We start from the raw sequence: 288,358 nt of genomic DNA, 5'->3' as shown, positions 1-288,358 counted from the left end.
GTCCCAGGTCACTGGGTGGGGGCTCGAGCCGGTTTGCATTGTGTTATTGGAATGGAACCCCTAGATATTGAACCCGGCCCTTGTTGCTGCCAACTCTGACGGGCAGAAGGGTTACACGTAGAATACAAAGAGTAACTAGTGATCAATGCTAGAATGATAGTTGTTTGCTCCTGCCATGATCCATAATGGAGACTCCTTCCAACTTTAATTTTGATTTAATTAATCAGTGCATACATCAAATAGGGAAGGTGCTTGTCTGTGAACAGCTCATAGACAACTGTCTGAGACCCAGACTTGTTTGCTACTTGGAATCACTCATAGAAAGACCCCAAAGAGTATGGAGCAGAGGACAAAATGATACCAGATCAAGTATCCATCACATCCTTAATGGAACCAGAGCTTAACTCTAGAGGCAGGTCAAATTCAAATCTGGTGTAAATCGGTGTAGCTCCCGTGGAAATCTCTAAAGCCGCAGTAGCATGAACAGTACTTAATGATGTAGGTTTTTCTTTGTTTCATTCTACATTACAAAATCCAAGCACCTCACAAACAACTAATGAATTTTACCTCACAGAAGATCGGAAACAACCAGATTAAGTGATTTACTTAGTGTCACGCAGAAAATCTGTGACAGACCCAGGAGCAGAGTCAAGATTTCCTGAATTTCAGTCCATTGCCTTCACTACACAGCCAATGTACCTCTCTCCACTTCCCCAGAACAATGTGTGTAGGTAGGTGCTAAAGCAGTTCAACTAAGACTGATCCGGCATTCAGTGAGTGTATAAAAGAAGCATAACTAGTAAAAAAACAGTTAACAGGAGTGTATAAGATAGAGCAGCCCACCCTATCATCCCTTCATGCACACACTACCTTATACCTTCCTATAAATGATAGCCTATATATGGTACTTATATGGCCCCTGCTACTATAATATTTGAGTGCCTCATAATCTTTAAAAAGAAAAGGAGTACTTGTGGCACCTTAGAGACTAACCAATTTATTTGAGCATGAGCTTTCGTGAGCTACAGCTCACTTCATCGGATGCATACGGTATGCATCCGATGAAGTGAGCTGTAGCTCACGAAAGCTCATGCTCAAATAAATTGGTTAGTCTCTAAGGTGCCACAAGTACTCCTTTTCTTTTTGCGAATACAGACTAACACGGCTGTTACTCTGAAACCTGTCATAATCTTTAGTATATTTTGTGACACAGCACCCCATATTCTTCATAATTATATTATTATGTTATGATTATGGCATAGTTATTTGTATTTATGCAAGATAAGTCACGTGAGATGCATTGGAAAGGTTATGATTTGCTGAATATGATTATCATATTTGTGTGCATGAATCATTTTTTAATCTGAAGTTATGAATATTGACTATGTCTTTGCATTTCAAATGTAGTTATACCTGGGAAATGCCCGCTAGACCAGATGCTTTCATTCTAGACAGTGGGTGGGCAATGGGCCATTAGGAAAACAATAGGCCTTAGGAGAAGTTTATCTCCCACCTGGGGAGCCTTCCTGTGAATGCTCCAAACAGCCAGTGAGTGATGGCTGCTATGACTCTACAAGGACATGTGATGAGGCCACATGTCTCTAGACTCCATCTTGGGATGTCAGTAATTTTTCACAGGCTGGTCTGGGGACCAAGCTTTGAAACAAAGGGTTCCTGCCATATGCAAAAGCTACATGAGTTGGGGAGTGACATCATCTGGGGTTCTTCGCTCCCCACACAAAGAGACTCCTGGAAACACCTGAGGAACAAAGACTGAACTGGGCGAAATGCTAGACCCAGGCTAAAGGGATTTTTAGCATACGAATGGAACACTTGGGGTTTCCAAGCTGTAAACAAGTGCAGCTTGCCCCTTAAGAATCTGCAGCCTGCTTATATCTTCTCTTAGGGTGAGACTCTGTTATACATATCCACTCCATTTAGTGAATTAAGCTTAGTTTCTGTTTTTTGTTTATTTGCTAGGTAATCTGCTTTGATCTCTTTGCTATCACTTAAAATCTATGTTTTATAGTTAATAAACTTATTTTTGCTATATCTAAACCAGTGTGTAGGAATCATTAATCAGGGGCAGAAGGCTGTTGCATATTCCTCACCACACTGAGGGAGGGGGTGAATTTTATGAGCTTACACTGTACAGTTTCCTGTGCAGCGCAAGACGGTATATTTTTGGGTTTATACGCCAGAGAACGGTGCATGCCGAGGAGTTGGTTGTTGCCCTAGCTGTTGCCTTCCTATGTAGGTGCTGATCAGATCGCCTGCATGTAACTGCAGCTGGGTGCGTCCCTACCTGAATGTATGCTGGTGAAAGTGCAGGCTGAAGCCTGGAGGGCTTTGCAGCTTGTCACAGCAGTACAGTGTAAGAGGGAGCCCAGGCTGGTGGGTCAGGGGGGCTCAGTGGTACCACACTTCCAGGTGGCACCCAGAGGGGAACCCATCACATATTTATCCTCACAACACCCCTGGGAGACAGGAAATAGTACTGTTAGCCTCACTTTGCAAATGGAGATCCAGTGCACAAAGTCACAGTGTGACTTGACCAAGGTCACACAGAGGTCTGTGGCAGAGCAAGAAATTGAACCCAGGTCTCATGACTCCCACACTAGTGCCCTAGCCACTGCACTGGGTCACTCTTTTCTTCCCTTTGGCTCCTCGGCACATAATTTACACTTGCTCTGGTCACCCAATGAATTTCATACCGATGCAAGTAATATTATGGTATCATTTACACCTGGTGTTCAATTTATGCAGCTGAACATCACTATTGCGTCAAACTAACCACTTTGAAAAATTTAATTTTCTTTCAGCTGACTTGTTTAGAAGCAGAGATCTTTTCATGATAATTGCTGTGGATTTTATCTTTCTTTTTCAATCAAGAATTTCTTAAGTGTCTCCTACATCTGTCAGCACATTACTCTTCAAATCAGCTCTGATCAGATTAGTAAAGACATTCCTGGTTTATTCCAGAATTCTTTCCCAAAACTGCATTCAACAGGAGGTTTTGGCATTTGACAAAATTATAGTCCTATATATGCATGCCTAAAATTCATGGATTGAAGACCATTACGTTTTAACATCAAGCTTCTGACTACATTAGCAGGCATTAATGTATTTGCACATTATGCAATTGTTCTGTTAACCTTGTTTGAATATGCCCTTATACTGTAGTAGCATTTCCAGACTGACAAGTAACTGTGCACTGAAGCAGGTGCCCTTTCCCTTTAGGATAGTTAGCCTACCCATACTCCCCTTCTATGAGATGATCACAGATATAGGGCTCCTTCTGCTCCTGTACTTTAACCTCCAACATGGCAGCACAATGAAATATTACCCTGTCACCTAGACAACTGATGATAAAGTGAATGTTTTTGTACCCACATACTTAGAGTCTCTTAGTGCATGGGACTGTGATGAACTGCAGTGACTCAGATGTATGACTCAGAGACTACTTTCCCCCTATGCTGCCCTGGAGAAAAAGGTTGGAATGGGGAGAATTTGTGATGTTCCTGCTTCACTGAATTCAGCATATGCCGCTGACTCAGAGGCACTCATGGACAAGGAGTGAGTCTGGCAGAAGTTCTCATAAAGCTGCATTACTGCATGGGCTCCAAATGCAGTGATAGGTAGAGCAGGTAGAATGTTATAGATAGTAGCACCATAACATTTTCCTACCATTGTTCACATTTCAGCAACTTTTCAGAGTAGCTGCTACTGGAACCAAATCTGAGGTATAGCCTTGAAGGAATTGGCTTGTTTTTCCCTTCCGTGCAGCAGATCAGATTAAGTTTGTTTTAAGTCTGCCAATTTACATTCACATGTCATTTGTCTATGTACCATGAAAAATGTGCCTGAAGTTACAATGAGGTCCATGTTTAAGGTCATTAGTCTTGAAGCATGGAAATGAATCAACGGTTTCCAAATTACTGACAGATATACACAGAAATAAAGCAAAATATTGTCTATGGGAGCTGCCTTTTCTTGCCTTTCCTACAAACTCCCATAACAGCCAATCCTTACAGCAATCCTTACAGCATTTCATCTACAAGAGGAATTATTAGGAATCACATGTCCTTAGCTGGAGGTTTGAGAGTTTGCTTGTACAATTGGCAAACCCAAATCAAATGGAATGGATGAGAAAAATGACTAGATAAGGAAAGATAAGAGACTGCTGCACCCTACTCTCCTAAGCTTACAAATATCCCAGTGACAGATCTGCAGTGTCATTCAGGAATCTTCTAAGTGAGTAAGTCACTCTGAATCTGATTGTTTACACAACTGCCAAAGTACAAGACAAACATACTTTTCTTTTAAATGCCCATTAGGACTCTAGATAATGAAAGACAGACAAAGGTTCTATCCTAGGATTGCAAAAAGTCCTTCAGCTTTCTAACCAGGTATCCCTGTGTAAACGGAAATGGCACAGATTAGTGAGCTGTACCTCACAAGGGTAGGGCAAGAATTCTTATCATGTCATAATGTTACTACCTATGGGAACACTTATGGGGAAGCCAAGAGATACCAGTTTTTCCTTGAGGTAAGTGCCAACACCTAAAGCAGAAGACAATAAAGACAGCAGAAGAAATAAATAAGGCAGAAATGGAGCATGTCAAGAAATTTGATTCTGAATCAGCTACATTCAGGTATGTAACTTCCCAAATGATAACAAGAGGGTGAGATCCAATAACGTTGTGTCATGTTTTACCAGCTCTAAACCCCAGACTCCAATAAAATTAAATAAAAATAAAAACTTCCAACTCTAGTCCAATAGATACCAGCATAATCTAGCTGAAGAAAGGGAACTGTAGAATAGAGGGCAACTTTCCCCCCCAAGTGTGGAACTGCACCCACAATTACTGCATTTATATTTGGGTAAAATTATAGGTCATCTCTAAAAATTTGGCTAAGAGAGCTCCTCTGAAAGCAGAGAAATTAAAAGAATCGGATTTTTAAAGAGTTTATAAAAAGAGGTTTGTACCTCTACAGTCAATCAGGGGCAAGATGAAGTGGCAAATATTTATAAAAAAAAATGCCTAAAGTTAGGCCCCTAACACCATATTTAGATACCTAAATAGGTGGCCAGATTTTCTTAAATGCTAAGCACCCAGCAGCTCCCATATGCCAGATACTTAGTGCTTAAGAAACTCAGCTCACTCATTTAGGCACCTAAATATGAACTAGAAGCCTAACTTTAAACACACACACTTTAACATCTTGGCTGTGGTTCCCACTCATTATCCAAGCTAGGAGTTAAACAAAGAAAATTTCACAGCTCAGAAAATATTCACACACAAGAGAAAGGAAAATATCCACTTAGGTATATAAAAGCCATAATTAAAGTGAGAATTTTGTTTGATGGTTGACAGATTGACAGAGCAAGACTGGTACCCAGAAGTCACCTACTACAAGACAGGCCCAACAAGGAAAATAACAGAACACCTCTGGCCATCACGTATAGCCCCCAGCTAAAACCTCTCCAGCACATCATCAACGATCTACAACCTATCCTGGAAAATGATCCCTCACTCTCACAGACCTTGGGAGACTGGCCAGTCCTCGCTTGCAGACAGCCGCCCCAACCTGAAGCAAATACTCACCAGCAACCACACACCACACCACAGAAACACTAACCCAGGAGCCAATCCCTGTAACAAATCCTGTTGCCTACTCTGTCCTCATATCTACCCTAGCGACACCATCAGAGGACCCAACCACATCAGCCACACCATCAGGGGCTCATTCACCTACACATCTACTAATGTGATATATGCCATCATGTGCCAGCGATGCCCCCCTGCCATGTACATGGGCCAAACCGGACAGTCTCTACATAAAATGGACACAAATCAGACATCGGGAATGGTAACATACAAAAGCCAGTAGGAGAACACTTCAATCTCCCTGGACATTCAATAAGCAAATTCAAAAGTTTTGTGGCTTTCAAGGAGGAACTTGCTGTATTTTGGCAGAGTTTTGGGGGCCTGACCAAGATGCTGCTGTTAGAGTGTTTATATGAAATGATTGAATAGGAGGTGGCTAATAATTATTAATCTCATTGCAGGAAGGGAGTGTTTGTGTAGCCACACAGATTGGTCAGTGAGTACATTGAGCTTTAAGATGTGGCCTGCTCCACTTAAATCAATGGGAACTGGGTGTATCTTCCCAGGAAGAATGGAAATAAGGAGCTATTAAGTTTCACAGTGGCAGGTGATACCTCATGCACGTACACAGCAAAACTAATCATACGATAATCTTATGAATACCTGCAATAGTAGGGGACTAGCCTGGCTGGCCAGGAGGCCTTCTCCAGTCTATGTAACATGCAACATGGCAGACAGAAATTAGGGAGCTTAGCTTGAATTGTCATGGTCAGTTTGGAACAACTCAAGTCACTGTGTCACATGGCCCTTCTCAAGCTATCCTGTAAGCAGCACTGCATAGACTGCTATTTTCATGCACTCCTGTTCACAAACACGTACAGTCTGTTTCTTTTCCACCATGTGTACCTTTAACCATTAGCTTCCAACCAGGACAGGCCATAGAATAGGCACACAGCACGAAAAGCCTTTCATACAGCTTCTCTCCTCCACCCAACTCACCCTCTGAGCTTTCCCCTTACTTCCTCTTCCTCCCAACTGGCATTACTTAGCTAATTACCTCATTAACCCAAGAAGTATCAGCGATTCCCACCAGTAACAGGCTGATTGATTCCAGTTAAGCCTGCAACCTTATCTGGGCTGCAGCAACTTCAGTGCCCAGGGTGTTACAAGTACTCTGTCACAAGCCGGTTTGACTTTTTCCTTTTCTATAATTTTTGCATTTTACAGAATTTCACAGCGAATTAGCCTTACTTACTCAGCCACTCCCCTCTTGGGAATGGGAGGGAGGAAAGGTATGGACCAGAACAGTGCCATGATATTGGTATTATATCTTGAATCCGACTCAGTCCCTTCATCTGTTCATCTCTGAAGTACTTTGCTCAGTTGGTCCTTAACCCTGGTAGGCTCCTGTGGGTGCTACTCCAATACAAATAACACACTAAATTTTGGTATGGGCTTAATTCTGGAGCTCTCTGTTCACAATCCAATTAAACTGTTCTCGCTGACATACTTAACCTCTTGCAACCAACACTTCTTTCTGACAACATCCCGCATAGTCAGGGAAACTATCCATTGCACCGGATTTTAATCCAGCACCAGAGATGCACTAGTGTGAAAGGGACTGAATGTGCATCTCTCTCTTCCTTGAGCAGTGTGTGCAGCAGGAATTTTTTGCTAAGGTTACCGAAATGAATGCTCGCTGTCTCGCTGATAAATGAGTATTTGAGTGAAAATGTTTGTTAGATATTTGACTTACAGTAATACAATATCATGTTCCATTAAATATAATGTTTGGGACCAGCCCAGTGTCTGATTGTACTCTGCAGTCTCACCTGAAAGACCCAGCTCCAATCCGCCGTGCTGGTTAATTGCTCACAGAAGTAGTGGAAGAATATAGTCCATATAATTCAGGGGCAAAGTGGGGGAGGGGAAGGAAGGCTCTTGAAGTCGTATCTGATGGCCAGATGTGGGACCAACCACATCACTTCACAACATATGCCTCAAGGAGGACAAGGTTTCAGCAGGGAAGCCCCATTTTCCAGGTTTCTGCCAGAGACATGTAGGATTCTTCTCATCCTATTTTTGAAGTGAAGATCATTGGCATTGCAGTATGTTCACCATCAGCATGGATGGTTTAAAATCACTTGGAAAGACCCTTAATACTGTGTTTTGAACCATTCTTGAAGTTATGAACTCCTGGCTCTTGCAAAATTTTTAACTATGGTTAAGAATTTTCTATTATTAGAGAATTTCACAATTTTAAGTTATTTTTATCTGCCATATTTTAGTGAACATTTATAGGCCTAGATATAAAAGTAATTTCTTTAGCTATACAAGACACACAGAAAGTTTCATCCAGTATGCATCATGCTCTTCTGGAAGGAGCAACATTAAGGCTTTGTCAACATGGGGAAATTGACCAGGATACCCAGCAGAATAAGCTATTCCACTACAGAGATGCCCAAATAGCTCCCCTTTCTGACCCTCTATTCTGGAAGAATTATTCCATTCACAAAGTGGAGCACTTATTCTGGAACAGAGTCACATTTATTCTGGAATAGAATGATCACAGGGGGAATCTATTTTGGAGTGGACATAGTAGAACAGCTTATTCTGCTATAGTTATGTTGGTCAATTTCCTCATTTAGATAAGTCCTAAAACTGTTAGGGGATAAGTCAGTCTTCCTATCCATTGTCTAAGACAACCCAGTTGGGTAACAGTTACAGCCAGTGTGACTGATTTATTATGCACTTGTTTTCTAGCAACTGGACTAAGTATTATACATACAGCACATCACTGAACTAGAGGGCTATGGGCTCAGACCTACATGCACGATCGGATGTTCAGATTTTAATTCACAGTCACAGTCACTCTAGATGTACTATGTTGAAAAACTAAACATACTGAGTTTTGCAGAAGTGCAGATTTGGGACTGGAATTCAAACCTCTACATATGCCAGTATTTGGATCCAGGGGCTTTGTTTTCTGCCCATCACAAAGATAGAAAGTGTGGAGCTGGATCCTGAGTTTTGGTCTGAGCTTTTCTGGATGATGAACAGTTACAGAATTTAGAAACAATCAGCCTAGGCTGGCTTTGAACCAGCAGCCATGATTTGGAAGGTTTGGTAGTCCTTTACCATTCCCCTAAAATCAGCCAGTCCCCTATGACAGTATTTATCTGAGCACATGAAAATGGAGGCAGTTCAAGAGTGAGCAGCACCAACTAACATGCTACAGGAGTATAATCCATTTCTCTGGCAAAGGTTTTTTGTTTTATTTTTGGCTGCTAGCTGACTGCATTATTTTTTGTACACATCAGAATATGCAGTGTAGAAGGGATCAACCAAATGACAGTCTATTGCTTTAATACCTGTGTGTGTGCTTAATCCCAGAATTTCTATTTATATGACTGAACACAGTTAAATCAGAAAAGAAGAGAATGCTCTTACCTAGATGAATATTAAGAACTTTTTAAAAAGCCACCATCTCCACAACTTGGGCTATTTTGGGCTGAAGTTTAAAAGCTATCCTCCACTTTAAACCCAAAGAGATGTATTTACTGTATATGCAAACACTTGCTCAAACCCTAAAAGGCTCACTGTATAAATAAGAACATAAAAATGGCAATACTGGATCAGACCAATGGTCCATCTACCCCAAAATCCTGTCTCTGACAGTGGCCAATGTCAGATGCTTCAGAGTGAATGAACAGAACAGGGCACTATCAAGTCATCTATCCCATTGTCCATCTGGCAGTCACAGGTTTAGGGATACCCAGAGCATGGGGTTGTGTCCATGACCATCTTGGTTGGTCCAAGAACTTATCTAATTATTTTTAATGCAATTATACTTTTGACCTTTACAATATCCCCTAGCAATGAATTCTACAGGTTGACTGTTCATTGTGTGAAGTACTTTATGTTTGTTTTAAAACTGCTGCATATTAGTTTCATTGAGTGACTACTGGTTCATGTGTTTTGTGAAGTGATAAATAACACATCCTTATTTACTTTCTCCAGACCATTCATGATTTCATAGACCTCCATCATATCCCCCCCCCACCCTTAGTCATATCTTTTCTAAACTGAACAGTCCCAGTCTTTATAATATCTCCTCATATGCAAGTTGTAACATACCCATAACCATTTTTGTTGTTCTTCTCTGTATCTTTTCAAATTCTAATATATATTGAGATAGGGTGACCAGAATTACACACAGTAGTCAAGGTGTGGTGTGTCATGAATTTATATAGTGGCATTATTATCTTTTATGTCTTATTATCTATCCCTCTCCTAATGGTTCCTAACTCCAAGGTCTCTTTCTTGAATGGTAACAGATAATTCAAACCTATTCATTTTGTATGGATAGTTGGGATTGTTTTTTCCAGTGTGCATTGCATTGCACTTATCAATGATGAATTGCATTTGCAATTTTGTTGCCCAGTCACCCAGTTTAGTAAAATCCCTGTGAAACTTTTTGCAGTATGCTTTGGACTTATCTTGAGTAATTTTGTATCTTCTGCAAATTTTGTCACTGCTTTACCAGCTCATTTATGAATATGTTGAACATAGGTCCCAGCACAGATCATTGGGAGACCCTGCTATTTACCTCTCTTCATTGAGAAAATTGACCATTTATGCCTACTCTTTGTTTCCCGTCAGCCACTTACTGATCCATGAGAGGACCTTCCCTTTTATCCTATGACTGCTTACTTTGCTTCAGAGTTTTTGGTGAGGGACCTTGTCAAAGGCTTTCTGAAAGTTCAAGTACACTACATCCACTAGATCACTCTTGTCCACATGCTTGTTGAGTCCCTCAAAGAATTTTAATATATTGGTGAGGCATGATTTCCCTTTACAAAAGCCATGTTGACTCTTCCCCAACATACCATGTTCATCTGTGTGTCTGATAAGTCTGTTCTTCACTATAGTTTTAAACAATTGCCTGGCACTGGCTCACTGGCCTATAATTACCAGGATTACCTCTAGAGCCTTTTTAAAAAATAGGTGTTACATTAGCTGCCCTCCAGTCATCTGGAACAGAGACTGATTTAAGTAATAGGTTACATATCACAGTTAGAAGCTCTGCAATTTCATATCTGAGTTCCTTTGGAACGCTTGGGTGAATACCATCTTGTCCTGACAATTTATTATTGTTAAATTTATCAATTTGTTCCAAAACCTTCTGTATTGACACCTCAATCTGTGACAGTTCCTTAGATTTGGCACCTAAAAAGAATGGCTTGGGTGTATCCTCTGGAGTGAAGTCTGATGCAAAGATTTCATTTAGCTTCTCCACAACACCCTTGTCTTTCTTGAGTGATCCTTTAGTACCTCAATTATCCAGTGGGCTCACTTATCTCTAATTTATATTAAAAAATTTACTGTTTGTTTTTGTGTCTTTTGCTAGCTCTCTCTTCAAAGTCCTTCTTGGCCTGCCTTATCGTATTTTTACACTTCAGTTGCCAGAGTTTATTCTCCGTTCTATTTTTCTCAGTAGGATTTGATTTCCAATTATTAAAGGATGCCCTTTTGCCTCTAACTGCCTCTTTTACTCTGCTGTTTAGCCAGAGTCTTCTTTTTTGGTCCTCTTATTTTTTATTATTATTATTTGGGGTATACATTTAATTTGAACCTCTATTATGGTGTATTTAAATAGTTACTATGAAGCTTGAAGGTATTTCACCCTTGTGACTGTGCCTTTTAATTTCCATCTAATTAACTTTCTCATTTTTGTGTGGTTCCCTTGTTCGAAGTTAAATACTACTGTGGTATTTATGTTCTCATGTGGTGGGTTTTTTGGCATTTTCCCTCTACAAGGATGTTAAATTTAACTATATTATGGTTATCCACCAAGCAGTTCAGCTATATTCACATCTAAGACCAGATCCTGTGCTCCACTTATGACTAAATCAAGAATTGCCTCTCCCCTTGTGGGTTCCAGGACAAGTGGCTCCAAGAAGCAGTCATTAAGGGTGTATAGAAATTATATCTCTGCCTCCCTTCATACCCAGTCAATATGAGGATATGAAATCCCCCCTTCTTATTGAGTTTTATGCCTTTGTAGCCTCTCTGATCTCCCTGAGCAATTCACAATCACTGTTAGCATCCTGTTCAGGTGGTCAAAAGCATATTTCTGCTGCTAATATATATTCCTGCTGTTACTGTTCAAGCAGAAAATTTAATTTTGCAGTAGGTTTAAAAATAAACAGATTCAGAAAAAAAAAATCACTGCCATCCATTTTGCCCAGTTATTACAATCAATGTTTTGTTGGGTAGCATCTTTTTGGTAACCCTTGGCTACATTAAAGAAAGAACAATAGAGTGAAGCACTTTCTAATACTCTCCTGATGAAAGGATAGTTGTCCAACAGCATCCATGGTGGTCTCAGTCTATTTCCCATAGGAAACCCTGTTGGGAGAGATACCAAAGAAAGAATGTACCTGGAATCTGAACTATTCACTCCTCTCCAGGCATGCTCTCCAGGCCAAGGTGAAGGCAAGTTAGGAATTGTGACCTGTGGAATCTGGAAAGCCATTGCTGCTGCTTGGGTTGTGATTGTTTTAGGAATAAATTAAGGCAGTCTCCATCGCCACCAATCCATCTCCTTTCACTAGCACTTCATTTAAAAAATACATCTAGATTAAGAGTCTTTGCTCATGAGACACATATACGAAAACCTTCATCATAGGACTAACCTCAGAGCTTCTGATGCCCTGCAAGAGACCAGAGGGAAGCACCTTCTGTGGTGTCTTTGATGGGTGACTTTGTACCTGAGTGTTTGCTCCATCCGAGTGCCCCAGATAGAATCAGTTCAGACATCACTTCTGAGCTTGCAGCCACTGGCATCCCCCATCCCATCAAGATCAAGCATAAGTGGAAAGGCTACCATGATATTTACTTCCAGTAATACAAGCACCTTTATCCTAATAGTTTTGACACTCTTTTACTGAGAATGTCACACCATTCATGTATCTCCTCAGTGCAAATTCATTTTGATATAGGCTATTTTCTGTACTTTTTGGCTCTTTACATTTGTTATTAAAATCATGAAAACAAGATTATTACCTCAGAGATCAGCAATGACCCACTTATTCCCCCACTTGCTTATAATTAACAGCAGAATCAGTTTCACAGCTATCAGTTGTGAGGTCACAGATGAACCTAGGAACTGAGGTAAGGGAAAAAATTAGCTCTGGAATGGGAGCTCTCAAGTTAAATGCAAATATCTAAAGTTCTAAAGCAGAAAAGACATTTCAGAAAATAATGTAGAGGATTACACTGCAATATGATTTCTAAACGGAATTCTCAAAACCATGCAAAAGCAGCTCTTAAAATTACTAATAAAACAACCTCCCAAACACTAACAAGCCTGTGTCAGGGTGACACTTTATAATTTCATTTGGCTGCAGCCATAATTTGGTTTTGCAGCTTGCTCTAACCAAGTTGTGTTACTGAACTCACCACAGGCAGCAGCTCGGGCCGAGTACTTACCTAGGATCTCGGGCAAGGGTGTACTTGGGTGGCTAGCCTGAGCCAATCCTGTGTTGCTGCAGTCACACTGCTTGGTTTAGCACACGAGCTCAGCCAGAGCTAGCCCATGTAAGTCTACCTGAACTTGGAATTACACCACCCAGCTGTAGTGTAGTCATAGCCTTAGGCTGCCTAAGTGTATTTAGCCACTATATATAGCACTGGTTTTTATAATCCTCTTTTGAACTGTTATGTGGCGGATGGCAGTATGGTTAAATGCAGTGGACTGACTCCCAACATGAGCAATGGCTTCTTATCCTCCTCCTCTAAGTAAAACTTACATAAAGATTGTCACACCCCCCGCCCACAACCCCAACTCTTCCACAAAGCTGTTATGTGGTCTGATCAAATATTTAATGGGAAAATACAGAGCTAGTGCTGGGTAGAGCCTTCCCATTGTTTATTCATAGATTGCAAAGCCAGGAGAAACCATAGTGATCATCCCTCAGCCCCAGCTATTTTGTGTGGAGCTAGGCATGCTCAGAACATGCCTACAGGATTGAGCCCTGCAGGGAAGCTCTCTCTCGGGCTTAGATGTGAGATAGACATCTGGACTCCTGCTCAGAGGCAGAAACATAATCATCTAGGTGTCACGGCCAGGTTGTGGGCAGCCAGACCTAGTGGTCAGAGCTGGAGTCCACAGTCACAAGACCAGAGCTTAATTTGTAATGAAAGTGGTGCCGGGGCTCAAGCAATTTTTTTACATTCATAACTGATGCAACAAGCCCTGAAGTTCCAGGGATATGAACGGCCAAGCCTAGAGGTGCCAGGGCTCAGTCCTGGCACAAATTAAACACTGCACAAGACAAAAATTGAGAGTCAGCTGGGTCAGGATGTCAGGAGGCAAACTTGAGATCAGAACCAAAAGTTGGGAACCAGAGTCAGGCTGGGTCAGGATACCGCTGGTCAGAGGCAAGAGACAAACTGGAGATCAGAACCGTAAGTCAGACACTAGGAAGTCAAGCCCAGAGAGCAGAAGCAGGATGGATCCCTGTTGTTCAGACAGCTTCCTGTTCCTGCTGCTGGTTTAAGTAGGGTCAGCAGGCCAACCAGCTGCTCTGGGACTCTGCCAATAGCGCCTCAGGGGCTAAGCCTCAGATGGGGCCTAGGCTTCATGGGTCCTGAGTAAGCAATTGTCAGCAGACTACCAAGTGGAAGGATGGAGCATGGCTGCTCCTGTGCATCTGGGTTCAAAACCCTACAGAACTCTTACAAGACCATGGGAGTTCAGGTGGGCAACAGCTGAATGGGGGATTAGTGGATTGCAGTAGTGCCTAAATCTATGGATCTGGGCCATTGTCTTTCCATTACCATCACAACCTTCCCTACAAGTAGATGCACATCTTTAAAAAGATGCTATTGTTACATTTGTAGCCTTAGATTACGAGTGGGTTTTATTGCAAAGACTGTGGGGAGAGAGAAAGGTTTTGTAATATGTCAGAGTTGGCCAGGGCAGCCTACCTGCAAACACTTCTCACATACAAAGCTTTTCTTGTGGGTATTTAAACAAAAACAAAACAAACAAAAAAAACCCGACCAAAAATAAATAAATAAACAACCACCAGAACTTCCTAGCCCTTGAAACAGAAAATAACAATGTCCAGCACGTTATAACAAAAGCCAAGGCCTGAAAATCAGGTTTTGTTGTCCGCTTTTTCGAAATTGACTAAGCTGGCCTGTTTCCAGCAACTTCAACCATTCCCCCTTCTCTATTTACTCACAAGTTTCAATAAGATTTCAGTGTATACGTCCTCAGCATGCAGTTGCCTTCAGTCAATAAGTCTGCATCAGTATTCTAGCAACCCTTCCTATCTGTGTGCGTTAATGCTCTGCTCACCTCTCCAGCAGCTAACTGTTTCTGCTACATGCAAAGTAGACCTCCATCCATCAGAGTCTTAAAATGAAGTCGCGTTATGGTATGGTTTGGGGTTAAGGTTGAAAACATGGTATACTGAGCCCACATTTGTTCAGGTTTCCGAATCCTCATAATTCATTTTATATCTTTCTGTAAAGACTAGAACTAAATTGCAATAGTATTTGATACATGTACACTTAGAAGCAATTAAATGTTACCATAATCTTCCTTCAAGGTAACACAGCAAAAACAGTAAGTTAAATTCTGTAAAAACAGCAAGTTAAATGTTGCTTTATTAATGATGTCCCTAAAACCACAGGAAGTCTTACACACATGCAACTCTGTTTGAAAGGATGAAAGAGTTTGCCTAGTGGTTACCTAAAACCAGAAGGAATTGAGTAATTCTGTTATTTGTTTACAGATAAGGGTTCAAGAAGCAGAACAGTTAAGCAACTGTTCCTTCTGCTGGAGGCACTACTGCTAGATAACGGACCTCAGGATTTCTATTGTGTTTTGAATCCAAGGGAAGGTCATATAATAGGATATGAGTTCATTTGTCTCAAAATGAACTTATCTGCTGCAATGAGAACTCTCTTAAAAAAAATTCTTGCGCCAAATTCTATCCCTCTGCATTTAAGTGGTGTCACACTGCTCTAAAAGAGTAGATAGAATTTGACTTCAGGGAAATGACTTCGGTGTAGGAGACTGGAATTTGATCTATGGTGATTTTTCATTTTAAATTACTAAGTCATCCTGTTTTAAAGTTAGTTAACTTGCTGTTGTGGAGCAATTACATAAAAACAAATAAATAAACCCAAGAGACCCACACTGCATGATCTGGATGTCTTAGCATGCTCCTAAAATGAGTCAGAGCATCAGTCAGACCATGACTGGGTTTGAACATGATTTCAAACTTAGTGTAGACAGAGCCCTACAGCTGGACTCTGTTTGGCTAAGAGAATTCCAGTGTAATTGAGACATTCAGTTTCATGAGGACCTGGAAGTTGTGTGAACTGGCTAGATATGACCTGAAACAAGCAGTGGCAGATTAGCCAGTGGGCCCATGGGGTCCATGTCCATGGGCGCCTGCCAACTGGAGGGGCCTGTGAAAAAATCCTCAGACGGGCAGCAGAAACCTGGACTGCAGCTCCTGGGTAGGTGGGGCGGGGCAGGGAAAGCCCCCGTGCCCTGACTCTGCTTTGCGGCAGCAGCACCGGGCGGGGGAAGCCCCCATCAGCAGCTCCCAACCCTGGTCCCGGCTGAAGCTGCAGGACAGGGGAAGCCCCCCTTCCCCAACTGCTCCTGACCCTGTCTCTGGCAGATGCCCCCGGGCAGGGGCAGCCCCCGCAGAAGTTGTGGAGCGGCAGGGGACACCCCCACACCCGACCCTGCTTTCTGGAATAAGCGCTGGGCAGGGTGGGAGAAGCCTCAGCGCCACAAGCCTGGTCCCCCCAGCAGAAGCGCAGGAGGTGGCGGAGGAAGCCCCTGCACCCGGACCCCCGCTGCGGCCTTGGGACTGAAGGAGCTGTCACTCTCCACTGCATCCCAGGGCCATGGCATAGGGACAGAGCTTCTCCAGTCTTGGGACCAGTGGGTGGGGGGCAGAAAGGAGCAAAAGGGGCTGCGGGGGAGGACAGAATGGGGCCCCGCCCCCAGGGAAGGGACAGAAAGGGGTGGGGCTGTGGGCAGGGCCGCAGGTGGAAGGGGTGAGGAGGGGTCCCCCACTTGCTTTAGCCCAGGGCCCCAGGAAACCTTAATCCGCCTCTGGAAACCAGATACCATAGGTTGATGTATTTATAACAACAGAAAAAACAAAATAAAACAAAAACAAACAAACCCACCCCCCCAAAAAAAACCAAAAAAACCCCCAAAAAACTGCAACACTGGCAAACATTGTACGTGTACAAGCTGCAGTCCATCACTGGAGTAAAATCAGCAGAGAAAAGTAGACCGATAGCTTTTTGGAGGGCTGGTACTTTTAATTTTAGCTAGTGACCATGTGGAAGATAGATGTGCTTTTATATTATTATGAGCAAAAATGGTGGATTATCTAGCACCTAGACACTGAGGTATTTACATTTCTCCTGTTACTGAAAAGAGTTAATTAAATGATGTATTTACTTCTGCTGGGAAAACAGAGAAGTTATTTATGAGTGATAGTCACCATCACTAATCAGATGCAGTCGATTCATTTCTAGCATAGGGCAGAGTGCCCGGGGTGTGAATAAATAAATACGTACATATATCCCCATTCTGGGTGGTGGTCTCTTGAGCTGAAAATGTCTCACATGTACAAGGGTGCCAGCAGGCGAAAGAAGGAAACGGACTAGGCAATGAGAAAGTCATGTCCTCGGTAGCTCTCACAAATCTTTTTCATCAGGCTGAGGAAAATTAAAGCGTCTCCTCCTGTTATCTTTGGAAAGGTTAACAGTTAATGAAGGCAAGGCAATCTGTACTGATAAGAGCAGAGGCTGAACAATACCGCTCTCACAGTCAAACCCCACACCTTTATCTCTTCTCGGAAAGGCTGTTGCTTGCAATGTATTGTTTTAAAGCAAAGGGAAAATAATGCATGGAGTTGGCACCTTTGGAAAGTTAATGCCACAGCAGAATTTAAGTTTATGAAGCTCCTGATAACTTCTTTAGTGTTTGCTCTCCATATCCCCTTTCCAGATGAGATATACCACAAGTGATTCAGGAGCAGTTAAAGTGACAAAATAATAAAAGCCATATCTAGCTGTTTTGAATCTGCATCCTGGAGTTGTAAGAGACACCCAAGAATGAGCTCTTCCAACTCAATTTCTGAAGTAGCAATATGCATTACATCACTTAGGTCTCTTTCATTCCCTGCCCCCCAACTCCAACTTTTATCCAGGGATGACAAGAGGAACAGTTTAATTCAGGAGGCATTTATTGATGGCCACAGCCAAACACCTAATCCTTCCCTTATATTTGTCTCTCTGGGACACATGATATGTTTTGCTGGATTTAGAAAAAAACAGAAGAGCTCGGAATAATGCTTTGACTGTTTGCTATTAATGAAGTGTGCCAAACATAAAGGGCCAGAAACTGTTCTAAGACTGGTGTAAGGTCAGTGCTGTCATCAGGTTCCTCCAGATTTACATTCATGTAACTGAGGGTAGGAGTTAGCTCACGGTTTTTACCACAAGACAAACAAGATAATTAGACATGGCAGTCATAGTATACAAGAAAAATGTAGCAAGAAGTGATTCAACTGTGAGAAGCCCAGTGCAATGACTGAGGGATTTGTACTGGTCAGGCATTAAGTCCATATCCTTCAATTGGATCAGTGTGGGTGAAATCTTGCACCTGCAGAGAACCTTATGGATTCCAATGAGGTAATACTGGCATGGAATGGATTGCAGGTGATTAATCACAGCAACAAACTACCAAGGAAAGTGGTAGATTCTCCATCTTTTGATGTCTTCAAATCCCAACTGGGTGTCTTTCCAGAACATATGCTTTAGCCAAACACAAAGTTATTGACCTCAGTGCCAGGGTAACTGGCTGAAATGTAATGGCCTGGGACATACAGGAGATCAGACTGTGATCTTTCTGGCCTTAAAAATCTTTGAAAAGATTTGATATTTTTCACTTTAAATGAAGCTAATATTTGAGGTATACTAAGATGAATAAAGGTATGAGATAACGATTAATTAGCAAGTCGATTATGATTGTTGATGCTAGATCATGCACATGCATATATAAATATTTTAAAATCAGGAACAGAGAAGTGTGTGTGCTGGGGCTGACATTATTTAGTTCATTTCAGAGTTAATAATTAACACTACATTTTTATTTTTAGTTATATGGGGACCATGCTAGAGGATTTCTAGGTACCTAACAAAAGTGTAAGCAAAGGAAGCCTTGTCAGTTTAGAATTTCTTTTGGTCACCTCCCTCTCCATTCCCTTTGGTTTGTCTGGGGAAAGAAAGGCTTGCTGGGCCTGTATAATAGAGAAGGGAATATTTATTGTGCTGTTTTACTTTGTGAAGCTTGGAAGTGTTCTTGAAGGGAAAGGGTGTGATCTTCATTCTTTCCCTCTCTCAGACCTTCAGAGTCTCTTCTACTTGTGGAATCCTTCATAGTACAAATGTGTCTGAGAACATGTGATATGAACTTGGCATGAGCCTCTCCTGATTTCCACTCTGCACCCAAATCCCTGGGATATTGTCACATTTCCTGTTCTACGCTATACCTCAGAGACCATCCCTTTGGTGTTTTTTCATGTACACCCTTTTCCTTGCTCAGAAGATCTGGTTTGCCTAAGAAGGGTCAGCAAGTGTCCTCACTTTTGAAAAAAATCTTACAAGAGTTGAGTTTGCAAATAGCCACTGTTTGAAAAAATGCTACCTTTGGGGAGCAGCAAACACAGATGGGATTAACTGAGAGGAACAAGTGGACCATTAGCAGCTACAAGAATGGACGTTTGCCTGCAAAAGGGAATGACCTACAATGAGTTATTTCTGAGGAAGTTCTATGGAAACTGCATGTGTTGGGCCCCAGAAATCATGAGGTTAGGTTCTTTTGATTTGCTCTTTGATATACTAGTGTGTTTTTTTTTAATGAAAGCTGAGAGTCTGATGTAATCATGTGACCCCAGGAACTGGGGCTTTGATTAAGCACTAAATATCAAGAGATTTGTGATAAAATCAGGAGAGCTGGCAACAGTGTATAAACATCCCAAAGTTTTGGGAAATTACAAATATTTGGTTAAAAGTCTTTAGGTTTTTATGACATTTTCTCATCCCAGTTTTAATACCTGTGTTTTCTGTTTGCATCTCAACAGCAGGCTGTTTGAGCCTGGCCATAACTGCTCAGCATGGTGACAAAGTGTTCATTGATTTAAATTTTTTTTAAAGTGGGTGAAGGAGGGTACACAGTCAAAGATAAATTTGAGATGATTGGCTGAGGCAATTGCTAAGACGTCGCCGTGTGGACACTGTGTTGAGTTTGGACCCCCTTTTCAGCATATTGATAGCAAAAAAACAAACATAAACAAGGAAGGGAAAAAAGCCAAACACTAAGATGGCCAGAGCAGTATCTTTAAAATAAATTTTGTGATCTGTCCATCCATCCCACATTCATCCTTGTGGTATCTGAGCAAGGTACCACAGTACTTGGGGCCTTCAAATGCTGGTAAAACATAGAAGCTATCATAGCTGGACTCCATTCATCACACAAATGGTTTATGATATCCAAACAGGCTAGTTAGTGGCTTGACAAATGCAGGATGTCAAATATTGGTTGCACAGATATTCATTGTTCTGTTGTCTTTAATAGTGCCTAATCTATGACAGCACAGATAATGTATTTATATTAACAACACGTGAAATAGAAAACTGAGCTGATTACCACTGGAAAGGCACCTCTTGGAAAACAAGAGATTTGTGCCATTATAAAGGTCCTTGTAATGTGTCTTGAGGAGTTCTGTGTGTTTTATAGGTTAGAACAGACTCAGCAGGGTGCTTTAATATGAAATGCTAAATAAAGAACCCGGGACTGAACAATTTGTATAAAAAATTTTCATTTTTGTGGAGGGAAAAGGTGAAGGTGAAGAAAGCAACTGCAGCATTGCACAGAGTAATGGTGTAAAGGGGAAAAAAATCATTCCCACATTGTAAGTGCCCTATATTGCTTGGAGGGGAGCAGGAATTGTGGCATGAACAGAACATTTCTGTGCGGCTTTCCTCTTCTGTTATGGCTGCTTTTCTGTACACGTTGTTGGAGCTTTTCACTGTCACCCTGGATCTGCCTCTTGCTGAGATGCATCACACACCCTGTGCATGCTGCATGTCCTCAGGCAAAACATCTTATGAAAACGCGATCACAGTGGAGTCACAGTTTGAATTAGATCTGCTCAGGCGCTCAGTAAGAGGGTTTTGTTGTTGGTTTGTTTGTCGCATCTCCACTGTCTGTTAATTTTTATTGCTTGCAAACTTCTCCTGTCTAAAAATCTGTGGGAAAAGCTGGACTATCACATTAAAGGATATTTACCAGATGAGGACAATGTGGATGATTAAAGTGGCTGCTTCCATCTTTGCTCAGTATTGTGACACATCCTCACATTGGGCAACATGAAAAGCAGAGAAACAACAGCAGTGAGCACTGATAACTTTGTGTCATTCTTTAATGCCTGGAGCTGACTAGGGTTTATGCTTCGCAAACCTCGTGGCTTGCTCCTTTTTTTTTTTTTTTTTTGGTTAGGTTTTGCTGAAGAAATGGAAGGGGGAAAAAACATCTTGCTTCCTACTTTAGATTCCTGTATGCAAAATGAAAGAGAGGCAGAGACTTTGGTTTGCCTCATATAGGGATTTAATTTTATTAGTATAGTTATTCTACAGTATATGCAATAATTTTTATATCTGTATATCATCTTTATTCTTCCCAGCCCAGAGAGGAAGAAGGGTTTTATGGTTAAGGCACTAGATTAGCACTCTTGAGATATAAACTGAGTTCCTAGTTCGGTCACTGAGCGACCTTGGAGAAATTGATTATTCTCTTTGCTTCAATTTCCTATCCATAAAATGGAGATGATAATACTTCTTTCCCTCATCCTTTGTCTATCCTATCTATTTAGACTGTAAGCTATATACAGAAGTTCTAGAACTCTGAGGCCCTGATTTTTGAGGGGGCTTCTACTATATACATGATAAATAAATAATAATAATAGCCTTTCATAAAAAGTGAGTGTTCTAGACCATTTCACTGCTCAGTAGTTTATATTGTACCTCCAAATATTGTACCATTCAAATCTGTGTACAGTAGTTCACATTATATTCTGAAGGTAGAGTTAGGTGGACCTAGATGCCATGGTCAAGTTTCTAGAAGGCTGATGGGGCCTAAGATAATTGTAAAGGTGTATAATGTGTTTGTTTCTGTGATGCTGCGTATAAGACAGATGACCATTCGTAGCATGGTTGCTACCACTTTTATACAATTGCAATAAATCTTTTGCAAAGTATGTCATGTAAGGCGTCAATGGAAAAGTTGTGATTTGCTAAGTATGATTAACCTGTTTATATGCATGTATCATCTTTGTATCTGAAGTTATTAATATTGGCTATGTACTTGCATCTTAAACCTGTGTTGTATTCCTGGGTGACACACCCCAGGATAGGATTTACATCAGGGCTAGACAGTTATGTGTTGATGGCCTACCCAGGACACTCCACTCTCGCAATGGGCCATTGAAGAAACTCATCCCACTCAGTAGGTCTTCCTGTGGATGCCTCAGACAGCGAGGAGCCAATGGCCACCCCCTGTGATTCAGCAAAACATGTAAGGACATGTGATATGCTCCTGTGACCCTGGACTCCATCTTGGGCCAGTAAGTTAACTTTCTACAGACAGGGGCCATGGGCTTTGTTTGGGACAGTAAAGTTGCACGCACCTGGCAAAGGATATAAAAAGACCTCTGAGACATCTTCATGTTGTCTCTTTCCTGCTTCCAGTCTCTGGACTGTGGCTTTAAAACTAAAAAGAGCATCGTGAACTATGGATTGAGGACCTGCCAATCTTCTGAAAGTTACTAGAGAGACTTTACAAGCCAGCAGTCTATTCCATCATTGCTACAAACCTGATGTAAGGACTTTTGCAACCATTTGTATATATATGTTCTATTAACCATTTATAACTCTCTTCTTTTATTAATAAATCTTTAGTTAGTTTACTAAGCATTGGCTGACAGTGTGATTTTGGGGTAAGATCTGAGATTCATATTGACCTGGGGGTATGTGTCTGATCCTTTGGGATTAGAATGAACCTCACATTTGGTGAAATGGGTTTTCAATAACCTCTCGTTACATTAGATTTGGTTGTCTGGATGGGAGCCAAGGGCTGGAATACCTAAAGAGGACTGTGTTTGGCTTCTGGTTAACCAGTGTGGTGCTGCAGAAGCTCTTTTGTTACTGGCTTGGTGAATCTAATTATAGAATAATTTTTATAGAACCAGTTTTGGGGGATGGTCTGCCCTATTTCTTGCAGTCTGTGCTGAATGTGACGTTCTCAGTGTGGTCCATCCCAGGCACCCAGTCACAGTTTCATGAGGGAAGTCGGAGTATTAGTGAATGTATAAAAATCAGCCATTTGGGATGTGAAATAATAAACAAGAATCTTTCTACCACCGCAACACATATTTATAAACAAATACACTAACTGGCCCAGACTCCTTCCAATATATTGGCTCCGTATTCTAGCAGGGTTCTGCAGTAGCTGCAATGGTGTGTGTTGGGGTGTCACAATAGAGTGGGAGCTGATTGGCCACAACATCATACATTTCAAAACTAAAATCAGTTGTGCTCCCTTCTGCACCACCCAGCCATCTCTCTAATTCCATGTCTATCACACCCTTCCCAAAGAGACAACTGCCACCCAATCCTTCTCTGCTCCCTTGCCAACCTTCGGTCTTCCTCTGATTCCTATCCTTTACAGCATTGTCACTGACCTATCATTCCCCTCAACTGATTGCAGGGCAGAAGCCTCCATGATATCCCCACCTCACTATATTTTACCTGGTGCAAGGCTAATTCTAGGGCATTCATTGCTGTGTGGTCCCTTCCTCGCCACCACTAGCTTTTTCCATAGCTCACACCCAAGCATAGCGGATCTTAAACATAAAAAAGAAGCTTACAAGAAGTGGAAGGTTGGACATATGACCAGGGAAGAGTATAAAAATATTGCTCAGGCATGTAGGAATGAAATCAGGAGGGCCAAATCGCACCTGGAGCTGCAGCTAGCAAGAGATGTCAAGAGTAACAAGAAGGGTTTCTTCAGGTATGTTGGCAACAAGAAGAAAGCCAAGGAAAGTGTGGGCCCCTTACTGAATGAAGGAGGCAACCTAGTGACAGAGGATGTGGAAAAAGCTAATGTGCTCAATGCTTTTTTTGCCTCTGTCTTCACTAACAAGTTCAGCTCCCAGACTGCTGCGCTGGGCATCACAACATGGGGAGTAGATGGCCAGCCCTCTGTGGAGAAAGAGGTGGTTAGGGACTATTTAGAAAAGCTGGACGTGCACAAGTCCATGGAGCCGGACGAGTTGCATCCGAGAGTGCTAAAGGAATTGGCGGCTGTGATTGCAGAGCCATTGGCCATTATCTTTGAAAACTCATGGCGAACAGGGGAAGTCCCAGATGACTGGAAAAAGGCTAATGTAGTGCCAATCTTTAAAAAAGGGAAGAAGGAGGATCCTGGGAACTACAGGCCAGTCAGCCTCACCTCAGTCCCTGGAAAAATCATGGAGCAGGTCCTCAAGGAATCAATCCTGAAGCACTTACATGAGAGGAAAGTGATCAGGAACAGTCAGCATGGATTCACCAAGGGAAGGTCATGCCTGACTAATCTAATCGCCTTCTATGATGAGATTACTGGTTCTGTGGATGAAGGGAAAGCAGTGGATGTATTGTTTCTTGACTTTAGCAAAGCTTTTGACACGGTCTCCCACAGTATTCTTGTCAGCAAGTTAAAGAAGTATGGGCTGGATGAATGCACTATAAGGTGGGTAGAAAGCTGGCTAGATTGTCGGGCTCAACGGGTAGTGATCAATGGCTCCATGTCTACTTGGCAGCCGGTATCAAGTGGAGTGCCCCAGGGGTCAGTCCTGGGGCCGGTTTTGTTCAATATCTTCATAAATGATCTGGAGGATGGTGTGGATTGCACTCTCAGCAAATTTGCGGATGATACTAAACTGGGAGGAGTGGTAGATACGCTGGAGAGCAGGGATAGGATACAGAGGGACCTAGACAAATTGGAGGATTGGGCCAAAAGAAATCTGATGAGGTTCAATAAGGATAAGTGCAGGGTCCTGCACTTAGGACGGAAGAACCCAATGCACAGCTACAGACTAGGGACCGAATGGCTAGGCAGCAGTTCTGCGGAAAAGGACCTAGGGGTGACAGTGGACAAGAAGCTGGATATGAGTCAGCAGTGTGCCCTTGTTGCCAAGATGGCCAATGGCATTTTGGGATGTATAAGTAGGGGCATAGCGAGCAGATCGAGGGATGTGATCGTTCCCCTCTATTCGACATTGGTGAGGCCTCATCTGGAGTACTGTGTCCAGTTTTGGGCCCCACACTACAAGAAGGATGTGGCTAAATTGGAGAGAGTCCAGCGAAGGGCAACAAAAATGATTTGGGGTCTGGAACAGGGATTGTTTAGTCTGCAGAAGAGGGGGGATTTGATAGCTGCTTTCAACTATCTGAGAGGTGGTTCCAGAGAGGATGGTTCTAGACTATTCTCAGTGGTAGAAGAGGACAGGACAAGGAGTAATGGTCTCAAGTTGCAGTAGGGGAGGTTTAGGTTGGATATTAGGAAAAACTTTTTCACTAGGAGGGTGGTGAAACACTGGAATGCGTTACCTAGGGAGGTGGTAGAATCTCCTTTCTTAGAAGTTTTTAAGGTCAGGCTTGACAAAGCCCTGGCTGGGATGATTTAATTGGGGATTGGTCCTGCTGTGAGCAGGGGTTTGGACTAGATGACCTCCTGAGGTCCCTTCCAACCCTGATATTCTATGATTCTATGATTCATAGGCTTCGATTAGGTCTTTAACCTTGACTATCTATTGCTTTTTTCTGCACTAATGCCAGTACACAGTTTGCCTCAGCAATCTGTTCTTTGCAGGGTTGATGTCAGGGCACAGATTTCCATGCTTCAGAAAATCCTAGCCTGCTACAGGTACCATTATGAGGCATACTTGAACTTGCTAAGAGTTAAGTTGTAATCTTCTCTTATGCTAATATCACTTTCCGTAACAAATCTAGAGAAATGGCTGAAACAGCTCAACCAGAATATACTGTTCCAAACAGATTTAAATGGTCAGGTCCACCCATAGAAGGCAAAATTAAAGGAAGAACTAAAACAATCAATGCTGATGTTAATGTGAGATAGCTAAGCAAATGTGAGAAATTACCAGAAAATGGCTATATGCATCCATTCAGAGAAGAGCAAATTCGTACTTAATTCTATTGAACAGACATCTGAACAGAAAACTGTAGATATCCAAGTGTGCAGAGGGAAGACTGACAAGGAGGTAATTAGCTCAGCCAATGAAAATAAAATGAAAAAGATGAGAGGATTCTCCGGTGCAGTGATCCTAAACATATGATTTATGGGTGTTCCGTGCACTATTTAACCCTTGTTTAAAAGGAAGTAGCACCTAGCACAGAGCGCACAATAGAAGCTGAAAATTCTTCTCTCTGGTTCTTGGGGTTAATCTGCAACAGCCCTGGCCCTAAATTTGGGGCTGTTCTAACTTAGGAGAGCTGGTTACAACTTTCAAGGGATTGCTAGAGTATATCCAGCACTCCTGCCTCACTTCTCTGCTCACGCCTCACCCTGCCCCCTACACTATGGATTATAGAGGCAGTTGGGAGTAATATAGGAACCCAATACATCAGGAAGGTGGAGTCCACAGTTGTGGAGATATGGGGGTTTGTTCTCAGGCAGCTCAAAGGGCATGGAATCAAGCCTTAGTATCTGACCTTGTGTCTCTACATGTGAATCCAGCTAGGGTAGGTGTGTGGAAATTTGCAAGTAGGAGGCCTTTGATCAAAACATAGCATGTTTTATACAGAACAAGGGATTCTACAGAGAAAAAGCAATTTATGAAAGTTTCAAAGGCACTTGGCAGATCACAGGCTGATGGCACTAATGTCACTGTCTCTCAGGAATTCTGGCTTTATCTAATTAACAAAAAGAACTGGAACCACACACGAGGACAGAATTGCAAAACAATTCAGAGAAGCTCTGCAATCTGTCCAATACTCAGCCAGCATAACTCATTCTGATTACATAGGTAGAGGTGAAGTGATGAAACATGGCAGATGGAACATAATCCTGAGTTCCTCTTCCAGCATTTACAATTGATGATCCAGATTTCTACCCCAAATCTTTGTTTGGGACGGAAGTTCAGTTTGTTCTATCTAAATAATGGGCATTTGGGAATATAAACTCATGAAAAATTCTGTTGTACACATCACTGTTGTATATTTTCAAAAGACCTATGCGCCTGTTCACTCAGCTCAGTATCTCTCAAAAGTAGTTTGAACACTCTTACACTTCATAATAGGGGGATTCATAATAGGGTCGGTGCTGATAAACAAACAAGTTGGTCTATTGGTAACTAAGGGCAGGTGCAAAAGAGTGGTGTGTTTTGTATGTAACCCTTCTGCCAGGCCGAGTTGATAGCAGCAAGGGCTGGGTTCAGTACATAGGGGTTCCCTCTCAACAACGCAATGCAAAACTGGCTCAAGCCCCCACCCAGTGACCTGGAAAAATCTTACACACACCCCTGGGCGTCTCAAAGAGGCAATACTTCCCCTCTCGCAAGCACAGAGTCTTGGTGTAGCAGAAAATCTTTAATATCATGAGGTAAACGACATCAGCATTAAATTGGGAAAACATCACAACTAGGGTTCATAAACTAAACCATGAGCAAAGACCCACCCCAGCAAATTCAGACGTGTCCTTTCCCTTTGGTTCTTGAGTCCAGCAACCCAAAAATCACCCAAAGTCCCAAAAGTCCAACAACCCCAAAGTCTCTGTCCCTGGTCAGTGCAGCCCCAGAGTTCAAAAGTTTATCTGCAGAGTTTTACCTCCCAGCCTGGGTGGAAATGCGGGGGTGTGGGGGGTGTGTGTTAAGGGGCACCTTACGTGGTCCGAGGCCAACTGCTCCCGCCTCTCCATGGGGTTCTGCTGCAGCCTTCGCCGTGAGCTGCTCCACTCTGCTAGCCGTCCCATGAGCCACTCCGCTCCACCAGCCTTCCCGTGAGCCGCTCCGTTCCACCAGCTGTCCTGTGAGCCGCTCCAACCGTCCCATGAACTGCTCCACTCCGCTCGCCATCCCATGAACTGCTGTGCTCCACCAGCCGCTCAGCAATATATCTTCAGCCCCTCCCCCCCCCACTTAACACAGCACTCAGTGATTTCAGCTCTTAGTCAGTTCAGCTCTTTAGTGATTTCAGCTTGTAGTAGGGGAGCCTCAGGGCTGGTACACCATTGGCCCAAAGTGAATTCAGCTCAACAGCCTGTAACTAGACTCCTAATAGAATCAAAATTAGCTCTGATATTCCACAGTGGAGAGAGGAGAAGGTGCAACTGGTGTTTCAGGCCCTCAAAACAGGCCCACACCACTAGGTACAAATGCCTATCCCCAGCCTCTTTCAGTTCACTGGGTTTTGGAACCCACATCTCCTGTCTAGAGAGTGCTACTTAGTTGATGGCGAGTCCCTCCATCATAAAACAGTTCCACTGTCCTTGATTCACATAATCAGGGTAACAACACTTTATTCTTCCTGCCCCAATAATAGAGAAACTGGGATCCCACAGCAGCCAAAGTGACCATTTGGGCTGCTGTGGGCTCATGCTAGACGGGGTGTGTGTGGCTATGCAAACAAGATCAGCCCCTGAAGTTCTTTTCCACAACTTGCCACAATTCACCACCAGATGTCAGGGTAGAGCTCATCCTGACTCTGCTTACATATATTTCATAAATAAACAGGGAGGTTTTTTTCCGGACTGGAGAAAATCAAAACCCAGCACGAAGCTTAAAATAATGCTTGTGTGTCAAACAATGAATTTGTTTCTCCATTGTTTGTGTTACCTTTTCTAGGACCAGTTTCATGAGTCAGTGTTCATCAGATGTTGTAAATTATTTATAATAACCGTGGATGGGACCAAGGTAATGAGTTATATCTTGTATGATGTGCCATCTACTGATCCAGTCCACCACCATTGGCTTGTTTCAGTATCAGGATCCAGCACTCTTCTATGTCTGAACACAGGCCAGAGTGCATTATATACCTTTGGGAACAAGGCATGTAGAAGATGCAGCACATTCAGCCTCTGGTGAGCCAGAGCTAGAGAGCAACACTCTGGCCTACTGGTTAGCACACTCATCTGTAGATTCATGTTCAAGTCCCTACTCCAATGACTACTTAAGTATTTTCTATGAAGTGGAACAGGAGGACTCACTGCAGAATACCTGGTAGCCCAGGGGCTTAGGGTACTCTCCTGGGAGGTGGGTAATCTGGGTACAAATCCCTATTCTTAATCAGGCAGAGTGGAGACTTGAACCTGGGTCTTCTACTTTCTGGGTGAGTTCTGTAATTACTGGGCTGTAGGCCATATCAGGGGACACCATTCCCTGTTCAGCTGTGTTTGGTGTGGGGCCTAATCCAGTAGGCAGCTTCTAAGAGCACCTACCTGATCAGGCCCCCAGGCAAGCGAGGCAGGGGGACTATCTAGTTTGAGAATCCTGCCAGGGGTTAGGTACCAAGCTTCTCAGTGGTGTCAGGATTCAGGTAGTGTTGTGCACATGCACGGGCAGAAATTTAGCAAAGCAGAGGGCTTCACTGGCGTAAATGCGGGTGCTTAGAGAATATATGTGCCTACAGGATTAGCGGGAGCTGAGTGGGGCGATCTGAGGATCTGAAGTTTAGATTTATGTGCTTAAAGTGGTAGTTAATCACCTAAATCCGTTTGTGGATCTAGCCAGTATTCTCGCAGAAAGAGAAAGTTGTACAAGTAGCAAGAGGTGGAATGGCAAAAGGGGGCTGCTGGGAACGGGGGTGGGGCAAATGATGATTTTCTTTTTGAAGAATACAACTCTTTTTTCTCTCACCCCCCTGTTCAACCTCTGTACTAGATAATAACTATATAGTAAAGCTGCTAAATCTCTACATGACATATATGCAGCATTGTAAATTGGCACAAGGCTTTTCTCTGCATATCGAATAGTCCAGTTCTTGATACCTAAATGCTGTGGTGCATCTATAGTACAGATGACTGAGAGTTTAAATATTCATATAAATAAGAGAATGATGAGACTAGTACTTGCTGGATAATTTATGAGCTGGCAAGCAGGCAATAGCTTATGATCATCCCTGAGAGGGTATGAAGTGCTTTCTGCCAAAGCGAACAGTCCTTAAGACATTTCTTAACCTGTCTCAGCTAGGCTTTTCCTCTCAGGCTTATTAGCAAAGACTGCCTGTCAACTCTGTATCCAGTTTAAAAAGCAAACAGAGGGTAGTGAATAATTTTCCTAGAAGAATCTGAAATACATTTGGACTGTGTAATGTCAGGCACAGAAAAGGCAAGGGAACTCCTTTCAGGAGTACTCCTGTTATTGGCCTATTCAAATAGAGCCACTGGCCAAGAGTTTCGAAAGGGACTAGTGGTGTGGAGTGCCTCAGTGTTTGCATGCCCTCTTTGAGGCACCTTTTGGGACCTGCTTTCAGAGGATGGGTGCTCAGCACTTTCTTTAAGCTCTGCTCTCTTTGAGGTGGCTGAAGTTGGACACCCAAATACAGAGCCAGTCATCTCACAGGCCAACTGGCCCCCAGTGATTGAAATAGGTCCAGCACCCCTGTGACAGAGCAGGTGCTCCCAACTAAGCCAACTGAGGGGATGTTGAGGGTACTGGGCTATAAAGGGTCAGAGGGAGTTCAGTGAGGGCAGAGCTGGAAAGGGAACTGTAGAATGGAGCTGTTCGGAGACAGGGTCTCCTTTAGTGGTTCCCTGAAGAAGAGAGCTGGAGCTGGGTACAACACGGCTGAAAGATTTGTTTTTCCTTCAGGAGAAGGCAGGCCAGGCATTGCCTAACATCTTTTCCCGCTGCCCAGAGAGCAGGAAGGGACAGTACCTCAGGGAGGAGGGGCTGTGAGCAGCTTAGGACTGTGTGGAAGATTTGTTGTTGTGTTTGCTTTTTGGAGCTTTGTGTTAATAATGACACCAGACTTCAGAAAGGGCTGTGATTGGATGAGCAAGACTGTGAAGTTTTGTTTAAAGACTCTAGAAGAAGGGGAAAATTCTGCAGAGCACAGCAAAGGGCTCTCTGGCCACAAGGGGGTGCTGGTGTGGCAGTTGGAAGTCACTTCAGAAAAACATGGCCATTGAGCAAGTGCTACTTGCCCACAGAGCTGAAGGTTTGACTGATTAGTTTAAAGATCAGTCCAACTGTGCTATTACTGTTAGTGGTCTGGGTTTGGTCTAAACAATACATTGGCTGGATCCCTTAATACAATCATTCACTGCTAACATTTGTGGTGAGTTTGCAAATGACCAGAAGGCATGGGTAAAAGTGGAAAAGTGTGAGAACTGACATTGCAACAGTTATTTCTAGAAGCATGTTTTATGTCATTACTTAAAAAAGCCCCCAACCCTTCATTCAGCCTAGTCACACTTGTTTCTTTCCTGTTTTCCTGAAATGACAGCTTTCTACATTACCACTCGCTGCATGGAATTACGAGCTCAGCCTATTGCTGGCACTCTGGCAACAAAGCTTCCTGCGATGCTCCCCTCATGAAATGTGAAGGGATTATGATGGTCTGTGATACACACCATTGGATGACAGGGGCACCGCTATTGTGGATGTGTGCCATGCATCCTCAGACCCGGTCTACACTGCGGGGGGGAATCGCTCGAAGATAGGCAACTTCAGCTACGAGAATAGCGTAGCTGAAGTCGACGTATCTTAGATCGACTTAGAATCACTTACTTCGCGTCCTCATGGCGCGGGATCGACGGCGGCTGCTCCCCCATCGACTCCGCTTCCACCTCTCGCTGTGGTGGAGTTCCGGAGTCGATCGCAGAGCGATTGGGGATCGATCGATCACTACCCGCTGATCCGGCGGGTAGTGTAGACATGGTTACAGCACTGCAGCATTTGTAAAGAGACTTTCGGCCTCATTCTGATCTCACACCAGTTTTTACACTGGTGCCACTGATCTGGACAGAATTCCTTCCTCTTTACCCACTTGACAGATCAGAATCTGTCCTGCTGTCCAGTCACTTAAGCTATGTAGATAAAGATGTTACAAAAGAGAGTGACCTTCCTAGTATATTTTCCTGATCTAGTCTGAATTTAAATGAAAAAGAGCTGTGGGATGATCAGAAAGTGAAGCTGAGGAGAAAGTGACTCGGAAGCTCAATTGTTTTGAGTTGGGTAAAATGCAAAAAGTAAACAGAGCAAATGGTGGAAAGTAAATCAGATTTTTAAAATGTGTCTAATAAGGCAGGTGAGGAATTGGTTATTCAGCACTAAATTTATGCTATTTTAAAAAATAATAGTTTATTTAATCAATTCACTGACTAAATGATTATCATGGAGCAGATTCTGATATCCTTACGTATGCGGAATAGTACCTTATGCCTCAAATGCTCCCATTGACTTCAGTAAGACTACCCAGGGAATAGGATCTTACTCAGTGTGAGGAAGGGTATTAGAATCTGTTATCCTCCGAACAAAGAAAGCATGGACAGTAGCAGTGCAAGCTTGACAATGTTGCCCTACTAATGTGCCTTAACTTTCATCACTGTGGATGAGGGAATATTTCAGTCTCTATGCCCATTGATTGAGCCTCTTTGCAAACAATAGTATGCCAATTGTGAGGGGAACACTTTTTCATCAGGGCCCTGATCCCAAGTTCATTGAAGTCCCTGGGAGTCTTTCCATTAACTTCCCTGGACTTTGGATCAGGCCCTAGGAACTGGTTTGAAACCGTTTCATCATTCTAAAAATATATTCTTTTTAAGGCTGACACTATCCCATTCACTTTTTCTGAACTCATTTTTTCTCTTCAGTGTTCCTGTGATTACTTTCCTTTTGACCCTTTCTCTTGTTAGCAGCATGCTTTGCCTGTCTAATTTCTCCTGAGATTATATCAGCAGGGATGATCAGCAGCTGAGCTCCTTTTATTAATGCTGACGCAGGCAGGCTGACAGACGAAAGAGCTCTTCAGAAGCTCACAGGGGTCAGCCTTTAAAAAGAGCAAGAGACTAGCTGGCAGGTAGCAAGAATTGGTTGCTTTTGATTAGTATCTTTTGTTGCTTTGAACCAGGAATGATGCAGGGGAAACTTCCATGTGTTATGCTTCCCTTGATTTGCCCAGAGGAGTCTTGCTGGCTACTGGCTGGTCAACAACCTGTTCACACACACTGCATTATGCAAACATCTGACAGCTTTTCATGTCAGCCTGAATTATTTCATTCTTCCTCCCTTCTGAGATGGTACATTTCCTCAGGAGTAACCTCTGTGCTTTAACCTGCTAGGCCTGCTCTAAGAGAAAACTCCATTTTATTCCAGCATTGCAATTAATTCTGTGAAAAGTGATGTAGCCACTGAGGGGAGGACAAGTGAACTGTGGTGGCATCTCCTGCAGCCTCTCTCCATGGGAGGATTATGCACTGGATGCTCGAATCTTGTCAATATGTACTCTACACTCAGAAGAGTGAATCTGTGAGCAGTAGGTGGCATTGTTAAACGCTGGTTGCTGTCGACTGGACATCTGTGATGAGGCTGGCTGGAGAGGAAGAAATACATGATGGCCAAATGATATGACCTTCAAGACTGGAGTAGGGGGAAAAGAGTGCCTGGGAGTAACGTAGCTGCCTACTGACTAGTGTGTACAGAATATACTATTAGTTGTCCAGGAGGGGGGTAAAATGTTTGTGAATTCAGGTCTTGCTCAGTCTTAACCCACTTCTGCTCCTTGCCTTGCTATACCAGTAGCTGGTGGCCTCAGGAAAAAATATAATTACTATCAGAGGAGAAGCATTTCAGACAGGGCTGTTTTCTTTTTCTGGTGGCACATTTGCCAATCAACTGGGCAGACAGAAAATTCCCAGAAGAGGACGGAGTCCACACAGGCTCTGAATATTTCTCACCCCAAACCACAAACAAACAGTAAAAGGAGGTGACAATCCCCCTCTTCTCCACTCTCAGAGCTTGATGCTTTTAAAGCACTGAATTATGCACCAACCACTTTGTACCATATGGACTCTCCTCAAGGAATGATTCTGATTTAAAATCCACAGACTTGACTCTTGTTCTCCTTTGGCAGAATCCATATTATAGCATTGCCAGCTCTTGTTATTTTTTGGAATGACATATTTTTTCCTTGAGTAAAGTTGAGAGTGGGGCTGGCACAGCAACCTAGCTAAACTCTAATCTTCAACATTTATACATTTGTAGGGATCTAGATCTATACTAGCATTGCCAGAAGTAAGCAGCCAGTTCTCAGTGGATTTTTCATGGAAATGAGATTCCAGATGTCCGACAGGACCACTATAATGACTTACTCTTCTTCTATTTCCTGCCTTTCTCTTCAAGTTAAATTGTCACACTGAGGAATACTTTCACCTAAAAACATAAAATCATTATTGAGGAGTTTCTTTCATTCCCAGCTCCTCAGCTGAATACAAAAGAAGCTCCACTATCATTTAAAAAAAAAAAAGTCAGTTTCTAGCTCTCATGGGTGTGGATAAAAGCTTGAAAATATGACCTGATTTACTCTACAGGCTAAGAAACTAGAAGGCAAAGAAAAATACCCAAAATGTATTATTAAAAAAACCCCCAATGCCCCAGTATAATGACTTACTCTTCCTCTATTTCCTGCATTGCTCTTAAAGAGAACTTGTCACACTGAGGAATACTTTCATGTAAAAACATCAAATCATTTTACTTTCATGTATTTTCATTATCTACCCTGGCCAACCTTTTTCCAACTTATAAAAAATCCTGATTTTTTAGGCCACTCATGGGTTTTGGGGGAGCTGACTTGTGTTGTCCTGTTTGGAAGAGTTCAGCAGTCCTAGGCCTTGTGCTGGTTCCTCTGGACTGGAGTGACTTTCATCCAAAGGGAATGGACATAATGTAAAGTCAAATGCAGAAAGGCTCCAGCCAATCAGTACTTCTCAGCCTCAGTGTGGAAGTCCATATGGACTCCCCAGTGAAGGGCCTGGTGATGCGTTGTCTGTGCTACTTCTGACTTCATCTAACTAGATGAGAGTCACCATTTAAAATGTTTCATTGTGGAATCTCTTTGTGCACAAAAGAAGGGGAATGAGTTTGGCAGACCATAGTTCGACTTAAGTAAAGTACGTTAGTGATGAGGGAAATGATTCCTCCATTGGGTGCTGTAAAATTAACTGCCAGAAAGGGTCCCTTTTAAAAAAGCCTTTTGTCCTGTTAAATTCTCACTTAAATCTGCAAAAGAATGTGTGGTGGGACAAGAGCAGGATGAGACTTATGTTAATGTTAATTGTACAGCTGGTAGACATTTCTGTGCCTCCTTAGGGGAGATAAAAACATTAGGCAATGACCCACTACTGTTCATTGCCCTGTTAAATTTGACTAGCTGGTATTCATTTTCCATTAGCCTGAGTAAAATAAATTCTACAAGGACAGAAGCTAAAACAAGTTCCACAACATACATTCAGTATCAGGTTGTTTGGTATAGCACTAGAAATCTGCAGCAAAAAATTTCCCCTCAGTTACAATCCCACTGAAGTCAATGAGCAGACACTGAATGTCCTTAGCGTGTAATTAACCAGTTTTTTCCTACCACTAGATGTCATTCTTGTCATATGAAATGATCCTCACTCAGAAGTTAATTTTTGGGAGCTCAGCTTATTTTGGAGTCCCCCTCTCCAGATGGATGTTTAAAATCCAGCTCCCTGAGCTTTTTTTCCCCAGTGACAGTCATTTCCTGATTAATGAAAGATGTTGCACAGTAGGCGAGCACACTTCTTACGTTTAAAGTAAGGTGAGGAAAGGTTGAATTTACTTTAAATTACAGGGACTTTCCCTGCTAGCAAAATAAAGCCAATGCTCTTTCAGTTAAGGGGATTCTCCTACTGAGCTCTAAAGTTTGTATACTATTGAACAGCATGAAAAGAAGGGTGATTTTATGGTTAAGTCACTGGATTTGGACTCAGGAGATCTGGTTTCATTTCCTGTTTCTGCCTGTGTGATCTTTACCAAGTCACTTCTCTTAGGTCTTGTCTTCACTACCGCAGTAAGTCAACCTAAGTTACGCAACGTGAATAACATCACTGAAGTCGACGTAGCTTAGGTCGACTTATCCCGGTGTCTTCACTGCGCTGTGTCGACGGGAGATGCTCTCTGGTTGACTTACCTTTCTCTTCTCGGGGAGCTGGAGTACCGGAGTCGACAGGAGAGTGCTCTGTCATTGACTTAGTGGATCTTCACCAGACCCGCTAAATCGACACCTGCTGCATCGATTGCAGCAGCATCGATCTCCCGGTAGTGAAAACAAGCCCTCAGTTGTAATAATAACACTTCCTTTCCTTATTTTGGCTGGGATCTTTGGGAACTATTATTAATAGTGACACTTCTTTACCTGTGAGGATAAATCCATTAATGGTTGTGATGTACTCAGATGCCATGTAACAAGAGACTAAATCCTCACCCCCAATGGAAGAAATCTCCAGAAGCTCCCACTGAAAATCAGTCCAGTTTTATTTAGGTGTCTAAAGTTAGCCTCATAAGTTGGAAAAATGTTGGCCAGGGTAGACAATGAAAACACATGAAAGTAAAATGATTTGATGTTTTTACGTGAAAGTATTCCTCAGTGTGACAAGTTCTCTTTAAGAGCAAAGCAGGAAATAGAGGAAGAGTAAGTCATTATAGTGGGGTCTGTCAGACATTTGCAATCTCATCTCCATGAAAAATCCACTGAGAACTGGCTGCTTATTTCTGGCAATGCTAGTATATGCCTATAAATGTTGAAGATTAGAGTTTAGCAAGGTTGGTGTGCCAGCCCCACTCTCAACTTTACTGAAGGAAAAAATAAGTAATTCCAAAAAATATCTGAGATTGCAGCTCTGGACCTCAGTCCTATACTCTGATATATGTGGATGAACCCTTATGCTCATGCAGAACCTCACTGGAGTCCATGGAGATCCTTAAGGGCTCAGGTGTCCACCTCTATGGATCAAATTGCACAATCAGGGCCAGAATATATATTTATTTTAACAAGCAATTGGGAGATACTGGGAGAAATTCTTCACTAAACTAGGGTTACCATATTTCAAGTTCCCAAATAGAGGACACTGCCAGGGGGGAGGGGGAATTGGAGGGAGGAGGGGAAGGGTGGTAGAGTTTCTACTGTACAGTTTCTTTCTACTTTGAATATCTAACATTTATAAATAACAAGTGTAATGGCATCAAAAATGAAAGTAAATCAAATTTAAATGTACCTTTTTACATGCACTCAGTCCTTTCCTACTGTGCTTCTTCCCATTGTGCCTATTTCTCTGTTGACTTATCTTTCTCAGCAGTGGTTGATTGCTCATCAAGTAGCCACGAAGGTCTTTGCAAGGTGTGTGCCTGAAGTTGTGCTGTACAAGCAGGATTCCTTTCAGCAACTCAACAGTCAATACCATGCCGCTCCTACTTCCGCGCGGCTACTGGCAGCGGCGCTTGTTTCAGATCTGGGCATCCAGACTGCAGCTGTTGCTCTCCGGCTGCCCAGCTCTGGAGGCAGAAGTAAAGATGGCAAACCAGTCAACATGCACACTGCTAGTAGGGCATGCTGGGAACTGGAGTTCTATCAGAATCAATGTTGGAAAAAGGACGAGCAAGGAAAAAATCTCAGATATTTGTTCATATTTCAAAAATCCAACCGGCCGGAGATCGGACGACCAAAAAAGAGGTCATGTCTGGGAAAACCCATATGTATTGTAACTCTAAACCAAACTGACTTAGCAGGGGATTCCTGATTTAAGGCCCTTCCCCTGACATAGCGCATCTGAAATACAGTAAGATCAGCTGTTTGAATTTTCTATTTTTAACAGAGAAAATACCTGCCCCACTGGCACATAACACCTGACGGTACAAACTTGCATCCTCTGGCCTGCCAATGTAACATTTCACTCCATGTATTGATTTTGGGTATTTCTGGTATATGCTACACCAGGTAAGGAGATGGGGATAGTTTTTCCTATGTAATCCTAACCAGCTTTTTACAATAACCATGAACATTTACTAGCTCTTACACAAATTCTACTGACCCACACCTTATCATGCAGATGAAACAAACGAATGATATTTTACTTGTCTGTCCCCAAAAAAGTACTTGCCCTAGAAGGGTAGGGTGAGTACATTTAGCAAGGCTGAAAACTCACTACATTGTTACCCTCTTAGTTCTTATGTTGTTATTGTGGAAGAAAAGGAAACAAATATGTTTTGTTAAAGCTGCTACATACAATGAATGGAGAAGACAGATCACAGCAGGGAGCCTATTGATAGAAAATAGCCTTGTTCAATCTTGCAAATACAGAGTTCTGACTGACTTCAATGGGACATTTGCAGGAGTAAGGACTGAAAGTTTAACACTATCCTACATGCTCTTACTTATATCAAGGATTATAGGTTGAGGCTTTCAAAGCCAATTATAGGGGATCTAGCCTTATTGTCCCTATTAATATCACTGGAATGGCTAAATCCCCAAGTTGATTTTGAAAATCTCAGTCCTAAAACTCATCATTAAGCAAATGCCATGATTTGATACAAACTTTGATACAAACACAAACTGTTTGTAAATCCTTCAAAAATCCCCATGATCATCTAGGATCCTATTTTGTTGCCCCTGCATTGAGAAGAAATTTCCCATGGTTATTGCAGCACAAGCCAAAAAACTCATGATGAGAATATTCTCTGCATACCACTCCTCTGAGAGAAGATGGAATCTTCTGCGCCCAAGGTGCTTGTTGACATTTGCAACACAAAGAGGAAACAAATCAAATCTAAATGGTTCACTGAAGTACTTAATGCTGTAATTAGAGTAGTTGCTCAAAGGAAACAGAATATTAAAATCCAACAGTTTCATAAACTGAAGGGAAAGGTCATTCTGTTGTTTGGAAACCCCTCATAGGGTGGCAGCAAACTGGTGGGGCGCCAACTAGAAAACAAATTGCAGCTGCCCTACGCTACAAGTGGCCTGCATCTCAGTTGGTGAGAAGAAGTAAAATGGTCCAGCGCAACATGAACTGTACAGTGTTTTCTTTTAGGGGGTGCATTCTCCCCCATGTGAAAATATCCCACAGAATGGCATGGAAAATCAGGGCATTTCCTTATGTCTCTTTTAATGGGCAGGGTTACAGGTTTTATCTCCAGTGGAAGAGGCTGGGAGTTCCAATCCCAAAGTCACAGAGCTTGTGGTGGGGAGGATCTTAACCCTTGCCTCCCTCCGGCCCAACATACAGGCCCCTCCCCCCCGCACCCTTCCATGTTGTGGCACCTGCACAGCACAGCTTGTACATAAGAACAGCCATATTGGGTCAGACCAAAGGTCCATCTAGCCCAGTGTCCTGTCTTCCGACAGTGGCCAATGCCAGGTACCTCAGAGGAATGAACAGAAGAGGTAATCATCAAGTGATCCATCCCCTGTTGCCCATTCCCAGCTTCTGGCAAACAGAGGCTAGGGACACCATCCCTGCCCATCCTGGCTAATAGCCATTGATGGACCGATCCTCCATGAACGTATCTAGTTCTTTTTTGAACCCTGTTATATAGTCTTGGCCTTCACAACATCCTCTGGCAAGGAGTTCCACAGATTGACTGTGCGTTGTGTGAAAAAAAATTTCCTTTTGTTTGTTTTAAATCTGCGGCCTATTAATGTCATTTGGTAACCCCTAGTTCTTGTGTTATGAGAAGGAGTAAATAACACTTCCTTGTTTACTTTGTCCACACCAGTCATGATTTTATAGACCTCTATCAGGTCGCCCCTTAGCTGTCTCTTTTCCAAGCTGAAAATTCCCAGTCTTATTAGTCTCTCCTTATATGGCAGCCGTTCCATACCCCTAATAATTGTTTTTCCCCTTTTCTGAGCCTTTTCCAATTCCAATATATCTTTTTTGAGATGGGGCAACCACATCTGCATGCAGTATTCAAGATGTGTGCGTACCATGGCTTTATACAGAGGCAATATGATATTTTCTGTCTTATTAGCTATCCCTTTCTTATTGATTCCCAACATTCTGTTAGCTTTTTTGAATGCACTTTTTTGAGTGTACTTAGATTTTCAAGCTGTGCATCAAGGGGAGCCCTTGGACTGCAGCTGCCCTGGAGCCTCCCTGGGATGGAAAGAGTGATATTAACAAGCGTGTAAGTACAGATTGACTACCAATATTTTGTGTTTGTGCAGTGCCTAGAACATGGGCTCCTGGTCCATGACTAGGATTCTTAAGCACTACGGTAATACAGATAAATAACAACAACTATACTGTAACTTATGCAGACTTCCCCTGAGGGGAAAGAGAATGCTGCTGTGATGCATGGCCAGAAAGGGCTAAACATCCTGCAAAATAAATGACTCAAACTCAACCCTTAAAGACATGTGGGGAGATAATGTTTGTATTTTTGTGTATTTACATATATCTGAGTAGGGTCAACAATTAATCAACAGTCCCTGTCTATGCTGTATTCTGTTAATTCAGAGGTCAAAAGAACATCCTAGCATTTAAATGAATTGTAAACACGGGATATCTCTGTATTCATCTCTCTTTGAAACATATAGCAAATCATCAGTGAATGGTGGAGGAATTGGTGATTGTCTTATGTTAATTTGTATAGCTAAGTACCGGCGATGGATCCACTTCAAAGACACCCTGATTATTGTTCCCCGAGGGACTCCAACTTGTCAAAGAAGAGTTGAAATTGTATAAAAGATCCTTGGGTCCTGATCGTTTTAATCTCAGATCTGCTTAAGCTTCATCAGGGGAAGTCTGAGTCGCAAGACTGAGGTACCAGTTAAGTTGGTACACTGTGGATATGATATTGGATATTGGACTACAACCTGTGAACTAAATTTTCAAGGAACTCTTTGCAACTACAAAGCTCACCATCTCTGCTATATATCTGAACCTCAAGAACTGAACTCACGTCTATATGTATATTGATCTTTTAACCATCCTCTCTCCCTTTCCTTTTTTAATAAATTTTAGTTTAATTAATAAAAAGTGGATGTAGCGTGTATTTGGGTATGATCTGGAACATTCATGAAACTGGGAGGTAATGTGTCTGATCCTTTGGGATTGGTAGAACTTTGTTTTTTTATATATATGATGAAATGAGATTTTCAAAAATCTTCATCATATTTGACTTGGGCACCTGAATGGAGGCCTGAGGCTGGTTACTTTAAGGGAACTGTGTTGTTGATTTCTGGGCAACCCGTGAGGTACTAAAGAAACTGTTTTATGCTGGCTTGGTAAATCTAAGTATTAAAAATATCCACGAGCTTTGGGGATTGTCTGCCCCATTCTTTGCAGTTCACCCTAATTGAGTGACCTCAGCTGGCCCCCACTGGGACCCTGGTCACACCTGTAAAGCCTAGATCTCCTCTCTTCTCCCACCCCATTACCTCCAAATACTGAACTCTGTGGCATCCTAGCAGAAGGACTTCTACAGGGCCAGGCAGGTGCACATGCCATGAAGATGGTACTTGCACACCGTGCACAGAGGGCCCTTTGCACCTGAATCCCCAAGCCATAATCTTGATCGTCCTAAACAGAAGGGAGGAACTGCCACTGAAAATTACACTGAAGTTGTTTAAAATTTTTCACATTGATTCATCTCTGGGTCTGTTTTACAATGACCGTGTCATGTCCAATAAGAGGATACAAATGTGCTGTGTATCGATACCAGCCAACATTTTCAGAGTCAGGTACCTACAGCCAGAGTTAAGCAGCTGAAACAGTTGATTTTACCCAGTGGCTTAATTTGAAGTGAATGGGAAGCATAAGCGCTCAGCATGTCAGAAAAACAGACCCCTTTTAGTTGGAGCCTAGGTTTAGGTAGCTGATTTGGAACATTTTGGTCTGTTTGTACAGAGTAACTTGATACAAAATCACTGGGGGTGAAAGGGGTGTTATGGGATGGTTGATACTTCCAATGCAAGTTACTGACTCCCTAATAGAAAAGGAGTACTAGTGGCACCTTAGAGACTAACAAATTTATTTGAGCATAAGCTTTCGTGAGCTACAGCTCACTTCATTGGATCAAATAAATTGGTTAGTCTCTAAGGTGCCACAAGTCCTCCTCTTCTTTTTGCGAATACAGACTAACACGGCTGCTACTCTGAAACCTGACTCCCTAATGTATCAGATCCTGATCATGATTCAATAAAATATGTCACGGCTACAGCATACCAAGAGGGGCAATGGGCAGAGGGTACTTTCAATGTTTTAATCTATCAGGCCCCTGAACAAGTACTTTCTGAAAGTTTACTGTACTACACTGTTCAGCTATCAGTATTTCAGCATGACTCTGTATTGCACTGAGCTCAATACTATGTCTCATTGTCTTCCTTGCTAAGGGGCAAGGAGGTCAGCTATGAGTTATATAAGGAGAAAAGCAACTCACTCAGTAAATACACTCTTCCAAGTCTCAGAGTTTCTGAGGCAATTAAATTCATGCACAATAATGTAAGTAATTCATGGAAGTTTATGCGAGTGAAAATGTATACTGTTGCTGTAACAAATGTGCCTGGAATCTACTGCACAACAGTTATATATATGATTGAACTATAAGCAATACTTTAGAGCAATACAGAATACTTACAGTGCATTCAAATTCAGTGGCTCAGCTGGGCTGGGCCAAAACAGGGCACAGCTTTCAGTAGTCTAGCTAAAAGCATTATGTTTTTGTTATTTTGCAGGCCAATGCCTTTCAGGTATGTATTCTTATTCAGTCTGTTTATTTATAGGACTACTCAAAACTGAGTACATATTTTGCTGTAGGTTAAATACAAGACTAAAAAGAACTATCCTGCCTACAGTACCTCGGAAATAAACCCAGCTCAGCTGAAGATTCAGCATTTCTCTCTTGGGCTTTCAGTTGCTCAGCTGTGTGCTCATTTGCTGGTGTATTCCCTGGGGGGGGGACTAATCAATAATAAGGTCTTACCTGGAGCTCTTTTCATCAGTAACTTAGCACGATGGTGGTATACATGTGGAAATGGTCATGTCTGTCAGAGACGTGGATGCAACACAAATAAGCTTCAAGCAGACAGGGCTTCTTGCATGTATGCAGCTGATTTAACTGGTAAACTGAAAAGCTTGAGTCAGCTTCGCTACTTAAAAACAAAGGCACATACAGAAATGACTCCCTCTAGTGAACAAATGCAGAAACTGCTGGTGTGTGTTTGGTCAGCTATGCTGCTGCCTGCCTGAGTCTTATGCTATGCATTGCAGTTTTGGTTCTTGGCTTTAAGTTGGCATCTGAAGCGTGTCTGACCCTTTAGCACTGAGGGAGGGAACGTCATTGCCATGTCTCCTGTGTCTGCCTGAGGGAGGCTTGTCTTTGTCTGAATCAAGAAGCTACATGATCTGACAGAAGTGACAGAGCTCTGGGTGCTGGAGGCAAATGTAGCCCTCAATTAATAGAGTTTATTAGAAACAGTACATGTGCCAGAAGAGACATTATTATGTCTGATATAGAATGTTGATGAATACTAAACCTACGATGAAGGTTAAAAACTCTCTCTTCCAAAACTCTCTGACCAAGAATATTTCTTTTGTGAAGCTGGCAAAGAACCTTTAGTTTATTCTTTGAGCGAGCTGGCATTTATTTTTCTGGAGAGCGATGGCTGGAGGTTATATGATGCAGTACAGTGCATAGCTGTGTGACTCAAAAACTCCTCAAAGTTACCACAAATATGTTGTGTTTTGATAACTGATAAATACAACTGTTTAATTTTGGATGTCATTCAGCGACAGTTCAACACAGAAGTTCACAAGTCATTAGCTAAGTTGAATGCGCTCTTCTTTGCTTCATCTCTCGCAGTGCATCTAGTGCATGTTGGCACTGGCAGGATTCACATTTCTGATCATGTGCTCATTTCAATCTTAATTAATATTGACTCTTCCAAGTAACAGTCACGTTCATGAAGATTTAATAATGCTATGATTCAGGTTCTAGATCAGTGGTTCTCAACCTATTTACCATTGTGGGCCACATATTTGGCCCACAATGTGTTATGTGGGCTGCATCCAATACTACCTCTATGCCCTGAGGATGTCACATGGGCTGCAGCTCTGTACTGACTGGGCTGCAAGCGACCCGCGGGCCACAGGTTGAGAACCACTGTTCTAGCTTAAGTGGTTCAAGGGTGAGTCTTGCCCCTTTGTTAATTGTACTGTCCTTGCCTAGACCAAGGGCTATTAAGTGCTTCAGGACAGAGACGTGGTATGCCATTTTCTAGCTCTTCACTACTTAAAAATATAATTTACAGCACATTCACACTACTGAGATTCCCTGCTGCAGCCCATAAAAAGGATTCTGGGATGTATTAGGAAGCAAGGAGGCACTAGCTTTTGTGATTACTTAGGTTGTCCTTTGTGAAAATTCTTGGCAAATTGAGCTGAAAATCTTCAACAAAGCAAGTGCTGGAGAGGAAACCCTTATTCGTGTCTCTTAGGCGGTGCTCCTCCACTTTTACTGTACAAAAGAAAAGTGTTATAGTTTATTCAAAAACCAAAACCCTGCCAGGCTTCATAATGGGCAAAGCCAGATTATTTTCCTTGGTACAAAGTAACACTTTTTCAGAGAGTCCAAGTTTGTGTGCCTGGAGCATGCTCATCTCATAACCAGGAACATGCAGTGGTCACCTGGTAGCAGGTTTCAGAGTAGCAGCCGTGTTAGTCTGTATCCGCAAAAAGAACAGGAGTACTTGTGACACCTTAGAGACTAACCAATTTATTTGAGCATAAGCTTTCGTGCGCTACAGCCCACTTCATCGGATGCATAGAATGGAACATATAGTAAGAAAATTATATATATATATATATATATATATATATATATATATATATACACACACACACATACAGAGAAGGTGGAAGTTGCCATACAAACTGTGAGAGGCTAATTAGTTAAGATGCGCTATTATCAGCAGGAAAAAAAAACTTTTGTAGTGATAATCAAGGTGGCCCATTTAGACAGTTGACAAGAAGGTGTGAGGATATTTAACTTAGGGAAATAGATTCAATATGTGTCATGACCCAGCCACTCCCAGTGACCTGGTAGCAGAACTTGGGGTTCTCTTGCTTGTCTAAGTCCTGGTAAGAGCCTTTGTTTGACAAATGCTGGTCTCATATTCCTCAAATAATAGCAAGAGGAAACTCATTCATAATTTAGCCTACCTGATCATTGTTTAGTGTAATCTGCAAAATTGCTAAGGGTGCAATCCACACCATCCTCCAGATCATTTATGAAGATATTGAACAAAACCGGCCCCAGGACCGACCCCTGGGGCACTCCACTTGATACCGGCTGCCAACTAGACATGGAGCCATTGATCACTACCCGTTGAGCCCGACAATCTAGCCAGCTTTCTATCCACCTTCTAGTCCATTCATCCAGCCCATACTTCTTTAACTTGCTGGCAAGAATGCTGTGGGAGACCGTGTCAAAAGCTTTGCTAAAGTCAAGGAACAACACATCCACTGCTTTCCCTTCATCCACAGAGCCAGTTATCTCATCATAGAAGGCAATTAGATTAGTCAGGCATGACTTGGACTTGGTGAATCCATGCTGACTGTTCCTGATCCCTTTCGTCTCCTCTAAAGTGCTTCAGAATTGATTCCTTGAGGACCTGCTCCATGATTTTTCCAGGGACTGAGGTGAGGCTGACTGGCCTGTAGTTCCCAGGATCCTCCTTCCCTTTTTTAAAGATGGGCACTACATTAGCCTTTTTCCAGTCATCTGGGACCTCCCCCGATCGCCATGAGTTTTGAAAGATAATGGCCAATGGCTCTGCAATCACATCCGCCAACTCCTTTAGCACTCTAGGATGCAACGCATCCGGCCCCATGGACTTGTGCTCGTCCAGCTTTTCTAAATAGTCCCGAACCACTTCTTTCTCCACAGAGGGCTGGTCACCTCCTCCCCATGCTGTGCTGCCCAGTGCAGTAGTCTGGGAGCTGACCTTGTTCGTGAAGACAGAGGCAAAAAAAGCATTGAGTACATTAGCTTTTTCCACATCCTCTGTCACGAGGTTGCCTCCCTCATTCAGTAAGGGGCCCACACTTTCCTTGACTTTCTTCTTGTTGTTAACATACCTGAAGAAACCCTTCTTGTTACTCTTAACATCTCTTGCTAGCTGCAACTCCAGGTGTGATTTGGCCTTCCTGATTTCACTCCTACAAGCCCGAGCAATATTTTTATACTCATCCCTGGTCAATAAGGATTCTTTAAAATACAGCCAGCTCTCCTGGACTCCTTTCCCCCTCATGTTATTCTCCCAGGGGATCTTGCCCATCAGTTCACTGAGGGAGTCAAAGTCTGCTTTTCTGAAGTCCAGGGTCTGTATTCTGCTGCTCTCCTTTCTTCCTTGTGTTAGGATCCTGAACTCAACCATTTCATGGTCACTGCCTCCCAGGTTCCCATCCACTTTTGCTTCCCCTACTAATTCTTCCCAGTTTGTGAGCAGTAGGTCAAGAAGAACTCTGCCCCTGGTTGGTTCCTCCAGCACTTGCACCAGGATATTGTCCCCTACATTTTCCAAAAACTTCCTGGATTGTTTGTGCACTGCTGTATTGCTCTCCCAGCAGATATCAGGGTGATTGAAGTCTCCCATGAGAACCAGGGCCTGCAATCTAATAACTTCTGCGAGTTGCCGGAAGAAAGCCTCGTCCACCTCATCCCCCTGGTCTGGTGGTCTATAGCAGACTCCCACCATGACATCACCCTTGTTGCTCACACTTCTAAACTTAATCCAGAGACTCTCAGGTTTTTCTGCAGTTTCATACTTGAGCTCTGAGCAGTCATACTGCTCCCTTACATACAGTGCAACTCCCCCACCTTTTCTGCCCTTCCTGAACAGCTTATATCCATCCATGAGAGTACTCCAGTCATGTGAGTTATCCCAACAAGTCTCTGTTATTCCAATCACATCATAATTCCTTGACTGTGCCAGGACTTCCAGTTCTCCCTGCTTGTTTCCCAGGCTTCGTGCATTTGTATATAGGCACTTGAGGCACCTGCTGATAGCCCTGATATGACAGGAAAGTACAAAGTTGTCACCTGGCAACTTTTATTAGCTTTCCAAACTTTTGTTTGTTTGTTTTGGGAGTAAATCGGAGTCTCTAAATGAAACATATGGATAGAAAAAGAAACAGTCAGAAATCTAGGTAACTGCTTTTCACTTGAGCATCCTTCTCAAACATCATACGGATAAATTATAGCTTTTTAGAGTACCACTTATAAAAAGTATTCCCAGGTGGAACATAATTAGAATCACTGAGATGTTCTAATCAAGCTGTAATCGTTATTTTAAAAATGAAAACACAAATGAAGTTCTTATAACTTTAAAGCTAAATAGTTGATACCAAAATTCACCTAAGACCAAGTGAGAGATTTCTGAATTGTTGGTCTGTCAGCCTTCAGGAACGCCATCCCATGGATTGGGCCTCATGACAACTGGGGGGATGATAGAGAAATATCTCTAAAAGTTCAGGCCCAGGACAAAGGAGGAGGCAAGAGGAAGCTATTTCTGAGGGGTGGGATGTCTCTGTATCCCCTCTTTCTTCTCATCACTGGTGCTAGGAATACAATTTCTGAGGGCTGAGAGAGAAAATACAGAAATTGCTCAATATACTTGCAATATAGTTAACAATTTCTATATATGCTGTTGTTCAGGCCTGTCCCCCAGTCACTGAGCACTGCCATGCTTGAAGGGGTAGTATAAAAAATTATACTTGTAATATCAAAATGAACATCCCCTTTATTATCCCTCTGCCCACGGCTCTGCTGAGATGGGACAGCTTCAGTGTTTGCTGGTAGCTCCAGCTGTGGCTTCACATGTGGAAGCTGCAGCAAGGATACTCTGAATCAGGGCATAGCTCATTGCCTTAGCCATATCAGTCGAGCACTATTTATCCTTCAGGCAACACTGCTGCCTGTAAGACCCCACCATAGGTAGAGGTTGCAACCTTACAGGTGCCTTGTGACACTACGGAGCATGAGTGAATTCTTTCTCTTTTGGGGCCTTTTGCCAAACTGGTCCATTAGCTAATTAATCCTGATAACATCCCTGTGAGATATGACGTTATTATGAACCACCTTTTACAGTGGGGGATTCTGAGCCGAGAAGGCCCCCATTTTTACCCTTTGATGCCTAGAGTTAGCCATCTAAATCCATATATAGGCTTCTAAATAAAGTGACGTGATTTTCAGAAGGGCTGAGCACCTGCAGCATCCTGAGAGGTTGCATCCCCCTCATCTGTCTTCCGCCTTTTTCCAGTAGCAGTTGGGGCTGCTAAACACCTATGGAAAATCAACCGGTTTTTTTTAGGTGGCTAAATATGGGTTTAGAGCCCTGTTTTTTAGGCACCCAGGTTTGAAACTGCTGGAATAAGTGACTTGCCCAAGATCACCCAGGAAGGCTGTGGTGAAGTTTCAGGCTCCCAGACCCTAATTCAACCACCATTGAAAGTCAATGGGACTGAGGTTCCGGCGTGCGTGAAACACTTTTGAAAATGACACATAGGGTACACCTGTGCTACCTATGCTGTGCTTTAGGGTATCATTTGCAGTTTATGTAGATGTACCACACTAGCTTTAATCTCGCTAGCATGCTAAAAATAGCTCTCTCTCTCTGTGAGTGTGTGTAATTCAGTGCGGACTGTACAAGCCTGCCTAGCTTCCTGGATACATATTCACATTGCTAGCCTGAGCCTCACTGCTATATTTAGTGAACTGACTAGATTTAAACAAGCATGGGTATGTCTACATGAGCTGCAAATTGCATCCTTGGTTGCTGTGTGGATGTGCCCTAAGGCTGCTAAATCATTAAGGTCTTGCAAAGCTGGATGAAGCAGTACCTAAATACAATTAAAAACCTGGCCTTGCCAAGGGTCATGCAAGAAATCTGTGCAGAGCAGGGCATTGACCCCAGGCCTCCAGAGTCAGAGATTAACAATGGACCATTTGTCCTCTCCACTACATCACTAAGCATGTGGTTAAATTCCATTTACATCAATGGGCCCCAATTCTGGTCAGACCACACCTCTCTCTCTCCTTTTATTGCCACTGTTGTTGTAAGTGGCATTTTGAACATGCCTTTGTTTCATGCTATTTTCTCTCTCTCAGCACCACATGGACTTTCTTCTGCTCTTGCCAGGCTTTCTTTTTTCTTTATGCTTTTATCTTCCTTTGAGGTAGGCACATCCCCTGTGATGTCATGGAGATCTTGTTTTTCTGAAAACAGCAAGAATATCTAATCACAGATAAGTTACCTGAACTGTGCAAATAGGGGGAATAAAGTAGGGTTGATCCAAGAAATGGATGAGACGAGGAACAAAGGGCATTTGGAGTCAAACACCTGTTCAGAATTCTAAAGGAGAAATGTCTGTCATTCCATTAAAATGCTTGCAGCTCAGATATGCAAAGTTGTTCCCCTAAGTTTCCTGCCAGAAAAAATATGTTGTCAAATCTATTTCTTGTTGGAGGAGAGTATGGTGTCATAATAGTGTGTGTGTGTGTATAAATGTTGTAGCTTGTCTAGACTATGATTGCCTGTTGCTGGGGTGTGCAGACTGGCATCTTGAAACTGAGTGTCATTTCACAGCACACAGTTTGTCTTAGTACTTCAGATGCAAGACATCCTGGAACAGACTTGTCAAGTTTTCTGCAATTCATTATGCAAACCCTAGACAAATTAAAATAATGTGGATGGGAAAAGGCATTTGTAGTTTAATGAAACTATTTGCCTTTAAAAGAAAAAGAGTCTAAATGATTTTGTGCATCTAACGTAACTTTGGAGATGCAGTTTAATTACAAGGATGCTTTCTAGCTCATGATTGCTGCTGGATAGCCATGGATAAAGGGCCAAACCTATACCTAAAGCTTAGCAGAATGCACCAACAGATTGTTATTTAAAGTGATCAGTTCATCACAGAGATGACCACATATTTCTTCTCCAGGTTTCTGCATTGCTTTGCAATCATTTCAACAGTTATCCTGAAATGAAAAAATAGACCAACCAAACCCAGAACAAACATGTCACCAATTCACTAGCAAGTATATGCTGTTTATAAAGTATGGATGTTACTGCTATTTTTCATTGCTGCTCCTGGGTAATGAAGCAAACCTCTGTTCTTAGTAGACATGGCTACTGGAGATAATTTTGGTAATTATTTAGGCATTATTGGAAACCCAATCCACAAGGTTAAACCATTTTCATTCTTCCATGCAGTTTATTTTCAACTTTGACCAATATTTCCATAAACCAAACCAATGTACGACGTCAGTGCTTCAGTGTAGCGGACAGCATTACAAAGGTGGAGGTGAAATAAGAAAACACTATCCTCCTCTGATTATTTCAGTCTAAATCAAAATTATAGCTCACCAGATACTGTATTTGTAAAGTACTTGCAATACTGCTTTATGGTCTGCTCTTGTCTGATCTCACAAGATGCAGAGCTGGTCTGGAGGAGAAAAGCCTCATGCCTCTGGCATGCCACTGCTCTTCATTCTTAGAACTGTTGTATTCATGCCAGACACATAACCTGTAGGAATTACCACTATCACACATAACATTCCTGTGTGCTTATTGGTATTGGGATGAGCTAGGAATATTGAGGAGTTAAAAAAATGACACAAACATAAAGAGAAAATCTTACCAGAATGTTGGACTGTCTCCTGCATTCACTATGGAGCAGCAGGACACAGATCACCCCCAGTATCTGTTACTTTTGAATTGTTGGCCGCTCTCCACTACCCCAATGTGTTCAGTTAGCAATTACCATTTTCTTTTCTGCCGGTCGGGGAAAATATTGTGGGGAGAGGTGTCATAAATGTTCAAACCCCAAGACAGTTAAATTAAAACATTTAAAACCAACATAGTGATCTAGATAGCTCTTTATATAGGACCAGTCCCTAAGACTAAAATTGGTGGAGTGGTAAATGGATGTGTGCAAACTTTATCAACAATCATTTTTCTCTGTGTCAGATGTCAAAATGGGAGAACATTCAAAAACAACAAAAGATCTCCGTTCTAATGCTTGGTCTATCAGCTAGTCCATCAAGTTTACTTAGTTACAGCTATTTCTGTGGTGCTCATCACCATAGTCCCTAACAGCCTGATTCAGAGAGACACTTAAAGCACATGCTTACCTTTACACATGTGCTTAAGCCCATTCCTTTTCTGCAAAGGATTTAAGCATGTGTTGAGTCCCATTGACTACATTTCTTAATTGCTCTATTGAATAGGAATGGACTTCACATTGAGCATGTGCTTATGTGCTTTGCTGATTCTGGCCCTGAGCCTGGTCTGAGTGTTGTTTTGTATAAACAGCAAAAATGGCTCTACAAATTTCATTACAAGGAATCTTGAAAAAATACAAGACTTTACGCCATATTATATATTTCTGTACCATGAAACATACAGTCGGTAATAAAAGCAGTAGAATGGTATTTCTTGTACTGGTTATTGGAAATTATTTCTACAATAGAGATGTCACAGGCTAAGAGATTTAGAGCTGATGCTGAGTTAGATCTAAACGCCATAAAATTCTGGCTGTTGTCCCTAAACCTAAAAGGAAATATGGTTAGTCCTGGTGAAAATGTAACATAGCCTTTGTTATGCTTGGTTTAGTATTATAGGTAAGAATCAGTTATATTAAAACATATTGGCCTGTTGTAAAGTATTCAAAGATTAAGGTTCACCAACCTCTGAAGCGGACATAGTTGGAACTGACTAGGGATGCCAGTTTCGGTTGGCCGTATTCCTGGAAGTTTCATCAGGACATAATCTTTAGTTAATGATTAATCTTTAATTCCTGGAGACTCCAGGACAGTCCTGGAGGGGTGGCAACCCTAAAACTGACCCACTTTCCTGTATATTTCAGCAGTGTCTCCTTTTTCTGCTTATTGACTATCGATCCTGATGTGCAATGAAATGTGTGAGAAAGACTGAGTGGATTTATTGGGCATGAGACTACATTAGGAACTTCAGCAATCACCTGTTTCTGGGGTATAGTTACTCATAATCTTTGGCACAGTCCAAAAGCACCACGCTCCAAATTAGGCTGATTTTCTTCCCAGCTCTATCAGCAGTGAAGAGAATATTTTCATTACTGGTGTATGTGTGGGGATTTTGTAAAACTGACGCTGTTCTCTTAGCACAGCCCCACATTCCAAAGTATATTCAATTAAACATGCACAATGTATATAGTAATTTACTCCATCCCAATAGCTACATGGTAAAATGACAGATGAACTGATAGAGCCATTTCCTGAACTACGTCAGAGTCTTAATGTGCCACTTTACTTTTTAAAATGAGAAATTATGGCAATTTAAATTGTGCCTATGTCATCAGAACAGTGTTTGATGATGAAGAGCTGAGTACATTTGTCAATAGTTTAACTCAGTTTGTAACTGTATTCCATGTGACGATACATTGTCATCATGAGGCTTAGTCCCATTCTTGACACTTTATACGAATTTACTTCCTTCCTGTCTTGATGGTTTTTGGAAGTGATTCAGTTTCCACAACCGAGTGTCATAGGGTGACAGATTTATGTTACCAATATGCCTGGGGCTTCAGGTGGTCAGGCTGAGGCCGCAGGATCTTTGGTAGAGGAGATGAAGTTTAAAGCTTTATTAACCAAATAACAGCGGTGACTGCTGGGTGCACCCCACATAACTCAGAGGGAGGAAGAAAGCGTGAGTGCCCGAACCCTAACCCACTTTCATACTTACACACACACAACCCAAGGCTGGCCAAGCCTGGGTGTAACGTAAGAAGAGAGGGAAGGGTAGATGAGAGTTCTGCCTTGTGCACAGGTCGTCTAGGGTCCGCTGTAAATCTCCCACTTGCTTCTGCTCTCAGGAGGGTTTTAAGCCCTGGGTTCTTCCGGAATCATTCCATCCAGGGACCCCCCATCCCCCGTGCTCTCTGTACCAGTCTGAAGCCTTCTGTGGCTCCCTTAGCTTCCCCAAAGCACACCGGTTTCAGGGTCGTGAGACTGTTGTGTTCCCACTCGCTTGCCTTTGCAATCTTATTAGTTTTGCAACCCCTTCAGTATTTTCTGGCTTAGTTCTCCTTTCTCAGGGCTGGCTGGGGTTGGGAGACAGGCTTCTGGTGGTTTGGCGGCAGAGAGCTTGTTTGTATGCGCTGGCCTTGGACCGCAGTTTCATTCCTTATCTTTTGGCCTGGCTGGATCGTTGAGTTAACCCATTCCTTTCTCCCTTACTCCCTCTTCAGCCATTGTAACCTGCAACAGAATCTTTCACTCCACCCTCACACTTCAACCCTTCCCAAGATACTTTCCAATGCATATAAAAGCATTAGCAATATACAACACTGGTGCTTACCCAGAGGACGCCAACGAGAGGCTGCTGAATTGGAATTAATTTGCAAACTGGACACCATTAGGCTTGAATAAAGACTGGGAGTGGATGTGTCATTACACAAAGTAAAACTATTTCCCCATGTTTATTCCCCCCCCCCATACACTGTTCCTCACAGGTTCTTGTCAACTGCTGGAAATGGGCCATCTTGATTATCACTACAAAAAGTTTTTTTTCTCTCCTGCTGGCAATAGCTCACCTTAACTGATCACTCTCGTTATAGTGTATATGGTAACACCCATTGTTTCATGTTCTCTGTGTATATAAAATTGTCCTACTGTATTTTCCACTGCATGCATCCAATGAAGTGGGCTGTAGCCCATGAAAGCTTATGCTCAAATAAATTTGTTAGTCTCTAAGGTGCCACGAGTACTCCTTTTCTTTTTACGGAAACAGACTAACATGGCTGTTTTACGGATACAGACTAACATGGCTGCTACTCTGAAACCAATTTTTATTGTGACAATAGTAGCATTTACAGTGACATCAAGAAGATCACTTTAATCTCATCCTCTTTTACAGAAGTCTTATCACAGAATCACACAAGAAAAAGGCCAACATGTGCCATTGCCAGGGAAATGGTATTGAATATAGCAATAACACTATATTATGACATGCAGAGAACAAAATGAGCCAGTCCTGCACACTACTGACAAGGTTTTTCATTTGCAGCCTACAGCTACAGGCCAAAACTTACTAGGCTCCTGAGCTCTGAAATATAGGTGGCCAATGTATGAGCAGGAGTCTGGTTTCACATTCTTATTTGCATACACAACAAAATTAATTGGAACAGGCTTGAGGGGATGGAGTGTCAGACTGGGCTTCACAGGAGAGGTGTGTGTGTGTGTGTGAGAGAAAGAATGCACAGAATGGAAAGGGAACATCACAGAATGAGTGGAGGAGGGTGCTGATATGCTTCAAGATGAGAAGGAAGCTGGAAAGCCCAACAATCAGCAAGCGAATGGGTGAGAACATACTAGAATGGGAAGAGGAGGAAAGAGAAAAGAGACTACAAAATAAATGTCACCTTTTAGCATCATCTACTGTCAGAACAACTGAGTTTAAAGCCACAATTTTAATTTGATTTGTTCGACATTGGCATACAAACTTTGTTCGGGTTCCATCTGGCTACAGCTGAGAACTGTGTTTACAGTAAACAGAGTTTTTAAATGTGACACATACTACAGTACAGCTAGTGCTGTGGGGGTGGGCGTGGGGGGTGGAATGACAGATGTCCTTCCCACAGATTACGCCCTTAAATCAATTTAACAAAGGGATTCAAACCAACTAGTGAGGAGTTGATCAAAGTGATGGTGACCTGAATAGCTGAAGGAGGAATGGTTTATTCTGCAATGGGTGCTCAAATGGCTAAATATGACTGAATGACCTCAGAATGTTTTCGAGCCACTTGCTCTAGCTGTTGTAATTTAAAAAGAGTTTTGAACATGGGTTCTTTCTACAAGGATTGGATATCGCATACATCTATCTTTATCTGTGATGACTATATCCCAAAGTGAAGGACTTTCTATACCCATATAAGCAGCTGCTCTAATAAGTGCTTTCACCCTTTATGGAGAAGGCCAGGTAACTATCACTGCACACCCCTAGTGGTTCTATCTATGGGGAACAGCTTTAAATTCCAATCAAGGCTCCATGGGCTCTAAGGCTATGTCTACACTACGACTTATGTAGGTATAACTTATGTCCTGAAGTGGTGTGAAAAAATACACCCCTGAGTGACATAAATTACACCAACATAGCACTGTCCACATCAGCACTTATGTTGGCAGGAGATACACCTCTCGTTGGGGGTGGAGTAATTATGTCAACTGGAGATCTCTCTCCCATCAGCAGAGATGACTACATGAGAGATCTTACAGTGGCACAGCTGCATCAGTACAGATGTGTCACTAAGCTCTCTAGTGTCGACATGGCCTATCAGTGGTTCTCAAATGCAGCCACCATGACCGCATATGGCCACCAGGGGCTTTTCTTGTGCCCACAGCCTCCTGGGTTGTGATGGGTTGGGGTGGGGGGCTCTGACCCTTCCTGTTGCTCCTGAATGCACCCCTTGCTGTTGGTTGCTGGGGCTCCCAAGAGGGATTGCGCCCCCCCTGGAGACACCTGGGGCACAACACTGGAGGAGCTGGCAGCTGGTGAGTTCCCCACCTTCTCAGAGGCAGTGGGGTTCAGGCTTTGGGCTTCAGCCCTGTGGTAGCCAGGTAGTAGGCTTTGGCCATGGGGCTTTGGGTGCCAGCCCTGGGCTTTGGCTGCATGGAAAAATCATGGAGCAGGTCCTCAAAGAATCAATCCTGATGCACTTGCATGAGAGGAAAGTGATCAGGAGCAGCCAGCATGGATTCACCAAGGGAAGATCATGCCTGACTAATCTAATCGCCTTTTATGATGAGATTACTGGTTCTGTGGATGAAGGGAAAGCAGTGGATGTATTGTTTCTTGACTTTAGCAAAGCTTTTGACACGGTCTCCCACAGTATTCTTGTCAGCAAGTTAAGGAAGTATGGGCTGGATGAATGCACTATAAGGTGGGTAGAAAGCTGGCTAGATTGTCGGGCTCAATGGGTAGTGATCAATGGCTCCATGTCTAGTTGGCAGCCGGTATCAAGTGGAGTGCCCCAAGGGTCGGTCCTGGGGCCGGTTTTGTTCAATATCTTCATAAATGATCTGGAGGATGGTGTGGATTGCACTCTCAGCAAATTTGCGGATGATACTAAACTGGGAGGAGTGGTAGATACGCTGGAGGGCAGGGATAGGATACAGAAGGACCTAGACAAATTGGAGGATTGGGCCAAAAGAAATCTGATGAGGTTCAATAAGGATAAGTGCAGGGTCCTGCACTTAGGATGGAAGAATCCAATGCACCGCTACAGACTAGGGACCGAATGGCTAGGCAGCAGTTCTGCGGAAAAGGACCTAGAGGTGACAGTGGACGAGAAGCTGGATATGAGTCAGCAGTGTGCCCTTGTTGCCAAGATGGCCAATGGCATTTTGGGATGTATAAGTAGGGGCATAGCGAGCAGATCGAGGGACGTGATCGTTCCCCTCTATTTGACACTGGTGAGGCCTCATCTGGAGTACTGTGTCCAGTTTTGGTCCCCACACTACAAGAAGGATGTGGATAAATTGGAGAGAGTCCAGCGAAGGGCAACAAAAATGATTAGGGGTCTAGAACACATGACTTATGAGGAGAGGCTGAGGGAGCTGGGATTGTTTAGCCTGCAGAAGAGAAGAATGAGGGGGGATTTGATAGCTGCTTTCAACTACCTGAAAGGGGGTTCCAAAGAGGATGGCTCTAGACTGTTCTCAATGGTAGCAGATGACAGAACGAGGAGTAATGGTCTCAAGTTGCAGTGGGGGAGGTTTAGATTGGATATTAGGAAAAACTTTTTCACTAAGAGGGTGGTGAAACACTGGAATGCGTTACCTAGGGAGGTGGTGGAATCTCCTTCCTTAGAGGTTTTTAAGGTCAGGCTTGACAAAGCCCTGGCTGGGATGATTTAACTGGGAATTGGTCCTGCTTCGAGCAGGGGGTTGGACTAGATGACCTTCTGGGGTCTCTTCCAACCCTGATATTCTATGATTCTACGATTCCAGCTACATGACTTTGGGCTCCATCCCTCAGATGTGGGGGTTCAGGCTCCAGCCCCCTGCTGCCTCCCCTGGCCGCCGACCCTCATTGCCCCTGGCCCCTGCTGCCCACCCCTCAATCCCCCATCCAGGGCTTAATTTGTCCCCAGGCTTGCGGGGGCTGAGTAAGTCTGCTATGAAAAGTGATACATGTATGTTTGTTAAAATCACTTTTCACAACAGACTTAGTAGCTAGCAACAAATACACTACATGATTTGGATGTGTGTATGGGCCTTTTTATTTGTTTTTCCTAAAGTTAATTAAATATTTTAGGGAAAAGCGTGAGAGCAGCCACCAGCAAGAGTTGGTGGCTGCACTCTGAGGCCAACAAATAATTTGTCCTGAGAACCCTTGGATGAAAGCCCATCAGCCACTGCGCCATGGGACCTGAATTACACTGAGCAGTGACCTCAACATGAAATGCCCCCGCCTCACTGCCTCCTGCAAAAGATAAAAACTACTACATAAAAACTGAAATGAGACCTGGACAGGAAGAAAAAAAGGGGAAGAGAGTAATGTGGTCCAGTAACTCACAATTTTTAGTATACAGCCATAAATCTAGCTTTTTAATGGTGTGACATGAGGGTCACAGTTGGCTAGTCTAGGGAGCTACCCATAGGATTTGAAAGAATTTGTGAGGGTGGAGCTAGATGTGAAGAAGAAAAAAAAAGCTGTAGTAGCCAAATAGCTTGGAGATGTCTAGTATGAATGTCTTTTCTAAACATTTTGAATTCTGCATATGAAATAGAATGGCGCAGTACTATTTAATTAGTATGCATAACACAACTCATCATCCACTGAAAGAGTTCATGTTTCTGCAAAATTCAGTGACACAGAATCTAAGAACCCAAATTCATCCTTAGTTTGACCCGGGTGAAGTCAAGAGTATAAGCCCATCGAAGAAACTGGTCCTAGGTACAGTCTTGAAACTGGACATCTGTAAACCTTTTGGAATGCTAGAGAAATTTCCACATGAGGGTAAGCGACTTTTCTTGATTCCTTGTGCTCTATTAAAAATAATACCTCTTTTCTTTTTGATCCAATCCTTTCAGCAAAGTTATTGCCTTCTTGTTGACTGGTTTTTTTAATTGAAAAATAGGGGGACAGACACGTGGTACTGGGAGAACAAGTCCGATACAATATGAATATTTTTAGTGCAAAATTTTATTTCAGTTAAAACAGATAAACTGTAATGGTAGTGATTATCATTTATCATATGAAAACCACAAACTTTTCATGTTAAAAAGAAAGAAATACTAGATGGATTTTGGAATAATACCTGGAAAAGAGAAAAAACTGCATTTTCTGGGTAACAAAACATCGACTTAGAAAAATGTTGAATAATTCTTTTCATCATTAAAAATAAATTCTCTTTCCTAAACAATGGGTAGAGTTAACTTTTCAGGCAGTTACTTTTTTTTCCCTGCACTTTTTCCTTGCTTTTTTTTCTGTGCATCTGGACTTTTCTTCTCTTGCTCTGCTCGAATGGCTGCTTCTTCAGTGGCTAGTGCTTCTTGTTTTTTGAGTTCAGCCTCTAGTAGCTTACTTCTGTATGCTTCCCGAGCACTGAGAACCTTGCCTCGTGCTTCATCTAAGGATGCCTATCCAAAAACAAATCCCCCCCCAAACAAATGAGCATGCATATATATATAATAAGGTTGTGTACCCTGACATTTATGTTTCTTGCTCCTGATCTTCTAGTTTCTCTCTTACTTGTTAATGCATATGCATTGTCTATAGTCCTGTGACAGAGTTGCTCAGTGATTACAAACAGGTGATCTTTTACATCATGAAGAAGAGGAAATAGTTTACAACAATCTTCTTTTTAAAAGCATTTCTAGTACCATAAGCAATTAGTGTGGATAGAGGACTATCCACACTATCAGAAGTGACTATGGGACCTAAATATCATTGCAAGTCAAGCTCCTAAGAGCCTTTGTCACTTTTGAAAATGAGATTTAGGCACTCCTGAAAATTTTATGCTAAGTCCCATTTTCAAAAGTGACTAAGCCGTCCAAGTCCCTCTGACCTTCAATGAGACGTAGGCCCCAAACTCACTTTTGAAATTTTCCCCCTTAACCTCTCCATGCTTCAGATTCCCCATCTGTAAAACAGGAATAATGATACTTAGCTATCCTTGTGCTCTGAGATCTATGGATGAAAACACTTTAAGTGCTGATTAGTGTGGCCAAGATGTTCAGAAGTGACTGAAGATTTTGAGTGCTGAACAACAACCCTCTAAAAATCAAGCCCCTTTAAGATGTTCCAAGTTGGGCACCTTAAAATTAAGGCACCTAAAAACACTAGTAAATTCTGAAAATCATTGTGTGTGCTTTATTAAGGACCAAGTCCTACAAGCTCCCTTCACCCGTTGCAGGCCTGTAATCCGTCAGTTTATTTTATATACCTATTTATGTATTGTGCATCATTCAGTATGGCATATGGGAGCTTTTATGAAGGAGAAAGTTAAAGTGACTGCAATAAATCAATCCATCTTATTGGAAGGATACTTTCACTGGCTCTAATCCAACTCTAAAAGATCAGGACTGGGGTCATTTGATTCATGGTGATTAATGCGTCTCTGTGGCTTGCTTGTCAAAAATCATATTGCTCTTATTGACTCTTAAAGCTTAAGTCAATTTTGTTAAGGTATCTTTACCCACTTCATCTATTAAATAGATCCCAACCTTGACATACTACACTAATGTTGTACCTTCTGCTGAGTGTATTATTTGTAGCTGTGGTTCATCAAGACTTAAGAACTCTAATAGCTTGCTAGCTGGCCTTATGCAGATTTCAGGAAGACTGCAACATACCAATATTGTCTCGTTCAACTGAAAACATCAGCAGTGATTATTTTTTTTGACAATCCAGTTTTTTATTTTGTACTAAGTTTCCTCTCCTTACTGAAAAAAAGCTACATAGCTCTGCATCAAAAACAGGCCAAACTGGAAATGCCAGATCTAGGACATACATACAGGTATGTACCAAACACTCCGCTTACTCTCACTTTGCACCATCCTGCTACGTTATTTACAAAGTAGTGTCCCTAGAATGTAGTACCTCAAGAAATGTATTCTAGAGTATCACCTCTACAATGTTGTGTGACACTCCTATTTTTCTGGGAACCTTGTGCTTTAACCATGGCTGAAGTGAAATTTCAGGCTCATTTACTCTAATGAAGTGTACTTATTATAGAAGGCCAAATGGGTGTGTGTGCATAGGTGGCTGAAATCACAGAAAACCTATCTATGGACTTACTTGTAGATGCTCATACATTTCAAGCATATTTTGCTTCAATAATGTGCGAGCATTTTGGTCTTTTTCTCTTTGTTCCAGAACCAGCTGCCGAAGCTCCCTAAAATGATTTATTTCTTCTGCTTTACGCAGCTCCTGCTGTTGAATGATAGACTCATTTCTTAGCACAGGCTCAGGCACTGTTTTTCTGTAGGAAATACAAACATTATTTGTCTCACTTCAAAGGCAGATTAGAACAGTTTTTACATGACTGATCGCCTGTATGCAATATATCTAGTTGTACAATTCAATGTTATATCATGATTCTAAGTATGGTTAAGGAGCCACTTTTATTCTCACCCATTGTTTACCGATTATCATAACTGGAAAAATGATTCTTTTGGCCAAAATTTCTCATGCTTGATCCTTTGTTTTAAAATTTTGGTAAAATTGTGCTCATCCCTATTTTAGTTATTGGATGGGAATTCAGGTGTTTCTCACAAAACAGGGACATTTTCAGATCTTTTTCATATTGCAATAACTCAACACAATTTTGAAATGGTATGTGCTCAGTGAGTACCTGTAAGCGTTTTGATGATGTTAATAAAAATTGATTGAGAAATAAAGATGCTATAAACTATTGAAGACATAACATAAAATCCTAGAAAGTGTCAAGCATGTGACAAGATATTGGGTCAAATTGTCTGCTGTCTTAATTTCATTCTCTTCAGTATCATACCAGTTTCCTTCCCAATTAAAGCACTGATTCAGGAAATTGTCCTTATGCAGGACAGCACTTCAATATGTGCTTATCTTTAAGCAAGTGTGTGACATTGCACTTCATATGATTTTATGAAAATATGCTAATGAGTGTGAATATAATGTAACTGGAATATGCTTCAAGCAAAAGGTCTCTTGTAAGGTATCATTATAAAGCTTATAATCTACTGAGTGTGTTCATCCCATTTGTATGCATGTATCATTCTTGTATCTGAAACTAGGAATATAAAATATAACTCTGAGGTCCTATTGTAGTTATGCAAAGCGTGGGCCATTAATGGTGGTTTAGAATCTTGATGGCTCCCATCAACCAGGACAATTGACCGTAGATGGCTCTGTTTACTTGCAAGCCTTCCTGTGAGTCAGGCCAGGAAGAATGAAGGCTTGGGGGTCTCACAGGATATGTGACCATGTTCCCTGGTACTGGAATCCATCTTAAACCTGGTGCTTTTCCATTTGGAAGGAGGGGTGGGGACCCATAGAGACAAAATATTCCTGCCTTGTGCCAAAGCTATAAAAGGGGGTTGAAGAGAACAAAGGAGGTTCCAGTCATGAGAAATCCCCTAGTTACCACCTGAGCTGGAACTAACAAGGATTGTAACAGGGGAAAGGATTGGGCCCAGACTAGGAAGGAATCTAGTGTTTGAAAGAAGCTTATTGGAACATTTTTCAGGGTGAGATTTCATCTGTAATCAGTTTCTTAAATGTATTAGGCTTAGACTTGCATGTTTTGCTTTATTTTACTTGGTGACTTGCTTTGTTCTGTCTGTTATTACTTGGAACCACTTAAATTCTACTTTTTATACTTAATAAAATCACTTTTTGCTTATTAATTAATCCAGAGTAAGTAATTAATACCTGGGGGAGTAAACAGCTCTGCATATCTCTCTATCAGTGTTAGAGAGGACAGACAATTTTTGAGTTTACCCTGTATAAACTTTATACAGAGTAAAATGGATTTATTTGGGGTTTGGATCCCACTGGGAACTGGGTATCTGGGTGCTAGAGACAGGAGCACTTCTTAAGCTGTTTTCAGTTAAGTCTGCAGCTTTTGGTGGACGTGGTTTGGACCTGGGTCTGTGTTTGCAGCAGGCTAGCGTGTCTGGCTCAACAAGACAGGGTACTGAAGTCCCAAGCTGGCAGGGACAACGGCTCAGAGATAGTCTCGGCACATCAGGTGACAGTCCCAAGGGGATCTCTGTGACCCAACCTGTCACAATGTGCTTAAGTTCCATTGAAGTCAATGATGTGCTTAATTGCTGGCCTGAACAGGAACGGACTTAAAACATGCTTCAGTGAACTGGGGCCTAAGTGTGTCTATATCTAGATAGCTGCACATTAACACGCAGTAAAACGTGTTTATTCCAGTGATTAGACATATTTCTTTAAATGTATCATTTACATTACATTGCATTAAATGTAGTACTTGAATCTTGCATCACACACTGACATACTGGAAGTGCACTAAGTATGATTATTTTAATGTCTGATCATTGAAACTAACACATATTAAAATAAATTTCCCAGCATGTGCATTGTCTGGATTCCACCTATTTAATTCTCATGTCACACATTGTGCTATTGTTCAATTCCTGTTTTATTTATTTTTATACAAAGAAAATTAATTGCACTTAGCTATAATAAGGCATAGATTTTAAACACACAAAAGTCAGGTATCAAGCCGAATTCTGATATCACTTATACCTCTATTGAAAAAACTATTGACTTCAGCTGAATTACTTCAGTTTCATAACATGAAAGTGAGCTCAGAATGCGATTGTGGTTTCTACAGCTACTGTGACAGGCATATAAAGGCTAATACCATATACAGTAATTCAAAGTACTGTAGTCTATACTGTATGCACCCAGGGATGAGTTAGAGTTGTGGAAACAATATAATGCATTTCTAACTCTTCTATTTGTAAATTCTTACTGTAAATACTGCATTAACATATTTTTTAGCATTTAATTACATTTGCTCCAATTTACCTAATGTAGGGGGTTAGGTCTAGAGGTTCCCATTCCTTTTGCAGAGCCTGTATGCTTGTGTCAGTGCCTGCTGGTGATGCTGTTATTTCAGGCACAGGAGAAACTGCATCTGCAATAAAATAGATTAAACTGGTTACTTTGTTTTGCCATGAAAATTTTCCTCTCCTTCTTCATAAAGTTCTATCCTCTTCTGGCTCAGCAGCACACATTATTACAAGCTGAGCAGGAGAACAACTAACATTTAGCTACTGCTATTTCTTGTGTTATCACTACAGAATCCTAGAAGATGGAAAGTATTGTACATCTGTCAAGGAACATTTTTAAACCTTCACAATATCTATTTTATATATAAACTTAGTTAAACCCATATTGCTCACAAACTATTATGGCCACTTTCAGCCATTTCCAAGTTATTCATCTCCCGAAAGGATCCGAGAGCAAAGTATCAGCCCCAAAGGCAAAAGTGTGAGATAGTTATGAGTATGTGAAATTAAGCGCTTATTACAGAAACAATTTTTCAACCTTTATTATGTCTGGTGTCGGGAGAATGCTATGATACTGTAAGTGCTGACAGACCTAAAGCAAAACCCCAGGTCCAAAGTCCTCTGAGCTTTGCGGGGGAAAGGAGAGTTGAATCCTAAATCAGAATTCAGTTTTTGACCCCATCTTCATAACAGACCAGATTAAAATCTTAGACTCATGTGCCCCCAGACTCTGGTTTGTTTGAATTTTTGATCCAAATGTTACAGCTCTGTTTCATCTCTAAATTATGTAGCATTTGAAATTTTGTATGAAATTAGTAGTTCTACCTCTTAGGTCAACACAGCCCAGAGACCCACTTCCAACGTGTCCATCTGGAGGATAAACAGTTTTGAAAAATTATGGTTGAAGAGAACTGGCATCTGGGTTAGCGATTTCTTCAAAGTGCTGAAGGCCTTGTCACTTTCCTCTGTCCCTTGCACCTTTCTGCGGCGGGTGCTTTTTACCAGGTCAGTAAGGGCAGCAGCTACCGTGGTGAAGCCAGGCACAGCCTATAATAGCCAGCAAGGTCTAGGAAATGTGGTACTTGCTTCTAGGTTGATGGGGTCAGGCAATGGGTCAATACATGGACTCTATCCACCGGGGATGTAGCCGGTCCTGTCCCATAGTGTACCCAAGGTATGTTACTTCTCTCTGTCCCAGGTGGTATTTGGCAGGATTTGACTTCTTGAGGGCCTGCATAATCGCAGTGATGTGCTGTAGGTGATCTTCCTAGCTGCAGCTATAGATGGCTATGTCATCAATACAGACAGCTGCATAATGGCAGCAGGGATGCAGCACCTTGTCTATCAGTCACTAAAAGGCGGCGGCTGCTCCACACAGGCCAAAGGGCACGGTCACAAACTGATAGAGGCTGAAGGGAGTAGGGAAGGCTGTCTTTTCCCAGGATGCCTTTGTCCGGGGGATTTGCCAGTACCCCTTGGTCAAATCAAACATGGTACTCGGAGTTCCCAGTCTCTGTAGTAGCTCATCCACCTGAGGCATCAGATACATGTTGATTCTTGATATAGCATCGATCTTTCTAAAGTCTGTGTAGAATCTTGTTGAGCTATCAGATTTTGGCACTAGCACAAAAAGATTCCTCCACTCACTGTGGGATTCCTCGATGACCCCCAGGTTTAGCATAGCCAGGGGTGCTTCCCACATCTTCAGCAGGGCTTGATGATTCTCTGTCTGGGCATCATTGCAATGTGATGTTGGGTTAAGGGAGTCCTCCCTGGGAGGGCAAAAAACACCATGGGGAAGGCCTGAGTCAGTTGTAGTGTTTGGGCTTACTGCCTCCAGTCGATCTCTGACCGCTCTGGCACAGGGATTTGGTCCGGAGATGTAATGGCTTGAGGCCCCACTTCTGGTTCTGGGGCATACAGGGCCATCAGATGTGATACATTTGTATGTTCTTCCATCTCACAGGCTGATGGATGTTATAGTCCATTGGTCTTACCTTTCTTACTACTTCAGATGGCCCCCGTCACTGGGCCAATAGTTTTGATTCAGATGTCAGGAGTAACACCACCACCCTGTCTCCTCGTTTGAATGTTCACATTGTACCCCCTTGTTGTAGGTACATTTCTGGGTTTGTTGGGCCTTCAACAGGTTTTCTTTGGCAAATCCCACTAGTGTTTTCAGGTGTACTCGTAGTTGGAGCACATACTGCACTGAGCCCATGACCAGAGACTCCTGTTCTTCCCATGCTCCCCAAAGGAGGGCCAAAATTCCTTGGGGTTGCCTCCTATACAGAAGATCAAAGGGCGAGAACCCCAAGGAGGCTTGTGCGATCTCTGGTACAGCAAATAGCAATGATGGTAGCAGCTGGTCCCAGTGCCAAGGGTCTGCGTCAATGAATTTGCTCAACATGGCTTTCAGTTTCCCACTGAACAGCTCCACCAGCCCATCTATTGGCAGATGGTAGACAGAAATCCTGAGGGCTTTGATCTTCAGCAGTTTGCACAATTCCTGCATCAGTTCAGACGAGAAGCTGGATCCCTTGTCTGTCAATGTTTGCCTTCATATTCTGATCTTCATGAGTTCATTCGCTATGGTGGGTGCATTAGTTGTGTGTAGCGGGTTGGCTTCAGGGTACTACATGGCACATTCTACTATCACTAATATATAATGGTGGCCTTGTTCGTTCTTCTGAAGGGTGCCCACAAAATCCATTCCTACCCATTTGAAGGGTACACCCGCCATGGGGAGCAGATTAGGGAGGTCTTTGGCATCCCTTAGGGCCTTGTCAGCTAGCATTTGGGGCACAAGGCACTGAAGTTATGCACCTCTTTGTGGATGCCTGGCCAGAAGACTCTAAGGGCCACCCTCTCCAGTGTCTTTTCTCTCCCTAAGTGTGGTAACCTCCAGCAGAACTTCTTGGGTACCAGTAGCCATCACTTGCGGGGGAGGGGGAGGGGACTTGGGGGTCTCTCATGACTCAGTAAAGCTGCTTGTTCCAGAGTTCGAAGTGGGGGCCACTGCTTTGCCCATTGAGTTTCGCCTTCCTCCCCATCAGAGATGGCCACCTGCTCCCAGGTGTGGCTTAGTGTCTAGTCCTCTTGTTGTTCCCACACAAAGTCCTCATCTTCTGGTAAGCCAATCATGACTTACTTCCTTGTCCCTAGAGCTAGCAGGCTGCTGAGTTGGTGTCCCTGGCTATCCAGAGGAGCCCTCCTCCAGGGTCTTCTGCCATATCTTGACCCATAAGCCTGCTCATTTTCAGCTCTGGGTTGCTTTCTGTGGGGGATTCCTGCTCCAGTGCTTGAGGAGCTCCCTAATCCACTTCCAGGCTTGCCCTAAAAGGATCAAGTAGGTCAGGGTGGCTGCCAGGCTGACTCGGCAAGTCTCCATGTGACCTCCTACCCTCAGCAGCATGTTTGTCACAGGGTAGAGTCGGAGCATCTAGCATATTGGGAGACTCTATCATGGTTGCCCGTACAATGGTTTGGCTAAACCTAGAGACTACCAGGCCCATCTCTTCAGCTCTTTGACCAATACCTGCAAGCAGCATTTTGGCTGGGCCCCACTTACAATCTTTCGTGCCTGCCATCCATGCCTGGCCATAGCTACAATCCATAAAGGAACACTCCTGCCTAACATGCCCTTCCTGTGCACACTCGAAGCAGCTCCCCTTCGGGGTCAGAGGCGGCTGGTTCCCTTCTGGGGCCGTAGGGTCTCCAAGTGGGGCATACCCCTTTCCTTGGCAATCCTGGTCCCCTCACTGCTCCACCTTGGTCATGTCCTCTGGGTGGGAGCAATCCAAAGGGGGGCAGCTGGCTCAGCCACCTTCAGCCTCCTCTCCTAGCATGGTCCTTGCTAGGGTTCGGTGTCCTGGTTCTGGGGGCCCCTGTCCTCGATGTCGGTGAGACTGGACTATTGGCCAGCACGTAGTTATCCATCGGGGTCATGGCTTCCACCAGGGTGATGTTAACCACACCACTGTATAAACCCTACACTGTGGTATTTGCTGTATTCCTTTTACTTTGACTATGAAATGCTGCAAAAGTTGTGGCAAATTTGACTACAAGTACTTGGGTAAATTTCAAGATGTAATGGTGCTCACTATAGTTTGTTTCTATGAAAGTATCTGGTTCCTTTATTTAATACAGCAACCAACAAGAGGCTTTTAAAGATATTATTGGAATTTTCTCCCCAGCAACAAGAAAGATAGTGCTTGAGCATTAAAAGATTTTACTCCTAGGCTGGAAGCTTTTGTGTCAGTATTTGCAGATAACTGTAGCTGTTTCAAATTAATTTTTAAAAAGAGTTTTGAAATGCTTCATATGAAAAGCTAAATGTGCATTCATTCTGTTAAAAAAAATTGCTCTCCCCTGCTGGATGATCCTCCTAAATTGCGTATATGGGTAAAATGACAAACTCAATTAATAAATAGCAAGAAATAAAATTAAATTAAATTGAAGGCCCAAATCACTACTGAAATCTAAATTGCTAAGCTGGCATATCTAAACTCCCTATTTTCCATTCTAATTACTTGACTCTAAGTTCCTGTTAAGGCGGAGAGGGAAATAGAATTCACAGAACTGCTCATCATAGAATCATAGACCTTAAGGTCAGAAGGGACCATTATGATCATCTAGTCTGACCTCCTGCACAACGCAGACCACAGAATCTCACCCACCCACTCCTGTAACAAACCGCTAACCTATGTCTGAGCTACTGAAGTCCTCAAATTGTGGTTTAAAGACTTCAGGGTTTAAATCCTCCAGCAAGTGACTCGTGCCCCACACTGCAGAGGAAGGCGAAAAACCCCCAGGGCCTCTGCCAATCTGCCCTGGAAGAAAATTCCTTCCCAACCCCAAATATGGCGATCAGCTAAACCCTGAGCATGTGGGCAAGACTCACCAGCCAGACACCCAGGAAAGAATTCTCTGTAGTAACTCAGATCCCACACCATCTAACATCCCATCAGAGACCATTGGGCAAATCTACTGCTAATAGTTGAAGATAAATTAATTGCCAAAATTAGGCTATCCTATCATATCATCCCCTCCATAAATTTAGCAAGCTTAGTCTTGAAGCCAGATATGTCTTTTGCCCCCACTGCTCCCCTTGGAAGGCTGTTCTAGAACTTCACTCCTCTGATGGTTAGAAACCTTTGTCTAATTTCAAGTCTAAACTTCCTGATGGCCAGTTTATATCCATTTGTTCTTGTATCCACATTGGTACTGATCTTAAATAATTCCTCTCCCTCTCTGGTATTTATCCCTCTGATATATTTATAGAGAACAATCATATCTCCCCTCAGCCTTGTTTTGGTTAGGCTAAACAAGCCAAGCTCTTTGAGTCTCCTTTCATAAGACAGGGTTTCCATTCCTCGGATCATCCTAGTAGCCCTTCTCTGTACCTGTTCCAAAACTTTGAATAAAACTCAAGATTTTAAACAGGATATTTTAAAATCTATGCATGTTCAATGCTTCATCTCTTTACAACTCCAACTTTCCCTCAGGTTGATATCAGTTGTGTTTTTTATTACACAACTTGTGCACAACACTATGTCATTCTGTGACAATAGGATTAAATGAGCCAAGATTGTTTTGGTTTGATGAGAGTTTAATTTACTGAGAAAGCTTCACTGTTCTTGCTCTCCTGTTTATATCAGGCAGAGAGCACAACATTTTCATTTACTGCTGACGTCTTTTTCAGCTGTTGAATTTTTAATCTTAAATACAAACATGGCCAGATTAAGCCGATCTTGGTCCCCTTGTGGCCCTTCCCCGAGTGGGAAGGAGAAGCCACCTACACAAGAGCCCTGGCCTGGGTTAGTGTTGGGTGGGGACCATCACTTCTCTTTGGCCAAACTGGGACTTTCCCCTCCCTGGATCACTAGTCTCTGTTTTTAAAAGGACTGTTGTCTGTCCTGAAGGCCTCAGCTATTACCCACTAGAGCAGCGTGGGGAGGCGTCTTCCATCACTAGCCCAGCAAAGCCAAGACAGGACGGCAGAAAGGAGATTTTCTTCTCCTCCTAGCCCACGGTCCTCTGCTGGGGTAGTGTTGACGAGGGCCCTGGAAAGCAACAAGATGTTCCATTAAGATGTTCCTGCCTGTCAGAGAGTTCATGTCCCACTTCATATGTCTCAGAGAGCTATTTCGCAGGCTGTCTGCAGAGCCAGGCAAGTGATACTACATCAGTTACACTTGATTCACATTTCAAGTTTTTCTTTGCAAGCATGAGGGCTAGAAAAATAACTTTTTTAAAAATTAAAGCTGAATTCCTGATGTCATCCCATGACTCCAGGAGCTGCAGCCCTAGACCCAGGTCTACAGTGCTTATGCCTTAATATAGCCTTGTGTACAAGAACTATACCACCTTCCTTTCCTTCTCCCACACAAATTTCATGGTAGATGGACTTTACCAGGACAGCCACTCCCCCAGAGTATCAGCTGGCTGTGGCCTACTGTACCTTATTTGTGGTAGCTGGCCTATGGTACTGTGCATGGGGGGTTGAGCATGCAGCATATGGGTAGTGAAGGAGCCTTCTACATGGTGGTCTAGCAAGGGTGCTAAATGAAGAATTGTAAGTGCCTTTGGGGCTATTCATCAGATAATTATTCTCCAGAACAAAACAACATTTACAAAGATAATGCACACAAAAATGCTCTCAAAGGCCCCTTTCTCCAACTGCCACTCTTTAAGGGACTGATCCAAAACCCATCAAAATCAACAGAAAGTCTTCCATTTACTTCAAGAGTCTTTGGATCAGAACGTAAATGCTCAATTTAGTTCAAATTTTGGCATTCAGTACATGGTTGGTGACCATGTTAATCAAATGATCATGTTGCACTCATGTTCTGAGCACTCCAGACCCAAAACAGTTGAACTGTATTAAATGTATGAAATATAGCTGTGGTTTTAAAAATAATAAATGTGTGTCAAGTAAGGGGGGCAATCCGCAGGTTCAGGATAAATGAAACATATGATCAACATTTCGAATTTACTGAATGAGTATGATACAATTTTACTCAGAAAATTAATCTGCTGGAAATGCTGCCCAGATTTTTTTCATTACTGTGTATTCCTTAACACAATGGTTTTCAAACGTTTTAGGCTGCATATCCCTTTCCAAATAATGTAGTCTACCACATACCCCCCATCTAAAATAGGGTTATAATATACCTATGAAAACAGAAAAAAAAGGTCTGTAAGGGATAAGTTCGCCATTTCAGGATTTTTCTCATGATGAGAGCTCACGTAACCCTAGGGGTACACGTACCTCAGTTTGAAAACCACTGCTAAATTTAAAATTGCCTCTCTTGTACAAACCTAAATGGCCAGCAGTAAGACAGCAACATTTTGTATATATTGTAGGAGAAGTCTAGACATCAGGTGTCTCTCTCTCCAGATAAGGGAAACTCATCCTAAAAGCAGCTGCAGGATAACTATTAATTATGGGGACTCTGTTCTACAACCTAATATACAAGGAAATAAAAATTCGAGATTTAACTCCATTTAAAATGTAAGAAGTAGCTATTGCAGTATACCTATAAAGCACAAGACATGGTGGGCTAGGTGACAATCTCTTGGGCTTTATGTTCTGATATATACAGTTAAGAATTATTTTCCTATTTGGCAATGTATTAGTGTTAACAGTTTAATGAGTGGGTGTGGACATATTTTTGATTCGTGCACATATTAGTCACACGTTTGAATTCCACCCAAATTCACAGAGACCAATGTTGTTACAATCAGGTTGGTATTTGATACTGTGTACTCTCTGGTGGGCTGATCTCAGTACTATTCTTAGCAGCAAGGTGCTGCAACAAAAAAACCACCAGGACAATTTTACTCTTGTTGGAATTCTCACAGAGTCCAGAGATTGTTAGGAAATGGAAACTGAGCTACCCCTAGAAATATGCCCTGCCAGAAAGTTGGATGACGTTTGTAGAGTCTGTGGAGAAGCTTGTGCTGCTACAGTATGTGCTGCATATGCTCTGTGGCTAGTACGTCACTTTCCAGAACGGTCAGTCTGGCCCTTTTCAGAAGCATTACATTAAAACAGAAAATGAACATCAAGAAATAGTAATGTCCTTGAATCATGGTGACTATTTCAGCTTCTGAATTCATTTTTAATATTTCTACAGCTATGACCTCTACATCAGACATAGTTCAATAGGGTATGTGTTTTTGCAATGAACGTACACAAATAACTAAAGTAGCGTTTACTAGTTAGAACCCCAATGTGCACTGAACAATTTTGATGAGAGCTATGTTATCCATTTGCCATCAGCATTTAATGAGAAAGGTTGTTCTGATCAAAAGAATAATGCACGATGGGATGTTTAATCTCCTAGGATCACAAGTCTGTATTAAAAAATAGGCTAAGACATGCATAGGCCATAATATAGGATGCATCACAGAAAAGTCTGTACTAGATAAATTCTGGCCCAGAATTTTCATTTCTGCAGCCTCCTGCCTGCCATGTAATTACTCTTTCTGAATAACTTTAAATTAGAATTCTTCTAGGTAGGACAACTTGTTTTGCAGAAAAGTTATACACATACCTCCTTCCCCTGGACCCAGCGCAACACTGACTCTTTCAGGCTCAGCTGTGGGCTCTGTGGGCTTCTGTGTGCACTTATTAACAAAGTGCATACGTTCCTGAAAAGCCTAGAAAACAAAAAATGATTTAGTCTGGATAATTAAAAAATAGAAGTACTGCAAACTATTTTAAATGTCAAAGAATCTTTTTAAAAAAGGAAACTAACAAATAATGCAAGAAATCTTTTTAAAGGAATTTTTAGCTCTAGTAAACCCTTAGTAAGGGTTGATATATGATTTATGATTATTGGTGAGTAGTTTTGTTTTGATAAGTAAGAAAGTCATCCCTCATGGCTGATTAGTGAGCCACTGAAAAAAGGATAAATATGGGAGAGTGACTTGTGTCACAAATATACTCTAGATGGGCACTGCTTAAATCTTCTCTGAAGCAATAACAATTTGTCAATATCTGACATTCAGTTTTTCAATATATGTTTTAAAAACATCTGTTATTTAGTTTTAACATGCCATACTCATGGGAAATAAAGTGACACTGCTATTTATGTCAAGTGCACCTTAAGTGAATGGGCAGGAGTCCCTAAATAAGTCCTCATGATTGTGGTTCACTAAAACCAAGAGTATGCAATAAAATTTTAATAACAGCTTAAAACTCAAGTGGCTGACTTTTTTATCACTACAAGTCTTTGCATACTGAATATATACAGTATATGCCACATTTATGATACTAATGCTGTCTGGAGCATCTATAAACAATGCATCATTAGGCTGTTGTCTATAACTCTTCCTGAGGCAGGAAGCAAAAACTGAGATTTTTTACACAGATCTAGTGCTGGGTTACCTGCAAATATATCTGGAGAAACAAAGCCTGTTTTACACATTGCCTTTCCTCCTGTTATGGCATCATATAACATATGTTGTGTCAGCGTGTGAACTGACATAAGAAATCAGCAATACAAATAAATATTTAAACAAATATCTTTTCCCCCTTAGATTAAGCAATTACTGTTGTAATCTTTTGATACTGTTTAACTGTTAGCACTTACACAGTAAAAACAACCTGTTGTTAACCATAAAGAACAGAACACTGACAAAAACCAGAATTTAAAGTGCTACTCACTAACAGTCAATGAGAGATTCTGTAGAAGTTTGGACTGTATTCTTAATACTATGATCTGTTTTTTGGAAAATTAAAAAAATTCTCTAAAAATTGCTTTTGCATTTCATTTAGATTTAGCAACAGTAAAAAGTAGTAATAAACTAATAAATAAAAAACACTCTTTACTCTGGGCCAAATCCCAAAGTCTTTCCTCAGGCAGGAACTACCCCTGACTTCAATGTTTTTCCTCAGTAAGCTTTTCAAAATCTATCTCTATGAAATTGGGCCATGTTTCTGCAATCAGATGCTCACAGGTGCAAGGATTGGGCTGTGTGAGTCTGATTGCAGGAGTAGGACCCAAGTAATGGATATGAAGCATTTCCTTACAGGTCTGTCCCCAGGGGAAGGCCGTTAATTGACTCCCATGGGTACTTCTCACTCTTTAAACTGTGCAACACTGTCCCTCTTTCTGGGGAGTGAATGCAGAGCTCCTAATTGGTACTGTTCTGACACAAACCACCCTTGGGACTTTTTACACAATGTAACTGTAATAGGATGAGCTCCGATTACCTTGACAGCTCTTCCTGGTTCTGCAGACTCCCATGCTTGTTTCATGGCTTTGATCTCATCTGCTCTCTCTGTGTCTTTCTTCAGTTCCAGCACCTCTGCCTCACTCTGTTCAATGACGAGACGCAAGATCCAGTAAGGTTTGTTCGGATCAGATTGCTGAAGGTGGAATGGAGCAAAGCCAGTGAACTAAACTTATTGGTTAGTCTACAGTCATTATTTCTTTTTAGGATCTAGTCATTTTTTTCTGCTCTTTGATAATTTCCCACTTTTTTGAGAGTCCTGCACACTTTTAATATTCACTGCTTGGTAGAGCGTGATTGCCAAAGGAAGCCTCTTTTTTATTCATGCCATCCTCTGATGTTCACAGGTATGCTCACACTCAGTAGGGAGTGACTGCACACCAGATGGCTGGAATTAAATCATCATGAAAGTTCTCTTATTCCATTTCAAGTATATCAATGTTAAAAATAAATGTCTTTCACTGACACTAGCTTACCAATGAGATAATCATTTTGGAAAAGGATGGTAATTTTCTGACTAAGAAGCCAATTGTGCCTGATCAGTTCAGGTGCAGAGCTCCTTTTGAATAGAAAGAGTCTCAGCCACCTCTGTAGCAGCTTGTCACCTTTTGCCTACATCCTACGAAGGGCTCGCTGAACAGTCAAGATACATGCAGGGAGGAGGTGGACATGTCTTTTCCCATTCCCAGCGGAGCTGATGGTAGACATCTAACACAGTTGGAGGTTCTATAGATTTTCTGAGGACAACATCTGCAGTTGCAGAAGCCCTGACAGTGTGGCTTCATTGAAGCTGTACCGCCAAGGACCAGGGGACAATGCTAAAGATGCATCCCATAGTTAGCATGGATTTCCCCCACCTCCCCCACATGAAGCTGTAGGTATATGAAGAGGCCTCTCAGAACAATTAGGGAGAAATTCTGCATGAAAACCTCATGGAGACATCCTTCACTTTAACTCCCTCCTATGGGTTTCCCGTAGAAGGATGATTACAATTAAAATGATACCACTAAAGGATGAATTATCATTCGTTTCCCTCCTTGGGAATTAGAGTATCTGCAATCTATAAAGGTTAATTAGACCATTTAGTAAAGATTGTATGCTAAAAATGGTTTATCTTTACTTTTGCCCCTCATTCCATTTTAATGACTTGGCTCACTGTTGATCTGGAATTTACTGGGCCTGATTCTGCTCTTACTTATACCTGTGTATATTGGCAGTAGCTCCAATGAAGTCAATTCCATGGGTGTAAGCTGGCTTTTGTCAGTTTGCACATATCTTATGGTCATTTAAAATCTTTTAATTATACATATTTTTTAATTTTAAGAAATTATGAAAGTTTTTAGAAACAAAAGAAATTAGCACTTGGAGCAATTTAAAAAAGTTTTGAAAGATCTGAAGCTTTCTACAAACTGATCAATCTTTGACACAAATCACGTTTTCTCCCTAAGTGTTTGCGTTCACGAGGGGATTTTACAGTAGTGTTTCAGTTATCAGAACATTGTCCATTTTGTGAGCAAAACATCGAATTTTCAAAATAAAAGAGATGCACTATAATGGTCAAATACTCTTCTCAGCTCCGCATCATGGGTCTCTTAAAATAACAGTATACTGTAGATCTGAAAGTCTGACAGCAGCCTTGCACCAGATAATTGATATACTGGTGTTTTGCTCTTTTGCAAAAGGAACAAATCCTGCCTACCCACCCTTGGCCAAGGGAGGACCACATGAGCAGGCAGGATGCGAGCAGCCTCCGCAGGGGACGAACACTGCTTGCATGCCACAGAACCCTTACATTGTGCTACCTCAGAAGAGGGGAGTTGGTGGGCAGGGCAATGCCAGCAAATCTACCACTAAGTGGCTCCACCAGCCATGCCAGTCTTGCTGCCTGATAGGAGGGTTGTAACCAACACCAAAGCTACTTCAGACCTGAAGCTGGATGTGGTGGAAAGACTCCTTTCTTCATTCTTGGGCCCCTGTGGAAATCCCAAGTACTGCATAGCTGCTTAGGCTGTGTACTAGGGCCAGGAATTCCCCTGAAGTGCAAGTCATGAGATCAACATATCTTTCATATAAGTGAGGCTGGATCTCCAAAAGGGGCTGGGTGTAGCTTGTCTCCGAAATGATATTGTTGTGACCAGTCAAACAAGTACATCAATCATATAATACAAGATAAACATATTTTACATATATCGTCTAACATTTCTACATATTTAGGAAGGAGACAAAGCATGGTAGAGAGAAATATATGTATTCCTGGTTATTCTGGTTTAGCTGCCTGTAAGCACTTTTATACTCTGTATGAGGACACAATTTATTTGTAAATATGGAACCACCAAGTGAGGGAAAGTTAATATAATTTTATGCCAAAGAACATCTAGGAAATGTTGTGGTTGCACATATACTTTATCTACAGGCTTCCTGGATTTATTCTTACCTGAGATTCTGGTCTAGACGCTGTTTTATCTTTACTGGACTTTTCTTTTTCTGCCTTCTCAGTTGCTTTATCTTTTGTTTTTCTAGTTGTTTTAGGAGTGCTTGCAGATTTTGCCCCTTCAAAATTGCTATAACCATACTGGTTTACTGCCGGAATGTATTCATCATGTTTGTCACCATGTGCTATCCATACATTGTTGTGAGGATTGTATGAATTATTTAACACCATTGCCAAACAGCGAACAAATGTCCCCACATTATATCCGGGATGGAACAGAAAAGCCATTCAACAATACAGAAAGAAAGAGAGAAACCAGTTAATGATTTTGTGATATTAAGCACTGAATTAGCATTGTATGGCAGAAAAAGGAGAAAAATAAACTTAGGGCAAGAAAAACTTTAATACTTGGCTTAGAAAGGGCCAGATTCTGATATCCTTATTTGTCTTAAATAGTACCTTACTTAGGGCTCAACTGTGGTGTTGCCATGAACCCTGTGTGCAGGGCTGCGCATTGTTTCACTGACCCAGGAGCAGCCCAGAAATCAAACTATGACTCAGAAAACCACAATCTTCCTCTTGGTTCCCCACCACATTCCAAGACGAATGTCACCTATGCGAGCCCAATACTTGGTGCAGCATATATCACCTGATGCAGCAGCGGTGGGGTGGGGTAAAGTGGGGTGGGGTAAAGCTACACCTCTTATTGCCCACAAGCATGGAGAGTGAAATGGGAAATACAGAAGAGAGGGAAAGCAAAATATTGCAATGATTAAGAAACATTTTAAAGAATTTCATATACACTAAAATCAGGAAATTCAAAGTTATGGCTCTGATGACAATCCCAACATATTTTGTATTACTGTATGCACCATAATATTGTGTATGTGGCAGTGTGTCAGAGTAAATGATGCTGAGAAAATCAGAACTGAACTTCCTGAGGTATCTTCCCTTAGCTATGTGTGCATTAGCAGATGTTTTTGCATTTAACATTCTTGTTTTTAAAAAGGAAAAATACAGAAACTCAAAATAGCACACACAATTTATGTGTTGAACTGAACAATGAGCTAGATCTCAAACTGTCTCAGAGAACTAAAAAATTTTGAGTTTGAAATCTGAATCTTATCACCAATTCATATGCCTTGAAATATACAGAAAGATTATGTTGAACATGTAGATTTGATTACAAAAGGTAGATAGTTAATCCTATTTGGGAAATGGAGATTGGTAGAGTGTAAAGAAAAATGTAACTATTTTATAGCCTGTCAATCAATATTTCTTGAAATCTTTTTGTTACAAAGCCCCCTTTCTTAGGGATTTTCTACACAGTAGCGTATGCACACTACAGGGGTGTGATTCCTAAAGAGCACTAACATGTTGCTCATCAATTGGTCAGTGTAGACCCTGCTGGTGCTCACTAAAGGTTCCCCAGTGTGCTTTACACAGTACTGTTTCAAACAAAGCTGTAAAGTGTACTAGGGAATCTTCAGTGTGCACCAGCAGGGTCTACACCGACTAAGTAATGCTCAACACTTTAGTGCACTTTGGAAATCACACCCTTTATAGTGTGCGCATTATCCCACATGTAAACAAGCCCTTAGTGCCAAATGCAGTGCCATAACTGTGCTCCTACACCCCTTCAACTGAGTGCAAGCCATCCTGCCATGGGGTCAGATCCAAAGCCCACTGAAGCCAGTGGAAAGACTGGAGCAGTCTCCTTCTTTGGGTTATATGGGACTATAAAAAGATAAGTAAACAACAGAGAAATGCATACAGTCTGAAATATTATTTTTATTATGTAGAAAAATGTCTTCTCATACTAGATTTAAATAATATATGATGGCACTGAAGTGCTAAGCTTAAATTGACTCAAAATCGCGGAAGCACATATTAACAAATGAAAGCAAAAATTAAAGCAATCACTGTAAATATTGAAAATAATAAAAACTCTAGAGGAAATGCTAGTATGAAATAAATATTGATGATATAACTTGAAGTTACAATATCATTACATTAATGACTTTATATTTAATATCCTATTACCATAGCATATTACCACAATAAATCAAGCTGGGGCATGTGCACTATTCTGTGAATTATTAACGTTTAAAGATAAAATATTTATATATACAAAGTTTGTATTTATCTGAATACATTAGAGACAGGCAGTGCCATTAGCTAAATGATGCTTGATACAGTCTTCTGCATTTTTGGATGCTGCAAGTTTTTGCTGACTTCTTTAAAGACCTTGAAGGGTTCTGAATTTTAGTTTGTTGACGTCCGTGATGGGCAGCCGAGAGATCGCTACTGGGGATGCTTTGTAGAACCTAATACATGAATTTCTCATGTTTTTAAATAAGCACCTCTACCTTACTAAAAATGAACACTGAACACTATGAGCCAGATTCTTGGCTCAGCTTACAGTCCCTTTGCATTGTTCCAGGGGTGGAAAGAAGCTGTAAATCTGGTCCAACTAACACCCTGTGAGAAGGAATCCCTGGGTGGCACAGGGCTGGCATAAGCAGGTCTACATCAATTCCTGCCCCCCAAACTCTTGGTGTAAAGGTTAAACAGGGTGTGGCTGGGATTCTGTTATGTTGTGCTCCAGAGTGATCCAAAGGCTGCAGGAATGGCTCAGAACCTGGCTGAGTTGTAGTTCTGGTCTTGCACTGGGTACAACAACTGGTCCCTTAAGACCCTGAGTCAGTAAGGTGCTTAAATACCTGCCTAATTTTAAGCAAGTCACCAGTCTTACTACTTACATGGTTAAAATTAAACAGGTGCTTAAGTGCCTTGCTGAACTGGAACCTAATGGGATAGGAAAAAAGAGGGAGACACGATGGAGGAAAGCAACAAGGACACAAGTGGGCTCCAGCTCACTGATCCTGTGGCAATCATAGGAAACTAAATGACATAACATGGTCATTTTATAACCCTGCAGCTTGGATGCAACAGATACTGATAACTGACAGCCACTAATTAAAAGAGAATAGAGGACTCTGGTAGAAAGTACGATATTTACATTGCATAACAATTTCCATTTCATAAATGCCAAGGCTAGAAAGGTCCATTAGATCATCCAGTCTGACCTCCTGTTTCACAGGCCATAGAATTTCACTAAGTGATTCCTGCAACAAGCCCATTAGCTCTGGTTGAGTTAGAGCATCTCTTTTGGAAAGACATCCAGTCCTGATTAAAAGATTTCCAGTGATGGAGACTCCCCCATATCTTTAGGCAGAATATAAAGGTTTCTTGTGACCTTGTCTTTGAACAGCTTTCACATGCCCGTTGTCTGCAGCAGGCCTGTTAAATCTGGGAGGTGTAACCCCTCTGGGCTATGGCAGTGCCTTTTCTTTGTCCCATGAAATCCTATTCAAATTTGGCTGAGAATGAAAGTATTAAAATTGCCATTTCCTTTCTCTCACTTGTGTTCCTCAGGAAATTTCTGGAAGCTTGTCAAAAATCAATGAACATTCCAAGGCTGAGCTCATGCTACCACCATAGCAGACTGGGGCATCAGAGAACTGCCACAGAGCAGCTGTCAGAGAGGAGTGGGAAGACAGCTGGGCTTGGTTCTCTACCCACTGTAAATCTCTAAACCCAGTGCATGGCCCCAGTGGCCCATTTATCCCAAAGAACACCATGTCAGGCAGGAAATTTCCCCACCTCCTAGGTTGGGAGAGATATATGGACTAGGCTCCCCACATTCCCCTCCCACAGACTCACCTCATGGCCTCAGTGGACAATCCCTCCTCTGGGGCAACAAACAAGTCAGGAGGATCCCCAACTCCAAGGGCAGAAGAAAGAGAGAGAGAGAGAGACAGGCCAGGCAGGGCTTCCCCCTAACCAGACTTCAGCCCAGCGCCTGGACCCAGCAATCCACTTCCCTCCCACTCTGGGAAAACTGCCTTCTCCTACAGTCAGTTTATGTTAGTCTGGCAGCTCAAATAGTAGCAGACTATGCTGCAGTGTTGCAGGTTCAGGAGACCATGCTGATGATTCATGATAAGGGGTGGAGGCTGCTACAGCTGCATATACAATTTTTTTACCTTTATCTTAAACACACACACACACAAATCTGTGACCCTAAGAGCACCCCAATGCCAGTTGACATACTGTTGTCATGATAAATACCCAAAAGATGGCAAGTAATCTATAATTGGAAAATTAATAACTCACTTATCATTAATATTCTTGTGTGATGTATGTACAGTAAATCCAGAAAGGACTTTATCAATATGTGCTGGAAGTATGTTCTTAAAATATATTTGGTAAGCAGTGCCTAAGCCACCTGTTTCAGACAAAGGAATGTGGTTTCACCTGATGGACTATGTCTCTGATGTAAACTAAGGAAGGTGTGACCAAAGACTAAGCAAAGCACAATAACATGCAACCTAAACAAAGCCATCAGGACAGCAAGTGGAGAAAGCTGACCACTTAATCTTGATGGGGGATGGAGACTGCCTGGGAAGACTTCCTTCCTCTTGAAGCAGAGTCAATGAACTTTGGAAAGATAAGGAGAGAGAAAAATCCATTTGGGCAAGGAATCCATGAGGAGGCAAAGGAACTGAGCACTTTGAGCTCTGCGAAGGGTCCTGGCCAGAGAATCTGGTCAGCTATGGTGTCAAAGAAACTTCGGGTACCCTTCTGGCTCTGTCAATCTAAGATACAACCACATTTGCTCCAATCCCTCAGACAGAGACAAACACACAGCTGTATGGCACAGGAGCTAGCAAACAGAGCTGTAAACAGGGGAGTTTCAGTGGGAGTTTGTATTGTGGTACTTGTTTGGGGTTTGTTTTTGCTGTGGGTGGTGGGGTTTTGGTGTGGTTTGTGTTTCCCAGATTAACAGGATTTAGGTGGGAAGGCTATGACAGATACAGAGGCAGCAGTGGGAGTGACTCATGTAGTGGAAGGCACAATGAAGATGACTGGATGTGGAAGCTGTGGTAGGTACATGATCCTGGAGGAGGTACATGGTAAGAGTTTTGTCTGCATGAAATGCCATCTGATAGAGGAAAAGATCCGAGGTTTGGAGATGCAGGTGGAAAGTCTGGTTGAGTTTAGAAAGGGGTTCGAGCAGATTATGGAGCAAAGACATGAGGTATCTGAAGGGAAAAGCTCAGACTTGCATATGGAAGCAGGACTGAGGAATTCTGAGGGGAGACTGGGTGAGGAAAGTGGTCAGTGGAAGCATGTGACTAAAAAAACCAGACAGGAAAAGACGGCCTAGTGAAGGAGAAATAGAGCTCAAGAACAGGTTTGCAGAGTTGGAAAATGAAGAAGGGGCTCAGCAGGTAGTCACTGAAGGTGGCTGTCACTGAAGGTGGTAGTCACTGAAGCAAGGAAGAAGAGAAGAGTGGCTAGTCCTATAGGAAAAGGGGAAGAGTCAATGGAGACTACACCAAATATGAGCTCCAGGAGGATACAGGATGGGTTGAAGAGGATTACAAGGGAGAATAGGAATGGAAAGAACTTGCAGCTAGAGGGAACAGGGGATAGACTGGAGAATAGCAACGTCACCAAGAGAAGGCAGGACTATGTGATCGGGGACTCTTTACTGAGAGGAATAGACAGGCCTGTAACCAGAGCTGATCCAGAGAATAGAAGGGTGTGCTGTCTTCCAGGTGCTAAGATACAGGATGTAGACCTGAGGTTGAAAAGGATCCTAAAGGGAGCAGGAAAGAATCCCCTAATTATCCTTCATGTGGGAACAAATGATACGGCTAGATTCTCGCTGGAAAGTATTAAGGGAGACTATGCTAGGCTGGGAAAGACACTTAAGGAAATCGAGGTTCAGGTGATCTTTAGTGGGATTCTGCCTGTTCCTAGAGAAGGGCAACAAAGGTGTGACAAGATTATGACTATCAACAGATGGCTTAGGCAGTGGTGCTATAAGGAGGGCTTTGGGATGTATGGCCACTGGGAGGCATTCATGGACAGAGAACAGTTCTCTTGGGATGGACTTCATCTGAGTAGGGAAGGAAATAGACTTCTAGGATAGAGGCTGGAACAACTGATCAAGAGAGCTTTAAACTAGGAATTTGGGGGAGATGGTTGGGAGATGTCCAGGTAATCTATCTGCCAAATTTTAGCATTGAGAGGGAAGAAAACGAAGTAAGAAAGGATACAGCCGTGGGCAGGAGAATGTATATAAGGAGGAAGGGCAGTGTGGATTCCAGTCTAATAGGTTATACTGGCTGTAGAATGACCGTGCCTAATAGGGTACAGAATGTGAGCGAGGCCAAACAGCAAAAATTAAGATGTTTTTACACCAATGCGAAGAGCCTAGGTAACAAAATGGAGGAACTAGAGCTACTGGTGCAGGAAGTGAAACCAGATATTATAGGGATAACAGAAACAGGGTGGAATAGTCGTCATGACTGGACTACAGGTATTGAAGGGTATGTGCTGTTTAGGAAAGACAGAAATAAAGGTAAAGGTGGTGGAGTAGCATTGTATATCAATGATGAGGTAGAATGTAAAGAAATAAGAAGCGATGGAATGGATAAGACAGAGTCCGTCTGGGTAAAAATTACACTGGGGAAGAAAACTACTAGAGCCTCCCCTGGGATAGTGCTTGGGGTGTGCTATAGACCGCCGGGATCTAATTTGGATATGGATAGAGCCCTCTTTAATGTTTTTAAAGAAGTAAATACTAATGGAAACTGCATGATCATAGGAGACTTTAACTTCCCAGATATAGACTGGAGGACGAGTGCTAGTAATAATAATAGGGCTCAGATTTTCCTAGATGCGATAGCTGATGGATTCCTTCATGAAGTAGCTGCTGAACCGACTAGAGGGAATGCCATTTTAGATTTGGTTTTGGTGAGTAGTGAGGACCTCATAGAAGAAATGGTTGTAGGGGACAATCTTGGTTCAAGTGATCATGAGCTAATTCAGTTCAAACTGAATGGAAGAATTAACAAAAATAAATCTGCAACTAGGGTTTTTGATTTCAAAGGGCTGACTTTCAAAAATTGCCGTCCTCATGCTATGAATTATAATCCAGTCTATAATTACATGATCACCAACTGTTTTTTCCACAGGATCTCAGCCTCATTCAGTGCACAAGATGGACACATTGGGAGCAGAATTAAAGGTTGCACAGACAATCAAAAATTTGGTATTTCCTAACTTTCAACTACTTGACTTTGCAATCTAAATAACCTTCTTTTAATGTAGTTTTGTTTACGTAATATATAGCAATATCTCCGGTACAATACAGACATTTCCCAATATAGCATGTATAAGAACCAACCTATTATTATGGCTGAGATAGTATTTTCTATTTTCCCCCAGTCCTCATCACAAAAAAAAAAAAAAAAATACTGCCAAACATCAGCTCTAAGGAATTTTAAGAAAGAAAAGAAAAAACAGCAAAAATTAATCAATGGAATTTAAAATTTTGGGCAAGATGTTGGTTTTCACCTGCAACCTGGATTCAGACTCAAAATCTGGTACTAGCATCCACCTATCTTAAATAGATCTTGGGCTGAACCCTGAATCCAAACACCTCTGAATGTTGAGGGAGTTGTAATGCAGATTAACGTTTGGTAGCTCAGGGGCATCTCTTGGATATTATTATTAACTATTTATCTACAGTAGTACTAGGGATATATGTAGCACTTTACAAAACACAAATGACAACTGTGTGCAAAGAATGGACTTTCACCTAAACATTCATGAAACAATAATTTATAGTCCACATGAGAACTACTGGTCTTCATCTAAAAGGTGAACTATTTAAAAAAAATAAAAACCGCAGACAAATGCAAATGTTAATTTAAGAGAAGAACAAAGAACAACATGTTCTTGTCCTGACAAGTTAATTCCAGTATAAAAATCTACTGCAGATGGCACTGTTGTCTTATATTAAAAAGTACCCAACAGAAACCATGAAGGTTTGTTACAGGAATTTTCCATCTTGCTCAATGCAGCTTTCTTAAAATTCCCATGGTGAGAGAGTCCTTTTTTGTTATACATCAATATTGTTGTATCTATGAATTGTGTTTGAAAATCAATGTTCACTTTAAATTTTTTGTTATGACTCCTCCTGGCACTATCCATCTCTCTGAAAATTGACATAATTTGTTACACCACATGGGAGTCCAGGATGGTAGAGCCAAGTTTCCAAACTGCTTTAATAATGGGTTCACATTCAGAAGGAGGTTTAGAATATTCAGTGTCATTTTGTTCTAAATAGGCTTACTGTATTTTAAGTATTTTCATATCATCTATACAAAACTGTCCAGATAATATATTACTATTAGTAGTAACATTGGTTCATATACTAAATATTAGTATTGATTTAATTTTGCAGTACTTTAAAATAATACCTTATTTTCAGATATGTCCTGTGAGTTTTAAGTGCAATGCAACTGGGTTATCTTGGGAAGACAGATAGTATTAGGGGACAGAATAATCTCTTTTAGCCCTTAAAATGAATTCCCATAGAAGGATACTCTGTATCACTCAGCAGACTAAAATGTTTGTATTGAGCCCAATGTGGCAAGCACTACTTTGTGAGGAAACCCTTTGTTAATAGAAGTGTGACAGCAGGCCCTTTGTTAATAAAAATCCCTCCTAAAGTCTCCCTTATTTCTTCCTCCTGGGCTCACTCCTGCTCTCAGTGAAGTCAATGACACCACTCCCATTAACTTCAATGGTGCGAGATCAGGCCCTATATAGAAAAATTGTTTTTTTAATATTTAGTGATGAATTTTAAATCTCCTTTTAAAAATATGTCTTTAAAAGAGAAATAAAGAAAATAAATTCAATCAACTAGGGAATAAACCAGTCCATGTTAAAAATGTAATTAATTATTGGTAAAGAATGGCTAAGGGAAAAGTTAGAAAATCTGAATATATACAAATCAGCTAGTCTAAATGATTTACGTCCTCAAATACTAACACAATTGCTTAAAAACTGTATTGAACCACTAAAAATTATTTTGGAATAGTCCTGGAGAATCAGGAAGGATACAAGAAGACTGAAAAAAGTGAATGTTATAATAATCTTCAAAAAGAGGGATGCTATTAATTACCATCTGATAAATCCAACGTCAGTCCCCAATATAATACTGTAGTGAAACCAATAATAAAAGAAACATCTAGAAGATAATATAGCAATGGGCGATAAACAGCACGAATATATAAAGATCAAATCTTGCTAAACAAATTTGATTGTGTGTATATATCAAACAAATTGGTGGATGATCAGAATGCGGTAGATATATTATGTTTATATTTCAGTAAAGCATCTCACAAAACCTCTCTCTGTCACATGGATTGAAAACTGACTGGTGGAAATTCAGCACTCATGACATATGACAATTTATTCAGTGGGGGGAAGAGCCTTGTGGGAAACTGCAGGGATTGATATTATCTGATTTTATTTGACAACTTCACTGATGATCTGGAAGAGGGGATCAACAGCATGTTAATGAAATTCACAGACAACACCAAATTGCCAAAGGGAGCCAGAAAGATTAGAAACATGGGAATAGCTCCCTTTTCAACTACTGTCCCTTTCCCTTTTATCTTTGTTCAAATGCTTATCTTCTGTCTCCACCAAGCTCATTTTTTACCCTTTCTTGACTACATCTCAGAGCCTAGTTTTCCTTCTTCATCCTCCTTGACCTTTCTAATGCCTTTGCCACTGTCAGTTACTCCCTCCTTATTAATATAGTCTTTCCTTAGGTTTGTTACTGTCCTCCCCTGATTCTCTTGCTGCTTCTCTGACTATTCCTTCAGCATCTCTTTCAGTAGATCCTCTCCCACTCTCTGGAAGCTCTGCCCACTAACAGCTTTGTGTTTTCTTCCATTTGCCCATTATGAATGGAATGCTCTCACAAACTCAGATAGCCCCAGTTCGGTAGAACGGGTCAGGCAGACCTGTCTTAAAGGGATGTTTGTTTGCATATAAGCTGTAAACAGAGTCCTCAGGCAGTGACAGGGGGAAGAAAGAAGGCAAAGATGACCTGCATCTTAGTAAAGCAGCATAACTCCTCTCCCCACATGCTGCCATATCTCCTTGCTCTGGGCTGGAAAGAACTTTATCTAGGGGTCACTCTCAGGAAAATAGACTTCAAAGGGTGACTGAACTATAAAAGTAAGGGGCAAAAACACCCCAAGTTCTCTAGTCCTATCCATTTCTCTCTTTTCACCTAAAAAGACAAAAGAAATAGCTATCGGACTTTGAGAGCAGATCCTGGCCTGAGAATTTGGTCCCTAATGTTACTGGAAACATGTGGTAAAGGACTTCATCTTGAACCAAGTCTAATTTGTTAAAGATAGAATACTTTCTAAATGTATTTTTCTTGTAACCATTTCTGACTTTAATGCCTCATTACTTGTTGTGCTCACTTAAAATCTCCCTCTTTGTAGTTAAATAAACTTGTTTTATTCTTTGAACAAAACTAATGCAGTGCTGTGAACTGTGTGGGTAATTCCATTTAAAGTGGCAAATTGTTGTATATTGACCTCTTAGAGGGGCAGTGGATCTAATACATCTGGACTGTCCAGGGGAGGGCTGGACAGTGCAGAACACAGATTTTGGTGGGAAATCCAGGACTGGGAGTGTGTCGGGGGTCACCCCTCATGTGAAAGCCAAGGCCTGTGAAAGCCAGAGCGTGTCTGGTGTTTGCTGATAGGCTGGTGGTGTCAGAACTGCTGGACCAGGGCTGTAGCTATGCACAAACACTCATGGTGTGACCTGCATGCTAGCAGGTTGTTTGTGAGCAACCCAAGTTGGAAGCTACAACAGCAAAGCACTATCAGGCATCCAAGGTTGCAGGGCAGGGGTGACACAGCCCCTCACTGGTCTGGATTGCACCCTAGAATTCCCATACATACATATGGGGGAAAATAACCTGAAACAGAGCTATCCAATAGGAAGTAGAAATTGGAAAGAAGTAATGCTTAAAGAGGCTTAGGTGTCAGAGTGGACAGCGAAATAGATGGGGGTTTGCATGGGGAAATGGCAGCAAAACACACCATTGCAATTCTGAGTTGCATATGCAGAGGCATTACATGAAGCATGGAAATGATAATCTTTACTTCAGGGCAGTGGTGTGACTGTGGATGATAAACCTTTTCAGAGCACAAAGATGTGGATAATGTGGAAAAAAATCAGATTAAAGAAACAAAAATAATTTTGAGGCTAATGGGATTGATTTATAAAGAAATATTTTAAAAGGCATATATGTTTAGCTTGGCTAAGAGATGATTAAGGGGGAATCTTGATAGCAGTCTATAAATATATGAAATGTGTTAACACTACAAAGAAAGAAGAAACTTTAGGGTGGTAGAGATCATGCATCCGATGAAGTGAGCTGTAGCTCACGAAAGCTTATGCTCAAATAAATTTGTTAGCCTCTAAGGTGCCACAAGTACTCCTTTCCTTTTTAATATTTCAAAAATTCTTCCATTCACACACATGAAAACCAGATATAGACACATGAGATGCACTTGCAAGAAATATTTCCTTGGGGTGTCTCCTTTAACAGATTCATTCCCAGTTGGATTTCAAAGTGTAAACAGAAAGCCTAAATTAATTTTCTATAGCCATTAAGTTAAGACTGCTGAGCCCCATTATTAATTTCTGTGTGTCACTTTTGGTATTCTGGAACCACTCTTTAGTAACATCTTGGCCCTTGTACTTTATTTACCGATGTCACTATTATTAACAGATGGTCTGACCCAGTCCCACTGACTGAGATCTCCATGAACTTCACTCCTCTATGCATACATTTAACCAACCAAATAAATGTTATTTATATTTTAAACCATCTTTCTAAATTTAAATTTTTAGTTCTAGATGTGGTTTGGTTGAAAGTGATAGAAAGTGACATTAATGGCAAATTGTGACAGGGTTTGCGTGGCCCAATAATATGAAATGTTAAATCTAAGCCTGATTCAACTTCTAAGTACAGTGAGTCAGAATCACCCTGGCTAGCACAAGCAGATGGAAACTACACCTCGCTGCATTGTTCAGGTCCACTGCGCCTCAAGGAAGATTTGCTGAAAGGAGGGCTGGTGGCAGCAGCATCAACGTGTGTCCTGGGTTGCTGTCTCTGCTAGCGGTAGGCAGCTTTGATCATTGTTGGTGGCTCCATACAAGTCCTGCAGAGGCTGCACTAGCAATGTGCTGAGTTACCTCATCTCCTGACCTCCCATCCATGGCCAGTGATGTCTGTTTTGGGGTCTGTGCTGGGTACTTGTGGGTGCATAGCAAAAGGTGAGTTTGTGAACCCCTAATGCTCCTCCACTGCCAGAGAATGGCATCTTCTGCATCAGCAGAAACCAGTACAGATCCTGGAACAAATGTGGCTAATATTTGATTTTACACTGAATGCACCAAGCTAAGAGGCACAGAGTTTGACCTCAGAGCCTCTTTCTTAATTTTATTACCACCTAGTCACTGTATTATGCAGAGAGATGCAGTGGAAATGCATACACAGACAGATAATGCAACTTACAAGTACCAATCTGCCTTTATTTATTTAGAAGCTCCTGCCAGCAAGCTACCAAAAAAGGCAAAATAACTGATTTTCATTTGGGCTTTCTTAGAAATACACTGCATTCATCCATCCATCTATCCGACATAGCTAATAGCTAGCTAGCCTCTTAGTTTGCTAGTCAATGTAATCAAAAGTATGAAGTCATTGATTCACCACTTTTCAATAGTAAACAATTAATACTCTTTCTGAAACATATCCAGGGGCTTTTACAGACTGATTCTACCACAGTAAGTAATTGTGTATGGAAGAACTGAAATTTTTAAAAGTATATTACTAAATTATGCTTGGTCACTGTGGACTTGATTGTGCGTGTTAGGCACAGCCTGGAATAAGGGGTGATGAGGAACTGTACTGTCCTAGGGGGAGCGCTGAGAGGCAAATTGCATCCTGAGCCCCCAGTTATACTACTGAACCCCATCAGGCAGTTCAGGCTGCTCCCCCTTGCATGCCCAACTGTATAGGGTGTTTAGAGGAGACTGACACAGTCATTGCCCAGCTTCCTCTCCTTTTCACTCTTCAACGCTTCCATGCTCCTCCAGGAAACTAGTGTCTGAGTAGTTCCTGCACCCTCTTTGTGTGCAAGGACTGCAATTCTGCCTGGCCCTTTTGCAGACTGTGAGGTGTAAGCCTCCATATTCCCTCATCTCCCTAATGCATATCCATATAAGGGCCAGGTAGAGTGGGCATTGACTAGTGGCAGAGAGGCTCCAACTGGGTTCTACCAGCAAAATACTGATTTACTGACAAGGACTAGTACTGTAGTTGATTGAGAAATAGAGATGTTTTTGAAACTAAGAAAGGAGGAGATGTCAAGAGGAGACACTTGCTGTGCTAAGCGATTTGAATTGCATATCTTGGTTCAGAAAGCTATCAAATGACTATGACTGACAGCCAACTGCACCAATCCATGCATTCAGGCACTCCTTCACTTCCTGTCTTAATTATTACATAGTGGTGCCATGGGCTGCTAAACAGCAACCACGTTTCACTCCAGATGTGGCAGCATTTCAGCAGCGGATGAACTGATCCTTGTGTATAGACAGTAAAGGGCTGAAATGACCGCTAAACTATAATTTAAAATGTTCTAATGGCTGCTCTCAGTTATGTCAGCTGTCACTGGTCCATATGGCCACTGCACTGGTGAGGGTCAGGAAGAATGTCATGTGCACTGGCCTATCCTCCTCAAACTTGACATGTCCCTTATGCAGAGAAGTACACGGTACCCCCTCTGTTTTGGAGAATCCTCCTGGAGGGCAGCTATCCAGCTGCTTTGTGCTCCCTCCTAAGTGCAGAAAAACTAGAAGGACTAAGAATCTAATCCATTACTCTTAGTTAGGGTGACCAGGCAGCAAGTGTGAAAAATAGGGACGGAGGGTGGGGAGTGGGGTAATAGGAGCCTATATAAGAAAAAGACCCAAAAAGTGGGACTGTCCCAATAAAATCGGGACATATGGTCACCTACTCTTAGTTATACTTTAAAATTCTGTCACATAGAATCATAGAATATCAGGGTTGGAAGGGACCTCAGGAGGTCATCTAGTCCAACCCCCTGCTCAAAGCAGGACCAATCCCCAACTAAATCATCCCAGCTAGGGCTTTGTCAAGCCTGACTTTAAAAATATCTAAGGAAGGAGATTCCACCACCTCCCTAGGTAACGCATTCCAGTGTTTCACCACCCTCCTAGTGAAAAAGTTTTTCCTACTATCCAACCTAAACCTCCCCCACTGTAACTTGAGACCATTACTCCTTGTTCTGTCATCAGCTACCACTGAGAACAGTCTAGATCCATCCTCTTTGGAATCCCCTTTCAGGTAGTTGAAAGCAGCTATCAGATCCCCCCTCATTCTGATCTTCTGCAGACTGAACAATCCCAGTTCCCTCAGCCTCTCCTCATAAGTCATGTGTTCCAGTCCCCTAATCATTTTTGTTGCCCTCCGCTGGACTCTTTCCAATTTTTCCACACCCTTCTTGTAGTGTGGGGCCCAAAAGTGGACACAGTACTCCAGATGAAGCCTCACCAATATCAAATAGAGGGGAACGATCATGTCCCTCGATCTGCTGGCAATGCCCCTATATACATCCCAAAATGCCATTGGCCTACTTGGCAACAAGGGCACATTGTTGACTCATATCCAGCTTCTTGTCCACTGTAACCCCTAGGTCCTTTTCTGCAGAACTGCTGCCGAGCCATTCGGTCCCTAGTCTGTAGCGGTGCATGGGATTCTTCCGTCCTAAGTGCAGGACTCTGCACTTGTCTTTGTTGAACCTCATCACATTTCTTTTGGCCCAATCCTCTAATTTGTCTAGGGCCCTCTGTATCCTATCCCTACCCTCCAGCGTATCTACCTCTCCTCCCAGTTTGGTGTCATCTGCAAACTTGCTGAGGGTGCAATCCACACCATCCCCCAGATCATTTATGAAGATTTTGAACAAAACCGGCCCCAGGACCGACCCTTGGGGCACTCCACTTGATACCCGCTGCCAACTAGACATGGAGCCATTGATCACTACCTGTTGAGCCCGACAATCTAGCCAACTTTCTATCCACCTTCTAGTCCATTCATCCAGCCCATACTTCTTTAACTTGCTGGCAAGAATACTGTGGGAGACCATGTCAAAAGCTTTGCTAAAGTCAAGGAACAACACATCCACTGCTTTCCCCTCATCCACATAGACAGTTATCTCATCATAGAAGGCAATTAGATTAGTCAGGCATGACTTGGACTTGGTGAATCCATGCTGACTGTTCCTGATTCCTTTCCTCTCCTCTAAGTGCTTCAGAATTGATTCCTTGAGGACCTGATCTATGGTTTTTCCAGCGACTGAGGTGAGGCTGACTGGCCTGTAGTTCCCAGGATCCTCCTTCTTCCCTTTTTTAAAGATGGGCACTACATTAGCCTTTTTCCAGTCGTCCGGGACTTCCCCCGATCGCCATGAGTTTTCAAAGATAATGGCCAATGTCTCTGCAATCGCTTGTGCTCGTCCAGCTTTTCTAAATAGTCCCGAACCACTTCTTTCTCCACAGAGGGCTGGTTACCTCCTCCCCATGCTGTGCTGCCCAGTGCAGTAGTCTGTGAGCTCACCTTGTTCGTGAAGTCAGAGGCAAAAAAAGGATTGAGTACATTAGCTTTTTCCATGTCCTCTGTCACTAGGTTGCCTCCCTCAGTCAGTAAGGGCCCACACTTTCCTTGACTTTCTTCTTGTTGCTAACATACCTGAAGAAACCCTTCTTGTTACTCTTAACATCTCTTGCTAGCTGCAACTCCAGGTGGGATTTGGCCTTCCTGATTACACTCCTGCATCCCCGAGCAATATTTTTATACTCCTCCCTGGTCATTTGTCCAATCTTTCACTTCTTGTAAGCTTCTTTTTTGTGTTTAAGATCAGCAAGGATTTCACTGTTAAGCTAAGCTGGTCGCCTGCCATATTTACTATTCTTTCTACACATCGGGATGGCTTGTTCCTGTAACCTCAATAAGGATTCTTTAAAATACAGCCAGCTCTCCTGGACTCCTTTCCCTCTTGTGTTATTCTCCCAGGGGATCCTGCCCATCAGTTCCCTGAGGGAGTCAAAGTCTGCTTTTCTAAAGTCCAGGGTCCGTATTCTGCTGCTCTCCTTTCTTCCTTGTGTCAGGATCCTGAACTCGACCATCTCATGGTCACTGCCTCCCAGGTTCCCATCCACTTTTGCTTCCCCTACTAATTCTTCCTGGTTTGTGAGCAGCAGGTCAAGAAGAGCTCTGCCACTAGTTGGTTCCTCCAGCACTTGCACCTGGAAATTGTCCCCTACCCTTTCCAAAAACTTCCTGGATTGTCTGTGCACCGCCGTATTGCTCTCCCAGCAGATATCAGGGTGATTGAAGTCTCCCATGAGAACCAGGGCCTGAGATCTAGTAACTTCCGTGAGTTGCCGGAAGAAAGCCTCGTCCACCTCATCCCCCTGGTCTGGTGGTCTATAGCAGACTCCCTCCACAACATCACCCTTGTTGCTCACACTTCTAAACTTAATCCAGAGACACTCAGGTTTTTCTGCAGTTTCATACTTGAGCTCTGAGCAGTCATGCTGCTCCCTTACATACAGTGCAACTCCCCCACCTTTTCTGCCCTGCCTGTCCTTCCTGAATAGTTTATATCCATCCATGAGAGTACTCCAGTCATGTGAGTTATCCCACCAAGTGTCTGTTATTCCAATCACATCATAATTCCTTGACTGTGCCAGGACTTGCAGTTCTCCCTGCTTGTCTCCCAGGCTTCTTGCATTTGTGTATAGGCACTTGAGACAACTTGCTGATCGTCCCTCTTTCTCAGTATGAGGCAGGACCCCTGAGCTCTCGCGCGCTCCTGCTTGTGCTTCCTCCTGGTATCCCACTTCCCCACTTACCTCAGGGCTTTGGTCTCCTTCCCCCGGTGAACCTAGTTAAAAGCCCTCCTCACTAGGTTAGCCAGCCTGCTTCCGAAGATGCTCTTCCCTCTCTTCGTTAGGTGGAGCCCGTCTCTGCCTAGCACTCCTCCTTCTTGGAATACCATCCCATGGTCAAAGAATCCAAAGCCTTCTCTCCGACACCACCTGCGTAGCCATTCGTTGACTTCCATGATTCGACGGTCTCTGCCCAGGCCTTTTCCTTCCACGGGGAGGATGGACGAGAACACCACTTGCGCCTCAAACTCCTTTATCCTTCTTCCCAGAGCCACGTAGTCCGCAGTGATCCGCTCAAGGTCATTCTTGGCAGTATCATTGGTGCCCAAGTGGAGAAGCAGGAAGGGGACACCATCTTGGACACTTTTGAGGAGAGTAATGGGTCTTCATGAGAGTTAACGATGTTGGAGTTGTGGGGACATGTATGGTGCTGTTGAGTGTCCCATCAAAAGGCCTGCTTAGATCCCTCTGGATGGCCAGACATAGCCATCACACCTGCATAGCGGGTTTCCCCTTTGACAGTACTGAAGGGCCTGGTACCGAACAATGATCAGAACCAACAGGTTCCTTCCTGACTGCCAGCACTGACACTGCCAAGTCTTGCACGGTGTCTGTGTAGGTGACAGAGTTAATGGTGCCAACTTCTGTGGTACTGAGACAGAGGAGTACCCTGACTTAGGTCACGCTCTACTGTGATCTCCATGCCTGGCTGTCTTCGGTGCGGGGATTGACAGCCAACAGTTTTTTGTGCCTTTTCTTGGGCACTAGAGATGGTGAATGGTGCCGGGACTCCAGTAGGCTCCTTACTGATGCTGGGCCCCACTCTATGCCCAGTCAGACTGGCCTGGCTCAGATGGAGGTCTCAGTGCTGCCTCCATGAGCAAAAACTTAGCCTGGTCCTTCCTCATGCAGGGCTTAAAGTCTGTGCAGATCTGGCAGCGGTCCTCCATGTGAGCTTCTCCCAGGACCCAGGCACTTGCAGCAGCTTGAAAGCAGGTCACTCAGGGGCATAGCCTTGTTGCAGGAGGCGCAGGGCTTGAAGCCCAATGACCAAGGAATGCCTTGGCACCAGGTAACAGACAAAAACATAGCTAACTCAGTAAGTTACCAACTTACACTAAAATTGACAAAAACTATTTACAACTAGCTAACTATGTACAAATATATAAAAGAGAAGACATCTGAGAGAGCCAGCCAAAGCAAGGATAGCAGTTCCAGCAACCATCAGGGGAGATATAAAAGAACTGAGAGAGCACAGGGTGCTTTATACTGGCGCTATAGGCATGCAGCAGGAGAGGGCATTCAAGCAACCCTGACGGTACCACTGAGGGAAAAATTTCCAGCGACTATGCTTGGGGCATGCACACACCTAGAGTGGAATGCACATGTGCAATCACGCAAAGAATATGCATATACATGAAGTATACATAAGGCTTTCAGGTCAGGTAAAAGAGGAAGCAAAGATAAGAAATTTACTTGACTTCAAAGCCATTTATTGAGAGTACTAATTACTTCTGACCTGTGACAATGATAGAAAGAGTCACTTTGTTCTAATATTGAACAAGAAACTTTATTAGAATATGGGGAATAGTATTATCTCTAAAGCTACTTTGTCTCTCTGCTGCGCTATAGAGCTTCCCCCAGGACCCTTCCCAGTCCTCGCCCTGCCTGGCTTGCTGTTATAGAGTTAAAGAAATAGTACACATATCACCATGGCTTCTAAGCTTTATTGCTATAAGATGTCACCAGAAAACTAACTAAACAAAAGCAGTCATTCTGAAGAAACAAATTGCAAGAACCATTTTCAGTTTCTTGCTTGGTAGTAAGGTCACAGTAAGTGATGAATTTTTAAAGACTGAAGAAATTTAACTTTACCCTTTTGGATTAATTCATTTGTTTTATTCACAAATAGTCTGAATTATGCATTCTGGCATGGCGTCTGCAGTTAGGCATTCTGGGGATGAATTTATAGCAGTGGTTCTCAAAGCCGGTGCGCTGTTTGTTCAGGGAAAGCCCCTGGTGGGCTGGACTGGTTTGTTTACCTACCGCATCCGCAGGTTCGGCCGATCGCAGCTCCCACTGGCCGCAGTTTGACAAATTGACAAAAGTGTAATGTTATTACCAAAAGATAATAATACAAGTTATGGAAATATCTTATGTATTTACTGAACAGAAATAAGTGATATACCAATAAAACATCTTTAAAAAACGAACCATACTGCACACTCTAGCAGGTGTGTTTAAAGTGACATACCTTTGATTTCATTTTTCTCCATTTCTTTCAGTGCCTGAACAAATGCCAACTGACTCTCGGTAAGTGGCCAACTGTTATACAACACCAGTGCTTGTATAGTGTACTTGTGAGTCTGTGAAGCCAAAGGCAATATATTAATCAGCTGATGACATTAATATGCATCCACAGTGAGCATCCCAAAGTATTTCAGTAAACTGTTAGACATTGAACACAGGCTGCCTAACTATGGCAAGAGAAGCCATAAATTAGTTCACAAACTTATACATGTCACATTATTCACAAGAATCTCAAAAGAAGTCTCAGTACTAATGCCAAACTACACTGTTGTAATTTCCTTCTAGAACTGCACACTCACTATCAAAGTGAAACTAAGTTGAGCTATAGAATAAGGAACTACACTCCTTTAAGGTTTTAATGTAACATTTTCCTGAGCATATGGTGCACAAAGACTTCTTTTCTTCTATAAAACCATAAACCCTCAACAGCTCACTGAGTTTTGAATGCTCATACTGTAGAGTTATGTTTGTAGAAGATTATCATTTAGAGATGCTCCCTCATAACGGACAGTATTATGAACATAGGAATTTGGAGATGTGCCCTGGAGGCGCAGATTGGGAACATCACATGGCTGTGTGCAGCAGTACACCACAGTAACTCTCCAGTTTGTTTTATTAAAGTTTTATTCCTTTCTCATTCACTGGTTTGTTGTTTAATGAACCTCATGATCATTACATAGACGAGGACATATGATTATCTTTTCAATAGAGATATGTGACTAGAATGCTGAACTCTTCATTATTTACAATGAATAGTAAATTATTCTAAGAGTATCTCTTATTCTCTTCAACTACTAATGTTATCTCTGTGGTAAAGAAACAACTGAAAGTAGGCATGATTCATCTACCTGTAAAGTTAACATTTTATTGAAATTAAACCCCAGTCTTAAGAACAAAAAAAAAAAAAATCACATTTAGCTAACAGGGGAGCAATTGGATACAGAAAGAAAAGCACTGTTTGGCAGCAGGAATATGTCCACATTATTTTCCTACAAATATGTAAATGATGTCAGGTGAAGGCCAAGGGATCCTTCGTACCATAAGTTTTGATCTCCCTCCTAAAAAATTCTTGCCTCGAATAATGGGCAATTTTTTTTCATGTGCTGCATAATGTAACATGAACTTATAAGAAGTCTCTCTCCAGAAGTATCACATGTCGACTCCAAATGTCTTACAAAATTTTACATGGAACAGATGAAGTGCCTGCATTTCATTTGACCCCGACTCTATCTTGGGATGTCTTTCTTTTTCTAGATTGTAAATTCTTCCTTGTCTTCCTACATATCTGTACTTCATCTAGCACACTTTGAACACTATTGTAATATAAATAAATACAAACAACATAGCAAATAATCTTTCCGAGGGCCTGGCTCTGGAGGACTTCTTACCATTTAGAAGCTGGGATGGGTGGCAGAGTAGGGACCCTGTTTTTTCATTGGTTTCCTGGACACACATTACTCTGCTTGGGAAATTTTGTGCTGTGGTATGAAGACATTAGAGAAACACTAGGAGCATGGATGGACATAAGGACTTCTCACGCCCTAGCTTTCCAAGTTGTCACACCTGAGAAGCAGTCTGCCTCACTGAATGGGGAGCTATTGGTGACTCTGGTGCCACACAGCAAGCTACTGAAAAGTGGACTAATATAATTGAATTTAGTGTCAAGGGGATTCCCAAACAAATATTTATGCAGAGATACCTCATTGGCTCTAGAGGAGGGTTGCCATGGTTATCATTCTGAATTTAATCATAAACCCTTCGGCTGTTTGTGAAATTTCAGCTGTTTTCCATAGACACTTTGGAAGATAGCAAAGACAACAACCGCCAACAAGGAAGATTACCTTGCAAGTACAGATATATGAAAAGTTTTTTAAAGTATTCCCAAACATCAAATCTATAAAACATTCTTGCAGTTTACTTGGAAATGAGTGTCATGCCAATGACAAGTAAAGCTTTTCAATCTGTACATTGCTCCAAGGCTGTTTAGCATAATTATAATTAGGCAGGCCAAAAAAGAATTTGAAGAGTAACTAGCCAAAGACTCAAAAATTGTCAGCAAGAAGTTTTGTAAATACATTAGAAGCCAACAATCATAGGGACCATTGGATGATCGACATGCTAAAGGAGCACTCAAGGAAGATAAGGCCATTTTGAAGAAGTTAATGAATTCTTTGCATCGGTCTTCACTACAGAGGATGTGAGGGAGATTCCCTCACCTGAGCCATTCTTTTTAGATGACAGATCTGAGGAAATGTTCCAGATTGAAGTGTCAATAGAGGAAGTTTTGGAAAAAATGATAAATTAAACAGTAATAAGTCACCAGGACCAGATGGTATTAACCCAAGAGGTCTGAAGGAACTCAAATATGAAATTGCAGAACTACTAACTCTGGTATGTAATCTATCATTTAAATTAGCTTCTGTACCAGATGACTGGAGGACAGCTAATGTGATGCTGATTTTTTTTAAAAGGCTCCAGAGGCGATCCTGCCAATTACAGGCCAGTGAGCCTAACTTCAGTGCCAGGCAAATTGATTGAAACTATAGTAAAGAACGGAATTATCAGACTCATAGATGAACACAATTTGTTGTGGGGGAGTCAACATGGCTTTTCTAAAGGGAAATCATGCCTTACCAATCTATTAGAATTCTTTGAGGGGGCAACAAACATGTGGACAAGGGTAATCTACTGGATAGCATGCACTTAGACTTTCAGAAAGCCTTAGACAAGGTCCCTCCCTAAAGGGTCTTAAGTAAAATAACCAGTCATGAGATAAGAGGGGACATCTTCTCATGGATCAGTAACTGTTTAAAAGACAGGAAACAAAGGGTAGCAATAAATGGTCAGTTTTCAGAATGGAAAGAACAGTGGTGTTCATCAGGAATATGTACTGGGACCAGTGCTGTTCAACATATTCATAAATGATCTGGAAAAAGGGGAAAACAGTGAGGTGGCAAAATTTGCCGACAATACAAAATTTCTCAAGATAGTTAAGTCCAAAGCAGACTGAGAAGAGTTACAAAGGGATCTCACAAAACTGGGTGACTGGGACACCAAATGGCAGATTGCATTTATCAACATTGAATTTCAAGTAATGTACATTGGAAAACATAATCCCAAGTTTACATAAAAAATGACGGGATCTAAATTAGCTGTTACCACTCAAGAAAGATCTTGGAGTCATTGTGGATAGTTCTCTGAAAATATCCTCTCAATGTACAGCAGCAGTTAATAAAGCTAACAATATTACGAACCATTAGGAAAGGGATATCTAAGAAGACAGATAATTATCATAATGCCACTATATAAATCCATGGTACACCCACAGCTTGAATTCTGTGTGAAGTTCTGGTCACCCCATCTCAAAAAAGATATATTGGAATTGGAAAAAGTACAGAAAAGGGCAACAAAAATGATTAAGGGTATGGAATAGATTCCAAATGAGGAGAGAGAAAAAAGATTGGGACTTGAGTTTGGAAAAGAGACTACTAATAGGGGATATCATACAGGTCTATAGAATCATGAATGGTGTGGAGAAAGTGAATAAGGAAGTGTTATTTATTCCTTCACATAACACAAGAACCAGGGGTAACCCTGCGAAATTAATAGGCAGCAGGTTTAAAACAAACTCAAGGAAGTACTTCTCATAATGCACAGTCAATCTGTGGAACTCATTGCCAGGGGATGTTGTGAAGGCCAAAACTATAATGGGGTTAAAAAAAGAATTAGATAAGTTCATGGAGGATAGGTCCATCAATGGCTATTAGCCAACATGTTCAGGGATGCAACCCCATGCTCTGGATGTCTCTAGCCTCTGATTGCCAGAAGCTGGGAGTGGATAACAGGGGATGGATCACTCAATGATTACCTGTTCTGTTCATTCCCTCTGAAGTACCTGCCATTGGCCACTGTTGGAAGACAGGATACTGGGCTAGATGGACCATTGGTCTGACCCAGGATGGCCATTCTTATGAGACAGTAGTTTATCTCATAAAGTCTTTGGGAATGAAAATGCTTATATACCTAGAAAATATTTTTGATTTTAACAGAGTCAGAAGACTTCCTAAGACTGTATCTTGGGTTAGGTACATCTGTAATAGACACTGGGTTTTTCAGCAAAGTATAGAAAATATTTTAATCCCTTTCTATTCCCTGCTTCAAGATGGAATCCATAATAAATATGTGCCAGAAAATATCTGTTGTCTCTGCCAGAGAACACGAACACGTTTCTCAGAGGAAGTGGCTTTGCCCCCTTCCTTACCCACGCTATACTACAGGAACATCTAGAGGTGTTTGTTGGATGCAAGAAAGACTAAAAATCTGGCAAACAAGAAGCAAGAGTTCATCTCTGACATTCTGCTTGGCTGGAATTAGTGATTTGGGATTTACTGATGACAAACACTATATAAGAGCTAGGTGCTAATAAAATAAATAAATAAAGTAGAAGAGAAAGAACTTAATGTTATTAGAACCCCATACTTTTCTAAATTTGCACACTCTAGAATTCTGGAAACAGATCACTCCAAGATAGGATGGGAAACTTCTTTTGGGTGTTAAAGAATAGCTGGGTTACAGGACTTTTCAGGAGCCTCACTAAGCTCGTACATAGAAATGCTTTCAGTCTTGAATGCTCTCAGGAATTCATCAAAGTTTCCATACAATTGGAAGAAATATTCGGAGTCCCTGAGTGTGCTCCCAATTTCTGTATCTATTTTCATTTCCCCACTACCCCAGAAAGTCTTGAATCATAGAATCATAGAATATCAGGGTTGGCAGGGACCTCAGGAGGTCATCTAGTCCAACCCCCTGCTCAAAGCAGGACCAATCCCCAACTAAATGATCCGTGCCAGGGCTTTGTCAAGCCTGACCTTAAAAACCTCAAAGGAAGGAGATTCCACCACCTCCCTAGGTAACGCATTCCAGTGCTTCACCACGCTCCTAGTGAAAAAGTTTTTCCTAATATCCAACCTAAACGTCCCCCTTTTACTCCTCGTTCTGTTATCTGCTACCACTGAGAACAGTCTAGATCCATCCTCTTTGGAACCCCCTTTTAAAAGCAGCTATCAAATCCCCCCTCATTCTTCTCTTCTGCAGACTAAACAATCACAGTTCCCTCAGCCTCTCCTCATAAGTCATGTGTTCCAGTCCCCTAATCATTTTTGTTGCCCTCTGCTGGACTCTTTCCAATTTTTCCACATCCTTCTTGTCGTGTGGGGCCCAAAACTGGACACAGTACTCCAGATGAGGCCTCACCAACATTGAATAGAGGGGAACGATCACGTCCCTTGATCTGCTCACTATGCCCCTACTTATACAGCCCAAAATGCCATTGGCCTTCTTGGCAACAAGGGCACACTGTTGACTCATATCCAGCTTCTCGTCCACTGTAGCCCCTTGGTCCTTTTCTGCAGAACGGCTGCCTAGCCACTTAGTCCCTAGTCTGTAGCGGTGCATGGGATTCTTCCGTCCTAAGTGCAGGACTCTGCACTTGTCTTTGTTGAACCTCATCAGATTTCTTTTGGCCCAATCCTCTAATTTGTCTAGGTCCCTCTGTATCCTATCGCTGCCCTCCAGCGTATCTACCACTCCTCCCAGTTTGGTGTCATCTGCAAACTTGCTGAGGGTGTAGTCCACGCCATCCTCCAGATCATTAATGAAGATATTGAACAAAACTGGCCCCAGGACCGACCTTTGGGGCACTCCACTTGACACCCGCTGCCAACTAGACATGGAGCCATTGATCACTACCTGTTGAGCCCGACAATCTAGCCAGCTTACTATTCACCTACTAGTCCATTCATCCAGCCCATACTTCTTTAACTTGCTGGCAAGAATACTGTGGGAGACCGTATCAAAAGCTTTGCTAAAGTCAAGGAATAACATGTCCACTGCTTTCCCCTCATCCACATAGACAGTTATCTTGTCGTAGAAGGCAGTTAGATTAGTCAGGCATGACTTGGCCTTGGTGAATCCATGCTGACTGTTCCTGATCACTGTCCTCTCCTCTAAGTGCTTCAGAATTGATTCCTTGAGGATCTGCTCCACGATTTTTCCAGGGACCGAGGTGAGGCTGACTAGCCTGTAGTTCCCCAGGTCCTCCTTCTTCCCTTTTTTAAAGATGGGCACTACATTAGCCTTTTTCCAGTTGTCCAGGACCTCCTCCGATCGCCATGAGTTTTCAAAGAAAATGGCCAATGACTCTGCAATCACATCCGCCAACTCCTTTTGCACTCTCGGATGCAGCGCATCCAGCCCCGTGGACTTGTGCGTGAAGACAGAGGCAAAAAAAGGATTGAATACATTAGCTTTTTCCACATCCTCTGTCACCAGGTTGCCTCCCTCATTCAGTAAGGGGTCCACACTTTCCTTGACTTTCTTCTTGTTGCTAACATACCTGAAGAAACCCTTCTTGTTACTCTTAACATCTCTTGCTAGCTGCAACTCCAAGTGTGATTTGGCCTTCCTGATTTCACTCCTGCATGCCTGAGCAATATTTTTATACTCCTCCCTGGTCATTTGTCCAATCTTCCACTTCTTGTAAGCTTCTTTTTTGTGTTTAAGATCAGCAAGGATTTCACTGTTAAGCCAAGCTGGTCGCCTGCCATATTTACTATTCTTTCTACATATCGGGATGGTTTGTTCCTGTATCCTCAATAAGGATTCTTTAAAATACAGCCAGCTTTCCTGGACTCCTTTCCCCCTTGTGTTATTCTCCTAGGGGATCCTGCCCATCAGTTCCCTGAGGGAGTCAAAGTCTGCTTTTCTGTATTCTGCTGCTCTCCTTTCTTCCTTGTGTCAGGATCCTGAACTCGACCATCTCATGGTCACTGCCTCTCAGGTTCCCATCCACTTTTGCTTCCCCTACTAATTCTTCCTGGTTTGTGAGCAGCAGGTCAAGAAGCGCTTTGCCCCTAGTTGGTTCCTCCAGCACTTGCACCTGGAAATTGTCCCCTACCCTTTCCAAAAACTTCTTGGATTGTCTGTGCACCACTGTATTGCACTCCCAGCAGATGTCAGGGTGATTGAAGTCTCCCATGAGAACCAGGGCCTGAGATCTAGTAACGTTAGTTGCGAAAGAAAGCCTTGTCCACCTCATTCACCTGGTCTGGTGGTCTATAGCAGACTCCCTCCATGACATCACCCTTGTTGCTCACACTTCTAAACTTAATCCAGAGACCCTCAGTTTTTCTGCAGTTTCATACTGGAGCTCTGAGCAGTCATGTTGCTCTCTTACATACAATGCAACTCCCCCACCTTTTCTGCCCTGCCTGTCCTTCCTGAACAGTTTATATCTATCCATGAGAGTACTGCAGTCATGTGAGTTATCCCACCAAGTGTCTGTTATTCCAATCATAATTATAATTCACATCATAATTCCTTGACTGTGCCAGGACTTCCAGTTCTCCCTGCTTGTTTCCCAGGCTTCTTGCATTTGTGTATAGGCACTTAAGATAACTCGCTGATCGTTCCGCTTTCTCAGAGAAAGATAATGAAGGACCATCAATAACAGGGCTTTGTGATCCTACCCATCTAGCTTTCCAGACCACAGTTCAACTTAATTTTACAATTCCTGGCAGGCCTTCTTGAATTCCAGGGCAGCAGAAGAGCAATACTCCAGTGAAGTACTCCTAATGATTGCATGCTTGGTATCTGGGATCCTTGGAAAATACAAAACTTTAGGAACTGTCTATTGAACTCTTCATTTCATGTTGTAAAAATGTAACTAATAATTATAAGTGGACTTACTGGGATTTTGTTCTGTGGGAAATATCACACTCTGCTTTTTAAAAATTCAATTTTAGGAATTTAGCTTCTGATAGACTCTGCTCTGACTTCTGTTTTTCTTGGTGTTTCTAGACTAGTGAGCTCAGGAAATTGGTCAGAAGTGCTTCTCTAGTCTAACCAGTAAAGGCCACGTAAGTTTGTTTTGAGATATTAATGCTTAATTGACAAGTCATCCTGCAACATCAAAAATTTAGCAGCAAAACTTTCTTTTTTGGTGGGGTGAGGGGAGGAGCTTTGAGCCCTAAGTTGGAATCTAAGAACTAGATCTGCTGAAGTCCAATGGACCCTGAGTGAAGAAAAATCCTTAAGAGGAAGAAAACAGTTCCTCTCTGGGAAACCTAACACTCACCTAGGACAAGTCTGTACTCAGCCACTTGCATAGATGTATAAGCCTTCCTCCTTTTCACCTGCAATCCCCATTAAGCAGCCACTATAGCAGCAGCTCTTCTACTCTCCTCAGCACATGGACTGCTGCATGCTAGCAATCCTTAGGATGCAAACTACCCAAAACACATGTGTAGACCCTGGTGTATCACAGAAGAGTGCATACTACATTCTCTAAAGGAACAGTGCTGTGTGCATGTCCACCCTACCCCTGTATGCTCAATGCTGCTGCAACTTTGCATCACTCTCTATTGAGCACGGTGCCTAACAGACTTAGAACATAACCAGATATTGCTTTATCTTGTTAAAATAAGCAAGTCCCAAGAGTTTGTGTCCCCTTTGTCCTAGTAAATCATGCTGAAATGTTGAAAAGTCTATTGATAATAAAAATGGAATAGACAATCCTTCTGTAACAGCTGCAGCTTCCTGCAAGCCTGTCAGATCTAATACCACAAAAGTTTGGGAATAAATCCCATATGAAAAGTGCAGCCGCAGAAATGTCTAAGTCTGATGTCCACTGCTGCAGTCAACTGAGAGTGTGACATTCAGAGTACTGTCAGGAGAAGGAGAGATGGAGAAAGAGCTTCCGAGTGCCTGGTCTATGCCTTAAATATAGATCTTCTGCCCTTGAGATCTTTTGTTTTACTGGGCTGGCAAATCTGAGAACCAACAACCACAATTTATGTGGAGAAAACTAAAAATGTACCTTCAAATCTATTACAGTGGAACTCACTTCTAGTGTACTCAGAAACAGTGAACATCTCTACAGTGAAGACCTTAAAGTCCCACATTGTTCAGATTATTGCAGCATGCAATTAATATTCTGATTGTAATGAATCTGATTGTTTTCATATAAAAACTCATTTCACTATAAGAGAATTTAGGTGTATATACAGAATGTTAAATGGTGTTGATGTGATGGACTCATAATAATTCTTAGCACTTACATAATGCCTTTCATCCTTTAATTGTTTTACAAGTCTCACAACACTGTTTTGATGTATATAAATATTATTGAACCACTTTGCAGATGAAGAAACTGATGCACAGAAACTATGTTGTATTCTTGAGGGAACATTAAGTCTCTTTGCATTGCCAAATCTGGCCGTTATTTCTTCTACACATTCTCCAAAATCCATTCTTACCTCTCTAACCCCACTGTCAAAACCCTCAGCCATGCCTCAGTAATCTTACCTCTCAGCTTCTGCAGCCTCTTCTTCCATGACACACCCTCTGACCTCTCCAGTCCATCTAGAATGCAGTTGCTAAACTCATCTAAGTTTCCTGCCTTTGTCAGCAGTCCTAATTAAATCTTGTTACTGGCTTTTTCAAACTGTTCTCAATCAAATTCAAGCTTCTTGTTCTTACTTTCAAAGTCCACCACCAGAACAATCTCATATTACTTCACTGCTAGCAATGCTTTTATTCCCTGCTCACTCCCTTTACTCCACCCAAGATGCTCTCACTTATAACTTTTTCCTGCTCTTGGACATCCACCATTTTCCACGTAACTCCTTTTTCTAACTGGAACTCTCTTTCCTAATCCAGTCCACCATGCTTCCATCCTTTCTCCCTTCACATTTCTCTTCAAGACACATATTTCCCATGAGGCCAATATAAACTAATCCTCCTCTCTTCGTACCTCCATCTGCATTTGTGCGTACATATGCACATACTTAAACCCACAAACCATCACATCACTCATTATTGGAGATGTCTTCTGCCAGACTGTCATAAGCACACAGCCTTGAGTTCACTATGGACTCCTGTAAAATGAGGTGCACCCACCTCTTACAAGCACCTCCTGATCGAGTGTGTATGCCTGCAATCTCTCAGTTTGTGATTTCTCAGGTGGGTTTTCTCAGCAGGCCTAAACTGAGACAAGTCACAAAGTAGGTGGGAAAACAGGACAGTAGGAATGGATGCATTTCCATTTAGAGATCTGGGGTGGAGTCCTGTCCCTCTTGAAGGGAATGAAAGTTTGCCCATTAACTTCTATGGGACCAGAATTTCTCCTCTGCTTCAGTTCAGGTGGTAGAGGCTCATGCTTTTAGGATGTTTTTCTAAAATATATATGTGAGCTCAACCACAAGATATGTGGTCGGTGCAGGAATTGCTGGGTGAAATTATTTGCCCCGCGTTATGCAGGAAGTCAGACTAGATGATAATCATTGTCCTTCTGGCCTTAAAATCTGTGGTTCTATGACAGAAGGAGATGGTTTCAGTGATCAGATAATGTGGCTGTGAAGATTTTGATGACTGCATCTTGAAGAGGTTGTGTGTGTGTGTTGTGACATAACCCTCTTTCTTCCTTCACACACTCAAACATATGCACATGCATGAATACACAAATACAGATAGTAAAGAATATGAGTATGAAGAGTAGGCCTCATGAGAAAAGTAAGTTTTGAACAAAAAGACTAAGGAGGAAAAAACAGAGGGCATGGCAGATTGGGTTACCAAGGAAGATACTGGCATGGGTATGTATGTAAAAATATGATTGTTGAAGAAAGATACAACAGGACTGGTTAATTTAGAATATTGGGTGGAGCAAAAGGGCTGAGGTGGGGAGTAAATAGAGTTCCATTGTTAAATCAATGGGATTCTGCACACACTTGTATTATTTTGCAGTTATTATTTGGGGCCTTAGATTTTTAAATCCTCAGAGCAGGGCCAGTACTATAAATATTTGTGGCACTACAGAAATAAAATAAATAACAACAACTATATCATTCTATGAGAATATAAGGTTTACACAGTATCAGGATATTAGATTTTCACATTTAATAAAAGAATTATTGGGACCACTCTTCTATTGTGCTTTTCCAAAATCTTTGCAGAAATTTGGATTTAAAATTTCTTACCGGTTGTGGATCTACAGCATTCTTTTCAAGGGCTGGGAGGATGGCAGTCTCTTCTTCTATTACAGCCTGGCCTTCTAGTGCACTTCCTGGCCTATGAGATTTGATGCCTTTCTGGGATGCTAAAGCTCCTTTTCTTTTGGTCCCTCCAGTTTCTGAGTCCTTCTTTGTGCTGCTTTGGCTAATCTGACCTTTGCTTGCTGGCAGATAGATAAAAATGTCAACTTTCAGTTTCCTGGAATTCTACAAATTTAGTAGAATCAGCTGAACGGACACAGGCACATATTGTAAAGAGAAAGAGGGACTTTAGTCAATTTTCACTCAGTTCATTCTGTTCACAAGGTTCTAATTAACTCTATGACTGGGCTTTGATGGTTCTAGTTCAACAAAAGGATATTTTTCTGGAGATAAAGCATTGTTGTATATCCAATGTGAAAATCTCTGTTTAAATCTGGCAATTAATATATCTCATGAAGATCCTACAACATTATTAGTCTGGAACACTATTTCCAGAATGCTTTTGATAATAGCAAGAATAACAACAGCTCCAAATGTTTACTGATGGGTTGATCAACATGATACTATCATTATTTCCCCACAACCTGTCCATAGGCCTTAGATATTCTGAAAAATGTAAAACATTACAACATGAATATTTTTCTTTATTATTTATCTGACAGAGGGGCTGAATCCTCAGATGTGTTAGAAAAGCATAGCTAGATCCATTTTCTAGCTAGAATATGCTATTTCTGGGTGAAGGAACCACTCAGGATTAATAAACAACCTGTTCAGATGATCTGCCAGTGTATTCTGAGCCCCCAGGACGTGGGCCTCTTTCAGAAGTACAGAGTTGCTGATGTAGAAGGCCCAGAGCAGTATTCCTTCCTGACAGAGCAGTAAGGATTGAGCCCCTCCCTGCTTGTTTACATAAAACATGGTGTTTGTATTGTTGGTCAGAACCAATAAGCTCCTTCCCCTGATGCAAGGAAGGAATGCTAAACAGACAGCCTACAGCTCTCTGATGTTTATATGTAGACTGAGATCTTGGGGCGACCAGAGACCCTGCATCTATAGGTGTCCCAGGTGAGCCTCCCAACCCAAGTCTGAGGCATCTCTGACTAAAGAAAGAGAGTGCTGAGGTGGGGGTGAAAGGAGCTCCCCTGCATACATTAGTTGGATCTAACCATCAATCTAGAGGGGAGATGATGTCACTTGATACTTGCACTAAGATGTCTATGCAATGCTTTTTCGGAGAACATACTTCTGCCATCCAGACCTGAAGGAATCTGAGGTGCAGTCTGCCATACTGGACCACATAAATGCATGCTTCCATGTGCCCCAGCAACTTTAAACAGCTTCTCACCATCATGAGAGGATAAGCCTTTAAGTCCACAATGGGCTCCGCATTGTATGCGATCTTGTCTGAGGTAATAAAGCTCTGGCCATCCTTGAGCCCAGGACTGCTCCAATAAATTGTATTTTCTGTACTGGAGCCAGGACTGACTTGTCTGAGTTGATCAGGAGGCCTAACACATTGAAGGTGGACTGGATTATGCAAATAATGGACACCTCCTGTGAGTTGGCTTAACATTTTATCAGCCAGTCATCCAGATAAGAGAATACATGGACCCCTATTCTCCGAAGGAATGCTGCTCCCACTACCATACATGTGGGTGAGCTGAGAGACCAAAGGGGACGACTGTGAACAGATAATGATGGCTGTTGATGGTGAATCTCAGAAATTTTCTGTGGCCATGATAAACTTCATATGAAAGTAGGAGTCCCTTAAGTCAAGAGCAGCATACCAGCTCCCCAGCTCCAGAAAAGTAATAATGGAAGCTAGAGTGACCACCTGGAATTTTGTTTTTTTTCATGAACTGGTTTAACCGCCTTAGATCTAAAATAGGCCTGAGACCCCCCTTTTGCCTTCGGGATCAGGAAGTACCAGGATCTGCAACTCCGGGATCTATAACTCCTACAAGGAGAAGCAATTACAGATGTTGCAGTAACGCTGCCTCGTGAGAGGGGTCCCTGACAGGGGGCGGGATGGGGGCTAGAAATAAAATGGACAGTTCTATCTGTCTTTCATATTCCCTTTGTTTTTCCTCAGCCTGAAATTTGGCTAATTCCAGCTGTAGTCGAGCTGAGGATTTGGTCATTCTAACCTCTCTGTTTTTAACTAACTTTACACCCGAGGTTTAGAAATAAACAAACAAAACTTGGCTGTAAAATTTTGCTGTGCTGGAATAGAATACCTATTCTCTGATAGTGACTGTCAGCCTACAGAAAAAGACAATTCCCTTGTCTCTGCTCTGGGCCCAAATTAAAGCAAAAAACCTCCAACTACTTGGAAACCTGCTTACCCAGCCCAAAGAAAAAGCAAATGGGTAGAACACACACCCCCTATTTACTTTTAGGAAGAAAAGAAAAAAAAAACCTCTGGGTTGGAAGACTGTGAATTTCCCTGCAGGAGTTAAGTACCCTGCCTCCAGGCAAAGAAAACCTGCAATTCACAAGATAATCCCCTTTTGTCTCTGCTTGGCCACAAAGCAGAGAAAAAACAATCTGCTTTCAGTTCAAACTGCTTTCTGGACTTCCTTTCCAAAGGAAAAAAAATTTCTTTTAAAAATCTGTATTTCTAGTTCAAAAAATCTCAACTGGATCTCAAAATGATTTCAGGTTAATCCCACCACTGTGCCACCATGTCAAGGTTCCTCCCCCACTCTGAACTCTAGGGTACAGATGTGGGGACCTGCATGAAAAACCTCCTAAGCTTATCTTTACCAGCTTAGGTCAAAACTTCCCCAAGGTACAAAATATTACATCCGTTGTCCTTGGACTGGCCGCTACCACCACCAAACTAATACTGGTTACTAGGGAAGAGCTGTTTGGACGCGTCCTTCCCCCCAAAATACTTCCCAAAACCTTGCACCCCACTTCCTGGACAAGGTTTGGTAAAAAGCCTCACCAATTTGCCTAGGTGACTACAGACCCAGACCCTTGGATCTTAAGAACAATTAACAATCCTCCCAACACTTGCACCCCCCCTTTCCTGGGAAATGTTGGATAAAAAGCCTCACCAATTTGCCTAGGTGACTACAGACCCAAACCCTTGGATCTGAGAACAATGAAAAAGCATTCAGTTTTTTACAAGAAGACTTTTAATAAAAAAATAAAAGTAAATAGACATAAAGAAATCCCCCCCTGTAAAATCAGAATGGTAGATATCTTACAGGGTAATTAGATTCAAAAACATAGAGAACCCCCCTAGGCAAAACCTTAAGTTACAAAAAAGATACATAGACAGAAATAGTTATTCTATTCAGCACAATTCTTTTCTCAGCCATTTAAAGAAATCATAATCTAACACATACCTAGCTAGATTACTTACTAAAAGTTCTAAGGCTCCATTCCTGGTCTATCCCTGGCAGAAACCAGCATACAGACAGACCCAGACCCTTTGTTTCTCTCCCTCCTCCCAGCTTTTGAAAGTATCTTGTCTCCTCATTGGTCATTTTGGTCAGGTGCCAGCGAGGTTACCTTTAGCTTCTTAACCCTTTACAGGTGAGAGGAGCTTTCCCCTGGCCAGGAGGGATTTCAAAGGGGTTTACCCTTCCCTTTATATTTATGACAAGGTGTTGGTCACCATTTGTAAAAAAATGGTTACTCACCTTCCTGTAACTGTTGTTCTTTGAGATGTGTTGTTCATGTCCATTCCAATCAGGTGTGCATGCACAGTTGTCGGAAACCTTTTCCCTTAGCAGCTCCTATCGGGTTGGCTAGGGAGCCCCTGGAGTGGTGCCTTCATGGTGGTCAATACGTGACCCTGCCGATCTGACTCACTTCAGTTCCTTCTTGCCGGCTACTATGATAGAGGGGAAGGAGGGTGGGTATTGGAATGGATGTGAACAACACAACTCAAAGAACAACAGTTACAAGAAGGTGAGTAACCGTTTTTTCTTCTTCAAGTGCTTCTTCACGTAGATTCCAATCAGGCGACTCCCAAGCTCTCCCATGGAGGTGGGGTTGGATTTAAGGAATCACTGATTGGAGAACTGCCTTGCCGAAAGCTGCATCATCACTAGCATGCTGGGTGCTGGCAGAGTGGGTAGTAAATGTGTGCACCGAAGACCAGGTTGCCGCTCTGTAGATCTTCTGGACGGGCACCTGGGCCAGGAAAGCGGCTGACAACGCCTGAACTTGTGTCGAGTGGGCCATAATAACCGGGGCTGGACTTTGGTGAAGTCATAGCAGGTACAGATGCAGTCCGTGGTGCAGTCCAGAAGCTCCTTCATCTGGTCTGCCACAACTACAAACAGTTGGTTTGACTTCCTGAAAGGCTTTGTGCACTCGATGAGCAATGCTAGCGCTCTCAGGACTTTAATGAGTGAAGCCTCTGCTCCTGCACATTAGCATGGAGCTTGGGATAGAAGACTGGTAGAAAAATGTCTTGGTCAATGTGGAATCGGGATACCACCTTGGGCAGGAAGGCTGGGTGCGGCCTGAGTTGTACTTTGTCCTTATGGAAGATTGTGTGGGGAAGGGATCGGAGATTAGTGCTTTTAACTCGGACACCCTCCTGGCTGATGTGATTGCAACCAGGAATGCCACCTTCCACGAGAGATACAAGAGGGAGCATGTAGCCAGTGGTTCGAATAGGGCCCCCATTAGTCTAAAGAGAACCAGATTGAGATCCCAAGCAGGTACCAGCAGTCGGGACTGTGGATATAGCCTTTCCATGCCTTTCAGGAAACAGCCCACCATAGGGCTGGTGAATACCGAGCTCCCCAACTCTCCCGGTGGAATACCGAGATGGCTGCAATGTGTACCCTGATGGATGATCCTGCCAAACCTTGCTGCTTCAGATGCAGGAGATACTCCAGGATGAACAGTGTAGATGCCTGAAGTGGAGGTACGTGGCGCTGCTCACACCAGCATGAGAACCTTTTCCACTTAGCTAGGTAAGTGGCCCTGGAGGAAGTTTTCCTGCTACCAAGCAACACTGCCCTCACCGATTCTGTGCTTTGGAGCTCCATTGGGTTTAACCATGAAGCTTCCAAGCCATGAGATGGAGGGACTGGAGGTCCGGTTGAAGGAGGCAACTATGGTCCTGTGTGATCAGATTGGGGTAAAGCGGTAGTGTGATCAGGGCATCCATTGACTGTTGCAGAAGCGTGGTGTACCAACATTGATGTGGCCACGCTGCAGCCAGCAGAATTACATCCGCTTTGTCCCTGTGGATCTTGAGCAGCACCTTGTGGACAAGTGGCATCAGCGGGAAGGCATACATGAGACCATGTCCCCAGGGTAGCATGAACATGTCTACGATAGAGCCTGGACTGTGTTTTTGGAAAGACCAGAAATGTTGGACACTTCCTGTTGCTCCTGGTGGCAAAAGATCTAACCAGGGAAACCCCCACCTTTGGAAGGTGGAATGTATGACGTCTGGATCGATGGACCACTCGTGGTTGTGAAACAACCTGCTGAGGTGGTCTGCAAGTTCATTCCATATTCCAGGGAGATAGCCCACTCCATTCCCTGGAGGCATCCTATACAAAAATCCTACAGCTGGAGAGCTTCCCGACAGAGAGGGGAGGAGTGGACTCTGCCCTGCTTGTTTATGTAAAACATGGTGTTGGTATTGTCAGCCATCACCGTCACGCACTGACCCTGCATTCTGGACTGGAAGGTCTGGCAGGCTAGACACACAGCTCTGAGCTCCTTGATGTTGATGTGGAGTGGAAGCTCGACCTGCGACCACTGACCCTGTGTCTGTAGGTCTCCTAGGTGGTCCCCCAACCCAGAGCTGATGTGTCCATTACTAGGGTCATGGAGGGTTGAGGGGTTCTGAATGGGAGTCCTTCGTGGACTGTGCAGGGGCCTAGCCACCAGCGAAGGGATTATAGAACTCGCTCCAGTACTGTCACTACCAAGTCCAAACTGTCTCAACCTGGGCGATAAGTTGAGGCGAGCCATGCCTAGAGTGGCCTGAGTCTCAGTATGGCATGCCTGACACATAGGTGCAGGCTGCCATGTGACAACGAGGCTCAGGCATCTCCTTGCAGTTGTGGTGGGGTACCGCCTGAGAGTCTGGATAATATCTGTCATTGCTTGAAATTTGGACTCTGGCAGTATTTCTCTGGCCTGTACTGAGTCCAGCACTGCCCCGATGAAGTCTATTCTTTGGGTCGGTAAAAGTGTGGACTTGTTCACGTTGAGGAGGGGGTCATAAATATAAAGGGAAGGGTAACCACCTTTCTGTATACAGTGCTATAAAATCCCTCCTGGCCAGAGGCAAAATCCTTTCACCTGTAAAGGGTTAAGAAGCTAAGGTAACCTCACTGGCACCTGACCCAAAATGACCAATGAGGGGACAAGATACTTTCATATCTGGAGGCGGGGGAACAAAGGGTTTGGTCTGTCTGTGTGATGCTTTTGCTGGGAACAGATCAGGAATGCAGCCTTCCAACTCCTGTTAAATTAGTAAGTAATCTAGTTAGAAAATGCATTAGATTTTCTTTGGTTTAATGGCTGGTAAAATAAGCTGTGCTGGAGGGAATGTATATTCCTGTTTTTGTGTCTTTTTGTAATTTAAGGTTTTGCCTAGAGGGATTCTCTATGTTTTGAATCTGATTACCCTGTAAGGTATTTATCATCCTGATTTTACAGAGGTGATTCTTTTACCTTTTCTTTAATTAAAATTCTTCTTTTAAGAACCTCAGTCTTTAATAAGGCTAAAGAGGATCTTAGGGATAATGGTAGCATGACAAATGGGAATGAGGATATGGAGGTAGATATTACTATATCTGAGGTAGAAGCAAAACTCAAACAGCTTAATGGGACTAAATCGGGGGGCCCAGATAATCTTCATCCAAGAATATTAAAGGAATTGGCACATGAAATTGCAAGCCCATTAGCAAGAATTTTGAATGAATCTGTAAACTCAGGGGTTGTACCGTATGATTGGAGAATTGCTAACATAGTTCCTATTTTTAAGAAAGGGAAAAAAGTCATCTGGGTAACTATAGGCCTGTTAGTTTGAAATCTGTAGTATGCAAGGTCTTGGAAAAATTTTTGAAGGAGAAGGTAGTTAAGGACATTGAAGTCAATGGTAAATGGGACAAAATACAACGTGGTTTTACAAAAGGTAGATAGTGCCAAACCAACCTGATTTCCGTCTTTGAGAAAGTAACAGATTTTTTAGACAAAGGAAACACAGTGGATCTAATTTACCTAGATTTCAGTAAGGCGTTTGATACCGTGCCACATGGGGAATTAGTAGTTAAATTGGATAAGATGGGGATCAATAGGAAAATTGAAAGGTGGATAAGGAATTGGTTAAAGGGGAGACTACAACAGGTCCTACTGAAAGGTGAACTGTCAGGCTGGAGGGAGGTTACCAGTGGAGTTCCTCAAGGTTCGGTTTTGGGACCAATCTTATTTAATCTTTTTATCACTGACCTGGGCACAAAAAGTGGGAGTGTGCTAATAAAGTTTGCGGATGATACAAAGCTGGGAGGTATTGCCAATTTAGAGAGGGACAGGGATATCCTACAGGAGGATCTGGATGACCTTGTAAACTGGAGTAATAGTAATAGGATGAAATTTAATAGTGAGAAGTGTAAGGTCATGCATTTAGGGATTAATAACAAGAATTTTAGTTATAAGCTGGGGACGCATCAATTAGAAGTAACGGAGGAGGAGAAGGATCTTGGTGTATTGGTTGATCATAGGATGACTATGAGCTGCCACTGTGATATGGCCGTGAAAAAAGCTAATGCGGTCTTGGGATGCATCAGGAGAGGTATTTCCAGTAGGGATAAGGCAGTTTTAGTATCGTTATACAAGGCACTGGTGAGACCTCACCTGGAATACTGTGTGCAGTTCTGGTCTCCCATGTTTAAGAAGGATGAATTCAAACTGGAACAGGTACAGAGAAGGGCTACTACGATGATTCGAGGAATGGAAAACTTGTCTTATGAAAGGAGACTCAAGGAGCTTGGCTTGTTTAGCCTAACTAAGAGAAGGTTGAGGGGAGATATGATTGCTCTCTATAAATATATCAGAGGGATAAATACTGGAGAGGGAGAGGAATTATTTAAGCTCAGTACCAATGTGGACACAAGAACAAATGGATATAAACTGGTCATTGGGAAGTTTAGACTTGAAATTAGACGAAGGTTTCTAACCATCAGAGGAGTGAAGTTTTGGAATAGCCTTCCAAGGGAAGCAGTGGGTGCAAAAGATCTATCTGGCTTTAAGATTAAACTCAATAAGTTTATGGAGGAGATGGTATGATGGGATAACATGGTTTTGGTAATTAAATATTCATGGTAAATAGGTCCAATGGCCTGTGATGGGATATTAGATGGGGTGGGATCTGAGTTACCCAGGAAAGAATTTTCTGTAGTATCTGGCTGGTGAATCTTGCCCATAAGCTCAGGGTTTAGCTGATCGCCATATTTGGTGTCGGGAAGGGATTTTCCTCCAGGGCAAATTGGAAGAGGCCCTGGAGGTTTTTCGCCTTCCTCTGTAGCATGGGGCATGGGTCACTTGCTGGAGGATTTTCTGCTCCTTGAAGTCTTTAAACCACGATTTGAGGACTTCAATAGCTCAGACATAGGTGAGAGGTTTTTCGCAGGAATGGTGGGTGAAATTCTGTGGCCTGCGTTGTGCAGGAGGTCAGACTAGATGATCATAATGGTCTCTTCTGACCTAAATATCTATGAATCTAAGAACCTGATTGATTTTTCATTGTTCTTAAGATCCAAGGGTTTGAGTCTGTGTTCACCTGTACAAATTGGTGAGGATTATTATCAAGCCTTCTCCAGGAAAGGGAGCGTAAAGGTTGGGGGGTATATTTTTGGGGGAAGATGTCTCCAGGTGGTCCCTTTCCCTGTTCTTTGTTTAAAACACTTGGTGGTGGCAGCATAGAGTTCAAGGACAAGGCAAAGTTTGTACCTTGAGGAAGTTTTTAACCTAAGCTGGTAAGAATAAGCTTAGGGGGTCTTTCATGCAGGTCCCCACATCTGTACCCTAGAGTTCAGAGCAGGGAAGGAATCTTGACAAGAGGAGTCCTAGTCTCTCGAAGGTGTCCCTGTTTAGAGGTGTGCTCTGGGGCGTGCTTCCTCCTTGAACGCCTTCCTGGGTCTTTAGAAGCGCTTATCCTCTGAGTCTTCTGAAGATCCCATTACTGAGTCCAATTTCCAATGCCTCTTTCTCGGGTACCAATGATGATCATCTGCATCTGGTACGTTCACATTGCACTCCCCGTCAGTACCTGGCCTGGGCCAGGGAAGCTAATGATCCAACCAGCAAACCAAATTCAGTGATGAATCCAGGTCACGTGCCACCTGAGGCATGTTGCACATACCCCAAAGAGAAGACTGGTAGTGCTAGAGGTGTGATACTGACTGACACTGAGGTGCTTGGTATCCAGTACCTGGACCAAGGTAGAGGGCTCAGATAGGAGGCTGCAGTGCCAGTTCCATCAGCAGATATTTTAATCTGGCTGAACTATTTTTTTCCCTGAACAGGGCTTAAAGCCCTTAACCAATGCCACACTTACCGCTCACAAGAGCCTCCCTGAAGCACTTGCCACGGCTGGGGTGAGGGTCACTATTATGCATAGCCTTGCTACAAAAGTGGCAGGGCTTGAAATCCAGAGAGTGCAGCATATCTCCAGTTCAGGTGACAGTACCCAAACTGATTCTGGAACCACACAAAACTACAAAAACAATTAAGAATTTTTTTTTAATCTGTCTAATTACACATGGGTGCTTTTACAGATATCAAGAAAAGAAGCCAGGGCAGGGAGCGCCAACAACCCTCCTGGTCAGTAAGAAGGAACTGAGTGGGGCGAGGGGCAGTTTGGCTCTTTATATCTGAGCGATATGTGCAAAACAGCAGAGGATGCTCGGGCCGCCTTAATGGGTAACTCTCCGACAGTTGTGCACTAGTGTGCACAAACACCTACAGGGGAATGGACATGTACAATCATTCAAAGAAGAATTGCCTGTTCCCAGATAAAAGACGCAGTTGTACAGAAAAAAAAGGGGGGGAGACTAAATTTTTCATGAGTGTGCTTTTTCTGAGCTAACAACTGTCATGAACTTGTGACCACAGAGAAACCCCTTGGTGGGGTCTGAAAGACTGTTCACCTCCCACAGCCCTTCCTGGAGTTGGGCGATTTCTGGTAAGCTGATTAGCATGCATGTAGGTTCTTTTATTATTTTTTATATGTTTTCTGTGTAACGTTTTTAGTGGCAACTTAACTGTTGCCAATTACGCTGTTTCTAGCCTGTGAGGAAGGAAGACAAAGACTGACATGCTGAGGAATTCAGAGGGTAGGCAGGGAACTGTGCAGCCTGGAAATACCCTTGTGGGGATTAGCAGACGCATGTCTCTGCCCAAGAGACATGATGGTTGAAGAGCCAGAAGCCTAAGAATGGGTGCTTTTGGTGGACCATGGAGGGGGAATACAGGTACAGTTGCCCTCAGTTGTGAGACCAGGTACCCCCACCTCTGGGCCAGGAGGGACAGACAGTCCTGCTGCAGACTTTCCCTTTTTTGGTAGCTCTCTGTCATCATCTCCCCTCAAGCAGCTGCTGACAACTCACTCTCCCTTCCTTTCTTCAGGAGGGACATTTTAACGGATCCCTTTGATCTCTAGGCTCATGGCCTTGGCCAAGTAACCATATAACTTTGTTGGAGCCTAAAAGTCACATCTTCTCAGCTGATAGCTTGGTATTGTCTTTCAAGTGTTTGCAGAGGTATTCTTTATGCAGGCTATTGTGTGGCCTTCCTACTTGTTTTTCCAACTGCCCACTAATGAACTGAATCAATCAATACATTCCGACAGTCAAATAATCCATGGAGCTCTACATTGACTATTTTAATAGCGATGTCATGCAATCATAAAATTGTTACAGATTAATTCTACATTCTCCACAGCACCCATTAAAATCAATGACATTAGTTTAAGGGAGAAATAAAATTTGGGATTATAATGTATTTTTGCTTAATTTTAGTAGTCTTCATTTTGAGGATACTAAAGTGTAATGCAGACAGTAATCAGAAATGTCTACATTTGTTCTGATGAAATCAGATATTTTTCTTATGTATTATTGGTAATTTATGAAAGATAAATTAAAGTTATGAAAAAAAAACATTCATTTCACTACAGAGCCATCTGGGCAAAACTACTGGAGACGAATGCATGAAGACACACCATTTTGATCAGTACCAAAGCAATAATTTTACAGAAAAAACACCAGTAGTTGAATGATTTGTCTTTGCCTCAAACTGCTAATATGCTGATAGAGAGGTAGAAACTGACTGATTGCAAGAGGATTATTGGTATTAGACCCTTCATATAAAGGTTTATTTCTGTTAAAATTTCAACACTGATACATAGTGCTATGTGTAAGTGTAGTAGTTGAGTTAGCTGTTTGCTTTGAATTAATCACTGCTGTATTATTGCATATATTTGAAGAAAACATGTAGGGGAGTAAACCCTACAGAGAATGGGATTACACAGAAATATCTATATGTGCTTCTGTAAACTTCAGTCCTGTATGTAGATCTTGTAAGCAAATTGCAAACAACATGGTTAGAAAACACATGGATAACAGGAAAACAAATGAAGACTAAACAAGCAATGCTGAGATAGGAAAGCACATTGATATAAACCCTTTATAGACTGTTAGATATATTAAGAATGTAATAGGTATAGTATATTTCATCTGAATTGAAATTGCCTGAGCACAGTAGTGAAAGTGTCTGAAATATGCTTAACAAATACATACCTGATATGAATTTAACCATAATTATTACTCCACAACAATAAAATTAAACAGCAGTTAAGAATCAAATGTCAATCTACTAGTTCAGGAAGAAAGCCAGATGCTACATTTGCAAGAGCCGACACAAATTTCGTTCAGTTTTTTACTTCCAATATTTAAAAGCTGTTATGGAAAAAATGAAAAGGCCTACTAAACTGTAGATATGGCTAGTGGTAATAAAATTAATAGGAAAGAAAACAAGCTAAACAAACATAAAACTTTTTCAGTCTGAGACAAAATTATTCAGATAAAAGATGAGAGAGAGAGTATGTAGGTACAGTAAATGACAATTAAATTTAGTCCCAAAGGATATTCTCTATAAATTGGAATGTGCCCTCTGAGATAACTTTTTCTCAATATTTCTGTTGGCATAATAATGAGCTGTCAATATTGTTATGGTTATTTATGCCTTCTATAAATCTGGCACTATTAGTAGTTCCTTCAGAATCCTCTATTTTCCTGAAGAAGGTTGTAGGGGAGCAGGGGAGAAAGAGCCAGGGATTAAAAATAATGCTTGTCAAGAGGTATTTTCTAGACTAACAAACAAAAGAATGCCTATGTTTTAATCTCTGAAGATCAAATGGTAAGAACAAGATTTGAGAAGAGAATATATCTCAGTTCCCACTAATAAGGGAAATGTGTCCACATAAAAATCTTAGAACTAAGGATCTGCATTAATTATGGCATAAATCCAAATTACTCATAGATGAGTCAGAAAATTAAGGCAAAAGTCACAGGCAAATAGTAATGCCAGGCAACTATGCAACCAGCTTCACCTCCAACTCTCCCTGGGGCCACCAAGCATGATCCTGCATTCCTGGCCCCCATGTCAGAGCGGAGCGTAGAAGAGAGCTGAAATTCACAATGAAATGAGGGAAATGACATAATTCATGGAAAAATTGGGAAAAAATCATAGTTCCTGTGTGTGTTTTAAAGGTTATTTCTTACTTAAAGCCATTATTAGAATGCATATTCCTCTTGAAATGCAAAATAAATACTTACACTGAGAACTTAAAGGCCTTTCAGTACATAAGAAATTAAATGCAGGGATGACAGCATGGCTCTTTCCAACAGTGCTCACAATTTCCTCCTCACTATCCAGGACTTGCAATTTAATGAACACATCTGATTTAGAGGTTTGTACCTGCACTGTAGCAATGTGTGATGCTGTGACTTTTACTGCATACCTAAAGAGGAGAAAAATTCCAACAACATAAACAACAACCAGATTGTTCATTGTTAGAACCTCTAAAACCCAATTAAGAAAAACATCTTCATTCAAAAAACCACATACTTAAATCATTGGGATGGGCTTAGCACATGCTTAAATTGTTTCCTGAACTGGAGCCCAAGACACTAAGCCTCGAGTTGAAAGTCACCAGATGCAACTAAAACAACATTTTTGTTGTTGTTCAAACCACCATGAATTAGCTGAAGTTGTATCACAACTTTCAGTATGAAACCCTTCCCCCCCTCTTTCCCAGGTTCAAAATTCTTAGGTTTACCAAAGCAAACAAAGTAAAAAGATAGGATAATGTACGTTTAAAAAAAAGTCAGCAACTATGGATATGCACTAGCGATAGGCAAAGAATATCTAGACACATAAGCATATGAACATATTTTAAAAATTAAAATTTTTTTGAAGGAGCATAGACAAGAGAAAAAGGGAAACTTCTCAAGGCACGGCACTGTTAGCAAGTATTTATTATATTTCCATTTCAAGTTTTTCTGGAATTTAATTATCTTTATTTCTGTTGGGACTGATTCTGCCACCTTTACTCATGGTCAGTAGTCCTTTACTCCATGAGTAATCCCACTGATTTCAGACCTTGGTGTGAAAAGTTATAATACTGCTCTATCAAGAAACATGTATAAAAGTTAGATCCTGCAAAGTCTATGAGTGTGCTTATCTTCAGACATGTGAATAGTCCAAACCTGTTTTAATAGAGCTTTCACCTCCACATTTAATAACTGAAACATGTATACAGTAACAAAACCAGTAGATTATATAATACTAGTAAATTTTTTTTGCTATTTGTTAAATACTGCTGTATTTACAAGTTTGAACAGGTATCTGCTCACAGACCTGAACCAAGAGCCAGGTAATCAGCTGGGGTAAATTGGCATAGCTCCTTTGACTTCAATGAACCTTGGCTATTTATGCCAGCTCAGGATCTGGCCCAAAATCATTTTAGTCCATTGAAAAAAAATTACAAACTCAAATAATTGCTTATGTTGATATAGAATATGCTGTTCTAAAATAATATGTGCGCTCTAATCAAATGTGTATAATTTACAATCAAATGAAACTTGCCTGACAATACTATAGGACGGGAATGTGTCTGGTAGTTAGAGCAAGGGACCTAGGGTAAGGAGTCGTGATTCTCTTCCCATCTTTCTCGCTGACTGGAGCCAACCAATTCTGTGCCTTAATTTCCCCATTTGCAAAATGTACATTAGAATGCTAACCTATCTCACAAGGGGATTATGAAGTTTAACTTATTAAAGTTTATATAGTTTTCTGAGATCCATGGTACTTAAGTGCAAAATATTATATTATTATTTCAAAGTAATGAATTAAATGTAATGTTCCTTTACAAGGACACCCCACCCCACATCTGCCTTAACTAGTGGCAATATTTTAGAAAACTAAACCCTACTCTGGGGAAATGTTCAAGTCTGACTTTCATATTGAATAAACATAATTGTCTGTAAAATTCAAGGAGTACTTGTGGCACCTTAGAGACTAACCAATTTATTTGAGCATGAGCTGTAGCTCACGAAAGCTTATGCTCAAATAAATTGGTTAGTCTCTAAGGTGCCACAAGTACTCCTTTTCTTTTTGCGAATACACGCAAACACGGCTGTTACTCTGAAACCTGTAAAATTCAAGTATATCTTTCCTGTTTGCTTGAAAGCATTTTTCTTCCAAAAAGAATACAATTTTCCACGAGTAGTGTTATATAAAAAGTGACATTTAAATTGTTCTCCTTCCAAAATTTACCTGAATACAATGTGCTTGTCATTGGGTACATAATAGTCTTTAATTTCCTTAGTGGAATAGAAATTGTTTACAGCATCACGAGAGAGAACGGGGAGTGGATTATGGGAACCAATGAGACGTAGTCTCCATTTCCCAGCTGCCACAGGTAAGTCACCAGTAAGTGCTTCAGCCATGAACGTGTATCCTTTCTGAAAACAGAAAAACATGTCATTTTTCATTAGATATGACCATCACTAAAAATGATGCACTTACAACAAATATTGTGTACCCACAGAGGGCAAACACTTATCAATACCACTCCTGATGTGGCAGTACTATGGCTCTCTTATGATCCTACCGTACCTTAAGCAACCCATAGTGAATACCTTGGTAACATCATTTATATTGGGTAAAATTTTAAATGATAAGTCATTATGCAAAATCCAATTTGGAAAATATTAATCAAATCTTAAACATTATTGCAGCATGTCCATAATTCTTATGATAACTCCCCATGATTAACATGACTGATGTTTATTCTGATTTTGTTCTCTTCTTTTGCATTATACTTGTGTGATGAACTGCCACTTATTTCTTTATCTTAGGGTTTTATACTGCTGCAGTATCTGAGTGCCATCCATATTAATTCAATAGCAAGAGCGATGATTGCAAATACAGTTAATTTTCTTTCTCTAAAGTATGCCTTTGTTCTCTCCCTCCATCCCAACATTTATTATAAATGGAAGTAGATACACTGGAGGAAGAACTAAAGGTTATTTCACAAGTTGAGAAATTTCACTCTGAATTATGAGCAAGACACATCAAATTTAAATTTCAGTGATGCTTTTCAGTTTGGACCCCCTCTCACCCCATGGGGCAGAGACAGGGAAACATCAGTGAGCTGTATTTTCAGCACCATTCCCCAGAAATTATGCTTTAACTTTACCTTGTTTGAAGCTAAATACTGACATCAAATGGCACCATTACCATAAAAATTGACAAATTGACATCAGTGTATAAAATAATGTAAAATTCCTATAAAACATTTTTAGATTAACCTCAGACTGACCAGAACTCAGAACTCTGGTGTTATCTAATATAGGTAAAACGGGGCGGGGGTGGGGAATGTACCATGAAAGGCAAATACTGTTTCACAGTATAAGCTATAAAACTTGGATGAGAACTAGTGAAGGGTGGAATGGATATATGCCTGATGCAATATAGAGAACGGAGGATTTGAGGTAGGAAGGAGGTTGTGAAAGCAGAGGAGAGAAGGGTTATAGCCAGTTCTAAAATGTTATATAACACTGACTGTAGAACTACAGATTTCTGTGGTCTAGATTGAACAATGCAGAGGAAAGGAAATCATCTTCACGGACATAAAAATAGGATATTTTAATAAATTGTTAAGAACTTAGGGTAGGAACTTCTTCATATAATATGTTTGTACAATGCCTAGCACCATTATCTTAACAGGGGCCTTGGTTGCTAATGCAATATAAATGTTAAATAATAAAAATATACCTCCATAGAACAGAAAAATTTCCTTCTGAGAAAGGCTAGCCTGCAAATTTTATCCTATGCACCAGATTTTAGAAAAAAAGATTTTGTCTTTGTGTGAGTTTTGTGTCAGAATTTATAAAAAGCATATAAGGTTTTGAATGAAAATTATTGTATGCCAATAAACTGAGCTCATAGCTACTTGAAAAATAAGAGGTCACTGCAGCTGAAGATGAGGAGACAAGTATACTAGCAATTAATACATAGTATATTTGCACCAAAAGTATTCATCTAAATTAGACAAAAAATGGCAGAGACCTAAATTCAGTAGCCCTTACATTTGAGAGACCCCAAATTCAGATTTGTAGAGAAAATTTCCATGTTCAAGTGGCACTTGCACAGGATTTGGCATCTCCTTTTGGTGCCCGAGGTCCTCCAAAAAATGCATACAAAACTTTTGGAGCACCCCTGTTTTGATAGGAAAATGTAGAGGCCAGATAGAATCCACTCTGAAGATTGAGACCAAATTACACAATCCCTCTTTTATTGATATCATAACAACTCAAAGCACCTCACTCACTGGCAAACTGCAGTGCAATCAATATGATACAATCAATGCCTGCCTTTACAAACACAGAACATCTTAATTAGCCTATATTTAATCATATTTATGCTACAATTTGTCTTCCTCTTCTATTTGTGTCTTAACCAAAGTCCACTGAAGTCAATAGAAATACTCCTATTGTAAAAAGTGGACTTTGGGATCAAGCCCTTAATCACGAATACTATATAATTCCACTATAATCAGTTTCTGAATATCAAATTACAAAGCTATATTTAAGTTAATTTTAGAAATTTGGAAAGTCACAAAAATACCAGTACATGGTACATTGAGCACAAGTACACAGTTTAGTTTGTCACATTTCAATTTTTGAAAAATTGTACAAGAGGTTTACTTTTCATGCTCTTACTACTTCAGATTAAAATAAATCAGTCAACCAAGTTTTAAATAACAAATACAGCACAGCTCCAAATCACCTATCTGTTGGCTTCAGATTTATCTATTTTGGTCTTGTGTTGTGTTCTATTATCAGGATTACTAAGTGTTTAAAATGAGAGCTCAAAAAGCAATGAAAAAAAGACCATTTATAATCCAGTGATCCCATCTTGCAAAGTCATATATCTGAGTAACTTTACCCACTTGTAATTAATTGTACAATGTAGACTACTCAAGGCCATAATTCAGGAAAACATCCCTATCCCTAAGGTAAGCACTTAAATACATGCTTCAGTCTCATTGCCCTTAACAGGATTTAAGCACACATTTAAGAGCTTTCCTCAACAGGAATAGATTTAAGCACATGCTTAGGTATTATCCTGACTCAGGGCCTAAATGATTAAAGGTATTCACATGCATTTGTTTTTAAGATCAGATCCCAAAGCCTTTCTTATTTATTGAACATAATAAATAATGCAGAAAATTTGGTCAAAAGGTCAAAAATCATTTGCTTGATATTATTGGACTGACAATTTTAGAACACTTACAAATGATTAAAAATAGAATCTCTGGATTTAAATTGAAGATTCAGCAGTACTTTGTTCCTTATTCTATCTCATCATCCTATCCACTCATAAAAACCTTGTGAACAATTAAAAAAATAAAGAAATAATGTGGTATCTTCTTGGTAGTGGAAGATAGGATTATATAGGGAAAGAGTTTAGATTAAAATAGTATGCTTCCAAATACAGCCAAGGATATAACTAAAATGTCTATCTACACTGTAAAATCTGCAGAAGAGAGACAGACACTATTGTTACTCTGCAGATTTTATCCTCAGAGTCAATCATTTTGAAATTAACTTTAGTTTTCTCCAGAACTGGCTTTGCAGCGGAATAATAAATAATAATAATAATATCTGAGGATAGTTTAACCTTCGTTGAGAGTTGCTGAGTCATAGTTTTTGAAGCATAAAACTTAAATGGTAGGGTTATATCAAGAAAAGAATCTGTTTTGCATTAATTCTGACATTTAGGAATTTAGATATTATTTCTCACTTGCTGTGTTACATTGTTATGTTTTTTATAACATACTATTAGAAAGGAGGTGTAGTGTCTGTTCATATTCAAAGTCAGTTAACTTAATAATAGCATTGGATAGTAAAGCGCTGGCTTTGCAGTTCCCATTGGCCGGAAACCACGGCCAATGGGAGCTGTGGAGGCTGTGCTTGCAGGCAGAGGCAGCTCCCAGAGCTGCCTGACCATGCCTCCACCTAGCAGCTGAGCAAGGGGGATGTTGCCACTTCTGGGGAGCCCCCAGGTAAGCACCGCCCAGAGCCTGCCTTACCCCATCCCGTGCCCCAACCCCTTGCCCCCTCCCACACCCAAACTCTGCTGCTTTGGGGTGGGGGGGAAGGTGTGGAGCCAGGTAGGGAGCCTGCCTGCCCCGCCAACCCCCAGCACCAGCGGGGGTCCCATGCTGCATGCTACCGCCCGCACCTGCCCAACACCAGCTGGGCTGCACGCCACCGCCTGCATCTCCAAGCAGCTGGGCCACCCTCCCCCAGCACCCGGGGGGCACCCCACCCCCAAGTTTTATTCACTGGTATTTTTAGTAAAAGTCATGGACAGTAAACAAAAATTCACAGCCCGTGACATGTCCATGACTTTTACTAAAAATACCTGTGACCAAAACGTAGCCTTACTCATAACTACTGCTGTGTAAACTGAATGAGTGGCAGTATCGGCAGCATCAAGAGAAGCCTACAGAGTTATCCTGGCAAGGAGCTGGCCTTCTGCAACAATTGCCTGTAACTGCTCTCTGTGTTCTGCTGACAGATGTTCAATAAAGGAGTTTAGCTTAGTATGGTTTATGTGATTATACTTTGCCATTAAGGCCTGATCACTGGTGATTCTAAAACTGTAAAGTAATAAGGTTTTCTGCCAAAGAGGTTATCATAGGGCATAGATTTAATGTGATGCTGCCTTCCATGTTCATTAACTGCCTCAACCACAAAGGAGTTAGGAGATGGGTGAGAAAATAAGAATTCTGACTCCTTAAAGGGAGTAATATTTTTTATCTGTCCTTTTGCACATGGGAGGAATTGAGGCTACCAGATGATCTTTGCCGGGTCCAGGAGTGCTTCATTCACTGGCAGGGCAATGCAGGCAAAGGAGGCAGTATGGAGGATGTCGAACATTATATGATGTAGTTCTTCAAGCTCCTAAAGGGGGATCTGTAAAGGATCTGTGACCCTACTGATGAGCTCTTGACACTGCTTAAAATCATCAACCAAGGATGGTGGAGGTGGCATGCCAGTTTCATCTGGGGATGAAGAAGAGATGTTCACAGATGCAGAGATCTCCTCATCAGCCCTGGTCTCCTGTTCCTCAAAAACCTCTTCCTGAGACTCCAGTCTCCTGGAAAGGGCGGGTGAGAAGGGTTGTCTGTCTTTGTGAAGGGCAGAGCTTGAGGCCCTAGAGAACTGATGGTGATAAGCCACTCAGGGATTTCAAGGGGGTGGTGCATATGGCATGGGTGGTAGAATCCATGGGTGCTTGCCTCAGCAAGATGCTAGCTTTGGATGTCTGTGATGAGTGACCTCAGGGAAAAAAAACCTTCATGGGGTGGAGTTGAGAGCCATGCACTGATATTTGGGCAGCTGAGGCAAAGTCTTCATCATAATCCTCCTCTCTGAGACACTCAGTAATGGTGGGGCAGCAGAAGGAGCTTGACGTACCACCACTGGTCCTGGACATATGTTTGGGGATCTGGATGCTCTCAGGATTGAGGAAATGTGAGGTTCTGCCATTGGTAGTAGGTGGGCATCCAGAGACCTGGAGGTTCTCGGTACTGAGCAGAGATCAGAACCAAGCAATAGCGAATCAGGAGTCTGACACTGCGAGGTCTCGGGGAAACCCGAAATCTTGCAGTACCAAGAGTGTTGTTGGTACTGTGTCTATGGCTTGAGGTATAGGTAGCCAAAGGAGTGGACGGTACCGCGAGTTTTGAACACTTCTGGGGGAAACCTGATGGAGGTTGAGTGGTCTTTTTCAGTACCATGGTAGAGCTCTTCTTGCCTCTGCAGTCTCCTGTTGGTACTGATGGCCTCTTGGAGCCCAATACCTTAGAGTCTTTAAATTTGTCAGAGCCTAAAAAACCAGGTGCCTCATGGGTACCATGCCAGAGACTGATGGGATATGCGGGAGCTGACTACTTCAACTTCTTTGAGGTAGATTCACTACCTGGAGAACTTGGAAGACTTATAAGAGGAATCTTGAGTCTTTGTCTCAGATGCCCTCCAGGAGTGTGGCTCAGAGATAGAAGAGGCAGCCGACTTACTCAGAGACCATGGTAAAAAGGGGTGCTCCTGGCCTGGTTCAAAGGACAGACACAGTGAACTCCCCATTGTAAGGAATACAAGTTTTATCTCCCTGTTCTTTTTTACTTTAGATTTTAATGCCAGTCAGAAGTTTCACTTTTGGGGAATGAGTGATTCCCCAAGGCAATGGATGCAGCAGGCATGTCTATCGCTTACCAGTATTGCCTCCTGGCATAACAGGCAATTATTAATTCTGGGAGACCTCGGCATACCCTTGGAAAGGGAGAAAAAAGTCACTCCCCCGGGGGGAAACTACCTAAAAGATTTATATTTATAAGTCTTTATATAAATATAAGATTTATATTTACTTAATCTAAAGTAAGTATGTATAAAATTTACTTAATTTTTAAAAATATTTTTGTAAAAAAGAAATGAATATATAACTAACTACAGTATTACTCACTAACTACTATATACACTAACTACAGAAAAAAAACTTAACCCGGACAGCTAGTTAAGGCTCCATCTCAAGCCAGGGTGGTGGTGAAAGAACTGACGATTGTTAGCCCAGACAGTACTTTATAGCAATGGTATGGAGCATAAGGTGGAGTAACACGCATGGATGGGTTGAATGGACACTGACTGCTATGAGAAATCGCCAATCAAAGGCACATAGGGTCACTACTCGAAGAACTGTAAAACACTGATTCCTACAAACATCTGAGTTTATTTTTATGCGATTTTATCCAGTACTTAAAAAAGGAACACCTGCCCAGGCTCCCTCCCAAAAATCAATTTACTAATTTAAATAATATATGTACGCATTACAATATTGTACAATTCATCTTACAATGCGCATTTCTACAAATACTTGATTACAATCAAGTTGTAATTTTTTAAGGAATGAGTTATGAGGTATATTTCTCAGTACATGCACATCATTGCTATTTTGATGTTGAAGATTGAGTGAAGTCTCAATGTTTACATTTCTCAAAACCAAAACATTAATAAACAGTGACTCAGATTAAAGGTGTACTATTCCTGAAAGCTATGCCAGCAAACAAAAGTTATTAATATTTGTATTACAGCTGCACCTAGAGGCTCAGAAAAAGATCAGGCCTCACTGTGCTAGGTGCTATACAATCAAATGCAAATACATTCCTTGTCTAAGACATCTCACGCAATAGTGGAAGGAACAGACTAAAGGGTGGAATGAGGGAGTAGAAGACAAGTTACCTGAGCTAATTTTGAAAAAAAAATTGGTAGTCTAGGCTTGCCATCTTCCTACCCGTTGTCTGCACAATCGACAATTTGCACACATCATTTACATCTCAAATACTGCACACTCAAATCCATCATTTCCATCTGAAATTACCTGTTTGGGTGTTGTGTAGGTTTTGCAGATACATGTTAAGTTTCAGTTTTTGAAAATTTAACCTTAAAAGCTAATTTTAAGAGTGTTAACTTTAATACATTAATGTTTCTGAAGTAATTCAGGCACTTTTGCGGAACCATGTCTAAAACAATAACTAGCAGTCAGCATTGGGGTCACAGTAACCAAATACTGCATGTGAAAATGTACATGGCTTGATATTAGCCTCATCATTGCCAGCATCATAGTAGTTGGGTGGCATACCCCTGTCTCCCATATATGAAAGACTATTTGTGCTAGATTCATAAGTTTGTTTCTGCTCCTCCATACTACATACTAAGTCCAATAGAGAAACAAGATTAGCAATTACCACTACAGTGTCAGGGATAAATGCAGCAATACTTTAGCTAGGGAAGTTGGGAGACTGATCCTCTTTTGGAGATAACAGCAAACTTCAAGGAAAGGTAAAGGTATTTTCTGCAGTGGAAGAGGCTTGGAATCGAACTGCAGCTGTGGCAGCCTCTTTTCTGGACCAACCAGATAAATTAAAATTATGTGTGCTTTTGAGATATGCGCAAGTCCTGTGAAGTTAGAGGAGCTTGACCTATATCTTTATAACCACCATTATTATTTCTATAGTGATGTTGTACTCCACAGATGTTTGGACTTACCTTATTCTTGGTATAGACATGAGGGGCCACTTTGAGAAAGATGCGTGGCATTTCTTCCAGTGTGTCATTATCTACAACATGGAGCATACAGGTAGGGATGGTTGTGTATACCTTTGGCACTACAAGCATATCTTCTGCCACATGAAATGTTTCCCTACAGTAAAAGAGAGGTAACAGCTCTTTTGAAAAACGTTTTCAATTTCAAACTGCTTTCCACTAATACAGTGGATGCTGTAGTACAACAATAATTGTGTGTGTGTGTTTGTGTGTACCTTCCAGCTGCTCAAAATTAGAAATGCTAGATGTTGTGTAGTTTTGTCCTAACTAACCCCACCTCCAACAAAGCCATCAACAACAATAACTAGCTGCAGGCGTTGCAATCTTTAAAAATCTGAATATAAACTAATTTTATAGGGTTACAAACATTATTTGTTTAAAAACCTTTTAAATTGCAATTTCACTTTGGGGGGAAAAATCTAAAAATATGTTAAAAGTTTCTTTAATTGTAACAATTCAATTTAATACTTTAATTGAATTGTAACAATTCAAATAGTCAGTTATAGCAGATACTTGAACTTAAGTGATTGAAAGCACTGGACCCCCAAAATGTGCAAGTAACTAATATAGACACACATGCTTACATGTGCTGTAGCTTACTTATCATAATGTGATGCAAAATATGCTCATTATTATATGCTCCTTATGTAATATGGATCTTGTAATATAGGTTGATTGGTGTATACTGGCTCACATGAGACCTGCATGCAGTTTGTAAAGAGAAGATAATCCCAAGAGAATGTAGAAAGCCCATAGTGATACCAATATGCAAACACAAAAGTGACATACACAACTGTTCAAAGTACCGAGGAATTAAGCTGTTGTCCCACTGCATGAAACTGTTAGAGAAACACAGATAGTAGCATTCATTGAATAGTGGAGCCTGTTTTAGGAAAGGAGCTGTTTGGTTTTAGAAAAGGAAAGAGACTACAGATGTTCACCACTTGACAGCTGGTGGAAAAGAAGCTGGAGGGAAATGTCAAGCATGGTTAGGCTTTCATCGATTAGGAGAAAGCATTTGACAAAGTACCTAGTACCTAGATGACTGCTGGTGCCCCTGCTATGTTCCTATGGAGTACCAGAGGCACTTGTCCAGATGGTGATGGGTCTGTATGTTGGTTTGTTACGGGGCCCACTTGCTTCTCATGAGCTCCCTCTATCGAATATGTATATGCATGTGCTCTTTATTCAGCTGCTTGCGGTGCCTCCCGCTGGCTACTACCCTCTGGCTAAGTCACACACAGTTCATATGTGAACACAACAAACCCCTTCTGGGGGATAAGTCCAACAGGGCCTATCACAGTACTCTTGGTTGGTCTCTTCCTGCAGCCCTCCCTGGGCTCTCTTAAATTGTCCGTGCTCTGATATGAAGCAATGCCCAAGGGCTTCCTCCCTGGAGACTCTTCACCTATTGCCCCAACTCTCCAGCTGAGTCACTCAGGGCTTAAGGCACTTCCTCAATGGCTGGTGGGGGGACCCAGGGCTGTCCATGACTCCAGGTCCCAACCCAGGGACCCTATAAAGTAGCAGCCACCTGCTGCTTCCTTTTAACTATTTACTCTGTTGCTTTTGCTACTGTTCCCTGGGCCACTTCCCCACCGTCACCTTCACCCTTACTCCAAGGCTGAAGTCTTTCTTGAGTTCCTGCAGCCAGCCAAGAGCACCTTTCCTGCTCCCCTGGTCCCTGCCAGCAACTGATCCTGCTCTGTCCAGCGGTTCCTTTTTATATGAACTTGCTGGACTCTGATTGGCTGCTTCCTCGCAGTCACTTGAGGCAGCCTGGAGGACTCACCTCTACTGCTCTTTCCTGGGGCGGGATGAGGTAGTGCTGTGAGGCCTCCAGCAGGGAACCTCAGGGCCTGGTATACCTTGTCACATAGTTCCAAGATAAAAAGTTAGATGCCTTTTGGTGGAACAGGGGGTTTTGAGGTGAAGGCTGTACTCCACCAGGGATCTATGCTTATGCCATTACTATTCATAATTTTGATGGACTTCATAAGTAGGATTTGTGCTGGAAATGGCCCACCTTGATTATCATACACATTGTAAGGAGAGTGATCACTTTAGATAAGCTATTACCAGCAGGAGAGTGGGGTGGGGGGAGAGAAAACCTTTTGTAGTGATAAACACCCATTTTTTCATCATCTGTGTGTATAAAAACATCTTCTGTATTTTCCACAGTATGCATCCGATGAAGTGAGCTGTAGCTCACGAAAGCTTATGCTCAAATAAATTGGTTAGTCTCTAAGGTGCCACAAGTACTCCTTTTCTTTTTGTGAATACAGACTAACACGGCTGTTACTCTGAAACCGTTCATAAGTAGGCAAAGCCAAATGGAAGGTGGTACAAAGGTTACTTATGCAGATGATAACTGTGCTAATGGCTAACAGGGAGGAAGATCTGGTTCAGGTGATTGATGTCTGCAACAGGGAACTAACAAACTATGACCTAAAAATGAGTACAGAAAAAACTGAAATCATGCAAGTGACTTGCACGAAACCAAGACAGATGAATATCAATATTGAGGGCCAGTATATAAATCAGGTTTATACACTGAAGAACTGTGGAGGCTGGTTAGAAGCAAATGGAGAAATCAACAGAGAACAGCAGACAAGGCTGCTGAGCATGGGAAAAGATAAGTGGAGAGATAAGTGGAGAGATCTATGATAACCAGATGCCCAGGCTACTTCAGGGACAATTATACCAAACCACGATAAGACCACTCTTCTGTATGTACCAGAGATATTGGCAACCAAAGAGAAGCACTTGAGAAGACCTGACACCACTGAAATGAGATGTCTTAGGGCAGTGAAGAGGTGGCATTACTGGACCAAATGCAGAATGTCATCAGGTGTGAGACCAAGGTCTGCAGTATCAGAGAGAAGATGCAAGAGAGGAGGCTGAGATGAGATGAGATGGGCATGTGTAACAAGGGTGCAGAGTCAGTATCCTGTCATTCAAATCCCCCCCAATATAGGTTAATTGGGACCTACTTACAGGATCAATTAACAATTGGGATCAATTACAGGATCCCTATAGCTGAGGGGCTAATTAGAGGAGGAAGTAACCCCAACAGCTGGGAGCAGATAAATGGAGAGGAAGGAAGCCCTGGGTGGGGGAGCTAAGACCCTGAAGAGGCAGAGGTGGCTGCTACTAGTACTGCTCCCTTCCCCAGAAGCAAGTGGGGGAGCTGGCTGGGAGTTATAAAATGTAAATAGCATTAGTGGTGGTGGCCTGCTGGAATAGCTGGTGGTGAAGGAAATCTGGAGTGGCTGTTGTCTGTTCTTAAGGTAAGAAACGACTGATAGGGAACCACCCTGTGACAGCGTGTATGCAGGATGGATGAAGTAAATCCTGATAGGGAGGCATTTGCCACTAGAGTTTGTGTGCAAAGATCAAGACAAAAGCCAAGAAAACGGTGGACTGACTCTGTATGGGAGGACAGAGTGGATATGGAGTGAGCAATGGCCCAACAAGCCTGTAAAAACTGATCTGGGACCTGAGCCCAGCTAGCAGGAAAAAGGAGAAGACAAAGATGACGTAACATGGTCTCTTTTTTGTAATTTCTAATTCTAGACTTAAATTTTAAAAAGGTTGTTTTTAAAACCCAATGTCATAGTTGATTAATTTTTACTCTCTATTGTTTATACTTCCACAGAAGTTTTAAAATAACATTGCTTCTACTATCAAAATATAGTCATTTTATTTTTAAAAAAATCTGAATTCATTTAATAATGTGGCCAAAATTCAAACAACTGATTAGTGATTTTGGATACCCAACTTTTGACACCTTGAAAGGTTTGATGTTTCCCAAAATTGCTGAGCACTTGCCATCTGAAAATTAGGCCCCTTTATGGTGCCTCAAGTTGGACACCCAAAAACGGAGACACCCAAGTCAGAGTATTTTTTTTACCTGTAATTCAAAACCAGTTAAATGAATTGTTTTCAAACTTTCACAGACATTCTCCATTGCCTTCAGACTAACTTTTGGCAATTTCATGCCCATCCAATTTTCCAAAACAGAGTTTTAGGTGAGGTAAAAGAGGGCTTTATATTGAAAGCTGGCTGCCACTTGGAATGTGTAGAGGCTACTGCTTCTCTATAATAAATTATTTCCACATAAGAATATTTGAAACTCACCTAAAAACCACAAACCAAAAATTTGGTGGCTGATCAAAATACGTTACAGCATAATCAGCAAAAGTTGTTTTAGCCCATTCATCCTCATAGCAGGGGTATTTTGTGATCAACTTACAGTTGCTTTTAAACATTTCTCTGAAAAAAAAGACAAAAATAAAAGAGATGAATACTTAAACGTAATAAGGAGAAGACATAGATCTTGACTTCAGCTTCTACACGTAAGGAAGAACACCAGGGTATATGTGACCCATTGGTACAGTGTGTGTTATATGTCTTTCCCTACTGGCTGGTCCATATGAAAGGATAACAACCTACTACCGCTAACAGTTAATGATGATTACTCCTTTACCTCAAGTGATAAAGTCCTGTGCTTTGAAGCTAGAAGTCCTGGGTTCAGTCTCTCCTAATGACCAATAGGGGACGGTTGTCACATCTGTGTTCATATTGTGATTATGGCATATCTCCTGAGTGGCACAAGGCCAAAGACCAATTGCATGTAGCACCCGAGATTTCATTTGCTTTTACAAAACTTCTTTACAATTTCTAATCATCCAGTGTAGTTTCCTTTCCCTCCCATCATGCTGCCATCTTGTAGTTTTTCTTCTGAGGCCCCATTTGAAGATTAAAAGCTTAATTTTACCTTTAAAACACTTCTTTGAACAAGAAGCACTTTAAAGCAAACCCAAGGATCCTACATTTCAAATGTGTCCAGAAGGACTCCTTTCTCACAGGAAGAATCCAAGATCATAGCTGCAAAATTGTAAATGAGTTAAGTAAGTTCCCACCCAAGTCGTTGTTCCTGATGAAGGTCATAATCAATCTGATCACTGAATTGGTTCAATGTATTTTTACCAATAACTTGCAGTAATAAAAACAATGTCACCTGAATACATAATGTCACCTGATACATAGCTTGAGGCACCAAGGTATAATACATATAAGTGAACAAGAAACGCAAAGGGAAGGCAGAAAACTGAAAAGAGGAGAAAAAGAGGAATTACAGGAGCCAACCGTGGTCAAAGTGAAAACCACCTCTAAGAAAAAACAACCTCTTTGAGTCTTGCTTAGTAAAAGCAAGACAGGAGTTAAGATAGATGTCAAAGAGGAGCATGCTCTTAGCCGTAGCTGACCTAAAACACAAAAAAAAACTTGCTCTATGCCAGGGATTCTCAAACTGGGGGTTTTGACCCTTCCAGAGGTCACGAGATTATTCTGTGGGGGGTCGCACGCTGTCAGCCTCCACCCCAAACCCTGCTTCACCTCCAGCATTTACAATACCATTAAATATAAAAAAAGTGTTTTTAATTTATAAGGGGGGGGGTCTCACTTAGAGGCTTGCTGGGTGAAAGGGGTCACCAGTGAAAAAGTTTGAGAACCACTGCGCTATGCAGACCTCCCCTCTACAAGGGAACTCAAAGGAGAAGCGGATATAAATATAGGGAGAGCACTTGGGTGTCAAAGCTTCTCTCCACTGAGCTGCCTCTCTGAGGGACTCTGACCATGATCTCCCCAATAGTCCTTTCTAGATGGATGGATCACCTGTGAAGGAGGATATTGCATGCTGTCATTGCGTGTGTTAGTGCCATTAGGAGTTTAACATTATGCAAAAGGAGGTTTTTTTAAATGGAACAAAGTGGAAGATCTGTCTCTGATGGTGCTTTGCTTACCTGGGGATGCAGGAGAGCAGGATGAGGGACAGCAAAAAGGCAGCAACCTATACTCTTTGCTGCTGCCTCTCTCAGTGATTTGTTCTGGGAAGAATGGGAGAGTAAGTTTTGGCTACTGTCTCTGCTGGTGGGTCAATATGATAGAGAAGGGAGCACAAAGAGAAAGTTGGTGCTTCTGCTCTCTGCTGCTGCCGCTACCTTGAATTGTTCCTTGAATAACTGTTTTATCTGTAAGTAAATGACTGACCTTTTTCGTTATTAAAGTAATGTTATAACAAACCCACAAACTCTTGGACTGGCTCTGAGATTTAGGGTTTTATTAGGTATCCTGGGCCCAGCTCCCTGTGAGCCTTGAAGAAAAGGACAGAGACCTTGAACTTGACATAGTATTTTATAGGAAGACAGTGTACAAATCAAGACACGTTTGAATAGGTATTGCTTAGGCGATGCACTGCTGCATGGCTTCATGCCCAGGCATATGCCTTGTGACATTACACCCCATATTCTTCATAGAAATATGCTTATGATATGAATATGGCATAACTAAGATGAATTTTATGCAAGATGGGTCATGTGAGATATCACTGGAAAGATTATGATTTACTGAATGATTATCCTACTTGTATGCATGTATCATTTCTGAATCTGAAGTTAGGGATATTGACTATGTAACAATTACAACTGTATGTACATTTGGGAACGCCCACCAGACAGTATGCAATCAGCCTGGATGGGTCATTAGAAAGGACAATAGGACTTTGAAGATACTAATCTCCCTCCTTCCTGAGAAATTTCCTGGGATGCTGCTTTGACACTGCAGGGTCAGGTGATCATGTCTGGTACTAGACCACATCTTGGACTTCTAGTGTTTTTCCTTTTAGAAGGGTGTGGGGGTCAAACTGGGAAACAAAGAATTCCCCCTGAGCCCAGGTGAGAAAGATCTAGACTGTGAAAGGAATATCTGGAGATTTAAGCTGCAAGCAGTGCAGTTTACCTTCAAGGGACTCTGCAACCTGCATAAAACAACATTTAGGAATTTACTAATAATATTATCCAGTTAATTTAGTGTAATAAGCTTAGTTTGCATGTGTTTTATTTGCTCGGTGATCTGCTTTATTCTGTTTGCTGTCCCTTATAATCACTTAATCTAACTTTTGTAGTTAGTAAACTTGTTTTTCGTTTATTCTAAAACCCAGTTTGTGCAATTCATAACTGGGGGAGTCCGGGGGTGGGGGAAGCTGTGCATAACTTCCTCCACATTGAAGAAGGGAGTGAATTTTATGAGTGTACGCTGTATAAATCTCTATACAGCGCAAGACAGTATGATTTTGGGTTTATACTCCAGAGGGTGTGTGCACTTGAATGCTGGGTAATCCCTGAGCTGAATCTTCCCGCATAGAGCTGATTGCAGATTCTGTGTGATTCTACAGCTGGGTGTGTCCCTACGTGTGTGTGTGTGCGCGCGCGCAGCAGGACAGGATGAGGAAGCCCAGACTGGTGGAATGGGTGGGCTCAGTGGGTCCCCAGTACATCAGGTAGCACCCCGGAAGGTGGATCCAACCCATCACATGGATGATAATACGCCCGTTTCATGTGAACAAAGAGTCAAAGTCATACAGTGGAGCCAAACTTTGCCATCATTAACTTTAAACAATCTTAAAATCTGATTTAATTTAATGCAGTTATACAAGGAACCCTTGTATCAATGTTTTATCACTTTTTGTTTAAGTTATTTATGTATTTTTCCTCTTGTGTCTATTTTTGGTCGTTTCCTTATTTGTGTGGGAGAATTTAGGTCAGCACTGCCACGGCCAATTAAGTTCTGAAATGCCAGGAGAAATCCTTGCAACATTTCCCCCCCTCATTTCCTAGCAAAGACTTTGCCATGAGTCCAGGACTGGTGGACTCTGCAGGGAGATGGGTGCTTAGGTAGCCTCCTTTGTACTGTTGCAAAGAAGGCTCTAGCTTGAACTATGTTTAAGTTTTTCCAACATAGCTATGTTGGTTAGGAATGTGAAAAAAAATCACATCCCTAACCAACATAGTTATGATGGCAAAAGTCCTAGTGTAGAAGCAATTGTATCACTAAAAAAGTGGCGCATTTTTATATCACTAAAAAAATGGTATAAAACTTATTTTGTCTGGGCAACTGGTGTAAGCCATACTGCAATATAAGCTGCATTTCCACTAGGAGGGTTTGCCGGCAAAAGTAGTTAGTGTAACTATTGCTAGTTTTCTAGTGAAGACAAGGTCTCCCTAAAGGAAAGGGTTACATGACTTTATACTTTTTTTAAAGCAACTTAGTGGACAATTACCAAAAGATCAATACCGTATTTACATTAGTAAAATTTACTGTAGAATACCCAAACTGTGAACACAACAAAGAAGATAGCAGGGAGGCAATACTCCAGCTCAACTAGAAGATTTGCTAGATGTTTTTGAGATGCATATGGGAAACAGAATAAAGCCTATACATTATACCTTCTTTGAAAATCTCAAATACTTTGTATGTTTAACAACGTTTTGAAAATTTCAAAACCAGTCACTCTTTCATCCTATTTATTTTGATAACACTGGCTGTATGGTTATACAAAGAGTTGTGCGGAACAGGCTGCAATATAAAATTTTCATTTATTACATAATACCTCAGTAGAGTTACACCACACTGTTCAATATTTGATTCAATCAAAGTCCATAGTTTTTGCAGAGTTTCTTTGACATGAGCATTCTCCTTAGTACCTGAAAATAACAAAATGCATTAGAAGAAAAATCACAAAATATCTAACTTTTTCATTGTTCTTTAAAAAAAAAAGTGTGAAAAAAATTGAGGCAAGTCAGTCATGTTGACTTATGAGGAGAGGCTGAGGGAACTGGGATTGTTTAGTCTGCAGAAGAGAAGAATGAGGGGGGATTTGATAGCTGGTTTCAACTACCTGAGAGGTGGTTCCAGAGAGGATGGTTCTAGACTATTCTCAGTGGTAGAAGAGGACAGGACAAGGAGTAATGGTCTCAAGTTGCAGTGGGGGAGGTTTAGGTTGGATATTAGGAAAAACTTTTTCACTAGGAGGGTGGTGAAACACTGGAATGCGTTACCTAGGGAGGTGGTAGAATCTCCTTCCTTAGAAGTTTTTAAGGTCAGGCTTGACAAAGCCCTGGCTGGGATGATTTAATTGGGGATTGGTCCTGCTTTGAGCAGGGGGTTGGACTAGATGACCTCCTGAGGTCCCTTCCAACCCTGATATTCTATGATTCTATGTTCTGAATCAAGTTATGTTCTCATTTTAAATTTTACAGAATTCTTGCACTTCTGGAAGCTAATTTCTCCTTTGAGGCAATGAATTTCCAGTATCATCATCATTCTCCTTGTCACATGCTGATCAGCCCTCCTGCTATAGTGAAGAACAATGATCAGTCCCTTTTACTGAAGTACACATCCCCATATAAATTATAACATGCTGCAAGGAGATGAAATAACTTCAGTGATCAGTAGAGGCAATGATCAGAACATTTAACTATCAGTTTAATTATACTGACTTTTCCTTGTAGTTAATACCATAATCTACATGCAAGGAACTAAAAAAAAAAAGGGGGAAAAATCTAAACGAAGACTGGAGAAAAGAAAAATGAATGGGAAAGTAGGAGAGAAAACAGGATAGGTATATGGGAAAGAAGAAAAAATAATTATGAAAGACTAGAGGGAGAGAAGAAAAATAAGATGTGTAAAAAACAAGGAAAACAGTGGATAGAAGTAAGAACTGAGAAAGAAGACAGGTTTCAGAGTGGTAGCCATGTTAGTCTGTATCAGCAAAAAAAGGAGTACTTGTGTTATCTTAGACTAACAAATTTATTTGAGCATAAGCTTTCGTGGGCTAAAACCCACTTCATCGGATGCATGCAGTGGAAAATACAGTAGGAAGATATATATACACACAGAAAACATGAAAAAATGGGTGTTGCCATACCAGCTGTAACAAGACCAATTAATTAAGGTGGGCTGTTATCAGCAGGAGGAAAAAAAACCTTTTGTAGTGATAATCAGGATGGCCCATTTCAAACAGTTGACAAGGAGGAGTGAGTAACAGTAAGGGAAAAAAATTAGCATGGGGAAATAGTTTTTACTTTGTGTAATGACCCATCCACTCCCGGTCTTTATTCAAGCCTAATTTAATGGTGTCCAGTTTGCAAATTAATTCCAATTCTGCAGTTTCTCGTTGGAGTCTGGTTTTGAAGTTTTTTTGTTAGAGAATTGCAACTTTTAGGTCTGAAATTGAGTGACCAGGGAGGTTGAAGTGTTCTCCTACTGGTTTTTGAATGTTATAATTCTTGATGTCTGATTTGTGTCCATTTATTCTTTTGTGTAGAGACTGTCTGGTTTGGCCACTGTACATGGCAGAGGTACCTGCATGGCCCCACAGTATGCCAACATTTTTATGGCTGATTTAGAACAACGCTTCCTCAGCTCTCGTCCTCTAATGCCCCTACTCTACTTACACTACATTGATGACATCTTCATCATCTGGACCCATGGAAAAGAAGCCCTTGAGGAATTCCACCATGATTTCAACAATTTCCATCCCACCATCAACCTCAGCCTGGACCAGTCCACACAAGAGATCCACTTCCTGGACACTACTGTGCTAATAAGGGATGGCCACATAAACACCACACTATACTGGAAACCTACTAACCACTATACTTACCTACATGCCTCTAGCTTTCATCCAGACCACATCACATGATCCATTGTCTACAGCCAAGCTCTACGATATAACCACATTTGCTCCAATCCCTCAGATAGAGACAAACATCTACAAGATCTCTATCAAGTGTTCTTAAAATTACAATACCCACCTGCTGAAGTGAAGAAACAGATTGACAGAGGAAGAAGAATACCCAGAAGTCACCTACTCCAGGACAGGCCCAACAAAGAAAGTAACAGAACGCCACTAGCTGTCCCCTTCAGCCCCCAACTTAAACTTCTCCAGCACCTCATCAAGGATCTATCTTGAAGGACAATCCCTCATTCTCACAGATCTTGGGAGACAGGCCACTCCTCGCTTACAGACAGCCCCCAAACCTGAAGCAAATATTCACCAGCAGCCACACAACAAAAACACTAACCTAGGAACCTATCCTTGCAAAAAAGCCCATTGCCAACTGTGTCCACATATCTATTCAAGGGACACCATCATAGGACTTAATCACATCAGCCACACTATCAGAGGCTCGTTCACCTGCACATGTACCAATGTGATATGCCATCATATATGTTTAGCTGCCTGTCCTGACAGGGGCCTATTTTCCCCTCCCAGGAGGTGTTTCTGTAGTGGTAGGTAGGGGGGAACCCAGGCCCGCCCTCTACTCTAGGTTCCAGCCCAGGGACCCTAATGGTAGCAGCTGTTGGCAGCCAACCTTTTACTGCCATAGTTCCTACATTTCCCTGGGCCACTTCCCCACAGCTCTGCTGCTTCTTCCTTCTTCACCCTTACCTTAGGGCTCCCTTACCAATGACATGAGGGTGTTTTCATTAACCAGCCCTTCAGCTGCACTTCCTCTCCTCCAGCTCCTCTCTGCCTGACTGGAGTGAGCCCTTTTATATTATCAGAGGGGCCTTAATTAGAGTCAGGTGGTCACATTAGCTTAATGACCTCAGCTGACTCTTTACAGGTTAATTGGAGTCAGGTGTTCTCATTAGCCTGGAGCAGCCCCTGCTCTGACCAGTCAGGGAATAGAACCCTGTTCATCCAGTGGCCAGTAGACCTGTTTTTGGCTCCTTTGCTGAACCCGACTGGCTTGGAGGAAGGAGGGAGACGGCTGCTCCTGCTGGGCCTTGGGCCCTTGCTGCTGCTGCCACTGCTCCAGCTGCTCCCCTAGCTGGGCCGAACACCATCCACCCACCCCCCTTCTCCGCTACCTGGTTGCTGGCTAGCTGCTGGACTCCCCCACCCACCCACCTTTGGGTGCTGCTGCTGCTACTGTTCCAACTGCAGCACCTGGGGGGGGAGACTGCTGGCCTGCTCCCCAGAGGGGGGGAGTGAGGGACCCCTACCCCAGCCGTTGCCACTACCACTGCTGTGGACACCACCACCACCATCAACACCACCTGTGAGGGGTCCTCTCTGCCTGCATGGCCACCGGGCTGCTGCCTGGAGTTGCTGCTGCTGCCTGAGAGCTGCCGGACCCCGAAGGAGGAGGGGACGAGGCCATCTGCTGCTGGGGGAGCGCACAAGGACTCTGTAGACCACTGTGGAGGGGGCTTGAAGGCTGAGTAACTTTTGGACTGTGCTCTTGTGGTGGGGGTTTTGACTGTGTTTGCGGGGACACAGGGGGTGTGGCGTGGAGCCTGCCCCCGAGTCCATCAGTGTGTCCCTCCCCCCAACCCCCATCACCACCACCACTGTCGGCGCTGCCCCCTCCACCACCCCCAGTGGACACTCACCATCTGCCTCAAGCTCCTGCTTCTGGGATTCCACTGCTTGCTTGGCCTGCTGCCCCCTTTCACCACCTTTGGGGCCTGCAGTAGCAGCCAGCCCGCACTGACTTTTTTTTGCAAGCGCACGTGGGCGCACATGCCTCCCGCCCCATCCTGAACTGACCCCCTTCAGCAGCCCCCAGCTTTGTCCCTGGCTCCCTGCCCCATTTTCCCCTTGCAGCCTTTCTGCCCTCCCCTTGCAGCACTTTACTGGCTTCAGTTTGTTTGCCTGCCCCGCCCTTCTCCCTCTGCAGCCTTTGCTTGTTTACCCCACCCTTGCCTCTGAAGTCAGCCCCTAGGTTCCCTGTCCTGCCTCCAGCCTGGTTCTCCCCCCTCCCCATGTGATACCCCTGCCCTGCTTGGCCCCTTATTCAGTGCACCCATGCCCCCTCCCATGCGGTTGTGCCCTTCCCCTGTTTGAGTTTGCCCCGATCTCACTGCACTCCCCAAAGATAGTTATGACCCCCCCCTCCTCTAGTGCAGCTAGAGGAGCCGGTTTTCTACTCTGAGTCGGTGACTATCCCCCACAAGCCCTCGAAAGCCCCCCTGTCCAGCCCATCCCCTTTGGCGCCCTCCTCCCCTGCCTGCAGTCTAGTGGGGAGAAGTGGTTGACCAGCCTCCCCTTTTCCCTCCTCTTTCCGATGTCCTTCCTTCCCTCCCTCCCTCCCTGCTCATTATTGTGGGGGATACGACGGGTGGGGCCCCTCCAGCAGCCCTAGATACCCCTCCCCCGCCTGCCCCTCCGTCACCCCCCCAAGCCTCTATCTCAGCCGCCGTTGCCAAACCACCTGTCACCGCCCCCGCCAGGGTGCCAGCAGTGGCGGGCAGCGGGGTTACCTCCGTTGCTGCCACATCCCTCCCCCCCTTAGATTCTGGGGGAGCCCCCCCAGCCGGCAGGAAGGGCCAGGGTATGAAGAAGGGGAAGGACCCTGCCAAAAAGTCCAGGCCCTCCATGGCAGGGACTGCCCGCACTGCCGCGGCCCTGCCACCAGCCGCGGCCTCCCACCCCGCTGCTCCTTCCACCAGCTCTGCGGGTGTCCCTCCCCTGGCCTCCAGGGCGTATGCCCAGGTGGCGGCAGCCCCCCCGCCTACCGTTACGTCATCTCTCCTGCCCGCCGCCTCTGCTACCAGCTATAGCGGCCGAGGCCCCTTTCCCACCATGACCAGGAAGCACGGCGTCCGTTGCCTCCTGGTGCCCGCCTCGCCCCACGTGCAGATGTACGTGCGGGCGTTGGCGAGGGCGGTGGGGCCCACGGCCATTGTGGCGGCCTCCAAAATGTACGGGAAGGTGGTCTTCTTCCTGGCATCGGAGGCTGCCGCCCAGGAGGCGGTGGAGAAGGGCCTGGCGGTGGGAGGCGTGTTCATCCCCCTCGAGCCGCTGGATGACCTGGGCGTCCGCCTGGTCCTGACTTCCGTCCCTCCCTTCCTTCCCAATGCCACCCTGTTACCTGCCCTCTCTATCCTGGGGAAGCCCATCTCTGTTTTGAGCCCTCTCTCCTTGGGCTGCAAGGACCCCGCCCTCCGTCACGTCCTCTCGTTCCGCCGGCAAGTGCAGCTGCAACTGCCGCCGGCGGCACGTGACGGAGAGGCGCTTGAGGGGTCCTTTTTGATCCCTTACCAGGGGGCCCATTACCGGGTGCATTATTCCACGGGGGAGGCCCGGTGCTACCTCTGCTGGGTGATCGGGCACATCCGGAGGAACTGCCCCTTGGCCCGGCAAGAAGAGGCATCCGGGACCCCCGAGCCCCGGCAGGGCACTGGCCCCGTCATCGCCAGTGCCCCTGGCTGCCCGGCGCCCAAAGCCGCCCCTCCTCCCACTCAGTCCATCACTGCTCCCGCTCGGGCCCAAGGGGCACTCCCCCCAGCATGCCCAGGCGAGCGGGAGAGCCCCGCCTTTCCTGTCTACAATTCGGCGGGGCCCCTAGAGGAGGGTGCGGCAGGGATATTGCCAAGCGTGGGAGAGGGCCTGCCCCAGGGGGACTCTTCCCTCCCTTATTCTGCCCTACTGCTGCCTCCCACGGTCCCTGAGCCATCGGTCTTGCCCCCTGACCCGATCCCTGTTAGCTGGTCCCCCAATGATGCCATGGAGGGCTGGGCCCTAGTCCAGGGGAAGCGGGGCAAATGGAAGGCTTGAGCTCCACTCCTTTCCACCGATGCGGAAGCCCTCTGGAAGACCAGAAGGGGGGGCGTCGATGCCAAGCCCTCTGCCTTGCCCGTGGCGCATACCATCCCCTGGTGCCGGCTGGAGAAAACGTGGCAGCATGGGAGGGCAGTACCGTCCCTCCCTTGGAGTCCCTTCCCTCCAAGGACCCCGATGTAGCCCCACCTGCCCCGTTACCATCCGGAGCCCCCGTGAGCCTCGGGGCGAGTGTCGCTTCGGGCACTAGCGGGGAGACCTCTGGGGTGGCGGAAGGAGAGCTCCCCTCCATTTATGAGGAGATCGAGGCCCTGGGTCTGACCCCAGTTACCCAGGGGGAGGACGACCCTCTGCTAGCGGGACTTGATCTGAGCGACCTCACCCCAGCCCCGCCTGTCCCATGTCCCCTTCCCCTAACTGCTACCTTTGCTCCTGCCTCCGAGGGTTCCCAGGGCTCCTCCATCTGCCTCGCCGTGGGTGGCACCCCGCTGTTAACCGCCAAGTCCACCGAGGTGACAGCTGGTGCGCTGCGACTGGGACCCGAGCCCCACAGGTTGCCCCTCGAGGGCGTGGGGCGACTGACCTCCTTCCCAGGTGGGGACCCCACCGACGGTGCTGTGACTACTATGCCAGCCGTGGTGCCAGAGCCCAGCGTCATAGAGGGCCCCCTGCCCCACCCATACCTCCCAGAGCCTGATCGAGAGGGGCCATTTTCCAACGGCTTGGCTCCTGGGGCCCAGGATCCCACCTTTGCCCCTCTCCCTGGCTCTGCACCCAACCCCTGCCTTGCCCTTACTCTGGATCCCTGCCCTGCCCCTGATGTCAACCCCGCCCCTGTCCCCCCCACCTCCTGGGGGCTATCCTCTAGGAGCGAGGAGATGACGGCCCCAGGGGCGGCAATGATAGCACGGGGAGCGGCTTCTGTATTCCCCAGTCCCAACTCACTAGGGGCTGCTACCTTCCCTCCGCCGCCCCCACTCGAGCCAGGGTTTGAGGGGGGCTGCGTGGCGCCAGCCCATCGGGCGCCACGTCGGGGGTCTGCCCCTTGCCTGCCTGTTTCGGTGGGCCACGGGGCTGTATCAGTAGTCCCTCCGGAGGACAGCCGGGGGCTAGTGGCCCCGGCCCCCCATACGCTGCGGGAGGAGCTGCGGGAGTTCCTTGAGGACGTTGGGGGGCTCCTGTAATAAGGTGCAGCTCACCCTGCAGCGATGGGGGGATTTCCATCTCATCCTCTGGGCCGCGAAGGCCCTTATGGGGGAGGGTAAAAGGACCGGGAAGCAGGCCGCCATGACTTACCAGCGGGTCTGCCTCTTCCGTGACTCCCTAATTACCTATGGGGTAGGTCACGGATTGTTGCGCGGCCCACTGGGAACCGCGAGCGTCCCTGCCGGCGAGGATCTCCCCCAGCCCTCCTCATGGCACCTCTTACCATCATCACGTTAAACACCCAGGGCTGTAGGATGGGTCTCCGCAGGTGCCAGGTGCTCTCCTTCCTTCGGGAGGGGGGGTACTCTGTGATTTTCCTGCAGGAGACCCATACGGATCTGGCCGCCGAAGCTAGCTGGCGGCTGGAATGGGGGGACAGGGTCTACTTTAGCCATCTCACAGTTCGTACGGCTGGAGTGGCGACCCTGTTCTCCCCCGACCTAAGGCCTGAGGTGCTGGGGGTCGCCGAGGCTGTGCCGGGCCGCCTGCTGCACCTCCGGGTCCGTTTGGAGGGGCTCGTGGTCAATCTTGTCAACGTCTATGCCCCGACATTGGGCCCGGAGCGCCTACGTTTCTTTCAGCAGGAGTCCGCCTTCCTCGGCACTCTGGATCCTCACGAGTGCCTGGTCCTGGGTGGGGACTTTAATACGACCCTCGAGGAGTGGGACCGCTCGGGGACCGAGCAGTGCCCGGCTGCCGCGGACGTCCTCCGGGAGATAGTCGACCATCACTCCCTGGTGGACATCTGGCACGACCACCACCCGGACGACGTCTCGACGTTCACCTTTGTCCGGGTGGAGGCCCGTTGGTCGCGCTACTCCCGGTTGGACCGCATCTATTTATCACGTTTCCATCTTTCACAGGCCCACTCCTCCAGCATCCGGCCAGCCCCATTCTCCGATCATCACCTGGCCACCGTGACGGTCTCTCTCTGTGCAGAGAGGCCGGGGCCGGCCTATTGGCATTTTAATAACAGCTTGTTGGAGGACGTGGGCTTTGTGGCGTCCTTCCGGGAGTTCTGGTTGGCCTGGCAAGGGCAGCGGCATGCCTTTCCCTCGGCACGGCGGTGGTGGGACCTAGGGAAGGTGCGCGCCCGGCTCTTCTGCCGTGACTACACCCGGGGCGCCAGCCGACGGAGGGATGCGGCGATAGGGCAGCTGGAACGGGAGGTCTTAGAGCTGGAGAGGCGTCTGGCCGCGAGCCCCAAGGATCCATCCCTCTGCGGGGCGTGCCAGGAGAAGCGGGAGGAGCTCTGGGCCCTCGAGGATCATCGGGCCCGGGGTGCTTTTGTCCGATCCCACATCCGCCTCCTTCGGGAGATGGATCGCGGCTCCCGCTTCTTCTACGCCCTGGAGAAAAAGAGGGGGGCCAAGAAGCACATCATCTGCCTCCTCGCAGAGGACGGCACCCCCCTCACGGATCCGGTGGAGATGTGCGGGAGGGACAGGGCCTTCTACGCAGGCCTTTTCTCCCCGGATCTGACCGATCCTAACACTTGCAGAGTGCTCTGGGACGAACTCCCGACGGTCAGTGCGGGCGACCGAGACTGGCTAGAGCTGCCTCTCACTCTGGCCGAGTTCTCGGAAGCCCTCCGCTGCATGCCCACCAATAAATCTCCGGGCATGGACGGGCTGACTGTGGAGTTCTACCGCACGTTCTGGGACGTTCTCGGCCCAGACTTAGTTACTGTCTGGGCCGAGTCTTTGCAGAGAGGGGGTCCTCCCTCTTTCGTGCAGGCGAGCCGTGTTCGCCTTATTGCCAAAGAAGGGGGACCTCCGCGATTTATGAAATTGGCGTCCCGTCTCGCTCCTCAGCACGGACTACAAGGTCGTACTGAAAGCCATCTCACTGCGGCTAAGGTCCGTGCTGGCGGACGTGATCCACCCAGACCAGACCTACACCATCCCGGGCCGCACCATCTTCGACAACCTATATCTGGTCTGGGACCTTTTGGAACTCGGGTGTAGGGACGGTCTGTCGTTCGCCCTCCTGTCCCTGGATCAGGAGAAGGCGTTCGACAGGGTGGATCACAGGTATCTCCTGGGCACTCTGCGAGCATTTGGCTTGGGTCCCCAGTTTGTGGGTTTTCTCCAGGTGCTGTACGACTCCGCAGAGTGTCTGGTCAGGCTCAACTGGACCCTGACCGAACCGGTCAGCTTCGGGCAAGGAGTACAGCAGGGGTGCCCCCTCTTGGGCCAGCTGTACGCTCTGGCGATCGAGCCCTTCCTCTGTCTCCTCCGCAGGTTGTCTCGGGGTTGGCGCTACAGGAGCCGGAGCTGCGGCTGGTCCTGTTGGCATACGCCGACGATGTACTCCTCGTGGTCCAGGACCCGGGCAACTTGGCATGGGTGGAGGCTTGCCAGGCTGTGTACTCGGCAACCTTCTCCGCTCGGGTCAACTGGGTCAAGAGCTCTGGCTCGGTGGTAGGGGACTGGTGGCAGGCGAGCTCCCTCCCACCCGTGCTTCAAGCCATCCGGTGGAGCGCGGGTCCGCTGCTCTATCTCGGCATTTACCTTTCTGCCACGCATCCGTCTCCGCCGGAGAACTAGCACGGTTTAGAGGGCAGGGTGGTAGAGCGGCTCCGGAGATGGACAGGACTGCTCCGGTGTCTGTCTTTTCGAGGGCGGGCACTGGTGCTCAATCAACTAGTCCTGTCCATGCTCTGGTACCGGCTCAACACCCTGGTTCCGGACCCGGATTTCCTGGCCAACCTCCAGAAATTGATTCTGGAGTTCTTCTGGTCAGGACTGCACTGGGTCTCTGCAGGGGTTCTCCATCTGCCCTTGGAGGAGGGAGGGCAGGGCCTGAAGTGTCTCCGCACTCAGGTCCATGTCTTCCGCCTCCAGGCCCTGAAGAGGCTCCTTTATGGTGCAGGTAGTCTGGCGTGGAGCATATTGGTGCACGCCTTCCTGCCCCGCCTCCGAGGGCTCCGATATGACCGGCAGCTCCTTTATCTCCATCTGAGGGGTCTTCCGCGAGACCTCTCTGGGCTGCCGGTCTTCTACCAGGACCTCCTCCGGACCTGGAAACTGTTTGCAGCGACCAGGTCCGTGGCGGCCTCCGTGGGGGAAGATCTCCTCGTGGAACCCCTGCTACACAACCCCCAGCTCCGTGTGCAGGTGGCGGAGTCCCCCTCGGTGCGCCAGAGGTTGGTCCTGGCAGAAGTCACCAAAGTTGGAGACCTCTTGGACTATGACCAGGGAGACTGGCTGGATCCCCTGATGCTCACTCAGCGCATGGGGCTCTCCAGACCTCGTACTGCCCTGCGCGTACTTCAGGAGGTGAGGGCCGCTTTGCTGCCCGCTGCTCGGGTTTACCTCGACCAGGTCCTGCGAGAGGGCGCGCCCCGCCCACCCTCCACCCCAGGCCCTCCGGACCTTTTCATCGGGCTCCTGCCCCGTGGACCCGACCCGACCTCCCTGCCCCTTCACCGTGAGCCGGCTAGACTGCGCCAAAACAACATCTTTACACGCTCGTGCTCCAAACTTTTCATGTCCTCACCCTCACGTCCCGCCCTGACACAAAGTGGCGGGACCTCCTGCCACCTCTAGAGGGTGAGGAGCCCCGGTGGGCCAGCCTCTATTCCACCTTAGTCCCGAGGCCCGCCGGGGATATCAGTTGGCGGCTCCTTCACGGGGCCGTGAGCACGGGCGTGTACTTGGCGCGGTTCACCCCAATCCCGGACACCTGCTCCTTTTGCGGCGTGAGGGAAACCCTGGTGCACGTCTATCTGGAGTGCGCCAAGTTGCAGCCCCTATTCCGGCTCCTCACGAATATTTTGTTAAGGTTTTGGTTGCACTTTTCTCCTCACCTCCTTATCTATGCACTCCCTGTCCATGGCCCCACTAAGTCGTGGGACCTCCTGGTCAACCTCCTCCTGGCCCTGGCTAAAGTGGCCATCTATAAAACCAGAGTGAGGAGGTTGGCCGATGGAGTTTCCTGCGACTGCGGGGCCTATTTCCAATCCTCTGTCCGTTCACGCCTCCGGGCAGAGTTCCTCTGGGCGGCATCCACTGACTCCCTTGACGCCTTTGAGGAGCGGTGGGTGCTGTCCGGGGTTCTCTGCTCGGTGTCCCCGTCCGGTTCCCTTCATTTGATCCTTTGATGGCACTCCCGTCCCTGTTCTTCATTAGTTGTCCCCCATAATTATTTGGTTTCCCAGGTCCTGTGGATCTCCCCCTTAGGCTGAGGGGGGATCCTTTAGCAGTGGGCGAGCTTCGCCCACCCACTTCCTGGATCCCAATAAGGCTACTCTGCTGTACCCGGATCCCAATGGGGGCTACTCTGCTGTACCCAACTGGCCTGGGTCTATCACAATATATATCTTCCTACTGTATTTTCCACTGCATGCATCCGATGAAGTGGGTTTTAGCCCATGAAAGCTTATGTCCAAATAAATTTGTTAGTCTCCAAGGTGACACAAGTACTCCTTTTTTTTTAGAAAGAAGAGGTAGAGACAAACAAAAGAGAAGAGTTAGGAAAAACTCACTTGGCAACTGACACATGGAAAGCTAAATCTCCAGAAGAACAGAATGATGAATATAGACTGAAGCACTGTTAATTTATATGGTGCTTGCCAGACATAAATAAGATAGGCATTAAATTGTTTGGAGCAAAGAGCCTAAATAAGACAAGACTAGGGATAACAGTTCAGGAGAGGGAGAGTGTTGGAACTATGAACAAGGAGAAGAATGCATGAGGGATTGCTTGAAGAGGTGGATTTTAATGGAAAGATTTGAAGGAGAGAGAGGGTGCCTGACCAAAGAAGACAAGACTGACCCAGGCATAGAATGCACAATGCATGGAGAGAAAAAGCCTCCATAAGGGTGACACTGGCAATCAGTCAAAGGGAAGAATCAACCTGAGAGGGATGGTGTATTACTGAAGGAGGTGGTACCCATGAAGCATGTGTTTCTCACAGGACAGTTTTCTGTGCCAAGGCACTCATGAGCTGTCAGAACATTGTAATCATATGACAACTGTTGCCTTGGCATCCAGTGCACCCTTTTTCCTGCCCTGGCTGGAAAGATCACCATGGTTCTTTAGTGCGATGAAGTGTATAGATAGGAGAACAGACAGAATGTGGGGGTACAAAGCCCACTTGAAACCACCCAATAGCATAAAAACTTCTTATACGAATGGGCCATTACAGGAAAGGAAATGCCAGACACATCTGAAAGTTAGATGCTCACCTGCTTCCGAAGAAAGTTAGGACTTGACTGAATCATCAGCTATATAATATTTGCAAGAAAAATCGCACTACGTCATGCGAGACTTGCACAGTTTTATTTAATTTGCAGGACTGTTTCATATGAAATACACATAGGGACAATATTCATGGTATATGCCTCTAACACATGCAATATATTAGGAAAAGATTAAGAAGATTCCATACAACTGAAGCATTAAATATATTTTTGTATTTTTGCCCAAGCTCTTGGACTTTTGCACTTTTGAAAACTAGGCCTTTAATCTCTGTGCCTCTATTTCCTCATTTGTAAAATGGGGTTAATTACAACTACCTTCCTTACAAGGTTATTGTGAGGCTAACTCATTAACATCAATAAAGTGCTTTGAGATCACCAGATGTAGATATGCAAATTTATTTATTATCATCACCATTAGGATTTGAAAGATCCATTATGCTGATACATTCTTGGATTTTCTGCTGACCTCCCCTCCTAAGTAGATCTGTCTGTGATTAAGCAGTTTTTGGGGTATGAATGATGAAAAACCTTGTTTTGTCATACACTTATTTGTAATTTTTAACATCAATTTTTATATTATAGTTGCCCACATATTTCTCAGTGATGTACAATGTCTCTCTCCCCACCTCCCAATCTGCTCATACTATTCTTATCAAAGTTTCTTTCTCAGTCAGAATAAGATGCATGAAATATTTTGCCAGTGACATTTAGGTTTGCTACTGACCTAAACTCAGACTGTTTCACTATCTACATCTCAAAAATAAAAAAACACAAAACAAAATGTGGATATACAATATGTAATTGGCAAACCTAAAAAGAGAACTCTTTATACTTACTTAATCTCTTTATGATTCACCCATGCCAGCTGTTCATACATATTCTCTTGAAAATGCTACTGTCTGTTTGATCACAAGTGGGCATCAAAATATTCAAATATTTTTAGTAAAACATACATAAGCCTTTATGTAAGAATGACAATAAAACGTTAACTATGTTGAGCTCTTGTTTTATTTGTGAGATCTGTGGGAATACTTCTCAGAAACGCATTACAGTTGTTTAAAGGAATAGTATTATTTTTAAGCGAACAGTTTCATTTTGTGGCTTAATATAATTTTATTCTGAGGAAACGGATATTTCAATAACTAAATTATATTCCACTTTCCACAAACTAAACCTGTCACAATATTTGAGCTAACCAAACTATGCCCTGATCTGAAGCCCACTGAAATCAATGGCAGTCTTTCCATTGACTTAATGAGCTTTAAGTCAGGTCCATGGTGAATTTCTAGCATCACTGATGTGACTAAGGGTATGTCTACACTGCAGTCGGTGGTGTAGCTGCAGCTCAGGTACGCACACCTGCACTAGCTATAATTTAGCTAGTGCAGCTAAAGCAGCAGTGAAGATGTAGCAGCATGGGTTAGCAATGCAAGTATGTACCAGAGTTCCGGGCAGATTTGTACAGCCTATGCTGTGGGCCGTGCCGCTGCATCTTCATTGCTATTTTTAGCTGCTCTAGCTAGATTAAAGGTAGTTCAGCTATGCCTACATGAGCTGCAATTGCATCTCCGATTGCAGTGTAGACATATCCTGAGTGTCACAGCGGGCTCTGGGTCAAGCAGAATGTTCAATTTAATCAGCCATCTTCATTTCATCTATAATATTTCACTGCACTCCTAGTACAATTTTTTATCAGATTTTCAGATAACTAGTAAGAGGGTAGCACAGATAAAATAATATGGTGAAACACTAAACCCTTAAAATAAGATTTAAAAGGCCTACCTGGTTTTCTGCCATTTATCAATTGCCTAACGTAGGCCCCTCTCCAATTGCTTTGCAGTTTAAGCACTGCAGATTCTTCTTCAGAAGTTGGAGTTCTGTTCTGCCAAGCCACAGGAATATTTAGCTCTATCAGCTCTGAAAGAAAAAGAACAATGAACAGTACTGTAAATAGGGTGTGACGTGAAGGCTACAAGCACTATAACTGCTTGAGAGTTAAACAACTATGTGAGCTATATTCCAGAAATGCCTTGATTTGCTCATAAAGCTTCCATTTATGCTATTCCATCATCCTGTTATAAATTTTACTATATAAGAACCAATGTAAGTTAAAGCACTGTTATCAAGATATAACCAAGTGGGGACATATATTTATTGTGTAATTAAATGATGTTGTTATGCAACTGCTATACTAATGTCATGGGTCAAATTTGTCCAGCTCAAAGTGATTTGGTAAGCTGGTATTTCTCCTTAGTGGGAGCCATCTTGTGTCACAGCATTTAATTTAAGTCTCTTGTTCTAGCTGGAAAATAACCTACAAAATATTAACCAAATATAAACTGATGGAGTGATGTCAGATTCTACAGACAGACTGAAACAAGAGCGCCAAAAGGTAGGACGTGCCTGTATTAATCTGAATGGTTTTGTTAACTATGAAGCCTAACAATTTGAACATCAACATTGTTTAAATGCAAAAAATTCAACTCAACCTGAATGAGGGAGCCACAATTTTCACCTCCATAATAACAAAAAACATTTCCCCACAAAGAATTCTGTTACTGATCTGAGTCTTGTGTTTTACTCACATATTTCACATATTTGGGAGGCCAGTCACACCTGCCTGCATATCAGGTAAAATCTCAGGCATAACTGGAGAGAATGAAAGATTCCCCTGCCAAACACCATTTGGCTTAGGGAACAATGCCCTGGGTTTAGAGTCAGGAGACCATGGGTTCTGGTCTCCCCTCTTCTACTGAATACTGTTAATTTTTCACAGCCCTTATTACTGTCCAAGCTTTCATATACCTATTCCAAGAAGCAGACCACTAACCAATAAGGTAGAAGGACACTTCAGACAGGTCTCTAAATGACAGAACCTGGTCTTATCCACTCAGGTACACTGCGTTTCAAAATGAATATGCGCTTCTCTATCCTGTCTGCAACTACTACTTTCGCCTCTAGACCACATTACCTCCCACAATCAACAGTTGAATTCTGATACTGTTGTGGAATGTTGGGTCTCATAAATAGTTGTGTAACTCACTGGCAAACTACTGTGTTGTTCCTGCTGTCCCCCCCAGAGGCTGATCAAAAGAGAGGATAACAGTATACTTCTACTACCAGCAGGTTTATTATCTCAAGGTCAGTGCAACAGACCTAACAGTCCTGGCTTAAACCCTGCCTACCACCCAAATAGGGGGAAGGAAGATCAAGTAATTAAAGACTATGTTATCATTCACATGCAAAAGGGGACAGAGTTAAGGTTGCAAAGATGATATTTTATGGTATTTCCTAAAGTTTGAATACTTGACTTTGCAACCTATAACATTTTTGGTCGGCTGAGCTGGCAGGCTGTAGGAGGAGCAGGAACATGGTCTCTATCCCTGAACCTGTAGCAATTCTACAGGCTACTGCCACTAAACCTAAATTTTATTGCTACACCATCTAAGCTGTTCCTCTTTTTCTCTTTGCTGTTTTATCATTTTCAACTCAATACCCTCCCCTTCACTATACCCATTTGGTGCCACGGGCAGAGGAGCCTGAGCAGTAGCATTGGGACAGCAGAGGTAACATAGCCAGTCAATGCCATTGACTTGAGTGTAGGGCCTCAGTTTTCTCATCCAATAAATCTATAGTGTCGCCTCTTAAATTAGCATGAGTAGCCTGAAGTAATTATAATTATGGAAATCATTTTATATTGCAAAACACCATGTCTAGAACTAAATTGGAACATCGTGTTAATGTTTATTATCTTATTTGTACTTTTGTTAATACTAGCTGTCCCTTTAAGAACAGGACAAGGTTCTTGATTGTACAGTGGGTTTGCAGGACAGCGATGTGTGGGTGGTTTTTGCCTGCGTGTTGAGAATATGGAAGTCTCTGCCTGTGTAAGCTCTAAAAACGTTAGAACTTTATTTAACAACTTATCTTTCAAGTAAGTAAGCCGCATTCTAAATGGTGTAACACGGTAGGGGGCTGAATGCTTTAGGGCACTGCTAATTGGCTACAAAGCCTTCCACCTGCAGATCACCAGTTTGAAGCCAGCCACCCTCAGATAGAAGCCACAAGCATCATTTAGATTTTAATTCCTGTTGAGAACAGTTTGATGGGTCTTAGTTCCAGCTCACATGTCACAAACTCACTCTTATGCTAAAGGCTTGTCTTACATGGTGGGGCAATGGAGGGGGGTAATTTTTAATGTGCACTAACGTGTTGTTTATAATTGGTCCATGTAGACCCTGCTGATGTACTTTAATGTGATGCTGTTTGAAACAGTACTACTTTCAAGCATGCTAGGGAATCTTTGGTTCTTTTAAAAGAAACTTTTTGGTATTTTATTCAAGATGACTTTTTGTTTCAAAATTTCCTTTAATTTTATTTTAGAAATTTCAGACTATGTGTTTTGTTCACCCCAAAATTATTTTCATATTTACTTTTTGGAATTTCCAGTGAACCAAAAACCCATCATTTGCCCAGTTCTGTCTAGGATGTGGATAAGATTATTGTAGCTCATGTCTTGACTTCTAGACAAGAGGAAATATCTAAAGAGGCTTTCTACATAATTGTACTCACAAAAATATATTTTCTATACAGATTCTAGCCAGAGCATAGTGAACTTTGTCTTTGAACCAACAAGACTTTGCCCACAAGAAAGAAGTGTATGTTTTGGGTTGTACCTAAAAGATTCTCAAGAGTCTGAGATTTTAAGATACTATAAGGTTGAATTTTCTTTTGTTAATAGGAATTTGTGAGTCAAAAGGAAAATGTATTACTTATTCAAGAGACTGGAATTGAAAGAGAGGAGTTAGAACCCGTATTGGATATTTATGAGCATAGCCAGGGCCATTGAAATTCTGCAACCACAATATTTGCAATGGAATCCACCCTTTGCTTGTACACAATCTAGGCAGGCCCTTTTAAAAATCACTATTCTTTTGAGTCATCATGGCTGTGAAGAAAACCTTACAAATGTTAACCAAGTATAAATGTGTAGTCTGGCTGAGTCTGCAGACAGTCTAAAACAAAAACCCATATGTGAACTGCCCCATTTATCTCAAAGGAATCTTGTATTGAATCCTATGGATGACAATTTAAATGTCATTATTGTGACACAGGGTTAGCAAAATAATTTCTTAATTACAGTCATTATACTCTTAAAAAGCACTACAGCATTACAGATCTTTGCAAAATAACTAACATCCTGAGCTGCCCCCTTCATCCCAGTCTGATCTTCCCCCTTCTGTGAGTCTGAGGTCTTGTCAGTGCTTCAGGCTAGGTAGACTTCAGTCAGTTGTCTTGCATGTGTGACAATCAGCCCTTGTAACTGGGAAACCTCCCCTTTAAGGGCCACAGGCCTGGGGCCAACCAGCTTTGTTCAATTATCAGACCCAGCTGGGAAGTGAGTAAATGATTATACAAACTAACAAATGGCTCATTTGAGAGAGCTACTACAGGAAGATAGTGTCCTGCATTAGTCCCTGAGAAAGACTATTCTCCTGCCAATTTTTCAGTTTATCACTATTTCTGGCTTAATATGTGACTATATACATATAAACTATATGCATAAAAGTCACACCAAAAAGGTATTTAGGTTGCAAAGTAAACCACTTGAAAGTTAGGAAATGCCAGAATTACAGTTGCCTGTAATTCTGTGCAAACCTTATTTTACCCCTTTGTGCATCCTGCCTGCGGACTGAGTGAGATAGGGGATTCTGAGGGTTTCTATGATGGCAAACGTTAGGCAATCTAAGTATAGGGTATGTGACCAGCTTCCCCTGAATAGAAATGAACAGACAAATCTGAATAAAATGATTAATAATATCAGCACAGTACCTGAAGATACATTGTCTTCCATGGGAGCATCGTTGTCTTTCAAATCCAAAGTGAAGGATCTGAAAGCGAATTTAAAATTGGAAGGAACCGTATTACCTAATACTTGTTGGATCAAATGCCCAAAAGCATTATTGAAAACCTAAAATTAAAAAGAGGAAAAAATTCAGACAACCATTTATTTTGTCAAGAAAGCAGATTTATATATTTCTTTGATCATTAATAGTCTATACAGAATATTCCACAAATGTTTGTTTGTTTTTTCTATTTCAAAACCTATGCCTTGGAGCTCCCATTTTGCACAAATACATATGACAAACACTTCTCTCTAGAGACCTAGATAGAATATTTTCCAATTTCTTGCTCCTGAAACTTTTATCTTACTCTGTAGTACCATATTCATTTTAAATTTAAAACATTCACTTATGAGATGGCTAACATATTTCTTCCTATAGGACTTGGATTCTTTATCATAAAATGGCACATGGGTTATTAAAACGTTTGGTTACCTGTGTATACCAGAGATGAACCTGAACCGAAACTCTGATTCCGACTTCCTCCCCTAATTCTGAACATTGGAGAGGTTTGAATCTGGCATCACTTTCACATGCAACTACTGTGAATTGGACTGGCTTCTTTCTGTTTTGTATCAGTGATTGTAAAAAATTGAATACCTACTTCTAATGAGTAATCTAACTGATTAAATATGCATCATCGTTTCCATAAGCTGTTCGGTACGTGGATACAAGTCACACAAGTTGAAATCAATGTACAAAGTGTTGTGTTCGATAAAAAATAAATCAGGATAGAGTTACTCTACTTCTGTAAACATTTTTGGGAAAATATTTGTTAGGTTGCAAAGCTAAATTCCAATTATAGTCAACAGTAATATTGCTGGTTTCAATTATAATCACTTTGATATCTCTAGTGGCTGCTATTACATTAGGAAGTTCTATGTTAAAAGCATGATTATTTTTTTGTTTTGAAGAAAGATCTAGCATTAAATACATGCATACAACATTTAAGGGAAAGTATAAATAATAAAAAACATGGAAATGTTGTGACTATGAAAAGAATCTGACTTGTCTTCAATAACAGAAAGCCAAATCAATTTTTTCCTGAGACATCAATCTGAGACACAGTAGGGAATTATGCTGTGTATTGCCTTCTGAACTTCAGTTAGTCTCTTTGCTTTCATATCCTGAATTAGATATCAAAAAGCTGATGAATTTTGAAGTTTGAAATATGCAGTGCCAAACTGCCAAAACACAGTCTCCGATTTTAGCATGTACTGTTCTGCATATATTATAATTTGGATATAAAAAGGAAAGGCAATTTCTATTTGTATTTGTAAATTCTATCATTTGCACATGCAAGTTATAATGGATTTCAAACCATGCATGCAGAATAAGAGGCAGAGTAGGAGATCCCTTTGAAAATTTGGCTAATAATAATAATAATAATAATTTATAATAATAATAGCAGCTTATTTGAAGAAGAGAATGAATGTTAACATATATACTCTTTTATATTGTAAAGTCCTTTAGAAAAAGCAGATTACTAGAACCATTACCTTAAAATGTTCTCTTGCTATTCCTGTACCATGGAGGCTCTGAGGGAAGTGAGTTAGTTCCAGCTCCTTCAGGGCCTTGGAAAGTTCAGGCTCACTGCTGAAATTATTAATCACATTTCCAATAGCTTTCAGGATAACTGTAGCCTGTTCTATAAATCGGTAGCTCTCCTGGGGAGAGAGAACATTCTAGCTTGTGGAAGGGAAATGCTATCAGTTTATCAGATAATGAAGAATATAAAAATACTATGCATTGATGATTATTCTTTTGTACCAAGCACTGTAGAATGTTCAGTCAAAATTAAGATGCATGTTTATACTGTAAAAAGAATAAGTGAAGGCTTCTCCTAGCTAAAATACACATTGTGACATAATGTTGGTTAATCCCATCCATATATTCTTAGAGGAGTATTTGTATTTGGTTGAATACCATATCAAAGTGAATGTTGCATGTAGCAGGATTAACCTTCACCTGAATTTCAATGTGAGACTCTAGAGACTCAACTGGGATGCATCCGATGAAGTGAGCTGTAGCTCACGAAAGCTCATGCTCAAATAAATTGGTTAGTCTCTAAGGTGCCACAAGTACTCCTTTTCTTTTTGCGAATACAGACTAACACGGCTGTTACTCTGAAACCTGTTAACTGGGAGTGGCACTCTAGAGACTAGCTGCTCCTCTTGCAAAAATCTGTGGAAAGACCACCCCAGGAAGCAACTGCAGTTTTACATTGTTTTTATGGCCAAGGAAGTTCACCCACAGAGTCTCCCTTTTGTAAAGAGAAGGGGGACAAGTTGAAAATGTTGCTCTTTTTTTTCTTAACGTATCAAGTTCTCAGGTTTAATCTAACTTCCTAAATATCTGTAATATTGCATAAGCTACTTTAATATTCTATTATCAGAGCCCTGCAATTATGCAGCGGTGCAAATGGCTGCAAAATTTCCCCTTTTAAAATTTTTTTGCACAACTCTGCTTTCATTTAAAAAACTCCCAAAGTCTCTGGCCCAATCATTTGTAAAGGAAACCTTGAAAACATGGACTGAGTGTAACTAATGAAGAGACATCTGTCTGGACGGACAAACAACCTAACCAACAGCTCTGAGAAAGCGTTAACTGCTCCCCAGGGCCTCTAATCACAGCTATCACACAGCCCTTTGAATCAATAGTTCATTTTAAGAACAAAAGCTATTCTGCGGCCTACTGGTCATTTTGCAACCATATGGGGGGAAATGTATTCATCTGACCGACAGTTTGCATCACTAAGTAAGCATTTTTAACCTACCTTAATAATCTTTACATGCATTTTATGACTATCAGAGCTGCATGCTGCAAAAGGGAAGACAATACACTACCTCCAATTTAAATATTTCCACTACATTCTTTAATATCCAATTATCTATTGGCACATGAATGAATTTTCAGCTATTTTATGTGAAACACAACAACATCCAATGCCTGCTTATACGTTTACATCACATAGCTATAATAATGCCCATCTTCATATGCATCTCTCTCCCTCACACTTCCAATATCTCAGAACTGTTTCTCTTGCTTCCATATATATTTGGAATTTATATTATATTATTCAGTAAAATCTACTATAAATAGAGATGTGACATTATTTACATTAAGATTTACATTTCTTTTTGTGAAAATACTAAGAAAAGTGATTTTTAAACAAATTACTTGTAGTCCATCTCCTTCTGCACAACTCAGAGAATTTTCTTGCATATCCTCCAAACTCAAAATTCAAGAGAAAAATTAGATCCGTCTGCAGTAAAGAATGGTCAATGACTTGTAATAATATTGCACACGTTGTTATGGTAACATGTACCTTGTCAAGATTTGGCATAACAGTATCCTCTTCACCAAACACACATGGCACCATGCTACACAGATGGATATGGTGCCCTATGGGGGAACTTGCAGTGAAGATTAATACATGTCGCCTACATAAAAAATAAAATATAACAAAAAAGAAAAGCATTCTCTTTTAGAACAGTGGTTCTTCACCCTTTTCATTCAGTGGACCAACTTCACAACAGTGAAACTCTTTTCTGGCCCACCTCTCCTTTTAAGCCTCAATTGCTAATTACTTGGTTCTCAAATAAGTAAGTGAGCAGAGCATGAGGAAAGGCTCCTAGAACTACTGGTGAGGTTATAATTACAGGTTGTAACCTGAGATGCCACTGTTTTAGATTTATTTTCTGCTTTAGTTTGATTACATGTGGTTTTTATAACATAGAACAACATATTGCTGTAGTATTTCATAAGGATAGAGCATAAACTCTTTAAGTCAGGGACTGTGCCTTCTTTTGGGTTTGTACAGTGTTTTCCGAACACTGACTGAAACAAATAATAAATAATTATAAGAAGAATTTAAAAGCAAAGACCACAGCTGGTTACATTTAAGTTTATACATCTGATCTGGAAAATCCAAAGTAAGAGTCCAGTGTCCAAGTTATTCGTTACCTTAATCAAAATTGCTATAAGGACATACACACGAATAAGAAAATTTAAATATAAAACCAGATTAGAATAAAACCACTTTTATGCAATAATTCTGGGCCCAATCCGTTCAAGAATCAGCTGGTGATTCACAGAAGTTCAGTGTGCCCCCTTGGGAACTACAGCTAATTCCAGTTTTGAAAGGAAGAAGAATTCTTTCTTGTGTTTACACAAGACAGGATCAGGCACTCAGCACCATATTCTTCCTTTCTCTTGTGAATGGTGGTCTGAGAACTTCTTTGGTTAATAGCTCTTTAACAAAGGCCTGGCAACAAGAATAAAGGAGGATCCACGTGGTCCAAAGCTTTTAAAATTTGCTTTTTTCAATTGCAATTGGTTGGGGAGGAAGAGTACACCACTTCCTAGCAATCACGTGGACTGTGGGAGGAAAGCTTCCACTTGGATTCCCAAGTAATTTTTCTTTTTGAATGAAATGGAAACTGCTCCACAGAGTGAGTCCTAAGCCCACTTCTACTCCCATGCCCGAGATTGACGTGTTGTAAATGCTACATAATTAATTATTCCTTGCGGCATGATTGCAAATTGTGGAGGATGGGGAATCAGAGATGTAGTGGCATGGGTGGGGAGCTTATCTGTAATAGATTCCTGCTTCTCAGGTAGCTCAAACTTGCAGTTGCAGAAATATAAAGATTTGTTCATTGATTTAGAGTCCTGCATAAGGCTAACTTTTCTGCTGAAATTTCTGACAGTGCAGTCCCGCACAGAACTTGATTCTCCAACTTTCAAAAACTGCACAACTCAGAAGGATGCAGGTGCTGAATAATCTGTCCATAAGCCAGTTCAATCAGGGATTCTGATGTATATGTTTTTTTCCAGCTGAAGTTCGTTTTACTGCCATTTGTCACAAATGAAATCCATTTTAATATTTTAAATCAGTTTAGAGAAAAAAGGGAGCACTGTTCAACTTTGTTGACTTAATACCAGATATATAACAGGTCTTTGTGTTTACCTTTCTGTTGCTTTGAAATCCTCTTTGATTTCCATTTATAATTTTTTGGATGGACATACAGGACATGACAGATATATATTATTTTGTTCAAGTTTTATAGGTACTTTTTGTAATATTGTAAGTTTTTGATATCGTTATATATATGTCTTCTTTTAAATAAAATAATCTACACAAGAAAAAAGAAGCTAAAAGTTCACAGCAGCAGTCCTTCTTTGTTCATTTTAATGTAATCTTTTTTAAACTAAACTAAACTGGCAATTCTTTATTTTTTGAGAACCAAAAGCTTTGAATTATCCAGCAATTCAGTCCTTGTGGCAATACACCATGTATTGTTTCTTTCATTGCAAACATTTTAAGAGACTAGCAGATTTCTAAGGATGAAGGGGATGGTATGGCGTTATCTTTTCTTTATTTTTACAGCTAAGGAACTGCTTTAAACCAGATATATAGGGGTATATGCCAAGAGAAGTGAATCCCACAAAGCATCAATGTCATGGTTTCCTAATAGTTTTAAGTTGGAATTTTAAAGAACTATACAAAGGTATAGCTAGATTATTTGGGAATTTATGTCCCTTCATGTTTCATAAATTTCATTTCAAGAAGAGTTACAATACTGGCTACAGAATCATACTTCAGTAAAAGTTTTAATTAAAATGAGTGTTGGAGAGAGCTGCTAATACCTCAGCCAAATTTCTGAAGCCTTCTATATAGAAACAACTTGCCTAGACAGAATGTATTTCAGTTGTTTTTTCTAGAAAAACTAGTGGGACTACTCATACGAATAACTGCTCAGCAAAGAGAGAGTAAGAGATTCACAGACTGACACACTATTTAAAAAACTTTAGTAATAATCCTTAAATCCAAATAAACATTGTAATCTTACTAAAACTTGGGAAATCCTAGAAATTTTATGCAAATTCAACATTCAAATATTTGCAAATAATTAACCGTTCCAGATTCAGTTATGTAAATTCTATCCTTAAGGCAACAACAGGTCTTTAAGTGCTAGAGGGAAATTAAAAAAAGGACCAGTACACACCCTGGGGGAAGGCTTAGCATAGCAGCTTTGGTTGCATACGTATGTATCTTTAGCACAAGTTGTCCAGTAGCCACACTTTTCCAAGAGAAACTTTCAACAGTAAGCATGCCCTGTGGTACACCAGAACCTTCTTTTTGTGTCACTGTAAGAAAAACAATTAGAAAAATAAAGTTAGCAGAGCAATTGATACAAATATCATGATGCAGAACTCAGGATCACATTTTGGTCATCAAAGCCCATAAAAAAATAAAGGGACTATTTGTAAATTGATATACACCAGTGGTGCCTACACCAGCTAAGTGCCCTAGTCAGCCACAGAAGTTGCCTACTCTTAATGGTAGCTCTGGGAGAAATACAGCAGTTTTTCCAGTTAACCGGGTTCAAAAAAGAACTAAATAAGTTCATGGAAGATAGGTCCGTCAGTGGCTATTAGCCAGGATGGGCAGGGATGCAAAACCATGTTCTGAAGTGTCCCTAGCCTCTGTTTGCAGAAGCTGGGAATGGGTGATACAGGATGGATCACTTAATGATTACCTGTTCTGTTCATTCGCTCTGAGGCACCTGGCATTGGCCACTGTCAGAAGACAGGATACTGGGCTAGATGGACCATTGGTCTGACCCAGTATGGCCGTTCTTATGTTCTTAATCAATATACAAAGATAGCACATAACGGCGGTTATGTATACACTCTACTCTGAGGGCAATATTCAGAAGTGATGTGTTAGGAGGAGGTATAAATTAGATCCCTTTGCACTCACTTGGGGTACATTTACACTTTGAGTGTAAATTCCTGCTCAAGGAGCTACACTCGTGCTAACTCTGATTGAGTCAGAATGCTAAAAATAGATTGTAGATGCAGTGTCGTGAGCAGGAGCAGGTTCTAGCTTCCCCAAGTATGTACCTAGCATCTCAGATGGGCTCATACTTGGGGTAGCTAGCCCCGCCTGTCGCCGTTGCTACACATTATTTTTAGTAACTTAGCTGGCGCAGAGTTAGTGTGGGTACATCTCCTCAAGATGGAATTTACACCACCAGCTCAAAGTGTAGACATAACCTTAGACTCCCACAGAACTACTTGGACCTGCTTTATCCTGTGTAAGAGGGTCTAACACATGGGTGTAATTACACCTTCTTTTGTGGTTCCTTGGCATGTAACTTACATGCACTCAAGATATGTCTAGACTAAGGTTTATAGGCCTGTTTAACTCAAGTTGACTGCCAATTAACTTAACTAACATATTTTAAAATATTAATCTAGCTATTTTACAGACATTTGTGATTTACCCAAGGCGGAGCCCTAGGGTATCAAGATGAGTCTGCTGTAAACAGATTCAAGAGTGTCCAAACAGGGATTTGCATCAGTTTAACTGAATTGCTTTGAAAACCAATTTTAGTTAAATCAGTGCAATTATTGCATGTAGACCAGCCCAAAGATAGAACAGTTTGCAAGAAGAGAAAACCAGGCAGAAATGACACAGGAAATGAAATGAAATCCATACTAGAAAGATGTCATAAATATAAAGGGAAGGGTAAACACCTTTAAATCCCTCCTGGCCAGAGGAAAAACCCTTTCACCTGTAAAGGGTTAAGAAGCTAAGATAACCTTACTGGCACATGACCAATGAGGAGACAAGATACTTTCAAAGCTGGAGGGGGGGGGGAGGAAACAAAGGGCTCTCTCTGTCTGTGTGATGCTTTTGCCAGGACCAGAGCAGAAATGCAGGTCAGAACTCCTGTAAAGAGTTAGTAAGCAATCTAGTTAGATATGCGTTAGATTCTGTTTTGTTTAAATGGCTGATGAAATAAGTTGTGCTGAATGGAATGTATATTCCTGTTTTTGTGTCTTTTTGTAATTTAAGGTTTTGCCTAGAGGGATTCTCTATGTTTTGAATCTGATTACCCTGTAAGGTATTTACCATCCTGATTTTACAGAGGTGATTCTTTTACTTTTTCTTTAATTAAAATTCTTCTTTTAAGAACCTGATTGCTTTTTCATTGTTCTTAAGATCCAAGGGTTTGGGTCTGTGTTCACCTTTGCAAATTGGTGAGGATTTTTATCAAGCCTTCCCCAGGAAAGGGGGTGTAGTGTTTGGGAGGATATTTGGGGGTGGGGGGTGGAGACGTTTCCAAGTGGGCACTTCCCCTGTTATTCTTTGTGTAACACTTTGGCAGCTTTTAACCTAAGCTGGTAAGAATAAGCTTAGGGGGTCTTTCATACAGGTCCCCACTTCTGTACTCTAGAGTTCAGAGTGGGGAAGGAACCTTGACAAAAGGTATGGGCAAAAAGTGAATAGCAAATGATTAAACATTGTAAACAACTCCTTAAGAGGCATTGTTCATAAAAAGGACACGTGGAAAAAAAGTGTTTTCAATCAGTGTGGAGCAATAGAAAAGCACCACTGTGGCACAGCCAAGTGTTTTGCAAGATCATTTCCTAGAGTCAACTTGCTCTGTTTAATGCCTGCCAAATTACCATAGAGGTGAACACATATTGGTAAGCAGATCTGTTGTGACTCATGATTCATTGTACCCTCAGTAGCTAAGAGAAAAATCTCACGATACTACGGACATAGCATGTGTCAATACTGCAGGAGAGAGAACTCTAAAATATCCAAAGGGAATATTGCAGTTCTAGGCACTGAGTGTCACCTGCTCCATACAAGACCAAAAAAAGAAAAAGCATGTTTCAAAAGAAGACAGTTAAGATAAAAGAGTCTTTAGCAGTTGAGAACAATCAATATTAGCACACTTTTTTCTTTGTATTGATCTTACCTCCAGAATCTCCCCAGCGTACTAATGCAGAAAAACTAACTAGGATTTCAATAGGCTTCAAACTGTCCACAAATAAATAATAGAAGACTCGATCATCTGTAAACTGCAGGTGGAAAAGGGTATTCATGTTTAATTTCTGTTGAATTAGTCTTTACAATTTTTTATTTAAAGTTCAAACTTTGTGACTCAATGTACATATGTAAAACAAGCAGTTAATTGTTACCAGTGCTTCTAACAGAGCTTCAAGTTTCATTTACCTATTAATATTCATCTTTCATTCTACAGATTAGAGAAAAAATAGTTTCTGTAATAGAAAATGTACCTACATCTTATGCACATCTTCCCTCTGTACCACCAATTTAATTAAACCCTGCTTACCTATTAGTATTTAATAAGGGACTAACATAGTTATTGTAATGATATTTTAAAAGTATGAAGCATCCGAGATATTGTTCTACAATTTGCCAACTCTAATTAATTCCAAAAAACTTGTAAGATATACAGTATCATAAATATTTTTGATTTGTAGCTTGTAGCATACAATTTATTTTGCATAATTATGATTTTTACGTTGCAAAAATCATAAAATATGGCAGCACTTTATTTACAACTTTAATGCATAAACATCAGAAACAGCAATGTGTACTGAACCATTCCTATAAAATACTCCAATTTAAACTTCATTTCATTGTCTCTTTCATTTCTTCTTAAATTGGAGTGTTTCTCACATCCATAACTGTAAATATTAGCAATTTGATACTGAGATATTAGGAATATTGGCATGTGTTCAGATCAAAGCTAGATGCACTTCAGGAAGATATGTTTTACCCCAAATACAAGTTATTGGGCTCAATACAGGGGCAACTGGGTGAAATTTAATGGCCTATGATATATAGGACATCAGATTAGATGATGTAATGGTCCCTTCTGACTTTAAAAATCTATAAATCTATGAAATTACAGTACAAAAGTGTTATCCCATATGGCTGATATTTAATTTGCCAGATGGTATGAATATTTGATTTACCTGTCTCTAATAAAATATTATGGTACCAGAGTATAGGGTTCTAAAGAATATACTTTGTCATCCTAGCACACATCTAGGATTGTGTTGATTACATTTCAGAAAATAGAGCATGTTTTCAGTTGCACAAAGTTGCATATCCAAAGCAGATCATAGCTCAGGAAAACTGACCTATGATCCGGTTACACTTTATAACAGTGAGACTAGTGACACTGAAGATATGCAGCAGTTATGGAATATAACCCAAATAGATAATTTCTGGGTACAGAATGTTGTACTAGATCTATTCATGACAAAGTTTAACTGCACAGCAATTACAGGGTATTAATGTACTAAATATGAAACTAAAGGAGCAATACATTAATCCAGCATGTTTAATCTTCCAGTTACATTAATTTATTAGTTAAACTATAGGTATCTAGAACATTGCTACAGTGTTTTTGCACTCTAACTGCAGTATCTGTAAAATGTAATTCCAGTCACTGGAATAGATTCTCAAGTGCACCAGAGCAGCACTTAGCACACCTAAAGAGTCAAGGGATGGGAGACTATATTTCTGCCCTCCCAATCTTGGAGCTCTCAGAGATTGAATCAGTCTGGGATGCTCTTGAGAGGCATCTCAGCTGCTGCCTCAAGGCAAATTTTGCCTTGCAATTTAAGTGGAGCTGTGGATCTGGCCCACTATATTCTATAGAGTAACCTGAAATCTTTTTGCTACCTCCAACAGTCAGCATTGTTTCAGCCATTGCCAAACAGTAATCTGTGGTACCACTGTCATTTCTGATTTCAAAGTAAGGGAAATATTGCGGTATAAGTGTCAGCAACATGTTGACTTTTAATGGGGACTACTGTAGCCTTAAATATTTCCATATACAGTATTTTCGCATTATTATTTTGTCTGTAATAGTTGTTCTTCATGGGTTAACACTAATATTTAGGATTTATGAATTATCAAGACATAGACTTTCTAAATAAAGTAAAGGTGAAATCAATAATGTGATGCATACATTTACCTTAAAATCGGATTTCTGATAATTATAAGCATATGTATTTGGTTTGTGGAAAATATGCAGGTTCCTAGAAAGAAAAATAATGAGGGAGAAATTAATTTTAGCATTAATAATTTATTTTAGTAAATTTTCTCTCATCCCATATGGTGCTACTGCAACCACTTCTATCATTATGAAACAGACTCAAAACTATTTCTTGAAAGTGGTCCAACATTTGAAGCCTCATAAAAGATGAATGCGTACAATTTATCTCCAGTGAAAGCTGTTGACATTGATTAGTAACTTTGTTGCAGGTCTAACTCTTTCTTACACAGGTCTGACAGCTAGTTTTATCTTATTTGGATTTGTAAATGGCAGCAAACTGAAATCTTAAAATTTTAACACCTAAAAATCACTAAACTATACAAAAAGCAGAGGCATCACTATAGGGGATGATTGCCTTTATGCAAGTTGTTAACACTTCTATGAAATTTACTGCTGTTCCACACCTCACCAGAAAACGACGAAGAAACTGAATCAGATTGTGACCTCAGTTTGACCCAATTAACCTCACTGAGTTCAACTTTAACTGAGGACAGAATTTGAACCAGAGTTCAGGGTTTTATACAAAGGAAGAGTTCAGATTATTCAAAGTCCCTATTGAGGCTGTGATACATTCTTGACATACATCAATTCTATAACTGCTGATCTGCTCTTCCTCCCCCAAAATTGATGCCAACTTTTAACATCCATATCAAGTTCTCTGCATTTGACCTATGTTCACATTACGCAAAGAAAGACATTCAACATCACTGGCTGTCAGGATAAAAATCTTAGCCTGGCAGCTAAAATTTCTGTGTAATAAAGTCTTTAAAGGACAGTAGGGATATACTGATGGATCATTGTTAAAAAAAATTAAGTTCTAAAAATAGATAACTCATACTTTTTAGAAATGAGAAAAAGGAACTGACAAGTTTGGCACATAAATTTGTTACAGTGGTCTTCAAAAGGCTAACAGTAATTTACTCTATGTTCAACTAACAAACCTTTTTAAAAATTTAATCATATTTCCCCATTGACTCTAAGTGGAGCTGTAACTAAACTGCCCCCTTTACGAATAGGAACCAGTGTTGCAGAATGGAAGGGGGAAATCACTTGCTTGGTGACTGCTTCAATAAAGGTATCATCTTGCATGATTCTCGCTCCTGATCTAGTGCTCCCTAACATGAGACAGGCAGACCTTCCCAAACTCTAAAATGCTCTACAGTGTTTAGTTCCTACTGGTAGTATGCAGGTTCAGGCACTCGCTACAGCCCTCCCTCATGTACCACCTATGACAATAATGGCTGCCGTAGAGACCGTCCAGTCAGTTCTTGATGAGTGGAAAGTGAAGGCTCCCCAAAGAAATATCAATCACAAAAATAAAATAACTGAAATATTAGTGAGGCTAAAAGACAAAAGCTTAAAAAAAAACGCAGAGAAAACCAGAACATCTAAAAATAGGTTCCCCCTCAAGAGAACTAGGATTGCATATTAAGAAATTCTGACTTCTGTAAAGATACCAAACGAAAACACAACACTGCAACATGCAGCAAGAACTGGGGCAAATGCAAACAATTAGGGTTATTTATTTATATAACATCAAACAAGAGGCTCAACACTTGGATAGCCTGTAGGATACATCCAAAAATAAGGAACAATCTCCAGGTTTTCTTTTGAGATATAAAACGTCTAGGATTGAAAGAGTTGGGTTTCCCTACTTTGGGTACAGGCTCTATCTGAAGGTATGTCTGCACTGGAGCAGGAGGTGTAATTTCCACCTCAGTTATACATACCAGCACTAACCCTGATTGAGCTTGCAACTAAAAACAGCAGTGTAGCCATAGCCACCCCAAGCACATTCCTAAGGTCTTGGATTAGATTGTACTTGGGTGGCTAGCCCATACTGCTGCCCACGCAGTCATGACTACACTGCTGTTTTTAGCAGGCTAGTGGATCAGAGCTTATGTAGGTATATCTACCCAAACTGTAAATTACATCTCCAGCTCCAGTGCAGACACTCCCTGAAACAGTGAAGTCTATTTAGATTGCTGAAGTGGGACATGAATAGTGAATAGGCCTTGAGCTATCCCTCTGCACAGAGATGAATAAAATAACTGAAAAGCTCTATTTAAAAGTATAGTTCTACTCCGAAAAGTGACTGTAAAAATGGCACATTGGATTGTATGTTTTTTGTCGGTCAATAATTTCATAATCATGTGCACTAAATTTACAAGTTAAAACATTTTTTTTTAACTTCCAGCTTTATAAACACAACCCCAGCATCTACAGCCTGGTCTAAATTATAACAGTTCCACTTGTGAAACTAAATCACTCTAAAATTTTTAAATTATTAATTATTTTTATTATTATATAAGCTAAACTGATTTAAGCAGGTTCAATAGTGTCTATATTACACAATGTACAATACAGACAAGCCCTTAAGGTGAATTCTTGCCTTCTCATCCATAATAAAGCTTCTGCATATTAGATCCTCATTGACACCTGCACAATCCCATTGCCTTTACTCAGTTTGCAAAGGTATAAGCAATTGGAAATTATATTGATGATGCACAAGGACCAATAGAACTCAGCTTGCCTTTGCTCAGCTGTGTTGATTCTGCAGTACTAACAGGAGTAAAAGATGCCAACAATTTATTTTTGTTCCTAAAATTAAGCCAACATGACTCTATATATACACAAGGAGTAGATCTGTTAAGATGCAATTTTTACAAAGCCACTTTTTACAGTACTTCACTACTTTGATCTAAATTTTAAGGAATATAAAACAACCTCTGCTCCTTACTGAAAACAAGTAGAGAAGTCTTCAAAATCAAACCATGTTTCCCTGGAAACAGGATTCCGTTCTGACTCAATTTCTTCCGGTAATTTATCTGCCGTCTGGCTGTATATACTAGGGTCAACTGTTTCTGATGTCTGAGCCACATCACAACTTATATTTTCAATTAATTCATCTGCATAAATAAGAAGTACACACAGATTTCAACATGCTAAGAATGTGCACGTTTAAGAAATGTTGATTTTGTACTGGGAACTTCTAAAACTTATCAAGATTTTTCTTCCACAAAAATTTCTCAGCCTATTAGAGTGCATGGCATAAATTAATATTTTAAATCACAATCATGGAGCATTGTAAATTTAAAACCTGCCATGGGGAAATTATTTTTCATATTTACCTGAGCAAAGGGATTATATGTGAGGGCACACACTTTCCTACTCAGAAAGAAATGATAGGATTACTAATTACACAGTATTTTCATTATGATACAAATATTATGTAATGCTGCAATGCTAATGGTACCCAAATCTGTTAACCTCACCTCCATATTAATAGAACATTTATCCCTTGTTGTTCAGTTTGAGGCCTCTTTATTCTTTCCACAAAAATAAACAGAAAATCTACTTCATAATGTATTATTTTAATATAGCCTGTATTTATTGTACAATAAAATCTTATTTATTAAATAATAATAATTCTGTTAATGTGGAATCTGGATTTTCCATGATGTTTTTTATTTTCAGATTGTATCTGTTTATGGTTCCGTGCTTGAGTAAATAATCAGTCAACAGTTTTCTATGAGACAGCAGACAAGGTAAATAATGTGATACATCCTATTGCACTAAAAAAAAAAAAGTAGAATACATGCGTTTTCAAGCTAAGCTCCACTGGCAATCAGTAACCAAAGACAAGCATAAAATCATGAGAATGTAACTGTTATATGGTGGCAACTGGGTAGATAAAGCATGTGCATGTATGTGTATGTGCATTTTACAATCCCAACAAACCATAAAGAAATGTAATCCTATTTATGTTTACTATTAGAACAAACAAATGACCTTCTCCTAACCTAAGGTCATTTTATCCAAAATTCCAGGAGATGTACTAGATTTCTACAGAAAGATGTCAATTACATTTGCTGTGCCATGCCTACCAGATATAAAACAAATTGAAACCTGCCTAGATTTTATGGGCCTAGCTATCTGGGAAAATTCTGGACTCCACTGGAGATACACAGTTTCATTTAGAATTTCAGTATCTTCTGTGGTAATAATGGGCCTGATTCTGTTTCCATTAAAGTCTGCGGCAGTTTTGCTATTGATTTTAACAGAATCAGGACTGGGCCCTTTATCATTTTCCCATAATAAAAATTTCTCACTGGCTACATGGGGTCATACAGAAAGATCCATGTCATAAGAATTGTCTAAAAATTCATTGCAAAGAAAAATGAAATCACATTAACCAGAACTTTTCAAGGTCCAAAAGGGGACAAAATGTGCAGCAGAAAAAAACAGACTAATGAAGTGAAGAGTAATAAAAGCTTAAAATGGTGTAAGAATAATTTGTTAAATAAGAAAGATTTCCTATGTCTTAGTTTTATAAATCAGCATTTCTGATATAAATAATGGGCACTAATAAAACAGATACTTCCTTCTCAAACAGATATGGAGCTAACTTTGAGTCTAAAATGAAATGACGGCACAAAATACTTTGTAATAAGTGTTCACAATGTTAGGAACAGAATTCACTCGCCAAAGAACTGGAATTTTTATTTACATTTATTGGCAAAACAGGGAGAGAAATGGGAGGATGGCCTGGATGCACAAAAGAAGTTAGGCACCTAGAAAGTCACAGGCACAACACCGGGATGCTCAAAGTCTGAGTTAGGTGCTTAGGCTCCCTGTAAAACGAATGGGGGGGGGGTGTATGTGTGTGTATGCGCAGAGTTAGGTGTCTTAGAAAGCAATGCTTAATAGGTAAGCCAGATGAGCTGGGAGCACCCCAAGCTAGCCTGGAGGCTCAGCAAGGCCCACATCAGACTTCTGCCTCCTCCACACCCAAACACCCCAATTGGGTGGTCAAGCAGAACCATATGAAAGTCAGCTCTAAGGAGCTTCTCATGTTGAAAGCAAAAGGACATACACATTGTCTTCTAAAAAGAACCATCTTCAGAAATGGATTGCAAGTCCACTGGCTCAGAAGACACCCACTCATCTCAAATTCCACCATTTTACTCACCTTTCAAGATCTCCACAGGAGAGCACACACCCAGGACTCCGGACACAAGCAACAGACAATACAGATGGCGGGGAGTTCAAATCACCCGAGGGACATATGATCCCATGCACAGGAAGGAGGGCGGAGCAACAAAGGGGAAGAGAGGGGTAAACTGGGGAGCAGAGTTGCATGTTGCACCCTCTCTGACACACACACACTTTTCTGTAGTCTCAGTGACCTGCCAGACCCCAACCACAGGACATCCTCCCAGAAATCACCCTCAATCACATCCCAGAGCACATGAGAAATGTCCTGCAACTCATGGCTGCAAAGGCATCATGGGTTTATGTCAAACTTGTCCACAGATGGAGGGGAGCAATCTCATACCATGGAAGTCGAAACAGGTCAGCCTTACTTAGAATCATAGAATCACAGAATATCAGGGTTCGAAGGGACCTCAGGAGGTCATCTAGTTCAACCCCCAAAGCAGGACCAATCCCCAAATAAATCATCCCAGCCTCATCTTCTGGGCCTCATCATCACGTGGTCATCCAAATGTATACAAGAGTGCCAGCTGCCCACTGGAAAAAAATCAAATCCTCTTTAAACATGTTCCTCCGCTGAAACGCGCTCCAGGAACACAAGACAGCCCTGATCCAGAAGGGAAGACAGTGTAGGTTCCCCACCTCACTCTTCAACATAACATCCCACCAGGCCCTCCCACCATCTGGCCCCACTCTGACCCCCCCGCCTCCCCAAATATGCAGTTCCCACAGAACAACACAGAAGGACAGGCAATGCTCAGAACACTCACCAATTCCACAGAATGAGGAGGAGGAGACTCGCAGCCAAACACAGCAGGGGTAGCAGCAGCCCAACAGAGACCTCTGGTGTCCCAAAACAGACATAGCCCACCCTCACCAGCTGACCCAAGAAAGGAACCACACTGCTCCATGAGGACCACACACAGCAGGAGGCGGTGGTAAGCAAGAATTGGAAAGGCACACATCTGTGTAGGGGTGTAGGGTACCCCATACCCTGGGGCTCCACAGAAAGCATTCCTTTGCTTTCTGTGGAGCTAATCCATGAGAGATAGGTGCACAAAGGTGGAGCCCAGGCAACTGCATAGGCACCTATGTCTGAGAGTTCAACACAGGAGGCTGGACTAAGGCGCCTATATGATTGCCAAGTGCTGAGTGAGGACTGGGTGTCAGCTGAACACAGACCCACAGGGTCATGAGATCACAGGAAAGCACCACTTTGGAACACGTAATAAAAGCTGAAGCATGGGTCACATTCTGTTTGCACCCCAGCCCCAGCATGGAAGTATTGGATGCCAGAGTGAGGGAGCAGCCACCAGGCACCCTGAGGGGGACAGCATGGGCAGCACATAGCAAACATCTTGAACGGCCTTGAAGCAGAGATCAAGGCCATTAATGGCTTCATGCAAGCCCATTCCAACGTGCTCATGAGTGCCAGGACTCAACAAATGAGCATAGGTGCTAAGGACAGGCTTTGGGGGGGAGCTCAAGGACCAGGTTAATGCCTAGGAGGACGTGGATAGGGAATAGAGGACTTCAAGAAAAAATGGAGACTGATAAGGGAGCAGGCAAAGGCAGGCTTGCAGGGGATTGCTGGAAGAAAGGGGGCAGCCTGGGTGTCTCAGCTCCCAGAATGTCTGAGAATGGCAGGGGCCACCTTCTGTGCCCTGGTCGTGATGGGGACCAGGGAGCTGGTCACCACACAGATGTGTCATTGACCATGCCATAAGTATCAGCAGTAGAGTAGAACGGAACAAGAAGGATGCTGGAAGGCATGGAGGACTGCACATGAGCACTTTACGGGTGATCAATCACAGCAGCCAAGTGTCTGCGTCACATAATTAACAAGCACATGCACTGCTACACAGTCAGGGGCCACACAAGCAAGGTGGTAAGATTCCATTTCCCTTCACCCTGAAACAGGGACTCAGGCACCTAACTCCTTTTGTGCATCCAGGCCTCTGAGCATCTCCAACAATAACATAATATTCTCTACTTTATTACTGTTAATAATTTAGGGCAGGATCATTCCTAATGTAACTTCAGTGAAATTAAAACTACATCAGATAAATTTGACCCATTACTCTCAGAATTAAATATGATTTTGATATTTGAGATATATAATTTAAAAAACGGAGTGGTAACCAAACTGAGATTTTCCCCCAGACACTTCACTTAAAGGCACACTGGTTTAGGTTAATATATAAAACAAGTTTATTAGCTACAAAAAGATAGATTTTAAGTGATTATAAGTGATAGCGAAGGGATCAAAGTAGATTACCTAGTAAAGAAACAAAAACGCAAACTAAGCTTAACATACTAGAAGGATAGGATGTGAATTAACAATCTGTCACCCTGACTGATGATACAAGCAGGCTTGCAGATTTTCAAGGCACAATCTGTACTTGCTTTGCAGTTTGGGATCCCCACCCCCATTCCAAGTCCTTTTCCTAAGGAACTTCACTTAGGAGTTGAGTTGTGGGAGAGTGAAGAACGACAGATGAAGTCACTCCCAGCCTTATATAGCTTTAGCATATGGCGGGAACCCTTTGTTCCAAAACCAGTTCCCAGACCAGTTTGTGGAAAAATACAGGCCCCCAAAATGGAGTCCAGATTCATGTGGGCTAGTCACATGCCCTTGCAGAGTCATAGCAGCCATTACTTACTGGCTGGCCGAAACGTCCACAGAGAGGCTCATCTGTGGGGGATAAGCTTCTTCTAAGGCCTACTGTTTTCCCTAATGGCCTATTATCCTGAATGGGCTCTTCACAACAAGCTATTTAGACTGGAAGCATCTTGCCTAATGGGTGTCGCCCAGGTTTGACTACATATGAAATACAGATACATAGTCAATATTCATAACTTCAAATACAAAAATAATACATGCATAAAAATAGTAGAATCATATTCAACAAATCATAACTTTTCCAATGACACCTTTCATGACCTGTCTTGTAAAAAATGCATCATAATTATGCCATAATCATATCACTATGAAGAATATGGGGTGCACTGTCACAGCATTATTTAAAGAAAATAAATCTACAGTTGAACCTCAAAACCATTAGGAAAGCATCCCATGGGAGCCAGGAGCTCCAGCCTCTGAAGCCTGTAATTATTATGTATATTTATCAAGTGTGTATAGCAGAATATACCCTCCGTGTTCACCCTCTGAACACTATGTAATAATCTTTGTACAAAATATGCCTTGTAAGGTATCATCTGAAAAGTCATAATTTGCAGGTCAGTATTGTCCTGGTAAAATATGTTTAGCAACATTGTATGTGAGGTTATAAGATTCCCTTGTATGGTGTTATTAACACATGTTTCAAACCCCACAGCCCTGCCCAAATGGAAGTTGGCAAACAGGTCTGTCTTAAACAAAGGAATATGTGCCCTGCTTACTGTGCATTTAAGCAGTAAACAGTCATCAAGCAGGAAGGGAAGACAAAGGAAGTTCGAACAGGTGAGAAAACCAGCAGGGAACATCCTTCCACATAGACTCATTGTCTCCTGGTTCTGAGCTGGAAATGTTTTTCAAGAGGGGGACTGAAACTATAAAAAGGAGTGACATACACCCCAAGACACCCCTCTTTCTCTCCCTGCCCATAGCATTTACTACACCTGAAGAGACAGAGGAAGCAGACATTGGAGCTGGGGGAGGATCCTGATCTGAGACTTTGGTCAATAATCTGCTGGAGCATATGGTGAGAAACTTTGCTTGAATCTAATACAGTTTGTTAAGTTAGGCATTAGTTAACATTTTATCTTTACTTTTCTTGTAACCATTTTTTACTTTTATGCTTCATTACTTGTACTCACTAAAAATCTCTCTTTGTAGTTAATAAACGTGTTTTATAGTTTTACCTAATCCAGTGTGTTCAACTTGAAGTGTACAGGTAACCCCATTTGGCGTAACAAATTGTGTGAATATTATTTTCTGAAAGGAATAACAGACTTAACATATTTGTACTGACCAGGAGAGGATTGGGCAGTACAAGATATACGTTTCTGGGGGAAAATCTGGGACTGGGAGTATGTTGGGGTCACCAGGTGGTGACTTTTAAGGCTGGTAAGAACCAAGGTGTGTCTGTCTGGCTTCAGTGCACACATAGACAAAGCTGGGAGGCTGTTTGTATGCTGGAGGCTGTTTGTGAGCAGCCCAGGTTGGAGGCTACAGCAGCAAAGCATTGTAAATGGCAGCATAGGCAGGAGTGTCACTACAATGCATTAGTCCGGATTGTACCCTGGTATGTCACAGGGTGATATCCTGTTCTCCACACAAAGCCCAAATACAGGAGGAACTACAAGGTTTTGGTGGGTACAATCCAGAATGGAGGCAGTGCACAGAGAACCTAGCCACACGGAATCTGGGTAGGCTGGCCACCACTAGTATCATAAGATGTAAGGCCAGTGTCCTGCAAACCCCTCGCCCTTTGCAGTGTTGAGGGTGGAGGAGCATATAGAGCGTGTATACATGGTGCATAGACTTACTCTCCATGCTGTGTGTGAACCCCTGCACAGCTGTGTGAAGGGAGATTTCAAAAGCAGGCCAAATGATCTGCTGCTGAATGACAGACACTTGATGGGAAAGGAATGGAGAGAGGATTCTCTGGTCCCACCCATAGGTCATCTCTCCCATCTCCTGCACATTGCTACCTTGGCTGGGAACTCACAGCAAAGCATGTCTTCACTCCACACAGGTGATATGCATCAGTACATTTCCCCTTCCACACCTAGTTGCCTTCTTGCACAGTGGAAGAGTACTAATAAGGAGAGGTTTCTCTTCCTGATTACCCTGCCCACAGGGATCTCTTCAATTCTGTTTCAATTCAGCTGGGGTGACCAGACAGCAAATGTGAAAAACTGGGACAGCGGTGGGGGGTAATAGGAGCCTTTATAAGAAAAAGACCCCAAAATCGGTGACATCTGGTCACCCTACTTTCAGCTGCATGAGAGTTCTAGAAAACCAGCAGACAAAGGAACAGGGATCTGATGAGGGTTGGGGGCTCCTCTTCAACAGAAACCAGACATTTTTTTAAAAAGCCACTTGCAGGGAATAGGCTGCTCTCTTTCCCTCAGTTTAAGATTTCTCAGTTTCTCCCCATTTAAGATGCATCTTTCCAAGTCAGGACACACTGCTTGATTCCTATGAAGATATCTCTAAATCTCTCTGTGTTTTTACCCATTTTAACTGGCAACAATTCCACTTTTGCATGTTACTAATGACTCTAGTATTTTTAACTGTCTGTCATATTGTCATTCTACTCAAGTCCTGCTGCACCAACTGATGAGCCCTCCCTCTATGAGTAATTCAGTTTTCGCAATAGTACACTGTAGAGGAAGTGGAGAAGGATCAATTTGACTATTGAGATACACTAACTTCAAAATCAACTGAGGGTGATGGATATAAAAATTCTCCAATTGTCCTTGCATGGCAGTTTTAAGGGGTCATCTATTCCACATTTACATGGCACACATATTACCTCTATTTGTATTAAATATTGTCTCATCACAATACTAAGAGAAATAGTTGAAGAGTAGCTTTTCACCTAACAATTTTATGCAATGATCCTTCACTGAGATAAGACTATTGTCTAATAGTATTTAATAATTTCAAAGAGAATAAGTTCAAACATCATATTAACCTTATAACAGTCCTCAGTCCTTATAATACAACCTCAGAAACAAAGTTTGCCTGCAGTGGATACTCCCTTGATTAATTTGTCTAAAAACTGTAACAGTTTGGGTTCTGACATGATTTGGTCAGGTATGCTTACTACATGCTCCAAGCTATAATAACTGGACATGTTGATCATCAATCTACATTCAAGTTTTAGCATATCTCTACTGATGCATTTATTTTTCTTTTTGTGGCAGTACCAAATACTTTGGTGTTTTTAGGTTACTAAAACTAATCTACAGGTTTCATGTTTTCTTTAATAGAGGTAATGGCAAAATGATAAGAGAAAACTTGTGTAATGTGAATACGTCTCTTGCTTTATTGCTGTTATTTACAATAGTGGTTCCTGTACTGTATATGTGATTTTCCCGACATACAATTAATTCTATTTCTGGATGCTTGAAATAATGGATCACAGATGTTTTATGAAAAAAACAATAAAAATGTTTTAAAATTCTTTGCCTTTTCCACATTCTAGAGCTGCACTTAAGTTACTTCAGCCCTAAGGCTACAACTACTAGAGGCTGCAGAGCTCCAGCCAGGAGTGAAAAGATGAGGCACAGATGAAGAATAGGAAGTTGGGGTGTATACAGCTGGAATCACATTTACATTTATTCCTCTTCACTGTGAAATAACTCCACATCTGTGGTAGGTAGGAATAGCTTTTGCTAATTCTGAGTCCTATGCAGTAAGGCTGGATAGGTCAGCCTGCTGTGTAGTATCATGCACATACGGTCACCTTCTAAGCCTACTTGGTTTGGAAGGCTGTTGATACCTTCTGCTGAACCAAGCCCTTTACGTTGATTCACAAATTTCCAAGCCCTCAATACCTAAGAATACTGGAAGGGGTCCTGTGACCTACAGTGATACAATATTTTCACTTCCTTTTTCTGTCAAGACCCAACATGCATCTGAATAAAAAAAACAAACTATATTCAGCTTTAAGAATGTATTTTGAAAAATGACTGGACATTGTGTCCAGTCACTGCTCAAAACTGCCTCCCACACACACACATTTAAAATGTAACATTTCTCACAATGAAAGCTCTCATTTATTCTTGCCTTTCACTTTTTTCTCCTAAATTAAAACAGCATTCATAATGATCAGGAAAAGACAAAAACAGCATTATATATATGTTTAAAGAAAACTGTAAATGTTTCAGAAGTATTTATTTTTCAAAATATTTATGTACATTAATTAAAACCACTCAAGATTGCAGTGTACAAAACCTTTACATTATATTTCCAGTTCTCTGAAATCTCTCACTATGGACTAAGTCCTGTTCCCAATGCCATTAACATTTTTACTATCAATTTCAGTAAGAGTAAGATTTAGACCCAAAGTCATATGAAATCAGTGAAAGAATGAACATGATCTATTTTAATGACAAATAGATTACCTTTAGTGGGGCCTTCTGTGTTATGCTGTTGAATGAGGGAAGTCTCCTATATGGGAAAAAATAAAATCTTACATATGTAGGCCTTGCTACATACACGTTGCTGAGAAGTAAATTTAAAAAACAAAACAACAACAAAAAACAGATTTCTACATCTCTTAATATACAATGAGACAATCACTTATGGTTACCCCACTAACACAGCTACCCCTCTGATATACAGTTAAGTTAGACTAACTAACAGGTATGTTATATCTATGTAATACATCAAATACACAAACAGAGTTCAAATATGCAGCCTAATGGAAGTTGTGCCTCAGGAAGGATGCTAAGATCTCATTCTTTCTGATTAAACTTTGCCTTTTTAATATTTATTTATGTATAGTTTTTTAACAGCTTCAATACAGACAGGCGGCTTGGTTAACCTCAGAATCTGGAAAACAAATGGTATCCCTAATTACAGTGATTTTCCAGTTGACACCAGCAGTTAATAGCACAAAAATGATTGAGGGTATGACTTTAGGCTCACTTAAATTCGGAGGGCTATATTTAATGATGAAGAAACCAAGAACCAGTAAAAAATGAAAATGAAATTAAAGCCATGCCATAGGGCAGTTGTAAAATAATAAAGATGTCATAATGTACCTTGTAGTTTTAATGTTATAATTTTAATGTTACCAAAACTTTAACAAATATGTATTGGAAGAAAATCTTGTTCAGAAGATACAGTATAGAGAAACAGGATGCTGGTTGTACAATCACATAAAACACAGACAGAAGAAGAAGCCAAGCTATTCGGCTAAAATGCTGAAAAAATATGTGATGTGACTGTTGTATATGCACACTCACACACATCCAAATTATGGAATACATTATTTTATTTCTGCAGTCATGGCATACACTGTGGAACCATGAAATAAACTGTGTTTGCCATGTACTTGACATTTCATTTGCACTTTACCAGTATCTTACTTCCATCAAGTTTACTTCTAACATTTCAAACTTCTAAACAACTTCCAGTTCCTAAGCAACTTGTATATATTGTATATTACCTCTCTCTCTCTCTCTCTTTCACACACACACACACGGCAAGAATTACAGAGAATTCCAAAATTTTATTTTTCTTTAAACCCCTACAAAAAACATATCTAAAATAACTTTTGAAAATGTGTGATATAACTGCACGGTGTGTTCAGTGGCATAAAGGTTTTTATTGACAATAGGTTGGTATACTTTACATATTTCACTTGTGGTAAAGCCACTCATGAGTCAAATAGACTTAGCAAACGAATGCAATAATACTCCTATTCCACACCCCACCATGCGTTCTCTCACATATAAGTCACAATACACATTCTTAAGACTTCATATAGGCCAGTGGCTCTCAAATTTTTTAATGGTGACCCCTTTCACATAGCAAGCCTCTGAGTGCGACCCCCCCTTATAAATTAAAAACACTTTTTTATATATTTAACACCATTATAAATGCTGGAGGCAAAGCGGGGTTTGGAGGGGGAGGCTGACAGCTCGTGACCCCCCATGTAATAACCTCACAACCCCGCTCTTTGAGAACCCCTGATATAGGCTGTACAGATACATAGGTAGATGTTACATGACACCATACTATTATCTGTTTTTTAGTACAGTGAGTTACACTGGTAATCTCAAACAAGTATCAGTACAAATAATATACCACCTCACCCACTCAGGTGTTCTATGCATGCACCATATTTTTCAGGAAAACTATTTCAAAAGTGGTAAGTGGTTTTATGAAAATACTATTGTTACTGTTTTTCATAATCCTTCACCTATAAAGCCAGGCTCCCTTTTTTATTGTGATTTCAGCTGTGCAGCTCTGCACACAACAAAACAATTATTTTAATACATTTTAGAAACACCTAAAATTAACTAAAATAGCTTTTCTAAAGAATCATGATGTCATTACTTAAAACTTAATTTCTATCCCTGGAAGGCTATATGGTAATGAGTTCTTTATCCATTTGGAAAGGAGGGATTTGGGGCATTTTAAAATTAGAACTAATATTGTCCTAGGCTTCAATATTGCCTGTCCTGGACTTCAGAGCAGTGCAATTTTGGAAGAAGATTCCACATTTGAAGGGTAAGAATAAACAAGTTTGCTTGTCAGGTTGCCTGTTTCAAAAAATGGAGGCTGTTTGAATCTGGTCAGAGGTTTGGAATATCAGAGTCTCACTCAGAGATGAATTCATAGCAGAGTGCTGATGGGACAGAGATGAATCATAGAATCATAGAATATCAGGGTTGGAAGGGACCCCTGAAGGTCATCTAGTCCAACCCCCTGCTTGAAGCAGGACCAATTCCCAGTTAAATCATCCCAGCCAGGGCTTTGTCAAGCCTGACCTTAAAAACCTCTAAGGATGGAGATTCTACCACCTCCCTAGGTAACGCATTCCAAAAGTTTTTCCTAATATCCAATCTAAACCTCCCCCACTGCAACTTGAGACAATTACTCCTCATTCTGTCATCTGCTACCATTGAGAACAGTCTAGAGCCATCCTCTTTGGAACCCCCTTTCAGGTAGTTGAAAGCAGCTATCAAATCCCCCCTCATTCTTCTCTTCTGCAGGCTAAACAATCCCAGCTCCCTCAGCCTCTCCTCATAACTCATGTGTTCCAGTCCCCTAATCATTTTTGTTGCCCTTCGCTGGACTCTCTCCAATTTATCCACATCCTTCTTGAAGTGTGGGGCCCAAAACTGGACACAGTACTCCAGATGAGGCCTCATCAATGTCGAATAGAGGGGAACGATCACGTCCCTCGATCTGCTTGCTGTGCCCCTACTTATACATCCCAAAATGCCATTGGCCTTCTTGGCAACAAGGGCACACTGCTGACTCATATCCAGCTTCTCGTCCACTGTCACCCCTAGGTCCTTTTCCGCAGAACTGCTGCCTAGCCATTCGGTCCCTAGTCTGTAGCGGTGCATTGGATTCTTCCATCCTAAGTGCAGGACCCTGCACTTATCCTTATTGAACCTCATCAGATTTCTTTTGGCCCAATCCTCCAATTTGTTTAGGTCCTTCTGTATCCTATCCCTCCCCTCCAGCATATCTACCACTCCTCCCAGTTTAGTATCATCCGCAAATTTGCTGAGAGTGCAATCCACACCATCCTCCAGATCATTTATGAAGATATTGAACAAAACCGGCCCCAGGACCGACCCTTGGGGCACTCCACTTGATACTGGCTGCCAACTAGACATGGAGCCGTTGATCACTACCCGTTGAGCCCAAAAATCTAGCCAGCTTTCTACCCACCTTATAGTGCATTCATCCAGCCCATACTTCTTGCTTAACTTGCTGACAAGAATACTGTGGGACACCGTGTCAAAAGCTTTGCTAAAGTCAAGAAACAATACATCCACTGCTTTCCCTTCATCCACAGAACCAGTAATCTCATCATAGAAGGCAATTAGATTAGTCAGGCATGACCTTCCCTTGGTGAATCCATGCTGGCTGTTCCTGATCACTTTCCTCTAATGCAAGTGCTTCAGGATTGATTCTTTGAGGACCTGCTCCATGATTTTTCCAGGGACTGAGGTGAGGCTGACTGGCCTGTAGTTCCCTGGATCCTCCTTCTTCCCTTTTTTAAAGATTGGCACTACATTAGCCTTTTTCCAGTCATCCGGGACTTCCCCCGTTCGCCACAAGTTTTCAAAGATAATGGCCAATGGCTCTGCAATCACAGCCGCCAATTCCTTCAGCACTCTTGGATGCAACTCGTCCGGCGCCATGGACTTGTGCATGGATGCTAGATAGATGAATGCTATCTATCACATGGATGAGCAACTTACTATATGTGTATTGTGTGTCTACTAAAAATATGCAAACAGACATGTATGTATGCACAGACACACACTCTGCCAAACTATGGTTTTGAGAACTAGTGAGTACCAAAGTGGGAGCAAACACCTTCAGCAGCCAGGCAACGTAGGCATAATATCTTGCAGATGTATACTAAGCCATTGCACTTTTTAAGGTTTGCAAAACAGATGCACTCCCTTTAGCATTATTTTTGTGGCACATTAGGCAAATGCCTGATGGGGCTTTGCAATGGCCATACATCTACACCATTCAATCAAGACCCCATGTTGGGGGATGCAGGGACAATGACATAATAAAGTCCATTGGTTTTACAATTATATATGGTAAAATTTCTGAATTAACATTGCAACAGATGTAACAAAAGGTGTTTTATGGAAAAACAAGTCCCTTAAATATGAACTGAATATATGGGGGGCAGATACTTTGCTGGTGTAAACTGTCATAGCTACATTGACATCAAGCTGAGGAACTACCCTTTGGTAATGTGGCAATATTGATTAATGAAGCTCCCCTCATCTGAATGCCCAGAGAATGGCAACCACACATAAAATATATGTATTTAAATGAACTAATTTAATATTCATTAGTGATATGAGAAGCGCTTTTTTTTGTAAAATCAAAAGGCATATTGCAGAGGAGTCACAAATCACATATATTGCAACATTAATTTAATCAAGCACTAAGAGGAAGCAGGGTCAGTTCTATTTTCTGATATTTTTATTTCCCATGTAGCATTGCTGCCGGACAGCAAAAATTAAAAAGTATTAAAAAAAGATATTGGGAGTAAGCAGTAGGATGAAAATAACAAGCAGGAAATATCTGTATAAGTAGGGGCATAGTGAGCAGATCGAGGGACGTGATCGTTCCCCTCTATTCGACATTGGTGAGGCCTCATCTGGAGTACTGTGTCCAGTTTTGGGCCCCACACTTCAAGAAGGATGTGGATAAATTGGAGAGAGTCCAGCGAAGGGCAACAAAAATGATTAGGGGACTGGAACACATGAGTTATGAGGAGAGGCTGAGGGAGCTGGGATTGTTTAGCCTGCAGAAGAGAAGAATGAGGGGGGATTTGATAGCTGCTTTCAACTACCTGAAAGGAGGTTCCAAAGAGGATGGCTCTAGACTGTTCTCAATGGTAGCAGATGACAGAACGAGGAGTAATGGTCTCAAGTTGCAGTGGGGGAGGTTTAGATTGGATATTAGGAAAAACTTTTTCACTAAGAGGGTGGTGAAACACTGGAATGCGTTACCTAGGGAGGTGGTAGAATCTCCTTCCTTAGAGGTTTTTAAGGTCAGGCTTGACAAAGCCCTGGCTGGGATGATTTAACTGGGAATTGGTCCTGCTTCGAGCAGGGGGTTGGACTAGATGATCTTCTGGGGTCCCTTCCAACCCTGATATTCTATGATTCTATGATCTTATATTTACAGCAACTGACATATAGAGAATTTAGGCCATTCTGAAGTGAAACTCAGACACAAATATAGTGGCTTTACTAATTTTCTTCACTACAATTGTTCCAGCTAACTCTGAAGATCTTTGTACGAGTGTTTATCTGAGGGAGCAGTATTTGAGGTGATGAGGGTCGGAAGGGGGAAGAATATGGTTATTTTCAAACCAAACACACAGGGGAAAACAATTTATAAAGTTGGAACTTTATAAATGAAAGTTATAAATAAGGATAAGGATATGGTAATATCTACATTCCTCAATCCTTCTCTTATACCTCCCACACCTCAAATAAATAAATAAAAATAAAAGTAAAAAAAATTGAGCTCTGGAAGAAAAGATAAAGCCCCAAATATTTGTATTGCAGAAATGTAGTACAATGTTCATAGCACAATTCAAATAAGACTCCCTGTACTATGATAAGATCCTAGATCCATAAGATCCATAGTCTTCAATGCCTTGATTGTGACTAGCTACTGCTTACAGATTTTGCGCCCTCGAAAGCTTTCATAAAAAAAATCTGCAATTGCCACAATATGCACTAGGTTTGTGTATTCTGAAGTGTATGTTGGAGTGCAAATGTTTTGCAAGGTATTCCCAGAGCCAGCCTATGTGAAATGCAAAGCCCTCAGGCTCCATCAGTCTCTTGGGGACCTAGAAATGTCAGGGCTAATCTGTTTTCATTTTAAAAAATGAGTAAATTTCTAGCCCTTTTTCTCGGAAAATAAGGAAAAAACAAACATCATTAGGATTAGGAATTTGTCACTGAGTTTTCTTACAGATCATAACTTATTCTCCGTCTCTGCAGCAGTCACCTCAAGCTGGCCTTTTGGCTTCATGAAACACTTGGTCACAGGTCCCTTGATCTTTGGGGAAACCCCAGAGCAATTTGTGGTTGTGACAAGCAGTACTGCCCAGGTTGCTGTTGCTGCAAGCTCGCTCCCAAATGGTTACTTTCAACTGAGATGCCTCCTCTGCTGAACAGCTAATGTGGCCTCTAGTCAACAGAGGAGGCAGCTTAGTAGTGTAAGGTGGAGTCGGCAGCAACTGGGGCCAGGTTCAATATCTAGACTTCCTCTTTACAAAACATAATCTTCTTTAGCCCCCGACCAGTAATCTGGGAAAACTAAACACCACCCTGGGCACCTTTAAGAGGCGATAATTCCCCACTCACAAGCACAGAGTTTGCTATAACAAACAAAAGCTTTTATTAAAAGGGAAAGGGAACCCAGCATTAATTAAAAGGGAAACAAAACCCAGCATTAACCCAGCATAACCCTGATTCAAAAGCACATAGCCATAAGCAATCACCCTCCCCACAGTACATTGTGCAGTGTCCTTTGCCACAGTTTCACACCTTGTGATGTGAAAGTCTGATGAACAAATGTCCCTTTACCACACCACTCCTCCTTCTCTCCACTGCACCCCACTCACTGTTGGTTGTCCTTAGTGAGCGAAGACAGAGTTCTGAGGTGCAGTCACATGGGCCCACCTCCCACCCACTTCCCGCAGCTCCCATTGGCCACGAACGGCAAACTGCAGCCACTGGGAGCTGCAGGCAGCTGTGCCTGCCGATGGTCAATGTAAACAAATTGTCTTGCGGCCCACCAGCGGATTACCCTGACGGGCTGCATGCAGTCCGTGGGCCGCAGGTTGCCCACCACTGTTCTAGATGATCTTGACATGATTGTACATCTTAAGTGCTATGGTACAATTTAAGAATAACCCATCACAAGTAAGACAGGAAACTAAAACACAAATCCCCTTTCCTTTTAAAAAAAAACTCCACATCCTTACCATTCTTCTACCTTCATGTTTCCTACAACATGACATATTCTTAGATTGTACAGGTTGTTTTCTGCTCAGCAAAGGTGACAGAGATTCTCCACAATTGCTTGTTTCTTATTCCCACTTTGAACATGGTGTTGAAGAAAATATCAGTGGGTGAAGTGGCCTTGATAATGGTGCCAAGCACTTATGTTTCACTTTTTCACTGAAAAATGTTAAAGTAAGTAAGTAAGATGTTAAAAGGACTTTGACACCACAAAGCAAAGGACATTGTCCAACGTACTGTGGGGTGGGTGTTTGCTTGTGGTTACATGCTTTTGAAATATGGTTGTGGCGTTTTCCCAAATTAACGCTGGGTTCCCGTTCCCTTTTAATAAGAGCTCTCTTGTTTTACACAGGCTCAGTGCTTGTGAGTGAGGAAGTATTGCCTCTTAGAGGTACTACGGGTGATGTTTCGTTTTCCTGGGTTCCTAGTTGGCGGCTCAAGCTGATTCTGTTTTAAATTGCTAAGAGGAACCCCTCGATATTGAACCTGGCCCTTGTTGTTGCTAACTCACCATGGCACTATTTATTTTGTTCAAATTCAAAAAATGGTAACCATACACAATAAAATCTACTTGATCCTCAAATAAAGCTGTCTGTCATTTTTTCCATTGACAAGATTTCCCATACTTTATTTCTGCATGCCACTAATTTCAGAGGAATCTATTTTACATATCTAATCTCAGGCAAAATGATGTTGTGAAGTCATTGTTTTGAAGACACATTTTCTAGGCATCTAAAGAAAATGCCTAGAAAACTAGAAAGAAGTCTGAAGCGCTTACAATCTAAGGCCCTCATTCATTTGCATACATGTTTATGCACATGAACAGTCCCATTGAACTAACTGAACGATTGCAGGATCAGGGTCAAATTTTAGATGTGATTTGGTAAGTGGCAGTAACAAACAGTAGTGTATTTGGAGGAAGGACATTGGTACAGTTGAAACACCGTGCAGTTACACATTTGAGATATATGCACATAATGGTGAGTTAGTTCTTAAAAAAATTCTATTTTTCACTCACTTCTTTAAATAAGGGTGTAAGAAGCAGATCTTAAGGAAAGAGCTAAATGAGGAGGGGTTAGAAGATTGGTAGACCATAATTGTGAGGGCATTCCAAGTATATGGACAGCCTCAAAAAAAAAAAAACCACGCACAGTTGGGAAGTAAGTGGATCAGTAAGGCTGGATCATCATTTTCAGAGAAGAGGGAGCTGGCTGTGGTGAAACTAATTTGTATATGTAAGTAATGATGGGATTATGTGGGGCCTTAAAGACAAGGTCAAGAAGTCTTTGGTGTGGTAGAAAAGGGGAACAAATAGAAATATTTAAAGAGGATGTGGTTGAGTCAATGGACAAAGATGATGACTTTTAGCTGTCGCATTTTGGATGGCCTAAAGGAGAGCAATATCAGAGAGGATGAGGCTGAAGTAGCTGAGAAGGAAGATGATTTAAAAGGGCAGCAGTCAGAGGATTTCTGGATATTGTAGTGCAATAGGTCTATAAATATGGTTAATACTCAGTGGTTAAATGTCTTTGCAATTTGGAGGAGAAAAATGCTCTCCTTTCCAATGGGAGTGGGTTTGGCGGGGGCAAGAGAGCAACACAGGGGAAAGGCTCCAGCAGCTACCTGGTGCCTAGATAGGCCAGTTATCCAGTAATAAACTGGACAATCCTGCTTTTCTAAGGTTTGTCCCCCATTCAGTATGGAGACAAAACCAGATGTGGGAGCCACCATTTTGAAGTGTGTGCCACTCCGCCCACCCTTACATATTTGTGGCTATATTTTCTTAGGTGTTGGCCCCTTATCCATATGTGAGTTTCCGAGTACCCATAATCAGTGGTGAGCTGGAGCCAGTTCACGCGAACCGGTTGTTAAATTTTGAAGCAGTTTTAGAACTGGTTGTTAACCCGCTTCCCTGCATGGGGCGCTGAGGCTTTGATGGGCTCCGGCCGGGAAGTGATGTAATTCCTCCTCCGGCCACCGGGGGCGCTGCACTGCAGGAGCCATGTGGGCTACCGCCTGGCCCTGTTGCTGCTGCTGCTCCCCTGGCCCTGGGGCTCCCGCTGCTGCCTGGTGGGTCCCCGGCTGCTCTGCTGGGCCTGGGCTGTGTCCTGCTGCTCGGGCTGCTCCGAGCTGCTCTCCCCGTGAGCACCCACCACCCTGCCGCAGCCAGCCCCTCTCCAGCCAACCCCACACTCCCTGCCTGTAGCCAGCCCCTGCCGCACCCCCTGCCCTGCCTCTAGCCACCCCCGCACCCCCTGCCTGCAGCCAGTCCCCGCCTCCAGTCACCCCCGCACCCCCTGCCTGCAGCCAGCCCCGTCTCCAGCTACCCCCTGCCCTGCCCGCAGCCACCCCCGCACCCCCTGCCAGCCCTGCCCTGCCCGCAGCCAGCCCATCTCCAACCACCCCCGCACCCCCTGCCCGCAGCCAGCCCCTGCCGCACCCCCAGCACCCCCTGCCCGAACCAGCCCGTCTCCAGCCACCCCTGCACCCCCTGCCCACAACCAGCCCCTGCTGCACGCACCCCCTGCCCTGCCTGCAGCCAGCCCCTGGCTCCAGCCACCCCTGCACCCCCTGCCCACAGCCAGCCCGTCTCCAGCCACCCCCTGCCCTGCCCACAGCCGGCCCCTGCCGCACCTCCTGCTCTGCCCGCAGCCAGCCCGTCTCCAGCCATCCCCGCACCACCTGCCCGCGGCAGCCCCTGCAGCCAGCCCCTGTCTCCAGCCATCCCTGCCTGGAGCCAGCCCCTGCCGCACACACCCCCTGCCCTGCCCGCAGCCAGCCCCTGTCTCCAGCCACCCCCAGACCCCCTGACCCGCCTGCAGCCAGCCCCTGCCGCACCCCCTGCCTGCAGCCAGCCCCTGGTGCACCCCCTGCCCTGCCCGCACCAGCCCCTGCTGCACCCCCTGCCTGCAGCCAGCCCCTGTCTCCAACCACCCCCGCACCCCCTGCCCTGCCCGCAGCCAGCCCGTCTCCAGCCAGCCCTGCACCCCCCTGCCCTGCCTGCAGCCAGCCCCTACCTCCAGTCAGCCCCTGCCCTGTCTCCAGCCAGCCCCACACCCCCTTGCCTCCAGCCAACCCCACACCCTCCTGTCTCCAGCCAGCTCCGCACCCCCTGCCCTGCCCGCAGCCAGCCCTGCACCTCCTGCCTCCAGCTAGCCCTGTCCCACCCCCCTGTCTGCAGCTGGCCCCACGTCCACTGGTGCCCTGCAGTTCCCAGGGCAGTAACCTGCACACCTGCTTCAATGAGGGGGGCAGGGAGCAGCTGTGACCCACACATTTGCACATCCTAGGGTGACCAGACAGCAAGTGTGAAAAATCAGGACAGGGGCTGGGGGGTAATAGGAGCTTATATAAGAAAAAGACCCCAAAATCGGGACTGTCCCTATAAAATCGGGACATCTGGTCACCCTAGCACACCCCCAGGGAGTGGCAGGGACCAACACATGTGAAATGGAGCTCATTTCTAGTTCAGGTCCATCTTTTTAAAAAAGAACTTTAGGCAGGGTTAACATACATCTGTATTTTCCCGGACAGGTCAGGCTTTTTGGTTCCTAAATCGCTGTCTGGGAGGAATTTTTAAAAATTAAGGAAAAAAAAGGAAAATACCGATGTATGATAACCCTGTTGGTACAAAAAATACATACTGGGGCACATCCCTTAAATCAGAACTTCTTATAAGGAACCGGTTGTTAAGATTTTGACAGCTCATCACTGCCCATAATTGGAGTTTTAATTGCTGATTTAAGCTATTTGTGTCTATATTGCATTAATACATTTTCCAATACATTAATGATATTAACCTCATGGTTACACATACTACAAATCCCCCAAAAACAATTTCATGTTTTTGCAGTGTACTTGTTCATTATAAGCTACATATTGCAAAAACTCCTACAAACCTTATAACCCTAAGTCAAGTACTTACTGTAACTCATACTACTTGCCAGGCCTTGCTAGGCCTCATGTTAATCACTATACCTTACCAGGCCATAATGTAGTTTATTGCAAAACCTAAACAAATATTTTACATTTGTTTACCCTTCTTGCATTTTCTAAGGATCCTAACTTATTTTAACATGTAGGTTACTATTTATTGTCAGGTATGGACCTCCCAAGATCAGGTGTGGGTCACAGGTTAACACTTGTGTAAGAGGAATATTTGCCATCCTGGATAAATCAAGTATGATTTTTAGTTTGCAGAGCTACAAAGAAACAGTCATTCAGGATCATCTTCTTCTCAAAAGAATTTGGTAGAACTGTGTTTTGAACAGCTGACAAACGTATAATCTAATCTTTTGCCTTTTTCTTATCCTTAAGGGGAATAAGCATAAAAATGAATGATAAATCAAATTCTGAACTCTCCTTTGTTCAAGAAACAGTTTTTTTTCCTCATGAAAAAAATTCATGCAATCAGAAAGAAGGCCAAGAGATTACTTTGTAATGTCAGCCTGAAACTGTCTGACAATTTTTATTGTAAAAAAATAAAAGTGCTTTGAGAACCTTAGATGTAAAGTGGTATATAAGTGCCTCTTATTGGAGGGTCTTAAACTGATATGGTGTGGAACAATATTTCACCAGCTTCTCTCTTTAAACACAAATTTCCACTGAGCTCTGGATGCTTAAAAATGGAGAAAAAGTTATCCAGACTTTGTAGACTACAAGATTAAAAACCAGAGACTGGCAATAATCTAGTGTACCAGGGATATCAAGGCTTGACTTTCAGCACTGTTTTTGAATTGCTTTCCTCAAGTAAGTACTGCATGCCTCTTCAAAATAAATTCAATATTTCTTTAAAACAAAGAGACAAAGGTGTCCCATGAAAGAAAACTGACCAGCTGTAGCTCTATGCTTTTGAAGGTGATTTTTGCCATTTAAAACAATTTTGTGAAATAAGGAGGATTCATCATCAATTTATAATCACTATTTTGTCTTTCATGGCAGGCAGTATATATATCTATTAAAATGTGCACACACACACACACACACACACACACACACACACACACACAGTCTTCTTTTTCCCTCTTTCCAATTTGCATTCCCCATTAACAGGTATGAAATTTTTCACCTGAGATTTAAATTGAGGCAAAAGTAAGGTTCAAGTATAGGTCAATTAGTTGCTCATGACATCTTACATTTCATCTACGAATCAGACTGCCCTCAGACTGACTCCCACATCTGTTTCCTACCATTCCATTTTTCTTAATATTTGTCTCATGTACGTTCTTACTTGCCCTTGACTCTCTTAGCTTCCTTGCCCTTTTGTGACAGGCCAGAATTCACAATTAGAATGGTTTCTACAGCCAGGAACTACAGGAGAAAATTAAAGTAACATTCCAAGCAACATTTATGCTTCTGGCACACAGATGTCTATCACTTTCTAATTAACTATCTATATTTGTAGAAATACAGAGTTTCAACACACTGATTCAACTTATAATTATAATAAACAATAGGATTCTACTTACAACTTGTTTTCACACTCATGTTTTTAAAAGATTTTCATGCACATTTTAATTAATAAAAAATAAATCTAAAACTTGTCATACTAATGACATCAATTATCTTATTTTATATAACACACATACTACATAAGAAACAATGTATTTGATTTTAAAGGCCTCCCTCCACCAACAAGTTTGGGGTACTTTGTGACAAAACTACACCAATTTACAATGGCTGAAAATCTGGTCCTACATTCTTGAAACTCCCTTTTAAAATGTTACAAACAAACATAATCAAGGACATCCACAATGGGAAATGTTTTTATTTCAACTCATTAAACACTGTCTATTTGAGTTTGCCATTTGGCTAGGGAACATGGTGTGTCTTAATAAAAGATATTCTCTGACTGTTTATGAAGGAGGTCAATAACACCCTCAGTTAGATCTTTGTAATCCTCAAATATGATTTATGACCCTGCTGGTGGGAAAAGTGCATCAGTTATAAATATTTAAAAGGGAAGATTTTCCCCCTGTTTATGTTTTCCATTTGTGTCAGAAACAGACATTGGGGATTTTTAAATAACTGGTTCATCTTTGTCATATCTTTGCGACTGAGCTCAGCTATTAAGGGGTTTCTTGTTTTTTCCCCTGTGAGATCAGCACCAACTATGAGTGACTAAATTCCATGGTAATGGCTTTCCTTTTCATTCCTTTCCATATTCTAATCACACTCCATGCCAAGAAATGGGAGGAAAAAAAGTTCATTCTTTATCATTATTTCCTAGTCCAAATACAGGGGAGAACTATGGTAAACTCTTAGGAGTTGGGTTTACGATGTCCTTGTATTTCTGCAAAGCATCTATGATAAATAAAGGTGGGGGAGGGGTTGCTCCCTTTTATGGACACTCAGCCAGCCAGTTAGCTATAAAACCCCTGTTAGGAGCTGTTCTCTACTTGCTTTACCTGTAAAGGGTTAACAAGCCCACAGGTAAAAGGAAAGGAATGGGCACCTGAGCCAATGGGAGGGCTAGAACTTTTTAAAATTGGGAAAAAAACCTCCCTTTGTCTGTGTGTTGTGGTTCTCTGGGAAAGAGGGGAACAGGGAGTAGTTATGCTATGAGAAGCTTTAAGCCAGGTATGATCATCAGATCATACCGAGAACTACTTATTTGGAATCCTCAAATGTGTAAGTAAATCAGGGAATGTCTAAAAAGATGAGATTAGGGTTATTTCTTTTATTTCTTATTGGCTTGTGGACTCCTCTGTGTGAACCCCAAATGCTTTTTGTTTTGCTTGTAATCTTTAAGATGGACCTCAAGAAGGTTATTCTTGATGTTTAAATTTTGTAAGTGGGTTTTTTTAAATCTAGCAAAAGCCTAAGCTCCAGATGTATTTTCTTTCTTTTTGTTTTTAATAAAATTTACCTTTTTTAAAGAACAGGATTAGATTTTTGGTGTCCTAAGAGGTTTGTGCATATGTTGTTTAATTAGCTGGGGGCAACAGCTAATTTCCTTTGTTTTTTTTTCTCAGCTCTTCCCCGGAGAGGCAGGTGAAAGGGCTTGAGGGTACCTCACAGGAAGGAATTCTCAAATGCGCCTTCCTGGGTCCCAAGGGGTTTATTTTGCACTTGGGTGGTGTTAGCATCCAAGGTCAGAGAGAACCTGTAACCTTGGGAGTTTAATATCAGCCTGGAGTGGCCAGTATTAATTTTTAGAATCCTTGCAGGCCCCACCTCCTGCACTCTAAGTGCCAGAGTGGAGAATCAGCCTTGACAGCACCTAATAGAATAGGACTCAGCTATTATTTATTTGTATTACCCAAGTGCCTAGGAGCCCTAATTACACACCAACACCCAACTGTGCTATGTGCTGTACAAACAAAAAGACAGTTCCTGTCCCAAGGAGTTTATAATTAGTGTAGGAAGGATTCGATTTTTATCATTAAATGTTGATAAACCTCAATTTCACCAGACACCCAGGCAAACTGATGAAAAATATTTCCATTGATAATAATCAAAATTTACAGATAGACAAAGTAAGAAAAAAGCTGCTTGAGAACTCATTAGAGATTGAGTTAATGCTATTTAGTTTGTATACTTTGACATATGATGTTGGTAATTTGTGGTTTAATGGGCAAAGTTTTGACATTTTAAATCTCAATGTCTACTGTTATTAAATAATTGTCTGAAAACCTATAAATTCCCACAACTGTGAACATTTAAGTTGATAAAAATAAAAAAATGCTTAAAAACAATCAGTATGACCTATTGGTTATGAAAACAAAAATCAAATTTTGTCAAGCCTACTTATACTTATAATCTGAGTATAAAACAAAAGACAACAGTTGGATATAGACAGAGTACAAGGAAACAATATTGGTCAGCATGATAGGCAGCAGTCTCAGCACACCAGTGACCTAACCATTGTCAGACTTTTGAATGAGGCACTAATGCCTAACAAAGTTCTATTTGTGCTGGATAATATGTGACAGCCATGAACACCAACCCTTTTCTACACTTTTTGAAAGTCTTCAGAGGCCAAATCTTGTTATCAGTTGCTCATGATTTGTATGAGCATAACGGACAGAATTTGTGTCAGTGTTTGGGAACTCAAGATGCATGGGCACTATAGAAGTGCAAAGTATTATTTAAGTTAATGGAATTGTGCCCATATACACCAATATACAATCTGACCCTCAGCAACACTTTAGACTGCTAATTACTACCTCCACTAGTATGTTCTCTGTTATATGATTTAAGTTCCATCTGCCACTTGTTTGCTTAAAAGTCTCCTACTCTCTGTTCACCATGACTCATTTTAGATACTATGAGTAGCATTTTTTTAAAATGGGTGTCTAAAGTTAGGATCTGAAGCACACTGGAGCAGCAAAGTGCTCAACATTTTTGAAAAACAAGACTTATTTAGGTGCCTAAATATGGACTCAGAAACTAACTTAAAGCACCCTTCTTAAAAATATTGGTCTACATGTCTAGTTTTGAGGGTTATTTATTCCCAAGTAGCTGGGTATCTAGGTAATCTCTGTACTGTAATTGAAATACAGCAAACATATATATATACACACACACATACACACATACTAGCAGTGTAAAGCCTGTGCTGCCATATCGGGGTGAACAGTAAAGTCATGTGTGCACAGAAGCCAAAAATGGCCGAGAACTTAAAAGTTGGAGACGAACAGACAGAAAATCTCAGTGATATTGATCCTGGTGATATTCTAAACAAACGTCTTAACAGTGCTTGTAGCTGCTTCCATCCCTTTTCACTGATTCAAACTTTTTAGGCTTCAAAGTCAGAAACAGGCCTTGTCCACACTTGCGGCGGCACATAGGGTAGATGTAGCCGTAGGCGCTGGAGCACCCACAGGGAAAAATTAGCGGGTGCTCCACACCCACCGGTGGCCAAGCTCCCCCGTCCTCACCTCCTTCTCCCACACCCGAGCGTGCCGCCTATCCGCTCCTCAGCTGTTTGGCGGAGCTTAGGACTTTTCGGGAGGGAGAGGGAGGAGTGGGAACGCAGCGTGCTCAGGGGAGGAGGCAGAAAAGAGGCAGGGCAGGGACAGGTGTGGGGGAAGGGGTGGAATGGGGGTGGAAAGGTGGCAGGGCTGGGGTGGGAAAAGGTGGGGTGGGGCAGGGACTTGCGGCTAGGAATGGGGTGAAGGCAGTGCAGAAGTGGGGCCGGGGGGTCGAGCACCCACCAGGCAGAGGGGAAGTCGTCGCCTATGGTGTAGCTATACGCTGCTGTAAAAAGCAGGGTGTGTCCCAGGGCAGTGTGTAGCTACAAGTGTCAGGGAAAAGCTCTTGCAGTAGGCTGGCAGCAGAGAAAGGATCTAGCATCTCTCTGCTGTGAGAGCCTTTCTCTGCTGCCATAGTCTTTCACTGCAGTAGGGAAAGGGTCTGGCAGTGCAACACTATATTGCTAAAAATAGCAGTATAAACGGAGAAGGCACTTCTTGGGCATGTAGGGTACATACCCTAAGGTTCTGGAGTGTCTTTATTTTACTTGTCTAATCAGTACATCACCATCTACACTGCTATTTATACCTGTGCAAGGGTGACATGCAGTGTCTGTATTCTACACACCACCATAAGTGTAGACATAGCCACAGAGTGACATTCCTGAGGAGAAAAAAACAAAAAGACAAAGAGAGAGATACTGTATCCATGTTTTCTCTTTTAAAGAGCTGTTTTCTTTTCTTTTCTTTTTTTTATAAACAGCCAAAACAGGATTAGTAAATTTAATACATGAGCTACATTTTGAAAAAATTAGAAAGTTAAAATAGAAATGCTGATATATTGATGCCTACTGGGTAGGAAGTCTAACTATAAAAAGGTAAAAGGCTGGTTAATTTTAATGCAAAAACAAAACAATGCAGTAAAAAAAAAATTAAAATCTACATCTACAAGTATTAAAAATGTTATGTTCCATCTTTCACTGTCATTGGCAGCACAAAACTGGGTTAGTTTTCTGTTTAAATGTAACATTATTACCTGAGAATTATCTTCTGCACTCAAGAATCTCATATTTTGATTCACATCCAAATAAATGTCATTTACATTTTCATCATTTTCAATGACAGAAGGGAGGGTGGATGCAAGACTACATCCTCTTTTGATGGTAGATGGTGGAAAATGGCTGTATAATAAAAAAACTCAAACACATTAATACACATACTTAGTTATTAAGACACCTTAAAAACACCTTGTTTGAAAAATAAGGATTTGATTTTCAAAACAATCTACATTTTTATGTCCTTTGTTTATTTTTTCAACCCAATAGGACAGCAGTATACCTAAGCAGTGTGCAGGCATTAGATATCATTACGGGCTTACCACCACATGCATGTACACACACTAAAACTTTTCCATCTAATTTTTAGAGGAAGCCATGAACCTCTAAAATATAAGCAAAGTTATAAAACATCATTACTAATGACAGGTTTCAGAGTAGCAGCCGTGTTAGTCTATATTCACAAAAAGAAAAGGAGTACTAGTGGCACCTTTGAGACTAACCAATTTATTTGAGCATAAGCTTCCGTGAGCTACAGCTCACTTCATCGGATGCATTCAGTGGAAAATATACACACAGAACATGAAAAAATGGGTGCTATCATACACACTGTAAGGAGAGTGATCACTTAAGATGAGCTATTACTAGCAGGAGAGCGGGGGGGGGGGAGAGAAAACCTTTTGTAGTGATAATCAAGGTGGGCCATTTCCAGCAGTTAACAGGAACATCCGAGGAGCAGTGGGGGGTGGGGGAAATAAACATGGGGAAATAGTTTTACTTTGTGTAATGACCCATCCACTCCCAGTCTCTATTCAAGCCTAAGTTAATTGTATCCAGTTTGCAAATTAATTCCAATTCAGCAGTCTCTCTTTAGAGTCTGTTTTTGAAGTCTTTTTGTTCTAATATTGCGACCTTTAGGTCTGAAATCGAGTGACCAGAGAGATTGAAGTGTTCTCCGACTGGTTTATGAATGTTATAATTCTTGACATCTGATTTGTGTCCATTTATTCTTTTACGTAGAGACTGTCCAGTTTGACCAATGTACATGGCAGAGGGGCATTGCTGGCACATGATGGCATATAACACATTGGTAGATATGCAGGTGAATGAGCCTCTGATCGTGTGGCTGATGTGATTAGGCCCTATGATGGTGTCCCCTGAATAGATATGTGGACACAGTTGGCAACGGGCTTCGTTGCAAGGATAGGTTCCTGGGTTAGTGGTTCTGGGGAGAACACATCCAGAAGTGGAGGCCGGGGGAAGCAGTTTTGCTTTTTTCTTCAAAATTGGTCTCCATGGATACAAGACAGACAAAACATGAAAATCCATGTAGAACCCAATCTTACTCTCACTGAAGTAAATCAGAGTTTTGCCTTTGACTTCAGTGGTAGCAGGAGCTTGTTAGAACTCACTGCTTGGTTATATGGGCTATGGGGACTAAATCAAAGCAATGTCACACAAATAGCAATTTGATTGAAATGTGTAGTTGTAATACAATAGAACAAATGTAAATATGCTTCATCCAGTACTTCCTTAAAAGAGAGAATGAAATATTTAATTCTTTAGCAATAAAACTGGCAGAAATATATTCTCTTAAATAATGTCTTAATATTTATATCTTTGATTAGGATTAAGGTTACAGATTAAAAATAGCTGCAATCCCAATTATGAGTCTAAATCCCTTACATCATTTAAAAACAGTATTACTTTAATAAAATGTTGATTTTCACTATATATTTTGGTAACTCCTTGTTAATTAAATCACAGGAGATTGAATTAGATGGTTGTCACAGAAACCTAATAGAAATAATTTCACCCTTGACAAAACAAGCTAAAGAGATCAGAAAGTAATTTATTAAAATATGAAAACATACTACAAAATTCTGCTAATCTGCAAATATTACAGCATTTTATTTATAATTATTACTCCATTTACTATTTCAACACTTTTCATTTATAGATATTTCTCCATTTTAAGGCAAATTGTTTAAGATACAGAATAAAAAATAAGTCAAGGAATTTTCATAATGTAGCATCTATATAATTCTTTTTTACAAATAAAAGGTAAGAAATTTCATCATCTCAATAATATTACAGAATTATATTATAAGACAATATTATATTATAAGACATAGTCATCACAATTGAGGACTACAATGTTGCCCCCTATGTCTGCTGCTGTGATCACTATCTGGGGGTTGGATTGTATAGCTGTCCTCTCGGCAGTGGAAGATTGTGGGGGATATAATGTTTGTTAAGGATTTCACAGCTGATTTCTTTCTTGAAGCAATAAACATGACGATCTAGTCTTTGTGGTTTCATCCACTGGGGGGAGTCCAGTCAGATGATTCTTCCAGTTCTCAACATTAGTATGGTTTCAGATTCTGTGATGGGGCAGAAGCTCAGTCCCTTAGGGAGTACAGATAATTCAGCTCCAGTTAGGGGTAATCTTATGCTTATCTGATGATAGTGGGGTGTCGTATAGTGTCCAAGTGGTAGGAACTGGTGTCATGGTTTCTCCTAGAGGTAATGTTCTGTGAGTCATGGAGTTGATTCCATTTTTTGCTTTTTGTGTTTAATGGCTATGCTACTGTGATGCCTTCTCAGGGCACGCTGGACTGTGAGTGACTTTGTTACACTCCTTCATGCTGGAGGCAAGGAAGTATCTTATGGAAGGTGTGTGTCAGAACCAGTGCAATACCAGCCTTTCAATCACTTCTGCCACACCACGGGACCTGACACCATACTAAAATGTGGAGAAGTAAAATAATTCTTTCCTTGACTCCGACTCAGACAATTATTTCATCACAAGGACAACACCACCCACAACCTTCACATCCCCACCGACACTCATAAGACAGAAGAATCATCTGACTGGACATCCCACAATGGACAAAACCATACATAAAAAAGCATTAAATAATGTTAAGGTTGCAAATTTAAGCAACTTAGAAGTCAGGAAATGCCAGTATTAAGGTTGCCTTTGCAATCTTAATTCAACCCCCCTGTGTGTAAGCATTATGATAGTCTTTCATTGCACAATCACATACTATTTTTTTCACAGGATTCACAGTGCTGACTAAATGAGCAGCTAGTCTTTTTTTTTAGCCTCATCATTCACTGTATTACCCCCATGCATTATTTACTAACCACAATCCAAGCCCTGCACTGACTACATAATTATTATTTTTCTCATGGGCTTCTGTGGTACTCTCATGATAGTATCTTAGTTCTTTACAAACATTAATGAATTCATGTTCATAACACCTCTGTGAAGTAAAGTGGTAGTACTGTCCCTATTTTACACTATGAGAAACTGAGGACAGAGATTAAAAGCAAAACTGTTAAATATATTCACTGATTTTGGGTGTCCAATTTGAAAGGCCTAGCACCTGACTTTTTAAAATACCTAACATTTTACAGCACTTAATATATTCAGAGCAAAGCTTCCAGTTATGTCTGTTGCAGTTGTGAGTGCTTCGCACAAGCTGAGCACCTGAAAATGAGAAACATATAGTGGTCACCTGCGGAAATTTTGGTCTACATGACTTGATCAGCATCACACAGGCACTCTGTAACAGAGATAGGGACAGAACTCAAAACTCCATTTAGCTGGCTTAACCATGAGACCATCCTCTTTCTTTCTGCAATCCCTGCCTCAGGGTAGGTCTACACTTACAGCATGTACGGAACAGACACTGCATGCCCAGTTAGCATGGGTATAAATAGCAGTGTAGACAGTGAGGCACTGCTTAGGCAAGTAGAGTAGAGTGCCCTAAATGTCTGAACCCTACTGTATATACCCTACACAGCTCTCTACCCACTCAAACAGTGCCTTCCACATCTCCACTGCTAATTTTAGCACTATAACATCCCATTGCCAGAGACTTTCATTGCCATATGTAGATAAGTGTGGATTTAGCCTGCCTTTCACAGCAGTGTGTAGCTACATGTATCCTACACACCACTGCAAGTGTAGACAAGGTCTCATTCATAATACACCTTCCAACTTCTGCAACAAATGAAGCAGATGTCCTACGGACAACAGTTTCCTTCACTGCACAACTCTGATTTATCCCCAGAGCAAGTGTCCATCCTTTAGTCTGCGGAAGAGAAGAATGAGGGGGGATTTGATAGCTACTTTTAACTACCTGAGAGGGGGTTCCAAAGAGGATGGCTCTAGACTGTTCTCAGTGGTAGCAGATGACAGAACAAGGAGTAATGGTCTCAAGTTGCAGTGGGGGAGATTTAGGTTGGATATTAGGAAAAACTTTTTCACTAGGAGGGTGGTGAAACACTGGAATGTGTTACCTAGGGAGGTGGTGGAATCTCCTTCCTTAGAAGTTTTTAAGGTCAGGCTTGACAAAGCCCTGGCTGGGATGATTTAATTGAGGATCGGTCCTGCTTTGAGCAGGGGGTTGGACTAGATGACCTCCTGAGGTCCCTTCCAACTTTGATATTCTATGATTCTAAATGAGGCAGGGGTCCTATGGAAAAAACAGTATGTGACCATGTAATTTAAGACTGCATCAAAATGCATACACATAAGGGGACTGAATTAAAGTTGCACAGATAGCTTTAATACTGGTATTTCCTAACTTTTAACTGCTTGACTTTGCAACCTTAATGTTCTTTTAATTTGGTGCTTTTCAATGTAATAAAGTATATGGTGGTAGAATTCTTCATGAAAGTACAAAGGAAGGGACCTGTTAGGAGAGAAGCATTGTTAGCCAGCCTGCTCTCTGTGCCTGGACATTTATGTGAAGTTTTTTTATACTCGTGTACAAAAGTCTTTGCATGTGAGTTGAAACAGCTCAGCTTTCTAACCATGTTGAAGTATTTGTTACCAGCATTGCGGATGGGATAGCCTAATTTTGGCAATTAATTGATCTTTGACTATTTTAGCGGTAAATATGCCCAATGGGATGTTAGATGGGGTGGGATCTGAGTTACTACAGAGAATTCTTTCCTGGGTGCCTGGCTGGTGAGTCTTGCCCACATGCTCAGAGTTTAGCTGATCGCCATATTTGGGGTCGGGAAGGAATTTTCCTCCTGGGCAGATTGGCTGAAGTCTCGGGGGGGTTTTGCCTTCCTCTGCAGCATGGGGCACAGGTCAGTTGCTGGAGATTCTCTGCACCTTGAAGTCTTTAAACCACGATTTGAGTACTTCAGTAGCTCAGACATAGGTTAGGGGTTTGTTACAGGAGTGGATGGGTGAGATTTTGTGGCCTGCATTGTGCAGGAGGTCAGACTAGACGATCATAATGGTCCCTTCTGACCTTAAAGTCTATGATTCTAATTGGTTGAAAGAGGCACCTTTGCAAGCATGTTCTGGTATTATCTACCGCACTTGTGAAAACGTAACTTCAGGAGAAACAAATGGCCTGTTGCTCCATGTTATCCAAATGAAGCCAATGAATAGTTCTGAGCCAGCCTTGCAATGGTCTCTTTTGAAGTCTGGCTAGAGGAATGACATATGTGCAAGAGGCCATGAGGCTCAATAGAACTGAGAGAAAATCTGAAAGCTATCTGAAGATATTCTGGAGTAGAAGAATCATTCTGAGAAGTCTGAAACCTTTTTTCAGGAGAAAAATGGTGTCACAGATCTAGAATGTAGAACTGATTCCATGAGCTCCATGACTTGTGTCAATGTGAAAGGGACATCTTAGAGGTTCCATTCTTTGGCCCAATGACTCAAACAACTGGCAAAATGTCTTGAGGGCAGAGTGAAATCTCTGAGGCAAGTGGTCCTTTAATCAACAAATCATCGAGTTATGGGTTCTTTTTAAGAGTATAATCACCCCTTATAATTGAAGATCCTTGATGCATTGCCTTTCTGGCAAATCTAATATAAAGCTGAAAATGAAAACTGGCTTCCCACCTTTTCCTTTACATGTGACTAAAATAACCATCAGCAACTGCACCCTATACTGTACTTCAGGAAGAACACAGGCATAATTACCCCTCTACATTCTTCCTGAAGCTTCTAGCTAAGTGGAGGAAGAGGAGGAATTTAACAAAGAAGCAGACTGAGCAGTATCCATTTCTTCTATCGTTTGGAGGTGATTTAAAGTGAATTAGTTCCTGAGGCCAATTTTCATATTCAGTTAAAAAATCACATATCACTCATAATTGAGGGGAAGATTATCTTAACATTTAATAACTCCTTAAACGTAAGAGGAACATTGAGCATCTCTATTGCAAATCCCACCTTTCAATACAATAAGAAAAGTAGAAAAGAAAAACAATCAAAATCTATTATAAGAAAATACTTACGGGGCCTGACCCAAGCCCTAATGAATTCAATAGAAAGACTCTATTGATTTCAATGGCCTTTGATGAAGCCCATAAACATTTGAAGAAAGAAAATTCCAACTTTTGGACCCAATAATCCATGGTGTGTCTAGTAGGGGTTTAGGGAAAAGAAAAGAACTGTTTGGCACACAGGTCAAAATAATGTAGGAAAGGTAAATGGAAAACATGTGTATTGAAAATTCTGGATTTCAATTGCTCCTAGACATTCTTAATTTAAAAAGGGATCATTTCTTATGCAATTACATCTCAGATAAAAGGTACAGGCCCTTGAGTGAGCAATGAAAGTAAACAACTGGTTTGCATATTACAGATAAACACAATACTTTGTGTTTATATTGGTTACATGATGAATGTTTAACAGAAATGTTAACACTCTTTCGGAACAAATAAGTGCATTCCCTTATTGTACAGGAAGTTTAATTTACTTACATATTTGTGGGTACTGCAATAGGAGTGACTCTATAATTCAGAAATGGGCTAGCAATCTCAATATACTGTTCAGGTTTCTTTATTATAGGTTCTGAAAAAATAAAAAAAGATTATTATGAGTTTTAAAACACTAAAACCAGTGATACTGTTCAAAATAAAAATTCACAAAGAAGGGTTAAGACTGTGGCTAGTTTTGGTACAATTCAAGGTGAAATCTGACATTACAAGGATAGCTGTATGTACTAAACCATTAAGTGATTTTTGAAAGTACAGCTTTCAAAAGATTTTAATTCAGCAGGACTTTTGAAATATGAAATGGACACTTCTACAGCTTGGTTGTGCAGTGTCATTACTATCCTTGAGAACCCTTTAAGCCCATATTAACATAGTTGCAGCTGAATTACCCCATAGCTCCCTGCAAGCAACCACCTAGTTCAGTTATTACCCCATCCTCAAGCAAACTGCAGCTGAAGTCAATACAAGTTTTCCAAGTAAGGAATTAAGGATTTGATTCATTTCAAATAAATAAATAGAATGCCTAAGATACTGAAAAAATCTGTCTTAGTTCATACCATCTACGTGCATGTTAATTAGACTTACCATTGCATTATTGTTAAATGTGAAAATTAATAATATTTCTAATGTAGAGTATTTTGAGAAAAAAACTATTAAGGCCACAGTTTTAAGAGTGCATGCACACAATTAGAATAACTGAATAAAAATGGTCTATTAAATGTCTCATGAGTTATTTAAGGCAACTTCATGAATTCTTAGTGAAATACTGTTAGGCAATTTTTATTGCTAATATCTGATCTGCAAAACTCTCTAAAAAGACTTTAGCAGCAAGTCTATGAAAACCCTCTTAGACAATTATGAAGTTGCTATTGAGGAAATGTAAGCCCAAAAGATGGCATGTTTTAGAAAGGTAGGCCTCAGTTTCCTGTTCTGCCATTCCTGCAGATAGTGCAAGAATGGAAGGGAATGGTCAACGGTGCCTTTAAGTAAAGCACTGTGCACACACAGAGCTTATATCCTGCAACGTACTGATTACTCTGAGCCTGAGCCAACAAGGGTAGGCCTACACTGCAGCTCTGAGCCTCCCAGCCAAGGTAGACACACTTGTGCAAGCGGGGCTCAATCTAACATGCTAAAAATAGCAGTATGGATGTTGCAGCTCCAGCACAGATTCAGGCTAGCCTCCCCGAGCTCAGACACAGAAGGCCGGTGGACCTGAGAGCCCGAGCTGATGACAGAGCCATCAACGTCCACACTGCAATTTTTAGCACACTAGTTCAAGCCTCGCTAGCGCAAGTCTGGCTATCTGGTGTTGGGAGGCTTGTGCCCAGCTGTAGTGTAGATATACAGTTTAACTTTAAGTATGTGAGTAGGACCAATAAAGTCAGTGGGACTATCCATATGCTTAAAGTAAAGCATGTGTTTAAGCGCTGTGCTAGCTGTCAACATCATGTCCCTATAGCTCTAATAATAATAAATAAATAATTTCTCAAAGCTTTCCAGTTTCTGTGTTCTCAGTTAAAAAGTGGTTAAGTCCATCACTGATTCTCTCCAAATCTTTAATTCAGGTTTGGGGATTTTTTCCAGATATGATGTATCCTGCCTCTCCCAAACACTCATTTATGAATGAATGGGGGGAAAGCCTTAAACAAGGGTGCAAAAATAAGGAGTGAAATTCAACTGTGATGTAACTCCACTGAAATTATATGCCAAGAGTTTCCACTACATTGGTTCAAAAGTGAAACACTAAGAACTTTAACTGTGATTCATAGTAAATTAAATATATTTTGTACAGTCTGAGCAGACAAACCTTGAGCTTCATCTGTCACAATAGTTTCTTTTTTCGGGCGGATCAGTTTCCATCGAGGAATTGGTGGTGGCTTTGGTGGAGCTATCAGAGGACAGGACCTAGTCCTAGTCACCAGCACAGGATGGCTATATATGTGGGAAAGTCCATACTGCCTCAACTTCTCAGAAGAATCAGCCTGCAAAATACAGAAGGATAAACTCAGTGACAGCAGTTCTCCTTTCCTATACTAAAAGAGCTAAGCAGTAAGCATACAGAATCTTGACAAAATATTAGATTTTAACATGAAATATTCAGTCAGCTCCTTGTTCCAAACATGTCTAGCAAAGATGACTGATCAGGAGTCAAAATTTAATGGCACATTTTTGGTTTAAATACATTTTATCGTATATAAAGGATTGATCATACAAAAGTTGTTTCAGCCACAACCATGCATTTTTCAGCTCTGGAGATAAACACAGAATGATATTGTGTCACAGCAGTGGAATGAAAAAAGGAGGAAGGCTGGCAACATTTTGTTTTAAAGATTTTTTGTTTAAAATGTTTTTCTGAAGCGTTCGCTAAAGCTTCGTGCTGACACCTACAAGGTGGCAGAGTTCTACTAAGCAACTGGCTTATTTAGGTGGCTCATGAAAACATCCATAATGTAAAGTTATTCTGCAGCAATATTTTTATATCAGAATTAGCCCTTTAATCTCGCTGTCTATTTTAGTACATGTGGTTGTATGTAAAGACACTACAGCTAGCCCGCATAACCATGACATAAGAGTAATTTTAGATACGGACATTGAGTGGTGCTCTTCCCATTTAAACAGTTATCTTCTAATATTTAAGTATATTCCTTCACTACTTAATGTTTAGTGTTAATATTTGGACATCTTCCTTTGTTTTTATTTTTATTTTTTTTTAGCTATGTATCTTCTGTTGTTCATTAAACAAACTAAACCAATTACTCATCTTTATTCTGCATTCCAACAAAAAGCCCCTCCCCGCCCCCGCGCATTGCTCTCGCTCATTGTCTAACATCCCTGGAACTCCACTAGTTCTGCAGCAATTACTGTGATTGTCAGTGTGACTGCAAATAAAGAGAAATCAAGCCAGAATGCAAAAAAAGATCCATAAGCAACCTCATCAGTTTGATGTGATGTTTTCTCCTGGACATATAACATGCAGGAGTGGTGGCTGGGGAAGCACACATTTAAACAGACAGTACTTAACATGTAAGAAGCAAAGCCACCTGGTGTTTAGAAATGATTCTGCACTTCAGCAAACCAGTTTAGCTACTTTACTGTAGATCTTGGCAGATAACTGTTGCCAAGATACATACTAGAGTGATACCAAACTATTGATTTTTCCCCCTTTTATTTGAATAACTCTGCATTCTTTCTGTAGACAGCCAAAACACAGCTATACAAGCATTGGGAGAGCACACACCAATAAAGTAGGCCAAAAGAGAAAAATGCAAAAATCATGAACTGAACTGAATGACAAAACTCCCATTGACTTTAATGGGGCCAGGATCTCACCCAAGTAATTAAACTAATCTTACAAAATATGATTACTTTCAATGGTGGATTTCTGGGTTTCCAAACATGGTCTGAACAAGGCTTGCCTAAAAGATGTCCAGAAGAAATAGTATATTTCTATATTTACACCCCCTAGACTACCATTCATTCATGAGTCTACTAAATGACCATCTCTGACAAATGTCTAAATGACATCTCAGACCTGCCTTATCACACCTGTGTATCACACCTCTTTTGTGGTGATCTCTGCCACATTAGGGATTGAGGCCAAAACCAGGAATTAGACTTGACCCTCCATATGGCAGGAGAGAATGCAACCACTAAACCACAACTTCCAAACTGCTTTCTGATTACTATAAATTAGCAGTAGTATAGAGAAACTGTGCTAAACACATAAATTATATAGGATTAAATTACAGTGGTCTTTCTAGTAACACAATACTATTTAAACAAAGAACACAATCCTGGGTCCAACTGATATTAAACACAGTTAATTCAAAACAGTCTCATAAAAGCACTGCCAGACATTTCTTTATTCTGTGAAGACTAATAATCTTTAAGTGCTCTAATTATTAGTAATAAGAATCAAATTGAAAAGAAAATTTGTTTTTATTCCTTACATCTAAAGCTAAGGTTTCAAGAAATCCTTCCCTCTCCACCATACAAATAGCTTTTGGGCTGGATGAGAGAACTAATTGTAAATATATTAACAAGTTACAACTCCCTTTATTTTTATTTTTCTGCAGAAACAAGAAATGTAACATCTGCCACCCACTTACTTTCACCAGTCACAACAACAATCACAGCTTAAATGGGCACAGATTGGCTATTTTCTGTTTTATACTAGTTTATTAGAAATTATGAGTTAATTGTACTAAAAAAACTGAATTCAATTTTTCAAGGAGCTCTTACAGTAATTAGGCTTATTTTTTTCATTAATATCCCATCTTGCCTTTTTTTAATCTAACAAGATTTAGTCTAGCCCTCATTAGCCCAAAGTATACTGACTAACACAAGAACTCAAGAGTCAGAAGTGAAAAATGTGGTAAAACTGATTGCTAGAGCTGTGGAGAGAAATAGAGATTTAAAGATTAAAAGAAATGTATTCAGCATTGAAATATAAATTGAACTGAACAGTCATTTCCTGGGGAATGTTTTTTTTAAAATGAACTTGTGACAAAATAAATATCTTAATTGTGAAATAGTTATTTGTTTTTCCTAAGAGAACAAAGCCTTACCATTTGCCCCAAAACAAAGATCTTCTCTTCAGACAAATGGAGAGGTACATAGCTAGCACACACCACCATTTGTGGCACTGTCGGCACTGGAGAGCCTAGAAGAGAGAACACTGTATTAATATGGCTTAGAACAAGACAAAAACAAAACAAATTATGAAGTACATAACACCAAATGGTTCTAATTCCCTGTGGAACACCGTGTTCTATAATTAGAGTATGATTGGAATATTTAAGTGAGGAGAAGTGCTTGATAGACTCTCCATTGAAAAGGAACCATTTCTGGAAAAGCCCCATTGTTTTGGTCCAATGCAATTTAGTGTGTTAATACCTTTTAAATATTTTGCTTGCATTACACAAAATAGATAGCAGACAGGCTGTTGGTCAGAAAGTAACTTTAGTGATTGGTCCACAGGAGATACTCCTTTTATGTTTTCCCCCCAAATGTTAAAAATATTGGTACTGAGATGCCACAGCACACTATATAAATGCCTAGACAGATAAGAGAAGGTATGTGTCCACTACAAAATTTTGTTAACCTAAGTTATGTTAACGTACAGCCACTGCAGAAATTAAAATCACTTTTGAATGTCCACACTGCTGACACGAAGAGCATAATGTACGTCCTCACCAGGAGAGCTTGCACTGATTTAACTGTCAGTGTAGGGCTTTGTGGGACAGCTTCTGAAAGGTAGCAACAGTCAATGTAAGCAATGCAGTGTTCACACTGACACTGTGTCATCTTAACTATATCAACATTGAATCCTTCCCTTTCGTGTAGGTAAAGTTAAGTCGGTGTAGGGGGCAAGTTACATCGGCAGGAGCGATATTTTAGTATCTTTAGTGCCTTACATCAACTTAACTATGAGGTGTAGACCAGGCCTTAGAAATGTAATCTGGACTATATAAATGGTCCAAAATCAACAGGAGCTGTTTCTTCCTATTTCACTTTCCCAGTCTGTGGGCGTGTGTGCTGCGTGTTTGAACTGATTGGCCATGGCTTGATCCCTGTCTTCCATGGGTATTTTTTGCTCATGTAGTGATGTAATAGAATATACCTGTGTTCACACCCCACACACTATTGCAATTATTTTTGTACAATTTGCTGATCAATAATATCATGACAAAATGCATGTAGCAGTATTATATGTGAAGCTATAAACATAAGCTGAAATCATGACTAAAAGTATGTTTTCCAGATAAGTCTGGGGAGTGGCCAAACCAGTTCTTCGGAGACAAAAAGGCAAGCTGACAACTCAGCCAGGTGTAAACAAGGCTGATGGACCATTTCCTGCTAAGTGGTCATTCTTTGTCAGGAAAGGGGATAGGGGTATAAATCTACAATTTAGCAAAGAAACAGCATGGAGTTTCCTTCCACAAAGGCTGCTTGTCACCTTGCTCCCAGCTAGAAATGCTTCTCAAAGGGGAGGACAGAACTATAAAAAGCAGGGGTCAACACCCCCGCCCATCACATTCACTGCGCATGAAGAGACAAAGAAAGCAGCCTTCGGACATGTGGTGAGAAAACTTTGCTTTGAATATAATATAGTTTAAGTTAGGCACCAATAAGAGTTATCTTTATTTTTCTTGTAACCACTTCTGATTTTTATGCTTCATTACTTGTACTTACCTAAAATCTCTTTGTAGCTAATAAAATTGCTTTACTGTTTTATCTAATTCAGTGTGTTCAAAACTGAAGTGTCTGGGTAACCCCATCTGTGATAACAAGTTGAGTGCATATTATTCCCTTAAAGGAAAATGGACTCAATAAATTTGTACTGTCTAGGCGAGGGATGAGCAGTACAGGACATATGTTTCTGGGGAGAAATCTGGGACTGGGAGTGTGTTGGGGTCATTCTGTGGTAATCTTTATGGCTGTTAAGAGCCATGGTGTGGCTGTCTGGCTGTAGCACACACAGAGACATGGTTGGGAACATGTTGGAGGCTGTTTGTGAGCAGTCCAGGTTGGAGGCTACAGCAGCAAGGCATTGTAAAGGGCACCCCAAGTTACAGGGCATGGGTGACAGCTATTCATTGGTCTGGATTGTACCCTGGTATGTCACAAGTGATATATCGGTTTGCAAGATAGAAACAGGGATCCATTACTCTTCTAGTTCTAGTGAGTTTCCAGCTATGTAAGTTGACAGGAAGTGTAGCCTTCTATGTGCTTTTAAAATCTTTCTTTCTGGAAGGTATGCAAAGCTTTCAATACTTTTCTTCAATACCGTAGAAAACCTCCAATTCTTGAATGTCCCTTCTGAAATCCCTTTAAATTCAACATCTCTGTAAAATTTCAGTGGTTGGTGAATGCTCCAGTTGGTCCTTAATATCTCTCTCCACACGCTTGTGACTCCCATGTTAGCCACAGCTGTTGTGTTAGCTATGGGTTTCATTTGTTTAAAAGCAATAATGCATTTGGGCTTGATCTCAGTCCCTTGCAGACATATTGGACCTATTACAAAAGCAACACTAGCAGCTCCAATATTCAACATTACAGAACAGTAAATGCCACAAGCCAGACCAATTTCAGCTCATGTGAGAAAACATTTTACTCAAATAATCAGTACTTCATCAAATACCAGGTGGAGCCTAAAGCTGCAAAACCAAGTCCAGATGGACTGTGAAACAACATGTATACAGGGCACTGAACAAATTATTGGAGCATGTAAATCATTAACAGATTGCTTTATCATATCCATTTTAACATTAATAGAATATTAAAAAAATATACTGACTGCTTTTAAAAATGAAACAATATTTTATTTTTTCTCACTGTACAAAAACTAAGGGGGAAATTTATTCTTCTGTAAAGTAGCATGAAATCGATGTCTGTGAATTTGGTTAAAATTGATAACATTGCTAAATGTGAATTATTAGGCGAAAAGTGTTACAACCTACAGCATTACTAAAATGTTTAGCCCCAGCAATGCCTATCATTTAGATCTGTCACTGAAGATTTACAAACTATTCAGGCAGCTGCTAAAGATTTGAGATATCAGCAGTTGCACAATTTTAGATCTTGCTGTTTTGTAAATTCATTCGGGGAACTCTACATTTTGAGCAAGCTCATTTTTTTCCCCATGAGAGTAAAAAAGCATTTACAATTAACTCAGGGAAAATTTGTATATTAAAAAGAAGGGCCAAAGGGTTTTTATTTTCAGGATTTATCAGGATTTTCTTCTCGGTCACTCTGAAATATTCACATGAACACAACATACACAGGTAAGACTTTTTAATACTAAAAGTATTAGGCTCTAATTTCAACCTGTGAGTGAAAACTTTAACTATTCTCCACAGATAAAAGGCAAACTGTAAGAATATCAAGGCTCTTTTTATACCTATTAACTACCTAAGGTACTTACACTTCCCCCATTATCAAAGTATCTGTGTACCTCAATCTTTTACTGTATTATTTCTCTCAATACACCTGTGACAGAGAAATACTACTGTCCCTATTTTACAGATGAGAAACTGAGGCACAGAGAGACTGACTTGCCCAAGATCAGTCAGGAAGTCTGTAGCAGAGCAAAGTCTCCCAAGTCCCATGCTAGTACCCTAACTACTGGAACATACTTTCTCTCTGGGACTATTAAGGCTATTCAGAAACATCAACAAAGATAAGGAATTGTCCAGAAGCCTAGTGGAGCTGGGCTTGATCAACGGTGACTAGAGCAAAGGACATAGCTAGTGGGTGAAATCATTGTCACTGGATAGTAAGGAGAATGAGGAGATCTGTGAACTGTTGGGGCCCTGGTTTGCTAGAATCTAAGACATTTCTGAAAGGTGGGAAGGGCCTCTGATAACTGTCATATATAAAGCTGACCATTAATCTTACTTTTCAATATTTTGTCTTCCCAGCACTGGTTTGACCAAGGGGTCCTTTCTCATTCTAAGCAGTAATTATGAAAATTGCTGATCAATAATAAACAAGTGATTAGCATTTACCAAACATCCGTACATTAATGTATCTGAACCAACAAGGCTAAACTTAAAATAAAGTAGTAAAGACCAAATGACTGAATGGACTCATGTAATGAAGACAGAAATTCTTTTGTAATTCTAAAAAGTAAAATGTAAACTTTATCAAGAGTTATTTGACAGCAACGTAGGAAGGATTCATGCTCATCTGAAAAGTACAGGAGATCAGGACCTTTGGAGTCCTCAAGCTCAAATGTGCAGCTGAGGAAAATTTTGCTGAAATGAAAGAGCAATTTCGTGCTGCTCCAGGTGAGATAATGCCATGGCTGCACAATGATCTTTTAGGTTCCATTCCAAGATTTCCAGCAGTAATTCAGAAACCTTCTGCAATCACCACGAGCCTCATGGTTCTGAATCTGAATCCTGGATTCATTCTTAACACCCAACCTAGGCATTTCCATCTTCTTTTTTGATAACTTTGGAGATGAAGGGTTTTCAGCTCTCTGATGAACCTCAGCATTTGTTTTAAGTTCATTCCATTTCATACCTAGTATTTTCCTAAGCCTTTGCTTTCATACTGATGTCATTCAGGAGCAGTCTCTGTTCATCTTTGACACCCAGAACATAGCAAAGATCAATTGATGATTATGCCTCTAAACTAAAAGGCGAACACTTGAATTTATTAGGAGAGTTGCAACCTCTTTTATGCTAACATGGTTTTCCATGCAGCACAAACTCAGCAATTAAAAAAAAAGTGAGTGAAGCACTTTGCCCTGGGTATACTCTTTCAGATAACTTTAAATGTGAGGGCCAATACTACATGTGGCAAGTGAAGAAAAAAGAAGACCGAGAATAATCAATACTGAAATTAATACAGGATGGTTGGTCAAACAAGCAATGTTTCGATAATGACTAAAAGCATTCACATAAGGAAAATGTCCTTAATGCTATTGATACTATGTGTGAAAAGAAACACAGAGAGTACTATATGGTGTTCAGCACACTATTTCAACCTCATTGGGAACGAAGTACGATCTACCAGAGTATTAAGCAGCATGAAAGTTCCAAATTCTTCTGTAATCACAGCCATAGCTGATAGAATTAAAAGGGAGGATAGATGTCCCAGCTTTTCAACATTTGTGAAGAAGATTGTGTCAGTCTCCTATATACATATATGGGAAGTAAAATTATGGAAGACAGGAGAACTGAATTCAAGACTTTGTCAAAAACATTAAAATTTAATACTCTCATTTTCTTCACAGCCAACCAATCTTATATCCCCCCTCTCCCCCCCCCAAAAAAAAAATCTTACAGACTCCTTCTTTACAAGTTTCAGGTTTAGTTGCTTTTTATTTTCTAGTCTATCCAGGTTCTTATCACCCATTTACTATGTATCTGAACATGTATTCCGGAGTGGGACTTTCAGGCTCAGCTCCGGTTCTTTTCACCTTGCTAATGCCTCCACAACATGTTTTAATTTTTGCCCTGAGCTAGCTTTCCTAGCTCTTCATTCTTGCAGCTCTTTATATGTCTCTTGTGCTACTTCTCATTGTTAAAAAATCTCAGGTTTTTGATATCTGAAAATTCAAGATAGAATAGCTCTACCCCCATTCCCTGTTCCCATTTCCCCCCCCACACACACACTTCCTGATTGACTGCAGACTATATAGTAAAACTTGAGTTCTGCTTAGCTATACCTTAACCAATCATTTTCCTGAAATTTAACTAACCAACCCTAACATATTGTAACATGGTTATGTAACCAATTATATCTCACCACCTTCATTAGTTTACACCCAGCAAAATTAATTATACAGCAGACAGGAACAATCACAGAACCAGACAGAGATTATACAGACAAACAATAGCAAAGTGGAAACTATAATGACAAAACAATACAGAAGTGAGGATTTCACATCCAAGCTATTGATAAGTGAGTTCTTGCCAGACAGGATGCTATCAAACTAAGTTTCCTTTTACATCTTCTAGGCACTTCCCTTTCTCTGGAGGTGATAGGCATTAACAGGACAGGACTGTATTCCAAACAGCCCAATAGCACCTTATTTCAATGTGACTAGTTTGGAATGTGAGGAGGTGACTGGTCACTTCCCAGCTTATGGCTGCCTCTGTTGCTTAGCCAAAGGCCTTAGCCTAAGAACAGGGCCTCAGACTGTCACAGTAAGAGAAGGACCTTCACCAGCAGACAGTGATTTTGATTCTTTCTTTTATACCTCTATAACTAGCCAAGCGATAAGAATACACCTAAATTCTTGGAGTATAGGCCTTTACTGACAGGCCTGAATATCTATATCCTAACAGTAATAACAGCCCTTTATTTACTCTCATGGAACAAAAGTCTCTCACGTGTATTATGATTGCATTTCATCTGGTCTCTGAAGTAGGCCTGAGACCAAAAGGTACTTTGATTCCACCAGACATGGAATCTGAATCGGTTTCCTCCTCCATTTCTTCTTTGCACCCATCTGTCTCTTCTTCATCTTCATCTTCACACCACCAATTGTCTCTTCTCCTTTAATGTAATAGCAGCAACGACAAAAACCTTCTAGGAACGTTGCCTCTTGACCACTATTTGGTGATTTTGCCTGTCCTTTTATTGATCTAATAAAACCTCCAATATGTTCCAGTTCACTGAGACCTGTTTCTTCCCTCCTTTCCATATTTAAACATACCATCACACTATTAAGGCATTTGTTTTTCTTTTTCCATAATGTGCTTTAATGCTGATCCCTCTTGCCTTTTGCTGGCCCAGAAGTGAGTCTGTCACACTTCCACAACTATTAAACTGATGTACAAGAAGAGCTATTTTTTCAAATAAATTTTAAAGTTTGTAATTATTTTACTCCACTAACAGTGAACATAAATCAGATGTCAAACTAACAAGCTTCCTGCTGGTTGTTGATGACAAACAACTATACACAATACCTTCATAGTTGTAAAAAAAACAACAACAACCACCACCACCACCCCAACTGATTAAATTCTACGAGCATTTATAACTTACTCTCAATAAAGGACTGAAGGGAACTCTGAATGTCTGTAGTAATTCGTGCAGAATGAGGTGCTGACTTGTTTTTTTCTTTTTCACCATCTCTACTTTTCTTCTTTCCAATTTCTCTTTGTTCCAGCTTATCTACCAAACAGAATAAAAAGTATATATTTTCTTTTCCTTGTAATGCCTTTAAATCATGAAACCTCATTGTCTTATCAGTATTTCAGGTAAGCTTTTTAAAAGAAAAAGAGTAAAATTCTTGCTAAGTAGAATAGATTGAGAAAGCACAGTAAAGACAAAGGCTATGTCTTCATTGTCGAAAAAGGTGTGTTTTTACATCAAGACAGAAACCTCAATGTAAAAATCCTAGTGTAAACAAGGCACTGTAGTTTTTACATTAATGGAACTGATGAGGGAAAATGGGCAACCTTAATTCTGGCATTTAACTTTTGAGTGCTTGACTTTCTTTCCTTGACATAGACAGGTATGTGTCTGTGTGTGTGTGCACGTGCATGCATGTGAGAGTGTAATTTCCTGGGTTTTTTAAAAACCGAACAGATATTCCATCATGAGGGACCACATCATGGGTCATCAGCAAGGATGGAGCATTTAAATCCACCACACAGACCTGTGCCACTTGAACTAAGAGTAACTGATAGCAACAGGAGGTTGTCATACTCTGTGTGGACCAGCACTCGAGGAAGATGGGACACTTTACCAGAGGGTTTGCTGACACCAGAGGAATAGTGAGACTCAGGATCCTTGAATCTATTCCAGATTCTGTAAAGAGTATGCTTTCGTGGGCACATTCGCCTTACCTAGCCAGTTCAAGTCTCCACTTCTCAGGCTTTTAATCCCATTCCCAGTCTTCTTGCCCCCCAGTTACCCACATCCCAGATCTTAAATCTCTCTCTTTCCTCAACTGTGGTCTCTGGTCGCTCCACCCCCATATCATTGATCCCTATCCCTACAGGCTCCCAGTTCCAATCTTACTTGCCAGATTCCTCATCCGATCTCGGGCTCTCCCCACCTCCATTCCTCTCAGCTCCTTGGTCACCCTCTTTGCCCAGTCAGTCCCAGTTTTCCATCCCCACCCTGGGTCCTCATCAGATCCGTTTCCACTGACTACTGCCTCTGAGTCTCCACCCAATTCTGGACCCTGCTTCCACTCCCAGTCTCCTTGTCTAGACTCCAGTCCTCTCCTCCCCCAAGTCGCCACAGACTCCTTATCCCAATCAACTTCATCTGCTCCCTTCCCACAGGTCTGGCTCTTGTCTTCTCTGCAATTGACTCAGGCAGCTTCATTCCCCACGCTACCTGGATCAAGCAGGGTGATCAGAAGTCACTCTAGCTACAGTCCAGCTAGGCAGCTACTTAGGGTGATAGATTTCTGGACTGCTGCATATAAGTGCAGAATTGGCCCAGCTACTCCTCTGTCATCACGGAAGAGCAACTGGGCCAAACCTGAGTGATTCAACTGTTTTGGCCCGAATTTTCCAAAACAGTTCAGCATGAGGCACAAACCCAGCAGGAAAATTTCATCCAAATGGTTAAAGTTTGCCAAAAATATAATCAACTGGAAACATGGTGGTTATAATGGGAATTATAAAACAACCTTAATTACAGATGATCCTATCTACCCCATCTATAATAATAATATCAATAAAGAAGAGTTAGTCTCATAGGTTAATACCCTATTTCCATCACTGATACAAATCTGAGACTTCAGAAACTTTGCACTTTGAATTTTCAAAAGCAAATCATTTAAAAAATAAGTAATATATTTAAAGGGTGAGAATCTCTGTTGAACCTCTAAGAGGCGCAGTACAGAACTCACAGCTAAGGGGTGGAAGGACTGAAATGTCTTGAAGCCCGTGCTGTGTCCTCCTGATTATCAGCTGTTTCAAGGGCTGGAGTGGTCCCTGTTGTAATTTAGATAGGGGCTATGTTACAGCAGCCTCCCTGGGCTGCCCTACAGCTGACAGTGCTGCTCAGGATCTCTGCAACCCTATACCCTCAATCCTGCCTCTGGAACAACTGTGAAGCTTCCTATGTCAAGGCTGGAGAGAGGATCCTCAGAAGCCACCTGAGGCTATTTTCCACAGTTCCTGCACAATTGGAATTCTCCTCCAGCTAGATCCAGGGCTTTTCAAGTTCCTTGGCTTTACATCATTCTGGCTCTTTTCCTCAGTTCACAGGGACCAGAGAGGGGCTAACTCAGGATCTCACCTGTATCTTTAAGTTTAAGTTAGGGTAGGCAGTGAACACAGGATTCAGTCTATAGCTTGTGCTTTCTTATACAGAGTTGTTGCAGAACTACACATATGTTGTATTGTAAAAACTGAAGCTAACAGAAATAAGCATGAGAGCTAAACATTGCAGAATGACATTGTGGAATAAGTGCATTAGATAAGTAACGTTCCAGGTTTATTATTTAAATTCAAATGGGATTTTAAGGAAAATTGAATTCCAGAAATGTTAAATATATTAACTCGCCCTCAATACAATGAATAGAAAAGTTAGTTGCATTTTGATTTAAACCTGTATGAACAGTTATTTATATACACTCACATGTTCACAAAGATATACACAAAAACACTGCTATCTTCCTTTCCTACTTTAAAAAATAAACAAAAACACTTTTGAAATTGCATGTTTGTGTTAATTTTAGTTTTCTGAGCTCCTTACAAGTAATCACCACCTTGTAACATCCATTATGAAATAGATACTAATGACAAGCTCTTTTTGGTCAGAATTATTCTTGGTCAATCACCTTAGGGCAAATTGTAACCTATATACTTGTTTCTTTCTACAAGGAATGCGTTTCTATGGAAATGTCGATGTGCAAAACAGTGGAACATAGTGTTCTCCCACAAATGAATTAAAGGGAGAAGGTACTTCAAAAAATTAGCCCCAAACCTTGCTACCACTATGGTCAACAGTTAAAACTAGACTTACTCTGGATTTATACTGGTGTCACCAACAGCAGAATTTGGTCCAGTGACTTCAATGGGAGCAAGACTGGGCCTATAGAGTAGCTTACAGTGTAATGAAGTAGGATGTGCTTGAATGCTGAGCATTATGTCAACTTTGTCTATCTTCAATTTGAAATGTTTTTATTGTGTCTGGAGTTTCCTACCTCTGCCAATTTTCTCAGCCTTCTCCGCTTGCTTACTGGCAACTGGAATTTCATTTTTTGACTCAGGCCCTTTCGTCTCTTTAGCCTTCATATCTGAAGGAGGATTTTTCAGTTCAGGAGTTGTCTCATTTGGTAGCTTAAATTCTGGCACTATGTCTTTTAAAAAGATCCAAACTTTATCCAAATATCCAGGCCTTAAAAAATACATACAATACATCAACATTACTTATATTTGCTACAGAATAAGGCTTTCTGCTCTGAATCTGACAATTTGGAAAAGTAACTGTATTATTTCAGCTAACAAGCACACTGCTCTATTTATATGTTTGCATGTATAATCATTAGAAAAACAAGAGTTGGCAAGAACAGGGTTTGTGCTCGGCATTATAGACAGACTGGTTAGTGGAGCTAGCACATCAAGAAATAGCGAGCCATCCTGTGCTCAGGCTTGTTAGGAGACACTGCTGTGAAAGACCCCTGATACTTTACAACTAATGGGGAAATCTTTGGTAGATCATTCTGCAACACTAGAACGATAATGTAGGATCTTAAACTGAGACATAGAGTAAACATCTTAATAACTAAATCCTGATTTTGTAAAAAGAAACACCCCTCCAAAGGTCCTTCTAGACTCTCCTATTCACCTCAATATAACCAGCTCCAACACCTTCTCCCCAAGGATTCCAACAAAGACTTTCTAACAGTCCTTTGATATGATGGCTACTGTTGTGCTGGTTCCGCACAGGGGATCCTTGCATCCAGAAATAAAGTAAAATCTGATCAGCTGGGGTGTGTGTGTTGGGGGTGGGAGGAGGGAAAACGGGGGTGGGGGCGGGAGATGGACCTGAACAGACTCCGACAGTAACTGCATGAAAAACTTAAAACCATGTCTCCGAACAGTTGATTGTGCAACAAGCTGTAGCCAGCTCTGTGTTACTGCATTCAGCAACAGTGTAGTACTCACTCTTTTCCTATTTGCGAAACAAAAAACAAAAAATAATATTTAGGGTCAGATTTGCAGACACTGACTTTCATTGAAGCAGTAGTAAATTGTGGATGCAATATGGTCCCTGTAATTTAGGTCATTTGGATGTCTAAATTCCTGATCTGCAGGCATATTTTGGGGCTTAGACATCTAGTAACCTAAGTAACCTAAATTGCAAGCACAAGTAGGAGCCCGAAATAAGGCCAGACTGAAATTTTGGCCCATTATGTAACTATTTACTATTGGAATATTAGTCCATTTAATGTTTAACTATTTCTTTTAAAATACATTCACCAAAAGGCCACAAGTTGCAAAAGTACTATTTCTTTTACAAACGGAGCCTTCTACACTATATATTCCAATCAACCACTCAAAAAAAAGAGGATGTCAGACTAACTCCCTGTTGCACTGGCTGTTCAGAATGGACTTGAATATGAGCTATCAGGGAGAGATGGCTGAGAGACTGGGAGCAAGAGTGTTATTAAATGAAGTTTAGTATGACTGTTTGGCTTGAAATAAAAGTAAACAAGTTGCATCAGCTTGGAAATGTGACAAGAGCAGTCAATTGAGCTCAACCTCTTTGTTTCTAGTTACACATAGGATTTCCTGTGTTTTCTACAGTAAATTCTTATACAAAGTGATGCTACTATATATTAAAATAATCTTTGCCTGTTGTATATCAGAATAAAACTAGACATACCTAGCAAATTGGACTGTTTTCATTGCTGGGTTCAATATGAGTTAAAAAGTGTAACTATGTAAAAAAGAAACATCAACAGCTCTAACCTTGTAATAGCTTCACAAGTGTCAGAAGTGTTTGCAGACATAAAGTTAGCAAAATTCTTCAGGGACTGCAAGCTTCTAACCTCCAAAGTCTTTAAACACACATCTCTCCACTTACTAGAGTTAAAAACCTGACCTTTCATAAATTGATTTTGATTGATTTTTAAGGCCCACATCTCAGTTCATCTAGGCTCTCTGAAAAATAGTATTTAATTGTTTAACAGAAGAACTCACTGGAGAGGAATAACTTCTGGTATCCATCCAGTAAGTGCATGGAGAATTGTGAATTCCTCCAGCTCTCGTTTTCCAACTTCATGTATACTACAAGAAATTCAAATATTAAAATATTTATAGTTAAGTAGAGCCTGATACAACTCCCATGAAAGTCAATAGTCAACAATAAGGTTAGATGAGGCATATAGAGATTAGCAAATTACTGTAAGACAAGCTATCAACACACAGAGCAGTTATGGATGTTCTTGAATCCATTGCTGCTAAAGATCTCCCAGTTGAAATTTCAACATTTTCAGCTTCATTGGCTGCAGCTCATTCTCCTTTAAATTTACTGAAAGTGTATAATACACCCTTTTGAGAAAATCTTCTACTACAATTAACACTTTCTTTTTGCAATGTCACATGACAGTAATTAGATAATGAAAGAAAACTGGAAACCAAAAGGTTATCTGAAGTTCGTTATAAATAAAATTTCTGATCTCTCTACCAACTTATAAATGCCACACAAAATTAACTTTCACATATATGTCTCTTTGCTGGGTTCTCAGACCTCAGTCTTATGTCCTCTAAACTTATATTTAATTAAACTAAAAGGTAAAATGTTTAAAAGTACCTGTTACTCATAAGCATAAAATCTCTTTTGAAAATGGAACTTAGGCTTCTAAGTCACTAATCAGCTTTTGAAAATTTCAGCCTAGACTTTTTTTTGTTTGTTTGTTTTTTTAACTCTCATAACAAATGTTGCAGTATACTAGAAAACAGAACTCACTTAGGTGTGGGCAAAGAACATGATTCAACTGTTGAAATTCTGGAGACACAATTGCTCGCAGAGAGCCAGATTCTGGCGCAGGGTACATCCCCTCTCCCCAACCCCACTACCACCCTGGAACAGGAGGGGACTTGAGAGGCAAGCTGTGTCTGAGCCACAGTCTGCTTCCCAGGTTGATCCTGGGCAGTGCTACACCACGCTACTTAATATGTGAAAAAATCATGACTAAACCCTAATTATCAATATTTTGTGATGCTCTATTTTTCTATACTGCATCTTTGTAGGTTTTATTTTTTATTCCAAGTACCTCTAAATTACACTTTTTGATAAATACTAGCAAACATATCTTCTACATGTTTTTATACTTAGTTGTCTCTATTATGTTTATTTTTGTAAAGATTTGATATAGTCGGATTCCTTAATTTTGTCTTTTATAAGAATGCATACCGGTAATTATTTCAAAAGTTGAACACTAAATGGAAAGGCCCAGCAAGAAGTCAAAGAACGTCTAGTATATCATTCATGAACTATGAAAATCTTTCTGAACTGATAACTTAAGTGACTGGCAAACCTTATGTTTGAAATATGCAGGATGTGACCCTCTCTGTCAAAAAATATATCCACTAGACTGCAACAGAAATAAATACTGCAGTTTAAACTTGGCCTCTTCAGAATCCACTCTCCAGTTCCACTATTTTTCTTTCCTTTTCCTAATCAAAAGTCCTAATCTTTTTTTAAAAGGTCACTCTCAAGAAAATCTTGACCTAATAAAATACACTACTCATTCTCAGAGCAGAATTTTAAAATTTACAACTTATTGCTAAATATAACCTCCCTTTTAAAAAAGTGAACATATATGTTTGTTTATATTGTTACAAATGAAAACCCATCCTTGATTCTATTTTTTTCTTCTCTGTTTTAGCAATAGACTAAGGCTATGTCTACCCTACAAAGCTAAGTTGACTTAGGTTATGTTGGCAATCATCCACTGCTGTAATTAAACCGCTGGTGCACGTCTACACAATGCTCCTTGTGATGGCGTAGCGTGTCCACAGCTGGTGCTCTTGCATCAACAAACAGAGCAGTGCCCCTGGGTGTAACTATCCCATTGTTCAACTTGCCATCATCTGCCACTGGGTGGTCTGGGAAAGGGTTGCAGTGCATCTTGGGGGTAGGGTCAGCATTCCATCACCCCACAGTTTTCTTCGTCCCATCACTCCATGGGCTTCCTACTATGTTTTGCACTGCTTTTCAACAGCCCCTGTAAATTGTGTCAGAGTAGCAGCCGTGTTAGTCTGTATTCGCAAAAAGAAAAGGAGTACTAGTGGCACCTTAGAGACTAAATTGGTTAGTCTCTAAGGTGCCACTAGTACTCCATTTCTTTTTGTAAATTGTGTGTCCGCCATCTCTGTCTAAAAGCCTGGATCCTGAGTCTGTCTTGTCACAAACAGCTGCAGCGGCACAGGAGCCAGCAAACAGCTGTAAACAGGGGAGTTTGAGTGGGAGTTTGAAAGGAGAGTTGGGAGGGGGAAGACTAAGAGCCAGGCAAAGGAACAGACAGGCTAGTGAAGTGAGTGTGTGGTGTTCTGGCACTGTTTTCGTAGTCGTTGGGGGTTTGTTTTGCAGTGGGTGGGTGTTTTGGTGTGGTTTGGTTTGTGTTTCCCAGACTAACAGGACTTAGGTGAGAAAGCTATGACAGACACAGAGGCAGCAGTGGTAGTGACCCAAGTAGCGGAAGACACAATGAAGATGACTGGATATAGAAGCTGTGGCATGTATATGATCCTGCAGGGGGTAGCTGAAATGAATTTCATCTGTATGACGTGCCACCTGATAGAGTTGATGGAAGAGAAGATTGTAGGTTTGGAGATGCAGGTGGAGACTCTGGTTGAGTTTAGAAGGGGGTTGAGCGGATGATGGAGCAAAGACATGAGGAGGCTGAAGGGAAAAGCTCAGACTTACAGATGGAAGCAGGACCGAAGAACTCTGAGGGAATACTGCTGGGTGAGGAAAGTGGACAGTAGAACCATGTGACTAAGAGAACCAGGCAGACGAAAAGACGGGGCAGTGAAGGAGAAATAGAGCTGAGGAACAGGTTTGCAGAGTTGGAAAATGAAGAAGGGACACAGCAGGTAGTCACTGAAGGTGAAAGGGCAAGGAAAAAGAAAAGAGCAGACAGTCCTATTGGAAGAGGGCAAAAGTCAATGGAGATAACACCACCAAATATGAGCCCCAGGAGGATACGGGATGGGTTGCAGAGGATTGCAAGGGACAATAGGAATCGAGAGGACTTGCGGCCAGATGGAACAGAGGATAGACTGGAGAATTGCCCATCGCCAGGAAAAGGCAGGTCTACGTGATTGGGGACTCATTACTGAGAAGAATAGACAGGCCTGTAACAAGAGCTGATCCAGAGAACAAAAGGGTGTGCTGTCTGCCGGGTGCTAGGATACGGGATGTGGACCTGAGGCTGAAGAGGATCCTAATGGGAGTGGGAAAAATCCACTGATTATCCTTCATGTGGGAACAAATGATATGGCTAGATTCTCACTGGAACGTATCAAGGGAGACTATGCCAGGCTGGGGAAGATGCTAAAGAAAATCGAGGCTCAGGTGATCTTCAGTGGGATTCTGCCTGTTCCTAGAGAAGGGCAACAAAGGTGTGACAAGATTATGATGCTCAACAGATGGCTCAGGCAGTGGTGCTACAAGGAGGGCTTTGGGATGTATAGCCATTGGGAAGCATTCATGGACAGAGGACTGTTCTCTCGGGATGGAATTCACCTCAGTAGAGAAGGAAATAGACTTCTAGGATGGAGGATGGCAGAACTGATCAAGAGAGCTTTAAGCTAGGAATTCAGGGGAGATGGTTGGGAGATGTCAAGGTAATCTGCACGCCAGTTATCCTCTTTGAGAGGGAAAAAAACGAAGAAAGAAAGGATAGGGTAGGAGAATGGATATAAGGAGGAAGGGCAGTGTACATACCAATCTAGTAGGTAATATTGGTATGATAATCAAGTTGGGCCATTTCCAGCACAAATCCAGGTTTTCTCCCCCCCACAAACCCACTCTCCTGTTGGTAATAGCTTAAGTTAATAGTAATTAACTTAGGCTTGAATAGAGACTGGGAGTGGCTAAGTCATTATGCAAGGTAACCTATTTCCCCTTGTTTTTTCCTACCCCCCGCCCCCCGCACTGGTCCTCAGACGTTCTTGTTAAACCCTGGATTTGTGCTGGAAATGGCCCACCTTGATTATCATACACATTGTAAGGAGAGTGATCACTTTAGATAAGCTATAAGTTGCATCACACACACATCTTCAGGAATAGTGACCTGTAAAGAAAGCTGCAAGCAGGGACTTTCTTTCCAGACCAGAAGATTGTAATTGAGGATGTGAAAATGCCAGTTGTGATCCTTGGAGACCCAGCCTACCCCTTGCTCCCGTGGCTCATAAAGCCTTACACCAGAAACCTTGACAACAGCAAGAAGCACTTCAACAATAGGCACAGCAAGTGCAGAATGACTATTGAATGTGCCTTTGCCAGATTAAAGGGTCACTAGTGCTGCCATTTTGGGAGGCTAAACCTCAATGAGGAAAATACTCCCATGGTCACAGCAGCACTCACAGCTTTGATTCATACAAGTTACATACACCACCTTCTCACTTTCCCTTGACAAGCACACAGCATGGAAAGAACCCTAACCATGACGAGTTGGGCACAATGGAGAGGGAGTAAGATGGGACAAAGGTAGGGGAAGCCTCAGAGGGGGATCATGACAAGCTTCTAAGGACACTATTCTGAATACTGGCACTGTTTTCCATAGATGGGGGTGATAGAAGCTGATATCTCACTCCCGAGGGTAACCAAAGATGCAAGGGTGCAGTTCCTGCATGCGTGCGGCTGCATACTGGGTCCATATGCTGCTCGCCTGCTCTGATGCCTGCAGGCGTAATTGCTGATTGGCGCAGAAAAGTTTCCTTCTGCAGGGGAAGGAACAAAGCAGCCCTCCCAAGGAATCTTCAGCAGAGGATTTCAGAATATCTCCACAAAAGATTCCTAGAGATCAGTATGGAGGATTCTCAGGACATCCCGATGTGCATCAACTTTTCCACATGGCCCCCCCTCCGTCTAGCTACACAGGGGAATGAGAGGCAGATGCATATAGTGCTACTGTTGGTTATATCTATCCCTCTTCTACCCTGGGAAAAAAATAGCTCTACCTCATTTCTCCCTGCAGTATCAAAGCACAATGAGTACTTACTGGGACTCCCCTCTTCTGTATCAGGCGCACGAAAGCCAGAGTGCTGGGACTGGCTAGACCACTCCAGAATTAAAAACGGGTCCTGGCTCACCATGCCACTAGACGACCCTGTCACCTGTTCCCCATCCTCTTCCAATTCCAGTTCCTTGTCCACCACTTCATCCTCAGGGTTGACCACTCCAGAATTAAAAAACGGGTCCTGGCTCACCACGCCACTAGACGACCCTGTTGCCTGTTCCCCATCCTCTTCCAATTCCACTTCCTTGTCCACCACTTCATCCTCAGGGTTAACTCTGCTAGCCACTGCCTCCAGCCCCGCCCCGCCCAAAGTATCCATGGGGCTTCTGGCAGTGGAGGTGGGGTCGGCACAGAGGATAGTGTGCACCAGACCAATGATTGGCCTCTCTTGCTTTCTGGTATGCCTGCCTCAGGTCCTTGATCTTGGCACGGAACTACTACGTGTCCCTCTCACACCCCTTCAGCTCCATGCCATAAGCAATCTGCCCGTAGGTATGAAAGTTCCTATGGCTGGAGCGGAGCTGCGACTGCACAGCCTCCTCTCCCCACAGACCCAGCAAATCCAACAACTCCAGGCAGAAGCGTGTTTGCTTCAGTGAGCTGCCATGCTCAACTGAGAAGATGCTATGTGAACTGTTCACAACAAGCAAGACAGGAAGAGGAATTTCAAAAATTCTTTGGGCTTTAAAGGGGGAGGGGCACATGCCTGTGTACCTGGCTGCAGTGCAACGGACTTCAAAGTGGTGACCAGAGCAGTCACGATTGGCATTATGGACACCTCCTAGAGGACAATTTGGGCAATATAAGCAATGCAGTGTCTACCCTGACACTGTGTCACTCTTTGTTGGAAAAAACTCTATGCCCCTTGTCCAGGTGGTTTTATTATGTCGGTGTAGCAGGAGAGCTAAATCCGCTGGAGGAGATTTGCTGTGTGTACAGCGCCACTGTTTTGTTGACGAAAGATTACTTTCGTCGACAAAACTGTGTAGTGTAGACATGGCTTTAAGGTCTCCATCCTTACTGTCTCCAATTTATATCCTGTTATTCACTGTGACTCCATTCTTCTTTTAAAAGAGAGCTGTAGTGGACTGGAATCCCTTCAGAGTGTATCATTACTACCCCTAATTGGTTGGAGGAGTTCCTTTCCCAAGAAACACAAGTCCCACTGTTCCTGCCCAAGCGGCTGAGTATACTGCATCCAGAGCACTTCAAATCTTCATTTGCCTGGCCTACAGACTGAACTGGCCTACAACTGAACAGAACCAAATCTATAATATGGCACTGCAGATTACTATCACTAACTTCACCAGCACAGACCCAGTAATTTTGTTTTCACTTCCAGTTTGTATATTACTTGTCCAATGTTGATTGGTTAAGCATTACTTAGCTTAGTATCACTGCTGTAAGACATGATATTTAACTGACAAACTACGGATGTTGAAAGCAAGAACCACCATGCATTATGACAATATTGCAGCATGTAAGTTACCTTGGTTTTGTCATCTATCTCCACTCTTCCAAACTCATTAAAACTTCTGGGACATTTGTGCTCTGCATGTGAAGGGGTTTTTTGTTTGTTTTTTGCAACAAACACAGTAACGTCAGGCAGACAAGGCGATTAAGATTTCTTAGATTAATTTCCTTATGAAGCTTTCAGAGTGTATACATGTATACAGGTTTCAGAGTAACAGCCGTGTTAGTCTGTATTCGCAAAAAGAAAAGGAGGACTTGTGGCACCTTAGAGACTAACCAATTTATTAGAGCATAAGCTTTCGTGAGCTACAGCTCACTTCCTCAGATGCATCTCACTTCCTCAGATGCATCTGAGGAAGTGAGCTGTAGCTCACGAAAGCTTATGCTCTAATAAATTGGTTAGTCTCTAAGGTGCCACAAGTCCTCCTTTTCTTTTTACATGTATACAGAGAGAGAGAGAGAGAGAGAGCGAGAGAGCTGTGTCTGCTACAGCCACTGAGAATACTTATACACAGATTTACTGTGGCAGCTTTCACATCGGAGCTCAAAAAGCACACATTTACCATTACAATAATTTGCAACAAACATTCACCATGTGTATTATGATTTTGTTGCTTATTAATTCCATCTGATTTTATAGAACAAATTGATAGAGAGCTCCCTAAACATACTCAGTGTTTGCCAGCTTAATGATTGCTTTGGTCAGCAACAGTGGCCAAAGTTCAGTTTGACAGGTTGTAGATGGAAGCAACAAATTATTCTCTTCATTGAAAGGCATAGTATCATCCACAATGATCTTTCGCCAGCATCCCTATGAATGAGAAATAAAAGAAACATTAAAACTGTGTGATGGAAATAAGAAACAGATTCAGTGTAGGAAATTTTGTTCTCCAAGAACCCACACCTACTCTAGCTTGATTTATATCACTAATGATTTTAATGAATAGGGAAAGTAACGCAGATTGCAATTTGAAACCCTAGTAGGTACACTCAGCATGCCAGATACTGAAATTCCTTGCTAATTTGATGGAGTTTATCTCCAATTCTGTTACTCACACTGATCTCTACTAATGCCATGTTAAATCTTAACCTACTATTTATTCCAAATTATTTGGATAAGGCTCTAATTTGGCATTCTATATACCACCTGCAAAACATGCAACAAGCAGGGAAGAATTTTAAACATGTATATTTGTGTACCTGTGTTTATATTTTAACATTTAGCAACACCATGATAGATTTTGAAATATTGTTGGTATTTTGCAGTATGCAAAGAAAATTGTTTAGAGAATGTGAGAGATTCATGGAATCTGTTTTCATATCATACATATTACTACCTCGTTACTGTTAGATTTCTATGTGAAATAAAACAGTCAAACTGCAATTATTTTCCAAATTTATGTGCAGTCTTAAATGTATGGCATATTTTCAACTGCTATCACAGAGTCCTTGGAAACATATGCCAAATGCCTCTTTAAGGCCTCAATCCTGCACATACTTTGGCTCATGCTTGACTTTATGCATATGAATAATCCCATTGTTTTAAATGGGACCACTAATGTGCCTAAAACTAAGGATTAGGGCCTAAATCATGTATAAGATATAGAGAGGAGAAATGATGGTGTAGTTCTATTGACCTCTATAGGTATTTATAATGCACTCACTATGGTATCTGAATTATTTACAAAACCTCAGTTTTAATTTAATGTTATGAATGAAAATTTAAACCCTTCATGGTTTTGTAATCAGAACTCCTAAAAATAAGGCACATTTCAGTTTCAAAACACTCACTTGTGTCTCAAACTAAAATAGTATTTAATTTCCCCCTTTTCATAATCCTTTTGTGTTCATAGGATTGTAAGGTGAACTTAAAAATTACCAAACTCAATATTAACATGACAACAATGAAAGCACATTAGACTCAACATTGCAAAAAAACATATACAAAGGCATGAGCCCCCAAATTAACAAAACATAGCAAAAATACATTTAGGAGCATGCAAAATTCTACCATCAACATTTCACAAAATATTTATTGCTACCAGCCCACATCCTTACCTGTGGTTGTTTTATTGGGGTTTGGGTTGCTGGGCAAACCCTGTAATCTGCACCTATTCGTACAAGTCATTTTCTTTTAGGACACCTTGACCTTACCCTTCTAGTGCCTTCTCCAGAATCCCTGAGAAAATGGGATATAATGGAGAGCCAAGAAAATGTTTATTTGAAATCTTATTTTTTCAAGGACCCATCTGATAGAACTGCAGGGGTTCCCAAGCTACGGTCCATGGATCACTGATATTTGCAGAGCACTTGCTGGCTTGTCACATGATGCTGCCCTTTTTGTTTCCAGCAAAGAGAGCCTCTATGGACCTGTATAACTAGCTGGAGAAAAGGCGCAGAAGCCAGCTTTGCTTTCTTTGCTGCATAAGAGGAAGAGAGGAAACGGAAGTTGTCCTCTGGAAAGGGTCAACCACCAGCAGCAGAGGAAATTCCAGGAGAGAAAGGAATCAAGCAAGGAAACCAAGGAAAGCATCTGCAAAAGGAAAGGAAGAAAAGGTAGCATAGAATCATATAAAAGGCAATGGACAAGAAGGGGAGGAGGCAACAAAGATGCATGGACAAAGGAGCAGGGCAGGGGACAGGAACATACAAATTGTGCAAGAGATTAAATGAAGAGCAAAAGAGCACTTAACTTTCTGGGAGAAAAAAAAACAACCTAAATGCTAGTTGCTTTTCCATGTAAGTAACTGACATTTTCCACAGTAATGTTGCATGATCAAATAGGAAAAGGAAGTAGTCAATGAGGATATCTACCCTATGAAAAAGCTGCTGAACCCTCAGAGTATAGTATCTGGGGTGCTGCTGTGATTAGTTAGAAGGGGCTTTTAAGGACTAGCACAGGCCAGCCTTTTGGCCCCATTAATGATAAACAAAAGAGCTGTGATTAAGAATAACTAATAAAAAATTAAAATTAAATTAGAAAGTCGGTCAGGCAAAATATACACAGTCAACAAAACAGGCAAAAAATCCAAAAGGAAGCAAAAATAGCCATATCAGCTTTTGAGTGACCGAGTCTAAAAGACAGCCACTGATGGTCTCCAGCGTACATCCTCAGGGATGAGAATTCCTTAGAAGGTTTCCATGAAGGAGAAGAACCTGCCCCACAAGCAGAAGCTCAAGCACTTTGTACCTAAATTAATAAAACCTTTTTAGGCTATTTTCAAGATATTCGAATCCACTGGGTTACCAGAAGCTGCAGAAAGCTCTGCACTTCAAAATGAGGGAAACAAATTCACCACATCAAGGAAAGACAAATGCTCTCTTTTACTTAAACTAATTTTTAAGTAAAAAACACTAGTAGTGAGACTACATTATTACGAGGTGGTAGTGTTAAATTAATTTACATAATGGTTTTTGAATTTTTTTTTATTTGGCTATAATCTGTACGCTTTAGTTTAGTTTGATAAATTCTTTAAATGTAATAGGTAGAACATGGATTCTGTCTGATGGTTCCTATTGCTATGCCATTGGTGCTCCCACCAATTCTTAATATTTTAGAAGATGAATCTAAAAAGAGAGTTTAAACCATATGATACATAAATGAAGGAAGTATCATATACATAGGTATTTCTAAAGGCAAAGAACATTTGCTAATGGCCATAACTGATTTTAAAATTTCTCAAGTGCATTTTTGAAAACCAAAGAAGTTATTGAATGGCAGGCCTTTAATTGCTCAAACAATGAGATAAGACATAGCTTTGTCTCCTCTCTCATGTAGCAGTTCTACCAAATGCTTCATAAAGCAAGCAGTACAAGTTAATGGGCAAAGAAAATGGAATGTTTGTCTACTTATTTTTCTCCATAACTAAGGATGCAGTAACTCTGTGTAAGTAATTCTTAAGAGTGCATTTCTTACTAATCATACCTTTAACAGTTAAATAACATAACTGCAGTGTGACATTCTTCTTTTCCTTTCAGATGTTATTTGACTTTTTCCCCTTGACTGATTTTTTGATTTCATATAGTTAGTAAATCTTCAAATCCGTATTGTAATTATCATGCATTGACAATAGCCCCTTTTAAAAGCCTAAGTATATATTATTTTAAAATGTACATTGTGAGAGAGAGGGACTAGAGACAGAGGGGAAGTAATTCCCAAGGACTAAAAGTAAGAGTTCAAATTCAGAAATAGAAATCCTTATGAGATAGAGAGAAGAAATGAAGCAGCAAGTTCAGGGTAATACTATTTTTGGGGTCAGAATTTTATTTGGTGGAGAAGGGGGAGGACATTATTGGCAGAAACGAGCTGAATGAATGTGCAGGAGGAAAATCAAGCTAATCGCTCTACTATTTTGCAGTTATGTTGAATCAGTACATTCCATGCCAGGTCTTAAGATTTAAGAGGCAGCCCTGTCAGAAATGAATATGAGACCCCCACAGAACTCCTACCTAAACTTTGTACCAATTGGTCCCAGTTCTTTCCCTGTAGAATACAACCTGATTGTGGAGAACTGGGACCCAGGACAGCAGAACGGGGATAGGAGTACTACTGCAACAATACAGGGTGGAGGTGCCAGAATGTGATCGCTTATTACAGTTATTGCTGAAGAGACTGGATGTGGTATATCAAGTAGAACAAAGAGGAAGGGTTCAACCACATGCTGATTCTGGTGAGATACCAGTCTCCTTAAGAGACAATATGATGTCTCACTGAAACCAGCCTAGAGTAAAAGCCCACCCCCCTCTTTATCCTCCCATCTGTGAACTTTCTCTACCTCTCCCTTTATTCTTCCCCCTCTCAATTTCCCTTCAGCTCTCTTCCAGATTTCCCTTCTCACCCCCCACCCTTGGGTGTTTATCACTTTCCCTTCTCCTTTGCATGTCCCCTTTTTTCTCTCTCCCATGAGGTTCCCCACCTTTCCTGAGTACTGAATTGGTAGAACCAGCAGAGGAAGCAAGGAAAAGGGAACTTCAGTGAAGGGAGAATAGAAATGAGACTGATTAGAACACACACAACTCAGGAAATGACAGTTAAAGTAGCCTATGCAACTTTAACTGTGCAGATGTTAAATACAGATATACAATACAGTCGTTTATTACATGCGATTGTTCCCCATAGAGCCCCAGCATCATTCGTACACTACAGACAGCACCCTCAACCCAAGATTATATGGGTAAGATCATGTTCTCTGAACTCCTGCAACTGACTCAAGAGGTGGAAGACAACTCCTGGCTCCCTTGTGTGGGCTACTAGCATTACAAGTCAAAGTGCCAGGGACAGGGCTGCCTCCACAAATCTGCTAGTTCACCCCCCAAGCAAGTGGATGGAGAGACTTGGCTCCCCTCTTTCCCACCTCCACATCCCTAAACAACGTGGCAAATGGAACTATCAGTAGCGGATTATTAATCCCAAAGGAGAGAGCCAGGGCATAAATTATGACTCTGAGTGAAGAGTTGCAATTTGTTCCCTCATCTACTCCTTGGGAAGCTCAACTATGCACCGCCTCTTACAAAAGGTAAATTGTAAAGATACAATCTAGCACTATATTATATTTTGTCAAGGTAGCAACTATGGTTATGAATGAACTGACACGGTTATTGTTTAACCATATTTTAGTTTCTCATACATTTCTTTTAAAATTACCTTTTGAGGGGCTATCATATGTTCAGACTGATCCTACAAGCAAATCTCTTGATAGATTTTTAGGAATCTTTCTGAAGATATTTCTGAGTTAAACCAATTTGAACAGAACTCAATTTTAAAACTTCACTCGGGGCCTATATTGAATGGAGGAATGTGTGCTTTTCCTAATTTCAATTTCCTAATATTAAATGAACAAAGTTGGGGACATTTAAGAATAGAATGAACATGTTTAGGATTTTGTTTTCTGTTACTTAAAAAAAGGTGCACCAAATCAAAACAGTGTGCATGGGTGCTAATATTTAAAAGCTCCCCTCACCTTTGTTTGCATTTGTGCTCATTCCAAGAATCAAAAGTGATTATAAATATTTTAACAGGGTGTGAGATAAGAGAGTACAACCCGTCCTTCTTATTTTTCTGTACAGGAAATTTAGACATGACCACTAAAGCAACAGTTTAACATTGAGCTGAGATGAGTGATTTTGCAAGGATTATGGAAGAATTTGGGTAATTTTTATTTTTATCTATAGAGATTTTTGAAAGAACCTTGAGTCACGTAGTTGCTAAGCAACACAATGTACATTACAGGGCTCACTCAACATCTCTACACTAACACATCTCTTTATGAGAGATATATAAACAGAGATGTGTTCCTTTTTGTGCTACAGTGTTAACTCAAGGACTGCAAGGCAAAAAGATACACCTATCATGGACTGAAGACAGGGAGTAAATGGCTAATCTTGCAGACCAACAGGAAAAAAAATTACTGATCTGAATCAGAGAGCAGAAAGCAGAATTTGTAAGGGGCTATGCATGGGGTGGAATGCACACAGAATTATGGAATGCATGTAAGGGGTCTGAGATATGGTATCACAAAAGGAAAATGGAGGTGGTTTTCAGAAGTTAAAGATGAGAAAAGATTGAGGCTCCCTGTCCTAAAGACTTAAATTCAGGGTAATTAGCACCTCCATAAGATTATGCAGCCACAGAAATTGCTTTATATTTTCCTCTTTCGTTGGCTGCTGTAGTGTTCCACCATTCTGCTGTCCCTGCTTCTGAGGACAATATTTTGCCTGCTTTTGAGATATGGAAAAGGCATGCAGGGCTGCATGCGGGGACTTGCGGAGACTACAGTCACCTCAAAATTTGCCTTAGTCCCCCAGTTGCCACCCCTCCCAGTGAAAAGGTCAAATGTCACGCAGAAGTAAGGGTGGCATGGTATGGCATTGCCACAGTTACCTCTGTGCTGTTGCTGGCAGCGGCACTGCCTTCAGAGCTGGGTGGCTGGAGAGCAGCGGCTGCTGGCTGGGCGCCCAGTTCTGAAGGCACTGCTACTGTCAGCAACAGCTCAGAAGTAAGCACAGGTGGGGAGCCAGGGAGTTTGAGAGCAGTCCCCAGCCCGTGTTCCCACCCACTGGGGCATGCTGCCCAGTGTGGGTGTAAGTACCTGGGCTCCACACAGTGACCCAGATTGACCCGCTCCGGCCTGGGCTCCTGGGCCCTGCCTCCTGCGGACGCTGCTCCCCAAGGGCTCTACCAGCTCCAGAGCCAAGAGCCCCCCTGCCCGAGCAGCTTTTACCGGCTGCAAGCAGTCATATTGTATGTTTAAGGCCTGGTCTACACTAGGAGTTGAGGTCGAATTTAGCAGCGTTTAATCGATTTAACCCTGCACCCGTCCACAAGATGAAGCCCTTTTTTTGACTTAAAGGGCTCTTAAAATCGATTTCCTTACTCCACCCCCGACAAGGGGATTAGCGCTGAAATCGGCCTTGGTGGGTCAAATTTGGGGTACTGTGGATGCAATTAGATGGTATTGGCCTCTGGGAGCTATCCCACAGTGCTCCATTGTGACCGCTCTGGACAGGACTCTCAACTCAGATGAACTGGCCAGGTAGACAGGAAAAGGCCCGCGAACTTTTGAATTTCAATTTCCTGTTTGGCCAGCGTGGCAAGCCGCAGGTGACCATGCAGAGCTCATCAGCAGAGGTGACCATGATGGAGTCCCAGAATTGCAAAAGAGCTCCAGCATGGACCAAACGGGAGGTACAAAATCTGATCGCTGTATGGGGAGAGGAATCCATGCTATCAGAACTACGTTCCAGTTTTCAAAATGCCAAAACATTTGTCAAAATCTCCCAGAGCATGGAGGACAGAGGCCATAATAGGGACCCGAAGCAATGCCGCATGAAACTTAAGGAACTGAGGCAAGCCTACCAGAAAACCAGAGAGGCAAATGGCCGCTCCGGGTCTGAGCTCCAAACATGCCACTTCTAAGATGAGCTGCATGCCATTTTAGGGAGTTCAGCCACCACTACCCCAGCCGTGTTGTTTGACTCCTTCAATGGAGATGGAGGCAACACGGAAGCAGGTTTTGGGAACGAGGAAGATGATGATGATGATGAGGTTGTAGATAGCTCACAGTAAGCAAGCGGAGAAACCATTTTTCCCAACAGCCAGGAACTGTTTCTCACCCTGGACCGGGAGCCAGTACCCCCCGAACCCACCCAAGGCTGCCTCCCGGACCTGCCAGGCGGAGAAGGGACCTCTGGTGAGTATACCTTTTAAAATACTATACACGGTTTAAAAGCAAGCATGTTTAATGATTAATTTGCCCTGGCACTCGTGGTTCTCCTGGCTATACTCCCAAAGCCTTTGCAAAAGGTTTCTGGGGAGGGCAGCCTTATTCCATCCACCATGGTAGGACACTTTACCACACCAGGCCAGTAGCACATACTCGGGAATCATTGTAGAACAAAGCATGGCAGTGTATGTTTGCTGGCATTCAAACAACATCCGTTCTTTATCTCTCTGTGTTATCCTCAGGAGAGTGATATCATTCATGGTCACCTGGTTGAAACAGGGTGCTTTTCTTAAGGGGACACTCAGAGGTGCCCATTCCTGCTGGGCTGTTTGCCTGTGGCTGAACAGAAATGTTCCTCGCTGTTAGCCACGGGGAGGGGCTAGCAACACGCTGGGGGGAGGCAAAATGCGACCTTGGAATGAAAGCACATGTGCTATGTATGTAATGTTAACAGCAAGGTTTACCGTGAAAGAGTGTACCCATTGTTCTAGAAAATGTGTCTTTTTAAATACCACCGTCCCTTTTTTTCTCTCCACCAGCTGCATGTGTTTCAAGGATCACAGGATCTTCTCCTTCCCAGAGGCTAGTGAAGATTAGAAGGCGAAAAAAACGCACTCGTGATGAAACGTTCTCTGAGCTCATGCTGTCCTCCCACACTGACAGAGCACAGACGAATGCGTGGAGCAGACAATGTCAGAGTGCAGGAAAGCACAAAATGACCGGGAGGAGAAGTGGCGGCCTGAAGAGAGTAAGTGGCGGGCTGAAGAGAGGACTGAAGCTGAAAGGTGGCGGCAGCGTGATGAGAGGAGGCAGGATTCAATGCTGAGGCTTCTGGAGGATCAAACCAATATGCTCCAGCATATGGCTGAGCAGCAGGAAAGGCAGCAGGAGCACAGACTGCCACTACAGCCCCTGTGTAACCAACCGCCCTCCTCCCCAAGTTTCATAGCCTCCATACCCAGACGCCCAAGAACGCGGTGGGGGGGCCACCCAGCCACTCCACTCCAGAGGGTTGCCCAAGCAACAGAAGGCTGGCATTCAATAAGTTTTAAACTTTTAAAGTGATGTGTGGCCTTGTCCTTCCGTCCTCCACCACTCCTCCTGGTGCTTCTCTCCTCCACCACCCCTCCTGGGCTACCTTGGTAGTTATCCCCCTATTTGTGTGATGAATGAATAAAGAATGCATGAATATGAAACAACAATGACTTTATTGCCTCTGCAAGTGCTGATCAAAGGGAGGAGGGGAGGATGGTTAGCTTACAGGAAAGTAGAGTGAACCAAGGGGCGGGGGGGTTTCATCAAGGAGAAACAAACAGAACTTTCACACCGTAGCCTGGCCAGTCATGAAACTGATTTTCAAAGCTTCTCTGATGCGCACCGCGCCCTCCTGTGCTCTTCTAACCACCCTGGTGTCTGACGGTGCGTAACCAGCAGCCAGGCGATTTGCCTCAACCTCCCACCCCGCCATAAACGTCTCCCCCTTACTCTAACAGATATTGTGGAGCGCACAGCAAGCAGTAATAACAGTGGGAATATTGATTTCGTTGAGGTCTAACCGAGTCAGTAAACTGTGCCAGTGTGCTTTTAAATGTCCAAATGCACATTCTACCACCAATCTGCACTTGCTCAGTCTGTAGTTGAACAGCTCCTGACTACTCTCCAGGCTGCCTGTGTATGGCTTCACGAGCCATGGCATTAAGGGGTAGGCTGGGTCCCCAAGGATAACTATAGGCATTTCAACATCCCCAAAGGTTATTTTCTGGTCTGGGAATAAAGTCCCTTCCTGCAGCTTTTGAAACAGACCAGAGTTCCTGAAGATGCGAGCGTCATGTACCTTTACGACCATCCCACGTTGATGTTGGTGAAACGTCCCTTGTGATCCACCAGAGCTTGCAGCGCTATTGAAAAGTACCCCTTGTGGTTTATGTACTCGGCGGCTTGGTGTTCCAGTGCCAAGATAGGGATATGGGTTCCGTCTATGGCCCCACCACAGTTAGGGAATCCCACTGCAGCAAAGCCATCCACTATGACCTGCAAATTTCCCAGGGTCACTACCCTTGATATCAGCAGATCTTTGATTGAGTTGGCTACTTGCATCACAGCAGCCCCCACAGTAGATTTGCCCACTCCAAATTGATTCCCGACTGACTGGCAGCTGTCTGGCATTGCAAGCTTCCAGAGGGCTACTGCCACTTGCTTCTCAACTGTGAGGGCTGCTCTCATCTTGGTTCTTGCGCCTCCGGGCACGGGAAAGCAAGTCACAAAGTTCCATGAAAGTGCCCTTACGCAAGCAAAAGTTTCGCAACCACTGGAAATCGTCCAGACCTGCAACACTAAGTGGTCCCACCAGTCTGTGCTTGTTTCCTGAGCCCAGAATCGGCGTTCCACCACATGAACCTGCCCCATTAGCACCATGATGCCCATATTGCTAGGGCCCGTGCTTTGAGAGAAGTCTGTGTCCATGTCCTCATCACTCACGTCACCACGCTGACGTCACCTACTCGCCCAGTATCGCTTTGCCAGGTTCTGGTGCTGCATATACTGCTGGATAATGCGTGTGGTGTTTAATGTGCTCCTAATTGCTAAAGTGATCTGAGCGGGCTCCATGCTTGCCGTGGTATGGCGTCTGCACAGAAAAAAGGCGCGGAACGATTGTCTGCTGTTGCCCTGACGGAGGGAGGGGCGACTGACGACATGGCTTACAGGGTTGGCTTACAGGGAATTAAAATAATCAAAGGGGGGTGGCTTTGCAAGAAACTGAATGGCCCCCTCAAGGATAGAACTCAAAACTGGGTTTAGCAGGCCGTTGATTTCACACAGGGAAGGAGGGAGGAGAAAATGAATACAAAACAAATCTGGTCTATTTCTTGTTTTGAGCCTCTTCATCTATCTTTATACATCTTGCTCGTAGCAGACTGTGCAGTACGACTGCTAGCCATCGTGAACACCTGGGTGCTCGGCAGAAGACGGTGCAGTACGACGACTACCCATCATCTTCTGCTAGCTGGAGATTAAAAGACAGTGCGGGACTGAATCGCCACGAGAAGAAACAAGGGAAATGACCTGGCTGAGTCACTCCCATGTTTGCCCAGGCGCCTGGTTAAAAGAGCACCCAGGACTACGTCGATGACGGCTACCAGTCATACTGCACTCTCTGCTGCCAAAAGGCAATAAACTGCTGCTGTGTAGCAATGCAGTACCACGTCTGCCAGCACCCATGAGACATATGGTGATGGTTAGCTGAGTGGGATCCATGCTTGCCATGGTATGGCGTCTGCACAGGTAACTCAAGAAAAAAGGCGCAAAACAATTGTCTGCCCTTGCTTTCACGGAGGGAGGGAAGGAATGGGGGCCTGACGATATGTACCCAGAACCATCCGTGACAATGTTTTAGCCCCATCAGGCACTGGGATTTCTACCCAGAATTCAAATGGGTGGCGGAGACTGCGGGAACTGTGGGATAGCCACCCACAGTGCAACGCTCCGGAAGTCGACGGTTGCCTCGGTACTGTGGACACACTCTGCCGACTACATGCACTTAGAGCATTTGTGTGGGGACACACAATCAACTGTATAAAAATGCTTTCTACAAAACCGAATTCTATAAATTCAACCTAATTTCGTAGCGTAGACATACCCTAAGAAATTACTTGTATTTACATTCTGATTTCTGATGCCTGTCAACTTCTGGTTTTGTACTTTATTAGCAGTGCTTTATTTATTTTGTGCTTTTTTTGCATTAATTAGCCATTGGTTTAGTTAAGATCCTAATTGCTTTTGTCACTTTAACAAAGACTGTGGCTCATGTGGGTGCACAACGGAGTGACCTCCACCATCCCCCGCCCAAAAAAACCCAGCTTTAAAATATTTTTGAATTTTCAGATTGTATGTATTTGACTGGATTTTTATTTGACTGGAATGGAAATATGTGCTCAATCAGCTAGGAAAAAAGGTGTACATAGTTTTGGTCAGTTGTTATTTATTTTGCTTTAAATAGTCGTGTGTGTGTTGTTGTTGTTTCATTTTCTGTGTGTGTGCAAATGGCTAATTTTAAAATATAATAAAGTAAAAAATTAGCATGGGGAAATAGATTTTACTTTGTGTAATGACCCATCCACTCCCAGTCTTTATTCAAGCCTAATTTAATGGTGTCTAGTTTGCAAATTAATTCCAATTCTCCAGTATCTTGTTGGAATCTGTTTTTGAAGTTTTTGTTGGAGAATTGTGACTTTTAGGTTTGAAATTGAGTGACCAGAGAGACTGAAGTGTTCTCTGACTGGTTTTTGAATGTTATAATTCTTGACGTCTGATTTGTGTCCATTTTGGCCAATGTACATGGCAGAGGGGCATTGTTGGCACATATCACATTGGTAGACATGCAGGTGAACGAGCCTCTGATAGTGCGGCTGATGTGACTAAGTCCTATGATGGTGTCCCTTGAATAGATATGTGGACAGAGTTGGCAACGGGCTTTGTTGCAAGGATAGGTTCCTGGGTTAGTGATTCTGTTGTGTGGTGTGTGGTTGCTGGTGAGTATTTGCTTCAGGTTGACCAGCAAACACACAACAAAGTAAAAACTATTTCCCCAGACTAATTTTTCCCCCTACTGTTACTCACACCTTCTTGTCGACTGTTTGAAATGGGCCATCCTGATTATCACTACAAAAGTTTTTTTTCTCCTGCTGATAATAGCCCACCTTAATTGATTACTCTCGTTACAGTTGGTATGGCAACACCCATTTTTTCATGTTCTCTGTGTATATATATCTTCCTACTGTGTTTCCCACTGCATGCATCCGATGAAGTGGGTTTTAGCCCACGAAAGCTTATGCCCAAATAAATTTGTCAGTCTCTGAGGTGCCACAAGTACTCCTAGTTTTTTTCCATAGATTTAAATACTTCCTTAAAAACTCCAGTTACCACTTCTTGTGCTGAATGAGAATTGCCACTTACTTTGTTCATGTTCATGTGTGATGCTAAGATGTTGTGTGGGTTTTGTTTGTTTGTTTGTTTTTTGTTTTTATTAACACGATGGATCTCCAAACTGTTCTCAGTTGTTAAAAAAAAAAGAAGAAGAAGTGTACGTGTGTTAAATCCATTGTGAAAAAAAACCTCAAATAACTCAGCAAAATCAAAATAAAGTTTCATCCACACCATTAGAAGGTACAGCTGCAACAAAGGAATTAAAGCCTGTCAAAGTAGGTTCTGCCAATTTCAAATTTCTACTCCGAACTGCTAAGGTACTAGTGCTGTTCAAAATGGATAACTTAAACAATGTAAAAATAATAATAATAATAATTCACTACTACAGAGAGAGTGGTAAAAATGTATGACAATCACTTTTCCTCAAATTCCCACCTAAGTCTGAGTAAATCCAAAATTTTCAGTTTGAAAGCAAAACGGGTTAGAAAGTTCTAAGCATATGAAAAGCTCTTTAAATAGAAGCAACATTATCTACACACTATATCTCTACTGTATACACAAACTGCACATATTATTTATTTTTCAGTAGTGCCTAGATAAATATAATTTCCTAACAAGCAATAAAATACTCCAGGTAGTGTTCTTCTAAACAATTACTGCACATCTGGCTAATGATCTAGGATTTCATAACTCTTAATTTGTACAAGTATAACAAGAAATATTCATTTTCATCTTGATAGTTTAACAATTTTACCACTACAAAACATATTTTTTTCAAAAAAGCAAAATATTTATCCTGATAATTAAAGATAGTACATTATATTCATATTAAATGCATAAACACACAGATACAACATTTTATATAACTGAAAGTAGTCACTTACCATCCAGTAAAGTTTCACCACATATTTTCCATAACTATTATACAGTGGCATGTGTCCCTTAATAGCTTTGCATAAGGCATATATATGCTCCCATGGCTTCCAAGAGAATAGAGGTGTTTCATTGGTGTTGGTTTTACCCTCATTAGTTAAAACATTCACATTATATATCCTCCAGACTGCACAAATTTCACTTATTATCCATCTCATCAGCTGAAATCACAGAAAATTTTTTTTTAAATAAAAGTTTTCAGTTTTTCACATTGCACATTTTAGGAAAAAAAATCAAATGAAGTTAAATTATAGTCAGAATTAAATTATAGTCAGAAAATGCAAAACAATTCCAAATGCTAACTGGAAAGCAAATCTCATGGAAGAGTGCATTAAAATTAATTTATTGCAAGTTTGCTTTTATCAGCACAAATATTCCTTAGAAGTCATCCGTAATATGTGACATTTAGCTATATGTGGATATCTACAAAGCTTTATGAAAATGGGAACTGCTAATAGACATTGTATTAATTAATGCATGCCATCAACAGCACATCTCATGCCACAATAGTGTTGTTTCATGAATGGTATGGGTGGGAGACCTGCCAAGTGAAGCTGGCAGGGTCTAATGATACGAGTGCAAACAAGAAACTACTCTTACTTTGTACATATGATGTCTAAGCCCTAGTCTATACTAGAGGAGGGGATCGATCTGAGTTATGCAACTTCAGCTACGTGCATAACATAGCTGAAGTCGACGTACTTAGATCAAATTACCGTGGTGTCTTCACCGCGGTGAGTCGACTGCTGCCACTCCCCCGTCGACTCCACCTGCGCCTCTCACGGCGCTGGAGTACAGGAGTCGATGGGAGAGCGCTCAGGGGTCGATCGCTGCCCGCCGATCCAGCGGGAAGTGTAGACCTACCCTAAGAGGATGCATTAATTATAATGCAGTCACATTTTTTACATTTAGTATTTGCTTTTTATTTTTTAAAGAAAAGAATATTTCTATAATCAAACATTCTACCAAGAAATAGAATACACTCTTCACTAACCAACCATGATTCACCAAACACATGAGAGCTACAAGAACTGGCACTAATCACAGGAGAAGTGGCCTGAGAACTTTTTGGAAATCTGGATGCCGACTGATTGATGAGCAGATAATGGATTATACAGTGCACTAATGATCAAAAATATACACTTGACCTTTAGTGGTAAGGAAGTTTTTCCTTATTATGCAAGACATATGTCTATTTTTATGTGTTTTAAGGTTAACTGGTTAAGTGACTTGGGAAGCTAAACCCTCTTTTTAATTTATTTTACTCAAATACACTATATAAGCAGCTCAACAGGAATATCCATATATTAAAGTTGGCTCTTGTATAAGATAGTTTCCTTGCCCTAAAGAGATGTTGATCAATGTGCAGAGTAATAAATGAAATATGTAATATTTAAATTATTTAATATGTACACATTTCCATTTGTATTAATATTTCAATCCTTAGCCAATTTAAAGTTAGTAGCTTTTGTTTTGGGGTTCCCACTTCCCAATTAGAGAGAGGCTCAACCAAAATCTCATGGTCCAGTTCCAGATTCAACTTCACAGCTCAAGCATAATCTTATAACAATCAAGCACCCTAACTCTGAAAAAGGTAATTTTGGATCCAAATTTCAAAACTGGAGGTTCAGGAGTGTTTGGATCTGAGGCTACAGTTCAAACCCATCTCTAATCAAAATCCAAAATTCATACCTGTTCTCTAAAAATAGAAATATAACACTATCATCCCTTTATAAAAGGAGAGATTATTGTTTGGCAGTTTTCCCTGCTGATTCACGTCTGTGTTCTTTTTAAGGAAGTGAGGCATCCCAGATAATATATGGTAATAACTGTTTGCTAGGATCTGAAACCATTTCACCCCATATACTTATTTCAAACTGTGCTTCAAAAACAGGCCTTGATATAAGAGCCATTAAGCCATAGAGCTTCTCGGTATTTGTATTTTGCCCTGTTTTACCACAGAAAAAATGAAAGACGTAATTTATTTTGAAATCATACATTTTAAGAGATTCATTCCCATTCTCCTCCACTTCCCGCACAACGTTAGCTATAAGATATGAAAAATTATATTGGTTCCTGTAATGGATATTGTTTATACTTATAATGTAAAAAAAATTAACTAATTTTAAAACATCTTCTAAATATTTTCCAAAATAATCATGTTGCTATACTCTGCTCTTTAAAGAGCATGTCCTTTCCTTACATTTACAGTCTGACACACAGACTTGGTAGGCTCATACTAACCAGTACTAAATGCATTCCTAAACTTAGCCTCTTTTCTATATAGTGAATATTGTAATCTAAAATGATAAAAGGTTTTTCAGAACTTTTAGATTCCATACTTCTTTTGTGGGGGTGAATTTACCCTAAAGTTAAGGATCTTTACTTCCTTTTGTAAATAATAGTTTCCTTTTAGCATTAATATACATTAATTTTCCATGCAAGTATTAACAAAACTTATTCATAACCTGCACTGTTACTTTAAAAAGCCCATTTCGGTTGGTCAGCCTTTCACGTCTCTGTATTTATTTGTTCAGTTTCTAAGAATGGTAATCCTTCATTATTAAACCTGTTTGATCCTGATATGAGACAGTCTGTCATTTCCCCCCACCTCCCACCCCACTGACAGGATTTACTATACTTAATTTCTCCTGTTGATGGTCTATTTACATCACTAATGTTGAGGGATCAGTCCTTAACATGACATGAGCTATCACATTTACTACATACCTCACTACCAAGTAAGTGTTCATTTGCTGAAAAAAGGTCAAACCAGTTTTCATTTTTCACTACTACAGGAACCTGAAAGAGAAGAGGTTTTAATTGAAAGCCTGTAGCTATATTCACTGAAGAGAATAAAGGTCCACGAAAAATATATGAGCATAATATTGTACAAATGCTAGAAATGCCAGTCATCAGCTAAAAGGCTGCCAGACTTGCAAATTCCCTGACTGCTTCAATATTTCTTAATAGAAAAAAAATATCTTCAAAACACAGAAGGTGTTGAAAATTTAAATTAATCATTGTTAAGTTGTATTGGGAACTTACTTAACAAGTGATAATTAGCAAAAGTTTTCTGTGTCTCAATGGACAAACATTAACAATAACTGATTTGCTCCTTTCACTGCACAACATTCAAATTCAACTTTAAGGACAACCGAAAATGAAATTTAGGGGCTCAGTTTAGGGCTTAGTGGTTTTTAGTTCTTTTATGACAGACAAAATAACAAGTGGAAATGGCTGTCTGTGAAAGAAATACAGTAGAATATAATACACTACAGATGCTGAAAAACAGAATGGAAATGCGCTCACAGACCTGCAAGGAGAAGACTGTTTAGATCATACCTGGCTCTAGCAAGTCTCTCAATTTTATGATTATCAGAGTCACTCAAGATATTTTATTAAAAAGATGGTACAACATAGTTATTTTTCACTCAACATACTAAAAGGCTCCACTTGGCTCCAAGGTATGTTGTTGTTTGTCATTTTGTTTTCAAAAACAAAAACAAATCTTCAGGACCACTCCTGTTTCCAATAAAGTCACTGTGAATTTTGCCACAGTATTCAAAGGGAATTTATGTGTCTAAATGTAACACAATAGTTTACAAAGATACAGACATCTGGGCCTGAGTCACCATTAAAGTATAATACATGCTGATGATCTGCTTAACAAACAGACTGTCATTTTGATCTCTATTCATTTTATAATTTATCCATTGTCAAAATATCCTCTCAGAGCAATATGATTTACAAATGATTACACTTATTGTTTTCTGAAACAAGACTAAGATCCACAAGATGACTCAATATCTAATTGACTTGAGATACTAGTGGTATCCCTCTAAACTTAACAACATTGCAATTAATGAAAAATACCAGTTTTGTACAGCATCTGTTCAGTATATGGTGAATGCTGTTTTAATAACAATTTGTCTAGAACCAATGTCTCCTCTGAGAAAATATATGGAAAAACGGTTTGCTTTCTTGTAGTTTATTCTGTTTTTACATCATCAAACTGATTACTAGTAATCACTTGATGAAATGAGATTTTTATTAGATGCTTTACTATATGTCTTCAAAAAATTTACCGCAGTGTATAGCAAGTGACAAGAGATTTGTGTTAATGTCATTGTTGCAATACGAAGAACATTTTTCTATAGTGAAAGATTAGTGGATAGTTCTAAAATAGACAAACAACATTTGTTCCTTCCCATTTGAGGCCTGGCTCTTCACTTTCTATCAGCTATGCAAATATTTTAAAGTTTCCTAAAAATGAGTTAAACAGTGGGTAGCATGTTCCTTACTACTTCTATCCCACAGAGTTCTCAAGAATCATTTGAAGAAACACATTCTATTTCAGCAGCTGTTTCATCTCCACTTATTGCCAACTTAAAACTTCACACTGTATCATCAGGCACAACTGCATTTTTCAGGCACAACTGCATTTTTTTAGGGTGTCTCTTCACTAATGTGCTTTCTCCAAACAGTGTGTGTCAGATTACATCAACAAGAGTTCAAGCCAAACATAACTATATTTTTAAAAAATAATCAGTAACTCAATTCTGACCTCAATCTTTAATGCTCCAATGAGAAACATATGCAATCTAGGCTAAAAATGACCTGATAAATGACCAAGTGGGTATTCACCCACGGAAGCTTATGCTCCAATAGGTCTGATATGAATGTAGACTTCACCAGGACACTAACAGGGAAGCTAGTAAAAAAAAAAAAAGAAAAAGAAAAAGAAAAAGAAAAAGAAAAAGAAAAAGAAAGAGCTATTGCCCGTGCTTACAACCAGAATGTTTGTTTATTTTAGGGCAATCTGGCAATAACAGATAGAAGGATTGCAGTGGAAGTCTTTGGAAACAAACAAAAACCATTTTTATTTCTGCTCAGTTGCTTGAATCTTTTCTTACTACTTTACATATACTTGTTCACCATATCCTTTTCTGTTTCTGCCACATTTAACACTAACTACATCATTTTAACTGTTTTTCATCACTTGGTATTTATGATCATTTTATTAATATCTACAGCATTTATAATAATTTTAGCAATTTGGCACTAAATTAAGGAGATTAAAACCAAAACAAGAAGAGTTGATGAAATACTAAACAAATTAAATGTAGTTGAAGGATTTTATATACATATAGCTTTATCTGTTTCTGGATGCCATATCCTTTGCCCCAGTCCTTTAGCGACCACAACTCACTTTATGTATTTTGGCAGCATCTATCATGCAATCTTTTGCTCTTGTGAATTTCCACCCCCACCCTCCCATTAAAAATTTAAACTTGAAACACACTTGCTGCATATTTAATAAAAAATGAAACTGACAAGCTGACACAAGTAAAACTGACAAGACTGAAAAGCTAGAGAGGCAGGCAAAGTGCTTTAAGAACCTTCAGATTTCAAATGGAATAAAAAGGGAAGAGGATAGTTTTAAATTTAAACAGCAGCAAAAGATTTTCAGAGTTGAAGAGCACTTCATCTGTGACATGGCAAGCAGATTATTCATTTCTTGTTTTGGTTTCTATTTAAAAGCAGCTGAAAATTAAATAAAGGAGTTGTGCAGAAATAAAAAACATTACTGGATATTAGCCAGCCAAATACTATCAAAGATACAGACATGTTATGTAGGCAGTTCGAAGAAGTGGGATGTCTGAAGTGGGAGACCAAGGATGATAATATATCATGGGTATATTCATAATCTTCAGATCTGCATGGCAGATTTCTACTTCAATGTTCTGCTCAAGTAAAACACAGTCTGAACAGCACATGTGGGAGAATCAGGATCAGCTTTCTGGCCCCACTGATACTTTCCCAAAACCTTTTCGCATTCTTAAAAGGGAGAAAACAATACAGGGACTGTGGTCTCTGCAGACAATCAAGAAGGCATATCTCCCTGCAAGTTTAACGTACGGAGACCTGTAGGAAAAAAATTAGAGTTTTGTGAAGTTACAAGAGCAGGCAAGTAGTTCTATTTATGCAGTTAACCCCTTCTGCTCACTGGTGACACAGCTGGACAGCACCTGAAACAGGGAGGTTCTTCTCTTCATGACTTTGCCCCTGTGCACCAGTTGTCCTGAGACAACTCTTTGTCCTGAGAATTTGCAAGACTGACAGACTGCATTTTTTCCTCAAATGTAACTTTCAATTTTTTTTATGATCACATGGGTGCAATGCTCTGACGTGGGTTTCCTAAAAATTGCTAAATGAAAAGAAACCACTGTGCTGTTGTCTGGTAGCATGTGAACGTTAGTAACCTGGTGGGAACATGCAATACAGGAAGTCATGGAATACAGAATTCCAGAAGACTGGAAAAGGGAAAATACAGTGTCAATCTATAAAAAGGGAAGTAAGGACAACCCGGGGAATTACAGACCAGTCAGCTTAACTTCTATACCCAGAAAGATAATGGAGCAAATAATTAAGCAATCAATTTGCAAACATCTACAAGATAATAAGGTGATAAGTAACAGTCAGCTTGGATTTGTCAAGAACAAATCGTGTCGAACCAACCAGATACCCTTTCAAAGAAAGCGTAACAAGCCTTGTGGATGTGGGGGAAACGGTAGACGTGGTATATCTTGACTTCAGTAAAGCTTTTGATACAGTCTTGCATGACCTTCTCATACACAAACTAGGGAAATATCTAGATGGAGTTACTATAAGGTGGGTGCATAACTGGTTGGAAAACCATTCCCAGACAGTAGTTATCAGTGCTTCACAGTGGGGTACTGCAAAAATCAGTTCTGGGTCTAGTTCTGTTCAATATCTTCAGCAGTGATTTAGATAATAACAAAGAGAGTACACTTATAAAGTTTTCAGATCTTACCAAGCTGGAAGGGGTTGCAAGTGCTTTGAAGGATAGGATTAAAATTCCAAATGATCTGGACAAACTGGAAAAATGGTCTGAAGTAAATAGGATGAAATTCAATAAGGACAAATGTGAAGTACTCCATTTAGGAAGGAACAATCAGCTGCACACATACAAAATGGGAAATGACTGCTTAGAAAGGAGTACTGTGGAAAGGGATCTGGGGGTCATAGTGGACCACAAGCTAAATATGAGTGTAATGCTGTCGCAAAAAAAGTGAACATCATCATTCTGGGATGTATTAGTAGAAGTGTTGTAAGCAAAACACGAAAAATAATTCTTCCACTCTACTGATTAGGCCTCAACTGGAGTATCAGAGTCCAGTTCTGAGCACCACATTTCAGGAAAGATGTGGACAAATTGGAGAAAATCCAGAGAAGAGCAACAAAAATTATTAAAAGTCTAGAAAACATGACCTATGAGGGAAGATTGAAAAAATTGGGTTTGTTTAGTCTGGAGAAGAGAAGACTGGGGGAGGGAGGGGGGACATGATAACCGTTTTCAAGTACATAAAAGGTTGTTACAAGGAGGAGGAAGAAGAATAGTTATTCTTAACCTCTGAGGATAGGACAGGAAGCAATGGGCTTAAATTGCAGCAAGGGAGGTTAGGTTGGACATTAGCAAAAACTTCCTAATGGTCAAGGTGGTTAAGCAAGCACTGGAATAAATTGCCTAGGGAGGTTGTGGAATCTCCATCACTAGAAACTTTTAAGAGCAGGTTAGACAAACTCCTGTCAATGGTCTAGATAATACTTAGTCCTGCCATGAGTGCAGGGGACTGGACTAGATGACCTCTCAGGGTCCCTTCCAGTCCTCTGATTAAGTTCTAACATGTTTCATCCGTCTCATAAGCCATTCTCTGTTTATTGTCTGGTGGAGGCACCTCATGCTGACTTTGAGGTACCTGTCTCCAGAATGTCTGCAGCTGACAAGTCTAGAAAAGAGTGCATTTGCAGAGGGAGGCTTGCAGTTCCTTCATTGTAAATTTCTTGTTTTATTTAATTGAGGAAAGGTAACATATGTCTCTTCTAGATTAGTAGTTGTCTCTTCCCTTGCAAGGACGTGCCAAGCATTTGCAATCCATTACCCTAGTTGTGGCAAGTTTGAATTCTACCACTCTGCTGTTATAACAATTGTGGCTGCTACTAACACTGCAGTCATCAATTAAATTTCAGTTTAGTTTTTTCATGAGAACAAGCAATACATATAAAAAGACAATACAATTGGTTTCATTGGGGCAACTCAGGGAGAAAGGTGGAAGAATATGACCCATACTTTTTTTGAGATGTTGTTGAGAATAAGTAGCATACACAAACTTTTGGAGTTTTTGCCATATGAAATGCATATGAAATGCGTTTGTCAGAAAAATAGGAAATCAATTTTTAACCTAAAGTCTACATCACTATAAGATCTTGTAACTACTCTTTTGTACAGTTAAAATACATGCTTCTTACCTTATTAGTTAAAAATTCATGTGGACGTTTCCAAGAATTCACTTTTAAGGAAGGTGGCAATTCAATCTTCCCTTCAGGGTCCTCAAAGACATGCTATATAAAATATACATGTACAAAAATTTAAGTTTGTATTTACTATTCCACTGGATCATCAAGATTTAAAATACTTCATTGTTCATAATTAAGGCTAAGATGCTGTCATGCATATTTTTAGTAAAAGTCGCCAGTGACCTGTCCGTAATAAAGAAAAATTCACAAAAGCCCATAACCTATCTGTGACTTTTATTAAAAATATGTATGACAAAATGGTGAGCTGCAGGCTCACCACATCACCTAGGGGAGCATGGCTTGGAGGTGCAGGGTCCCACCACTGCTGGCGGCTCCAAGCCCTGGGGCGCCCGTGGCCACCCATGGCCGCTCTGAGCTCCAGCTGGGGTACCCTGGCCACCCATGGCAGATCTGTGCTCCGGGGCGCCCACAGTGGCTGGGGCTTCCCAGGAGCCCTGCTGCCCGCAGTGCTTGGGAGTTTGGGGTCTCTCCGCCACCTCGGAGCTCCAGGCACCCATGTCTCCTCCCCGGCTGGGAGCTGTCTGCAGGGCACCCCTGCCTCCCTCTGCGACTGGGAGCTCGGGCCCCCACAGTTCCCAGCTGCCAGGGGACACAGGTACTGGGGGCTCAAGTCACAGAGGTCTCTGGAAGTCACAGTTTTTGTGATTTCCATGTCCTCCCTGACAAAATCGTAGCCCTATTCATAATTATTCACTGGGAAGAAAAATCACACATTATGGCACAATGAAGAGAAAAGATGGTTACTTACCAATAAGTAGAGTTCTCAGAATATACTGCATCTGCAAAATCCATAGTCAAGCACATTAGGTGCTTGATGTAACTAGGAGAAGGATACTCAACCTGTGTTGTTTTTACTGCCAGAGTAAAATGTGAACAGGTCTCCCATTTCTTTCTGGAGCCTAAGACTTTCGGGTCTTCTATCACCTCCCATTCAAGCCAATTATTTGGATTCCCTATTCTTTTCAATCTTCCGGGAAGGCTGTCTGAAGGACTCTGTTTGGGCTACTTATACAGGGAGTAAAGACCAGACAGTCTGAGATACCTCAGACAGCACCATTCTCTCAGTAATTTTTAAGCACTTAAAATGCTGATTCAAAAAGAACATTTTCATCTTACAACACTCTCATTGCTCAAAGGCCAACTGCTTCTTCAGATCTGCCATGAGTACGTGGGATTGGAAGGCACCTCCTGGGTCATCGAATCGAGTCTCCTGCTGTCACAGGCAATCCCCATCATATAATCCCATTCTTAAGATTGTCAAGATCCATCTTAAAACTAATTGAGTGAATCCTACGCTAATATAAAATTATTTTAATAACACTAAACCCAATGTTTTCTACCTGGGAAGCCTAAAGTTAGACACCTAAATCCATATTTAGACTGGAAATTAAACTTGGGACTGTGCATCTACAACTCTCACTGCAGTCAATCCGAGCTATGAGCGCTCAGCATCTGGACATCTGGCTGCTAAATCAGGTATCTGGATACAGATGTAGGGGCTGACAGTTAAGCCACTGAAGTTTAAAACTTTGGCCATCTAATGAACAAGTACCATCTAATAATAAACTAACCCAGGTTACAGGAAGTTTGGATAAATTCATTATGCAGTTGAGGATGTGGAAAAGATTCTGCGACTGCTCACATTGGTGGAAAGAGAAGTACTGATGATAGGTACATGGATACAAATATCTGTCGCTGGAATGTTACATCAGTGGGTAGATGTACAGGTTGTGATACTATTGTCACCAATGTTACACAAATGTGATAAATCTTGTAAAAAGTATGCCTTGTAAAGTATCATTAGAAAAATTATCATCTGCTAAGTATTATTATCCTGTTGAAATGTGTGCATTACCATTGTGTGTGAAGTTATAAAATGTTACTGTATACTTGTTACTAAACATATTGTGTTCCTGGGTAACACCCACAAGACAGACTTACATCAAGACTCGCCAGCCATGTGTTGATGGGCCATTAAGGAGAATCAACTATTCTAGTCAGCCCCTCCTTAGGATGCCTCAGAGAGCAAATGGACAATGGAGGCCCAGTGACTCAGCAGGGCACGTAGAACATGTGATCATGTTCAAACAAACTCCCTGTTTGAGCCAGTATTTTTCCATTCACATGGACTGGGACTATAAACTGGAGTTTGTGACATCACCTTCTTGCCTCATTCCTGTTCCACATCTCTGGACTGTGATTTCTAACAAAAAGGACCAGAGCTTTGAACAATGGACTGAGGACTCCAATCTTTTGGATGTACCAGAGAGACCTGCTGCAAGCTAGCAGACTTAACATCACTGCTATTATCCTGATCTACAGACTCTGAAATCAACTGTAATGTATATGATTCACTTTAACCATTTAATAATTGTTGTCTCTCTTTTTTATATTACTAACCCTTTAGTTTTAGCTTACTAAAGGATTGGCTACCAGCGTAGTATTTGGTGAAATCCTGAAGTATATTTTGACCTGAGGTAAGTGGTTAGCTTCCTGGAGCTGGAAGAACCTAACATATGTGATAATCATTTATCACAGAAGTCTGATTTTTCTGGGTGGTGCATGAGGGGCTAAAGGACCTGCCTGGGACTGTCTTATGATAGAGTACACGACCAGTCGGGAGCATATGCCCTGTATTCTGGCAGTCTGGCCTGAGACTGGCACTCTTACCTGTGTCCCATATCAGGTAGCATGACACAGACACTGCCTAATGGCTAAGCCATTTTGATATGTTTCAAGGACTGCAAGCTACAACAGTGTAATCTGCAGTGACAGTTTCAGGGAGGGAAGACTATGGTGTTTTAAATAATTATCAATTAAGGAAAGACATTAGAAAAGCATGAAAAATCATTACGCTGTTTTTCTTTTGCTTAGAAGCTCGATTTTATCAATTTCTTCAATGTAGTAGTCTGTGCCTTAAAACTGGAACAGTAATATGAGAGAAGTAGAAAAGCTTCTAGGGAATACAGACCTTTTCAGACGTGGTTACTGGTCTGAAAGCTTAAATGAAGCCTAGCAGGCTGGACTGGCAGATTGACCACTGGATACTGTAGTTACTTGTTTGACCAAGTTAGCATAGAGTTCCACAGTGAAGGCAAAATTCCGTCTTCAGATGTGGACACAGCTTACAGTGAATTTAACCATATGCAAATATAAAGGGAGCATTTGGATCTTAAAGATTTGGTTCACAAAAATGGAGGATGGCCTCACATTATGTGAGGGATCAAATGAGAAAAAATGAAATATGCCTCTCCCTCTGGACAATCAATGTTCACAGGCAGTCACAGAAGTACTTCAGAGACAAAGTTATCATCGCGTGGGACGTGTTTTACCAGTGACCAAAAACTTTTAACATCCTTCTTTCCACATCACGTATATGAAAGAAGCAATGTGCAATGCAGCTTGATGCTAGAGGTCTGGACAGTCTAAGAAATACACTAAGATGCTTAAAGGAGAAATATTTTTATGTATTTTTTGTATTACAATAGTGTCTGGTGCTCCCAACCAAGATTATTATTAATTATTATTATAAATCTATTTTTTCTCAGTTTTATTAACCCCTGGCTTGTAAATCAGAGCCAAAAACTGACCCACTTGTATGTGGAAGTACAAGGCACATACATTCTTATTGCCACATAATGTGGCTCCACAGCTGGCGTATCCACCAGAGCTCAGCCAAGATCAATGGAGCTAGAGTCAAATTAGCTCTATGTCCCCTTTGCACACCCTGCCCCTCTCTGGCCACAGCACTAGGATTGCAGAGGCTGATTTAGAAGTAGGGCAATTTGTAATTGCCACACTGAAGAGAAAGGGTGGGACTTGGTCCCCAAACTGGTATCACCCCATAAGTAAACAGAATTGAAGGGGAACTCAGTCCTCCCCATCCCATAATCCACAAAAGGGGCAGTGCTGGGCAGCCATAAAGCAATATTTTAAATCTAATAATTTATGCAACAGTCTTTATAATCCCTGTAAAGAAACAATATATTAGTTGACCCATTAGGTAAGGGGAATGGGACCAACAAGTAATTATTAACTCAAAGTATGGCCATTAATATTTAAGACTATAAGATTTGTACAATACTCAGGGAATCATGAGCCCCTTAGTAAAGCCTATTTTTCTGTGTTTTATACAAGCATAATTAATACGTATTTTTCCAGTGTTGTTTATACTTTTACAAAGGGCCATACAGATTGTCTGAAAATGTAAAAGCAATGTGTTTACTCCCACAAGAAGCGGCAGTTTTCATTATGATCTGAAACATTTCTGCTTTATTTAGTTTGACAACTGTTGCACAAACTACGTAGAAAAATCAATGTCTTCCTTTTTAAAATTTGAATGAAAAGAGGCAAAATACATTTAGCTTAAGACCGGACTTGATCTAGTGGGCACCCACTTAAACTTAGGCAAAAATTTAAAAGATGTGCTGGAGAAATTAACATGTTTATCAGAAACAAATTATTCTGAAGTTAAAGCAAAGCATACTCTATTAAATATATGTAGACAAATTAAGCTGAAAAAAAAGTGTCATATTCAACTTACTAAAACAGGACTCTTTCCAGCTTTATCTTTCTCTTTTCCAGCTTTTCCTGTATCCCACTTTTCTGCATTGATATCTGCTTCGTTCCATTCTGGCCAAATGGGAAATTTCCCTTTCTTCGATTCACTAGCAGTACCCCCACTGGGTAACACAGCAGCTGGCCTGGAAAGCAACCAACAGCCAATGTCAAATGAAGATTACATCAGAGAAGAAAGCAAATTTGTACAATAGAAAGATTTTCACAAGGTAATACATTATTTTATCTGATTGTTTTAATTTAACTTAATTAAAAAGTTTAGTGCTACTAATTACAATACCTTTCTGAATTCAGAAAAGGTAATATCAAAAGGTCTTTAAAACCACTAGATACAATTTTGGGTAGTAATCCTGCAAAGCATTGAAGCACATGCCATTTTAAAGTACATTAGTATTACCACTACTAAATGAAGTATGAAATGGAGTCTGCCAGTGGCACAAGGTATTGAGCTACAGCATGGATGGGATCCCTAATTGTGCTAAACCCAGCACAGTGACCCTGCTGTGTGGACCCCTAGTCTTGCCTGATATGGAGAGATACATATACCTGGCACAAATAGTTCATATGCATGCAGCTCCACAGGAGTATGCAGAGTAAAAGGGACATGATGATGACTGGAATCAGGGCATGGCACTTCCTCCCCTATGGATGTGTGATCCAGGAGTGAAGGGGTACATGTGAAAGGTGACCTCCACAAATTCCTTTAAACCTACTTGTTGCAAGCATAGGAGCAGCCTATGAAACCTGGACCAGGCAGGGACCTGCTGAAACCTGGCAGCTGCACCACAAGCACCCTGGCCCCAAACATTGAGCACCAGGGCCCCAAACACAGACAACCTTGCTGAAGAAGAGGCACGTCTGAGGTGTAGACAGCCTACCTCAGTCAGCCAGAAATGTGATCCGAGACAGAATCCGCCTCCTTGCATTGTTCTAGAGCCATGTGCTCCTCTGTGATGAGTTCACTGCATCTCCATGGGGGCTTGTCTCCTGCATATGGGCAGGCTTGAGATCATGTGACATGCAGGGTGCTCGGCACAGGGCTCCACTTGCTCAGCAATGCTCTGAGAGCTGCACAGCAGCAGAATCAAGATCTCAGAGAAGGGCTTTTATACTTCCAGAAGCTTTCAAATAAAATATATCTTATTTAAATAACTCTTCTAGCTCATAGGGGTTTTTAATATATAATTTCTCAACATTTTTCTAATTCTGATGATGTGGGTTTAAAAAAAGAACAGGCCCCTTCCTTACAACACATTCCTTCTATCTCCTATAAGCAGCAACAGAGGACCTAGAGCTGTATGTCTGCAGACCCAGGACGACAACACTGTTTTGGTTTACACTTGGAAAGTTATCTTCAAAACCATTATTGTCACTGTTTTGTGTGTATGTGGTATTGGGTTTTTTTGTTTTTGTTTTTTTTTAAGATGAAAGCTGACATTCAGCAGAAACCGAAAATTGCAGGGGCACATATTTGCAAGGGAAATCTTCCCACTTGCTATGGCTGAGTGGACTTTCCAAATCCTGGAATGGGTCATATATTATATTGTGTGTGTATTTATACTGCTGTGCAAATAATCGAAATAGTATATAAAACAATCAAATTTTGAACTTCAGATCTATAATTTCTTCCTGGGATTCTGGTGACTATACAAACCACTTAAGCATTTCCTTTTGTGATTTATTGTATCTCCAGAACCACACAACAGATGTGACATTTTAGATAATCTGATCATAACTCCATGGTACATGTTATTGCCTGAATTTTCAGTATAGTGAGCATCTAATTAATTATGCTCCAACTCTAATCACATAAATACTTACTGCACAAATAAGTATTCTTGGAGTATTAGTAGGTGACATCCTTTTACTGTTAAACTCTTTACTCTTACCTTCTTATTAGCTGAAAGAACAAAGTGATGTTAAAACTAATGATCCTTCACTGTTTAATCAAATACTACACTGATACACACTACTAGTAACTCTTCCTGGGAGTTAAATTATAAAAATGCAATACAATTCGCATATGTATTCTGCTCTGTATATTATGAGGTATAGTCCAAGCGAACTTCACAAACGTATTGTAGACAGATGTATTCTCTGGGGTGAATCTTCACTTTTCTCTCCTATCTCTATCAAATATAAAAAGTCTCCGGCATCTCCTCTAAGATATTTGATCTTCCATTAACAGGATCATTTTCTCTACCGCATCTTCTTAACAGAATGTCAAAAAATATTCCATTCTGTATTTAATAGTACTTAGAGTGCAAGTACAGACATGCAGATACTTAGCAGAATTTTAGTGAATTACCAGAGAGCTACCTCACTTTCAGTTTCTTTACTGAGTTTGCTGTACATGCATATATGCACTACAGTGAAGAACAACAGAATGCCAGCTCTATTAGATGTTTCAGTATTCATGATGTTCATTATTTTTGCTCTTTTCAAAATTGATCTAGGCCAGGTCTACACCTAAAAATGACAATGACCTAGCTATGTAGCTCAGGCCTGTGAAAGATATCAAACCCTGTATTACACAGCTAAGTCGCCCTAAACCCCCTGCATAGACATAGCTAGGTTGACAGAAGATTTTTTCTGTTGATTTAGCTGCCCTCTCTCGAAGAGGTGGATTAACTACATCAGCTGTTCTCAAACTGTGAGGCAGACCTCTCAAGGGAAGCATAGGAATGTGTTAAGGGAGGCGCAAGCTGTGTGCCCTTCTCCCCCCCCAAAGAGCTTTGGCTGTCAGCCCCAGGTGGCTGGGACTCATGCAGAAGGGCCGTGCACATCCAGGAGGCATGGATAAAGGGAACAACCAGAGCCTCAGCACCCAAGCTCTCCTTCCCCCTGCCCCTCAATCTCTCACCGGGAAGGAGCCCAGGCTCAGGCTCTCCATCACCACCTGCCCAATCCCTCACCTGGAGGTGGTGGTGCTCCAGCTGTCAGCCTGGGGTGGCAGCAGCAGCGCAGAAGTAAGGGTGGCAATGGGGAGCTAAGTCTTCTGTGAAAAGTGATATTCCTCAATATCACTTTTCACATTGCCACCCTTTCTTCTGTGCTGCTGCTGGCATGGCGCTGCCTTCAGAGCTGGGCACGTGGCCAGCAGCCCCTGCTCTCTGCTCTGCCTTCAGAGCTGGGTGGAGGTATGTGTACTGGGGGGAGGTGATAAATGACTACACACACACCAAGAAGGGGTGCCCAATCAAATACGTTTGAGAACCACTGATTTCCATCAGCGTAGGAAGCATATGTGCTACAGCGGCACAGCTACAGCACCACGGCTGTGCCACTACTAGGCAAATATACCCCTAAACAACTCCTTTGCATAGCAAGCTGTCACCACAACACCCCTCTTTTAGCTAGCGGTGGCATTTCAGCAGCTGTGCCTCAGTTTCACCCCTCTATCTTTTGGCCTACTGCAGGCATAGGACTGTCCTGGTGCTCCATCCAGACTAATTTTACCGAAGTCTTAAAATTACGTACACAAAAACCAAACTTTCAGCCTAGCTCGGCTCAGCTGACACCCAGTCCATCACAGGCATACTTTTGACCATCCTTCTGTGCCTTAGCCCACCCCATGATCTTAGGGCTGGCCCACTCCTTCCCTTACTCAGGAGTTCAAGGAGACGCCAGCTAAGCCTCTAGCCCACCCCTGGAGAAGCTTATCTGGCCTTTCTCCTTCTCAGACTTCCTTCAGGCTTCTTCCCAGAGAGAGTATCTTTATTCAGCCTACTCCTACAACTGGCCTCACCCAGCTCTTTATGGACCACAAGCCCTGTCCTACCCCAGCTGGGCTTTATTTCTAATTAGTCCAAGTGCAAGCAGACATTCACAAACAGTTTTGGTGGGAATGATGGCTGGGTTGCTTCCCTCCCTTGCAAACATTTTTATTTGGTTCATTTCCTTTCTTTGGCTTTTGCTTACCGAGCTAAATTGCAGAAAGGACATACAACCTTTTCCCCGTTGTGAAATAAGTCTCTTTTATTTTTGGCCACTTGTAACATACAGAAAGGACAAATAGGTCTAATAGTACATTAGTGGTGCCTACACTATCTCCTTAACGGCTTCACATAAGGATCCTGCTAGAGCCTTCAGTGTATACAAGAGCCTTTTCCTCATCCATACTTGGTACCAAATCTTCCCCTTGAATCTCATGAATTCCAATAGATCCATTTATTCTTCATTAGTGTTTATCAGGATTTTCAGTTTCTGCAAATACCTTACCACCTTTTTAACTCTTTTCCCTAAATCCCTAATCATTCTTTAGACACATGTTGCAAAGAGCCTACTTTCTTTGCAGATCTCAACTGTTTAATTTTTTCAGCTTTTCTCTTTAATCCTTCATCATCCTTCATGTAACCAACCATTTTCTAGCAAGCTTGCTACTTTAGTTTCTAAATTTGTTAAGGCTTCCTTCATGTCATCCATTTTATGGCAAGTAAGTGGTAGAAAGGATTTCACGCTTTCCTTATGATATCAGCCGGGGGAAAACAATTGAAATGAGCCAGACGACTGGTTCAGCAGTGCAAAACCTGAGCTCTGGGACCAGATTCCTGCCGTTTAAATAAGCCAGTCCTCTTGATTTGGGTATTCTTATGACTAATGTCTGAGACACACAGAAGTAAGAGAGTCTGGAGTTCACTTCCTATTCCTCAGTGACATGCTACATTAGCCATTGTTTATCTTCTCAATGGCAGTTTATCTACTTAGTGACTGGTATTGCTGGCACCTGGCTCCACCCAAATATACCTTTTGTGCATTTGTGTAAAAGCTTTATCCATTTTACATGAAAATGTACAAAAAGATACGGCATGAACCATGAACTCAACCATACAATCCCAATGGAAGATAAGATATGGGCTATATTAGCAGCTTCTCTCATTGTCTCCTGGGCAGCGTTTCCAGTCTGGGAATTGACTTGGTAACTGAAAGCCAAAACTTCGTTAACACAGAATTAAGATTGCCCGGGGTGCCTTGTGATCTTCCAGAATGTCAAGTTCAGCTACATTCAAACCCCTGAAAACCAGAAAGTGAACAGATATGGTAAAGCAAACAAACTTCTGAAAACCAGGAAATACTTTAAGGTATAGGCCACACCCATAATGGAGCTTTAAATGTTTCCCTACAGCTGTCAATAGCCACTGAGAACAGTTCAGTGAGAGAGAGTGCCATAAATAGACATGAACAATGACTAAGAGAATGTGCCATTTGCACATATTTGATTTGTTGCATTTTTCTGCATGCACTTCAGCTGTTAGGTGTAGCTATACTGAATGGTGAAGTGATTAATTGGAGCAGGCTGGGAGTGCTGTCACTCAGGTCTGAGGAAAAGTGCATGCATATGTTGGGGATCAGATATGCCTCATTTCAGTGCTAAATTCTGTAGGCTGTGTCAACAGCTGTGCATAAGGATCTTCTTGCCATAGCATTGTCAGCAGTCTAGAGTCATGTATGACAATGGTCTCCAGGGTGCAGTGAAGGGCAAGTAAAGGCAATCCTCAAGGCAAAGGTGATCTAAACTCAAGTTTTGCAAAAGCAAACAAAAGGTGTTAGATTTTGTCCTACAGCGTTCATGTGCTCTGTTTCCCAAATTTTCTGTAGAATCCATAAGGGAAGATCCCACGAGCCCCAACGCCCCCCCTCCAGCTGAAACCAGGAGTGTAGCCCTGTGGAGCCCGAACCCTGGCATCCCCATCCCCCTCCCGAGACAGAAGCTGGGAACTAAGCCACGGCACCGAAGCCCAGCACCCCCTGTGAGGCTGAAACCAGGAGTAGAGCTGCAGGGCTGAACCCCTGAGCCCCAGCGCTCCCCCAAGATCTAAAGCCCTGAGCCCTACTGCTCCCAAGGGTCAGAAATCCTGACCCCACCCCACCGGGAGCCCTGACCCTCCCAGAATGCATGTTATGATTTTGTTTTATATGTAGCTATTTGTTTCCAATACTTCTACTTGTGATTACTTCAATCTTTGCTTTTTAAAATAAACTTATACTTGATATCACTATAAACATATCTAAGTGCTGTGTGTTCAGTGGAACAATGATCTGAGTAAGTGGAACTGGTAAGCTGGAGTGTACTGTTCCTTTGGAAGCAACACATGTGTGAATATTGACAGTGTCTGGTAGACCAGGGGCTGGACACTCCAGGGAGTTGCTTGGAAGCAGTATGGAGTTGGAATAGGTGTATGACTATTGCTAACCTGTAGAGAGGGGTCTGCATAGGCCAAGAGGGTAGTGCTTGTGTTGCCCGTGGCCAGGAGAGTTGGGGAGCTGACCCTGAGCAAGCACAGACAAGCTTCCTCACACTAAGGTCAGGTGGGGGTAGCTTGGTGCCTCGCAGCTTTGAGTGCTCCTGGGAAGTATCAGAGCCAGGCACCAGAAATGAGAGCAGGGAGCCTGTCTGTCCTGGGCTCTCAATTAGTCCCCAGCTGGCACCCAGGCAATGTAGAGGAGGAAGCTATCTGACTCAAATGCAGAAGGCACAAGAGCTGGATTGGAGAGCAGAGAGGGAAAGGAGTAGATTGGGACAAGGAACCTGGTGAGACTGAGAGAAGAGTGTGAGAGGGGAGAGACAGATCAGATGATGAGTTGGAAGGAGGTAATTGGGACTGGCTGGGCAAGAAGACAGGGACTGGAATGAGAAGCCTGAGGAGTGGAGACTGGGACTGGGAAAGAAGCCAGGGGTAGGGAAAAATAGAACGGGGACAGGGACTTGGTGGAGGCAATGAGCAGAAGGGGTCAAGCTTGAGGGTAACTGTGGCTACTAAAGCACATTTCTCTCCAAAGCTTTGGATGGAACTCAAGATTCTCAAGTCTCACTATTCCTCTTTTGTCAGCAAATGTATGTGAAACCCGCTGGCAAAGTGTGTCACATCTCCCTCTAGTGGCTGGTCTACACAGAGCATGACAACATACTACTACTAGTGGTTACACCATCAGCTCGAGTGGCAGATGTCTGCCCCTGCTTCATTCAGTGTACAGGATGAACCTGCTCTTAAAATGAATCATGGTTGTGTTGTGAATTAGGCTGTTGTCTGTAAGACAACTGTCTCATTTATTGCAGAAGTTGGAAGGTCTGTAGTAAAGGAGGTAGGGGATTGCAGGAAAAGAATTACAGACTGGAAGGGACCTCGAGATGTCTTCTAGTCCAGTCCCCTGCACTCAAGGCAGGACTATTATCTTTCTAGACCATCCCTGACAGGTGTTTGTCTATCCTGCTCTTAAAAGCCTCAAATGATAAAGATTCCACAACCTCCTATTTTTTTCATTTTTCCCTCATTGGATTCATGATTTCTAAACCTTTAATCTTTTTTGTTGCTCTTCTCTGTACTTTTTCCAATTTGTCCACATTTTTCCTGAAATGTGGCACCAGAACTGGACACAATACTCCAGTTGAGGCCTTATCCAAGAACTTGTTGGATAATCTATGCCCTACTGTGTTATTTTCCTAACAGATGTTTGGGTAGTTGAAGTCCCCATCACCACCAAGTCCTGTGCTTTGGATGATTTTGTTAGTGGTTTTAAAAAAAAAAGCCTCATCCACCTCTTCATCCTGGTTAGGTGGTCTGCAGCAGACCCCTACCATGACATCACCTTGTTTTTACCCCTTTTATCCTTACCCAGAGACTTTCAACAAGTCTGTCTCCTATTCCATCTCAATCTCAGTCTAAGCGTATATATCTTTGATATATAAGGCAACACCTCTTCCCTTTAGGAAAGAAAGGATAGCCTCATTGTTGAATACTGCCCTGGAGGATTGAATTCTGTCTCTGCCTCTGCTACAGGGCAACAACATATATGGAGAAATATAAAGTGCTACATACGTGCATTAACTATTCTTAAGGCTACGATTTAGTCATGGAGGTCACAGAATTCATGGAATCCGTGACTTCCAGCGACCTCCATGACTTCAGCCTGAGGTGGTCAGGAGCTGAAGAGTCCCCTACCGCCCACGGAGGTAGGAAGCTGCAGGGTACCCGCTCCCTCCCCGCGCCTCTGGTGGCTCCTGTAGCTCCCAGCCGCAGCAGGCGGCCAGGTACCCTGAGGCTCCCAGCCACTGCAAGCGGCGGGGAATCCCATGAGCTCCTGACCAATGCAGGCAGCAGGGGAACCCGTGAGCTCCCGGCCACTGCAGCCCCCAGAGCTGCAGGTGGCAGGGGTACCCTGCAGCTCCCAGCCCCCATGGGCAGTGTGGGACCCCCAGAGCTGCAGGCAGCAGAGGTACCTTGGAGCTCCCATCTGCTGAAGGTGGCTCCTAGCCCCTGCACAGCTGCTCCACTTCAGGCAGTGTGAGGACCCGCAGATCCCCATTTTGTCAGGGATATTTTTAGTAAAAGTCACAGACAGGTCACGGCTTGTGAATTTTTCTTTTTTTGCCTGTGACCTGTCTGTAACTTTTACTAAAAATATCTGTGACAAAATCTTAACCTTAACTATTGTAGAAAAAATAAGAGATTGAAAGTAGGAGATAACACAATATTTAGTAGCCAAATGTTCACTATATTCAGATCTGTAAAATAATGACATTTCTAAAATGAGACACTAAACGTATATAAGCAAAATCTCCGTCTTGCATCATCAAGGGAATTCAGTCAGTTTAGCACACTGGCACATTGATCTGGTTATAAATGGCATTCCCACCATCTGCAACATACTTTGTTTACAACCAAGCGGCACTCTAAGTCGTGTGAAATTCTTTCCTGCCTTTGAAAACATAATCCTTAAAAGCAAATCTCTACTGATCATTGCAAGCAAGGGACAAACACTTCAGCAGCAATAGGATATAAACTATTGTGGAAGTAAGCTTTTTACCTCTAAAGAAAGATACTATCTTTCTTGTGTTCCTGGTATGAGACAGGATAGAACTCCCCACCTCAAAGATTTTTCACCTTCAGAGATTAGCAGTTGTAGTGATGGTGAGAGATGCTCTTGCTGGTCTGCACATACTACAAATTCCACTACTGCCTAAGGGCTTGAACCCAAGGGCTTGTCTACATGGGCACTTTATAGCACTGCAACTTTCTTGCTCATGGGGTGTGAAAAAACACCCCTCTGAGCGCAGAAAATTTCAACACAGGTTATCTCAAGTGCCTATATACAAATGCACAAAGCCTTGGAAACAAGCAGGGTGAACTGGAGGTCCTAGTGATGTCAAGGAATTATGACGTGATTGGAATAACAGAGACTTGGTGGGATAACTCACATGACTGGAGTACTGTCATGGATGGTTATAAACTGTTCAGGAAGGACAGGCAGGGCAGAAAAGGTGGGGGAGTAGCACTGTATGTAAGGGAGCAGTATGACTGCTCAGAGCTCCGGTATGAAACTGCAGAAAAACCTGAGTGTCTCTGTATTAAGTTTAGAAGTGTGAGCAACAAGAGTGATGTAGTGGTGGGAGTCTGCTATAGACCACCAGACCAGGGGGATGAGATGGATGAGGCTTTCTTCCGGCAACTCGCAGAAGCTACTAGATTGCACGCCCTGGTTCTCATGGGCGACTTTAATCATTCTGATATCTGATGGGAGAGCACTACAGCGGCACATAGACAATCCAGGAAGTTTTTGGAAAGCGTAGGGGACAATTTCCTGGTGCAAGTGCTGGAGGAGCCAACTAGCGGGGGAGCTTTTCTTGACCTGCTGCTCACAAACCGGGAGGAATTAGTAGGGGAAGCAAAAGTGGATAGGAATCTGGGAGGCAGTGACCATGAGTTGGTCGAGTTCAGGATCCTGACACAGGGAAGAAAGGTAAGTAGCAGAATACGGACCCTGGACTTCAGGAAAGCAGACTTCGACTCCCTCAGGGAACTGACGGCTAGGATCCCCTGGGGGAATAACATGAGGGGGAAAGGAGTCCAGGAGAGCTGGCTGTATTTCAAGGAATCCCTATTGAGGTTACAGGGACAAACCATCCCGATGTGTCGAAAGAATAGTAAATATGGCAGGAGACCAGCTTGGCTTAACGGTGAAATCCTAGCGGATCTTAAACATAAAAAAGAAGCTTACAAGAAGTGGAAGATTGGACAGATGACCAGGGAAGAGTATAAAAATATTGCTCGGGCATGTAGGAATGAAATCAGGAGGTCCAAATCACACCTGGAGCTGCAGCTAGCAAGAGATGTTAAGAGTAACAAGAAGGGTTTCTTCAGGTATGTTGGCAACAAGAAGAAAGCCAAGGAAAGTGTGGGCCCCTTACTGAATGAGGGAGGCAACCTAGTGACAGAGGATGTGGAAAAAGCTAATATACTCAATGCTTTCTTTGCCTCTGTCTTCACGAACAACATCAGCTCCCAGACTGCTGCGCTGGGCAACACAGCATGGGGAGTAGGTGGCCAGCCCTCTGTGGAGAAAGAGGTGGTTAGGGACTATTTAGAAAAGCTGGACATGCACAAGTCCATGGGGCCAGATGCATTGCATCCGAGAGTGCTAAAGGAATTGGCGGCTGTGATTGCAGAGCCATTGGCCACTATCTTTGAAAACTCGTGGCGAACGGGGGAAGTCCCGGATGACTGGAAAAAGTAATGTAGTGCCCATCTTTAAAAAAGGAGAGGAGGAGGATCCTGGGAACTACAGGCCAGTCAGCCTCACCTCAGTCCCTGGAAAAATCATGGAGCAGGTCCTCAAGGAATCAATCCTGAAACACTTACACGAGAGGAAAGTGATCAGGAACAGTCAGCACGGATTCACCAAGGGAAGGTCATGCCTGACTAATCTAATCGCCTTCTATGATGAGATTACTGGTTCTGTGGATGAAGGGAAAGCAGTGGATGTATTGTTTCTTGACTTTAGCAAAGCTTTCAACACGGTCTCCCACAGTATTCTTGACAGCAAGTTAAAGAAGTATGGGCTGGATGAATGCACTATAACGTGGGTGGAAAGTTGGCTAGATTGTCGGGCTCAACGGGTAGTGATCAATGGCTCCATGTCTAGTTGGCAGCCGGTATCAAGTGGAGTGCCCCAAGGGTCGATCCTGGGGCCGGTTTTGTTCAATATCTTCATAAATGATCTGGAGGATGGTGTGGATTGCACTCTCAGCAAATGTGCGGATGATATTAAACTAGGAGGAGTGGTAGATACAGTGGCAGGTAGGGATAGGATACAGAGGGACCTAGACAAATTGGAGGATTGGGCCAAAAGAAATCTGATGAGGTTCAACAAGGATAAGTGCAGGGTCCTGTACTTAGGACAGAAGAATCCAATGCACCGCTACAGACTAGGGACCAAATGGCTAGGCAGCATTTCTGCGGAAAAGGACCTAGGGGTGACAGTGGACGAGAAGCTGGATATGAGTCAACAGTGTGCCCTTGTTGCCAAGAAGACCAATGGCATTTTGGGATGTATAAGTAGGGGCATAGCCAGCAGATCGAGGGACGTGATTATTCCCCTATATTCGACATTGGTGAGGCCTCATCTGGAGTACTGTGTCCAGTTTTGGGCCCACACTACAAGAAGGATGTGGAGAAATTGGAGAGAGTCCAGCGAAGGGCAACAAAAATGATTAGGGGTCTGGAACACATGAGTTATGAGGAGAGGCTGAGGGAACTGGGATTGTTTAGTCTGCAGAAGAGAAGAATGAGGGGGGATTTGATAGCTGCTTTCAACTACCTGAAAGGGGGTTCCAAAGAGGATGGATCTAGACTGTTCTCAGTGGTAGCAGATGACAGAACGAGGAGTAATGGTCTCAAGTTGCAGTGGGGGAGGTTTAGGTTGGATTTTAGGAAAAACTTTTTCACTAGCAGGGTGGTGAAACACTGGAATGCGTTACCTAGGGAGGCGGTAGAATCTCCTTCCTTAGAAGTTTTTAAGGTCAGGCTTGACAAAGCCCTGGCTGGGATGATTTAATTGGGAATCGGTCTTGCTTTGAGCAGGGGGTTGGACTAGATGACCTCCTGAGGTCCCTTCCAACCCTGATATTCTATGAATCTATGATTCTATGAACACTGTACAGCGCCAGTATAGACAGTGCACCAGCGCTGGTAGCTATGCCCCTCGTGGACGTGGGTTTTTTAGAGCTCTCCCAGCACTCTGCCAAGACTACACAAGCTATGTTAAAGCACTGCCATGGCAGCGCTTTAACGTTGCCATGGCAGCACTTTAACGTTGCCAGTGTAGACTAGCCCTAAGACTGTAACTCATTTGTGTGTATATGTTTACCTGATTTAACCTTGTAAATAACTCATTTCCTTTTACTTAGTTAATAAATCTTTAGTTAACTATAAGCGCTGTCTTTGGTGTAAGATCTAAACTGCAACTGATCTGGGGTAAGCGACTAGTCTTTTGGGGATGGGGGGTAACCTTAATATTGTTGTGATTTTTGGTGCAAGGGACCATCGGTCACAAAGACAAGCTTGCCTCGGTAGCAAGATAGATCGGAGTACCCATGGCGACTGTCTGTGACTCTGTGGTTAGAGTGGTAGAGTGCCTGAGGAGTTTACACTTGATTGTGAGTTCTATACTTAGATTTCATCAATGAGTTTGGGGTTTGTGTCCTTACCAGTCTATGCTACTCATGCACTTGAGCCATGCAGACACCTTGACAGAGATAATGTAAAATCAAGGGGAATGGGAAGGAAAGAACCTTAAGTGGTCAACTTCGACAAAGATCAGAGGGGTAGCCGTGTTAGTCTGGATCTGTAAAAGCGGCAGAGTCCCAACTTCGAAAAAGAATGTGTAGTTCACAAACTGGTGGCCCTTTTCAGATGGTCCTGTTGCTCCACCTCTTCTGTACCTCCTTCCCTCACGCATAGCAACATACAGCTCCATTCTTTTAACAAGTGGCAGATCATAATTGGCTAACCAACACCAATTAAGTGTTTGGCAACCTTAACTAAAAGCATCACTATATACTTCTCCAATAATGTCTGCTGTACAGGCAACATCTATAGCCTTATATGGGCTCAGATATGTTGTGTTGAATCAGACTGTAAAAGCTGAGTGAAAGATTTAAAAAAATCCAACCTCTCAGGCAAACCAGCCTGAAAATTTAGGGTGATCAAATTATATTTTATGGCTGCCTGTATGCATTACCTTTATAGAACCTAAAATAGCCTGGTCATGTATGGATTATGAATATAAAAGATAGCAGCAGTGTTTGTAGAATTAATTCACAATTTTCAGGGCTTCTTTCTCAAAATAACTTTAAAGTTTATTAATCATTGTTCATTTTTAAACTATTAGTATTTCTATGATAAGTCACATAATTTCAGGTATGTATTAGATAGCAACAAATACCACTTAACAGTAGGAAAACAATGTAAAACAAAATTTTACTGCAGCAACAGACGCTCATTAGAAAAGTGAGATAATCAGAAATAACCTGCCTTGCAATTACTGCAGACTACTAAACTTACAGGATGATATTTTCTCACTCATCTTGTGATCCTCCATATCCTTCTCTGTCATAGGGACAGCAGTGCGACTATGCCATCTGAAAAAAGAAAAGGAGAACTTGTGGCACCTTAGAGACTAACAAATTTATTTGAGCATAAGCTTTCGTGAGCTACAGCTCACTCATGAAAGCGTATGCTCAAATAAATTTGTTAGTCTCTAAGGTGCCACAAGTACTCCTTTTCTTTCTGCGAATACAGACTAACATGGCTGCTACTCTGAAATATGCCATCTGAGTTTTGTAGACTAGAGTTACACATCACTTGCATATTGACTGAAACATGGCCAAAATTGTCTTGCAAACATATTGAACAAAAGGGGTAACAGAATGAAGCTGTGTGAAAGCCCACTTGATAAACAGATGTCCAACACTGGCCTCCAAGATCTGAGAGGAAAGAGCAGATCAACCCTAACCAGGGTTCAACAGAGAGCTCAACAATACCCAGTGGTCAAAGACAGCAGACAGATCTAAAACAATCACCATGGACATTTGACCTCTGTTTGTCACTAGGAGGAAATCATCATAAACAAAATAGTGCTATCTTCATGCCACACAGACTGTATGCCAGATTGAAAAGAGTCAAGAAAGTCTGAGAACTCTATCTGGTAAAATTACTTTGCTACAACATTCAGTAAGTTTACTCAAAAAGAAAAAGTTAATAATACTGTGATAGCTGACAAAATTTTAAATGTTGTGGGCTTAATGACTACTTCTTTGTGAATAGCTGGCATGGCACAGGGAGGCATTAATAAATTCATCCAAAAGCAGACCACTCATAATCCACGCCTAGCCCTGTTGGATTTTACTGGGCATGAGAGGCATAAGTCCAACTTGCAACAAGCAAGTCTTAGCTTCCAGTGAAGAAATGGCATTTGTCTCTTCTTGACATATTTCTGCAAATAAGGACAATCTTTTCTATAATATCAATAAAAAACTCTGCATCAGAAATAGACTATTTCCACCATCCAGAATGTTTCCACTGGTCAAGATTTCACTGATAGGGTGGAAGAAAAAGTGTTTTTTATTTCTATGACAGACATAGCACAGATTTTCAAAAACCACATATTTGGCAAATCAGAGTTAGTAACCCTAACCTCCTCCCTGTGGGCCTGATCTAAAGTCTATTGAAGTCACTGGAAAGATTCTGACTTCAGTAGGCTGTAGTTCAGAACCTGAATATGTAACCTGTTGCAGATTCTCCTGCACACTAAAATGAATAAAACCTGTGTGCTACAGCAGGGCTGATACACTGAGATGTTGGATTCAAAGCACCCGTTGAAAGGACTAAGAACATTGGAACATTTTGGATATTTAGGGGAGGAATAAAAGGCCCAATTACGTAGTGTGTCAAGTGCTATCAACACCCACTCCAATGGGAGTTAAGGCCAATCAGCATCTCACAGAAGGCACTCATCACCTCAGAAGTGAAGTACTGGTCCCACTGAAATCAATGGTAAAAGTCCCATTGACTTCAGTGGGACCAAGATTTCTCTCCAGGTCTTTCATGATTGAAGCCCCAAGGTGTGCTCAACACAATGACGATCCTGTTGAGAGAGTCCACTAGATCTGGTAATCGGCCTAGAAAGAATGCCATTATTATGATTTACTTATATTGCTTATGAAAAATGGCATTAACTTATACATGATTTCATAGTCCAAAATTCAGTTTTCCATTTTAGTTTTCTAATTCAGTCTTTATCAATTCTGGCAAAGAACAAAGAATTACTCAATCTAAAATAGAATACTGAAAGGAAAATCTGAAAGCATTTGATTTAGTAGCTATTTTGCAACACAGTATTCAACAATAAATATTATATTAATAAAGTATCTATTTTCTAAACAAATAAAAATTCTCCTAAAAAGTACACTGAAGTAGCTATTTTTAAAACTAGTAAGATAATATATTCTGTATTCTGTTAAAACTTTCAAAATCATTATAAAGTCCTGCTTCTAGCATTTCTGTTGCAGAAACCAAATACATTCTGCTGTGATTATACATGCATAACTCATTAACAGTAATCAGCATCACATGTGCAGAGGCAGAAATACAGGCCACGAAAGGAGTAGCAAGAAACTGCACCCTCGTTTTCTCATGAGGAAAACAAGTTTCCTTGTAAAATGTTTGCTTCAAGATAAAAATATCACTTCTTAATAGATTAGAACAAGCTGTCACCTCTTTCTCTTGATTTAAATGCACTATTTCTGGTTCAGCAGAACTTCCTCACAGCTTAGACCAGAAGGCTTAACTGATGGTTTGTTGAACTAGAAGAGATATATGTTGTACTAATCTGATGCTTTTTCAACTTATGCTCTATAAACAGGCTTCATACATCCAAAAGATCTTAATCATATTAAGAAGCTGACAAAAAGGTAATCAGGGATAGGGTAGTGTGCAAAACAATACAAGAATTACTACAACTTCAGGTTGTTTGTCAAATGGATTTTTAGTGTTGCCAGCTTTTGTGGCCATCACTGTACACCAGGGGCGGGCAAACGTTTTGGCCTGAGGGCCACATCGGGTTTCCAAAATTGTATGGAGGGCCGGTTAGAGGAGGCTGTCTCCCCAAACACCCAGGAATGGCCCAGCCCCCATCTCCTATCCGACCCCTCTGCTTCTTGCCCCCTGACAGCTCCTCCGGGACTCCTGCCCCATCCAACCCCCTTGTTCCCTGCCCTCTGACCGCCCTGACCTTATCCAGTGATGAGCCGCCAAAATCTTAACAACGGGTTCCCTCCTCACCCCACAAGGGGGTCGTTGCTCAACCCCGCCCCCCCAGGACTCCTGCCCCATCCAACCCCCCCACGTTCCTTGACGCCCCCCCCCTCCAGGACCCCTGCCCCATCCACCCCCTCCCCTGACCCCTGGGCCAGACGATCTCGTGGGCCACCGTAGTGGGTGCCTACCCCACCCCTAAGAGCCAGAGGAACCTGCCGGGGGGCGAGGTGGGGAGTTCCAAAGGTGCTTACCTGGGGCAGCTCCCAGGAAGCATCTGGCAAGGTCCCTTTGGCTCCTAGGGGCAGGGGAGCATAGATGGGAAGGAGCACGGGGAGCGGCCGCTCCCCCAATGATCACATCAAAAGTGGTGCCCTAGGCGCCAACTCCCTGGGTGCTCCGGGGCTGGAGCACCCATGGGGAAAATTTCGTGGGTGCAGAGCACCCACTGGCAGCTCCCCACCCTGCGCCCGGCCCCAGCTCACCTTACCTCCGCTCCTCCTCCTCCCTTGAATGCACCGCCCAGCCCTGCTTCTTCACCTCTCGGCTTCCCGCGAATCAGCTGTTCAGTGGGAAGCCGGGAAGGGCTGAGAAGCAGGCGGCAGCTTCCCGCTCAGGCCGAGGGTGGCGGAGGTGAACTGGGGCGGGGAGCAATTCCCCTGCGTGCCCCCCCCCCCAATTGGGTTACCTGCTGCGGTGCGGGTGGCCCTCCTTGTGCCCCCCACCCCAGCTCACCTCCACCTCCCTGGGCCTGAGCGGGAAGCCACAGCCTGCTTCTCAGCCTGCCCCGGCTTCCCGCGCGAACAGCTGATTCACGGGAAGCCTGGGGTAGGGGGCAGAGAAGCAGAGCGGGGCGGCGCGTTCAGGGGAGGAGGCGGAGGTGGAGCAGAGGTGAGCTGGGGCTGGGACTGGGACCAGGGCCAGGAGGGGAGCTGCTGATGGGTGCTCTGCACCCACCAAATTTTCCCCTCAGGTGCTCCATGGCTGGAGTACCCATGGAGTCGGCGCCTAAGGCACCACTTTTGTCCGGTTAAATTTAGAAGCCCTTTTAGAACCGGTTGTCCCGCGCAGAACAACCGGTTCTAAAAGGGCTTCTAAATTTAACAACTGGTTCTAGCGAACTGTTGGGAACCGGCTCCAGCTCACCACTGCCCTTATCCACACCCCCTGACCACCACCCTGAACTCCCCTGCCCTCTATCCAACCCCCCCTGCTCCCTGCCCCCCTTACCACGCAGCATAGAGCACTGGTGGCTGGCAGCACTCCAGCTGCGCCGCCCAGAGCACCGGTCAGGCCGCGGCTCTGCAACTGCGGGGGGCAGCAGGGGGCAGCAGGGGAGGGGCCGGGGCTAGCCTCCCAGACCAGGAGCTCAGGGGCCAGGCAGGAGGTCCCTTGAGCCGGATGTGGCCCGCGGGCCGTAGTTTGCCCACCTCTGCTGTATACTGTCAGTAACAAAGAAAGAGAGCTTGATCCTGTTCTATGCTACAATTTGTGCTGTGAATCAAGTAAAAAAAAATCAGTCTGCTAGTGCATGCCAGAGCAGCAGCTAATTTAAGAAGATACAATATGTGCACATAAATCACATCATTTAGGCTTTTATCTCTGACCCCTGAGACAATGGGCCTGATTCTCACTTATATTAAGCCCACTCTACATCATGCTGGCAGAAGAGGCTGAAAGTGTGAACAAATGTCTTTCTAAAAGATATGCTATAGCTCAAACTAAGGTTCTGGCTTGATGCAGAAATTTCTGGGTGAAGTTCTATGGCGTGTGTTATGAAGGAGGTCAGTTTAGATTATCATAGTAATAGGTTTGGGCATTTGACCAGTCCAAAAATAATTGGTCAACTGACCAGTCAAATATTGTCAAATAATGTCAAAAATGGTCATATTTTAAAGCACTAACTTAGCAGAACAGTAATAAAAAAAGAGTAAGACGTTATGGTCTTCAGTAGGCTTAGACTTAGATAATACATATGCCTAGTTACAAAAAAATAAGTAATTTAACTGAGTGATTTTTAACTCAGAAAAATGCAAAACACAATGAAATGAAGTTTTAAAAACTGAAATAATTGTTACTATCCATTTTAGCAATGTTAGGTTAAAAGTGAACATTCTTCAAGACTGAAGTGTTACGAAAGAAAAAAATGAAATTAAACAGAAATAAAACAAACATGTAGCATCTATAAAGAGAAAAAGTCATTTTTAAATGCACTTAAGCTAGGTAGGCAACAGGCCAACTCCTTCAGGAGCTTAATGGCTGTGCATCTTTTCTCTTTGTGTAGGGGGAGTTCATTTCTGAGTTATTTTCTGTATATTTGTCTAGTCAATTTAGATTATAAACTCTTTGAGGCAGGGACTGCGTCTTTTAACTTGTTTAATGTGCTTTGTAAACTGCCACATACATAGATAGTCTGGTGTACAATAAAGACATACATACATATGTTTGTTCTAGAAGATTCCAACCAATAAAGATGCTCAACTTTGAATTAGTTCACCTTTTTCACAACAGATGGCATTAGCATGTGGTACAGTTAGTGATCAAGACATTAAGTAGACTTGCTAATAGATGGCACCATGATGTAACCAAAAAGGCAGGCTGCTCTCTACATCAGGGCATTCTTGCTGAAATATTTTACTGTTGTTAAATAATAGACAGTCAATTGAGAATTGACCGGTCAATTTACTGGTTTGCCAAGCCTACATATCAGTGCCTTCTGGCCTTAAAGTCTATAAATCTATTAATAAAATGAACATGCATTTTAAGACATCTTTACACTATCAAAGTGGTATTTGGTGGATGTAAATGAGAATCAGGTCCTGTGGATCTGCTTCTTATCTCAACAACACTGGATTTACATTGGCTTAATCTTTCCATTATAGCAGTTACACTTAGTTTATACTAGGATGAGAGCTGAGGCATGTCCTATGCCTTCCATTTCCAATTTTAGATCATAGAATCATAGAATATCAGGGTTGGAAGGGACCCCAGAAGGTCATCTAGTCCAACCCCCTGCTCGAAGCAGGACCAATTCCCAGTTAAATCATCCCAGCCAGGGCTTTGTCAAGCCTGACCTTAAAAACCTCTAAGGAAGGAGATTCTACCACCTCCCTAGGTAACGCATTCCAGTGTTTCACCACCCTCTTAGTGAAAAAGTTTTTCCTAATATCCAATCTAAACCTCCCCCACTGCAACTTGAGACCATTACTCCTCGTTCTGTCATCTGCTACCATTGAGAACAGTCTAGAGCCATCCTCTTTGGAACCCTCTTTCAGGTAGTTGAAAGCAGCTATCAAATCCCCCCTCATTCTTCTCTTCTGCAGGCTAAACAATCCCAGCTCCCTCAGCCTCTCCTCATAAGTCATGTGTTCCAGACCCCTAATCATTTTTGTTGCCCTTCGCTGGACTCTCTCCAATTTATCCACAATCTCAATATAATTAATGTAAATATTTTCTCTCACTCTTTATACATTTTCTCAGCAAAAATCTGTAACTAATTACATATTTGCTATTCTCTATCCTACCTAAAGTGGTCTCATCTGATAATGCTTGATGTGAGATATCAAAGGAAAAATGCTATTCTGGCTAAACTACAGCGATAATTCTGTTCACTTGAATTATTTTTCTTAATTGTGTGATAGCAGCTCTTGTGAATTAGTGATTTTATTATGTAAGTTAAATATTTTCAGTTTCCAAAGAAAAGGCGTCGTTTTCTTCAGAGGACCAAGGAGTAACCAAGAAGCATATTGTAAGGCTACCTCTTCAGAGACACTGACTTGAAATGCTGCCTTAGTGGATTTCACCTGAGGTAAATCTGCAGATGATAGCCCACCCCTAAAGAACTTGTACATGGGAAATCACGGTAATATCTCTTTCCCTTACTGAGGCAACTAAGACTGCTCTAGAAAATAAAAAGTTATTGTCACAGGTTGGATGTTGAAAAATTATATTTGATATACTAATTATATGTATCAAAAAACATGGAATTACTGAACATATAATTGGGTGATAATAGCCAACATGGATTTGTCAACAAATCATGCCAAACCAATTTCTTTTTTGACAGGGTTACTGGCCTAGTGAATGGGGGAAAGCTGTAGACAGGATATATTTTGATTTTATTTAAGCTTGTGACACAGTTTCACGTGATATTCTCATAAGCAAACTAGGGAAACGTGATCTAGATGAAATTACTATAAAGAGGGTGCCCAACTGGTTCAAAGATCATATTAAAAGAATAGCTATCAATTGTTCTCTGTCATATTAGGAGGACATACCTAGTGCGGTCCTGCAGGAGTCCAGTACTATTCAATATTTTTATTAATGACTCAGATAATGGAGTGGAGAATATACTTATAACGTTTGTGGATGACCAAGCTGGGAACGGTTGCCAGCAATTTGGAGGACAAGATTAAAATTCCAAATGACCTTGCTGAATTGGAGAAGTGGTACAAGATGAAATTCAACAAAGACAAGTGCAAAGTACTACACTGAAGAACAACTGGCTGGGTGGTCGTACACGTGAAAATGAGTTGGGGATTACAGTGAATCACAAATGAGAGTCAACAATGTAATACAGTTCCAAAAAAGAATAATATTCTTGGATGTACTAACAGAAATGTTGTATGTAAGACATGAGATGTAACTGTCCTGCTCTACTTGGCACTGGTGAGGCCTCAGCTGAAGTTTTGTGTCCACATCTGGGTGCCACACTTTAAGGAAAATGTGGACAAATTGTAGAGAACCCAAAGGAGAGTTACAAAAATGATAAAAGGTTTAGAAAACCTGACCTTATGAGGAAAGGTTAAATCTGGCTGTTTAGTCTTGAGAAAAGATGACAGAGGGGGGATCTGATACCATTCTTCAAATATATTAAGGGCTGTTACAAAGAGGATGGTGATCAATTGTTCTCCTTGTCCAATGAAGGCTGGACAAGAAGTAATGGGCTTAATCTGCAGCAAGGGAGTGTGCCGCTGCACTCCATAATGTTTTATGGAAATATGCTTATGAGTGTGAACATAATGTAACTGTATAAACTTTATACAGAGTAAAACAGATTTATTTGGGGTTTGGATCCCGTTGGGAATTGGGTATCCGGGTTCTGGAGACGGGTGACCTGCTGAGCAGTTTTTGGTTAAAGTCTGCAGTTCTGGGGGCGTGGACGAGACATGGGTCTGTGTTGCAGCAGGCTAGCGTGTCTCGCTCAACAAGGCAGGGTTCTGGAGTCCCAGGCTGGCAGGAAAAATGGGCTCAGAGGTAATCTCAGCACATCAGGTGACAGTCCCAAGGGGTTCTCTGTGACCGAACCCGTCACAGGGAGGTTTAGGTTACATACCAGGAAAATCTTTCTAACTATAAGGATAGTTAAGCTCTGGAATAGTCTTCCAAGGGAGGTTGTGGAAGCCCTGTAATTTGGGATTTTTAAGAACAGGTTAGACAAATATCTGACAGCAACGGTTTATGTATACTTGGTCCTGCGGCAGCGTAGGGTGCTGGTCTAGATGACCTCTCGAGGTCCCTTCCACCCCTACATTTCTATGATTCTGTGATGTGAGAACTGTAAGTCTATGGCTAAAATAAAATCTATTGATCATCTAACATAACATTAAGTACGGGAACTCAGAGAAACAAAGGACAGGAGAGTGACACAGGTGGCAAAGGATCCCTCATTCTTTGCAAACTCTCACCTCAGACCTGATAAACTCACTGCACAAAACACATCCTATAGGATATTTTATCCGCAGAGTAACACATAAGGTATCTACAGAAAGCTTGTAACTTGTCAAGATTCATAATCACTGCAAGATGCATGTATGGGTAATATTTAAGGAATAAGGTATTTATATTGAAAGTATGATTTATGGATTTACAGTAGAAATTAGCTGCCAGGAAGTAATGTGTCTCAGGGATGACCCATTCTAGCAAGAAGGAGCTGTTATCCTTCCCTAGTCAGCTGGTGAGGTAACGCAAGGTTCTATTTCTACTCTTTCCACATCCCAGAACAGTCAACGAAAAACCATCAAAGACAATTACAAATTATCAAAACCATTTGGAGGTAAAAGGGAATATTATAACAGGCAAGAGATCACCCTGGCTATGAATAAGGCAAAAAGACTGTTTCAATATAACAGAATGTCTGGATCCTGGTTCTTGTGAAACCAGCCAGTGCTGCAACAGACTCAACCTTCGAGGGGTGGGGGGAGGGGGGGAAGCCTACTTTATTACATAAGACAGGCAACGGTATTGGTAAGTGTAAACCCAGATTCAAGTTTTAAAAATTTTGTTTTTTTCTGTAACCGCTTGTTTCCACCATTTTCTCTCACTTCTAGTTAAATCTTTACTCTTTTCTTAAAGAAATCTACTTTTATTTTATAAATGCTCACAAGTGCTATGTGGTTTACAGGAATGGTCATGTCACAGGGTGCTTCTTCAACTCCCCAGCGAGCAGCAGTTTTGCCTGGCCTATTTTTGTGATCTCTCAGTCAAACACACACACATTATGTTTCTTTTCCACTATGTACATCTTTAATCCTCTATTTCCAAACAGCACAGGACATAGCACAGATATACAGCAGGAGGAACCTTTCACATAGCTTCTCTCTTCCATCCAGCTCACCCTCTAAGCTCTCCCGTGCTTTCCGTTCCTCCCAATTATATATCCTCCAAGTTACTGAGCCATTTGTCTCACTAGCACAGCAATTACCACCCAGTGTCAGTAATCCCCACCAGTAACAGGTTGATTGGTTCCAATTAAGCCCCAAGTCTTCTCTGTGCTACAGCAACCTCAGTGACCAGGGTGCTACAACTAGCACTCTGTCATGGGTGCTTTAAGGTAAAACTAGTCAATTGGGATTCCCTGCACTCAAAAGTGCAGTGTATCTAGAATTTCTGTGAGCAGACAGTATCAGGGGCTCGATGTCACAGGAGAATGATTCAAAGGTACTTGGCTATTGGGGTGCATCTATTACTACTAATCTGCAAGGCAAAGTTAGGGCTGGCATCGCCCACAGCAGAGTACTTGAGTAGCTAAAAGGCTGGAGCACCCAGGTGGTGTTAGGGAGCTGATACCCTACTACCATAAGAAGGACTCCTTCTCGCTGGAAGCAGGAGTTAATAAGGTGACTCCCAGTCCTGAGTACCCCAAGAATCATCACACGGAGATAGGTTAAAGATACCAATTTAAGATGGGACAAAGAGTTATCTAAATATTAGTTGGCCAGCTCCAACAGATAAAAAAACATTGTGTGGTAAATGCCAGTAATTGCATATGCAATAGAATCAAAGAAGAATTTCAAGAGCACCTTCCAATAGTGCACGAATTGATGTGACTAACATCTAATACACACAGTTTGTTCTTTTTCTCATCCTCTCTCCAGGGGCAAAATTGGGCATGCAGTGTAATTTGGGGGTGGGGGGGCAGGATTAAATGTACACACGATGTGTTTATATTAGAGAAGGCAAGGTCAAAGTGTGTCTTGCCCTTAGAGTGGACAGTGGTAAGGTGCATAATTATCCTTCTTTCCTCCATTATGCCCAAGGAGTGGATTTGTAAACCGCACTGTAGCATTCTGTATCACTGGAAGCGATCATCAGCTCTTAGGAAACTCCATGTCCAGGTATACTGAATCGCTGTAGTCCCGACAGAAGATGCTGATATGTATAACTGAGGCCAGATCATCATCCACCAGGATGGGAGAGAGTCTCTTAACCAACTGTAGATCATATAAAGCATTACTTGTGGATGCTACTATATATGAGAGCTTAGCATTAGTGAAGAATGCAGGAGTACTCCTTGTGAGTGTGTGTCTTCAAACAAATGAGATTGCAACATGGATGCAAACTCTTCTAAGTGCTTTCCTCTGACTACCAGCATCACTTCTGTCTTGCTTGGGTTCAGCTTCAACCAACTGTTCTTCATCCATGAGTTGATTTCATCCAAGCAATGGGCCATCTTAGTGCTAGTGGTATGACTATATGTGATATAGAATAAGTAGAGCTTTGTCTCATCTGCATATTGCTGGCACTTGAGTCTATGTTGTCTCACTATTTCAGCTAGTGTCTGCATGTAAATGTTGAACAGGACCAGAGAGAGAATGGTTCTTGTGGGACTCCAAATGTGAGAGTTCTAGTGGTGGAGGTACTGTGACCTCCACCACTAGATCCATTACTGCCAACTGGTCGGGGCGTGGGGGGGCACAGCACATGAGATGCATAAGGTTTTATAAGGATTCCCTGGGTTGGATATACATAATAGTTCACCGAAGGTGCCATGAGACCCAGTAGTAGCCCACAGGCTGACATAATCACTGGAAAATTTATGTATGAATAATATTTATGTAATTATGTACCTATACTGAACATTATGTTCTTAAGGTCTTGGAGTTAAGGCAGGTCACCAGGAGGTGACATACCTTAGAAATATTCCCTTCAGACAGGAGGGAACAGATGTGAAATAAGAGATTGTGAAATCTACAAGATGAAACAGAGCAGGGAGTGTCCTGCTTATGAATAAAGATAAAAGATTGTTCTGGTATATGTTGGAGAGTAAGGAAACACACTGAATCCTTCACCTGGAACAAGCTGACAGCATATTTGTCTCATGAAAGGAGAATTACAGCCAGGCCTGGCCGTAAAGCACTGAAAGGATTTTGCGTGAGCAATATTCTGCAAGAACATAACTGCCATAATGGTCCATCTTGCCCAGTATCATGTCTCTGACAGTAGCCAGTACCAGAGCTTCAGGGACAAAGTACAGAACAAGGCAATTTGGAGTGATCTGCCCTCTCTTCCATTCCCTGCTTCTGGTAGTCAGAGGTTTAGAGTTGCCCCAAGTATGCCCCTGACCATATTAGCTCATAGCCATTAAAGGACATATCTGCAGTATGCAGCACCCTTTGGTTTCAAGTAGTAATAACAACCCAAATACATGTTTCCGCCTTCAGCACCCCCACTATAAAAATTGTTCCAGCACCACTGTGCAAGTGTCCAGTGGGACAGGTGCTGGACACTCCATGGAGACCCACACAGGGTACAGAGACAATGAGGCCTGCGAGGCCTAGAGGGCAGTGCTTGTGTTGCCTGGGCCTGGTGGAACTGGGGAGCTGAACCATAGCAGGCACAGACAAGATTTCCTCACACTAAGTACAGGTGGCAGCTATGTGACTCACAGCCTGTGTACCCCCAGGAAGTGTCACAGGTAGTTTTCCATTACTACATATTGGGTGCATCCCTCTAGGAAGGTCTTCAGCCCATTTTTCAGTGCTCTCTCATATCAGAGTCAGCCATCATCCATACACAGCAAGAGTTTATCCATCAGTTCCTCTAAAGCTGTTTTTGTCCCATTCCCTAGTCTGAATCCTGATAGCGCCAGGACTAAAGACTAGGCATTCTATACTTAGATAATCAAAAAACAATCTACTGGAATTTATTTATCTTTGCAGAAATAAACACTTTCACACAGCAAGATTATTCCCTATAGTATGTGTGCTGCTGCTTTAGTCCGGCCTAGTCTAGTTTTAAGTGTCTCAAGAGATGAGGCTTAGTGTTTCTATTCAGTGCATAAATATTTCGAATGTTGTTTATACTTAACTACCGAAGTGCCTTATAACATGCAGCAAACATCTAGTCATTATGCATTGTCTTCCCCTTGTGTAAAAATAATACACATAAGTTTTCAATGCCAGATGGCTCTTGAAACTGATCTCCTTTATAACATCCCCCACTATGGATGGCATCCACAGTCAAATTCTTAAATCAGTCCACAGCATTGGGGTCCTTTTAGGTCCAAAAACTATGGCAGCAAACCCCATTTCTGTTTGCAACTGGCCACAAGACTGTGTTCTGTACTATTAGAAAAAGAACTGGCCATAACAATCCACACATTTGGAACATATTGACACTCATATCTAGGAATCAAGCCACAAATCTTAAAAAATCTCCAATTGAAGCAGCCTGTCAATGTAGCAACACAGGGCACCATGAACATAACATTCCAGTGCTCTGCCTTCTGGTTTGAATACCCATTCAAAGTAAATGTCTTGATATTCAAAGCTCCCCATGGGGCTGATCATAGCTAATGGAGAGATCCTGCTGTCTTCCTCTGTAATCATGACCTCCCTTAACAGCTACAACCCACTGGAACAATTAAACTGTCAACCAGTGTAGGATGCTCCTAATGGAAGAAGCAGAACTTTCATAGGAGCTGGACCTAAACTATGGAACTCAATCCTGCAAGAGAAAAGAACGGGCTTTGGAATAAACCACTTTCTGAACTAAATTCAATATTCATTTAGTCAGTTAACACAAAAGCAAACAAAGATCCCTACAAACAAATCAACCCATTTCTCTGAAGGGGCCCATGGTGGCGGCGGGTCTCTTACTCTTTGGCGGGGGCGCTGATGATGGGGGAAAAAAAAGAGAGGTTTTTATTTATATTTTTAAATATTTGAGAGGTACCCAGATACTATGGTGATGGGAGCCATATGTATCTAGGTAGAAGTTTCCAGATGACATCATTATCGTTAGGACAAAATATTTGAACCAGGCTGTTTTGAAAAACAGATATTTTGTTTGAAAAAAATATATATTTCAATTTGTTTCCGTTTTGGACAGTCTACAATAGAAACTTTAAATGAAAAATATTCCTTGCTAGTTGTGCAAAATTTGTTTTCACTGGGTTTTGGTTTTCAATTTTTTTACCACCAATTTTAGTTGGTCAGCTTAGTGCCAGAGTGACGTATTTTCATTTTCAAAATGTGTCGACTTTGAAAACTAACAGAAATTCCAAGGAAAACTCAGAAAAAATGACAAAAAAACCCCGAATAAATGCAGAAAATAAACTGAACAAAAATGTTGTTTACATTTCTGAGCTTTCTTTTTTCAAACCAGTTCTAACAGCTACAAAGAGAACACCATTCACAAATGATGCCCTAGTGCCAAGTACCCTGCAGCCACAAAGGTCCACAGGAACAGCCAAAGGCCACGCGGAGAGGGGAGGAGCGTGTGAGAGAGAAGGAACCTTCTGATTCCTGAGTCCCACACGGACACCAGCTCCCCGTATTGCCGCGGTCACGGGGCGAGGGAAGTGCAGAGAAGCTAGAACTAGGCTGGTGACACTCAGGCATTAGGACAGGGAGCCTCGTGCAACTTTGAGCCAAGCGCAATACAAACCCCACTCCTGGAAACTTGGACGATTTCTGTACAAAGTAATTAAGCCTCGGAGGGAAGGGGATGGGGGGTGAAGCAGCAAATGGAGTGGAGAGGAGAGAGAGTGTGGTGGGGGGATGAGAAAACCTGGATTTGTGCTGGAAATGGCCCAACTTGATTATCATGCACATTGTAAGGAGAGTGATCACTTTAGATAAGCTATTACCAGTAGGAGAGTGGGGTGGGGGGAGGTATTTTTTCATGCTTTGTGTGTATAAAAAGATCTTCTACACTTTCCACAGTATGCATCCGGTGAAGTGAGCTGTAGCTCACGAAAGCTCATGCTCAAATAAATTGGTTAGTCTCTAAGGTGCCACAAGTCCGCCTTTTCTTTTTGCGAATACAGACTAACAGGGCTGCGACTCTGAAACCAGAGAGAGAGAGAGAGAGAGATCTCCCGGGTAGGGGGGAGGCACGTCCACTGGCTCGGTGCAGACACTGTTTGTGCCTTCGGCGGGTGGGGGGAGACAAAACAAGTTCCCCAACCAGAGCCAGCTGGAGCTGGTCCATTTCCTAATGTTGCCAAGCGAGTGACCCACCCCCACCGCAAGGACCCGGCTAGGGCACCCCGCGCCACTGGGTGCTGGGGGACGGGCTGCTGCGCCCCTGGCTCTAGGGAGGAGGCTGGCTCGGGGGGGGGGGGGCGCTGGCTGGGGCATCCCCGAAGGGCAGGGGGTGCCCGCCGGCGAGGGCTGCATGCGGGCGGCCTCTGGGCGAGGAGGCGGCGGCGGCGGCGGGTCTCTTACTCTTTGGCGGGGGCGCTGATGTGCGCAGAGTTGTTGCGAGTGAGCAGCTCCTTCTTCTTGCTTTGCTTGGAGGCCATGATGGCGCCGCCGCCCCCGGCCCGCTGCTGCCGCCCGGCAGCGCTTCAGCCGCGGGGGGCCGCGTCCGCTCCGCGTTGCTAAGAGACGCGGAGCCGCGACGCAGCGGAGCGAGAGCGGGGCTGGGCGCCCGGGCACGCCGGGGGGGGGGGCGGTGTGAGGGGAAGTAGAAGAGACAGAGAGTAAATCACTAGTGGAGGGGGGTAAAATCGGGGGGACACTGAGGGGTAAAATCCAGGGGGCGGGAGGAGGGGACTGAGGGCCTTCGTGGGGGTGGGGGGTTCATGAAGGAGCCACAGCGGGGTTTCCTCTTCGTCTTGGAGGAAAGGTGTGTGATTGTCACAAAGGCAAGGAGTAAGGAGAGAGGGAGGGCAGGCAGGGGAGAGACACCATGTAGTTTGTTAGGTGGGAACATCGCTGCTCAGCTTGAAACATAATTAGGGAGGAGGAGATGTAAGCCAAAAGAGGGGCACAGGGAGGTAGGGTGAAAGCAAGAGTAATTTAAGATCTAGGAGTAATCTAAGATGGGGGCTCAACTAGACATCTCAGGGCCCGGCAGCTGCAAAGGTGGCATAAAGCTCCCTCACCCTGCACTCAGCACAGCTGAGCAAGACCAAAACTCTGCCTCATGTGTTTAGGCATAAGCCATCATTCTGTGCTGTTGGGAACAATAATGATCTCCCATCACTCTCTGAGAGGATTCAGAGTAGCAGCCGTGTTAGTCTGTATCCGCAAAAAGAACAGGAGGACTTGTGGCACCTTAGAGACTAACCAATTTATTTGAGCATAAGCTTTCGTGAGCTACAGCTCACTTCATCGGATGCTTATGCTCAAATAAATTGGTTAGTCTCTAAGGTGCCACAAGTCCTCCTTCTCTGAGAGGAATTGCACATGATGCTTACCAAATCCAAATCAGTTCAGTCAGAGAAGTTGAACACAGATGCTAGCTAGAGAGTTGATCTGCAAGTGTCTTTCCCACCCCTAAAGGGTTAAACACTTTCAGCTGTGGTTTTGGTGTTTATAATACTATTCTGCCAGTGTAATTATTTTCAGAGAAGCAAAGAAAGAGTTGTCTGCCTTCTATGGAACCAACAAAAAACTGCAGAGGGAGCTGCTAACTCAAAGCACAGGAGTCCTATGGCAAGCATCCCTCATCTTTATTAGAAAGTTAGGTCATGTTGAATACGACCTTGACAAGTCATTTTAACTAGCATGATGCTGAACATGACTTAACTTCTCTTGTCTATGGTGACTATGTTTAACATTGTGTCAAAACTTAACACTTTGCTAAGATCAGTCAAAACAGTTAGAGCCCAATTCTTCAAGAGAAACAATATGGATCCCTTGGAAGGATTTGGCCCAAACTGTTTTTGCTAATCTCAACTGAATACTCTCTGCTGAGGGAGCTAGCCACATATACATGTGAAATCAGTAAATCTCATCTTTTTGGAAGATTGGTGATTCAAAAAAAGTTTGCTTACTTTTAATAAGTGTCTCTTTTAAAAATTATGTAACTTCATAATGGAGAGACAAGGTGGGTGAGATAATATCTTTTATTGGACCAACTTTTATTGTCTCTCTCACCAACAGAAATTGATCCAATAAAAGATATCACTTCACCCACCTTGTCTCTCTAATATCCTGGGACCGCATAGCTATGCCTACACTGCATATAACTTCATAATAGCTTTCAAGAAAATTAGGTTTTCTTCGTGAGAAAAGGCATGTCAAATTTCATTTAAAATAAAAGGAATATATTTTAGAGTCTATTGTTAGCACTTTACCCTTCCCATCAGCATTCATTTGTTTGTAACCCTTCTGTCAGGTGGAGTTGGGAGCAACAAGGGCCGGGTTCAGCATCTAGGTGTTTCCATTTGACAATACAAAACAGAACTGGCTCAAATCCCAAAATTACACACCACCCCGGCTGCCTCTAAGAGGCAATACTTCCCCTCTCACAAGCACTGAGTCTGTGTATGAAAAAGAAAACTTTTTTAGAAAGGGGAAGGGAACCAGGCATTAAATTGGAAAAACACCACAAGCATGATTTGAAAACATATGACCATGAGCAAAACACCCACCCCAGAGGTAGTGGGTAGTGTCCTTTTGATCAGTCTCTCATCTCGTGGTGTGAAAGTCTGAGAAACAAATGTCCCTTTAACATATGACTCCCCTCTCCCTCCACCGCACCCCATTCACTGTTGTTGTCCTTGGGCAGCAATGACCCAGAGTTCAGAGGTGCACTTGCATGAGTTCAACTTCCACCCTGGGGGCGGGGAGGAATCCAGCAATGTTTCAGCTGCTGCTGCCCTGCTTTTCACTTTGTCTCATTGCCTTTGTAGCTGTTAGAACTTGTAGCTGTTAGATCTGCCAGAAGGTCCAGCATCGCTCACTCCTCCACTGGCTGCTCCACCAGCAGCTTTGCTGTCGCTCATTCTGCCATCGGCTGCTCCGCCATCATTCACTCTGCCACTGCCCTCTCTACTGCAGCTTTGGGGATGTCTTGAGGTCTTACCACTTAACACAGGTCTCAGTGATTTCAGCTGTTAGGTGGGGAGCCTCACTCTTTCACCAAAGAAACTGTCCCACAGCAAGTCTAATGATTAGAGCTCATTATTGGTTATTTCAGCTCTAGTGATCTATAACAAAAGACTCTCAATTTAGTCTTAATCAGCTCTCTTGTTACACAGTAGAGAGAGAGAAAAAGGAAGAGAAGAATCAAATAATATCTATGACCCTTAGATAGAACCACAGCCACAAAAGAAAGATAGCTATCTCCACTAGCCTTTGGCACCCCTACCCCCTGTTTAATGAGCACAGTTCAGTTGAGGGTGAACCCCATAATCAGGGCGTGCCAAGCAAAGTTCTTCCCTTGATTCACACAAGGATAACACTTTATTATCCCTGAACCCAATCATAAAGTGACTTGCAATCCAACACCAGCCAAAAAATGATCATTTGGGTAAAGCAGCTCCATCATGCTCTGCACCAAGGCACAGTGGGTATGTCTATGCAAACCAGATCAGTTCCTGAAGTCTTCTCCCCCCAGCTCATCACTAGATATCAGAGGAGAGCTCATTCAAACCCTGCTTACACATTATTAGAAATAATAGTGTTATGGGTATGAGTTGAGCTTTGTAAAACACATATGTTTGGCCAAATCCTGCTTGCCTTCATTCCGTTCCTCACAGCTGCCAGAGTTAGTTTAGTCAAGCCAGTGATTCAGTGCAACCAGAATTTTTATAGGTGACCTACAAAGGGAAAAAATTGGATTTCCACTCCTTACTTTTTTATGATGAATAGTGAAATACCTGTTAGGGGTTCTCTTACATTATTTAATTGCTTTCTTCCTGTCCCTCCCCTCCCCCCCAATAGAAATTCAAGTCTCATACAATCTATTTTCCCCCAAAAAGACTTCTTGTAGATTTATGACATCCAAGATAATTAGCAAAAGAAATCTGATTGCCCTAGGAATTTATGTTGACTGCCAAGCTCCTCCCATGTAAGACCTCAATCCAGCAAAGGCATACATGCTTAGTTTTGCACATTGTCAGTAGTCCCATTGACATGAAAAAATATGCCTTTGTGGAATTGGGACCTAAGTGCTTTTCTTAGAGCTAATCATTTGATTGGGAAGGAAAAGCTCCTATTATACATGTGAGTCATTCAACCAGATGTGTAGTGCATGGGGGAGAGGGGTGGAAGGAGTTATGCAATTCAAGAACTGCATAGTCTACAGATTCTTTGGACAGGGCCCATGGTCGCTTTCATCCTTGCAGTGTTTGAAACCATGGGAAGTATAGCCCTTATGGCATCATTCACAGTCCTGAAATCTATGGAAGCAGATCTAAGAAATCCTCCAGAAGGCTAGGGTTGCGAAAGTATGGTTAGAGATTGATATGAGGGAATGGATATGTATGCTATTCTGTGGAAGGGAGCAAGTGTGATGTGTGTGGAAGTTGTGGATGGATGTAGTGGATATGGGGAGAAGCATGATGTGACGTGTGATGTACACGTCATGTGGGTGAGTAGGCATAGATGTGGTGAATTTGATGTGAGAGTCTTGTAAAAGATCAAGTGGGGATGTACACACCATACACAAGTGTTTAGCCACACAACCTACATACATGCCACACATCATGTTGAGCAAGGGATAGGGTAGCAGGGTGTGGGGTGGGGGGCTGATGGGGGGGGTGAGTGAGAGAGAGCAAAACTGAAGTTCCTAAGATTCTAGTATGTGTTAGAAGGGTATAGGTGTGCTCACTCTCTCTGGACAATTAAAAGTTACAGGCAGCAAAATGTCTAGTGATCTTTAGGGAATAAACCTGTAAAGACAGGTACTGACCTGTCTTTTCTATTATTCATTTACATTGTCTGCTTCTTGGTTTGCTACATTACCTGATATTTGTCTTTAACTATGGTCTTTTGATTTTACCAACAGAGAAGAGGATAAAATCCTAAAACTTGGAGAGCAGTATGTTTAAAAAACACTGCTACACAATGAACAAAATTGTCCATTCACAGGTATCTGATATCACATCCCTTAATTACAAGTTTTGCCCATTAGAGACTAGAAATAAAATATGCAATATGAAACTGTGGAATACAAGTTTCCCCAGCACTTCTAATCCAGCATTACATTTTACCTTTTTTGGTTTTATTTATAATGTTTTTCTAGTAGTAATTTATATTGTGCTAATCACTAGTTTCCTGATGCAGTTAATATTTTTGTTTTTGTTTTAAAAGACAACCATTAGGGAGCAAAGACATTGGTTAACAAAAACAAAGTGTCCGGCTCAAGACAAAATGCTACTTATTTGCAGTGATGGATGTTTTACAATTTTTAAATAGTGGATTTAGTATTTGTGAAAGGTCTTGAACTGATAGCACTTGAAACTAAAGCTCTTTATGTAATAGTATTTACTGGAGTCAGTACATGAGACATCCCCCAGGGTACAATCTGGACTGTTGAATCACTGTGTTCCTTTAATTCTCTAGCCCAGGGTGCCTTTTACACTGCTTTGCTAGTGACAAACAGCCTCTCCAGACTCTGCTTATACACAGCCCTTAGCATGTTATACCAATAAAATAAAAACCAGCAGGATCTTATTAAAGGGGAAAAGGCACAATACCACATTTATTGTGGATACAGAAAGAATCATAGTAAGCAGTTAGTTATAGCTATAACAGTCCATTCAATCTCATATTTATTCACACATTCATTCATACAAACACACACACACAGGTTCTGCAAGGTTGTTATCATAGTTACCAGCCTTCGAGTTGCTCATGCCAAGCCACTGGCCAGGTGGCCTGGACATGAGGAGGGAGCAGGGCCTTGTCAGATGCTCACCTGATGCTCCTGGAAGTTAGTTTGCAGAATCAGACCCCAAAGTTCTCACTTTCTAGATTCTATTTGTATAGGAATTTCTTCCTATGCCAGTCTATGGGAATTGCTTCATCATGCTGTTGCTGAATCAATCAGCAGATAGCACATTCCTGATGGTTCCGTGTTGCTAGATGTTATCTTGTTCTTTGGTTCTCCCATTCTTGAGGCTGTTGGGTGGATTCCAGTCTGCCCTCCGGGGGTCCTCTGGTTATTTCCACTTGACGCCTTCTTCAGCCAATGGACACTGGATTCTTAGGCTGGCACCTTCCTGATCATTCAGTTATTATCCACACCAAGCATCCATCCACATACATCCTCTATCTCTATTTTAATCACAATTGTTAATACAACAAAAGGGCGGGGAGTCTCTGGGTGCTGTTTCTGTTGTTACAGAGTATTGCTTTGAGTCTCTCTCTGTGCGAATTGCTTTGAGAACAGACTCTGTCTTAGAATGTACTAACGCAATTAGCAGCTTGCAAGTTTCACACATAGAGGGAGAGAAACAGTACCAAAAACCAAGAGACCTCTTAATTAGTAATACCCTGGAATTTAAACTATGGGGAATCAAACTCATTTGTGATTTTAATACAGAACTTCTTTAATATGATCCAAAAGCATATAAAGTCACTCCTAGCAAAGTTACATGAATGCCCTCCCAGCCACTCATGAACTACATACAGGGTAACACCCACAAATTTCCCAGCCCCAGCCTTGCACCCCAGGAATGTGCATCTTGCACTGCTCAAGACACCTCTCCCCGAACAGTGTAAGCTCATTAAAAGTCCATAATTCCATCAAAGGGAATGATTACCACCAGCCTTTGTTAACCTCAGTAGAGACTCCCCAAACACTTCAATCAAAACACACTAGTTTATATAAAAAAATAAACAAATGTATTAATAGAGAACAGTAGATTTTAAGTGATTATAAGTGGTAAAGGCATAAAAATCAGACTTGGTTATAAAAGAAAGATAAACATTTCCTAAATTTTACCAAGCTAAATAAGATTTGAAAGCAAAAGGATTTCTTTCACCCAAAACTTTCAGTAGTCCATACTAACTGGAAAATTTTTTCAGTTAGAACCACTCCCTACAATTCAATAATGGTTCTTTGTCTTTCAAACAATCTTGCTGCCATGAGTAAAGGTGGGGGAGGAGAGGTAATGTGTAGGTCACTGTCTCTTATTTTATACCCTCCTCTCTTTGAAGAACCCCCACACACACGCTGGGGTCCAGACAAAGGTGCCCCCTGTGGACATGACATTTGAAGCATCTTTCAAGTGAACTGTACATTTCTTGTTCATGTCTTCTGCGTACGTGAAGTCTGAGACATTTTTGGGGATGACATACAAATCTTTTGTCCCCCCGATGGTGAATGGTTGCTTCAGTAGCTAATAGCTTTCTAACATCTATGGTCAGTCCTTTGTGGACACTGACAAGCTAGTCTGTGGGTTTTTTCCAGAACTACAATATATTTCAGTAACAATTGAACATAAGAATCTTATAACTCCATGCAGTGTTGCTACACATATTTCAACAGAACAATAATGTTCAGTAGATTATGCGTTTTCAAATGGTACCCCACAAGGAATACCTTGTACAAAATATAACCATATAAAAGTGGTGAACATGGGGTACAGGGTGTCATATAGGATACAGGGTGTCACATTACATACAGACCCTTTCCCTATGACAGGGGTATAATCTTTTGTATTCTTAACCCATGTCATTTAACAGAGACCAGGAAATAAAGAACTCTTTCTTCTGCCATCACACAATTCCTGCGCTCTAGAACAGAAGTAGAAGTGAATGTATTTCAAGCTTCTTCATACTGCACTGCCCATGTACCTGAACCCTGACCTGGACAATAACAAAGCAATAGTTCAGATTAGTTACTTGTTTGATCCTTGTTCTCTCCATTACGATGACCAGTTAAAATGACATTGTCTATTCAAATCTGTGTCAGAATTTTCATTATAAATTTTTTTTTACAAAATTTAAGACAAAAATAAAGGTTTCTGTGGAAGTTCAATAGTTTCCATTGGATTTTTTTTTTATTTTTCAACTAGTAAACATTCACTGCATAGTCTATAACTCATACACTACATCACTGATACTGTGACAGCGCAATTTACTATAAACAAAAGTGAAATTGACTTCAGGGCTCGAAAGAAAAAATAGCTCAACAAGATGTATAAATAATGACCAAATATATTTAAAATCCAATATAAATCACTTTTAATCTAAGATACTATTAGTAACATCAAAAAAGAAATGTGTTTACAACATAGGATTTTTCAGTTGACTGTGTCTCTTTAAATAAGAGTTACCTATATGTATCAGAAATGTTTCAGAGTAGAAGCCATGTTAGTCTGTATCCGCAAAAAGAACAGGAGTACTTGTGGCACCTTAGAGACTAACAAATTTATTAGAGCATAAGCTTTTGTGGGCTACAGCCCACTTCATCGGATGCATTGAATGGAACATATAGTAAGAAGATATATATATCCATACAGAGAAGGTGGAAGTTGCCATACAA

At 42.0% G+C, this 288,358-nt stretch overlaps 1 protein-coding gene across 1 annotated transcript; it reads right to left on the bottom strand.

Annotated features, from left to right (window-relative positions):
- Window positions 1-58,111: 58,111 nt before the first annotated feature.
- Window positions 58,112-280,507, bottom strand: ADGB (androglobin). The gene is made up of 35 exons (XM_084623349.1): window positions 280,357-280,507; window positions 252,280-252,439; window positions 247,668-247,760; window positions 242,064-242,135; window positions 239,285-239,494; window positions 225,927-226,066; window positions 218,732-218,818; window positions 216,730-216,923; window positions 213,603-213,731; window positions 206,666-206,760; window positions 203,905-204,079; window positions 202,080-202,170; window positions 195,317-195,461; window positions 178,226-178,271; window positions 168,891-169,059; window positions 166,070-166,133; window positions 164,033-164,135; window positions 161,261-161,402; window positions 158,578-158,692; window positions 156,749-156,916; window positions 155,179-155,317; window positions 151,129-151,263; window positions 136,970-137,063; window positions 132,658-132,792; window positions 128,461-128,614; window positions 120,620-120,807; window positions 118,618-118,802; window positions 105,776-105,972; window positions 94,687-94,798; window positions 75,492-75,673; window positions 73,038-73,193; window positions 71,374-71,479; window positions 62,829-62,937; window positions 60,084-60,267; window positions 58,112-58,423 (listed from the first exon to the last, which is right to left on the bottom strand). The coding sequence occupies exons 1-35, from the start codon at window positions 280,431-280,433 to the stop codon at window positions 58,232-58,234; spliced, it is 4,743 nt and encodes a 1,580-aa protein (XP_084479475.1). The 5' UTR covers window positions 280,434-280,507; the 3' UTR covers window positions 58,112-58,231.
- Between the last annotated feature and the right edge of the window lie 7,851 nt (window positions 280,508-288,358).

This window comes from Lepidochelys olivacea (assembly GCF_965140295.1).
Source record: "Lepidochelys olivacea isolate rLepOli2 genome assembly, chromosome: 3".
In the NCBI taxonomy this organism is placed as follows: Eukaryota; Metazoa; Chordata; order Testudines; family Cheloniidae; genus Lepidochelys; species Lepidochelys olivacea.
Note: the sequence above shows the minus strand (reverse complement) of the source record. Positions and strands in the feature narration are given on the sequence as shown.

Excerpts from the sequence above, each read along its gene's own strand:
- ADGB (XM_084623349.1), bottom strand. The coding sequence starts at position 280,433 with ATGGCCTCCAAGCAAAGCAAGAAGAAGGAGCTGCTCACTCGCAACAAC. Across the intron at positions 247,761-252,279 it reads CTGGAAAGAGTCCTGTTTTA|CATGTCTTTGAGGACCCTGA; the intron begins GTAAGTTGAATA and ends TATTTTATATAG. Across the intron at positions 75,674-94,686 it reads GGAGAAAAATGAAATCAAAG|CACATGGTGACAAACATGAT; the intron begins GTATGTCACTTT and ends ATGTATGGATAG.